Source organism: Trachinotus anak, unplaced genomic scaffold (genome assembly GCF_046630095.1).
Source record: "Trachinotus anak isolate AG129_WGS33_773 ecotype Australia unplaced genomic scaffold, CSIRO_AGI_Tana_v1 ptg000008l, whole genome shotgun sequence".
NCBI lineage: Eukaryota > Metazoa > Chordata > Actinopteri > Carangiformes > Carangidae > Trachinotus > Trachinotus anak.
This window is the reverse complement of record NW_027273859.1, coordinates 10792378-11010791: the sequence shown is the minus strand read 5'-3', so window position 1 is coordinate 11010791 and position 218414 is coordinate 10792378. Positions and strand designations below refer to the sequence as shown.

Below are 218414 nucleotides of genomic sequence, written 5' to 3'. Positions count from 1 at the left end.
AACAACAATTCAAGACAGACAATTGGAAACACACACTGGGATAGCTGTTCTATTGGCTTTTTTTTTTTTTTTCCTTTTTCTTTTCTTTTAAGAAAACAAGGGGTCTTGTTTAAAATGTTGTGGATGTCTTTAGCCTATTTCATGTTTTATTACCTTATAATAAGGTCCTTTTATGATGAGCTGAATATTGAAATGAATTTTACTATATCCTTGTGATGGGGAGATGTACTCCCCTGTTTACTTGGCACTCAGTTTGTTGTAATGCAATTGTTTTGTTATTTCTATGTAAGTACTTGAATAAAGAAAAATATCACTTGCCTTCAGTTCACTTGGGTCCCCACGCACGCCACTGCACGTACCCAACACAAACACACAAGCAAAATGAAACATGAACGTTACATATAAACATTTAAAAAAAAACAAACACAAGCATTCACTGTCTGGTATTATCACATTAGTATATGATAGAAACTATTCGCTTTGATAGTTTCTGTCAGAAAAAAAAATAAATAAATCCTGAGAGGAAACACAAGTGGCTAAACTCCGGACTTCCTGTTCAACGCTCTACTGTTGACTGGTGGAAAGGGATGAGGTCCTCGGAAGATAATAAAACAACCCAATGAAACCGGAACAAAAGTTCACTCAAAATGAGCTGGTATGTATTCTGGTTACACTATTATTCGAGGTACTAGGAAGATAGAAACGTATCATCTGACAGGACACGTCCATAATGACCTAGAACTGAACTGCTTGTCGACAGGGCTCCGACTATTTCCCGGAAGCGCTACACAAACAGTAGTTGAATAGCAGTTAGCATTAGCTTGTCAAACTCACGGCTAACGAAAAAAAGAAACAAGTAGCTACTTTTCAAACAGACTCGTTTTATAACAGTTCACATGTTGTTGGTTTGCACAGAAGTCGTGTATGTTTTGTTAAACAGTTGGTAGCAAAGCGACAGTTGTTGCAAACTTCGACCTGTTTGGTAAAGTCTTGCTCTGTGGCTAAGCTAGTTAACGACACTTAGGTTGAAAGGCTGAAAACATTAATGAGCAAGTCATCTCCAGAAATAGAGTTAGGTACTTGCTGCTTGTTTATAATGTTTGGATAAACATAGCTAGGTATATCATAGAAACTCAATGTAGTCAAATGTCGGGTCAGCAGGGTCAACAGTGAAGCCATTTAAAGGGAACTGAGGTTGACAGCAGTCATTCGTCTCTGGCTAACGTTAGCATTTAGATAAACACTCCTGAACCACTGAGGAGAATTTGTTTCTTTTTCTACACCTGTTTAGATATAATACTAATGTTATGGCGTTGTATGGTGTATTATCTATGTATGCAGCGCATAGTAGTGACGAACTGATAGTATTTCCTTGAATATAGGTTGGTTAGTCAGTGTGTTGATACCCCTAACAGTAAACATGTTAAGGGTATCAAGGGTACTAACAAAACTGCACGTATATTGAAGCTTGTTGGACACCACTGTGTTTAAATGTTGTTTTAGTAGTGCAGCACAAGTCTGATAGTTGTTCTGTGGACTTTACACTGCCTTAACGTTTGGGCTAATAAACCAAGTTAGAAGTTACTTACAGCTAAGCATGTATCTGGTTTTATGGGCACAGTTGATAGTTTTGTCTGCAGACCCTGTCTCTGGCTTGTGTTTACTTGGAAGCACCTGTTTCATTGGTCAGTATAGCCTCACAAATAAAGGCACTTTAATAAGTATTACAGTGGAGACAGTCAAATAAACAATTAGTTGACAAAAAAAATCAAATGGAAAAAATATTGATCAGCAGTTATTTATTTTTCAAACAAAAATACCAATCATTTTCTGATTTCAGCTTCTAACGTGAGAATTTGGTACTTTCTTTGTCTTATGTGACAGAGAAATGAATATCTATGGGTTTTGGTCCATTCAAGATGTCACCTTTTGTTGTGATGGGCCGGTATTTCATAACAATTCATAGAGAAAATAATTGGAAGATTATTCAATAATGAAAAGAATAGCTTCAAATCTAATCATCAATGAAAATAAAAATGATTAACAGGTTAGATAGATTAACATTATCACTGTGCATTATATAAATATATGCTTGTGTCCCTTTGGAGATTTGGACGGTAAGTTTTTATGGAGCCACAAAAGCTTATAAAATTAACGTCAGTAAATGAAGACAGGTGGAGTAAACAGTTGGTCTTGTGACACAGTCTGCATACATCAGCTGAATCTGTGAGTCTTGTAGTCAGAGATCTTCCTTCTAGCTGGTGACCATCCTGAACAGCAGTAAATAAGGCTGTGCTATCATTTTCAGTCTAATGGCAACTAGAAAAATGTGTTTGTCTGCAACAGATTATGTATTTCTCATTCTTGACTCTTCTTTGTTTATTTAAATAATGTTTCAGCATTGTTCACATGTATCAATTGGCCTTTTGGGCTTACATCAGTACTAGTTCTGACTCAACCTAAGTTCTATCTGGAGACAAAGAAGAAATCTCAAAATCTTTGCTTCAAAAAAAAACTCCGAGAGTTGAAAGAAAGACTCAGAGTTTATTTATCATTTGCTCCACTGTTTCTTCTCATTTTGACTCTTTGTCTAAATAGCCATAGTCTAAATCTGTAGCCAAAAGCAACTATATGTATACTGTATATTGTATTCTTTACTGTGGTACACCTCTATTGTCATATCTTTTTTGGCAGCAGGTTGTTTCATGTTTCCTGGAAAAGATTTATTTTCTGTTCTTGGGAAACAGTTGTCCACCAGGTCCAGCAAGGTGTGTAATCTGTTGTATGTGTCAGATAGGGGGTGAGGCATTTTATTGTCTTTGATAGAGTGTGATGAGTGGAACAAAAACGTATGCAAAGAAATAGCCACTATGAAAGTAATAGCTTCTTTGGTATATCTTTCTGTCATTTTAGGCTTTTGGCCTTTGCAGACCACGAAGCTGGGCTGTGCCTCTTGTACAATATCTTCTAAGTTTGCAGCCCATTAACATCCACGATAGTTGTATGTTCTTTGGACATGTTTTGAATTTTACTGTAGGATTCACTATGAATTCGGCAATGACTATAATTGATTTTTACAAGTATGGGAAAGTATGTCATACCAGTCCTCAATTATGTGCAGCTGTTGCAGAGTTTAAAAAGAGGTTTGCGCAAGGTCAGTGCTTGTTTCTCACAATTCATGTTTGCAAGTCAAGGGGAAATGACGAACTCCTTCAGTACGCCTGTGACGTGTATGTGCATTAACTTGTTTTATAATAGGTTACACATTCGTAGTGTCATTTTCAAGGAAGACTGTAATCAAGTAAGCAAGATGGCGTCACTCAGTTCAGTCAGACAGTCAATAGCTGGCAAGCGACGCTTCCACCAGCACGCACTGCCAAACACAAGGTCAAGAGTTGGGTGCTCAACCAATGAAAAGAGTCTTTTATGGGCTCTGCTGACTGATGCATTCCAGCGTGGCCTGCACACTTGCTTCTATGACGTGAGAGGTTTGACTTATGGGTCACCATCAGAACAATTCCACTTCCCAACATCTTCAACCAGCCTTCTGTGCTCCATGGAATACCCAAGGTTGAATGATGCACTATCCCTCTAATGGCATACACATTGGCAGTTTTAGTGAAAAGCCATTGGGTCTTCCAGTCAGTGCATAATGTGTCCAGGATAGAAAAGACTGTTATGTCTTTGTTCCTTCCTACGTGCTTGCTTGATGGCAGTGACGTGCAGCCTATTAAAGCAAAGATCAGATAGCTCTGTAAATGCAAGTTGACCAATCTGTGGATAATGACAGCAAATGTGTAACAGAGTAGTCATCAGGGCCTGAAAATGGGCAATGTATGAATATTACCAATGACCTCTCAAGTTACTGTGATTCTCTACAAATCCTACTTGGTATTTACTTGTATGAGTCAATGAGTTTGTGAATCTTTGGATTCAAGTACTGTAACATGTATATATACTATAATGATTACATATAATATTTATCAAATTGTCCAAAATATTTAGCAGAAAATACCAAGCCAGTGTTCATCTGAACTACCCACACCTGCCACTGCTAGGCTTAGATTTGTTTTCTGAAAAATTTGGACTTAAGTTTGTGTAAAACACATGTTTTCTGTCTTCAGCTGTCTTGTGGCCAGGCCTCTGCCATGTCAGACACTAGTTCTCGGTTCACAGGACCCGATTTACCAATGTTTCTAAATGTGACAGCCCCTACAGAAATATTGCTGTGTGAAGAAACAGTAGAAATGATTCTCACAGTGACTACCATCCTTCCTCTTACTCGTTCTCTCCCTCTGGTTGCCTGCTACATTTTCCCTCTCCCTCTCTGAAGCACACTTCACTTGGTGTGTTTGCCAGTTCTCATGAGTAGTTGAAGAGAGTGACGGCTTTCCTTTGGCTCTTTGTAGAAGTGGATATAATCTGAATCTATAACATTAAGGACTATTTTTCCAAGCAAATATGTACATTAAAGGGAAACTCCAACCTAATATAGTTACACTTGGAGAGACTCTCTTGATGTCATCGTGAAACAAATCCTTACATGGACAGCTCTGCCAAGATGTAGCAAAAGAGAACATTGAAAGCAACCATTTAAATATATATTTTATAATGCACTGACAGCTGTTTGCAACACTGCAATGTTTATACATAATGCTTCAATTGGGTTTTTGCTGTGGATGTCATGATTTTCTCCTTGACACACCCACCAAATGAGCGGAAACAACAAAAGCTGTTGCTGTGCAAGCTGGTAGAAAACCAATTGTCCAACCAGAGGGAAACAATAAAAAAATAATCAAATGCAAAATCAATTTGAATGCACTGCTGTTGCTCTCCAAAGACCAAATCAAAAAAGTGATAATATACTCATCAGTCATCTTTAAATACAAACACATTGACTGTATTTTAGCACTATGCAGCTACTATGTGTCATCTTTTACTCATGAGTTCTGTTATTTTCCCTTAAATTTCACCCATAAATTTGTCTGTTGTTACAATGGACACACACACTTCGGTTACACAAATTTGTTAGTAAGACTTTATTTATTCAGCAATTCTAATTAAGATCAAGATCTATTTGAGAGATATTACATATATTATATACATTATAATAACACAATTCAGATACACAACACAGTAATTAAAACAATCATAAATATTATTGGAAAGACAACCTTTAATGCCCCTCAGAGGAACAAGCGTCATTCACTAGAACAAGTTAATTCTAGCGGCACGGTACACTAATATCTATTAGTATAAAACCTATTAGTATTCGTGAGTCACATATGCAGCAAATGCTGTGGGTAAATATAGGAATACTGCATTAGCAAGAGGAACAGTGGTCATAAGGAGCAGGTTCTCACCCACACTGACTGAAAGGGTTAATGGGATATGTACTTAATATGAAAAACTAGTGTTAAGTCAGGCAAGTCATGAACTTTCTGTGATTTTTTTGGCACATGTCTGACCAGGCTGACTTGATCTTGGAGTGGTTGTTTTCAGACTTAACTCTCAGGCTCTTGCAAGATGTAGTCTGACTGTGTGAGGCTGCTAGTTCTCCTTATTTTAGCTTTTGGAGAGCACAGCCTAAGTTTACATTCAAAGAACTCTCCATTCAATTATGCTGCTGTGTTTTGGAAAACAGTTTTGCAGACTGATGTGTACGTACGTGTTGTATGTAGTGTGACGTCATAGTGTACTAATCAGGTAATCACAGAAAGGTGAGTCACATAAGTAAGTTCTGTGGTTATTTTCCGTGATGGCTCACCCAGAAGATGACACAGTCGGTGAAACTACTTTCCTGAGCCAAAAGCAACAAAATGCTGTTAGGCATTTGTAATCTGCTCATATTTGGATAACTTGAGTTTGTCTTCATTGAAAGCAAGGTCAAGACCATTGATACTTTATACAACCTAAAGAACAGAAACACCACAGAGCCAGCAAATCAAATGAAGTCTTTATACCCGAGCCACTGGGGAAACCTGTGGTTTGTTTTTTTTTTTGTTTTGGTGGGTTTTTTCATTTTTTTTTTTTTTTTTTTTAACTAGATTAATCCTGTTGTTATTTGACCACGTTGAGTTTTGTGATTGAGCTGTCATCAAAAGGATCTTCCCCACACATCAGTAGCATTCCCTGGTTGCACAACGAGCCCCTGCATCACACCCTCTCTTTTCCATCTCATTATTCTACACACCTTTCTTTTGACGCAGCTGCTGCCTCACCCTGCCTGTCAGCAGCAACTGTCCATCATACAGCTTAGATTTCAGGCCATTAGTGCCACATCAATGACAACCTACAGCCAAGCACATTGGTAAGGCAGTGTTTTCTGCCTCATGGATTCTCAAGGCACTCTGATGCTCTGTAGCAACTTATTAAGGCATAGGCAAGGGTTTGAAATGGGGATAAAAGATTGTTTTAACTAAGAGGGAACAGGTCTCGTTTTCTTTTACGAAAACTATAGTTGCCGCGTCTGTGTGTTGTTCTTTTAAGAGTGCGGAAAAGTTTGTATTTCATGCTGAAAATTAGGTGCAACTACTGCAGGTACACTAGACCTCATGACATGTTTTGATGTTGATCTTTTACAGGAAAGTCAGTGTCCTGGTTGTGCCTTTTTGATTCCCAATATATTATGGTGTCACCCTGTCATGCCAGTATAGCGAGTGCATCTGTGTTTGATTGCCAGCCAGGGTCATACAGTAAAGCAACATAGGGAAGAAGTGACAACCACTTTACTTTAGTGAAATCTGCTTGCAATGGGAGCCAGATGTTTTCACTGATGATGTGAAGTTAATCTATATGGCTTTTCACTGAATACTTAAGAGGAGCATGGATTAACAGCAGTGACTTCTAGTCAGCCATCATCCAACAAGTGACCATCTAAGCATTCATTAATTTCACCTTTTACATAGTCATTTGCCAGTTGCTTATGTCACCTGCCGTTTCTTTTTGTGCCATTTCAGGATTCCCTTCAAGATTGGACAACCAAAGAAGCAGATTGTCTCTAAAACTGTAAGTAACAAGACCAAACGTACTCAGGTCACTCATCACTCAAAAAGATTTAGTGCAGAGATTTCAAACACGTGTATGCAACATTTAAAAAAGATGTTGCTGTAATGGTGTATTTGTAAAAATGTGCTTTTGTAAAGGTCTGTAGTAGTTAACTTCATAAATGATACATACAACATAAATAGTGGTCTGAATAATGTCAACAATGTGCCACAGTCAAAAGGGGGCAGAGGTGGTTACCTTGAAGTGACAGTGAGTGGGTGCTCTCCTTGCTGGAGAAAACCACTTCCACTGTAATGGGTCTGTGGCCCGGCAGTCTCTGTCAGACTCGGTTTCCAGCTTCCTGTGCCATCCTAAGCAAAAACCAGGGAGTGGGTTAGAGGAAGCCCAGTTAGATGGCCCGCTAGTGACAAAGTGTCAACTGCCTCCCTCAGAGTTTTGGCCTCTGTGTTTAAATCCAGGAGCCCACAGAACCACAAGACAGGAACTCCTGAGGCCTCAGTAACCCGCTCAACATGTTTTAGAGAAATGGTTGGACAGGCTGTCAGCCATTGTTCACCCTGAGAACTTGATATATTTCACCTGCATTTCAGCCACTGGAACCCATCTCCAGCTATAGTTTGTTTATGCTCCTCAAAAAGTCCCTGAGAAAGGACATGACTCAGTAACTTTTCAAGTAATGATAGTAGTATTGACGATGGTTGAGTGGTCAGTGGTCAGCCTTGTGACAACAACAATTTATACACAGAATTTATTCAGACTACAAACCTGAAATGGTTGTTGCCGGTGTGTATTACAACTATGTGATTACTTTATTTTTAATCCATTCTCATCTGTCTTAAATAAATATAAACATAAATCTTCTCCCCAAATTGGTTAGCTTAGCCTCTGGAAAATATATTTGCTCAGAGTCTGCAGTCAAAAAGGGCTATTTGATAATTGTGTGTTCATGCCTTCTTATTAATAATTTTCTGCAGTTGAACAAATACAATGAACACACATGTTAGATAATTAAATCACAGAATTTTACATGAAATGCATTCTTTTTTTTTTCTTTTAGGTTGAAAGAGACTTCGAGCGTGAATATGACAAACTCCAAAAGTAAGTTTCGCATTTTGAACCAAGGTTTATAAGGTAGATGATTCTTATTACTAGCACTGATAAACTACCACTATTACTATTAAAGGTTTTATAATTAACTAAAAATTTTGTCTGTGTTGCAATGTGTGCTGGAGGTCCATGTGTGCATGTGTGTAAAACTGTGTTTTGGTGCCTTCAGTTTGGGTAAACATGATTTCTCCTCACAGACATGGTGTCCACATAATGCATTTTCAAATTTATCTCAGAGGCCTCCTTGTGCCAACATGAAAAATTCATCAAGATTAAATTTTTGGCTTATTTAGGGGTATAATGAAACAAGAGAAATAGTGTAATGGAAAGTGTATAGAAAGTGTTATAGAAACATGAAAGTATAGCATAATGGCTTTCTAATTGTAACTTCTACTATGAATGGTATTTATGAGCCTGGTGCTGTGTTAAGAACAATGTGGGGTGTATGAGGCAATTCCCTGTTGTGACAATACTGATTTAAGTGTTTGTATTATTTATCATATTTATATATGTTATCTTGCATTCCCTAGTATGTAAGAAATATGTACTCTACACAAATGTATGAATGTTGATCCAAAATTAGGTTGTAGTTGTTGTTTTTGTGTAATGTGCAATTACTGTATAATTTTACATACCATATAGGTATTTTGGATTTACATGTTTACAAAGCATTCTGAGAAACTCACACTTAACATGCTCCTCGTTATACAATACAGTGTCTTTGTCCCACACAATGTGTCAATCCCTGCTGTGTTTGGTCACTTTTTTTCTCAACAGTGATCTGTGAAAGGCATCCCGCATTTGAGCTATGGTGGAAATTAGAAATTGGGAAAGAGAGCTTTCTTTCTATTAGATATTCTCCTCAACCTCTGATAATCCCAGCTTTAAGATAAAAGTTATAACCTTCCTATAACTGTATCATTAGTGTTCACAAATTCAGAAAAAGCTAAGTGTCAACGTATTTGATTAATTTGTGCATGTTGACATTCTCAAAGCTCTTTAGAGGTAACTAAAACGCCTAAATTAAAAAGTAAATACTTCAGCTATTATCTATTTCTTAACAACCCTATTTGAAATTCGTAATGTGATATGAGTGTTTCTATGAAACAAAGGTGAGAGGGGTTCAGAGCATTTAAGAACCCAAGGCCCAAAAGCTCAGTACATCTGGGCCTTCTCTTACTGTGAGGCAGAGGTTATAGGAACTCCCTGAGGGCCCTGCAGAATGAGTGGGAGCACCATTTTCCTCTCAGGTTTTGTTGAGAAGGAGGGCCCTTTATCAGGAAGGTGTGGTGCCAATAGACCTTATAGATGAGTCAGAGCAGCAGGCATGTACAGACATTTGGGTTCTCCACCCTAGAGATCCATATCAACACATCATGGTCTATCTGTTGCCTAAATATACTTGATAGGCCTAAACCATGATACCTGCTTTTGCATTCTGTCCACCTGACTAAAAACAATTGGTGTAATTTGACTTGTGATGTTGTGTGTGTATTGATAATATTGAATTTAAAACAAGCATAATTGCCACATCCACATCAGCATGCTAATCATAGCTCATGAAACTTTTTTTCAATATAAACACAGATCATACATTAACATTTTTGATAAGGTATAACTTTTGATTTTTTGTCGTTCTTAATGTTTATGACAAAAATATGTAGTGAGCCAGATATTTTGCAGCTGAAAAATAAACTTGTTAGCGCTGTCTTGGTGACAAACTATGTCACTGTGTCACCTAAAAAACTGAACAACACACACATACACACACAAAACAAAAACACAATCATTGACTATCAGTTTATTTACCTTTGGGTGTATCAAACAAACTTTTCACGATTAATATGTTGTAAGAAGGATGTGAGAAAATGTAGTGGTATGAATTATTGGGATTGATACACACATGCCAGGTTGCAAAAATATTGCAGTGGTCAGATTAATTGTACTGATACTAGAGAACTCTATGTAGTAAATAGGTGAAATAGGTGTGCACAGGGTCTGGTATAATTTTGTGGTTTTAGCAGTGATTTACATGGAACTATCGTGCCTGACTCAGTTCTCTGAATGGCAGTAACCAGGAATTTACCCAAAAGGAAGAGTCTGGTGTGAGCAGCCATTCGTGGTTGAATGCCTCTTCATTATCTAGTGTCATACAAAGGCTTTGTGTGTCAAAGTCATGTAAAATGCAGTAGGGCCTTTGCAGTTTTCAATAGGCGATGTGGATAGATGATTGTGGCAGCACAGGCCCAACATTGGGGCGCTGGAGCAAGGAGCAGCAGCTGTTCCACTATGTCGCTCTATTAGCACCTTCTGGAAAGAGACTCCAGGCTCACCTGGCACTTATCCATAATGGCTCTCTCACTGTCAATGCAGACAGAAGATGAAGCAGCATTGTGCAATATATTTTGGAGTAGGAGGTACTGTTTGGAACATGGGTTTCACATGCACAAACAAGCTCTACAAGACCACTTCTCAAGTGCACAGACATTGGTCTCAGAGCATGTTAGTTTGTTTACATAGTAAGATGCTTTCACCCACTATCCTGCAAAAACCGATGTCCATGACTGGCAAGGTTTTACTGTTATACTGTTATTTTCCTCATCTCATATTTGCCTTCTTTCATTACTCTCAAGTGTTAATTGTGTCAGCCAATTTACAAGACACTATTTTTGTTTCAGTTTGTTATACATGATGGCCCCCATTAATTCCGCTGGCATTCAGAATTGCGTTCAAAACAAAATCTAGTTATGTAGTATGATTTCTCAACTGCTTCTGCTTGCAGCCATTACAAAGACTGTGATGACAAAAGTTGCCACATATCAATATTTCCAGATGTTTATAACAATGTCAGAAGCAATTTTCTAGCTGCAGGTATGATTCATAACAGACTGTAATATGATAGCTGCATGGAAATATTGTCTCTTTGGTCAGTTTTTTTCTCTTTAAACAATACAGAAAAACTGTTCCGAACTCTTCACATTCAGCACATTGTCCTGGTTTACTAAAACACTGAAAATATATTTACTGAACAACCTATATTATGAAAATAGGAAGGCACCCTCTAATTATTAGATACTGCCTAAATCCTGCCTGAAGTATTGCTGATAATATTGACTATAATGTGAGTAGCATCTGTTGCAAATTAGAAATGCCTATTTTTGAATATCTGAAATGTAAGTGTACAGTTTGATTACTTTAGAAGAAGGCTAATATGGCGTATGAGAACCAGTTACATCTAATTGGTGAAAGGGATACAAGAAGTTACTGTGGAGATTGTTCTGACAGAATGTTTTTTTTCCTGTGGTGTGAACAATAAGGGATGAAGTTACATCATTTACTGCAAATGACATTTTTGGAACAACCTCCATCTGGTCTGTGGCGATTCAGTATAAAATCCTAAATAACGTCAAGGCAAACAAAAGCATGTAGAGGACAAGTTATGATAGAAAATAATTAATGATTTTTATTTACCCTTGGACCCTACATCCTCAGAGTCTACTTGCAAAAACAGGTAACAATCTAAAATCAAAGCTGTAATCTGACATGTGGTTAATGTAAACATAACATGTAGAGGACAAGTTATAGAGGATAGGTAAAGTTTTTACCACTATTGTTATGAGGACTCTATTGCTACGCTATTACTATTTTGTGACATGTATAACATCCCTCATGTTATGAAAGTTCTTTATCTGAAGTTTATAAAACGGCTGATATTTGGTGTGAGGATGCTGCACAAGCTATTTGGAGTATTTTTATGATATCAGAAATATATTGCCCTTCAGTAAGTAAGTAATATAATAAATGATAGTGACTTCGAGGTGCATTATGGTTTTGAAGCCCTACTCCTTAGGCTTAACAGTGTTAACAGCCAGTATCAGGGCAGCAGAGTACCGGTCACTTCTATGTTTGGTTCATGCACCTGTGGCAATATTGAAGGAACCTGCCGTTTGTATTCTGGCAGCAATAAAACAATGACAATAAAAAAAACTCTATATTTGGAGGAAATTTACTTCCATTTTTGCGTTTCAGTTCTCAATAGCCATATGTGTGATACCAATGTCTTTTCATCTTGTGGCCAGTGGCCGTAGTGCCCCCACCAGAAATCCTATGGGATTACACATCTATTGTCTTCCTAGTTAATATAATCCCTCAAAGCAATGATGGAAATGAAACCCCACCAGATTCCCCTTTTCAACCTACCACGAGAAGCAATATGAAAGCAGTCTCATGGGACATTCGAAACCCCTCATTTGCCTTAATTGATATAATGAATGGCATGTGTTTTCAGCCTCCATAGTCTGGTAATTGCCATTTTTAACACCCATCAATGGAATATGTGCAGTGGAATGATTGAAGACATTAATGCTTTTGAGCGAAAATGTAGTTGACAGCAACAAGAAGTATTCCCTGTATTGTTAATTAGCTAACAGATGTTATAATAACATTTTATGTGGAATCAATGAAATGTGAAATTCCTTCTTGAACCATATTTTCATAAACTCATTTCCTTTTTTAGGTTTTTGTTTGGTGCTTTCTTTGTCCATGTCAACATGTCTTGAGTAAATGAAACAGATTATGAATTATATACAGATTATTAAATTATGATGTGATGTGTTCTTTTTTTTTCCTATTCTGTTATTCTGCAACTAATGCGATTGTTCGTTATACAGTTCAGTTCATATTTCCCATTGTTGTCAGTACTACTGATGCCTTACTGTATTACACGACCAGAAGCTGGCTGATAATCATTCTTCTTTTGACTTCCAGGCTGGAGGATCAGACGAAAAAGCTTCACAAGGACATGAAGAAAAGCACTGAGGCTGATTTAGGTGTGTTCTGCCACCAACCTGTGTGTTAACGCCTGGTGTGCCATTGATCTCCACTTGTTCACCAACATACTTGATGTTGCGTGGCAGGTTTTTTCAGGGCCAGAAAGGCATGTAGTTGTCTTCGTTTGTTTGGTGGTGCGTCAGTGCTCCGAAATGAGACAATTGACAAATGAGAGGAGAGACTGCAAGCCTCCGCCTTAATCTTCTTTTATAGGTTTTTTTTCTAGGCTATCATAGTGTGTGTGTGTGTGTGTGTGTTTTGGATTTATGAGTGTATCTTTTTGTACAGTGCTCAGTTAGGGCTTGATTTTTCTACCATTTCTGCTTACATTTATTCATGCATTTGCTGACCACAGAAACCATGTTTACGTACTTTTTATTTGCTTATTTGTTGGTTTTGGAGTTGTGTATTTAGGAAGTAGCTGTAGACTTGGCCTGTGGTAAGTAGTCAGTTGTGGGGGTGGAGGAGCGCGGATGGATGGAGGAGCGAGAGGCTTCCTCATTTCCTCTCCTTTGTGCTCTGGAATATGGATGTCTGCATCATCAAAGTGTCATCGCTGTCAGGCCCTCATTATCGTTAATGGATTCCATCTGTCGCACAGGTCCCGTCTCCACAAACTGCTACCAAACAAAGAACTGGACCTACTATGCATGGCAACACTACGTTTAACACACTGCTTTCTACCGGCCACCATTCATCAAGTCAATAGTGGTGATATGCAAAACTCTATTGAACTCACTGACAATTAGCTGGTGAGGGATGAATATATCTTTTAAGGGCTGCTCCTGTTCACAATTTCTATTACGCTAAGTAAAAAAGGGGCAGGCAGACAGGCAGATAACTGCTTTTTGTAATATGAATTTGTTCATCTTATCTCAGGCCCAGGTGATTACAAAGGGCAGGAGTATCACTTTTTTTCACACTGCTATCACAAATAATAAAATCACTACCCTCAGGTCACTTCTTGATTTTCATAACCTTATTATCAACATGTCTCTCAGTCATTTCAGGCATGGTCAAATCAGGCTATTTGTTACTTGTCAAAAAGAGAAATGCAAAAATGCCACACCACAATAAGTGATTGGTTGAAAATTGATCTTGAGAGAATCCCAAAGGAGTGTGAAAAGAGACCAATGACTGTTCCAGATCTCCATGAAGCCCATTTTCACCACAGCCTCTCCTCTCAGCTTGTGTCTCCCCAGTTCAGCTGATTTATTTTGACAGTGAAGCCATAATCTGATATGTGCTCTGTGTCTAAACAAAGTGGCATGAGTGTAGATTAACAGTAATTGTTGCTGTCAGTGTAGAAACATTGCAAAGATTCTTGGTGCACTGGTGAATATTCAACACGGCAGGCAGCCCCACCACCCCCTCAGATTCTTACAATGGGGGCAGCACGATGCCATTCTGCTTTTGCTCTTTATTTCTTTCCCAAAAGCTCACTTTTGAAGACCCTACCATATACAAACATATACACTGATGAAACGCTTGAAGCCTTAGTGTAATCCACAGAAATTGCCCCCATGTTTTAAGAAAAATGTTAAAATCTTGCTTTTAATTGGATTAGAATGTGTAGAGGAGGACATTTTCAGTAACATTTGAATGGGCTGTAAATTAACATGACAGTCTTTGCACAAAGTTATTTAAGTTTTAACAGAATCCTCTGGTTTGTGTGTATTTATCAGCCATGTCCAAAGCGGCGGTCAAGATCTCTGCAGACCTGCTGAGTAACCCACTGTGTGAGCAGGACCAGGCCTTTCTGGAGTCCATGAATGCTTTAGATACAGCAATGAGAAGGATGGACTCCTTCAACCAGGAGAAGGTAAGACTTATTCCCTCAGTCTTCCACACGTAAAATGTTTTGTGCGCCATTTCACTCTTTTGCTTTTCTTTCTTTACTTTGTTTTCCTGGCACTTGCCACTGGTATCAAAGGAAATGTCTATCCTCAGACATACAAAGTAGGAAACTAGATGAGTTTTGTTGAAAATGCATGTCTTCGTATTTGTCAATATTGTGCAGCCTGTGGACTAAAAACTATCCGTATGTCTTTCCTTCTGCTGCTTTTCAAAAGCATCTGTGGCATCATCCTCTATAAGCTCAAGCTACTGGTTATCAGCTGTGAAAACTGATGCATTTGTGAGTCACTGGTGTCTAAAATAACTCATACAATGGAAAGGCCTTTTCTCAACAGGAAAATATCCCCCACCACAAAATCCACAGAAGTAACTCTGTTCACAGCCTGTGTAGTGGACAACTCTATTTTATTGCTTACATTTACTTTTGAAACAAACATTTGGCCTCAGTTCAGTACTTATTTTTTTACATTGATGGTTCACACCAAATAGTTTTGAGAGTTTGAAGCAAAATGTTAGTTGTTTCCTCCTTCATGAAGAGGAGCAGCTGCAATCATCTTGAATGTATAATACTTCCAACACTCTTAAATCCTGCCTGCAGTATTACGTTTCTGTTAGTAACACTTGATGAAAGAAGAAGCAGGGAATCACCAGTTTCAGACCATGCCAACAGACTGACTGACAGTCTGACAGGCTGACCCAAACTGACATTGCCATCCATAAAACATTGCCCATCACATCCTTTGCCTACATTTCCTCTGTTGTTGCTTTTTTTGTGTATTTTGATATTTAGAGTATTTGTTGATTTGGAGTGTTTCTTTTAATGATTGTGCTTTTCGCTCTTGTATTGTCCTAAGGGGCCACCATAGATAAGCAGGCATTTCTTTACACAACTGTAAGCAGTACAGCATATTCTAGCCTGCTCTCTCGTAGATGTACTTGTGAAGATCTCCTCTTTGGCTGTCTGGATTCTTCAGATTATTTGCCGGGTGCACTTCAGTTTTTGATTAGAATCATTGCCACAGGTAGTTATAATGTGAATCATAGTGGCACCGCATGTGTTCATCCTCAAGGCACTATGCTGTGAAGGGTAGACTTTTAAAGAGGGAAAAAATACAGGAGAGAACACAGGAGATCACACTAAGGCATATACCGATTGACTTTTTTCCATCTGTGTTTTCTTGACTCATTGCCCTGCTGTTAGGTGTTCTGGGCTTTTCACATTTGTTGCCTTAAAATATTCTTCTTTCTTTTCAGATTTTGTTGTGAACCAGAATGATTTCATAACCTTCTCCTCAGCAACAATCTAACAAGCTGGAGAAAATGAAATACCTCTGTAAAAAAAAAAAAAAAAAGTGGATTGTTTTTTTTTTTTTGTTTTTTTTTTCTTATTTCATTGTAAAATTGTAGTGTAGAATCTCTGGAATGGCACACCATCTGGAAATGTACATATTAGGTTGATTTATATTTTCTGTGAAACCTCATGAACTGGACTCAGTTTCCATAGAAAATCAAACCAGTTCACCAATATGTGAGTGAAGCAGTCAATCGTCACACAGAATAGGAGGATTATTGTATGGAATGTAAAATATACCAAATGTGTGAGGAGAAGTTTTAAGCAACTATGTTGTCATTTTTCTTTCTCTCCTTTCCTCTTAAGCTTTAACATACCAGTCTTTCAGACTGGCTTTGCTCACAGCTCATCAAATTTTACAGGAGCCATTTTGAGTGACCAGACAAAGTAGAATGTGGGTTGGACTGAGCGTGTGGGTTTGTGACCCCGGGTGCGTATGTTCCAGGACTTGGCTTGGTCGAGTGCCCAGGAGAGCACTCCTGCCAGTTTGACTGTTTTCAGGATAGAAAAAGTTTAACATTCTTCAGATTTTATACAATATCAAATTTGTTTTTTTGCCCATTTTCACTGTCTTTGAATATGGTACGAAAGAAAAATTTTAACCAGTGCTACCATGCACATTTGACTGTCAATGTTGTGTACTCTAAATCCACCTCTTTCTTTCCACGTCATTTGGAGACCATAGTATGAAGATTGACTCCTTCGGCATCAAAGTCTTTTCCTTTTTCCTCCTGGCTAAAGTTGTAATATTTATCTCAGGTCAGGCTCCCCTCAGTTCCCTCACCAACTCAGCCATCTCTCATTTTAATGCAACTTTGTATTTGCACCATCTCTAGTAGCAATATTTATATAGTGTGTAGTAGCAGATCCATTTTCTGGCTCCATGGTGTGTAGTTTTCCTGTTTGGCTCTGTGACTGGGATGTGTTTGACAGTGATTCAGCCAGGCACTTTGATCCCAGCAGTTTCTCACTTGTGGAGGACAACAGTCACCAACTGTATTGACGTGGTTGTATTTTTTTTTTTTAACACACTTTGATCCAGAGTGGATTTTGACAGCTAGGTCACACCTGATTTTCTGTTCACATCTTTCAGTCTTACTAAATAAAAATCCTCGCTTGAACACAGTGCTCAGTTCCAGGGTTGGGCTGGGCTGTGTGGCTCCTTTTGCAGGGTGGCTAAAAGTGAGCTCAGGGCAAAATAGTGAGCGTGAGCACTTTTTGGTCAGTTTGCAATGTGGAATATCACCTCAGGTTTGCTAGGTGTTTAAAATCCAGCACAACTCACTCGAACACTACTCGAGCTTCTCCCTTCAAGCCGACTGTTGATTCTGACGGCACCAACAGCAAACCCTATTGCTCCAGCAAAACAGACACAAAAGCATCCACCCTTTGCTCTTCTCCGTGTTGAGACGAGATGTTGTGCCGCAGGGCTCGCAAGTGAGAGAGCCAGCAGATAAAACGTGCAGCGATAATGAAGGCAGCAGTGGCCCAGGTCTGTGTGTTTATTTCTGGGGCTGAGGAGGGCGCACAACCCCCCCGGCACACTGCTGCCGAAGCTGAGCCCCAGTGTAGATGGCGGCAGCACAGTAGAGGATGCTCCGTTTGGAGGGATATTGATTTCCTCTGCGATCTGTGTGTATTTTTGGGAGGCCTGTGTGCCGGGATGGCCTCTGCCCCGTGACTCACTGATGGAGACTGCTGCTTGAGCACCAGCCTCAGGCTCTGCAGGGCCTCCAAGGAATAGCCCCCCCCCCTTCTCTGTGGGAAGGGGCAGAGGGTAGAGGGCACCAGCATGCTTAAGCAAATCTGCCGCTGTTGTTCTCCCTCCTCGCTGCATGCTCTCACCTTAGAAGCAGCGGCGCAGCTCAAGTCGTGGAGGGGTGGGGGCTGGGGTGGGGGGTGTGAATATGTAAAACAAAGAAAATGTGAATTCCCATGTACTTATTTGTTATTGGTTCTCTGTTTTCCCTCAAACCACAATCAACCATTTTGTACTTGGAAATCTGCCCGTGTGAAGCAGTGAGTGTTGCTGTATGTTCTCATAGATGGTCAGGGCATTTTTACAAAGCACAGCTGCGATCTTGCTTCCTTGTTGTTGTGTGATTGACTGTCCTTCCAATAGCAAGTGAACATATGATTAGTGGAGCTGCTCACTGTTCTCATGCAGCTGTCACTTCACATCTCGCAGCTTTAAATTCTCCTGTGTTGCTCTTAGCCTTTACTCTTCACTTGATTCGATTGCCTGGTTAACTTAGCACTCTGTTATGCTAGGAGATTTAGTAGTAAAAGTCATTTGGAATCTGCAATGTAAATGATGCTGGAAACTTTATTAATTGTGTGCCAACTTCTGTCAATGAGACTTGGTGTCGGGGCTGGAGGCCTCAAGATGAGATGTTCATTTACTTCAATTTAACACCCCCCTTCCCCTCCTTCCCTCCCCTGTCAGTACTGGCAACCAGAAGGAGAATGCAGGAAAATATAAACTGTTATTGTTAAAATGTTTGTTTGCAAAGAACTTTCATCTTGTAAGGCAGCCCACCCTCCACAGGATTTGAAATCAGTTGGGCTTTGCTTTCATGTCCGTCCCCTGACAGTTCCATTCTTTTGTATTGCAAGCTCAATGAATATTCAGGGGTTTCTCCTCAGGGCTTGTGTACAATAAAAGAGTCAACGTCATGAAAGTTTCTTTGCAAGCCCCCCTCCCCTTTTTTCTTGAGTGCACTGTTTGAAATAAACACGATTGTTGATGTTTGTGCAGTGGCGTTACTTTGCAGCTAATGAGCGAGAGGTGTAGAAGCTATTTTGTTCTGAGCTTAATTTTGATGTAACTCAATTTGACAGTGAATAACAATTCATAATGTCTCTTCCTTAATATAGAGGGGCTGATTGCTTACATTAACAATTGTTCTTTTTATTACAGGTCAACCAGATCCAGAAGACCGTGATTGACCCTCTGAAAAAGTAAGTGTCCATCTTGATTTCTCATACACAGTTTTTTGTTACTACTGTATTTTAAAGGTTTACTTTAAAAGGTCTCTATACCAGACCAAAGTCAAATAGCTGTTGATAACTTTAACGATTGTTTGGACTAGCAGGAAGGTAGAAATTTCACATAGGACAATACAGTGACTTTAGATGCATTGCAAAATCACAGGAAACTGTAGGCAATGAAAGCAATTTAGTTTAGTTTTGTGGCTAAATGTTCCTGATGTGGTAAATACATATGACACTCCGGGCAGACTAAGTCCACTGCCCCGTAACATTTTTATTATTTGACCTCGCTCTGCTCTTCGCACTAGTAGGGTGGAAAGTACAGCTGCAGTGCATGACCACAGGAAGGCCTGCAGTGTAGTAATACAGATTGTAAAAATGAACTGTAGAGTGAGTGGTGCTGCTGCGGTGGTAGTGTGTCTGGAAGAAAGTTTATTTGGTTCTCATTCCTAATACTCGCCCCCATTTGAGCAGGCAGTGAGTGCTATTCCATTCCCTAAGCCTCACTTTTTCTGACACGCACGCACACACACACACACACACACACACACACACACACACACACACACACGCATGCAAAGCAGAGGTACTGAAGGGAGTGGTTGGACTATCCCACCCGTCTTCCGGAGCGCTTGTTAAGGTTTTGCTTCCTCCACTCGGCTCCTCCCAAGAGGTTAAACATGTGCTTTGTAAGAGAGCACTGCATATGTTTCTATTGCAAGTTTATGTTGAACTTTCTCACCCATAAACTTGTCATTTTTTAAGTAACCATTGTGGAGCGATTCCTGTGTAAAACATGAAAAGGTTGGGTCAGTGTCTGTGTTTGTGAATGTGTGTTAAGCCCTCTCTTCCTCATGTGCTCTGGTGGCGGAGCAATGACAGGATGGAATGGTTCTAATTTCCTCTTCCTGGTGGGCGGCAGGCGGACGTGTGGGCAGGCTCAGAATATGGCAAAGGGCCCAGCTTCCTGGGCCCAGAGCCGTGGATTGGTTGAGGAGGAGAACTGTCTCAGGACAGTGCACACTCTCAAACAAACATACATAAAGATACGCAAACACAAACCCAGATTTCGGAAGGGGCACGTTCTCACAAAAATGGTATTTTAGACCATAAAGTTAGGCATTTACATGATTCTGAAATAGAGCAGAGGAAGTAAGTTCATAAACGAGTTTTGAAGCCAAGCTAAACTGACCTCATCATTAACTTTTTTTCCCCTCCTTAAAAATACAGCACTATTAGTTATTAGTTTATCAAAGTGTCCTGTATAGAAAAATGAAACACAAAAGCTACTGTACTTTCAAGCTTCCATTAAGATTCCATTAGTCCTTCACTAATGAATATTTTTCATTTACTTAGTCTCAAAATACTCTATTGGTGATCTTGTGTCATTCTAAAGAAAATTAGAGAAAGAACGTTAATGTTAATGGAAGACCTTGAATGGGGTTTGTGTGTTTGTGTGTGTGTATGTGTGTGTTCAGTATGTGATTTAAGTGTCCATGTGTGATTGCTATTTAGAATTTTAGCATCCATCCTTAATACTTAGTGTGGTAAAATGTACTGTAAACACATAAAAACAGAGGCAGACCGCCCGCGCCCCCCCCCCCCTTGTCTCTTTCTCTCTCTCAGGTCCAGACGTGAATTTCATCCACTCAGCGGGGTCACTGTGTGACATCACTGTGTTTATGAGGGGGGGGGGGGGTGCGTGGGCATAGTGGAATTTGTGTTATCTAGGCCTCCTAACCTAGCCCTTTCTGCTCTATTGCTCTTTTGGGTGAGACAGAAGTCAAGCCTGTTTTGAGACCTCTGCCCAGGGTTCAGCTATGACTGGACAAGCCACTTTTACTCCTCTGGATCAGAGGAACCGTGCCCGTGGAGCAGGTTGTGAGGTTGTATTTCTCCTTAGCTGTGGGGCTGGTGCAATTTTGGGGTGTGAGCAGTGACTGAATTTGTTGTGAAATTTTGCAATTCAAGCTCAGTTTCTTTAAAGTCAGGATGTTTGCTGTGAAGTTATCTATCACTTTTCCAATCCTATCTTGTATATCATGTATCCAGGCTGCGTGAGTTGTCTGAGTTTTGATCAACAAAGCGCAAGGCAAGTTGCAGCAGATCAGACTCCTTCTGCTGAGACAAAGGAGGTTCGGCATGTACGTCACACACACACACACACGTTCCCATGGCCCACTGCTCTTAAACCATTTATACAACAGGTGGTAGTTATTTTAAATTCACAGCAAGCATATTTGAACAAGACTTGCCACATGATGTAAACTTGTCTGACACTCTTAAGTCTTCATCTCAGACTGTGACACATTGGAGGTGGTTATTTGCACATAAACAATTCCCTTTCCTATATTTTTAGTGGTTTGCTGTGTGTGTTTTGCAGTAGTGGGTTATGTGACAGTGATAGTCAAGAGGAACAGCCAGCCTCCTAGACTGAGGGTGTCTAGACCAGACTTGGGCTTGGCTGACGGGTCAGACTGGCCTGTCTGTGGATTGGCAGCTGCTCATAAACACACTCTCTGGTCCAGATGCTATTTCCATTCAGCCTGTTTACCACACCCTGACCTGTCACATGGACAGTGGTGTGCCCTTGGCCCCCTTGCAGCCCTCAACCAGCATAAGACCTCATTCAGGCGAGGCTGACCACAAATTCAGACTAGCCGGCTGACCGTTAGTTGTCCAGCCAAGGTCCGGACATCGAGGGAAACGTCCAGTATCCAGTGGACAGATATAGACCAAACTAACATTACAAAGGATCTATAGTCACCTTCAACCGTGGTCATATTCTGCTGCATTTTCTTGTGTGGGAGCATTTGATTCAGCTGAGTCACTGTAACGTCTGGACACAGAGAGCCCTGAATGTAACAGTGAAACATCAGCATCCAGCATGGAAAGGACAGGAATGGGTTAACAAGCAATTGGCATTGTGTCTAGCTTTTCCTCGTTCCTCCGCGCCAGGAGAGCAGTGGCCCTTTAGACTCTCAGTGTGCTGAAACATGGCAGTTGCTGGCAGTGTTGTGCCACTTTAAAGCACCACACCATCATGATGTGTCATGAGGAAATTGTATCGTTCTGTCAGGTGAAGTATGCAGGTGAGAATGTGATCAGCCATTGTGTCGTCTGAAAGTTGGCCCGCTGCTGCGTTGTCATCAGCCAGTAAGATTGTTCTGGAGAGCAGTCATGCCTGGGGGGCAGTTGCATAATCCCTTGGCACTTCAAGTATGTGTACACTGGAGCAGATAGTAGACTTGAGGATCGGCATCCACCCCTGCCATAAACTGGGCCAAAGTGGTATTTTATAAATAGTGGTAGAGCGTGGGCCGTGGGGCTGGGCTGAGCTGAGCTCCGTGATGTCACTCAAACACTACAAGACCACTCCTTGCTTAACTTCCTGTCGGAAACAAGCCCTGTTTGTCTGAGACTGAGCCTCAGTTCACGTCATTTAAACTCCCCCTGTAAGGTGCAAAAGCAGACAAAACCGTAATCTAGGATTTCACAATCAGTCCACAGGTTCTCAGTGGCTCTCTCATCTGCTGCAGGGAGCAGGGCATGGGTTGGCATGGAGAGGAGCATAAACCATGAAGCCCACACATTTTGTGGCTAATAACACTATAGGCAGAGACACATAAAAACTGTTGTAGTAGTGTGCCTACACACTTGATGAAATGCTTTAAATGAGTCATTCAAAAAAGCTGTATCTGACTCTTCATTACAATTTGTTTTTATTACTGACTCACATTTAGCAGACACCTGTGTGAATAATCTTGTGGCCTGCTTTTTAAGAACACTGCTGCTGGTTTGTGTTTACATGTCAGACAGACCAAAAATTAGTTTCTTAATTGTCATCTTGTTTAGTTTGCTTTGCTATTAATTTGTTAAAGACTGCTGTGATTTTAATAACAGCTTTCTGTTGTTATTATTTGTTGGATATTCTTTGTCTTTTAAAACTAATGAAAACAGCATAACTGCCTTGAGTTAAAAAATAATGTTGGGCACTTTCTGCATACTGTGTAATAATGCTGCATATATTGGAGGTTACTTCAGTCTTGTAGATTAGATGCTTTAGATGCTATAGATTATCCTGGTATGTTAACTTTTTTATATTTTTTTTATTTTCTTAAATATTTTTATTAAATATTATTAGGCTGAATATTTACTATATTACAGTATTCCTGCTTCCCATTAAAAGCAGGCTCAAAACCAGTGCAACAAGTCCCAGGATGAAGCTCAGACTCCTGTTGCTAAGTTACAGATGAATGTTTTCCTATTTTTAGTGCTGAAGACTAGGATTCTCATTGCAAGAATATATTTTCATTTGGAATATGATAATTGTCACAAAATGAATTGTTTCATGCCATTTTGAACTACAGTAATTAGATAATAGATTAGAGGAAGCTTAATGCAGAGCTGTCCTTTGGGGTTTGAGAGTACCTCTGCAATAAGATGTTGAGGAGAGGGATTTTATTAATTCATAATGACTTCTATTAAGATGGAATGCAATGCAGAATGCATGCCTACAAATTTTGTAGTGCAAAGAAAGCTGTTTTTAATGATTTCAGTAATTTTAGTTTCTTTGATTTTCATTTGAGTGCTCTGGTGTGACAGTCTGGGTATTTTGTGTTTGTGTGCGTGTGTGTGTGTGTGTGTGTTGTGCTTGGTGTCCTGTTTGTATGAGATGTCTAAGGTTGTCTGTACCTGTCTTGCAGGTACAGTGGCGTCTTCCCCAGCCTCAACATGGCAGTGAAACGTCGGGAACAGGCACTGCAGGACTACAAACGGCTGCAGTCCAAAGTGGAGAAGTATGAAGAGAAAGAAAAAACTGGGCCCGTTATGGTCAAACTACATCAGGTACTGTGGTTTGCTTGGATCGTTGCACGTGTTCGTCCACTCAAATGCTCCCTCTATCTGCAGAGGAGCAAAGTTCACTTGCTCTTACATGTTGCACGTATTGTGAATCGAGCACAATAAGTGGAAAAAGACAAATGCTGACTGGATATGAACAAAAATAGTTGAGCACATGCATACTGTACATGTGCGCTCCTTCACCCACGCAAGCTACCAGGCTCTCAAGTAGTGCCTTTTCAAAAAGGCAGTGCTGCACATCTACCGGCACGTAATTGAGAATTGTAGACACACATAAGCACACACACCATGAGGCCAATACAGAAGCACACACATTCACAGATAGAGCTGCAGTGTTGCCTATGCTATTGCCTCTAACACATCCTCACATGGCGAACCACCCACACACATTGAGAAAAGCACTGTCAGGGGAACAAAGCCTTGAAGAGGCCCCTACATCCCTGCCCTTTGAATCCCGCTGCACTTAAAGAAATGATCTTGACAAAACACTTGTATGCCATTTCAACTGGCATGTGTAAAGAAAACTAACTAAGGTGAAGAGACCATACCATTATGCAGCAGATAAACAATATGTTGTAGTTTGAATAAAGCAACTCCCCCTTCCCCTTAATAAAAATTCTCACCCTCTCACACATATTCATTGTGCATTCCATAACTCCATGCCTACAGTAGACTACCCACTAATACATTCACACACAGATCAGTGGTGCTGGAGTCCACTCACAGCCAAGTCTGCCCACATTACCCACTCCTCCTCACTGTTGTCGTGATTACAGCCTTTTTTTGCACTGCTTCTTCGTGGGAATTAGGAAAATATCTTTCTGAACAATAAGAAAACGGACACTAATGATGGCTCAGTGCTGAATTTACTTAAAACTGACTTTTTTCAGTCTTTAGCTCCTTGTACCTTGTTGAGGAATCATGAATGTGTAATGTGATTTATAACATTAAATAACATGAGTGAAACGAAGGGATGATCTGTAAGTAAGTCAAAACTGAATAGTGACCACTGGTGGCCTGTTCTTTTGTTTTTTCTCTCCCCTCCACACCCCAGGCCAGAGAAGAGCTCCGACCAGTCAGGGAAGACTTTGAGGCCAAAAACAAGCAGCTGCTGGACGAGATGCCCAAGTTCTACCACAGCCGTATCGACTACTTCCAGCCCAGCTTTGAGGCTCTCATCCGGGCGCAGGTTAGTAACCCCCCCCTTCTCTGGAGATGAACACACAATGAGGCGCTCACGCATGCACGCACACACCCACCCCAAAGTGTGCTGTTACGCCCTGTGAGCATTGGTTGAGCAGTGGATAAAGTGTCTGATGGAAGGGAGTGTATAATCCTGGCAGTCTGTCTCCCTCCACGCTGTCCTAATGTGATTAACCCCCAATGACGGCCCACACTACTGTGTTTAGCCCAGGAAGGCCTCGTCTGTCTGGCTCCACTGCTGCCCTGCAAGCCATCCTCTAACCTGGAGCTTCTTTTAAAGCAGCTGGGTCTCTCAAGTTAGCGCCACCATGTCCCCCTCCCCCACCCCAGACCTGCCTGGCCATGTCATTTCCTCCTCGGGACAGCCACTGGCACGCTTCTAATTAGTAAACTAGATTATCCCAGACCTAATGACAAGTGTGGAGGTTCTATGATGTACTTTGAACTTAAAATGAGCAAACTGAGCTATCAACTATAACCAACTTCAAATATTTTAACAAATCTAAGCTCAGATCTTTTCTCCTTTGAGGTTACATCACATTTTTACCTGTTACCTGGCTCTGTATGTTGAAAGAGCTCCTATTAGTCACACTAGCTATTTTAATCTGTCTACATCATCTTTATTCATGTAGCTCACGCACATGAATGAGCATTTACACGTTTACACACATACACACACACTCAGCCACACGTGGGTGGTCAGTGGACCAGTGGACCTCATCCCCAGCCTTGCTGCATGTGATCGGTTTCATCCTCCACTCCCTCCTCTCCCAGCCGCTTGTTGCTGCTCAGCTCCCAGCGGCAGCAGGAAAAGGCACAAAGGCTGCCTTTGTTGTGAGCCTTCAGCTTCACTACCACAAGTCCTGTCCAGCGACTTGTCAGTGGGACACACAGCCTGACCTGTCCACCTGTACAGATGTTGATGAATTGAGACATTGTCTTGATATTTTTTTCCCCCTCAATTTTGAATTCTCTGCTGCATGTGTTCATTTTAAAAACACTTTCTTTCTTTGTCTGTCTTTGTCTATTTTTTTTTTCTTTTTCAGCTGATTCTCTTTGTCTCCTGAAACAGTTGTCATGCATTCTTTAAGGACTTACTGGACTTACTTATTTTTGTAGGTTAAGTGTAACCTCTGTATAAACATTAAGCGGATAGGACTATGGTATGTTTAAATGCTTAGGCAGAAGTCATGTAAATTAAAGCTCTGCTTTACCCAAAGGCTCCTTTTCATATTGTAGGTGGTCACAGTTGTGTGAGGCTGCGTTTACTCCTCGTGGTGACTCAACTAATTAGAATAGTAGTGTGTCTTTGCTACAGAAGGCACCCAGACACTGATCTGGTGTACATTATCATCTCTGGTCATATGAACATTTCCGATGGCCATTTCAACAAGCCACTTTTGGTAAAAAAAAAAAAATATCCGCTTTACCTCCACAAACCACAGTAACCCAATACTTATGGCCCACTCATGTGGCTTAGGTGGCAAATATTGGTATAAACATACAAAGGTCTTTTAGACTGAGAACTTAAATGGGGGTTTTAAAACTTGACTTTTTCCCTTTGGCTGACAGTGTCAAATCTGCTCATTACAGAGTGAGACAAATGTTATTTGTATTTAAAAGATTTTTACTTTGGTTCCAATTTCATCTAGCCCTTTTTCTGCTGTGACCCTTGGCAAATCAGTAAGTATTTCTCCCATTGGTATCTTGGTTGGTCTTGCTGTTTCAGCCTACAGAAGGACACACATGCAATTTCTGAGCAGCCAACGATGCCCCCTTAAGAGCACGGTATCATATGCATCGCTGTGTGAATAAATATTGAGATGTGTGTGTGGGTTTCAAGGGGTTGTATTTCCCAGTACTTTTATTCTCTGCCTACTCTTCTGGAGTCTTGTAATGTGATTAAAGTCTATTAATCATCAAAGCAACTCTCTAGGGAGCCTGACTCATGAACTAAGGGGAAGAAGCAGGGGTGGGAAGTGTCAAAAAAGCTTTCAGTGAACACTCTCTATCTCTTGTTCAGATCGCGAGAGAAAAGCAGGGTCACTACCCACTGAAGTGCTGGGTTTTTGGGGCTTTGCCGGAGTTGTTTGATATCTGTGGGCTCCCTCTTCTCCTCTTGAATCAGTTCTCATTAGCGAGGTTGAAGAGGTATGAAACCAGCAGCTTCAGATTTGTATAAGTAAAACCAAGGTTAGATTGTGCGAGTGGAGCAGAGTTTGGACATGAATTTGGAGTTTCTCCTGAGAGGCATCTAAGAAAAGGTCTGTGGATTGACCATGTCTTTACATCAGAGGACAGTCAGGACTATTTTTTCTGCTATCACAGCTTTTTCCTTTTTCTCTCCTGCCCCTCAGGTGGTCTATTTCACCGAAATGTACAAGATCTTCAGCGAGTTAACAGACCAGATCGACCAGGCAGGGTTGACTGATGAGCAGAGGGAGAGAGAAACCGAGGCCAAGCTCAGCGAGTTGCGTGCTCTGTCCATTGTCGCCGACGATTGAGGGAGGAAAGCCGAAAACCGGGAAGGGCTCCTTTCATGCCTCTCTGAATGGATTGCACTCTTTTCAGGCTCCTCCGCGCAGTTCAAACGGACAGCAATGGCCTTAACCTGATTATCAGTTTGTTTCCTTGTGGCCTCATCACCCCCCATTCCTCTTGCACTACACTCCCATGTTTCATTGTCTGTACAAGAACTCTCTGCAACTCAGAGCAGCTAAAATGCCACATTAACAAAGCCATCAGCCAAGTGCAACATTATAAGCCAATATGTTTTCTTTTTTTTTCTTTTTTTTTTTTTTTTTTAGTAAAGGAATCAAACAGCTCTCGTCTGAACTAATTAACAGGGTTACACTTCTTGGTTTAAGAGATGTCTATAAGCATTTGTTTCTTAAGTAGGAAACAAGCAAGGAAATATTTTTATTAGTCATTTCTGCTTTGTTACCAACAAACTGTGAAACATAGTTTTTATTACCCAACTTTGAAATTGCAAACACTACAGAGTGAATGTTATGTTAGATCCTGTAGGTTATCGACAAGAAAATATATTTCTGTATTCTGGCCTTTGTTGGTTATCGCGAAATTAGATCTGTGTCATGGTGTGTGAGGGCTTTTGATGGGTTGATTTACAGGATGCTACTGATAACATCACCTGTGCATTATGCATTGTCCTGGATGTGTAACACGAAAACTAACTCGAGTGAAGTGAGATTGTGCCTGTGCAGCAGTGTTGAAACATCGACCACTCAGGCAGCAGAGAGAACAAGCCGCCATTGAAATCAAATCGCTGTCCAAAACAAAGGCTGGTGCTCCCTCTAGTGGGAAATGCTGATCATGACATGCAGTTTCCTTTTATTCACACCATCCATCCTTTGTTCTATTGTTGGTTCAGTTCATCTGTTAGCAAAGAGCCTCACACATTGTTGGCACTCTAGAGAAAGTCCTTTCTCTGTTCCCTGTTCACCAGGGTTGGAAGCCAACTGTTTTTGGCTTTTCTTACTGTTGGACCAAATCATTCTGTCATTGCACTCCTTTGTTTCCACCTTTATCATCAGGGACAGCCTCAGTATGATGACCATGCTTTGGTTAATGGGGCTATATGGTAATGTACACACACTGATGCTCCCATATCATGTTAGTGGATTTTTTTGAGGTGTCATACCAAGAAGGTTATTTATTCTTCGTCAGTCCTGTTTTGATTGAGAAATAATTTGTCTTTGTGTCCTGCAATGTGTAACTGTTAGTTACAAGTAAAAAAGTGTATTAATGAAGGTGTTTTTCTAAACGAGTTTAAGTTGTAGTAGAGGTTGATTTTTTTTTTACATGATTAAGTGTATACTTTAACATTAGTGTTTGTTTAGGTTTTTAAAATGTACTAATAGCAGAATCTGACAACGTTTGCAGCTGTCATCTCAACGTCTATTCAATCATGAAATAAATGAATGGTGAAGATAACAACCATGTTTTCAATCTGTATTGATAACCTGTTGCTATTATATTGTTCCCTTGATTATTAAAAGTTGGTTATCCACTACATATTTCTCAGGGTGTCTGCAGGAGTTGTTGAGTGCCTTGTAGGGAGCCAAATAAGCTGTAATTTGATCACATAAAAGAGATATGAGTTACTAATCTTTATTTCTGTTCAGTTTTGCTTTACTGGAATTAGTCAGTAGTGTCCTGTTGACAAATCAAAGTATTTACAGTACAGCCATTTTTTTACATAAATCATTGCTGGTTGAATCCCTCATTAGTAGAAATGGTTTAACTTCAGATGAAGGATTACATGATCACACTGGTTCAGGAAATCTTCCAGAAGCAATTAGAAAATTATGACCATCGAGCAAGGATGTCCATGAAAAGCTTACATCATGGTGACCCATCAACCTTAGAATACAAACCTATAATTAATGCAAGTTCTAACGGCCTCACAAGTACAGTGTCCCTTTAAAAACAAACCCTTGCTTGTGAACAGAACAGGGCAGTGTAACTAACTTACTGTCTGTGCAGGTTGCTTCCTAATAAACTTGTGATTCTTCTCCCTACAACTACACAATAATTTACACAACAATAACATCTCCCATTGAATCACAACACTGAATTAGTGACAAGAACAACAGTGAGAAAAATAAAATGGTTTGGTCCCATTCTGTGTTACTCTCATGTGAATAGTTAATACATTATACAGGGAGATCTGAATTAAAACTTCTTTGAAGCAAAATACCAATATTCCAAAATATATCCATCTGTATATTTTAGATGAGGCACTGCTGGACGTTTACATTTTTTTTTTCTCCTCCCAGGGTCCCTCTCTTTTTTTTCCCTTATTGTACACCAGTAACCCTTGGGTGTTGTGTGTGAATTACTGAGTAGAGTCTTTTAAATGGATGTTTTGCTGTACATCCTTGATATTTGTTCCTGAAAGACTCTGCGGATGTCTGCACGTCTGCTTTTGAGGGTGGGTGTGAGGAGGCCGTTGGCAACACTGAACGTCTCTGGATGCAAGTGAAGGTCCTTCACCTGAAAAGAGAAGAGACACAGAAAAGAGACAGAAAAGCACAATAAAAGTCAGCATTGGGAGGTTTGTAAGCTTGTGAATTTTAACTCAGCAGAGATTGCTCACTTGTTCAAAGGACTTCAGCCCTGCTTCCTTCCCCACAGCTTTCATGTCCTCTAATACTGTATTCTTTACATCCTGTTGGAAGACAGGTAACCAAGTACATTTCTTAGAATCCATACAGTAAAGTAGTAATATTAAAGAGATGTTTCAAAATTCAGAGATTTGACATACAGGATTCTGGCACAGCTCCTCATAGGACCCCACAAAGCCCCGCTCTTTAGCCCAGTCAACAAACACCTCAGGGTCAGGCACAACTATGCCTATGAGATAAGACTGGTAACATGAAATACAAGAGAAAATCAAATGTTTAACAGGTACCTCAGCAAATGTTTTGTATATAGATCAAATGAATAGGAGTCACGAAGTATTAACATTGTACCTGTAAACTATCTCCGTGCACGAACACCTGGAGCACAGGAACACAACGCATGTAGACATTTTCTATCTTCTCTGGAGCGATGTATTCTCCCTGAGACAACTTGAAGATGTGCTTCTTTCTGTCAATGATGCGTAGTGTCCCGTTCTGGCAGAAAAGAAATAGAAACACACATTTGTTCACTTACAGGACACTGGATGATAACAGAGTGTATATTATATATATATATATATATATATATATATATATATATATATATATATATATTTTTTTTTTTTTTTTTTTTATTCTGTCAAATCTTACTGGAAGCCACTGGCCCACATCCCCACTGTGCAGCCAGCCGTCGCTGTCCAAGGCCTCAGCTGTCCTTTCTGGGTCCCTCAAGTAGCCTCTGAACACACTGGGTCCACGGATGCAGATCTAATGCAGGAAAAAGAAGAGAGAGAGGTGAGAAGTGTCAGCAGGCAGCACATTTTCTGGTATGGTATGATCACATGTTTAGACTCACCTCTCCCTCTCCGTTCTTAGCGTAGTAGTTCATGTCAGGAATGTCAACCAGCTTCACCATGGCACAGGGTAAAGGAGCACCAACGTGACCTAACAGACACACAAACATACCTGCATGGGCACAAAAGCACAAGCAACTGAGAGAAGAAAAAAAAAAAAGGCAACAATCAGATGGGTTTCTTACCTGCGCTCCAGTCACCCGGCATAGAGAAAGTGCAGCCCGCAGTGCACTCTGTCTGACCATAACCCTCAAATATCAGACAGCCCAGAGTGGCTCTGAGGAAGGACAGCACTGTGGGGGAGATGGGTGCTGAAGCGGTCAGAGCAAACCGTAGGTTACCCCCTAGACTGGCCTGAAACAGAGGTAGTACAAGCAGTATTTGTGTAAAATATCCACACTATCATATTGTGCTAATTTCCATTTTAACCATTTTCAACCTTGGTCATATTTCCCATCTGCATTGACGATACTGAGCCAGAATCTCTCAGCTCTTGTTTGCCTGTGTGCACACTTCTCCAATACACTCCCACAGGGCCAATATGCTCTGCGTGATTTTGGCACTCATTGCTGGAACAGTTGTGTTTCTCTTGTAAAGTTTGGATACAAATTTGTTCTCTGTTTGAAGTGCTGCCGGTACCACTGTGTTAAGTACTACAAAACATAAATAGTCCCGGATTAACAAAAAAGATGTCATTTAAGACTGAAAACCAGTGTTTTACCAGTAGGTCTTTACCAGGGAGCCTACATATGATCGTACAGCTCTGCAGTTCTACAGCAAAAGAACTGTTAACAAAATTAAATTGCAAAATGGGAAAATATGGTTCGGGCAGACATAAAATGGAGCTTGCAGCAACTGACCTGAATCCTGTTGAACACCAGTTTATCCCACAGACTGTTGTTACGCACAACGCCGCTGCTGAGCTCCGCCTGCTTTCTCCTCACGGCGTAGTGAAGCAAAGCGCGTCGCAACGGAGACGTCACAGAACCCAGGATCTTTACAGAAATCCGTGACGATGGACATAAACATCAAGCGAGGTTTAAAACATAACCAGCTCAGAGTTATGACTTCTAAGTGCAGTGTAAATGACAAGATGTGAATGTATTCGCTGACCTTGTCATAGATGCGATTGAGTAATCGAGGCACAACGGGAAAGAAGGTGGGTTTTAGAGTTTTAATGTCATCCATAAGGAGAGAAATGTCCCCTTGGTAGAACCCTACTCTGGCCCCATGGCAGAACATAGAGACCTGTGACAGAAATAGACTTAATTTAGGGTTTACACATAAACACACACTAGAAAAAAAAAACAAACAAACAAAAAAAAAAAACAATCAGAGAAGCTCAACTACCTGAATCATCCTCTCAAACATGTGGGCAAGCGGCAGGTAGGAGATCGACACATCCTCTTGCTGGATCACAAACGAACCCTGAGAAAAAAAAACGAGACATAAAAATGAGCAAAGCACCAGGGAGAGATAAAGTTCAGGCAGCAGCACACGGTGAAGCATCGCAGGCAATCAAACATGCTGTATGGCTTTTTCAACAGCAGTTAAGATAGCTGAATCTTTATACTGGGGCAATTAGTTAAAGTACCTTGCAGCGACAGGGGCAATCAAACACCCAATTAATCATACCATTAGACACAGCAGGGAGAGGGACAGCTTTGAGATACAGAGACACAAGCAGATGGGAAGTGATGCAAGCTATGAGGCTGTTCTCAATTAGACAAGGAGGTGGAAGTGTAGACAGACCTCCAGGATCTTAATGACAGAGGAAGTGTTGGAGGCGATGTTGCCGTGGGTGATCATGGCTCCCTTGGGTTTCCCTGGATAAATAAACAAGACATTATTGCAGTGCTCTGCAGAGCAAAGGAAACTATAGCGGTGCCACAATGAGAGGTTGTTAGTGGGCACTGAAGGACACTTCTCTAATGATGTGAGTGAAGGATAATTACGGAGAGACTTATGAGATCAGACGATACCTGTGGTTCCACTGGTGAAGCAAACCACGGCCAGATCCTGGGGCTGGGGCGGCTACAGCAGGCAGCAATAAAATATGAGAATATGACAACGGGCTTCCTCCACTTTTAATTTAAGCCCTGTTTACAAGTGAGTGTTAATGATATCTTATGGGACAGGAGCAACGATAAAACTGTCAACCTAGCATTTAGAGGGGGATTAGCTATTTACTGGAACCAGTTTGATGCGGTGATACAGCAGCTAAGAGACGATAAACTCACCACAGGATCTTTGAGGTTCTGCCTTCCCAGGTTCTACGACGTGGACAAAGATGAGTCATTCATATCAATTTACACATCAGCAGTGATTAAAGGGGAGAAATATAAATGAGTCTGCATTACAGGGATTTAGTGCTTCCACCCTGCTTACCATGAGCTGCTCCAGTTTCAAAACCTCCACCTCACTGGTCTTTGCCCTCTCCACAAAGGCTTCACTGAAGTCGTTAAAGAGAACCAGGCAGGAGAGCTTTGGAGTCACGCCTTTCTCCTTGTTCTCTAACAGAGACGCTGCCTTCTCCTCCCGGTCACAGATCACCAGAGAGATCTCCGCTAAGAGTGGAGCACCACAGACACAGACGGGATAAACTTCACTGATCCCATGCAGGAAATACTCAGGTGTCACAGCAGCAGAAGAAGAACTGATGCATAGATAACGTTAATGAATTTGAATAATATATACATTATTAAATACCTTCAACTACTATTCATCTACTCATAAAGTACGAAAAAAAAAAAAAATACAAAAGCTATTAAATACTATATACAGTAATTATGGAAAGTAAATAATTACAGTCATATTGCCATTTTCTGCTACTTTATTTCTACTCTGCTCAAGATAATGTGTATCTGACAGCCATGCAATTATTTGTGACTTTGTAGATTCAGATTTAAATTAAAAACATATAATTAGCTTATAAATTACATTACATTGTTGAAGATCAAACCAGTGGTTCAAAGCCTTTGGGGTTTTATCCCCTTACAAAAAAGTGCCTATAAGCAGTGATTGAAGTAGGTGAAACTATCCAATATTTAACAAGAAAAGAAACACAGATTAGAGAAAAGTTTTTAAAAAGGAGTAATAAATTAGTTTTTTTCTGCAAAAAAGGAGTAATAAATTAGTTTTTTTCTGCAGCACTTAGTTTTTATTCTTGAAGTATATTTAGCTCATATTGCTTCTGTACTTTTATTTAAGTAGGATTGTGAAATCCTGAGTTTTATTTGTAAGTATTTTTACATATATAGGTTGTAATGTTTCTTTTTTATTAAAAATCAAACAAGGTGGTGAAACTATGACAATGACTTCATGTTGGTGTCCACAGGTGACTGCGGTGTAGATGTGATGGGGTGCAGATTATTTCAGTGTCTTTTTGAGCACAGCTCTTTCTTTCTTCAGAAGGGTTAGGGTTAGACTGTAAGTAAAGAGTCTGAGTACTCCCTGCACTGCTGTTTCCAACATAATACATACATGACTATCTCCTACAGTTTCTTAGATTATATATTTTCTATGTGTTACACATGTGTGAACAGTCTCCAGAAGAAGGGTCACTGTGTATTCACCACCACATTGGTCTTGCATACTTCAAATAAATCTGATTTGATAGGCCTATATGCTGATGCTGGCAGACACACCAATAATGACGACATTTATATTTTTTGTGACAAACTATTCCTGTAAATAATAATAAAGTCATCTTCAGTATTTTTTTTTATTTTTTATTACTACATAAAGGTTTTCTCACCCAGGTTGAGTATGTGGACCATGGCCTCCAACCCCAGGGTGTCATACAGAGGCACCACCGCCATGGAGTAAGTGTAGCAGGCCAGTTCTGAGATTATCCACTGTCACCAGCAGAGGGAGACAGAGCAGCACTGTTAGACTCATTTCCAAACTTCACGCATTACTTGATGAATTAATCACATATCTAAACATTAGAGACCACATCACATGCATTTCATATTTACAAAACAAGCAAAATCATGTTCAAAAAACAGAAACAAAAAACAAATATAGAACCCAGTGTGTAGATTGGTCTGATGGAGCATTAAATTGTGTTTCACTTTCTGTCTGCACAGGAATGATAAAAATGGCCTTGCCTGATGGATATATTAAAAATTAGACATGTTCCAATATTAGCTGCCCTGGAGACCCACTTTCACCACCAGCACTTAGCTCTCAATATGAACAGAGGCAAAACACAGGACACAGACAAACACAAATCATACTTTAAATTTGAAAACTAATCGAAAGATGTGATCCTGGGCTCCAAAGGTAGAATAATCCACCATGACCCTCTATGGGAATGTGTGTATGAGAATACAGATATCATTTTGAGGGGAGGTTTAAAGATCAACAATCTTGATCAGAGGCAAGAATAGTTATCTAATCGATTCTAAATTCTCACGGGTAATCAACCAGTGTGGAAACAAATGTCACACTACAAGACATTGATGAGTTCATACCTCTGGTCTGTTTTGTGCAAATATCCCGACAAACTGCTGCGGGTTCGGCTGGCAGCCTTTAGCCAACAGCCCAGAACCCAGCACCTGGGCCTGCTCAGCCACCTGAGGGATCGCAGAGACACACAGAGTCACATCACAGAAAAGTGCGACGGCAGGAGGGTCAAAACAGTAAAATATATCTGACCTCAGTGTAGGAGATCCACTCGTAGGGCTGGCCTGGCTTCCTGGAGCCAAGGCACGGGCCATTTCCTGAAGGACCCAAGACAGCAGTGTCACACCAGTGCAAACATAGGTTCGGTTTATAGCACGGTGTTTGTGATATCTTTTTTTTTTTTTCTAACTAGGTACCAAGAACAAGATTAACTAATAATGCATCAGTAAATCACTTTTGGTTGTAGACATATTCATTTCCTGCTGTTGCTTGGAGTCATACTTTATGTCAGCTTTGATTACACAAAAAAATGAAGGATTAATTTGAGTGAAATGAGTTGTAAAAGAGGTGCTAGGTGTCATCAGTCATCACCTGAGATCCTCAGGCCTCTCTGGAACATGTCGTAAGCCGTCCTGGTGTCATCATAGTAAAACTCCAGCAGTGAGTCATCTTTAAGGAGAGCCGATCGCCTGCAGCTGGGATCTCCCTATGACAAACACCACTGTCAATAAACCTTAAAACATTCCTTCCATACTGATGTAGGCCATCTACACAAGTGTAAACACGATGGTACCGACAGTGACCGTGATTCACTCACGTTTACAGCTACAGACTGGGCGTGTAGATCACAGGGAGGACGCATGGGTCGAGGACGGGTCACCAGCCAGTATGCAGTGAGGGAGGCCAGGGCCCCCAAACCCAGCAGAGAGGAGGGCGACAGAGACAGGGAGGACAGGGAGAAGGAGGACAGAGGCAGAGACGGCAGGAGACTCCAGAAGTCCTCTGATTCAGACCCTTTGAGAGCGGCGCTGGAGCGAAGTGACCGTAACCACTCCTGGAAATGCATAGCTGAGAGAAGAGGACAGGAGAAAAAAGAAATACCTGGTGAAACAGAAGCAAAATACTTGTTGCAATCACATCACAAATGTTTCTTTGTGCAGCATCTTTTGCAGGAAGCACCACAACAATAAACATGCAGCAGGCGAAATATTCAGTGTCCAAGTAACTTTTTAAAATACATTTTTCTTGGTGAAGCATTTCTTATAAAGTTGTTTGTGTTATCTTTGTTGTCTTTGCGTCGTTTTTGTCATCCTCCATTTCTTTTCTTGTGATGCACTTTGTAACTTTCTTGAACAGTAGTAGCACTGATAGTAAAATATACTGATATCTTCTGTCTATCTTTTCATTAATGATTAATCTGTCAATTCTTTTTCCAATTAATCTATGAATTGTTTAGTCTGTGAAAATGTCCAAGAAAACTGATGCCAATTAATTTTCTGTCAATCAGCCAATTCATTACTTGACTTATCATTTCAGCCTCAGTAAAAAAACATATTTAGATAATATATTTTACATTGTCTTAATGCCAAGAAGCTTCTCCAGTTTAATGCATTTTAAATGGGAGGATGATTTAATGGTTTAATTTCACTACAAGCTATTCAATTGTAAATTAATTATTTCAGGATTTTCTATTAAATAAAATGAACTCACTAAAATTGTGTAAAAGAATTGATCAGTTTTCCACTGAACCTCACTAAAGGTTTCCAGTGATTTAACTCCAAACACCCCCCTACTCTCCACTTTAGACTCTGTTCATACACTACAATCTACCTTTAACAGAGAACACAACAAAACCAAAAAGACAAATGTAAAAAAAAAAATAAAAAAAAATTTAAAAATTGTATTTTACACTTTCACAAGTGGAATGATGTTCCACTTGTGAACGTGTGAAATACCAGTCTGAAGAGTCTGGTTAAAAGACTGAATCACACAGGCTTGGTACTGCACACAGAGGGAGAAGAGGAGAAGAAAAGGCCTGAGCTGTATAGGGGAGGGAGGAGGGTGGGGGCAGTGGAGAGACACCAGGAAGTAATAACGATTGGCTTAACAGAAACAGGCACCGAGGTTACTCTAAGGCATGTTGTGCCACCCCTTCATCCAACAGGGAGCGAGAGACTTGGGGTGCGTACAGTAGCAAGGGGCTGGTGGTGAGATAGGGTGAGGGGGAGGACCGGCTGAATCCACCCCCATGATCCCCTGCCAGAACCTTTATTGTTCATGTAAAAACTGAATGAAAGAGGGACAAACAGGGAAGGGAAATGCAATTTGAGAGCAACGTCTAGCCTTAAAACACTGACGTGCAAACTATAAAACTACACTTCTCCCTAAAGCTGCTCATTTCACCCCCTCGAACAAACCACTTCATCTTCCACCAGGCAAGGAATTCACCTCACTCCTTTCCAACATCCATTCCCCTCCCCAAACACCCCTCAACCTCTCACCCACTTTCTCCCCCAGTACCCAATAGGAGAGGGGATAAAGAGTGATATCATACCCCTCCCTCCTCTTTAACCGGGCTGCTCCTGAGCTGCCTGCCTTCCCTGCATGGGCAAAGCGGTGCCACACTTGTCTCCAGACAATTAATAATCTACTTTACGCATCAATTTCTGTGAGCTGAAGCTGCTCAGTTGCCACTTTTCACCTACAGGAGTAACAAAGCAGCTGGTGATCCCCTTGAGTCCTTCCACTTAGTAAATACATTGAAAGCAAAGGGCTTTATGAAATCAGACACATCCCAAAAAAATGACAGTCCGCTGTGAAGAGAGCTTCCTGTAGCCCCTTTCTCTCTGTCTCTCTCCCCTGCTCCCTCCTCTCTCACTCCCATTCATAATGGCTATTGTCAAAGCCCAGACAGAGACCATTGTGCTCCCAGCTTTTACTCCCTGGAAGACGTGAGACAAAAGAAAATGGCACACACATGTGAAAATAGACTGAGGGGAAACAAATGCACCCTCACAGCCTTTGAAAATCCGGCTGGGAGAGAGAAACCTAAAATGTTCCAGCAGCTCACACCTGAATTTATATTTACAGGGCTGACTGCATGGCAGGGCACATATGACAGAGACGTGTTTGCGAGGGATCACACAACATCAGGTGGAGTGGATTCGATCTATGTTTGGTGCAAATGATGTAAATATGGGAATAAACTGATGTCCTGCTACAGAGTGAACAGAAAAAGCCATAAAAAAAACAGAATGCAGGTTCACAAGGAGAGAGCAGGCATGTAAGAAATAGCCAGAGGCAGTCTGCACGTCTGAGCGCATTTACCGCTGCTGACAAGTAGAGACAGAGCTGAGAGCACAGAGGATACTCAGAGCTACACTATACTGTGTGATGAAAACAAGAGAGAAACATAGTAAGAGGAACATGCACACACAGAAACCAAAAACTGGTTTTGAGAAAGACCTGGTGAGAAATCAAAGCATCACACATTGTTTGTGTGCTGTGAACTGTGACAGGCGAAAAATTACTAACATTAAAATGAAGATTAAATAATTAAAGTGTTTATAATTTAATTTGAAAAGTATCAATAATAAAAGAGTCTGTCTTGGGAAAAATAAGGGCTTAAATATGTATTTATGATTTGATGTTTTGCATTATAAGCTGTTGGTATGTTTTTGGTACAGAAAGTCAGTTGTCTGAAATATATTTTGGCAGCATCTTCAACACAGTCAGGTAAAGTCCACTTGTATTAACAAATAAAAAGGAGCCAGTGCAGGGACTTTAAAAATGGAGGAAAGTGAACTCAATTTCTTGCTCTGTTTAAAACTCTGGCTGCCAGACTCTGTTTAACTTTTCAATTATTTTGAAGGCTTTTTGGTCAAACCTGAGCAGTCAAGACTGCTTTTGACAAATAGAAGCAGAGTTTTTCTTTTCACAGGCAGACAGAAAAACTAACAATACTGATCTTTAAGTGAGAGAGTGCTGTTTTTTAACATCTTCCTGTTATATTAAACTCAGAATATATATTTGGTCTCCTAGTAGTACTTTTTGCCACAGGGGAAAGATTTCATACTGAATAAGAGCCTGAGTGAGAAGAAGCTCTGTACAGTAGACTACAGGGCTTCTGTGTTGATGGGAGCAATGCTGGGGAATGCTTCCCCCTGACCCAGAAAACTACAGGAGGTGACACGGGAGGGGGGGGGGGGGGGGGGGGGGGGGGGGGTGACAGTGCTTTGTACCCACACCAGCAGCAGCAACAGCAATGAACTCTGCACACTTTCCATGTGCCCAGAGTAGTGAATGGTCCGATCAAGGGGAGATGAGGAGAGAGTTACAGGGAGGACACGTGAGGCTGGCCGGGCAGTGGGGGGAAACCAGCAAAAAAGAAAGAATGAGACTCAGGGGTGTTTTCCGGCCGTGATTCCCAAATGAAGCGTGAAGAACACAGACACACACTCGGTCACAATGACGTTTTTCTTGTTGAGGAGGAAGGAGGTGAAGAATAAATGAGAAAGACCACGCATCCTGCACGTAGAAAACACCTTCACTCTCCACAAGCCGGTCCTGAGTCTGCCGTGGTCTCAAATTCACTTGAAACCAGTCAGGATCCTCACAGACAATGGATTATTTGTGCTTTTTTTTTTCCTGCAGCCTCAAGTTTTCAGTTTCATTTAACTAAGCAAAACCAGGTGCAAAACATCATTATGCATAGATAATCTTCCATTGTTTAGCTTTTCTAGCACCACACCCCATAGGTTACTTTTGAATCAGAGTGTATTTGTGTACCAGGGCAGATCAGCTCTGCACAGCTGGGCACACAAACCTAAGCTGCCATACCATACTCTGTGACTGTCAAACACCCACAGAAGACACCAAAGAGCTGGCATCTGGCCATGTGGACAACTTCAGGCGTGTTGCATGTCCCAAAATATCTACCATGTAAAAAAAAAAAAACTAAAAAAATACCACAGCAGCGTGCTTAAGTTGACAGTTACACAAAAGTTCACTCCAGGTATTTCAAGGAATTTGAAAGCACGCTGCAAAAATATCTATAAAACTTGGGCTCTGTGCTCCATGAAGTGATCATACAAACAATGCAGCAGGAGAAAAGCACCATGAGGCCAATGGAAGTTAAAGCTCCAGTTGAGCAAAGGCAAACTGCAGAAAGATCTCATGTAGAGCAGCTGTTATTGTTAAGATTTACTTGTTGTGTCTCATTACTGATTCACGGAAAGAAAAAACAAAAAACTCCATGCAACAGTTTGTTAACAGGTTGATTCACCTTCACTGTGCTCCTCAGACTTCAACAAACCCCTCAGCTCGGTAGCCTGGGAGCCTCAGCGGGATGCAGTAAAACTTTTCTTATGTTTAGATCGGAATCTAAAGCCTTCGGGGGTTTGCTGGACAGACTGAAAACGAGCCGATGAGCAAAGAAAGAAAAACCCAAAGGGAACCTACCTCAGTCAAACGCAGGCCTCCAATTTTTCCTAAGATCGAGCTTCTAAGTCACTACTTCATCAGCAGATCCATCGAAATCTGTCCACATGTGAAGCTAGAGACAATGCATCGTCATATCCTGTGAATACCTTCAAAATAAAATCACAGCGTGGTTTGAAGCCAAGTTTGAAGTTAAAGAGGAATTCATGTTCAAACAAGAAGCTGAGTTATTTTATTCCATTATTTCTCCACATGCAATTTCAAGCATTATAGCTAAAAAAAAAAGGGAAACCTAAGAAGGGAACAGAATTGATGATTAGAGGAAATACATCAAAACAAGACGATATATTGTAATAATACTAATAATTATTAAAATATATTTTTTGTGCGCTTCTTTTGGAATTTCCTGTTTTCATTTTTTATTTACAGTTGGATTTTTTTTTTTAGCTAAAAGGTAAAACAATTATGAAGCATCTTCATCAAGCCACACTATGCATCATATGAACATTACGCCACTTATAACAACTCTAGTTTCACTTCCTATTTTCCTCCTTATCCAATATTGTCAGCACATCACTCAAGTCATTCTACTCTGTTCTTCTCAATAAGCCGAATTACATTTTTTTTAAAAGCTATTTAGCTCAGTCACTTTACTTTGAAGGTACAGTCACACAACTTCCTGTATTTATTTTTCACCCTTGTCTGTAGCTTGATGCTTTTCTGCGAGACTCTGACGTCACTTCTTAATCATATGCATGCATTTGGGGGAGAGATCAAATAATGACACAATAATAGCACAGCCCCAAAGAAGTGACAGTCACGGTGAGGCCGCAGTTTGAGGAGGAAAGCAAAGACACTTTGATGCAGCTTATTTGTTTATTAAGTTACATCCATCTGCAGTGACATTACTTAACTCCCTATTATAAATCTATAGAGGTTCTACATCAAAAACAGTCTCAGCTCAACACAGTAGGCAGCGTGGTTCATTTATCAAACAGTATGCAGTTACTGATACAGTGGAAAATATTTCTTGTGTGAAAATATAATTGATTCTTGATGGCAGTAAGACCGAGAGCAGTGAATTATTTATGAGGACTAAACCTGAAAGTGATGAAGTATTGTCTGACAGGCTTTTTTCCCCCCAGCTCACAGTTGATAGCTTCAGATATCGTCCCAGTTTGTGCACAGCTCCACTGAGTCTTCGGTGTAATTACCATATGCGCTGCTGTCCAAAGGATGCTTAACCTGAAAGACAGTGTAACAGGAAAAAAATGTAGAACATCTTCTCATTATCACAAAAAAAAAAAAAAATTATAGCCTAATAACAATAATAATAATAATGAGCCAAACTCAAACAACAAAGTGTCCTACTTTGGGAATAACTGGTGGGTTTAATGTTCTTTTACAAAGTCCGTCCCAGTTGAATCCTTCAAACCATCTGAATGAAAACAGAGTATCACAACCTGTAAAACCATGTTTTTCAGTACACAGGGTTCAGTGTGTTTCTCCAGTGTAATAAATCTGTCGCCTTACTTGTGCTTCTGGATGTCCTTGGCCCCATTTCTCAGACTGCCCAGTCTCTCTGAGGGATTGCTCCTTGGTGATGTGGACAGTGAAAGAGAACACACAAATAAATAAACTATGAATTAATAATCAGATTCTGTCATTCAAAAGGTGGTGTCACTGCACAGGTCATGTCCAATACACCCGCAGCATTTCTTAATTTGCTCCTATATCTTTCTGTGTGTTGGGATTGGAAGAGATGAAATATATATTATATCTAATATATCACACAAAGGTGTATGACTGGAGAATGTTTTTTATCTCTGAAGAAGATATAAAATAACTAGAAAAGTGTCATTAACTTTCACATAATAATAATTCAAGATGTCTAGTGGGTCATATTTACAACACCTGCACAATTTCTTTATGAAGCTGGAGGCACATTTGCTGATGTTTTTTGGGAAGTCGATCTGATCAATGCCACAAATGGTTGCAGTGAGAATCTTGAGCGGGTCAGAGCCGCTGAATGGGAGCCTGGGGAGGAAAACACAGACCATATCATTATCACTTTAATCTGCAAGTCAAGAAATGAGCCTAAAAGTTCTGCTGGGCTGCACAGAACTATTAAACTTACCCAGCGCTCAGTAGTTCAAACACAAAAACGCCCAGTGACCAGAAGTCTGTAGAAATACTGTGGCCTTTATTCAAGATGATCTCAGGTGCCATATAGCCCAGTGTACCGCAGAATGTCCAGGTTTTCTTACCCACCTCAACCTTCTTTAGACATCTGGAGCCAATCTACAAAAAGCACATATCAGCACATTTACAATTACATTTGGTAAAATTAAATAGAACAATCAAATGCAAATTCAAGCTTGTGACCAATCATAAATACCAGTTTGGCATAACCATGTTCATCCAGAACAACATTTTCAGGCTTGACATCTCTGTAGATGACACCTTGACAGTGAAGAAAGGTCAGTGCCTCAACAACACAAGCAGTGTAGAACCTTGTGCTGCATTCGTCCAAACACCCTCTGAAACAGTATGAGAGGTGCTGATTTAAACATCAGAGAGAACAAAACAAATGTATGATGCAAACAGATGTGAAACATCAGATGCTGGTCAGTCTTAAAACTGAACTATGATGAAAGCTGGGCTCAAAACATTGTGGTAGGACTATAAATATTTTATCAGTATGATGACAAAAAGTGCCTTGAATCTTAATTTCCTTTAGTACAAAAACACCTACTTATCTTTAAGTAGACTGCATAAATCCCCACCAAGACAAGCCTCTGTCAAAATATACAAGCACGCAGGGTCTCTAAAGGTTTTATGTAGCCTGTGAACATTAAAAATACAGAAACATGTCAAAGGTCCTTTTTAATCATTAAAATATTATGTAATCAAACCAGTCCTAATAAGATAACCGTGGAAGAAAGGACACCTGACTATGAATGGACAATAAGCCTCCATTAGGATGCGCCCCTCTCTCAGAACATGTTCTCGCTGACCATTGTTGAGGATCAGCTTCCTCTTGAGGACCCTCATGGCGAAAAGACATTTGATGTTGCTCTTTAGTTGTACCTGACAGAGGTGAAAATCAATAGATTACATTACAGAAACATGGAATCTCAAGTAGGCCACAGCAGAGGAATCACAGGGTAATATCAACCCCTACCAGGTCTACGTGACCAAACTCCCCAACTGCCAGAGTGCAAATAATGTGGAAATCACTTAAGGTGGAAGATGAAAGAGCAGCGCAATCCTTGTCCGACCTGCTCACAAGGAAAAAGACAGGGTGAGATTATATATTTCTACAGGTACAAATAACAAAAACTCTTGTAGAAATTTGTATCGTAAAGCTCCTCACAGGACTTCGGATTCATGGCTTTGCTGCACCTCATGGCTGCTGTCAAATACAAACCCATCAACGATGTCTTTGAAAGTCCTGAAACACAGAGGCATGTGAATATTCTCCAAATCTCTGAATAAGCACAACAGAGCAACAGAAATAGTTACATTTTGTTTGCCATTAATCTTATCAACACAAAAGATCCACTTACTGTCTGTTTATTACCAAGCATGTAACGGCTGCAGCAGCAACCACATTCACAGTCCGAACGTCCTCCCTAAAGACAGTCAAGAAAGTATCATGGGAAAATCATATGGTCATCAACGCAGAGCAAAAAACTTAAAAAGAAAATAAAATCTTTGACGAATGTCACTTTCTACCATCAAGTGCTGTTTTGATAAAAAGCTGCTGAAAACTATGCATCATTCTCTTTACAGCAGCTTCTGAAAGTTACTGCCATCCTCTCACCCCCACAGAGCTTTTTCTCCAAACCAGTGTCTCTCAGTGAGCTTAGAGAGGACTATCTCTTCATGTCCTGGCTTCTTTTCTGTCACTTTAACCTGGCAAATCCAAAAGAGAAGTATTGAAAAAGAGGGAATAGAGAGCAATGTAGGAAAGCAAAATTAATTATTGCAATCATTAAGCAATTTCATGTCACCCACATTCTAATCTTTTATTCTGAAAGCCTTGTTTCATCTCTGCAGGAAGCAAAGAGCATACACCTTTACCTGGCCTTTGCTAATGATATAGAAGGTGTCTCCTGTGGCCCCTTGTCGAATGATGTAGTCTCCTTCGCTGTAGTGTGTCTATGGAAAACAAAGGACAGATAGAGGAGCAAACAGTGGTAGAGGACGAAAAGAGAGAGGGAAAAAAAGAACCAGCTCTCTTACAGGCATAGAGGTGAAAATAGAAAATGCAGAGAGACCGCCTGTAAACAACCGTGTTTACATGCGTTTCCTCTGTCTGCAAACATAATCTAGTGGCAGGTTTCTGTTTGAAGGATGAGTGATGTTTACACAAAACTGTGCTTCAGATTTTAAGAATTTAATCTGTACCTCCTCCATGAGATCAGACATTTTCATGATGGCATCCTCTGGCAGTGACTGCAGGAAGGGAACACTGCAGACACACAGGTACAAAGAAGAGAAAGGTTCAGGTATCACCTATGATGACAGATTTGCAATGGATTGGATTTCATTTTTACATTACACTAGAATATGTCATGTGAATGTTGATATTGCACGTGCCATTAAGGCAATGCTAATGCTGCCGAAATGCAGCATCATGGTAACTTGCGAACAACATGACCCTGGTTGTGATGAAGGCATTAGAATACAAAGCAGCTTTCTGGGCCCGTTCCATGTCAAATCAAGTGTATCGGTCTAACGTTCACCTGCTAAGAAGCTCCATTGAATGAGAAAGGCTGTTGAGACCACTCTGCATAAGTATGGTCTGGTAGCTCTTGCTGTCAATAACCCACAGCTTGCTGTCCGTTTGTGCTGCCGATCAAAAGAGAGAGACAGAGAAAGTGACAAAGGTTGTGTCAGTGACACTGGAGCTCAGGTGGAGGTAAAACCAAGAAGCAGGTATTGAAACAGCTCTAAGTGACATGTGTAGTGAGTGTGATGGATGTGGATGTACAACGCAGGTTCATCAGCTACAGCCTGGAGAGCAGACAGTAAGAGGTCGGAACTGTATTAGAAATGCTTCCCGGGTAAAATGAAAAGAAGTGTGAGTGCTTAGTTTCCTTACAAAAGACTTTTAATATAAATCTAATCTGGTTTCCTTAGCTGTAATTACCCTCTTTCTCTATAACAGAGCTTGAAAAAGTTATTATAAATTAATAATGACCCATATTGATTGGTTCACTGAGGCTTCCTGCAAACGGAAGTAAATGTCCTCTAGACAGTCTAATTAGATCCACCATCTGATAATATGGTGCAGCCTTCATATCTTAGTTCCCCTTTTTGGATATGCCCCATCGGTTTTCACTTGAGCACTTCATGACACACTTCATGACACACAATTCATCACCATAGCTTTTTATGTGCTCCTGAATCCGGGGAGAGTATTTTTAAAAACTGTAATTCTAGTCACAAAGAAGGATTTGTTGACATTTTCTTTAGTATATTTAGTAGACGTCCATGACCTGATGATGCCACCCTGTTTTCACCTGCACCTTTATCACTGTCACAGTGAAAGAGACCACAAGAAAAGGAAAAGCCTTAGTGGTGGTCTCAGATGGCAACAATGGGAAAAAAAAAAAAAAAAAAGTAATTTCAGGTCAGGAAGGAGATAAACACAGTGGGTCCTGAACATAGCCAAAGGAAAGGGCTGAAATGGATATGGAACAAAAGACAACAGACAGCCGACATGAGCTGAGTGTTGTGTGAGATATAGTGTAGAACAGTGCATTGAAAAGGCCGGCTGCTTGCAAGAAAAAGAAAGCAGCAATGAGATGAGATGCTTTGAGATCAAACAAGGCAAATAGACAGATTTTTCAATTTAAACTGATTCTGGCTGTTTCCACAGCTTATTCATTTGTGAAACCAGGTCAGATGCATGTGGTGATGGCTGTGAAAGTTTTCCCACAGGACTCTGTGATCAGATGCTGGAAGGAAATGATAGTATACTTTCTATTTTCTAAGGAATATCACAAATTGGTACACCAGAAATGAATACTTGACAGGTTATGAACCAACCGTGAGAAGATTGAACACAATCTCTGAAAATGTTATTCATAAATGTTTGTGAAAATTCAGTTTATGCATGCTGGATTTCAGGGAGATGTGGCAGTCAGACAGAAAATGTTTTAAATTCCCCACATCTCTGAGAAAACCGTTTGAAGCTGTGGTGTTGTCTAAGATTTCAAAAGGTCTTTGATTTTAAATTCAACAGACGTCTTCTGTCGAAGACCACTGCCAGAAATCTGCCTGCTTGTGACAGTCTCTTAAACAAGAATTTTTTATATGCCCACCAAATCAAAATAAATCACAGTTTGTTTTGGTGTGACAGTTATATATATATATATATATATATAAACCAAGAAGCCAGTACAATGCTTTGATACCTGAGACAGAGTAGGTGTGGGTGCAGTTGTAGAGGAGAGCCAGCTCTCCAAACATGTCCTCTGGCTCAATTTGAAGTAGCTTCTGTCCATCTTTTGTCACCTCCAGCCTCCCCTCTATTAATGAACACACAGTCAGTGAAGAAATATAGCACGTACAATACACAGAAGTGTTATGTACATGTGTTTTTGTGTCAGAAAATTAAGAGGGACTGTCAAAAACTATTTACGTCATCCAAATAGGGGGCAGCCGCCCTGTGTTAGCTGTCACATTACAAATGCAACCAAGATTCCTGAGGACAATCGAGCACTGATGAACTCTGCAACCAAAGAAAAGCGGAACCTTTTTTTCTCCTGTCTCCTCAGGCTTAAGTTGACATTTCAACACAAAACATCAATGTAGGTCACTTGTTATTCCCCCTAGTGCCTCCTCTTTTCTTGCTCAAGCATGCAATTGTCACATCATTGTGCTTGAAAGCAGTGTCAGATTATCTAATCGAATTGTCTGCCAGCAGTAGGAAAACAGAAAAATATGATAAAATCTATCAATTTATCTGACCGCCCTTAAGCACCTGTCATCTCAAGGAAGCTTTAATAAATATCCTCTCAAGTATGATTAATGTTAGCAGTAAGAGGGAAATGATTTACCTTCTAAAACATAAGCCTGAGCCCCACTGGTCCCCTCCTGAATGACATAACAGCCTTGATTGATGGTGGTGGGATACATACAGGCTATGATGGCTCTGATTTCTCCTTCGTTGTGGTACTTCAACAATTCGTTTTTCAAAAACGCTGCCTTAATCAACCTCTGAGACCTGAGGGCATGAAGGTAGGATAAGGATGCAACATTTAAGGGCAAGTTATCCAAGGCCTTGAATGCAATGTCAAAAGCTACAGTGATTGAAAAAGATTGGAAATATTTATTGATTCAGAGTCATGTAGAAAGCAGTTGGGGGACGCCTGAGCATTTCAGACTGATTTTTTCAGTTATATCTGGTGGGAGCTGCAGGAACACTGTGTGCTCTTACTCATGGCTTTTGTCACAGCTTCTTTGTGAAACCATGGCGAGAGTCACCGGGTCCAGACTGAAGGGCTCAGAAATGACTGTCCTCCTTTTGGCTCTCTGCTTGTCTTCAAATTCAGCTGAGCAAGCTACAGGACAAAATAAACCACACACACACACACACACAATAAGTCAACATGTTAGCTCAGGTTTACGGCTTGTGCTCTAAACTCTAAAACACGACATATAAAAGTAGCATGTTCTGTACCTGCACCGACTGCCGAGGGTCCTGGTAGGGAGACAGTGGCTCTGTAGCGATCCAGTTCTTCCTGTAGTCTCCGAATTAGTTCATCTTTTGTATCCAACTCCAGCTCTAACTCATCAATTAATGTGTCCCTCTGGCGAAGCTCCTCGATCTTTAGTTGCAGGGCAAATTGTAGGTCCCGAAGTGTGCCCATTACCTGAAAATACCAGTTGTCAAAAAACAGCTGGTATTTTCTCTTTCCACACACAAACATGCACATGGCATACAATACTGTACGTAGAGAGAGTGGGTCCAACAAGTTTTCTGTCTTATTTTGCCTTTTTTTTGCACTGAGTTTCCTTTTGCAAGTACAATCTCAGATGACTCAGGGATTGACAGCTCTTCAGTAACTAATGTGCATCTTTACCTGTTATTACTTTTTGCTTATTACTTGGATTAATTCAGCAGCATACACAGGGGAGTATGCTGTATGCTGCTGTATGTTGATAGATAGATAGATAGATAGATAGATAGATAGATAGATAGATAGATGCTCAAGTCAAATTCAATGACACAGCTTCGCTTCCCATGCAATAAAAAAGAAGATTATAACCTTCCTTTGCACTATGAGCTTGCAGTCCTTGCAGCGCTTGATTTGATTTCCAAGGTTAGCATACATGTGAAAATGCATTATAGTAAAAGTACTTGTGCAGTCACTGTATTTGCCTCTTGGTCTTTCTCTCCCACATCTTAATGGAAAAAAAAAATCAAGGACACTTGACACATTTACGAGAAAATGAAGGACAAGAAAGTAGAAGAGCTGTGGTAATAAAAGAGATACAACTCTGATTAAAAAAAAAGGTCACTGCAAATTCAGTATTGAATCCCAACAGAAATCAAATATAGATGTTTTCATTTTGGGTCGCAGGCGCGATAGTCGCCCTGATAGTCTTTGTAGCCTGATACATGGATGAATTGGTCAAATCTAACAACAGCGTGTTGTATCATGTATCTGTGTTTACAAACAGTGCATTGTATAAAGCCGTGCTCTACTTCACATCACACACACAGATCACTTACCACATGTAGACTGTAGGGCGTTGTGGAAGTCTTCCTCACTTGTCCTGAATAGGTTTGCTGCTGTGTGAAAGCAGACAGCCCACAGGTGCAGCTCTCACCTCCCTCCCCGGTAGAAGATGCGCCTCTCTCGCTCGGGGCTGACCGGGGCTAGGCGCAGACAGCAGGCAATCACATGACCGAGACAGTGGAGACTATCCGGGAGGGTGTAATGAGGAAACGCATGGACTGGATCCCAACTGGGTCAGAGGGTCTTCAGAGTATTTCCGAGCCCTGGGGAAATAGGTGGGTCTGAGCGGTGAACATTAATCATTTTGCTCCTGAGTGTCAAGTCCATGTGGAAGACATGAACGGCTGTGTGCACCGATCAGACAGCAAAGTGGCCTATCCTGATTAACAGCTGTAGCCTGAATTGTCAGTAACCAACACTGTCAGGGTTATGTGTATTTAATGAAAACGCACCTAACAGCAAGATAATGTACAACTTGTGTTAGGACAACAATGATGGTGTTTCCAGATTAAAATATTGTGAGACTAATTGTGATTATAGTTAGTGATTTTAATTTGGATTGCAAGCTCTAGTCACAGTGGCTGATTATTTCAAAATAAATGTATTTACATTCATTATTATTATTATTATTTTTTTTTTTTTTCATTTACATTCATTATTGAATAAAGGAAGGGAAAATTAAGCTACATGCTCATGTAGCTCAGAAATGTCCATGTCATGTTCAACATGACACATACTCACAGAACAGAGACATAATTAGAGAAACAGCCAAAGTCAAATTCAGTTATGCCTATAAACTGTGTAGCACCAAATAAAAAATTAAATGCAACTTAGAATTTGTAATAATAATAATAATAATAATAATAATAATAATAATGATAATTATACTGATAACTACATGTGTTTTAAATGTTAAATGGCCCTTATCACTTCTAGATTCATCAACCTTTTTCCTTATGAGATTTAATTATGGTCAGACTATTCCTAGTCCAACAAGAACAATTATTTGCCAAGTCTTTCTTTATTTGGGTGGAGGGTCGTCCTCAGTGGCCATACCACACTCCGGCCAGTAGGTGGGAGTAGTTCCCCCCCGGAGCCGCAGCAGGCTGCCTGCAGCCGCCAGGGAGGAAGATGGGCCGTTGACAAGAGAGGAGCCCCTGTGGTTATCTTGAGCTGGCAAAGTAACGTTACTTGGGGAGAGTTTGTCGTTAAACCCTAAACGTATTGTTGTAAGGTTGTGTTTTGTACGGGGCTTTGTCGAAAATGATCCTTACCGTGAAACCGCTTCAAGGAAAAGAATGCAGTGTACAGGTAAGTTAAGCACCACGGAGCTGCTAACTGCTAAATATTAGCTCCCTGCCGCTAGCTTAATTCGCAACATTAGCCTTTAGAGGGAGCCTAGCTGGTTAGCGGTGATCAGACACATGCTGCTGTACCTTCAGTAAAGCATCCCCTCATGTGGTGCTTGAATCTAAATTATTATTATTATTATTATTATAAAACGGAAACCTGTGAAATTAGGTTGTTAAACTCCACACTGTGTGGCTTAAATTGAGATTTTGTACATACACATCGCCGTTTAGGTATGAATTGATGTCTGTTGGGCACGATACCTGTAACGGTGTCAGACCTTTTCCGGTCCTTTCTCTCCTCTAACATGGGTTACCACTTATATTGAGTGGGAGCTCTGTAAAACCTTATTTTGTTGTACTTATACGCAAGAGAAGACACTTGCCGAATGCGTCTGTAAAACAGCGTTTTTAGGGAAAAGGTTTTGGTTATTCTACCACACCAGTATTACATATTATCTTAACTATAAGTTACTAGCATTATTTGTTCTACCCTCAACAGTCTGTGACGTTATTTACATACTGTTGGCTAGTCCCAGCCCCAGTTTGTGCCTCTCATGTTTTGATGTGATAACATTTCTGTAATAGGCACAAAATGGGGCCATAACAGGTCACATATGCGTAGAAGCACTTGTCCCCTGAGTAAAGGAGCTGTGTGTGTGTGAACTTAATCAGCATAGCATTTGAGTGTGGACCACTAGTTTCAAATCGTCTGAGGTTTGTGTGTGCTTATTTTTATAAAGAACACTACTGATGTTGAGCACATTGGATGCGGATAAAATGGGGAAGTATTCCTGAAACTAGACAAAATTTTATCTTCGGTGGAAGACAAGTTTGTCGAAAAGCTTATTTTAAAATGTGTCAGTGATTAGGATAATGCTGTGGTCCTCCTAGCGCTGCTCTGAAAGTAAAACTGTACCTGCCCACACTTAAACTTGGCATTAGTGGTACTTCTGCATATCTCCGGTGTTTATAGGATAAATACTACCACTGCAAGCCACCAGTGGTTTATTTTTCATATGAAGAATTTACCAAAGTAGAGGTGCATTTGTCGTGTGTGTTTGAGAGAGAGAGAGAGAATGAATTCCTCATTAATCGTTGGTTTTATGCAAAGGTAATGCAAAATAAGATTTTCAGATTGGCTCCAGTTAAACTGAAAAGAGAGACTGCCAGTTATATTTTGATCATGTACAGTGACTACATTATCATGTTGTCTGTTGATCTTTCAGGTGACTGAAGATGAAAAAGTCTCCACAGTGAAGGAACTTGTGTCTGAACGTCTCAACATACCAGCAAACCAGCAGCGGTTGCTCTATAAAGGGAAAGCGCTTGCAGGTAGTTTTGCCAACAAATATTTCATAACCTCTGTACATTACTGTAATTGCTTGATCCATCAACCTATTTTCTACATGACTCACATGTTAAAATGTTTGATAATTGCATACTATATTGCTTTCCTCAGATGAACACAGACTGAGTGATTACTCCATTGGGCCAGAGGCTAAATTGAATCTGGTAATCCGTCCATTGGGGGAGCGGACTGGAGCTTCGGGAACAGCTGCCAGCAGCACTAGCAGCAGCACACACGGAGGAGTGTGGCAGACTGTATCCACTATACTTGCTAGACACTTTAGTCCAGCAGATGCAGCAAAGGTCCATGAACAGCTTATTAAGGTATTTAAATGCAACTTCTTTGCTGCATCATTTAATATGATCAAAGCTAAATTTGTGCTTGTCCATTTTGAAATGTGGATATGTACACTTGCTGCAGCAACTAGTGGAGGCTGGAGACTAAAAATATTTATGACTAATGCATCAAATGCAGCTTTAAAGGGCTTAGATCCATTTATGAATGATTAATGGATGTGAGGGCAAGATAACAATTTGCAATGTATTGGAAATTTGAGAATATTAATATTTTACAATATTTTCCAGGTTATCTCTGATTTTTTTTCCCCTCTTGTTCTGACACCTCAATTTCAGTCATAATATATCACAACAGACAAACAAGGACAGTTTCATCCAAACACAGACAAAACGTGCAGTCTTATACAACAGAAACAGAAAGTAACATAAATAAAGCAAGACTTTTACTCTGCTCCACAGACGGATCAGTGTTGAGGATGAACTGCATTTATTTGGCCTGAAGATGTTATAAAAGCCTTTTTTTTGTCTCAATGTTTTAAGGATTTTTCCGTCAGTTTTAAGCTCCCTGTATCCCACAGCCCAATGTATGGTGGCCGTTTGTTGAAGAGAGTGTTCAGGCAAGCCTCATCATGTCATAAAAATAGGAATCAGCATGTGATAATGTCATTTTTACCACATATTTCAGTTGAGGGGGTGATGTGTCACTGGACTAGAACAGAAGAAGAACACAATTTATAGAACCCTGCAAGGTGTAAATAAGGAAAGCTGCCAGCCAACATAAAATTGGCCAATGTGCAAAAACATTTTATGGACCCTGTGACGTTATGTGGACATCTTCCATCGACGGTTGTCCGTCATGTATTGAAACAAAACCCCACAACTCGTACTGTTTTCCACCAAGTTGCTTTGAGCCTCACGTTAATGCATCGACCGTTCGTTCTCTGTGAGACGAGAACTTCTCATTTTGGAAGAAGGCGCAGGCAAAGGGATCCAGCTCCTAGAGTAGAACTTGACAGATTGGTTAATGTGACTGTGCTGTGCGCGGTTTACATTGCCTCAAATTCTTGAAATACTTTGTGTGAAATTACCAGATTTTGCTTCAGGTCTGCATTACTCTAGACAAAAAAAACTGAAGATTTAAGACATTCAAGCGGGTAATCCGTGCTCTCTAACGTGACATACTTAAAATACATTCAGTGGAATATTTTTGCAACCTTTTGTTTCTCAATATTTTTTTTTGTTTTCTTCAAGGACTATGAACGTTCACTTCGACAGCTTAGTCTGGATGACATTGAGCGCTTAGCGGGAAGACTCCTTCACCCAGACGGCGAGGGCATGGACACCTCATACATGGACTAAGAAGAAGCTGGAAGTTGCTTTTTGTGATTGTCTTTCAAGAGGTGCTCAGTGTTCTAGATGCATACAGTGTTTAGAGTGTGAGGCATGGAAAATGCAGTGTGTGCCTAATCAACGGCTGAGTGACCACAGATAACACTGACTGTCTCAGCAATAGGGCTTTCTTATCCACGACCAAAGGACTTGGATAAGAAAACTTTGCCACTTTGAATTGTCCTCGTCATTGATGTTACAGTCATGACACAAGACCTGATCACATAATATTTGTATACAAAAGAATCCATTTATGCTGTTTGTTTCACATGATCTCTGGCTGCTACAACTCCCAGGGGACACTAACTTCTACTGGAGGGTATTTATTAGTAATGTCTGTGTTGGATGATGATGATGACTGGGCGTTTTCTGTAAATCATCCGTGTGAAGGTAATGCATTGTTTTATCCCATAAATAACTGATTGTCATTGTATGATTTGTAAATATGTTTATATATACAGACATTAAAACACAGGGAAAAAAATTGCGTTTCATCTTGTGATTATAATTTAAAAGGAAGCTTTTAAAAGGGTTTACGTTTACTTCAGGCAGCATAAAAAGTTGAAGTGGTAAGATAGGAAAAATGTAAAGGGGTGTTGGTTTCAAGAGGGACTTCACAAGGCGGGACCAAACGGTGCCTCGTTTACATGGCGACCAATCAGCTGACAGGAACATCCGTGATTCATATTTTACGACCAATCAAATTGGCGGAGAGTACGCTGGGTACCGCCTCCATGGTAAACTGACGGTTATCTCTTGCTGCTAATTTCGTATCGCAATTCGCGTAAAATGCGATGTTTTTGACGCTCGCCTGTTTTTCTACACAGTATGAAAGACGAACACACTGGATAAGGAGGGATATTTTGAGCTGAACATTGGTAAGGTCACATAGGAGCTTCGGTTGCTATATCCGCTAAGATAGCGTTACCACAAAGCTAGCACATCTCTCACTTCCTGCATCCACCAACTAGCTTCTGCCAGCTAACATTATCTGATAATACCGAGCCTCTTGGCCTATGCTGCTACATCATTTGTTGCCATGTAACTTTGACGGTAGGCCAGTGCTTTGACTGATTTGATGGCCAACCTAGCCAAACTTGAAATCCTACTTCCTAGCGTATGAGGACTAGTGACAGTGGTGGTCTAACAGCTGATGCTTAGGCGTTACACCCCTCTCATCAGGACCACTTTTCCCTTTGGCGAAGTAATCATGTCTTCTTAGGGGAGTAACTTTAGCTTATTTATTTTTATATTGCCATTTAGAGACAGACTCTTATGCCTTCGTTGGAGTACAGTGCAGCAAACTTCCCTCACATTAGGATTTGGGAAACAACATTGTTTTTGCTGGCTTTACTTCTATAGAGTTGTTCTAATTTCATTGTGGCTTAACATCATCTGATTTACTCTGTTGTACTTTCTCTTTGTCCATTCATGTTTGTTGTGTGTCAACTCAGTAAGTGTACCCAGTTCATTGGAGGGATGGAAACTCTGATCCCCACCATCAACCGGCTGCAGGAGGTCTTTCTCACAGTGGGTGCAGAGATCATACAGCTGCCTCAAATAGTCGTAGTTGGATCTCAGGTCAGCCAAAAACAGAAACACACACACAATGAAAAGCCTTGTTATAAATTTAACCCATATATGTAACTCTTTCTTTAACTTCATTGCTTTTACTAAAACTGTAAGGTCTCTGATTTGAGTTCTTTTAATTTCATCAGAAATTGAGGATGTATTGTTAATGTGTCTGCAATGCTCACAACACAGAAAGTTACTGTATCAGTTCTGATGGAAACATCACTGAATTGGTTTCATTGTGTGCTACAACAGAGCAGTGGGAAGAGCTCTGTGTTGGAGAGCCTGGTTGGACGGGATTTCTTGCCTCGGGGATCAGGAATAGTCACAAGACGACCCCTGGTGTTGCAGCTTGTTAATGTTGCCCCTCTGCAGGAGAGACTGAGGAACGAGAATGGTACCCAAATATGAATGTGTATTGTTATTTCTGTCAGAGTGAAGTTGCTTTAAATATCCTTTCAAAAACACACTCAAGTTTTATAAATTCTGATCTGCAGAATATCAGCAGGTTAAAGTGTAGCAGCAGGTTTGTTAGTTCTGTCTAGGCATGGAGTTCGCTTGCACTTGTTGGTGTTTAGCACCTAGGCATGGCACTTTCACTCACTGTTTGAACTGCTAGCTGCTCCTTGTAGAGCCTTGGGCTGTCTTTGCTAACATGCAGTCTTTCTTCCTTCTCTTCTTTACTACTTTTTCAGGAAATGGGGTAAAACAAAATGCCCAAAACAGCTACCCAGGTCTCTGTATATTTGGTCTGCATGGACTTAACTTTGTTTAGCCTTATCATTTCTTTTGTGAACTCTCTCAAACATTTTGTTTGTTCTGATCTTCATCTGTTCAGCATGATATAAGTTCATTTGTAATCTTTTGAATTCATTTTAGTTCCAAACCCTAAATTTAATGGTATTCTACATTTTGAATGCAACACCATAAAATTAATTTAAACTTCTCTTTGTTTGTGCAGGTGTCAAAGCTGAAGAATGGGGTACATTCCTGCACTGCAAGAACCAGGTACATTTTTCTAAGATATTTAAATTAGGTGCTTACTGCCTTTGTCCTGTATTATGTGCAGTGTTTAGTTGATGCATCATTTTCTCACCTTATTTGACAGATCTTCACAGATTTTCAGGAAATCCGTCGGGAAATTGAAGCAGAGACTGAACGCAGTTCAGGCGACAACAAGGTGAGAAGGAAGCGTTGGTATAAAATTAGTGATGCCTCAATTTTAGCTTTGCACTGCATTCATGAATTTCTTTCCTCCTTTCACACCCTCCAGGGAATCAGTCCTGAGCCCATGTATTTAAAGATTTTCTCCCCAAAAGTCCTTAATCTCACTCTGGTTGATTTACCTGGAATTACTAAGGTAAATTCAGCCACTTGACTTGGATGTTAATTTTGTTTCATGTGTGCAAACAAAGTGACACTAGATGATGATTAATGCTGATTGCATTGCATATCTGTAATCATCACAGATCCACAGAAGCACTACATCTGTGCTGTACTGACTGTAACATCAGCTGCTTATTGTTCTTGTCGCAGGTTCCTGTTGGGGACCAGCCAGAGGACATTGAGGATCAAGTGCAAGAGATGATCTTGTCGTTCATCTCCAATCCAAACTCCCTCATCCTCGCAGTGTCCCCTGCCAATTCTGACTTGGCCACCTCTGATGCACTGAAATTGGCACGTGAGGTTGATCCAGATGGTAGGACATTTTGTACACAGGCTCTCCTTCTCCTTAGATTTCATTTTCATTTTCTCTCCTCTCCAATGGTGTGTATTACATAACATGCTTCAAGTTGAAGTGCATTTTGAATTATTAAATGTGCAGGAAGAACACATTACACATTAATTTCAGGTCATTGGACTTGTCAGTCTTTACTGTTAACGGCGTCCTGGCAGTTAACAGTTGCTTAGAAAATGAATGTTACTACCATGATGCACTCAGAAGAATGGATTGATCGATAATGAGAATCTGTCTGTAGTAATTATCTGGGAGGTTGGCAGTATGGCCTAGTTATGCCTGTTGTGCACAGTGGATGAATAGTAAGATATTTGTATCTGGGCCCAGATTTTCCTTAGCTGGCCTCAAATCCTCTCCCATCAGCATCTTGTTTCCCGTTTGTCTTCTATTATGTTCTGTAAGATTTCCTACTAGCTTTGTCAAAATAGAGGATGACTAAACTAGGGGTAGTTTGTCTACTGTCCTTAAAAAAATGAATGATCTCATGTTGTGTTTGTTCGTCAGGTCGTCGAACACTACTGGTGGTCAGTAAGCTGGACCTGATGGATGCAGGGACAGATGCTCTGGAGGTCCTTCTGGGTCGAGTCATCCCAGTCAGGCTCGGGATTATCGGGGTGGTTAACAGGTTCGTAACATTAGTAAATCTACTTTTTATGTTTGGTTGTCAAAGCCTTGTTTTCTACCCATTCTACCCATGTGATGTTTTTGGCTGTTATCGTCAGTAGCTTTTTAGTTCCCTTGTTATCCTAAACATCTGACTACACTCACTTTCTCCTTAATTGGTGTTCCTCCTAGGAGCCAGCATGACATCAATACCCAGAAGAGCCTGGAAGACTCAATGAAGGATGAGCAGGCCTTCCTGCAGCGCCACTACCCCTCACTCGCCTCCCGTGCCGGTTCACACTATCTGGCCAAAACTCTCAGCAGACTTCTCATGCACCACATCCGGGACTGCCTGCCAGATCTCAAAACCCGAGTGACTGTGCTGAGTGCCCAGTACCAGGCAAGGCTCAATAGCTATGGGCAGCCGGTAGAGGACCACAGTGCCACCCTGCTGCAGATTGTCACCAAGTTCGCCAGTGATTACTGCAACACCATCGAGGGAACAGCCGGGCACATCCAAACCTCAGAGCTGTGAGTCTGACCTCTCTACAGTAGCAGAAGCTTTATTGAATAGCAAATACTTTTATGACATCAGTAGCCTTTGTTTCACATCGTAATGAGTTGTCTCTAATTTTCTCAGATTGTCGTCTAATTTAGTACTTTTGCTCCACAGCTCAGCATTTTACTTGCAACGGTTCATAATGTATGTCATGAGGGTAATGTCCTTGGGATAATGTAATCGTAAATTAAAGTGGTATCAGCATCTTCTTTTGGCACCTTCATCTCCACAGCTCCCTTACCACAAGGCGATTAATTCATGTAAATATGGGAATATAGGGAGCAAATATTGACGTTTTTTTGTTGACCGTATTTAATTTTAGCACAATTAACATTGCTGACACACAGCACTGAGAAACAACATTGCTGTGACAGCTGAACCATCTCTCCTGCAGCTGTGGAGGTGCTCGGATCTGTTACATATTCCATGAGACCTTTGGACGCACTTTGCAATCCATTGACCCCCTTGGGGGACTGACTGAGCTCGATATCCTCACTGCCATCCGCAATGCTACGGTAAACTTCTCCTCACTTCTATTTGTGTAATTTATTTCATCCAAATTCAGGTCAAGTTCTCTTGTTTATAAGAACAGCAGGTAAATAGTGGAGCTGGTGTGTGTGTGTGTGTGTGTGTGATTTGCCCTGCAGGGTCCACGGCCAGCGCTTTTTGTGCCTGAGGTGTCCTTTGAGTTGCTAGTGAAGCGGCAAATTAAGCGGCTAGAGGAGCCCAGCCTTCGCTGTGTAGAGCTCGTTCATGAAGAGCTGCAGAGGATCATCCAGCACTGCTCCTCCTTCAGCACGCAGGTTAGCCAAGAGCCGGTGATGCACTTTACACATCACTGACTTCTTAAAACAGTACTGCAATAAATATGACAGCACCATATTAAGAACGCATGTCTTTGTGTTTTCAAGGAGCTTCTGCGATTTCCCAAACTGCACGACTCCATTGTGGAAGTAGTGACTGGATTACTGAGGAAGCGCTTGCCAATTACTAATGAAATGGTAATCCACAGCTTGGCTAAGATGATCTTTCATGCTCATTGTAACAACCAACAGCCAAGTCCTATTAACTCTCTGAGGCATTTTCTCCTGCTTTTTTCCTTTAGGTACACAGTTTGATAGCAATAGAGCTCGCCTATGTCAACACAAAGCATCCAGACTTCACAGATGCTGCGCAGGTCTCAGCGTCTGTCAACAGTCAGCAGGTAGTTATTTGTCCCTTACAGCAGGTACTCGCATTTATCATTTATTGTTTTAGGGTAAACAACCAAAGTGTTCTGTGAAGGCTTAACCATTAGGTTTCACATCCAAACATTACAGTTCATTTCATAGCTTGTAGTGGAATTCCAGGCTCAGCCAAGATTGCTTTGACCCTCCGACTTTTATGGATTTCTTGCTGTCAGGCAGAAGCCCTTGATGGAGGGAAGCGCTGGAAGAATGAGAAGGTTGCAGAAGAAAAAGCCCCGCCTGCAGGCTTTGGCAGCCCCAGCAAAGGCCAGGCCATTAACCTCCTCGACACAGTGAGTGGTGGGATTAACAGTAGGACAAAACACTTAGTAGTGAATTCATTGCTGACTATCAACATTTTACTTTGGCTCTCTCTGCCAGGCAGTGCCCGGCTCCCGCAAGCTGAGTGCGAGAGAGCAGAGGGACTGTGAGGTCATCCAGCGCCTCATCAAGTGCTACTTCCTCATTGTCCGCAAAAGCATCCAAGACAGGTTCGACTGGAACAAATCCAGAGCTCCTGGAGGCACTTTCTCTCCCCATTTCCCCTTCTATTTCTACTCTTGAGCTCAGTTGTTGTTATTGTTGCTGATTTTCTAACTCGGGGCTGTCTGTCCGCAGTGTGCCCAAGACAGTGATGCACTTCCTGGTGAACTTTGTGAAAGAGCATCTGCAGAGTGAGCTGGTGGGTCAGCTTTATAAACAGCGACTGCTGCAAGAGCTTCTTATTGAGTCACAGGACACAGCACAGCAGCGGACCGAGGTTGCTCAAATGCTTGAGGTAAAATTGGCCAATGCTTTTGTCCTCTGACTAGGTTCTAAGCATCAAGAACAGCGAGTACTTTCTCTTTTTCTTTTATCTTCTAATTTAAGGCCAAGGATATAACTACCATCTCCTTTTATTTCTTTCTCAGGCACTCAAAAAAGCCAGTAACATCATCTCTGAGATCCGGGAGACTCATCTGTGGTAGCCAGAGGACATGAACAAATTCCCTTGTCATAGGACAGCTTTGAGAGAATGGGAGTGTATGTGAGTTTACAGCACAGAAAGTGTGTGTTTGTGTGTGTGTGTGTGTGTGTGTGTGTGTGTGTGTGTGTGTGTGTGTATGTGTGCGCGCGTTTGTGTGTGTCTACGTGTGTGGCAGTACCACTCTCTTCTCATGGACCAATGACCATAATGAATTTAGATCTGAAACAGTACACCATGGCAGTTGCTTTTCACTGTGAACGTTACGTAGTGATGGAAATTCATTAAACACTCAGGCCGAAAGTGTTATAGCAAAGTTGAAATGTGAACGACGAAGCCGCGAACAAAATCTTTATGCATCGTTTTGTGACAAAATGTTTGTGGGGTCGTACGATTGTTGCTGTAAATGTAAGATGTAAATTATATATGGAGTATTTAAGTTGCTCTCTGGGGTATTTTTTTGGATCTATATGTGTTCACACTGTACAATTCCACTCTTTCCAAAAACTGGGCTTTTTCTGTGCCCCTTCAACAGGTGCTAAATACTATGTTAGATCAGACATGTTCCAACTTTTATATTCTTTATTGGAGCCCTCACCAGACATTGAAATGAAGTGGAAATCCAACTCAGCCAATCCTGACTGCAGTGCAACGCTGAAGACACACTATGGTTATTTTCAGAAATTACAGAATGAATATAGGTTGTTCTTCCAGCTCTGCAGTGAAAATCAATATTAGGTTTGTTTTTCAGTCACATTTACATATCAGCTCATTTACAATGTTACCTGTTTATGTGAGGTTTTTAGGAAACTCTCACATAGAGGTGGATAGCTATAGTATGCAGTGCATCTATACTGTGGTATTGGTGAATTCTTAAATTCTTAAAATGTTTTTTAAGAAATATCAGGAGATAACGTTATAAGGGTAGATCGTATGATTTAAATGTTCTGTAGCTTCTTCTCACTTCCCCAAAAGAATTATACACTGGTTTCCATAAGCTTGTTCCACATTACTGACCCTCTCCAAACATACCGAATAACTGCCCTCAGGAATGAGAGACTCGGTACTCATATACCTGCAGCATGATCTTATTTGCAAACTGTGAACTTAGACCTTAAGTTAGGCAGAGCCATTTCATTGTGTAATATTACTTGTGTAAAATTATTCATCTTTTTCCATCTGCTGTTCCTACCTTAGGTTGATCAGGTAGATTCCTCCCCAAATATATAAATCTCTTTCCTTAGCCAAAATAAATAGTTCTATAAATGAATATATAGAACAGAATATAAATGGCTTTTTTAGGAAGACCTGCTTTAAAGGTACCATCAAACAGTGACTCTGACTTCCTCCGTGTGATCATGCAGCGAACGTGACATCCAGTCAGCCTGTCTCCCTGAAAACCCAGTGCAAGTTTGCATGTGTGTGTTCAGTGTGCATGTGTGGCTGTATGAATGAATGGTTTGTGTATATCTTGGATTATTTAAATGTATATTGTTATCATGTGTCAACTGCCTCTGAGTTCTTGCCTGCCAATAATTGTGATACATGTTTACTGAATGAAGTCTGTTCAGATTTGGAGGGACTCATTAAACCTTAACAAAGGATACTGTATAGAGTCTGTTTGGCTGTTATTGACGAGATACAGTTCTAACAATTAATCATTTTTCATAAGATCTGTTTGTTTGTCTCTCTGAGTAGACAATAGATGTGATTATACTCACTATGCTTCAATTTATTGATCGCAAGTGACTAAAGGAGTGTGTTTGTTCAGGTGCGTCTATCACAGCAGCACCAACAAGATAAAGACATGATGGGTGCCAACACCACACATGTGCTTGCAGTGATGCAAAGCCCAGTCTCCAAACCTCTTGTTTTCTAGATGTTTGACTCTCTGCTGCACCAGCTGCATAGAGTGAAATCTCACTTCAGAGCTATCTTCTCCCATTTAGATGATGGATTATTACCTTTTGATGTTGAGCCAATCCAAGTTAAACCTGAACAGAGGCTGAGAGGTGAGGTGATGGATGAGTTGAATGTGCTAGTATGAATAGAGTGCTGATCATAAATGTTAGATGAGAGTGAGTGAAGGCACCACAGTCCAGGAGAAAGGACTATTAGCGGAACAAGGCAAACATGACAAGTCAAATCAACCCCACTGTTAGTGGTGCTGTACACACAGGAGTCAAACTGCATCTACAGCAGAGAGCAGATGCAGTAAGCACCATGCTCCAAAATGAAAATGAACCACAAGATAATAAACTCTTACTTCAAGTGATTATTTTAAATTGCCTGCACTTGGTCTCACACTGTAGCCAGTTATTCTGATCACCCTCTTATAACACACCCCACCTCCCCACCAACTCAGACTAGACTGGACCATACCAACTCTGACACAATGGGAGGGGGCTGGACGGCAGCGTCGTGACTAACTGCATCATTTTGGTTTCATATAAGCAGCTGATCTAGAGTGAAACCAGCCCAAGACATGTTTTCATTCATTTATAAAATCCCTTAATGCTTTCTTGCCTTCCATCTGAGAAGCGCAAGAGGTTTTGGGCTGTACCCCCCTCCTCATCTCTTTCCCACCAGTGAGCCAGTCAGCAGAGCAGGCTGAACAAAGCCATGGGAGAGAGAGAGAGGGAGAGGAGCTTCTGGGAAGAAATGTCTCTCACTGACTCTGTCGCCTGGACAACCGGGTAAGAGAGGAGGGGAGGGAGCACGGAAGATAAAGGACCAGGGAACATAAAAAGAGAGGAAAACAACACATTATTAACTGCTGAGATTAGAGGATTCCTGTAGAGAGAGAGAGTGTGTGTGTGGGGGGGGGGGTTGGATTTTTGTGTGTCATTCTCTTGTGAGGAGTCCCTTGGTGTCTCTTTCTCCTGATGAGTTATTAAGTATGACAATAAAGCAGTAAATTATTTTTTTCCCCCACACCAGAGCACGGAGGAGATGAAATTGCAGAGCACAAGTTCAGAACATTACAAGTGGACCCAGTAGGCCTGAAATCTCCACCTGTAATTCTTGTCTAATCAGCCTCAGGTAAGTCTCACCTTAATGTTGCAGGCTCTTGCTTTGATATTTTGTTTTTTCCTAATTATAAATATTGATATAAATATTCAACGTTGAAGGCTGTACACTGTGCAATTATCCAGAAAATGAGAAGGAAATTCAAGAAATTGTTTTTGAATCAATAAAAGCTCATGCTGTGTGCTTGCAGGGAGCTTAGGGAACAAGCATTGTTCATCAGAGTAACTCTGAAGCAGATAAGTTTCTGAAACCAGGCTTCATTATCTGTTTGAATTTGTTGTTTTCACATTTTGTATTACACTGCCAGAGAGGAACTACCTTCAGCATCGTGTGAGGCTTATTTATTCCATTTTTTATTCAGCAGAAAGAGAGAAATTGCATGGAATATCCCCAGGATGCTTCACGCAGCGTACACAGAGAGAGAGAGAGAGAGCTTTGTGAGTCCTTCGGTGCGAGCAGGAATTCATCGACAATAAGAGAATTAACGCTGTTGTTGGGTGCAAATGGATCTCGAGAGTTTGACTTGAACCGCGGACTCCAGCTTCACAGTGCGTAAAGAATAGAAGACACGTTCGCTATAAACACATTGCTGAGCGCTCATGCATAAGGAGAATATTCATAGAGGAGTAGTGGTTAAATCAATGCCCCTTTAAATGAGCTGGTATGCTGCCTGAGTTTACACCAGGCTGAATATGTGTGGGGCAGGAGGCAGCATGTGATATCCATATTGGATGAGATGGAGACTAGATAAACTGAGGGGGGGGTGGGGGTTATTTTTAGCTGCTGTCAGTAATGAAGGTTACAAATCTCTCACCTTTGAGAACAAGATAGAGATGTGGAGGAAAAGCAGCAATATTGAAGGGAGAAAAGAGGCAAGCGATAGAGGGATGGAGAGTGAAAGGTGGGTTTAGAGAGATGATGATAGGTGAAGGGTCCAGGCTCACAGCATGCTGGGATTGCTCAGAGCTCCCACCTCACCTACCTGACACAATGCAGAGATGTAGGGAACAAACACTGACACTCATCTAACCTGCGTTTTTATCTGAGAGAAAAAAAAAAAACTTACAAGAAAATCCTGTCTAGCTGAGTTTACAGTACACCCTCGTTTTTGCTCACAACCTGCTGAACACGGCACATGAGACAGCCCAGACCCAAACACAACTCTGTGCTGCACAACACAGTCCATCAAATAACAAGCAGGCAGGTGCGGCATGACCACCTGTGCTGCACTGGTTTAAAAAATAAAAAATAAAATAAAAAAGCTACAAATTCCAATACTCAGTCACACAGCATCCATAATATAAGAGCAGGTTCATTTTTCCCAGCGATTAATATAAGATTACCTCAAAACCTGCAAAATAGATGTTGTTGTTTGATGGTTCATTTCAGGCCTCTCAGTGCATTTTTCAACTTTTGATTCTAAAACTATGTTACAGACAAAGAAGCACAGCCTCTCTATTAAGAACGACGTATCTTTAATATAGACTGAGCCATATGGAAGACAGCTTTTTATTCCAATTTATACAGAAAACACCATGCCAAATTACACTCTATTTTTAATCCACACCTGCACAGGGTTTAAACCGACTGTGTTCTCCTAATCTTTGCAGAAAAATAGCAGTGTTAAACAATTCTGGCAGCTTGTAAACACATTAGTTATACCAGGCTCTGCACTGCTCGCAGTGCTTTGCAGATGTAGACCGCTCATAATTACTGTACATGAAGTGCGATGTTCTTGGATGCGAAAAAGCGTCAGACCGATCAAGACGAAAGAAAAGGATGTGTCCCTGAGGCCATGCATCGCTGTAGTTATCTTTGCTCCACTGTACCTGTGTGTTGTCTGTTGCAAAGTACACAGTAGGTGAATAGAGGTTTAGCATGAAGCACAGAGCTCTGCCTCAGTGTCTTATAAGCACTATGTCTGTCAGTCTCTAATGAGTTCTGCACTCTATTGCACCACTAATCAGCCTGTTTTGATGTTGAAACAGAGACAGAAATGAAGCTGTGGAGATGTGCCGATAGTCCTCTCATTTAGATTTTCTTCCATGAATATTAAACAGCACAATTTCTTTTCACAGATGTTTGAGGTGCTGGTCGTTTGTTTGAAGGGTGACGGCTGTGGCGTGTGTTTTTCTTTTCAGTCATTCCCCAGGCTTTTTACTTGAATTTCTCCTTTCCACTTCGTTCGTCTCGACATATTTCCATGCCTGTCTGCGTGCCTCCTCTCATCTCCTGTTGATGAGAGTGCCATCATCAAAACAAGATGGAGAGGCTGAGATTAAATGTAACAGGATTAAAATAATCTAATTACCAAAATTAGCAGCTGAGTTTCCATTTCCATTAAATGCACGATTATATCTCACATATTTCTTAAAGATTGGTCACATAATTGGTCATACTGCTTGAACAGAAATACATCTGAAGAGGAAAGGCGACTTGCATTATAGCATTACGGAAAACAACATAATGCTCATTTTAAATAATAGCCCATGATGGGTAAAGATAACCCGCAGTACTCTTCAAATGATCCCTGCAAATTGGAACAAATTATTTTCCTTGTTATTTTAGAAAGAGACAGCACTGTAATTCCAAAGCAGACTGAAAATAATTAGATGATTTTGTTGAGACTGTATATTTTTGTCCTCTGTTTTTGCACTTTAAAGCCACAGTACTCAACACCATTAATGAATTTGTCCTCCAAAAGAGCAGAAAGTTCACATTCACACTGCGTGGGCAGATGCTCTCCCGTTAAAAGGTGAACCGGTGTCCTTGTCTGTTCAGTTAGATGGCATGCTAATTAATAAACCCAAGTGTTGTGCAGATTAAAAATTGGCCTCCCTTTCACGGAATATTAGACACAGTGTGGAGCTCCTGGTTTTCAACTCAACCAGCTTCATCTCTTTCATGAAAGGAAAAAAAATCCAGCATAAAACCGGATTAGCGTATATAAGTCCCGTGGACATCCGAGAACATTAAAAACGGTCTCTCAGAAAGTGAGAGACTGTTTAGACCGTTTAGTTTAGACTGGTAATGATGTGGCCATGAGACACATCCATGAGCTGCTCCATTGTCAGTGAAATGGAGAATGACTTTGTGGACGCAGTGACCGCACATTAGGTGATTTTCTGCAGTGGAGATGAGCACATTTTCTGCTTTAACACACCCCATGAAATAAAGTTTATTCAGGTGCAAGAGCACAAACAAAAATCCCATAAATCAACAAGCTTTCAGTTCATTCTTAGCTTCAGGGTTTGTCTCTCAAGAGTCTTTCTTCTCTCCCTTCTAACTCTAGGATTCTTAATCATATTACAAATATTGATTAAAGGGTATAATTTATGAATTCTTTTTCGTGATGGATTTTCACTTAAGCTACAGAGCTGAGCGCAGCTATCTTTTGTCTTACCTGGCCGACCTTGTTCTAAAGAGAACAGATAAATTGCTGCAGTTAGCAGGCTCGCTGCCACTTGAATGCAAACTGCCTGCAGTGTGGGGTGTGTAAACGAGCGGAAAAAAAGTGGCACCTATTGACACTTTTAGTCAAAGGCTGCCCATCACAGGAGATAAACCCTCTCTTATTCCACGGCTGTGTCTAATATCTCACTCGCACTCCTTGTCGGTAATTAGAGAAGCGAGATGATTTACTTTGCTGCTGAGCAGACAAAGCCACATCGACTGCTGTTATGTAGAAAGCCACCAGGAGACTCTCTCCGGGTGATAATGGCTTGCACTTGCTGATAGAGAGAAGAATTTGAGTCACAGCTTGGAGCCTGTCTCACCCTCAAGCTCTTGTGATCAGCATCTTAAAGCAGGACCCAGCAAACCACTTTCTCTTGTGAGCCCTTGAGAAAAAAAAGGTCTCCCCTCTTTCAGTTTTCTCCATGTGAGCTGCCAATGGAGACCCTTCGTCGACAGCTGCTTGAGGACAGACTTAATTCTCACGTCCTTGCTCGCTGAGCAAAACTTCGGAAGTTACCTTGTCCTTCATTTTGCCTGATGCTTATGTCAGCTACTGGTTGTTCAAACATCCATTTTGTGCTCATGTCCACCTGCCTGAGGAGAGAAAGGGGCGGGTGATGCTTTAAGTGAGTGATGATCAAGTGGTGTTATGTGTCCCTGACAGGTGCCAGCATGGATGTGGAGGATGAGCCATTGCTGTTTCAGACCAGCTGGGGAGGGGAAGAGGAGGAGGAGGAGGAGGAGGAGGAGCAGGAGGAAGAGGATGGGGAAGTACACGCAGCAGGACAGAGCTGTTTGTTTGGGCATGCTGGGGGATGTGGAGTGTGGGGGGTGGTGGGGTGGGTTTACACGCAGCCCTGGGCTAGTGGAGTGGTATTAGGGGTGGTCGTCCTGCTACCGTGTGCCCTGTTTGCCTACATGCTTCTCTACTGCCCTCCTCTGGACATAGACCTCTCCTACAGTGCCTTCGAGGTTCACAGTCACTTCTCTGCCGAGCGCTTTGACGCCCTCACCATTGCTGTAAAGACTCAGCTCGGGTCCTGGGACCGACGTAGGCGAGACTTAGATGACAGCGAGTCTGAGGCCCTGCGGGAGCTTCTGCTGGAGAAGCTGGGCAGACAGGGACTGTTCAACAGGACAGATAATGAGGGCATGAGGTCCCCCACTCCTCAAAATGACCATTTCCAAGCAGGAGATGATCAGAAGAGTGAAGCAGCAGGGCGCAGAGATAAAAGGACAGTGCCTGATTTGGGTCAGGAGGAAATGGGGAAGCACAAAAGCTCAAATTACAGAGCGAAAGAGGAAGAGGAGAGATCGTGGGGTGGAAATTCCACTTTGTCGCTCATTAGGAAGCGCAGGTTTTCTCCCAATTATTACTTGCAGAGCCAGGCTCTGTGGAGGATCGAGCTGGTGTTTGTAGCTCAAGGGGAGGGCGATCGCAACATCTTCACCCCAGAACGTCTGCAGACAATTCACCATGTGGAGCGCCTGCTCATGCAGCACCCACAGTTTCATCAATTCTGCTGGAAGCCTCTGGAGGTGCTGAGGGATCTGCCACTAGGACCGTCCTACTGCTCCCCACCCAGCTCACTCCTCTCTTACCTCTACCCCAGTGAGAGAGGAGGGAAGATATACTATGATGGCATGGGCCCAGACCTGGCTGATATTCAAGGTGAGTCCACGGTGAGGAAGTTGGGGAAAAATGATGATATTCAAGGATTAAGAACTACCTTTAAGAGTCCACCCAACTGTGCTGATGTGCCTTGTATGTTTTGTTTTATAGGTTCTCTGAGTCTGGCCATCACCCACCCACAGTTCTACTGGTACGTAGATGAGAGTCTGTCCCCTGAGCATCTCTCCTCCTCCCTCTTACGCAGTGAGATCCACTTCGGAGCTCCTCTGCCATCCTACTACTCCCTGCAGGACCGAGCAGATGAGCAGAGAACACGCTTCAAAAACTTTGTGGTTCAGTATGGAGACATCCTGGCAAAGCAATCCACCCGGTCAGGAAAACATTACTGCAATGACAATTTAAGACAATTTATTACAATACATCACCATCCCTCACCGCTGTCTATTTTCCTGTATTATAGTCACATTCATTACATGAGCTAGACATTGTTGATGTTATTCTGTACCTGCTGTCCTTGCCCCAGCCAGGTGAAGGTGCTGTATGGGGGAACAGAGCTGTTTGATGATGAGGTGAGGCACACCTTCCACAATGACATGATGCTGGCTGTCATCAGTGGAGTCTGCATTACTGTGCTCGTCTATGTCCTTACCTCCTTTTCCGGTACAGTATCACTATGTTTTGTATTCCATTTATATTAATGTAAATGTAAATGTCCATTTATAAAAGATGTTATGCTGTCAAAGTCTTTTTTGTGGCATCTGTGCTTGTTGATAAGAACCTTGTGGTTTCCTTGTCTCTCTCTAGTGTTTCTGACGTTCTTTGGGCTGGCCAGCATTGGACTGAGCTGCTTGATGGCTCTTTTCATATACCATGTTGTCTTTGGTGTGAGGTACCTGGGCATTCTCAATGGAGTGGCAGCCTTTGTTATCATCGGTATTGGTAAGAAAAACATCCGATTTTTTGCCATCAACGGCACAGTTCAACATTTTGTGAAAATTCACTTATTCATTTTTCTTGCAGAAATTTAGTTAGGAGAGTTGATACCACTCTCATGTCTGTAGGCCAAATATGAAGCTAAAGCCAGCAGTCTGAGACTAGAAACAAGGGGAAACATCTAGCATGGCTCTGTGCAACAGCAGCAAAATCCAACTACCAACATCTCTAAAGCTCCCAGATTAACAGGTTGGATCTTGTTTGATTAATCCGTTGGAAAACCAAAATGTAAAAACAACATGTTTGTGGTCTTATTATAAGGCTTGTGTCGGACAAATTTTTGGCGGTAACACTAGCTTCCTGAAGTTTTGTCGTCAATATAAAGCAACCAGTGAAACCTTGAGGACGGCCAAGAAATAGTCCAGCACAGCTAAGCTAATAGACATAATGCTACCAGCTGCTAGCTGTAGCTTCATATTTCCCATACATGAGAAAACCCTTGTGAAAGTACATTTACCAAAACAAGTCTTTTGTTCTCTCATCATCTCTCAGGGGTGGACGATGTATTTGTGTTCATCAGCACCTTCAGACAGGCGTCTCATTTGAAACAGCCACAGCAGCGAATGATTTACACAATTAAAACAGCTGGCCGAGCTACTTTCCTCACCTCCTTCACCACCGCAGCTGCCTATGCTGCTAACACTTTCTCTCAGGTAATCATAGAGGAAAAATTCAGCAGTTAATAGGATCCATACGGGAAGTATAAATGACTCCCCTGCCATGGATGAATAGAATTGCTTCTCTCAGCAGACAGCTATTTCATGCGATAAGCACAAATTGAATGTTTCAAGGTCCTTTACACTGTGCTTCATTTGAATGACACTCAGATCCCAGCTGTGCATGACTTCGGCCTGTTCATGGCCCTCATTGTCAGCTGCTGCTGGCTTTGGGTATCCGTCCTGATGCCAGCCGCCCTGTGTATCTGGACTCAGTGGGTGGGGCCCCACGAACATGCCTGGATGAAGTGGTGAGGCATTGTTTTCTTACTTTTGTTTGAGATGTTAGTTGTGAATGCTGTGCAACACCTCTGGTGAGTTGTAATCCCTTCAGCTGTCTCTCTCCCTAAACTGCCCTCTGAAGCTGGAAGTTGTTTTCGGGCCTGTCAGCGAGCCACAGCCCTTTGTCAGATGAGGATGATGATGTGGCACTTCTGTCGGTGGAGATGGATCCAGGTGAGGTTATTATCTCCCTAGCATAGTGTGAATGACAGAGGGAGAATGGAAAAGGGAACGAGTCCAGGCTGTAAAATGCTGCTGTCCAGGCACCAGTAAAGTCTCTGTGTTTGTCTCGGCCAGACTCATGTGACGCAGACGGTGATGCAGCCATTTTGTCCCTGTCGGTTGAGACACCTCTGTCCTCTCCAGGACAGCAGCATGTGGGTGTGGTGAGCACGAATCTCCAGTGGGCCCTAAAGCATTTAGTAGCAGAACCAGCTGTGGAGCGACGAAAGGCCGTTCTAGGTGAGATTTGATACAAACTCTGAAAACTCACTGGGATTCTGACAACGGCTGAACTCGATCTATACCTTAAGAAGATCAATGTGAAATTCTATAATTTGGTTTTCTCAGATATTGTCTGCTGAGCTTTTGATGTATGATTTAGAGTCGGGGTGACTGAGTTACTTCAATCTTAAATAAGAACTACTGAAGAAATGATGTACTCTCTGTCCGTCTCGAGGGGATTCAGGCTGTCAGAGGAAGAGTAGGCACCTCTCATGAAGTATTCATCCACCCTCTTCAGAGGTGACTGTAATTGATCCTTGATCCTGCTCCATCACACCCTCCCCTCTGCCATTGTTTGGCACTGTCTTCCTGCCTTCACAGGTGTCTTCCTCCTGATTCTGCTGTTGTCTGCTGGGTGCTGCTGTCTCCTGAGGCCGGCTACTCACGCCCCTTTACTTTTCCGCCCCGACACGAACCTCCAGACTCTGCTGGCTCTGAGGAGTAATCTCAGTGGTCAAGGCATCTCCTGTCCCATGTGCTCAGGTGAGACTGCGGCAGTGATGAAAACCTACCCTACAATTAACGTTACAGATCCAAAACAAATATGTTTCATGTGTCTTGCAGGTGTGTTCATGGAGAAGCCCCACTCTTTGTACACCCACACTTCTTTATCCTCATTTAAATTTTCTACACGTCAGCAGACCCCAAGCTCAATAACCTCCACTGCTCCTCGGAAAACCTCAGTAAAACCAAATTCAGGCACCAACCAAACAGGTAAAACATCCAGCACATAAAAATCCTCCTCCTTCTTATTTAAAGCCTATTCCATGACTTTGAAATATTGCACTTGGTACTGTTTTTAGGCTTTATGCTGACAGTGCACATATCAAAACTGGACCTTGGAGCCTCTACAACCATTTACCGTTTCTCCCTTAACACCAGCACTCCATCCCCATGGAAACTATGCAGCACGCAGCATGAAGAGGTGTCGTCATTTCAGGTTTGGGAACAGGAAAAAGTCAATTTGATAACTTTTTTTTTTTAAAGATTAAAATAAGATTAAGATTAAGATGGCCCTCTATTAGTCCCACACTGGGGAAATTTACAGTGTCCAAGCAGCCAAGTGGACAGTACAAGTAAGAAAAACTGCAAGATGTCAGTAACAATACTTAAAAAGATGAATAATGGATAATAATGTAATATGTACAGTTCAATATTTACAAAGATTTATAAAATAGCAGCATTTATAATTAGTTGTAGAGTTTTGTCTCTTATGTGTGCAACTAAAGTGACTAATCCTGTTTTATCTGAATAGGCTTATAATCAGCCCCACAACAATTACACCACCAGAATGACAGTGTGTGTTTCCCATGTGTACCACCCGTACCCCAGCTGGATGATCACATCTGGCTCATGTGAGCCCCATCATGGCTGGACGTCAGAGTTTTCCTTTTATGTAGCAGCATCTCCACAGCAGCAGAACAGCAGGTGAAAGCACAACAGAAGAAAAATCTGAGAACAATTTTGATGCACTGTCACCGTGTTTGGTTTCTGTCACTTAAGCTTTGCTCTATCCTCTTAGGAGGCTGTACTTTGCACAGCACCGCCTGAGACCTCATCCCAGCCGAGTGTGTGTCAACCCGCCTGGCTGTGGCATCAGCTCTGGGCCTGATGGACCCACACAGGGAGTCTTTTATTCTCCTCTTCCCACTGGTAAGCGAGGAAGTGTCACAGTGTCAGAGAGCATCATTAACATAGAGATGGTTTGTTAGCCCATCAGGAAAACTATTCTCACACTGCATGTGTCTGCTCTAATATCTTTTTGTCTTTTTATCTAATTTATTCTCATGTTGAGTTTTAAATACAAAGAAGGTGCAGCGATATGACACTTTTTTCAAATATAGCTTCTTAAAGTTGCAGTCTATGAACCCACTGGAGGATTTTTCCACAGTACTCCAGTTGTACAGATATTTTTACACTGTATAAATAAATGCCCCTGAGAGATTTTTCTCTGTTCTATTTTCAAAGATCCCTCGCCTGCTGCCAAAACGAAACCATCCAAAACGTTTGGCTTCAACCCATGCAGTGGTGGTGTGTGTGGCCACCCAGCAGTGCGTCCCCTGGTCGACACCGGGGCCATGGTTTTTCTTGTGTTTGGGATCCTGGGAGTCAACCGAACTGAACACAAGGACAACCATGTCATTGGCGATATGGTGAGGGTCACACCTGTGTCATTTACGTATCTTTACAGTCAACAGAGATGATGCAGAGGCAGATTTTTAAGATTTCCACATGGTGTTGACACGTTGTTTATTTTTCTCCAAAGGGCAGCATTATATTGGATCCAGACTTTGATATTTTCCAGGAGATGGGGCATCTCTGCAAAATCTGTAAAGCTGTTAGTGCAAACAAGCAACTTGTGAAGCCAGGAGGAGCACAATGCCTGCCTTCAGGTAACGCCCACACACAATTCAGCATGAAATTGCATAAAGTAATAATATGAGCCATATGAATGGATTAAATTGGATGGACAAAAAAATTTATCAACAACTGCTTTGGCTAATGGTTAGCTGTCTGAGTCTTTTTTTAAGCATAAGTACTAACCTCTCAAATGAAAATATCTGCACATTGTATTATTCTTTTAAAGAGTAAATTGAATATTTTGGGTTTTTGACTCTTGGTTGGACAAAACATGACAAAACACGTTTTTCCCTATTTTCCAATATGTATTTTATTTAAAAAAAAAAAATCATGACAATCAATGACAATGATCAGTAGTTGCAGCCCTAAAACCTATTTGTAAAATAAAATAACGTGGTTAACCGGGCAGTGACACTCAGCAAATCATACTCTTAACAGAGAGTAAATAAATGGATAAAAGTCTACTGAAAAAAATCATCCATAGAGGATAAAAGTGCTTTAAAGTCTCTGGTCGTTCTCCTGTTTCTCCTTCAGGCAACAAGCTGTCTTCTATTCTGCCTCTGCTTCATCCTGAGTGTCACTCTCTCCCTGAACCCAACCTCCTCCCGGGGCAGCTATCCCATGGAGCGGTGGGAATGCATGGAGGCAAGGTCCGCTGGCTGTCCATGGCCTTTGAGTCTGTAAGTCTCTTCATCTCTCAGCTTTTCATCTTCACACATCAAAGAGCTGCACATATCAGAGCTAGTACCGTCTCTAATGCTCAACCTCTGCTCTCCAAAGACCACATACAAGGGGAAATCCTCCTTTCAGACCTATTCTGACTTCCTTCAGTGGGAGAACTTCATCCAGGAGCAACTTGCCAGCCTCCCGCAGACTTCTGCTCTGCAACGAGGTTTCCAAACCTGTGAGCACTGGAAGCAGATCTTCATGGAAATCATAGGCAAGTGAAATGTGAAATTTCCTCTAAAAGAGATGGGTGTTTTTTTGCAAAGTGAAGAGTGACAAAGCAGTGCTCTCTGGTCTGGTTCTAGGTGTGGAGAGTGCCCTCTGGAGTCTGCTGCTGTCTCTGGCCATCTGTGTGGCAGCTGTGTCTGTGTTTACTGCACATCCTCTGCTACTGCTGCCAGTGCTCATAACCATTCTAGGTAAGAGATAAAGCTGTATGTTCAGATTGGGAAATGGCTTGATTTAAAAAAAAAAAAAAAATCATTCTCATTGGCCTACACTGGCTCCCCATGGCCACCCAAATCAAATTCAAGTCACTAATGTTTGCCTTCAGAGTGACTTCTGGGTCTGCACCCGTATACTTGAACTCTTCTCGGCCACTCCGTTCCTCCAGGGAAAGTCACTGGCATTGCCATCTGTGTACGCAAGGCAATCTCAGTCCAGACTTTTCTCATCTGTGGTTCCCTGATGGTGGAATGAGCTACCCGATTCTATCAGAGCAGGGGCGGCCATTTTCAAGATTCTCTTGAAAACTCATCTCTTCCCTCCTTTTTTAAAACCCAACATGCCTAACTAGCACTTACTATGCACTTTTTGATGCACTTCCTTTCCCAATCTCCTTGCACTTAATGCCCTTCACTTTTAAGTCACTTTGGACAAAAGCATCTGCCAAATGAGTAAATGTTTAATTGAATTTTCAAGCCTGTGCTGGGATCAGGTGTGTAACTATGAGTTTTTGGCCTTCAACAGGAGTCATCTGTCTGGTGGTGGCGCTCATGTATTGGCTGGGCTGGGAGATGGGAGCAGTGGAGGCGATTTCTCTGTCTATACTCGTGGGATCTTCAGTGGATTACTGTCTGCACCTGGTGGAGGGATACCTGCTGGCTGCTGGCATACCCTCTACACCTGACCATAACTTGGTATGGGAGTGTAAATTTGTGTCATGGCACAAATTTTTTTTTCATGTATTCTGGTTACACACGAGCTAAAACAAGTTAATGACTAACATTTTGGGTTTAATAAGGCGAGAAGCGCTCTGGAGGCTGATGAATAAAGAGGAGCGGCTCGTCCCATTAATCTGTGTTTCGTTTGCAGCAGCCTCGGGCCGAGAGGCAGAGGCGGACCCTGGAGGCAGTGAACCATGTGGGCGTTGCCATAGTGTCCAGTGCCGTCACCACGGCGATCTCCACAGTCCCTCTCTTCTTCTGTGTCATTGTGCCTTTTGCCAAGTTTGGCCAGATAGTGGCCATTAACACAGCCGTCTCCATTTTGTTCACCCTCACCGTGACTGTGGCCATGTTGGCGTGCATGGCCCCCGCCCGCTTCAGCAGACCCCCAGGCGCTGTACTGAAGGCCAGCCTGGCCGTGATGGCGGCTGCAGCCTTGGGAGCAGCTGTGTGCTGGGTGGGAAGGCAGCTGGGGGCATTGGCCTGGAAGTCAATCAGCACATAAACACAGAAATCCCTCAACTCACACTGATGTCAGGTGGAGGAGTTCCTCTGGATGCAAAATTATGAGAACTATAAGCCGTTTATTTTCCTTCATGTTTAGAAGGAATATCAGATCAGTAAGTGATCTTGTACTTTACAGCACAAAGATGTCAGAATCAACTCCAGCAGTTTCTCATCACAAAAAACATTTTTTTTTCACATGTATTGATCAGTGGATTGTATTAGAAAAAAATCCTCACCCACAGGGTATCTCTTCTAAAATATAGTGTCAATGACTATGTGACTCATATTAGTGGGTTGACCTTTCTAGGTCGCCATGATTCAGTTTGAGGTTTTTTTTTTTTAATCCGGTATCGCCCTCTGCAGAGAGGTGGAGATGACTGAGTAATGGTTGGGAAACACTGGCTGAGTCACAGTTTTCATCAGTGTAACTTATCGAGTTGTGAAGAGTCGCTGACTGTTCTGTGACCTGCTGCTGTGAGCACCGACGGGGTTCTGCGCTCTGACGTCTGTGAAGATTAGTGTTCACATGATTCATGGCCATCTTGTGAAACATCTCCTTTGTTTAATTTTTTTCTGTGTTTTCTTAATTGTGTATTGAATGTGATTTTCTCAGCCACATTTGAAACACAAGCTATGATGTCCTGCTGAGGCTGGATTAAAAGTTGTCTCAGCCGAATTTATACTGTGCACAGTTTTGTTCGATGTAAAGTGTGATGTAAATGTCAGTATGCTGCTCTCACACATTCTGAACTGAACTTTCGATGCTGCCAGCACACACTTGTTCTGAGGAGCTGTGTATGCCAATACTTACCACAAGCTTTCATCCACTTTTCTGACCCTTTCACATTTATATCTTAGATCTCAAACTGCTTCTTGGTCTCTTTGTCATCAGCACCAATTGAAAGCGACCTCTTGTCAGCTCCTCAGGTGTACCCTCTGCATGCCCTCCACCACTCTTGTAGGCACTCAGTGTAACACAGCCAGCTCTCGCACAGTTTAAGAGCACCACTCAAACACTCATCAACGCTGGCTCCGCTCTGCCCCACAGTGAAGGTGAGGGCCATTTGTCAAACCATGTAGCACAATAATGGTTAGGGAGAGAGGACTGACTCAATTGCAGTAAGAGCAGTAAATTTCTTTTTTTTTTGTGTGTGTGTGTGTGTGTGTGTGTGTGTGTGTGTGTTACTTTGAAACGTCAAATAAAGCAGGTGCAGAAAGCCTCGGGTCTTTTCTTTCCTGAAAGCTCAGCACTGTTTCCTCCTGCATTGTTATGTAACGGAGCAGCGGAGCGGGATAAAGACCTGTCACTGTTTGCTTACAATCACATAATTACTGGGAGAGCTGCAGTAGACAGTGTCACATGTCCGGGTGGCTGTCATTAATTATTCATATGGAACAGCTCAGATTTAACATTGTGTTGCAGAGCATCAATGTTTCATGGTGGTTATTAAACAACACGAGCTTTCCTGTTCATCATGATAGATACACAGGTATGAAGAAGTGAACAAATATTTTGAGTAAAAGCAGAAAAACCTTAGTCAACTTAGATTCTGCAGAGCTCTGTGTTCATTATTTTCCTGAAGCAGCAGAACCAGATTTATAATGTTGCAGTAGAAAGGGAAAATTGTGTGCTGCTAGTTGTTGGAATATTTCCACTGTCAGCGGAGGGAAATCTATAGAGTATGAATGTCAGTGGTCCGTTTACATTTGGTAAGATGTGAAGGTGTTTTTCCACATTTTCTTGCAAATATTGTTATTTGCAGCTGGTGTATAAAGATATATTAATGTTATAGGGTAAGATGTTATGTCTCCTGATCTAGAAGTAGCGAAATACAGTCTGCTCTTACTGAATCAAAGACACCCCAGTCCTTTCAACCACTGAATGATCTAAATAGCAGTTTGGCTTCACTGATTTCCCTCTTGACTAACACGAGAAAGGAGAGATTTCACTGTGATACAGATAAGTGTTGTAAAGGTACACGAGTACCTGCATGTTTCAGGAATTTATTTTTCATTTATTCATGAATGTAAAACATGCCTCAGTCCTTTTAAAGTGTGTTTACCCAAACTGTTTTTCACCCAGACAGCAGTGTTGTTATGTCTGCATGTATTTGGCAGTACTTTTTGTTGGATTAAGTCGAGTGACAGCCCTACTTTCAGTTGTGCCACGCTGGCAGTTTTCAGTGCAATGATACTACTATTGCTCCTTGTGTTTTTAAGAAGAAGCACAACAGGATAGTAATAGAAAAACTACTGAGGCAGAGCAAGGTTACATGCAAGATAATGAATATGTAGCAAGGTGGAAAAGGAAACACTTTCCTACTGTGGTCTGTAATGACAAGCTCCATCTATAAATAGTGAATCACAGATAAGATGAATAATGGATATTTCAATTTGGCTCATATAGTTGTTCTTCGTGTGTCCTGGATGTCAGGAAAACATTTCAAACACAGACCAGTGTGCCGTTTAAGTACTCGCTTCTGTTACTCCGGCTCTCATGCAACTCAGTCGATGCAATGCAGCACATGGTTTAACTTAAACTGCATAAATCAGGTTCACTGTAATCCGTTAATATTGTGAACATAGGTCAGACATTGAACAGATGTGTCAGACGGCTGCAGAGTCACACATAATTTCCATCGTGTTGGGTGAGAAATAAATGGAGAAAAGGAATGAGTGAGCAACATAGTATATTCAACATAGACCAATGGCTATACATTAGAAGGCAATTATAGGGCTAATTTCAACAGTACCTTTCCACCTTTACATCATATATGTAATTATTATAACAATAAATACCCAGGCTCATTTGGTTCTTGAGAAATACTTCATTGTACCAAGAAAAGGCATTTTCTCTGGAGAGAAATTATTTTACATCAGATCTGTAAATCAACACTGAAACATAAGTCATATCTTTATTACCCCATGTTACAGGGCACACACAATGTTCAAGTATGCCTGAGGAACTAAATGGAGCAATTAAAAAAAACAAAAAGAAACAAAAAAAAAAAAACAATGAAGAATAAGAGAGATAAAATGCATTTAAAAATAAGTGAACTGGCATTGCATTTCACAAAAATTCATAAGCTCATGATTTTGGAACAATTCACTGTAAAGTGCTAACTGGTTCGAGCTGAGAAAAGCACATGTTCCCTTTGAAAGATCATACACATTACTTTATACATGGAGGTACAGTAATAGCCAGTCATCAGGCAAGCAATTACCAACCAGAAGACATGGACCACATTTCATGTATTAGTCCTTTAATAAGATAACTGCTTCCTTAATTTCCTTGTTAATGGTAACAACGAGAATCTTGCCACTGGTTGCCAGGACAATGCCAATTACAAATGCTGGTGTTGTCACTGTACAATTTTCCTTCTTTCCTTGTAATTACATGCAATTGACTGACATACAGTATCAAAATCTCAAGTCAAGTCCTTCTAATCCTCTTACGGATTGGAATCCTTGAACCAAAGGGATGAGAGTGTAAGGAGAGAAGAGCAATTATTGAGGAGTGCAGGAGACCTTCCCATACTCCTCCTCTTCCTCTCCTCTCCCCTGGATGTGGTGGGCTGGCCCGACAAAAGCAGGGATCTGTCCAGCTGATGCCTGCCTTCCTGCAGGTCCTGAGAATCCACTGTTTTCCTTTGTGCCTCTTATTAGGAGGCATGTTTTTTTTTAAAAAAAAAAGAAACAAATGAAAAAAATATCTGGAGGGGACTGGGTCAATAAATTTTCCCCTACTGTCCGCCTAAAGCGGACGTTCACCCTCCCACCCCAATCCTAACCATAAAAAGGTAAAAACAAGGTGTACTGCAGAATGGCTTTACTCCTCACAGTCTGTGGGGGGAGCTAGAGCCCCTAGGAGCTGAGGTGCGTTTGGTGGTCTTGCGGCTGTTCTGTCGTGTCTGATTCATCTTGGTGGCCGAAGGTTTCCGAGCGTCAGGCTGGCGCCTCCCCTGGGGGCCCCTCCGTTTGCCCCTTTGCCCCGCACGGCCCCTTCCGGCCCCCGCTGGTCACTTGCGTGAGTGCAGTGTGTCCTGGAACTTGGTGCTGGTGTAGCGGACGTGAAATCCTTTTTTGTTGATAGTGTCGTCAGAGCGGAACTTAATCACAATGGAGTCACCGGCTGAGTAGATCTCCTCTGGAGGCTGTCAGGACGGACAAAACAACAGATTCATTTGTGGCTGTCACTTGCTGGTTCTTTGACTGCCCTTCAATTAAAACTAAAGACTTCTCACATGCTGAAACCGGAGTCAAATCAGTGACCATGAGGAATGGCTTCTAACTACAAAGGACAGCTAGTTCTGTAACAACCAGGGGCCATGCAAGGGTCCGTGACCAGGACTGGCCCTTTCCAGCTTTACTCTGATTCAGGCTTTGGCTGCTATTGAAGTGAAGATAAAATATACTCTGATGATTAGTGCCAGGTGCACCACTGCAGAAAGAGCTCATTTCTCCCCTGAACAAAACCATATACTGCACAGCACTTCGCATATTTCTACTGTCTTGAGTATAAAGTCAGCCAAACTGTTTCCAATGAAACAAATGAGGAGTTAACTGTAGCACAGAAAATATGCAACACTTGACCTGGCTTTTTGTCAGAATAGTGGTGTCACATGAATATTAATTCAGAACATCATACTGAAAAATAATTAGTTGGTTGAGATACTGTGGCAGCTGCCCTGTGGCTATGACAAAGACAAACGCTGCAACGTCAAAGCTTGTGCAACCAAGTGTAAAAACACCAGACAGTTGATTAAAGGTGTCATTCATAATATAAATAATATATCTACAATAGCCCATAAGTCTTGGTTTATTGGCGAAGAGATTTAAAACACAAGAAGAAAGTGGCCTGCAAATTTTATTGTAGACACAGCAATATGTAGTCTACTATTTAACTGAGAAAAGCCCTTGGGCTAAGTGTAAGTCTCCCCACACTATAATGAGTTTTCACCCTACTTTAGACTGAATTGTGTCAGTTTATTTCAACCTGTTTTATAAAAAGAAACTTGATTGAGAAGCCGTTCCCTGGGGTTCTGAGGGTGTTACGTCCCCTCCAGCGAATGATTCATTGGAACAGGCGTGAGTAAAAGGCCAGAGCTTATTACTGAAGTGTGCAAATGAAATCAAGCTGTTCTCTGACCTGAGGAAACTCGTGTTTCTATTCCCTGCTGCCCTCATTGTTCCAGACGTCGGCTGCAGCCTCAGCATTGGCTGATTAATTTGCAGTTACAACCCAACGCCAGAGATTTTGACAGTCCTGGGAGTGACGGCTTGTGTTGACCTACAGCTGCCTCCACAGCAACACTCCCAAACACGTCAACTTTAACAAAGTGATTAGAGTATGGACCGGAATCAAACGCCCCAGGACAGTTCACAAAGTCACCCCATTACGAACTGCTGGCAAAGGTTGCTCAACAGCAGCACTAATTCCAAAACTATTGTCTCAACACTCCTGCTTTTATACTGTAGAACTGAAAACGTGCTGTGACAGGCCAGTTGTAGTTGTCAAAGAAAACAGTAGTTTCTGTAAAAATATTCTTACCCCTGAGCCACAGTAACGTCCCAGTCGTGGAGATTTGGTGTCATCTCCATCAAAGAGCTCCATGTAGTCATAGCCGCAGTCCGCCTCCTCCTCTATCTCAAAGGTCTGGAAGATGAGCTCCACGCCGTAGCCCTTCTCCGCCGAGATCACCCACTCACAGTCGGAGGCGCCGGGGTAGTTATTGTCCCCAAACTGAGCATGGGAGAACAGGTCCTTGGTTTTGACTTCAGCCTTGAGACGACCGCCACATTCTGTAGAAAGAAAAGCGGGGCCGAGTCGGGTTTTTTGTAGACGGAGGGCAGAGTTGATAAGAAACAAGACCAGCTGCTGTACTTGCTGGTCTGTGGCTAATTTGTGGTTTTACAGTCATTCAGACACACAGGATTCTTTAACACACTCTGTAGTTATATATGAGTCATAATCATTCTCAGACAGGGTGGTGAATTGTGACCAAAGCTAAATCTAAAGTATTACAGCCAAAAAAAGTTAATTAAGTTTAACATGCGAGGTTTAATATGTGATTAATCAACATCAAATTAACTCAATCCACTGACAACATGAAGGTTTAGAGACTCAAAATACTCTGTGCTACTGTCTTTTGTCTTTAGCAGGAACAGGAACCGAGAACTGTTAAAAGAACATTTTTTCTTACCTGCGGTGTGGGATGCCTCGAAGCCTTTCTTCTGCACAGAATTATCAGAGAAAAAGCGAATGAACAGCTTGTTTCCACTAGATGTGATGGGCTGGGGCTTCTTGGTGCCACAAAAACGACCCAGACTAGGCGCCTTTCCATCACGCCCATCGTAAATCTCAATGTGGTCATAAGTACACTCCAAGTGGGCCTCCACGTCAAGCTCGTTGAAGGCCTGTGAAAAAACAAAATGGTGACTGAGTAATTTTTTTTAAATTAAAGATATCATTAGAAATGTATGGACTCAAACTTAGTGTTTTAGGCTACTTTTTAAAATAAAATAATGATAATGATAATAAACATTATCTTGATTCTCTCAGCCCACAGGCACAGTAGAATTTACAATATCTGACTAAATGATATCCTCCGATTTTTTATATTGCTGTTTAAAAAAAACAAAAAAAAAAAACAGCAAACAGCATGACCAGTTTTTATTTTATAAGCTGGTACTGATTTTCTTTAAAATGATCTACCGTATGTCTCAAAAATGCAGATAATAACATAAGGGGGAGCCACACATCATAAGAGTGCCATGGGAGTGTCTGACATCAGCACAGTAAACACAGATGTCCTTAATAGATCGAGCAATTCATCTACACAAATAAGCCACACACAAATAAATACATGACTGACAAGTGAAATTATACAGAGGGCAGGAAGAAGTGGCACATACGATTTTTATGCGGTGGCCTGGAGTAGTGGTGAGTGCCCAGGTGCATGCCTTCTTGCTGGGGTATTTATCCGGCCAGTTGGGGCTGGTGATGATACCACTCACACTATTCACAGTGTGATCACAGCCAGCTGCAAAAAGACATCACTGATTGAACACAGATCTCTGTATCATTCTAAAAACGAAGAGGCGAACGCTTGGACTGCACTCAAACTGTTTTTGACGCAAGACAGTTTGTGCATGTCGACCCTAATGGCTGCGCTGAACACAAAAAAAATGAATCAAGAACAGGGACAATTGTGCTACCGCAACAAGGAGACAAACGTTTGAGGTGGAATACCTTCTTTACAGTCGTGTTTGTTCTCATGCAGCACAAAGCCACTCCTGCACTGACAGCTGTAGCTCCCAAAGGTGTTGACACACTCATGTTGACAGCCGCCGTTCTCCTTAGAGCACTCATCTTTGTCTGAGGAAGCACAGAGGACACAACCTTAGTGACTGTTCCCTTTGAAGGCTTATAGATTTCAGCCCTGAGCGACTGAATGGAAATACTTGAGATATTCTCACCTCTACCAGAGGACTCACCTGAGAAGAACTGTGCTTTAAAGCCCTTTTTGGACACTGTATTGTCTGATTTGAACTCAATTCGCATGTTGTTGTACTGAGAGGTAATAGCTTCTGGTTTCTCTGCTCCACAGAACTTCCCATGTAGCCTTGAATCAGCCGAAAGCCCACTCCGCACCTCCACGTAGTCATACTTACAAACCTGGGCAGAGAAGAAGGGCATGTGAAGAGGCTGGGGCATTTTATTTGGTTTTAATTGTGAAACACGGAGAGGAGAGGAGGACTTTATTTGCTATGAAAGTGAAAAGATGTGGTGCGGTGACAGAGAGAGAGAGAGAGAGAGAGAGAGAGAGAACACAGAACAAACCCACCCCGTGCCGATTCATAATAACCCAAGTGCTCACGTCATTGCCCTCAGTCTCAAAGACGTCAAAGAGCAGAGTGATGCGGTACTGCGTGGGGGCAACCAGCTGCCAGATGCAGTTCTTGTTTGGAGGATACTCTCTCGGCCAACCCGGACTGGTGATTGACCCATTCAGCTTGGTGATGAAGCCTCCACAGGCAGCTGCACAGAAAATACAATATGGGAAGCGACAAGGACAAATAGTTAGCTTGATACAGATGCGAATGTGCTGACAGAAAATAAAATCTATCACCACGTGTTTCAACAGCATCCAAATGTTATGTTGCAAACCATACAGCTAAAATGTGAACTCTCTGAAATACCCTTTCTGTGTCCTGAATAAGCCTGATTACTGCCCCACCTGCCTAGAGGACTAAGGCGTGCTTTGTATCAGTTACGCAATACACAACATGTTACAACAACTGGTGGTACCCATTCCCTCACCTGACTATTCTTAGCTAAAATGAATGTGCAGTGTTGATCAGTGCCGTTGGTAAAGATTAGAAAGTTACAATATTTAGCTATTTTTACGTGCAGTACAGATATAAGGCACTGGTTTCTTACCCTCTTTATTTTTTCACTGCAAAATAAATGCAGCTTGTTGAATACAACATTCTTTGTTGTTTTAATGTGCCATATTTTTACTTTCTTGACAACATGTTTTTGTATGAGAAGATGTCAGTGTGAGAATCTTGCAAAGTTGGAAACGCTCTCTGTCATACTGTTTATGTACCTAAAGGATTGTTTATGCATATACCATTGAATTTGTTGTGACTGCATTGCCTTTCCAGGCTTTCTTTTCAAATTTTATCTGAGCTTGTGTTATTTCAATTTAGCCTGCTTGTCCTTCATTTTTACAGCTCTACATTTTCTTCAACAGCTAAAAAATCTACTGCCTAAGCTGAATTTTGGTACACATGACAAAGCTGTAGTGATAGAAGACTTCCTCTAGGGGCAGCCAGCGCTAACGTGGTCAACCAGATAGTGTAGAGTGTAATTGGATCTTAAACAACAACAACGTGTAATTTGAGATAAAAATACTACTTGCATTGTTGTGACTTAAATCTTTCAAAGATAGTGCCCTGCTCGCACAAGCATCACAGTATCTTTTCTGGCTTTTAGGAATGACTGTACTTATTGTATTTGGGTGGCTAACTGTGTTAAGAGCTTTAGCATGTAAATTACATGGTGAGCAGGGCTGGTAACTTTTCTCCCTGTACTTACCCTCACAGCTGCGCTTGTCAGCAGCCAGCTCATAGCCTGGGTCACAGGCACACTTGTAGCTGCCTAGTGTGTTGACACAGCGTTGCTCACAGCGACCGTTGTCCGGCTTGGAGCACTCATCCATCTCTGAAAACACAAAGATATGTTGGGACCCTGTTAGCAGGCCCCTTGGCTCAATGGCTTACAAGAGAAACCCTCCAAAACAACAGCAGAGGCCGGCAAAAAGGGTCGCAAAGAATCCAAAGGTGCAAGTGGAACGAAAATATCTGAAATAAACTGCTGGACTACTTCAAACATAATGACAGACAGAGTGATTGCTGGACCATTCTCTCCCTTTGGAGTTACAACCCTTAACCCATCACCTTTGAAGAAGTTGGCAGCAAAGCCGGCCTTGTTGACAGAGCCATCTGAAACAAATTTCATCCACAGGTGGTTGGAGCTGGTTTTGATGTCATCTGGCTTGTCGTAGCCACAGAAGCGGCCCAGCAGAGGACTGTTTTCAGAGTTCCCATCACGCACTTCCAAGTAGTCATAGGCACAACTATCATGTCTCTCAATCTGAGGAAGGGTACAGTGTTTGAGGTTAAATTTACAAAGAATAAACATGAATTGATATAATAAATATAAAAGGACTGGGGTCTTACCTCAAAGGACTGAAAGGTAAGGCCTACATGATAGCCCTGAGCTACAGAAATCTTCCACACACACACTTTATTAGGCCTGTAGTCATCGGGGTAGTTGGGGGACTGAATCTGGCCATTGTCCTTCTTCACCTCCCCACCACAGATGGCTGCATGTGACAATAAAGACAATAAAAACAATACTGAGCTCCCTTGATAGCAATATCATCCGCACATGCCTCTGAAAAAAAAAAAACAAAAAAAAAAATTGTGCTTTCAGTTCTGATTTACACAACGTGGATTAGCTGAAATGCCTCCACCACTAGCTCCCACACACACACACAAACACACATCATCCCTTTGCATGGTCTGGAAACAATGGAGCTGAATGTGAAGACTGGCCAAAATCTGATTAATGCAGTGTAAAGTGCCTGACACATCAGCAGTAGGGGAGCCAAAAACTGTGGATATTAATGCAGCTCCTAGCCACATTGCTGGATGTGTGACTGGCCATGCGTTCAGTGCTGGAATGGAGTGTGGCGAGGTTGTGGTATGGGTGCTTACCCTCATAAACAGCGGAGAAACCTTTTCCCACCCAGTTACTGCTGCTGCGGAACTCAATCCACAGACGGCTGTCGGTAGAGATGATTGGCTCAGGCAGCTTATCACCACAGAAACGACCTGGGTCACAGGTGAAAACACACACATATAGACCAAGATTTGATCAATTACACTGAGGATGTATAATAATAAAAAAAAAAAGATAATTAGCATCTTTAGTTTAACATTTAACCTTTGATGACATACTATATGTCCTGGGTTTGGCTAACTGAAACTTATGTCGCTTTGTACCTCTTTCACCCATCCAAACTTTGCCTTTACCATTCGCTCACTAAAAACACACATAAAATGTGTTTAGGTGTCACTACTGTAAATTTTTGTATTAATAGCCCAGAAACAAATTCAGGAATAAATCTGGCTGGTTTCCTTTTTTGTTTGTAATAGTACCTTTTTTATCATTGGTTGGACAAAACAAGAAGTTTATGTTGAAATCAACTGAGAAAATAATCCTCAGATTAATCATTAATGAAATTAATCGTTCATTGTGGCCCTGGAAAAGTACTCTTCAGTTAAAACTGACCTTTGAGTGGTGCCTTCCTCCAGTATCCATCTCGGATCTCCACGTGGTCATACCAACACAAGTGACTCCTGTACAGATCCATGGAGGTGAAGTTCAGAATGATCTTAAAAACCAAGAGAGAGTGATTATTGACACAGTTTGGGCCAAAGGTCACACACTGCTGACACACAAACAAATCAGATGTAACAGCGGCCCTGTTCAGACCTGTCTCTGGTGATCCAATCACAAGTGGTCAGCTCTCAGTTCAGGCCTGAACGCACCCAAGACACACCCAGGATGCATTTGAGAGCCGATCACTCAGACCACATTTGGAGGTGGTCTGGGCCACATGTGGCTACATTCTTTTAGCAGTGAGAACGCATATGTGTCCTGGGCCACACTGAAGGACCGCCTCCTCAATTGACATCCTCTGCCGCAGTATGTTTTGTTTCATAATGAACCAAAAATATTTTACTTTTTCAAATGGCTAAAGCCTTATTTCACCGTAGAGCTATGTGCAGCTTATTCACTCGACCCCTCCTTGCCCGGCTCTCTCTATTACAAACACATTAACAATGGACCAATCTGTCATAGGCGAACCGGCTAAAAACAACAGCACATGCAAGTTTATTTGTGTACAGAGCAGGGAAGTGAGATCCGATCCCAAGTGGTCACTCACACATGTGGAGACGCATTCTAGTGACAGTCGTGAACTGATGTACTTAGAGCTGTCCACTTGTGATTGGATCACTGAAAACACATGTTAATGCCAGGTCTGAATAGGACAAGAGTTACCAGAGCTGCATTAGTATATACAGTCAGTGATTCTTGTTTTGAGTTGTCTCAAAACTGATCTGGCACTTTCCATATGCTCATACCTTTTCCCCTGGCGTGACTGATATTCTCCAGATGCAGTGCATGTAGGCTGAGTATCCATTGGGGAAGCCAGGGGAGGAGAAGTTCCCGCTGCTGTCCTGCAGACTGTCCCCACATCCTGTACACAGAAAAAAAAAAAAACACACACACAGACTTGCATTTAAACACAATGCACTGTCAATTAGTGCCTGGAAACAACTAAGCTATAGCTAGCTATACTAAGCTATATATTGTAGACAACAGCTCTGAAGTAAAATCCTTGAAATCTTGCTGCAGAGACAAATGGTTGATGCTGGACTTGGATGTGAAGTAAAGGGCAGCTCTTTTATGTTCAAAGGCACATCTGCTGATAATATTCACCCACAACCCTGTGCCTCACCCCTCCCCTCCCCCACCTACTCCAGATGATGATCACACAAAGGAATAGAGAGTGTGAGACACTTTCTCTGAGAATCATCTGAAAATAAACCTGGCCCACTATAAATAAACCAGCCCTCTGGAGGATGTGATGCATTATGAACGTGTTGCCAGTGAAGAACCACCCGTAGTTTGACTGGCAAAACTAAGTGTACAAGTGTGCGAAGACTGATTCCAACCACAATATACAGCCTTATGGAACAACTGAAGGAGGCTCCTGCCAAGTGGGGGAGAGATGTGTTTAATTAAGACCAAGAGAAAATGATAGAGATCCATCTTGGGAACTGTGTATGCATTCATTATTACCTCTGTGTTATCTTTACCTTGGGCTGCATTTAGCAAGAGTAAAGAAAACATCTCCCCCTACTGTTTGCGTTTATTGCTTCCCTCGAGGACTGTGTGTAAGCAATAAAACGAGGAGCCCTGAGCTACGAGTTGTGTGTGTAATAATGCTTGGCAAAGGTCTGCCAATACTAAACTATTAACAAGCACTCAGGCACACACACTGGGGGTGACAAACACTCCCAGGAATGCTGCATGAATGGAAGATCTGTGGCTCTTTAAGGATTTCTTTTTCCAAGAACACGTGGAGAAACTCACTACCTCATCCCCCACAATGTGCGCCACATCATCCAGTCTTCCTCACGAGACAGAGACTGCCATGAGGAGTAAGACAGAACGCTTTAACAGACGCATATAGATCCATTTAGGGTTAAAACAGCTCTACTCTAAAACCGCACCGGCTGATCCATCTCTGGTAAGCCATCACCATGTTTATTCATTGAGCTTTAATGTGAGGCTGACAGCTCAGCTATCCTGGCCTGACCTACAATTAACTGTCTGACATCAAATCTATTCAGCAGAAGGCTGCTCTCAATGTACATCTGTTAATGTTATAAATTCTGTTTACTTCAACAGCATGAAATCCTCTCTCTCCTCTCTGGAAGCATAAACAAAGTGAGTGGTTCGGAAAAGTGCCAGGCTTACATAACTCTCCTTAGTGTATAGCTGTTGCACTTAACATTGTACATGATGTGATGTGTGCGTTGATTCCCAACAATCATTTTAGTCATTGTCTTCTCGAAACCAGCTGTTCCTTTGCATCTATCTGGGAAAGAGTGATGACAAACTTCCTGTCCCTGGGTAGTGTTTACACTCCACCCAGCTTGGGAGTCTCGGACGCTGTAGCCAAGGAACCACACCACATCAATAGTAGATGCTTGGCTGTTTCTACACAGTGAAAGCTGCATCTGGGGAGGGCAGAAGGAGCTGCAGGCCTCTCTCTCATGGCTATGTTGCACACACATGCAAAAATAGACAGGAAAAACCCATAGCAGACAGCATCTGTCATTTGGACTTACTGGAGCATTTGTAGAGTTTGCGTGCCTGTGCGATATCCCCTTTGCTCAGTCTGGTTCTCTGGCCAATGGGTGGTCGCACTCCATTCACATCATAGCGTGGCAGGATGGTGTCCAGGAAGATGCCTCTGTAATTCAGTAAGAGAGACTGATGTTAATGTTGCATGAAACCCAGGTGCACACAGTCCTTCAAACTAGTCCAACATGCACGCACCCCACAAAACATGTTTGCTCAAGGATTAAGTGACCTACCATCCATCAGTGCAATTCAATCACTCTCTACAATATTATTAATAGTTCCTGACGGATTGAGTCTTCTAGATATCATCAGTTTGGATTACCATTTTAAAAAATATAGAGTAGCAATTCAGACATGTGAGATTCCTGTAAAACCCACAGCTAACAAATTAAGTCAATATTTTTTGCAACTAAATAAGGTAATGCTTAGATAGGGAGGCTACTTGTAATAACCTGGCACCAGTTAAGTGAGGCACCGGAAAGCCCTCTACCTGCTGTCGACACGCACACCCATGTAGACACAAGAATATTATCATTTAAGATAAACACCCAACGGCTTGTAGTCTGACACACATTTGATTTTTAAGATCACTTCTCTCACAAAACTCTTATCTCTGAATAAACACTCTTTTAATATGTAACCAATCAGGATGTGGTTGACACACTGTTACACTCCAGCAATCCATCACTTTCTGATGGTAAATTAAAAATATGATGTTATTTTACAAATTGACAGTCTTAACTCGCTCTGGCGTTTTCTTTCTCTATCACTGGTACTTGACATCTACTGATGGAAATGCATGTGTATGTGAAGGTTGTGATTGCATTCTTTTTTTTTGGTTTCATTTTGCTTGAAAAATAATTACTTTTTACACTTTGATTCATCTAGATGTTGTCTACTCTGGATAAAATGCAGCAGATGGAGAGTTGCAGTAACAGTCTTCTTTTCAGGTCGGGGTCACCCGGTCTATTTCTGAGGTTAACACTGAAATCATTCTTTGCACGCGTCTGCCCTGCAGATGGACCCAAACTAAAACCCTAAGACCTTCTACAGAGTCAAAGAGTGTTTACAATAAATTGCATAAGCTGTGAAGGTACGTGAACAACAGCCACATTTCTTGTTTGACTTTAAAGTCCAAAGACTACGAAACAATCAGGTAAAGCATCTACATGGCGTTTCAAAAAAATGGCAGAACACAACAGTTGGTCCAGAAAGACTCTTTTTACTGCTGCCTCACTTGACACTTTGCTAGTTTATCATCTCCATTTTTCTCTAAGTATTGGCGAGCAACGGCCTGGCTCCCTCGCTGTTCCCATGGTGACATGCCTATCAACGCCAGGCATGTGCAAACAGAGCAAACTGAGCTAACAGTTTAGACTCTGCCTGCCTGTCTGTCTCTGAGCTTCCAGGAGCCCGTATGCTGGCTGTTCGTGAAAAGCGCCACTCCAGTCGGTGTCAGACCAGACAAAGGGCACACTGGCAGGTCTCTATTTGAGTTGGCACTGCTCCATGCACCGGTCCTGAAAAATATCTCTGGAGCAAAGGAGGGGGCAAGCTGAGTTGTGGGTCGGATAACACACCCCAGACAAAAAGCATGGGGATCAGCCCTGCTTTTCCCCAGGAGACACAGCAAAACATCAAGACAAGCCATGAAATCTTCCGAACAAGACCCGCAGCAAAGGCCCTGGCTTCCCACGGTGATTTACTGTAAAACACCGAGCAAACACACTAATAATGGGGTAACACAGAGGGAAACTGGCACAGGTAAATCAGCCAATCAGCGCTTAAGAAAAAGTGCTTGGAATGACTTGTGAATAGCTAACAGGAACCCCTGTCTGCTAATACAAATCTGTAAAACATTCCCCCGCAGTGACAGCCATTTCTCTCTCATGTCTAAACAGTCTTATAGATCAACACAGTTCCACGAATTAGGGCAGCAACAGAGTCGGAGTGAAAACAGAACAGGGCGGATTACCCGACATAAACACACTTTGGGGCTGGGCTGCTCCATTGTGCAGCAGGCTGTACTGCACACCATGAATTTACAAGATCAAGAGCTTGTGTCTAAATCCTGACCTGAGAATGATAACAGCTGAATGGACATCCTGTATTTAAGTGCTGAGCTGACTAAAAACCAATGAGATAAAAGAACCAAAAAAAAAGCAGTTGCAGTGGACTTTATTCAGGTCACCAAAATGATCCTGTAAACCTAAGAGGAAAGGTTGTTGTTTGTATAAAGTAAAATAAGTTCGAGTATAATGTTTCATGTTCTATTTCATACCAGATGTTACTCTAAGCCTTGCTGTTCCCTCATTTTCCTGCTTTCCTGTACAGTACTTAACACTAAAACCAAACAAAATCAAATTCTACAAATAAATGTGCACTATTTCAGCTCTATGCTGTGTGCAGTGCATTCTTGACCTAAAGTTTGGATGCAGCCAGACAGGCATTTCTGTACATTGGACTACACCCAGCCACAGCCTCCATTTAGACAAAGATTCCCTCTCTGCTTCCCAGAATCTGTTTGCCGCATGGCAGTTGATTTGTGAAGAGGCCCATACACTGAGGAAGTAACGGCGCATGTGAGGGCTGGTGGTAGGGAAAAAGAAAAAAAAGTCCATATACAGCTGACATAGAGGGCCAAGTAAGAACAAAAGCACAGCCAACAGCTGGTTCTCATATCGGATTGAGGTAGTAATGATCTAGTCTGGGCTAACTTGTTTTTTGGTTTTGGTTTTTTTTGGTTTTTTTACTTTGACATATGTATACCCAGAGATCAAATTACACCCACTCTGACTTACTGAAGGCTGTCAAAACTATTCCTGCTATAGGTATAACGCTGCATGCATGGAGAAACTGTTCCTGCAGCTGTGTGAAAGGTTCCCACTTTTTGTTAATCTGTGCAATAGAAGCACACGGCAGCAGGAGGTAACCATAACATTTACATGACTTAATGTAAAGTCCAGTTGTGGCAGCTTACAAAATAATATAACGTACATGTGCAGGTTGTAAAGAAGCCACTTTGCAATGAGTGTAATGATGCTTTTGTAAATACAATGATGACTCAGAAGTTGAATCCGAGTCAACTTCTCCCAAGAGATCTATTTCGGCTTTGCCAGCTTTACCCAGCTGATAAATAACACTTCATATTAACTGCAGCCTAGACTGATCAGAGTTTTTCACGGGGCTTTTTCTCGTAAGGTTGTTCCACTGATGCTACAGTATCCCTGTGCAGTGGTGAATGTCAGCGCAACATCTGGGATGGCTTCCTGTAGCATACAACAGGGAGAAATAAATTAGGTCAACTGGCGACAAATCTAAGTGTCATTTTCAGTTTGACACATATGCAGCTCTGCTGTTACAAACAGTTTATCTGTGCAAAATGTTTCCAGTCTCATAAAAATATATTTGGTTCCAGCTGGGCCTCCATAGTTTCACTATTTATGGCTATTTATTCTTTGTGTACTGTACAAAATCGATGATAAACATAATTAGAGCAATGTGAATCTTTTTACTGAGCCTGGGGAGAATTAGCAATAAGGCAAAACTTTTCCTACACATGTAAGGGGACTAAAAAAAACAATAAAATTTCCACTACTCCATTTCTAAGCATATGTAGGTGATTATTAAGGCTTGACCTAAATTATGCTCTGAGTACAGAAAACATTTAGTAGCAGGGCTTCTATAACACATATGTGCTATGAAGGTACTAAAAAAGCTTTGCAGCAGACACCTTGAATCTACGAGTCCCTGCAATAGCCTTGGGTTAATATCACGCTACTAATCACCAAAGCCTCTTCAAAGAGCCTTTAGGAGCATAATGAGGTGGTTCACAACTTTTATAAGCAGCTTCGTGTAATCTTGAAAGTGGTGCACAGAATTTTTGTTGTGATGAAGCAGGACGAGCTCAGCTCCAGGACCAATGCTGCTTTACTGGGGCTGCTGCTGTAAAAGCAGCAGGAATCGAGGAGAGGAGCCTTAATTTGAACAGGCTGTGGGAAAGAGCTGGCATATCCCAGACAAACACTTTCACTATGGCTACAAAGACTTGGCTTTCACATTAAAGAAAAATCATAGAAAATATCAATCAATTTTACGTTTGTAATAATTTTAAAACATTAGTCTGAGCTTGTGTTCCTATTGCCACGCTGCTAACTCTGATGAGAGTGAAAGTATTAAGTATTAAGCAACAACTCAGCTACACATGAAATAGACAGACTTACTCTGATTCACTCTGGGTCCTAAAGGGAGAGGCTAACTGGAACTAAACACGTCAGATTTCTTCTTATAAGTTACTTCATGTCTCAAGTGTATTGTTTTTTGACCCTCCCCAATACAGCAATAAGGAATTTGATCTTAAAAATTACATAACTCACATAAGTGCTCCTCCAATCTCCCAGAAACCCCACGCCCCATTGATTGTTAAAAAAAAAAAACATAAAAAGTCAAGCCAAACGAAACTTTGACAAGAGGAAGAGAGTTCTCTTTTCAAAATACAGGCTTTTGTCTGAGCTACTTTATAAAGATCCACTAAAGAACCACTTTCTCTCAAGAAACCAGTTTCTTGACCGAGAAAACAATTCACATCCAAGACAGACATTCAAGTAACAGTGAGACTTCTCAAAACTTGATGTCCTCAGGCTGCATGTTAGTTTTCTAGTGATTTGTTACCCGGGAGAATTAAGTGTGTCATTGTTTCTTTCTCCCAAGCTTTGGGAATCAAGACACATTACCCAGCAGCAGCAGTCCACCTGGTGCATCATAGATCTATACAGTCATAAAACACTATGAACGGAAATGAAAAACAAGACGATGGGTTTACAAGATTGCAGCAGGCTGGAAAAGACTTTGGCCCGACACAATCTAGAGCTAGTCTTCGTGTCTGGGGCGTATGGAGTGGAACTGGGTTTGGCTCCTACCTGGAGAATGTATTCCTGGCATAGTGCATGATACTGTCAAAGTCATAGACTTCTCCCAAAGAGTCCACCTCCCCTGGCTCCATCTTCAAGAAGTTATATTCCTGTCCTGTGAAAGAAAAAAGGGAAAAGCACAGCTGAAATATGAAGTTAAGTCCGACTGTGAACCCTAGTGTATGTATGTCAAAGGTGAATATAGCCTTTTTTTTTTTTTTTTTTTTTTTTTTACAGCCGGTTTGCTATGTGGTTAACTCTTGATATTTTTACAGTCTGTTAAAACCAAAAAAAATAATCTTAAGTTGTCCTGCCCACTAATTTTCATGATTTGCTTGGTTTATATGTAGTTTAAAGACTTCACAGAAATCTACAGGAAGATGAAGGTGAGTGTGTGTCCTACTGGTGTTTTACAGTCTTAGCCCAGCCCACTCTGTGTGTACAAATATGTGACTTTTATTATTTTCTCTCCGTCTGTGTCTCTCTAACATTATTGCTGAGGGATTACCGTGAGTCCTGTGCTCCTACCTGGTTGAATGTTGTCCCTGATAATGCTGACATGTTCGTCTCGATCAGGCCGTGTGTGTTCGTGCCAGAAGCCAATCACATGACCCAACTCATGCACCACAATGCCAAACTTGTCACAGTTTTTCCCGATGGATATGGCCTGAGGGCCCCCTCCACGGCGACCCACATAGGAACAGCACCTATGAATCAGCAACCAGACACGGAAACACAGTGTCACCAGAGCCAAAACATATTCACTGGGCTTTATGTTTTTGTAATGAAAAAAAAATTCACTAACAAACGAGTGGAAACTAGAGAGAAAGAGGCCAAAAAAGTCATGTTTCCGAGGGGAGAAGAGGAGGGAATGTGTCTCTGGTTCTATGTCTAGCTCCTATATTTCAACATGCTCTGTATACATACATAATGAAGCTTGTGACGAGAACGCCATTATTACTTCTCAACAACCCCTGGTCTGTTTTACAGGAGATTTGTACAAGGCCACAAGTCATCCACACCTACAGCAGTGACATTCATTCATCCATCTGCCAATGCAAATGCTGAGAGTGACGGTGGAAGCTGGCTAACTGCAGCGCCCCATCTCTGTGTGACATGAAAGGTTCAGTGTGGGAGCCTGCAGGACGGGCATACACATCACGGCCCTGTGGGCCAGACAGCCGCTCTCTAATTACTGCCGGCCCAGCCAGGCTCTCCTGAGACACGCCTTGAACTTTGCACAGGGCAGATGGGGGCCTGCTGAATATGCAGCAGAGTCAAGCGTTCCCACTGCTAACCGCTGCCGCCTGCGTGGATAATGTCATCCCTGTTGCTCCAGAGGCCAGTTACCAGGCTAAAAATGGCTATCAACAGTTGGCTGGAAAAAAGTTGTGTTTCATGAGCTGTTTCCGTTTTCTGTTAAGATGCTTGTGTTAAATGATCATATCAGTGGGAGAGGTACATTGTGTGTAATGACATAATGTTTCCAACTTGTGGTCTAAATCTGTGTGAGGTTAAAACATGGGAACTGGGAACATTTTAGGTTTGTGTGTCCCCTGGGAGCCTCTCTAATACCTCCCCTCACATCTCTGACCTCCTTTTCTCAAAATCCCAAATTAATAGGTTGCACTGGTTTGTGTTCCCAACAGCAGCAAGTGTTTTAATTTAAAAATATTTCATCAACAAATAAAAGAGCCCTGCACGTTCAAACAGGTTGTCAACAGTCGCTTAGCAACAACAAGAGCCACAACCAGCACTTCCCCTGTGTTTAAGGAGAACTGCTGAGTGGACACTGAGCATAACTTCAGTGGAGTGCGGTAAACAGAGTTATGGACAGGCTGAGAAAGTCTCTCCCTTGGGTGCAGTTCTGTACACCATGTATGACACAAGCGCTCAGTGAGTGATGCAGTGTGGTGATGAGGCACAGGAAACGTTCCTGGCCATTGAATGTCCGTTTCTTACAGGACTGGTGGGAGGCTGAAATAACAACTCACAGAGAGACTGTGAGAACAGAGAGGATGAACAATGGTGAAAGGCTGCTGAGAAGGAGGCAAGGAAAACTACTAAGGCGCTAAATAATTAGCTGTGGATAACGAAGGCTCATCAGAGGGCGACCATTGTTCAGTTCCTTCATGTGAGAGCTAAAAACCCCACTGACTCACCCACATGGTCGGTAGGTGAAGACAATATAGCTCTCCTCCTGTGTCCTCTCAATAAAGGTCACACAGGTGTGCTTCTCCCAGTGCCGCATGGCTTGGCGGAATATAGCCCGCTGGCTGCCTGAATAGGATGATGGAGAGGATGAGATCAGTGGAGCTGACAAAAACACACACATACAGCATTTTATAGAAATAAGGAGATGAATAGAAAAGTGGACAGCTGGCAACAGCTTGAAGATGTTTCAGTTGGATAGAGCGTAACTAGGAATAAAGATGAACAGAAGATGAAAAATATGTTTTTCGCCTTGTTAACATCATTGTGTGCCCATTCTGAATAATAATATTTATGCGGTTTTTTAATCCTATATGAAAACAGAACAAGTCCCATCATACAAACATTTTGAAGGTGACATGACTAGATGACATGGAATAGTAGTCTGTTTATTTATATCTTTATTTATTTTGAGGAATGAGGAATTAGTCAGACACCCCAGCGCTTTTTTCCTTACCAAAAGCCCATTTCAACAGAAGCAAGACACCATCAACATGTTGTAGTCACGTAATTTTAACCACATTCAGGAACAATTATTTATAGTTTTGAGAGTATGTGCACTTCAAAGGATATAAATGTAAACTTTTGTTTACATATGCTACATTACATCACATACATATGTGACTTTTGTCCTTAGAAGGAGGATCAGTAAATCTTTGTTACTTACCACTAAAGTTACCGCTGATGACATAGGGGATGACACCTTCAGGCCAAACGCGTTCAGGTCTGGAGGTAGCGGCTCTTTTCCTACGATGTGAGCCTTGCCTAGTTTGGCCACTCTGATTGGTTGATACTGAGCGTTTCAAATCAAGACAACAAAAACAAAAAGATAAATTATTCAGTACATTCCTGTGTCTGACAGAGCAAGTGTTTCTCCAACATTTGTATAAAGAGCAAATGTGCCGTACCTCTGGATATTTGGTTGAACGACAAATGAAGACATTTTTCAAGGTTTGATGCCATTCAGAAATTCTAATAATCATTTCTCATTTAAGAAATTACATTTACTTCCTCAAAGACGCATTTGTTCAAACAGCATTGTTCTTCCTTTTTTGCACAAATGGATTTTATTGAAGCTCAATTCTTTCTTCCTTCAAATTAATTTCAACATTAATGTCACTCAAACAAACATAAATGCAGAGTAACCATGGAAACTAAGCTCCCACCTAACCCTGGTGATTATAATAAGAAATGTCCATATGTGAACCACAGTCACTCTACTGTACTTCATTGTGTTGCAGAACAAGCTTGACTGAAATGAAGCAAATACAGAGAAAACTGCATCTGGTATCACCAACTTCAACTCTTTTACATATAAACTTTTTACATTTTACAAGAAATGTTTAGTCGAATAAAAGTCAGCAATAAGTGTTTAATGAAAGTATTACTTTCGTTTTAAATTGCATATTATGTTCTGCATTAGGTCATTAGAACAATAATTAATAATTTAGTTCTTATTGTCTATAATCAAGCAAAAATTTTTAACAGTAAGATTTAAATTTTAGACAATGTAATTATGGATTGTATTACATATGGAAATAAAGTGACGCTTCAATGTGTTTCTTGCAGCAAAATCCCCTTTCAAAAGGAAATATGGTGAATTAGCAAAACGCCATATTTGATTACAAAACGCTACATTACAACATTATATAAAAATATGTCCTTTGTTTAAAAAGCAGAAGTGAGTCCTTTCCTTTTAAGAAAGATCAGTAAAAGAAACTGCAGGAGAGAAAACTTTGGCGGTCTGATGACTCAGGCTGAGATCTGCTGAAAAAGACCTTTACATTTATACAGTGTATGAATTTGACGGGTGTTGGGAAGAGAACAACAATTAAACTTTTATATAAGAAGAAAATGTGCTGTTGTACCTTTGTACTGTTCCTTCTAATTTTTTTTCATTTGACCAAATTGAGAGAGATAGGCAACTTTGATATTGCTATTTGAGGTCTGGGAAGCTCCAGGTTTTCTTTCCAGATAAAGCTGCCAACAGCTGATTTCACTCAGTTTCTCATTTTTGGATGAAGGTTTTTGACTTTAATGAAATTTGCAGAATCCCCATGGTACACTCACATTCGTCACTTGTTCAGGATTTATAAAAAGACTCATTTACCAAGTATTAAGAGTTCAAAACTCACTTCACTGTGAGACATCACCTGGATGACCCTGATGAAGGCCACAGGCTCAATGCATTGGTCTCACAATAATAATTGTTCTTTGCACTACAAGTATCACTGTAGAAACAAAAACAAGTGCATTTGGTTTCAAAATGTCCTGTAAACTGCTTTTTGTTCCATAACAACACTCAAAGCTGTGCGACTACGAGCCCCTCGTCTTTTCTAACTAAATTTAATTAACACACACGCCACAGTATGCAGCAAGTTTTTTAGTTTGCCAGAACAATGTGTTCTGTTGAATTTCAGACTGCAGGAGTAAATCTTAGTGAGATCAATTAGCACGTACACTTGTGCATGTGTTGAGGAAAAGTCTGATAACAGCCAAATCTGCTCAGTTAACTGATAAGAAGGGGTGTTGGGTAGACAAAACTTGTGGAAGATGTGTTAATTACAATAATGCGATTAAATCTACCAATCTTCATTCATAGTTACACTGGGAAGGTTTTTTAGGTTGAAAGTTTTAATCGCTTGTTATTTGTATTGTGTTATTTATTTAACAAAATGTCCCCGCACTTTGGTGTATGTAGGGCATGCAAGGAGATAAGGTAACAGACTAAGCTGGTGTTGAGAAATGTTTCGGATCCACAAATTGAATTCTTTGGCACCATATTGAATTAATGAAAACTGTGATTTGAAATACAGATGGCCTGTTTAATAATCAACACGTTTGAATGATGTGCAAATACTGAGAACTAATCATGAAAGACTGGAGGATGAACACTAAGAAATTATTATTTTATTCTACTGTGCTGATTTATAACTATACATTATGTGACCAAAATGTTCGACTCTTTGACAATTAATTCATTTGTATGTACTTTAGACATTCAAGGTTACCTATTACAGCCAAAAAAACAAAAAAAAAACAAAACAAACAGGAGTAAAGGTCATCTCAACTACTTATTAGAAGCCACAGACTTAGGAAGACACATGGGAGAAAAACATTACTGGGAATAAAGAACAGTCTTATGTAATACCACTATAGTGTTTTTGATAGTGTTTTTGATTTTCAACACTAGAGTAGCCTCTTCACAAGGCAAAAATTAGATGTGCTGTGACTAACCTACTCAAGTGGACAAATGCTTATTCAGAGATGAGTGTGTGCACACAGTCTCCTCTCCACTCCCTACCAGAGGTCACTGTTTAGTCTGACAATCAATCTTGCCTGGTGGATATTTTGAGAGCAGTTGCAATGTATTTTTAATCCTGTGAAATATTTCTTTACCTCAACATGCTCATTAACTCCAGTAGAAAAAAAGGCAAAGCGATACCATTCAAGCACAGACAGCAACATGCACATACTTGTTGGTTCACGCTCACCTATAGTTTATGGGATTGCGAAGCCTATCAGTTCCTCCTGACTCACAGCTGTTGCTTAAATACTCCCTTTAATTTCAAGAACGACGTTTACCCTGACAAAGCCCAACAATTACTGCTGAACATGGATACAGGTGTAGCAATGTGTAGTAGTAACATGATAGTTGTAGACAAAACACAAAGCTGATCACAGACAGGTGCTGCTGCTGATACTCAGTTGGAGAGGATAGAGAATAAAATGTCTTTGAATATGATTTTTCCCAAATGACAGACAAAATGTGGGAACTATGGTCATTTCAAGTGTTTTGTTGCAATTTCGTCTTCAGTGACAATCAAAAACACTCAACATCCTCAGTGCTCTTAAGTTGAATTTTCACCTCAGGTTGTCTGAAGAATTGGTTTCTGTTATTATTACCTGCATCTGTGTGATTGACAGTCTGGACGGTTCTCTGAGCCAGATCTATTATTCTGTCGACTTTAAACGACCGCAGATCCTCCTCATCCAGAGCGATGTCTCCCAGAAAGGCAGCTGAGGCAGATAAACAAAGATGGCACATGTCAGAGGCAATTCCACTATATGGAGCATCAGTTTGCGCCGACCAGTAGCCTCAAGCTTTTCCTGCAGCTCAGACTGAGTAGGCTGCATGCAGGCCTCGTCAAAGCACACACACACACACACAAATATATACATTCCTTTCTTGACTGTTCTGTTTACCCTTTCTTTGCAGTGAAGAAATAGAGAGTAAAACAGAAGTGTATTTGTTTGGATAACAGGAAGGCCACTTTGTCTCGACTCCAAACTACAGGATGCAAATATAAGCAACAATATGTTCGACATATTGGACATGGCTCATGAAGGTTCCTGCAATGAAGAGAGAGAATGAACTCAGAAACCTGACCGTTGATATGATTAATTGAGCCAAGTTCAGTCCAGATGTTACCAAACACAACAAAACTCACTGTGTGCTTTGGCGCCCTTGGATAGTTAATGAGCGCTATCATATATGATACAGTGAGACACTGACACTGCCTCGATGGAGTAATATGGGGCACCTTGAACAAGTAATAGCTCTTTAATGAGGCCAAGGAGAGGGAAAAATAACCAAACAGTCCCATTTTATGAGGAATGTGCTTTATGGGATTCCTTACTAAATGGCCCCATTTCTGCTGAGGATAAGCTGGGAGTCCTCTCCGCAGAGACAGGGCGCTCGGTTTTACAGGCTTTTAACACCAGCACGTTTCCAGAATTTATGGCCCGGCTGGGGTGCAGGAGTTGGGGGGGAGAGGAGGAGGGGTGGAGCTGTTGGAGGAGTTGGGGGGTTTGGGAGAAGCTGAGGTGGGAAGGAAGGCAAAGTGGTGGTACTGTGACCCATGTCTGAACAGTAGATGACAACGAGAAGGGAAGAGAGGAAGACGGCATATCCCCTCTGCCCACAGCGCAACTCTCAATAGGGAAGACAGATGTGGAGCAGAAAGAAAATGACAGCCTTCTGGATGTGTGTTCGGAGGTTAGTGTGGTGGAGGGGAGACCAACCCTGAAGCATAAGAAGCCGGGAGAACCACTAAACTATAAAGTTAATGGCAGTGATTTACAGTGGTTGTGTTCGTCAAAATTTTGAATCTGTAAATCTTCAATGTACCACCCTGATACAAGCTACCCTTACTGTGAAATAACCAAGAAAAAGCCTTTTTTCTATAGTCAGTTTTGAGGCAGCTCACACATAGCTTTGTACATTTTGGCAAACAACAAAAACCTAGACAGGAACAGTCTTTATCCCCTGCACTTGTATAGAAGTTCAACAGAGGACTGAGACAAGAGAGAAGGGGATGAAAAGCACAATAGAAACAAAGATAAAAACACTTGGCTCACGTCCTCATTCACCAGGGCAGTATTATTGAAACAATCTGGGGTTGGATTTAGTGGATGCAGGCCAGTCTTCCACCCTGCAGGTCGTAGAGGATACACAGCAGAATGACTGTGTTTGGGGTTTAGAGGCTAATGACAGCAATAAGGAAAGATGTAGATCACTGCCGGCAGGACCGGGCATGCAGAGAGGACAGGTTTAAATTCCAGGGGTCAGAAGGATCCTCTAATTTGTGCCTGTAAAAACACTAATTCACTTCTACGAAATCCATGAGACACAAAACAGACTCACAACTCACAATCGGCAGTCATACAGACAGCCATTGCCAAAAACACCACTGATGAGGGGAAGCTACCAGATGTCATGCAGTATAGGATGGATGGGCTGACTAGAGAAGCACATTTTTCTCTTTTATCGTCTCATTTTTTAGTTCATTCCCAGAACTGGCGGAGCACCGAAAAAAAACAAAACAGACAGCACTTCAACAATTAATTCCAAGTTGCTGTAATTTAAGAACATATTCAAAACACTTCTCAAACTGTCTTTCACTCAATATTGACTGTGCAAAATCAAGCAACAACTGGAGGACATTTCTTTTCACATGTAGTGTCAATTTGCACCATATTAGCAGTGTTATGTGCAGGCCATGACTAAATAACGAGGTTCAGACCCCCCCCTCGCCTCCCCCTGTTGTTCACAGAGGGCTGCGCTCTCTGCCCATGGCTGAGTCCCAATCATCCACCGCTGTGCTGGAGACAGGCCGGTTAATCCGCAGTGTCATTGTTCTCAGACAGCAGTGGAGATTGAAGTGAGCAAATGCACAGCCCGGCAGCATTAGGACTCATTTCCCCCGGGCGCAGCAGTTGTCCTGGAGACGCTGTTGCAGGTTTATGGAAAGACTCACAGGGATTGTGAATTAATCCCCTTGTCTCCTGGCTTTAATTATCCACAGACACATGGTTTTAGGATTCTTTTGTGCACAACTCTGTCCTGGGATTGAGGAAAGGTTATGGAGAAAGGTGATAAACTCATCTAGATACAGAGTGCTGTAATGATATTAGCCCAAACGCAGAGAGACGGGTGTGTTGTAATGTAGATTAAAGCCCACTGAATGTGGCAGATGGCAAGTGATCACCATAGAGTACAGTGCTGCATCTCTTTCCAAACATTATTCATTACCTAAATGACAACAGCTGCAGCGATAACACTAATATCTACGCAGAATAGTTGGGTTATAGTAGTGGGGTTTTTAGTTGCTGATCAAGCTCACGTGTCACTTTTCAGCCTGAAAATAACAACAAAAAGCAGCCATTCAAATTTAAGTTCAATTTTATGTGAGCATAATAACTAAACTAATGTGACTAAACTGAATATATCACAGAGATGCTGGATGAAATGTTGGATTGAATAAATTTGAACACTGACAAAGTGTGACCTCTTCCCACAATTTAATTCTTTTTAGTTAATCTAAACCATCATAATCCTTCTCATCTCAGACTGTCCCCCCATCAATCAGCGAATCCAGTCAGATTACACATGAGATCTCAATCAAATTAATCCCATTGATTCGTGTAATGCCCTAGCCTTGACCTCTGCAGTGTCAAATACTCCACGACTATTCCCATAAATCTCCTTCCCTGAACACCAGACCACGACATCTGCCACTGAAACATGCACAAACATCAATACTAAGCCTATACAGACACTAGCACCAGCCTATATTTAGCAGGTCAGCTCCACTGCGAGTCCGGTGTACTCCTCACTGTGCTTACAGAAACATTTAGACACTCTTTCCCCATACAAGACCTAATGATGAGGGATGAGAAAGCCTGGCCAATATGTAAGCTTGGATTGCATCACAATACCCTGGCACCGCCTTTCACTGCCTGTGTTTGGTAACAAACGCTGCATTTGAATTCCAATAGAGGCCAATAGTGTATTGCGTTAAGGTGATTACTATCTGATGACAGTGTAAGCATCACTTTTCAGGTTTCATTCTGTACCAGCCCTTTCTGCCAAATGCTGCTTGTAGCCATTGTCCCTGCAGACACTGTGTGTTTAAAACTGCGGAGAAGAAAGTAGAAAAGTAGCAAAGCCAGCGGAAAATGAATATTGAGACAAACTGCTCAAAAGAAAAAAAAGCATAATCCTAACAAAGGAATGATGAATTGTATTATGCAGGCCTGTTGTCACATAAATATTGTACCTTTCTCCTCTGTAAAAAAAACAACACCAGCTGTTTCTTCAGCAAACGCTTACCTTGACATTTCCTAACACTGCAATTTGAGCCCAAGGCAGGAGAGAGAGAGAGAGAGAAAAAAAGTCAGCTTATGTGCCCATTTGCAAAAAGGTAACTAAGGTATAATTAGAAATGAGATTCTGGTGAAGTCTCCAGCTACAACCTGAAATTTGAGTAATCATTTTCCAATAAAAGCCCGAGGTCTCATCAGCCGCAGCTGATCAAAACCGAGTTACCGTCACCACATTACAGCTTCTATCTTATTGACAAGATGAGAGCGGCTTCAGCTGCAAAGGGCACACAGCAAGAGACTGCCGCCCCTTTAACATTTCACACTCCATCAAGCCCATTAGCAGATTGGATTTCCCAGCTCATCCCTGCCACTGATTACTGATATACCCTACTGCCAGTCTAACCACCTCTAATGACTCATCAGCTCACCAGCCATTTGTCTTTTTTACATGTCAACGACACCCAGTATTTGAGCTCCTTAGATAGATGAGTAATTCTTTGCCACACTGCAGGTATTTTCACCTTTGTCAAAACTCATTTTGACCATCCAGACTTCTTATTTTTGGTTCAAACAGCAGAGTAACACATACTCACACAGTCTGGCGTGAGGAAACAGCAGGTTTTCTCAGAACAGATGTCCAAAGCAAAGTTTAAATGGGTTTGTGGATGAACTAAATCTGGAAGAGATTCAACCCTCAACACTTTCCATAAATAATAGCTATCTGCAGCTGAAGAAAACACCTTATGTATTCACTACAGGTGGAGGGAACAGAAAAACAGTTCTTCCAAATGAACAGCAGAATAGAACTGGTGAATTATTTAGAAAAAAACACACTGTGAATAATGAAGAAGTGACTGTTAAGCTGCTCATTATTTTAGGCTAATTGGGCATCCTTTGAGCCATTCAAATGAGCTCTCTCCCAATGCATTTGTATATTTGTTATTTAGGCTCCGGACCCAGACTTGCTATTAATGTAATGCAAGATCAGATATTACTGAGCTCTGACGACAAACATATTGTTTCAACTAATGCACAAAGATTGTGCCAATAGATCGGCTCCCTAATCACCTGAACCCTGCAGAGAGAGAAATGGCAGGGGTCCTGTAATGTAAAAAAAACAGAACACCCAGTGTGGGCTCGTCTATGCAGCCTGCATTCCATGATAAAAGAAAAGCATCTGTTTAAGTGTTGCTTGAAGGCCCAATCATGAAGTTCAACAGGCCCATCACATTGCCAGAACAGGACTGAGGGATGGAGCTGGGTAATGAGTGTGATCTGTTTTGAGCTTCCATGAACAAAAGAGCAATGATACAAATGAAACCAATCTTTACAATTTTGTCAAAGGAGGCAAAGAAGCTGATCTACACAGTCCACTGGTCTGGGTCAACTTAAAGTTAAAAATTCTCACGGTACACACGACTGCCTAATAAGTAATTATAATGCAGTAGGGCACAGTAGCTTTTCTAAAACATTGTTGTCGAAATGAATCCCGCTGTCGTATTTTAAATGACCAAATCAAAGTCAAGGCTCGAGTGGCGAGAGGAATCACATGAATCTCTTTTCACAACAACAAATTCTTCAGCGGCAGCAAACAGATTGGGGATAACCTACCAAGCCCACTCATGAATGGCCTGCACTCACCTCACCTGGGATGGTGTGGCACAGAGTGACTGGCCTGTACTCCACCTTGCAGCCGTGCTTTCCCTTGGCACTAGATGAATGACCTACAGTCTGGGAGAAGTGCTTGAGTCGGTCGGAGGAGAGAGCTGGGGGGCCCAGGGAGATGAGAAAACCACTTGCATAAGAGAGGACAAGAGATGAAGGGTGTGTTCAGGTTGCCCTGTCTGCAGCTGAGGCCGCCGCAGCACAGGAGCTCAAATGCAAAAGCATGTATACTGAGCCTGAACATGCTCGAGAGACTGACAGACGACGCTGTCACAGGAGTCTGTCGTAGATAAAGATGTCCCCTTCATGAATTAATGTATACGTACACGTCAAACCAGTGACTTCTTTCATGATTTCATGATTATAATTTAAGCAGAGAAGACAATGAGCGTGACTGGTTCTCATCCATTTTTCATTTTGAAAATGAGTGGATCTAATCTCAGTGGGTTGTTAGAGTCTTAAATGACTTCCTGGGATGCTGCCAAGTTTGGAGTTCTGCAAACTAAGGAATTTTCCACTGGTTAACTTCCTAAATAGATGGCATTACTCCTGTGTTATTGCAACTGCTCACTCAAATCAATGCACATTTCTCTCATGTCTGGTATAGTGATGAGTTATTTAATCCTTTGTAAATGTGAATATTTTTGAGGGATTTTTTTTTGCTAAACTGGAGAGGAATAGCACACATGAGTTGTGGCAAGAAATGAAGAAGTCCCTAAGTGCATTTTAAAAACTGACTGCTGAGGAAATGAAATGAAACGGTCACCACTTGGTCAATTAGCCAACTGATTAGCCATCACAAATTACTTGAGTAGGAAAACAATATTCTCCAGTCGTCTTGTTATTCACAAGCACATGAATGGGAGTCATTATATTCACTTTCAAGAGAACACCAGGAAAACAATTTAACACATGTATTCCCGAATCAACTGAGAAAAAAAACCTGCCATCAAAGAACAGTGTTAACCAAGGACAGCCCCACAGAGGACAAACATGAGATGCGCTCCTCTACTGCATTAGAAACTTCACACGGCTGTAAGCATTTTCCTCAGCGGAAGCAGTGCGACACAAAAATGCTGATCTCAAGGCCACAGAGAGCGATCGCATAGAGAAAAATCAATAACCCACGAAACATCAACACTATACCAGGGTCTACTGACACTAGCATGGAGTTGACTATAGTGAAAAAAAAATGTTTCTCTGGTGTATCGACTTAGTGAGGAGGTGGAGTGAGGAATAAATGGGAGAGCTGAGAGATCTTGGACATTTTGCTGCTTAGTAGGAAGGAGAAAAGCAGGTGGGTGTTGGAAGAGCTTGAGACTGGGAGGGTTAAGAGAGTGGGAGTTTGTACTTGTGACCGTCTCCCAACCACCTGTCTGCAGACGTGCCCAGAGGAAACCATAAACATAACTATGCTCTATTCAAATGACGCTTAAAACTGGAATACTAATAATGATAACATCCTCACAGACAAAAGAAACACCAATCATAACTGGGGATTATTCAGCGGGAATGTCCCTGCTGAGACATTTCCGCTATTATTAATGATTTCTTGAGAACGGTGTAAGAATAATATAAACAGGGCATCTTCGACCCTTCGTCTGTTTATTTTAGAGTCTTAAAGAGTCATCTGAACACCACGTCAGCGTCCAGCAAAACAAGGCTTATGATGTAAAACAATTTGGTAGGACCACTTGAATGACTCAGAGTAAACAGCAAGGCAAAAACAGGAAGCAACATCTTCCCTGACTTGTACATGGGGCAGGGTTCATCTACACCCTGACCTCTGTCATGTTTGCGTAAAGCCACAACGCTCCTAAAGAACCATCTCTATGTCTCCCTTGACACCTCTCCTCTCACTTCTCGGGGGAATGATGATGAAAACAGATAGGTGGAAAGCTGAGAGCTGAAGAACTGAATTGTATAATCGGCTGCCACATCAGAAATTGTCAAACGCCAAATCAGTTCGTACTTCCAGGACTGTAGAGGTCATTTAGACTCGAGCCAACTCTCTGTATCTGTAACCTGAATACTTTCACCAGATGGAAAACACAATCTGTTCAAACTCCCCCAAAGGGATTTGGCAAGACAGTGAGTTCACAGTACAGAAAAAAAAAAAGATTACAATGACAAGTCAGATATGCTTTGGCCAAATACTGGGAAAATATGCAGGTCTCTCCACAGCAGAAAGGAAGCAGACATATTTATACTTTGAGCCATAAAACAGAATAATGTGTGCATAATTTCTAAGCTCCACTGTACTCTTTCCTCTCCCCTCCTCCACTTTGTTTTAGTGGCTGTGTGAACAGCCGGTGGAAAAAAAGACTATTTGTGCAGTGACAAAAAACAACCAAAAAGGGAGCAGAAGTCTTAAAATCAAAGTGCAGAAATCCTTTGTTTTCCCTGCAGCTCAGACTTTTTTTTTTTTTTTTTTTAATAATAGCTACACAGGAGACAGCCAGCTAGACCTACATGATCACCTTTTGAAGAATAAAAAGTGCATTTTCCGCAAACAGCAGGCTGTAACTTTTCAACAAGCACTTAAGCCAAAACTTTTTTATGTCTCGGGAAAATGTATTCAGAGACGCATCCCTTTTTATTTTCATTCTTCCAATCCTTGCAGCCACTCTCCGAGGTGGGTTATTCTAGGCGACTGTGTGCTTCAAATGTTTCAAACTGCAGAAACTATGTCACTCAGTGCAAAACAAATGCACATTATGTTCTCTCAAGCCCTTTAAAAACTACATCCACCACTGTCATCTCTCCAAAAGCGTTTCTGGGGCTGATCTCAGCAAGCTCCACAAACAGATTCGTGGCATGTTTCAACCTCCACATAAATAAGGTAAATCACACAGCGTCCTACAAAAAAGAGGGGGAAATCTCACCAGCTTTACAGGGATCTTTATAGTCGATCGCCTCTGATGTGGCAGTGGACTCCACATAGTAGCCTGGATCAATCGCCTCCAAATCGATCGCCAATATCACGCCGAGACAGGACAGAAGGAGCAAACATCTCGCCGTGAGATCCATGATTGTGGAGGGGGAGACGGCGAAAAGCGAGGGATAAAGGTAAAGGAAGAGAGAGGGGCGAGAGAGGGACAGAGGGGAAGAGAGAGAGAGAAGAGTGAGTGAGTGAGAAAGAGAAAGAGAGAGAGAGAGAGGGAGAGAGAGAGAGAAAAAAATGGGAGGTTTTTTTTTTTTTGGGGGGGGGGGGGGGGGACGAGATCCCTCCAGAGGGCGGGTTTTAAATCCAGCCTCTCTCCGGTGTCTCCTTGGCTCTGGGGGCAGTGATTTCTCTCTTGCAGCCGGGGCTCCGGGCGAGTGCAAGTCCCGCCTGAGAAACTTTGATGATATGGCAGCTCCACAGGGGCGGTGAAAATGCCCCTTTACACAGAGATGCCAGTGTGCATTTCCATGGTCCCTCAGGGGTCTGAGGGGGGGGGGGGCTTCCAGGGAGTAGTTTGGTTCACTGTATGTTATGTCTTTGTGAGGAAAGAAAACTGCGGTGATATTTTTCCGCTTTGCTGTCCCCACAACCCTCTGTTTGGTAAGGCAGACCATAATTCAATTTTAAATCGACCGGAGTAAAGACATAATCATATTTAGCTTCCCGGGGAAAGGGCCCGTAGCTCTCATGTAGTTAAAACAAAAAAAAAAGTACGTAAAATTCAAAAGTTCAAACAAAACTTTACCTACATGACAGTTTAAAGTAAATTAATAAATTTAATTTTCCATTTCTTTTTACATTTTACACCCTAAAACCCTCCTTAGCTTTCGTCTTTTTATGTTGTTGTTGTTTTTTTACCACGAACACACATAAACAAACTCACTGTGCTTGACCTCTCTGGAAAAGGCTTCATCCTCCTACAAGGAGCTTGGAGCTGCTTGAACCGATTACAGCGCCACCTGTTGGTAACTTACCCAACTTTAGACGCACGAAAGAAAATGACATTATTTATTAATTATCTGGCAGTGATGCCCCAGGTTCCTCATATAACTACAGACTGCTCACCTGAGGTTGTAGCCTGCATTTATTTATAACATTAATTACGTATAGTTAATTACTGACTCCTTGTTTTCATATTTCTTTTACCTTCTGCTTTTATTTTGTACATTGGGATACATATCTGTAGGTGCACAGATATAGATCAACAGTGTAAAGCGTGAGTATTGTTATTATTTCTATTAACTAACTGAACCCGTGAGTATAAACATTCAGTGTAGTTACAGTAGTAGGTTAATGTACATGCACAAACCTGCGTATAACATTTTCATCCGACTTATCCTGCCAATGTGAAGTATAACAACACTTCAACACTGCACAGTGTACAGTATATTCAGTAGCATATGGTCATAATGTTAGGCTCCCCCGAAGACTAGTGGTAGTCTATATTCAGATATAGAAATCCTAGTAGTGACATCAGATGCAGGGACCCTTCTGTGCTTCAGGATTCACTGATCTGACACAATGTTTCAGTGAAGATCACTCATTGAAGCTGAAACACTCTTCCCAATCTTCCATGCACATCAAACTAATCTCTGAGGAAAATACAAAACCTGAACCGCAGTGGAGATTGGACGGAGAGAGTTAAAATGGACTGCATGAATATCCACTGTTGCTGATGACAGCAGGCTATGCCAGCAGCTCTGCTGTCTGACTGGCATCAGTTATCCTGTCCCCACCTATTACATACAAATTCTGGCTTATACAAGAGGAAAGCGACACTCTCCTCTCTTTATCTTATCTGACTGCTGCCTATGTGAGGAATTTAAGACAGGATGTCTGCTGAGATGAGTGGGCTGTATTTATGCTGCTGCTGTAAACATAACACTATAACTATCATGCATGAGAGTAATCTCAGCCATTAAATCTTGAATAAGAGGAGTCTCTGAGCTTGTGCAATGCTACAAGGGCTGAACACACAGAACCAAATATTTAGAGTAGCAACAGGGGACAAAGTTGACTGACTTCTGGCAAATCAGTTTTTCTCACTGTGGCAGTGAAAAAGTCCTTATACAGTGAAGTGATGACACAGTGCAGATGGGAAATGTTGCCTTACACAGTACTTTTTCAGTACTTTTTTTTAGACTATGACACATGAGATTATAGAGGAAACATAACAAATACCTTTAATCATAAGTAGACAGACATGACCTGTTTGTGCATTGCAGCTTTTTGTGTGCTTAGTACATATTATTCAAAGTGAGCATTGCACAAGTGCACAGCCAACAAGAAGTATATTTGACAATGTACTGTAGCTTCTGCAATCACATGATTATGACCAATACTGACATTTAAGTAGCTTTGAAATGTAGTTCTTACTCTACCTTGTTTTAGGCATATCATGAGTTGTTTGTCATAGTGAACGAGAACTGCGACACAAAAAGCAACAATTATTAGGAATTACTATGATGATGATGACACAATTTCTGTGATAAATATCAAAGCAATGGCATAACATTTAAATTTAGTTACCTCATAAATCAAAATGCTCAAAACACATAATGTTAATCATACTCATCCAGGTATATGATAAATGAGAGATGATAAGTAAGGGATTTAAACTTAATATACACTCAGAAAGAGCTAAAGATTTCAATCTTTTTTTGTTGTTGTGATACACTGTAGGTGTCTAGTCAGCACAAAGACTTGCACATCTGTCCTTTTACAGTTGTATTACCACAGTCCAGGGAGGTTGCGGTTTATTCTCACATGATATAATTTCTCCCTTAGAGGATAACATGTGATCATGCTGTGTATCTGGCTGTCAACAGTTCCTTACTAAAGTTAAGGGTGAAAAAGAGCACAGATTGTAGCATGAAGTCCACAGCTGTAGCGTTAGCAGAGTCAATGCTACTTGTCTGTATGTAGAGGTTAGCATGGTAGCGGCTTGGCCACAACTGATAGTGACTCCCAGGCTTTTTCCACCCATCTCGACAGGAGAGTCCTCTGGAGGATGTGAGGCAGGTGTTCAGTTCGTTTTGGTGGCGTGATGTATACATCATGACAGGGAGGGTACAGTCTCATTGGCAGGCTGTGGCTCCCAGATGCCTCTGGAACAGCTCCAGCTTACATCAGGTGTCCACCACATGGAAACCGTGATCAGAGATTTTCACTGCTGTAAAAGGGCAAAGTAAAATTAATTAACTCAAACCTATTTATAGTCATTAGGACAAAGAAACGCTTGACATTTACTGTACAGTATTTATTCTGTGGTAGAACTGAACAACTTCAGAGTGCATATGGTGTCTTCAGTAATAGTGTCAGTATATTTTTAGCCAGATGAGATGAACATTTTCAGAGCAGCAGCCTCCTTTTGTGCAAAACTTCCTATTTAGACAGATTAAGATAATACTTAATTGAGGCAGTCACTTTTACTTTGCAGTCCTGACAGGTTTCTATGTAGATTCCTATTATCTGATTTGAAAATATGAAAAATGACTTCTTCACTTTCACTGTTCTGTTCAAATATTTGACTCGAAAATAAGTGAGCATTTGAGACAACAGCTGTTCAATAAATAAGCTCCTAGACCACATTTAAACCTTGTCAGTGTCTCAAAAAAAAAAAAAAAAAAAATCAGCTATACACATTTACTATCCTCAGTATGTGCATTGATATCGTATTTATATAACTTACAATGCACATTAATTACATGATTGAGGATTAGGCTATAGAGTAGCCTATTAATTATTTCATTATCCAATACACCAACATGTGCTATCACATTACAGAAAATACAATTTCCAAGTAAAATGTATCTATTAGACCCTTTAATAAGACACACCTTGGGCTCATGGATACGAGCCGGCGTCACAACCTCACCAACTTGGCTGAGAGATCCCACTCTATTTGGCTGTGCTCCCCGAAGTGTCACCGTTATAGAAGTGGGGGCTTTATGCCCTACTGACAACACACAGACAAAACTGCTCAGACATGCTAATGCCCAAAATCCACTAAGATGGATTTTGGCATTTTACTTTGCCACATAAGTTGGGATGGAAGAATGATCATTTTCACTTTGTGGATAGATTAGCAAATTAAAAAGAATAGCGGAGCATTGGACAATCAACACAATGAGAAATAAAAGTAAAATTTGAGGTTTAGTTGGGTGAGAAATACAACGGATTCACACTAAAAGAAAAAAAAAAAAAAAGATACAGGAGCAATGAAAACATGTGTTTGATTCCAGTCTTTATTGTAACAACAATAACAGAGCTTGGGTGAGGCCATACTAACTAATACTGTTATTGCATTTCAACACTCTTCTGTAAGAGGTGAGCATCCATATTTATAGATAATATAAGCAGGTGATTGAATGGAAGGGTTTGCAAAATGTTACCACATGAGGAGGCAAACAAAATCAACACAAACATGAAATGACAGCTTGGTTTTGACGTAATTCACAATGCATCTGTATCAAATGGTTTCATACATTTATATTTTACATTTGCATCCATTTCTACATAAACATTATGTGTCAAACATAAGCTGGGAACTCAAAAATCTAACCTTACATTTCCCATAAGGTTGTATTTACACATGAACACAAAACAGGTTGCATGCCGCTGATCTGCCCTAGGATGCTGTATAGCTGCACATCTGACTCCGCAATCGTTACAACAGTCAGGCTATTCCAGGCAAACTATCTATACACACACTTCGACAGTGCTGTCCTCTACGATCCTCTACTATGGCAATCCTCCCTGGCCTACAGACGTCCTGATCTAGTGTTTCCAAAACAAGGGATGAATGAACCCTGGGCATTCAACGTGGCCGTCGCGTTTTGGCAGTTCGAGACATACCAGCAGTCTGATTGGTGATGTGCGCCAAGCCGGGCAAGCTGCTGGCCAGTTTGGCCAGCCCGCCATTGGTGAGCAACTGGTGGATGGCAGTGGTTTTAGCCACTCCTCCAGTGGTGACCACAGGCACCGCCCGGAGCAGAGTACTGCTGCTGGTACCGACAGAGCTCAGGACCTGACCCTGGGGCTTCCCACAAACCGCCTGTGGACGGAGGAGGAGAAGACAAACAAATAGTTCAAGTTTTCTTCATATGGAGGGATTTTTCCTCCCATAAGTGACATTTTATAACAGTCTTCACATTTTCCAGTCATATGTACAATTGACATTCATGGACAAAATACCCGAAACCACTCTTAGACTAAAAATATTTCAATAAAGATGACTCAAGACCTCCTTAAAACAGTTTAAATCAAACGTGTGCATCATAACTTAGTGTACTATATATCCATCTGTGAATCAGTATAAATATATGTATCTACTGTATCCATCTTCTGCTGTTGCAATGTGTTAATTCCCTCATACACACTATTTACAGGCTCAAACCAGTGTTTCCCCCTGTTTCATTACAAATGGACTTAAAACAAGCCAAACTTTCACTGTGGTCCTTCAAACTTTTATGTAATGTAACCATGTAATTGAGAGGTACCTGGGTGCTGCCTGTGTTGGCTGCTGTGGAGGGCAGGCTAGGAGCTTTGGTGATAATCTCCTGAAGACTGAAACTTAGGCCTTGTAGCAGACTGCTGGCGGAAGGCGCTGTACACAAACACAAAGACATGCAATGACGCTGATATTCAGGTAAAATCAATACCAAGGAAATATTAACACAACAAATCCTACTTTTACAAACCTCTCGCACCCAATCCCCCCATAGGCCCTTAACTAGATGTACGGACACACACACGCACAAACACACCATGAGTCATGTCCAAAGGGGTAAGGTTTGGGACAGCGACAGACAGCAATGGCGCAAGAGGTGATCAATGATAATGTTTGCTCTATTATGTTGTCCTCACACACTGTTCTCATCCAGTGTCCAAAACTTTAATCTCACTCTACAAAGCGGTTAGAACTGCACTGTGTTGAGGCTACTGCACTGAGATTAGCTGCACAGTTGAGAGCGCAAACAGGCGTGCAGGGCAGGACAGGACAGAGATACCTTGGGCAGTAGCCGGAGCTTGCGCCTGGACTGGTGTGGAGGGCCCTGACACCATGCAAGGCTGCACGTTGTTGAATGAGCTGGAGCCTGGGGACAGGGCACCAGACACCTCTGAGAGACTACCAGACCTGTAGTGACACACATAACCACCAATCTACTCAGGAGCTACCCCAGCAAGTGCTGTTTGGACATCACTCAGCTCCCAAACTCTTGAGTACACCACTCATCAATCCCTCTGCACCAGACACACTTTTGTCCAATAGGGTGGGAGGGGGTGTGGGTTAGGGGTTTAGGTGCTCTACACTGAATGTGCCTGTGTGTAACAAAGCCAGCTATCTTACCGCTGGCCAGTAAGAAGTCCAGAGAGCTCCTTGGCTCCAGCCACAGTCTGTCCCACTGTCACTGTTAAGGGCTTTCCAGAGACACCCACTGCATGGAAAGAGGAGAATATCAGGAGAGTCAGTTATTTTTTCTTTGGGGAAAAAATACTTCAAATGATTGTCTTTGAAAGCTGGATACACATTACAAGTAACAAACATTTTCAAGAATTCATGGTTTTGAATAGTCCTACTTTCACTTTGTAAGGCATACCACACAAAAACATGTTTTTCTCATTATCATTCCATAGATAGAGATCTGTATGAAGGTGAGCTCCTCAGAAATTTAGACTTTTTCCACCCTGTCTGGCCTCTACTGATTTTATCAACCCACAAAACAATGGAGTGGGACAGTATCTGTTTACTCAAACCCAAGCAAGTTTTTTCAGTGCTTAAAGAAGACAGAATTAATCCTCTAGTGTATATATAACTATTACTTATACAGTCTTTTATGTAAGTAATGAAATAAGGATACCAGGTTTTGTACCTTCCTGTGCAGCAGGGCTGATGGCGCCCCCTGCTGACTCGCTTTGGGAAACGATGGTCACCTTGATCTTGGCTCTTTTGGAGGCTTTGTTTGGCGTGGGACTCGGTGTCTGCCTCCTCTTGCCATGGGACCTCAGTTCATCCCTGTCAAGGCCCTCCATCTGATCACTGGTCACTGGCACTGCACCACACAAACACACAAACACAGATACTGAATAGAGTTCTGAGGTGACATAAACCTAGGGGGTTCTATCCTTATGTAACCCTACCATTGAATTTAAATCTTACATTTTTACACAACTCTCCATTGTCTGTAATGTACATCTGTTTTAAATGAGCTCTCCAAAATAAAATGTACTATTCCAACCATGACAAAGGGTTTTTTAGTGCAGTGCTGTATTTTCGTACACAACATTCATATAAAATTAGAGCAATGGAAACAAGGAAAGAAGTGAAAAGAGAAAGAGGAAAGAGAAAGGAAGAGGGATAGACACTTACCAAAGATACAAGGAGGGGTGCCAGGAGGAAGATTTTTCCTCACAAGCATGTTTTGTTTCATAAAAGCAGCAAACTGAGCTGGAATGAATTGGAAAAAAAAGCCGGAAAGGAAAGTTATAGGAAGAGAAGAGACAAGAGGATGAGAGGAGAGTATTTCAGTCACGTTCCATCTTGCCCCATCAGATGTCGTGACGTGATAATCTATTTACAATCATTTTCAGATCTCCACCCCTGCTGGCACAGCTCTTGCAAAATTCAGCAGAAATTGAGGTGAATGACAGTTAACAAGTTTACATAAATAAGTGGGGCAAATGTGAGAGCTGTGTACACAAAGGTACCAAGACCACTGTGCACATGTAGGTCAACGTGAGGGCTCACAGTCTGTTTTCAATGTATCCAGAGTATGGTGGTGAACTAACCTTGAGCTTGTTTGTGGGTGAGAACTGTGCCAGAGCGCTGCATGTGTGTCTTGAGGAGCTGTGTAGCTGTGATCAGACTGGACTTCTGCGCAGGAGAAAGACCAGACGTCTTGGGTTTTGGGCTTGAAGTTGGACTGCTACAGACACTAGACAGATCCTGTAGACAAAGTAAAGAGGTAGAACACCTGATGAGCAATGATTTATTAGTGTCAGTCACTGAACATAATAATAAATTATGAATGCTGCTATACAGAATTTAATTAGTCTCAAAACCTGCACACATGTAAACCATGTGATACCAGCAGAACAGTATCCATGAGCAGAAAGACATCGACCCTCCCTACACGCTTGTAACAGCTCAACTCTCATTTGTTTGTTGACTTTTGAGACTTTGGAGGTGGGGACAATGGCTGATGTTGCTGCTCCTTTAAATACTGACCATGACCTTTGATTGGCTGTTTGGTCTGATCACTGACAAACATAACCTCTTGTTCCATACTCCAGTCTAGCCAGTCCAGCTGGCAGTGGTTATGGCAAGCCGTTTTAAGAAGTAAAAAATAAAATCAACAAACAGCACACCTGTCTGTTTTAGATTAGTCATAACAACATTTCTCTCAAATTTGTATTATCACTTGTCAGAATGGTAATTAAATATATACACCATAACATTCTTACTTGAAAAAAACATAAAGTGTAAAATATCTAAAAGTTAAATAAGTATAACTATGGTATAAGTGTCTGGTTTAATATTAAATAGGTCGACTGGATATACAGTATATTGTAGATATCTGTAATTCAATTCTTCCTAGTCATGAAGAACATTTCATTTCTTAAAAATTCCCTTCCTTCCTTTTGACAAATGATGTCACTTCATGTGTATTGGGCTTTCAATTTCAGATATCCACAGTTATATTTTTGATATCCAGAATGCAATAGAACTCTTACTGGGAAAACTCCCATTTCAAATATCTACGATCCAATTGTTACTAGTTATGATTTTGATATCAGATATCTATAAAGTCATTTTGAATATTCAAAATTAGAGTAGTGTAGGCAAAAACAGATATCCACAATTGTCCTTATGACCGGGCCTCTCTCCAGGCAGGAGACTGTAGTTGTTGAAAGTGACCAATCAGAGGAGCCAAGACATCAGCCACTGTGCCTGCCCCCCAAAGTCTCAAAAGTCTACTTGACGAGTGAGCATTGCTTAGTTGCAAGCAGGGAGGGTTGAGCTCATACTGGTCACAGCGCTGTGCCTGCAGGAAAACATGTGCCATGTGCAATGCTCCCTTGCGGGGATGGTTTTCTGCTTGTGGGTACTGTTCTGTGCAACCGTGTCAAATGCACGCACCTGGTTTTGAAACTAATTAAATGCCGTACTGTTAATGTTCATGATATAACATGCTTTAATTGCTACGGCCTAATCATGGTCTATATGGTAGAATTCCTCAGAAATGCAGCGCACAATATTATATATAATTATAAATGAAAACTGAAGAATATGAAATTTGCATCACTGTGCAGTGAACCAAAACAAAAAGACATACAATCACCAACAAAAAAAAAAAATCCCAATTTATAAAATTGTGTTCCAATGTGCCTTTAAGACACTTTCAGTGATATAAAGTTGGCATGGCTGACAGGTATTAAAGCCCCTCAGTCAAAAAGCAACTTTGCAGACTTTAATCCACCACTGACACTCTGCTGTCTGGCAGATGTGGCATTAGTTGTACCCAGCAAAAATGAGAAATGTGAATACGTGTCAGTTCCTTTTGAGGAAGAGACAATGACTATCAAAACACTACAATTTCTCTTATTTTCCACCATTTTCCCATGACTAGAAAGCGAGTCTAAAACTCAACTTAGAAATATTATATATTTTCCTAGTATTCCTATATTAATTATCAAATACAGCCCTGGTGGTTCATCTTAAGGCTAAAAGTAAGTGACACTACAAACCTTTGAAAAAGCTTGGTGATTACTGACCTCTGAACCCGATGGTGAAATGGGAACTCTAAGTGCAGGGGAGGAAGGTCGTCCCCTCTCCATATCAAAGGGAAGCTCCCGTCGAGGCCTTTTCTTTTTCTCTGTGTCCAGATCCCTCATCTCCCCTGAGCCATGACCGTGGCCCTCTGCCCTTGTGAGGACACCTGACAAGAAGTCGGCTATTTCATCCTGCAGATGAGTGAGGGAAGAAGAGGAAAAGCGTTTGTTATCAACATCAGTTTTTTTTCTATTTTACAAAAAGGTACTTCAGAGGATGAGAAATACTCATATAATAAATTTGATATTTCCAGTAACAAGGATCAACCTGAATGCAGCGGTCCACCATGGTCTGTGTCAGTCCCTCTGATTTCATCTTTGCTGAATTGATTCTGTGGAGGGATATTATTTAGTGTTACTACTGAATGGCCTTAAAATCCTTACACTCTACTAGAAAGAACACAATATTACTGACCTGAGGTTGTCGTCAGCTCCTCCCACCACCACCATGCTGTTGTCTGCCCTAAGCTTCTCTCTGAACTCCTCCATGCCTTCTATACTACACTGCAGAGCATTCTGGCCGACCACAAATAACACCGGGGTCTTCATGTCCAGCAGTGGGTCATCTACATCCTGCAAACCAGTAGCACATCAACAATCATCACAACTAGAGGCCAAACTTCGTTGAAGAGACAATGAAATAATACAAATGTTGACAAAAAAGAAAAATGCATATCAGTGGAGGATAAGGCTTTAGGTCCTACCCCTCTTGGCCCATTGACTGTTAGCAGGGGGAAGCCAAGACACACGACAGCAGTCAGGTACTCCATAAGAGATACCTGTAATAAACAAAATAAATTAACTAATGACACTTTGAAGATAAAAAAGTAATTAGTGGTTTTTCATGGGAATAAAGTGTTCGGTGTCACAACGGACAACACTAACAGGTTTAAAAAAAAAGGTCTTACGTGACAAGCGATAAGAGCACCAGCGTTCCAGCCAACCAAGATAATGGGTTTGTGGGGGAAGTGACTGTGAACCTGGCAATTAAATTTATGAGACAATCAATACAACTGCAGACACATCACATACAAAATCAAACATAATACAATACAGAATCTGCACTCTACATGGCTCTATTTTTTCCATTTTGCCTTCATAGATGTGATCAGTGAAGTCTTAAAAGAAACTGCTGAGACAAGATCATTTTTGTGTATAATTAATTTTGATAAGAGACATTTTAATACAAAATGTTAAGTAGATTAGATTGTTGAGATTGTGGAATGTACATGTAATGTGCACTGACTTTTTAAAATGCACAAAAAATAAGAAAGTACACTGCAAGGACTAAGGACTGCTGTCTAGTACAGCAGCAGCATTTAGTTATCATCAAATTTTTTTTTAATTATAACTAAGTTTTCACATCTAAGCAGGAGTCAGTTTTACTAGTTTGGCCGGTATTTGGGTGTCTTTCATGCGATAAAAGCTATTTCAAATGTGCATGTTAAAAACAAAATAACTACATTCACCCAAATGAATTTCACAAACACCATCACAATCACGTTACAGTCACATGTGTACCAAAAAAAAACATAACAGCCTACCTCCATGACCTTGGCCCTGACAGTACCCAACATGTGCTCCAGACACTGGGTAATGCCAATGTTGGTGCTGCTATTCACATGAGTGTGCACTGGTATGACCTGATGTAGAAATAATTGTTAACGGCACTTTTCTGAGAGAAACACCAAAATTCTTGATAACACATGCAGATTTAACTGAGTGACATTTCAAACCTTTCCTAAACAGGAGAGCTGCGACTGCCAGAATCTCATTCGTCGCGAGGTAGAAAGAGCTGGATTGGTTGGGCTTGATGGTGCAATTAAGATGAGTGGTGATCCAGGAAGCTTGCTCTGAAACATGAAACAAAACAGACAGGGATCTGCTGTTTAACTGTAACAGGTCATGAGGAACAAAGTCCAAAAAGGTGTATTTCTATTAGAAACTATCCACGAGTGAACGGTTCAGTTTTACCGGTTTGTTTTGAGACAGAACTCCAACAGCTGGGTCCCAAGGCCGTTTCAGCAGCAGTGACAGAGCCTCTGCACTCGGAGCTCCAGTCTTTGCTGATGGCAGCAACATTCTGTCAATCAGCGAGGGCAACTTTCCAGACACAGAGAGTGGGGTAATAATAAATCAAGAATCCCAGAGCTTGCACACATGCTGTAACACATATCATATGCAGAAAATATATAACAATCCTTACTCCTCATTCAATTACAGATATATTACCTTGCTTTTGAGAGTCTGCAGCACATCCAGGTAAGCAGCAAGCATGGCAAGGCTTAAGGATTCAATCATGGTGGTGTGCAACCACTGCGTCAGCTTGGTGTCCCAGTTCACACTGGCTAATGCGTGCCGCACCTTCCTGGCACACTTGTCCACGGCTATCCTCCGCAAAATTGGCTCATTGGAAGCCTAAGGGAAACAAGATCACACAAGAGACCCAGTGACATTTCAATAATTTTAAATTAAATAATTTAAAATTATTCACAGGCATGCAGTAATTTAATCTATAAAACCCTAAAATGAGCACTCTCATGTCAACAATGCCAATTTACAAATGGCTTTAGTCACACTTTTCACAGGATGAAGCTTTAATATAAAAATAACCCAGTAGGATTTAATTAGATTTGATGATGCTGCATATACACATTGCAGAAAAGCCTATATTTCAAGCTGTCATCCAGATTGAAAGTCTTCAGGCAACAGAACTATCTGCCCTCTGACTGGACGCCCAGTTTTCTGCTTTGTATCTGTACACTGATGTTCACAAGAGCACTTCTTTTTCAACGGTTAATTTGTATTTACAAATACAAATCCTTTAAATCTTTCTAGACATCCAGATACTAAAATTTCTTATGCAGATTTATCTTACAGGTTTACAAGGGTTGATTTGCAACTAAAAACTTTGGAATTATTTGTGAACATCAATTTCACGAGCTCAAAGTCTTATTGAAACAATATGGCCAATAGCGTTCACACTGTAATGTAAATGGTAAATGTACTGCATTTATATTGTGCTTTTCTAGTCTCATCAACCGCTGAAAGCACTTTACACTTCGAGCCAAATTTACATTCACACACCACTTTTTTTTTTTAACATATATTTTTCCATCACACACATTGATGACACATCGGGGCAATTAGGGGTTCACTATCTTGCCCATGGACACTTTCACAAGCAGACTTGAGGAGGCTGGAACCCTCTGATTAGTCGACAACTTGCTCTTTCTCCTGAGCCACAGCTGACCCCCCAACATTGTGCAATCAATTGGTGATTTCAGAGAGGAATACATTTTGGAACCGTTTTGAAACTCACGAATGAACTTTTTTCAAATTTCAGTTCCTGTGATCATATTTAGATATAATGAGCACAACTTACATTTTCATTGGCCAGACGGGCAAGTCTTTCAGCTTGTAGAGCTTTAAGGACTTTATTGAACAGCTTGTTCTGGGCCACTGACCATCCAGTCCTGAAATAGAATAATGATAATGTTGAAACAATATATTGTCACTGAGATACTTTAAATTATAATGTCTATACTCGATAAGCACGAATGTCAAGTATCAATACTTCTACTAATACTATCACAGTAGAAGGTAGATTGCTCCTGATGTTTGATTACTTGTTTAGATGTTCCTCCCAGTCATCGGGGGGTGGAGGGCTCTCAGCAACAGTGCGAGCAAACAGGACATGTCGCTCACACTCCTTCATCACGCTAAGAGCTTTCTGGTTATCATATAGAGGAACAGGTGTTGGTGTGACCGTTTCCACGTCAATTACAGAATCGGAGTCTCTGCAGACAAAGAAAAAAAAAATCGAGTTATTGCAAGGCAAAACAATAGTGCCACGATCAAATTGACTACTGAGGGATGTGGGAGGCTGATGTCAATCCCAAACTATAATCTGATATGTCTGCTGTAGTTCAGTCAAAGATTATAATTAGGAGCTTTTTGACTCACGACAAGGCTTCAGGTTGGCGACGAGGTGTCACAAACAGTGTCCTTGTGGGCCGGGCGCTGCTGGCATCTGGGTGGGCATTCCATGGCTTGGCATAGCTGTGGTCCAGGAACACCAAGTCCAACTCTCTTTCATGAGCTGACAGCTGGAAAAGCAAGGATGTGCCCATCTTTCGTGCAGTTATCTGGAAGTCCTTATCCCCACCACGATGCATCCTCTTCCTGGGCCCCAAAGGGCCCTGGGAAGGGTTCAACAACTTGTGTGGATTCAGACCAAGCTGGGCAGGAAAGAGGGTGGGAAATATTTTATTTAAGATAAGCTGAGAAAACAATGAATTCCTTTTCTTTGCCTCCCACCAAGGCACTTAATGGTTGATTTTACATATGAAGTTCACTTTACTTTTCATTACATTTACCAAACAGCCCAGTGGAAACGTTAGGGCTGCAACTAAGATTTATTTTCTTCATTTTCCATCACAAATTCTTTCTCAATTTATCAGTTAATCATTCAGACTATAAAATGTCAACAATTAGTGCCCATTCGGTTTCCAGTGCCCAAAGTGACATCTTGAAATTACACAATTTGTCTGTTCATCAGTCCAAAACTCAAAGATATTTTATAAACCATCACATATGACAAAGAAAAGCACCAGATTCTCAAATTTGAGAAACTAAAGCCAGCAGATGTTTGCTTGAAAAGTGGCTAAAACTATACATCAAATGTAAGAAAATTTGCCAATTAATGTTCTTTGGACTAATCAATTAAATACACATTGCAGCTCTAAAATATGTGTATAATGTCTTCAGTGTTGAGCTGTATGTAGTTTATTTAAATACCATAATAAACCACAGCAGCACTTCTTCAAAAGTAGGAGAGTAAAAGTGGGACAATTCTATACAGCAGCAATTGTTGAACAGATGTTTTGATGTTGAAAATAATCTATCGACTGATCATTTGAGAAATTTCAGAAGCAAAAATGCCACAATGGAATGGACCCAGCTCCTTAATGTAAATATGAGCCAGTGTCGTAAACTCTGATGTTCATAGTTACTTACATGCTTTCTGCTGGTCAAAACAAGACATTAGGAAATGCTACTTTGAAGTCAGCCAAACTCATGGACATCATTCGCTATTTCTGAAATTTTATAGATTAAAGGACTAATCAATTAATCGAGCAAATAAGCGGCAATTTAATCGATAAGGAAGATAATCATTATTGACGTTCAACAACCTGCAGGTGCTTTGTTCACAGTGAGCACCACCCACTATTGCCATGCAGTCGATATTGTTTGCTTACGTTACAATAACTAACCTGTTTTGGGTGGAATAAAACTTTTAAACCAAACATTTACACACCTGCTGTACAGACAGACTCATAAGCTCAACGCGTATCTGTAATATTGAGGCTGTGTGAAGCGACTGACCACTGGCCTACCATGCTAACATTAGCATAGCAAGCGGAAAGCTAACCGATTGGCGCTCTTGCTGTGTTCCTGCTGCTCACCTTTTGACTCTGTTACTCCATCTTCGTCGTGACGGTTTAAACCCTTCTTTAAAAAAAAAAAGGAGCCAAGGAAAGGCGTATTTCTTTGCTATAACGAGATGTTTAAAAGGAAAACATTTACTGCGTGTGAGCCTCACTTCCTTTTGTTATCTGATTCGTTGCCATGTTGAGCTCTATGTCACCCCTTTTCTGGCAGTAAAAACAAGTACGACACTCAGAGCTGCATTTCATCCAAACTGGCAACCCAATTCATGGCGCGTCAGTGAGTAACGCAAAACCCGGAGTGGGTTTAACCAGATGGACCGGATCGTTGACACCCTCCACAAAAAAAGGGTTATTAGATTAAAATGAACTTGATACATTTTAATTTCCTCATTCATAAGTGAATTCCTGTTTTAACATCCAATTTAAGTATTCGTCCTTTACTTTACTGAGATAACTTGTTAATTGGTTGGTAATTCAGGTGGTCTGTTAAAATCATGGAGCCAAGTGTGTTCACTACATACACCTTAAATCTTGTAATTTTCAGAGATTCTATTCAAAATAATGTTTGTTTGATTTTTAACTTAAATTTACATTTAACTTATTTTTTAAGTCCAGAGCTGATACATACATAATACAAGTTTCAAAATGTAATTTAGTAAAGGAAACATAGAGCTCAGTTAGCTGTATTTCAGAGAGAATGGGAACAGAAAATCGAGTGGGGTTGCAATCTGTTATCACAGTTTGGTCTGTCAGTTGCCAAGTACCACTAAGGTTTATTTTATTATTTAGTGATTTATTGTTACATCATATGCAAGAGATGGTGACCTCTTGGTAAACTGAAATGTCCTCCCCTCTCCTTATTTAATTCCAAAGGTCTTTACAGACACTGTTTAAAGGAGAGTGTCCCTCATTAGAAATACAATAGATTTCAACCTCTTACCTAAACACCTTTCAAATCTGACAAGTCTGACTGCCACAATGGTAAGTTTTCATTGTTTCATTTTGATGGTAGCCGTTTTGTGAAATTCTTGACAGGATTTGTGAATCATGGAGATAAAGTTATAAAATGTGGTGTTTACTAGTGAATACAAGTCATAAAAAATAATTAATTGCCAAATCCATGCTTATATACAGACATGGATTCAGTATGCTTGGATAAACTGTAATATTTGTTTCTGTTTTTCTATGAAGAAATATTTGGCTCTGGCTGTGCTGCTATGTAGCCTGCTGTCACTGTCAAATGCTCAGTGCTTTGGAAAGCCAATGAAACCAGGTAAAAGTAAAGGAAAAAAAAACATACACACATGCACATAGACTTACGGTATTTATAGTTTATACACACACACACACACACACACACACACTGGTTTTCTTCATTAGAAGAATATAAAGAATATCACACATTATGCCACATTATGACTGTGCGGAAAAATATTTGCCACTTTGTCTTGTCACCTATAGGTATGACACATTGTCAGGACGACGTGGACAACACATGGCACCCAATTGGATCTTCATGGAGAAACAGTCGATGTATGGACTGTACCTGTGGACAATGTTGCTCTTCGTAAGTATACAGATCACAACATTACAGTGTTTAAATATAAAGAAAAGTAATTTTTAAAATAATTTAAAATAATTTATCTGTGTATTTACATGTTTACTGTCTACTGTTTCATGTATGATTGCAGATATTCCACCCCCACGAGATTCCCTGACGACTGTGTGTCAGTGTTTGACTCGGAGGCATGTGTATACAGAGTGCACAAGAAGGATGACCCAACAGTAGAATGTCCAATTTATGCTGCAGTGGGGAAGTGATGCAGTTATTGTGTTGAGTGGTCTGAGGTGGGGTGGGAGGGCAGTTTGCACAAGGAAACACTGCCTGTTTTGTTGGTTGGAAGACACTCAGCAGGAAGCAAAGCTGCTGGAAAGTGAAAATAAAACACTTATATTGATTACTTATATTAACGTTTCAAATGATTAAATAAATAAATGAATAAATGAATCTTACATTTCTTCATGACTTACTCTCTTTTGCTTAACTTTGTGTGAGAAAGAAGAAAATTTCTAAAACAGAAAAACACAGACCATAAATGTTGCCACAATCTAATAGACAGACTATTTCGCTCTGATACTACTGTCTCCTGACTGCCTAATAAATCTACAGGTCTTTTCTGCTGTGGCCACTGTACATAATGATCTAACTTGTCACACACCAAATATTTACACATCTACTTTCTGGCAAAAAAGCCTCCATTAAATCCTCCATTAACTGCGGCAACACACATGTTGTCTACATGTTGAAATGTCCCAGTGGTCTGGTTTATGTTGGACAAACAAAAAGAGCTTTAAACATTGACATAAAAGAACATAAGACGGCCGTATGTACAGACACAGATTATGCAATTACCTAACATCATGCTCAGACTGACCACGGCTCTGCAGCATCATTGAAGGGAAACAGAAAAAAATAATCAACTCACTGTTCTGCAGAGAGGCATGTTGGTTTCACACTATGAACACAATAGAGGCCTCTGGCATAAACTAAAAAACTGAATTTGTCATATTTCCTCTAATTTGTCATACTCAACGGATGTTTGTAGTTGTACTTTTCATACTTTAATCCTGGTAACTTTAAGTGAGGCCTGTGGTCTTTTTCTCCTGACATAGTGTTAGGGGTGTGTCACTTGGACACTATTGCAACTCCTAGCCTTGGATTCGTTATCCAACGGATTTGAACCCCTGTTCAACTAATTATCTGATGACATTTGTACACCTGGTCTAGGCTGACTATAACGTTTTGCCTCATGTCTTTGTCCACTTTGATTCTGATGAAGGTGCAGTACTTCTGACATATTTCACCCAAAAGCATAAATGTCAACCTCAGTGTGGCACTAAAGGAAAAGTTGGGAGATCATTAAAGTCATGAGCCATTAACATTTGAATAAAAAAGGCTTCATGGCAATCCATTTAGTAGATGTCGAAATATTAAACTGGATAAATGAATATTTTGACCTGCTGGCAGTGCCACGTTAAGTGTCAATGGAATTAATCTACCAGGGACTTTGGACGTCTGTACAAAATTTTCTGTCTGTACAAAACTGTTTATTTGTTTCAGTCTGGACCAAAGTGGTGGACCAACTTTGTGTTTTGTATAATGTGCCAAATGACACAAATAAATTGATAGTCAGTCCTCAAATGACTCATCTTTTTTCACCCTTACTTACTTGAAGTTACAAATCGGGCAGACCGCCCCTCCCTCTTGTTTAATGCCAAAGGTTTCTGTACACTCCATTGACGTTCTTCAAAAACACAGTCTACTTTATTCGCTTAGTCGATGATCACCGAAATCTGACAAGTCTGATATCAGCATGGTTAGTTTTTCCTGTTGTCAAGTAATGTTGGTCTAAATGGCTGGTAGCTGTTTGAATTTATTGAGTTTATTGGGTTATTTCAAATTAATGTGCATTTGCATTTTGCTCTAAAAATCAGATGTTTATATATTTCGTATCAGAGTCTTCTCATGAACAATGAAGGCTTTTTAATTCTATAAATTGACAGATGTCCCTGTAAGAGGCCTTTCCTCATGAATGCTTCTTCTCCTTTATTCAACTGAATTGTTTTAGAGGAAACTTTTAAAGTTATTTCCAATTTAAGTACTCATTTTAACACAGTAAGTAGTATAGATAATGGATGGATGGATTTTAACACAGAGATTTTCCTTCATTTTTGACCTCACACAACAAGTGTTTGGTTTAAATGTTGATTCCTGGTTGAAAATGACTTGATTTTACTGTCATAAAATGTGAATATAATGTGAGATTGAAAAGCCAGCCTGGCTCTGTCCAAAGGAAATAAAATCTGGTTCTTTGTTGGGAGCAATGACAAGACTCCAGGAAGTCACTGTTCTCAAGGAACAGTCCAGCATATGTTCATAGTACACTTTAATAGGCCATGTCGTGGTATCACATTAGATCCTTTCCTAACATGATGGGATCTCTTCATGGATGGGAGGATTATTTAAATCGATAAATAACTCTCACGGTACACATGGGAATTTCAGTATTGTTTTCACATAGACTTGAAAAAATGTGACTTATCCTTTAAAATGAAATGTTTGGCTCTGGTGTTCTGCTCTGCTCTGGTTGTCTGCCCTCACTGTCAGATGCTTAATGTGTAAGAACACTTCCAAGCTTTGGGGAAACCCCAAAGGAAAAAAAAACACAGACACACAGACACACATGATAGGACGTGGCATGCCATAGAATCTAGATGGACAAACAGTGAATGTATGGACTGTAGGGTTGCACATCTCTCTGTGATAAACGATTCGATATGCATCTAGATACACAGGTTACGATTCAATTCAAAAACGATATCCTTTTATTACAGACCGATTCGATACGAATCAATTCCATACAGTGTAAGAACGATACGATTCGATTCTATGGTTAATATTTGTTGTAGATATTTTATATAATAAAGAAGCCAAGTCTATGAAAGTGATTGTACAATAGTTTCTTTTTAAATATGTAAAAGACTGGCACTGGCAAAAAAAAACAAACTGAACAACAAAATCACATGTCAATGTATTTATTTTTAGACATGGACCAAAAAAAAGTCTGGCTGAATCGTTGGATGGGAACTCCAGAGGTAAAAGTAGCACAGAATAGTAACAACAAAGTTTGTTCGAGCTTCCTTTCCTTCTTATAAAACCCAGAAACAGTCCACACCTTGGATTTTTGTTTCCCCGATGCGTTGAAAATCTTTCTCGGTGCATTATCACCTTCGGTCAGGCTGACGCTTTCGTTCTCCACCTCCTCCATTTTCCGTGTTGTCCCTTGTTTATCACTCATGCTAATACCAGCTAGGCAGCTACGGCATTTCGCGGGCAGCCTCAGCTCTCGCGTTGTTTTAGAGACCTGGCGTGTGTGTAATGCCGCCAACCGATTCAAAGTCTCGCGATACCCGATCCATGACTCTATAACCGATTCATCTAGGAATTCATTGACAATTCGTATCGATTGAGGAGGCTGCTACCGATGCAGCCATATCTCTCTCACTTGTTGAACCGAATATCCGGTCGCATCGGTTAATCGTTTACAACCCTAATGGACTGTACTTATGGAGTCTTAGGAGTGCCATAAAAAGAATAAACCTGTAAAAGAATAAAGACATGAATGTGGAAACATAAACAGGATTGAAAAAAAAATGTGAACATATAAAGAGAAATAAATAAAGCAGATTTATTCTTTTTTTTGGCACTCCCATGACTCCATATGCACTTACTTACTTCATTTAACTGGAAAATGATGGATTCACACTTTTTACTAAAATGCTTTTCACTGTCTGAGTTTTTGAATCCAAAACTGAGTAAAAAAGAAAATGCTGTAAATATAGTACGAATTACAGCAAAATGATGAATATCACTGCAAACGCACCACTTGTCCAATCCAAACACTGTCTGAAACAGTTGATATCTAACATCTAGAGAATATCTGTTTCAATGTTCCGTGGACATCATTGTGTCAACTTTCCATGAAAAATGTCTTGCATACATTTAAAGGAGACCATCACACAAATGTTCTACAAAGAACATCACTTGAACGTTAGGCCCCGGAGCAAGATTTCCAACCCCTGACCATGGTATACCCAAGCTGGTGGCTTACTGATAGCGTTACAGGGGAAGCAAGTGCGACACATGCCTTCACACAAGTTGAGGCAATGACTTCACATGTGCAGAACTGGGGTATTTTGAATCCAACACTGAGTAAAAAAGAAAATGTTGTGCATACAGTGCAAAGCAAGATGATGAATACCTATGCAAACTCAGTTTGCCCAATTCAAATATTGTTTGAAGCGCTTAATATCTAGATTTTAGAGAATGTGTCAATTTTGGTAGAATTTGAATGAAGACTTGTGGAGGTATAGCTTTTAATTGATTTTGCATATTTTGAAAAATATGCAGTTATGGACTTCACCACATAGTCCACATGGTTTAGGCTCATGAAAGCAAACTTTCGTCAGTTGAACTTTCAGTTTGGAAGGTGGACTCATTACAAATGTAGATGCACTATAATCAATCTTTACCAAATGTTATATATGGATTGCACCACTGCAGAACCAGGTGCCACACACCTTCACACAAGTTGAGGCAATAAAATCACATTTGCAAGGATACTGAGGGAATAGGGTGTGTCTTTCTACTAGAGGCTGCAGTTTCAGGACCACAGTGTAAGTCCGTAGTTGTAGGACAGCAGTTTTGTTGTGACACTGCCGCCTGAGGAATTGGAAAACAGAACCACAGCTTATCAGAACAAAAGATAATCCCCTCAATTTTGCATAAGTTTACATGTATTGTAAAAGAACTATCAGCTCTACCAGAACATACATTTTGCTTGCACATTAATTGAACGAGACAGCACTGACAGTTGATGGCAGAATGATTATTAAACATATATTTTACACATATTTTATATATATTGTGCTGATTTAACTAATGTAAATGCCTCATAAATGGATTGCCTCAAAATGTGAATACAAACAACCACTTTACTGTCAAAAATAAGCACATAAACAAGCAAGTTTTTCTTAGTTGTAATCTTTGTTTGTTTTTACAAATGTGACATACACTCACCGGCCACATGATTAGGTACACCTTGAATTTCCTCATTCGTAAGTGAATTCCTGTTTTAACATCCAATTTAAGTATTCGTCCTTTACTTCACTGAAGTAATTTGTTAATTAGTTGGTAATTCAGGTGGTCTGTTAAAATCATGGAGCCAAGTGTGTTCACTACATACACCTTAAATCTTGTAATTATCCCGAGATTCTATTCAAAATAATGTTTGTTTGATTTTTAACTTAAATTTACATTTAACTTATTTTTTAAGTCCAGAGCTGATACATACATAATACAAGTTTCAAAATGTAATTTAGTAAAGGAAACATAGAGCTCAGTTAGCTGTATTTCAGAGAGAATGGAAACAGAAAATCGAGTGGGGTTGCAATCTGTTATCACAGTTTGGTCTGTCAGTTGCCAAGTACCACTAAGGTTTATTTTATTATTTATTGATTTATTGTTACATCATATGCAAGAGGTGGTGACCTCTTGGTAAACTGAAATGTCCTCCCCTCTCCTTATTTAATTCCAAAGGTCTTTACAGACACTGTTTAAAGGAGAGTGTCCCTCATTAGAAATACAATAGATTTCAACCTCTTACCTAAACACCTTTCAAATCTGACAAGTCTGACTGCCACAATGGTAAGTTTTCATTGTTTCATTTTGATGGTAGCTGTTTTGTGAAATTCTTGACAGGATTTGTGAATCATGGAGATAAAGTTATAAAATGTGATGTTTACTAGTGAATACAAGTCATAAAAAATAATTAATTGCCAAATCCATGCTTATATACAGACATGGATTCAGTATGCTTGGATAAACTGTAATATTTGTTTCTGTTTTTCTATGAAGAAATATTTGGCTCTGGCTGTGCTGCTATGTAGTCTGCTGTCACTGTCAAATGCTCAGTGCTTTGGAAAGCCAATGAAACCAGGTAAAAGTAAAGGAAAAAAAAAACATACACACATGCACATAGACTTACGGTATTTATAGTTTATACACACACACACACACACACTGGTTTTCTTCATTAGAAGAATATAAAGAATATCACACATTATGCCACATTATGACTGTGCGGAAAAATATTTGCCACTTTGTCTTGTCACCTATAGGTATGACACATTGTCAGGACGACGTGGACAACACATGGCACCCAATTGGATCTTCATGGAGAAACAGTCGATGTATGGACTGTACCTGTGGACAATGTTGCTCTTCGTAAGTATACAGATCACAACATTACAGTGTTTAAATATAAAGAAAAGTAATTTTTAAAATAATTTAAAATAATTTATCTGTGTATTTACATGTTTACTGTCTACTGTTTCATGTATGATTGCAGATATTCCACCCCCACGAGATTCCCTGACGACTGTGTGTCAGTGTTTGACTCGGAGGCATGTGTATACAGAGTGCACAAGAAGGATGACCCAACAGTAGAATGTCCAATTTATGCTGCAGTGGGGAAGTGATGCAGTTATTGTGTTGAGTGGTCTGAGGTGGGGTGGGAGGGCAGTTTGCACAAGGAAACACTGCCTGTTTTGTTGGTTGGAAGACACTCAGCAGGAAGCAAAGCTGCTGGAAAGTGAAAATAAAACACTTATATTGATTACTTATATTAACGTTTCAAATGATTAAATGAATAAATGAATAAATAAATCTTACATTTCTTCATGACTTACTCTCTTTTGCTTAACTTTGTGTGAGAAAGAAGAGAATTTCTAAAACAGAAAAACACAGACCATGTTAAAGGGACACTCTGCCAGTTTTACATGGAAGATCAGCTCCTCATCATAAGGAGTACTACTTTGACTTTGTTGCCAGTTGTATAATGTCCTCTCGGGCCCTGGAGGAAGCTTTCCAAAGTATGAAAAAAGTCATCCTGAAGTGATCATGTCAGCTTGGGCCTGGGGTGCATTATGAGAAATGTAGAATCCAATGTTTTTGAAGCTAGAGTGAGTCAGAATAGCTCAGCCTCTACTGCTCTGGTTTTGACAATTCATCTTTTTTTAATGTCTCTTGTGGTTACACTAGCTTTATCAAAGTATGACACTAAATTGCTGGAATACCCCTTTAACTTGGTTGGAAAACTGATTTGTATTTGTTGTTTGTTAGAGGAGAACTGCCTTCCTTTCTTAAATGTATAAACTCTATTACTAAATAACTTTCTTTGACTGTGGAACAGGATGAAACCTTTGTTCACTTTCTGGACCTTAGACTTTACAAGGGAAACAACAGTACTATTGAGACTACTGTCTGTTGTAAACCCTTCAGCAGTCCTGAGAGGAACCATCCAAAACAACTCAATTGCAATATTCATTATTGGTTAATTCTTGAGATTGTGTTCAAACTGCAGACACACGGACACACATGGATAGGACATGGCATGCCATAGAATCTAGATGGACAAACAGTGAATGTATGGACTGTACTTATGGAGTCTTAGGAGTGCCATAAAAAGAATAAACCTGTAAAAGAATAAAGACATAAATGTGGAAACAAGAAAAATTGGAAAAAGATTGGAAAAAAGAAAAAAAAATGTGAACATATAAAGAGAAATAAATAAGGCAGATTTATTCTTTTATTTGGCACTCCTATGACTCCATATGCACTTACTTACTTCATTTAACAGGAAAATGATGGATTCACACCTTTTACTAAAATGCTTTTCACTGTCTGAGTTTTTGAATCCAAAACTGAGTAAAAAAGAAAATGCTGTAAATATAGTACGAATTACAGCAAAATGATGAATATCACTGCAAACGCACCACTTGTCCAATCCAAACACTGTCTGAAACAGTTGATATCTAACATCTAGAGAATATCTGTTTCAATGTTCCGTGGACATCATTGTGTCAACTTTCCATGAAAAATGTCTTGCATACATTTAAAGGAGACCATCACACAAATGTTCTACAAAGAACATCACTTGAACGTTAGGCCCCGGAGCAAGATTTCCAACCCCTGACCATGGTATACCCAAGCTGGTGGCTTACTGATAGCATTACAGGGGAAGCAAGTGCGAGACATGCCTTCACACAAGTTGAGGCAATGACTTCACATGTGCAGAACTGGGGTATTTTGAATCCAACACTGAGTAAAAAAGAAAATGTTGTGCATACAGTGCAAAGCAAGATGATGAATACCTATGCAAACTCAGTTTGCCCAATTCAAATATTGTTTGAAGCGCTTAATATCTAGATTTTAGAGAATGTGTCAATTTTGGTAGAATTTGAATGAAGACTTGTGGAGGTATAGCTTTTAATTGATTTTGCATATTTTGAAAAATATGCAGTTATGGACTTCACCACATAGTCCACATGGTTTAGGCACATGAAAGCAAACTTTCGTCAGTTGAACTTTCAGTTTGGAAGGTGGACTCATTACAAATGTAGATGCACTATAATCAATCTTTACCAAATGTTATATATGGATTGCACCACTGCAGAACCAGGTGCCACACACCTTCACACAAGTTGAGGCAATAAAATCACATTTGCAAGGATACTGAGGGAATAGGGTGTGTCTTTCTACTAGAGGCTGCAGTTTCAGGACCACAGTGTAAGTCCGTAGTTGTAGGACAGCAGTTTTTTCGCGACACTGCCGCCTGAGGAATTGGAAAACAGAACCACATTTTATCAAAACAAAAGATAATCCCATCAAATCTTGTTACATCTGTCAAGTGCATAAATCCATCCAATCACAATGCACAGAGATACTATAACCTATATAAAGTGATTTCATAGATACAGGTTATTCCAATATGCAATTCTTAGCAATCACAAGACATAAAGTAATATTTAAGTGGAATTAACCTTTATGGCAATTTTTGTGGTCCATGTAAAGACTGTATGGGTCCATGGTCCAAGAAATGCGGTCCTGAAAGTCCTGAAAGTGCAGGCTCTGGTACTGCAGAAAAATACTTTTGTAACGAGATGTCTAGTTGTGACAAAGTTGCAGAGAAACAGAGGACATCTGAGAAAGAGATGATGGTGAGGAGAGGAGGGTATATGGAGATGAGTAGCTGTAGAGCATATGTAGAAAAAAAAGTAATTGGTAATAGGAACTGGTTTGCATGAAAGAGGATGTGTTTGTGTCCCCACAACAACAGGAATAGACTATGATTTGGAAAATAGCAGCCGGAAGATAGACAACATGTGCTGTGGAATATGGTGATTGGATTTTTTTATTTTTTGCTTTTTCTTCAACAGGTATATTATTTAAGTTTTTGAAGCTGACATAAACATATAAACAAGCAGCAAGTTTTTCTTAGTTGTAATCTTTGTTTGTTTTTGTGACATACACTCACTGGCCACTTTATTAGGTACACCTTGCTAGTAGCTGGGTTGGACCCCCTTTTTCCTTCAGAACTGCCTTGATTCTTTGTGGTGTAGATTCAAGAAGGTGCAGGAACATTCCTCAGAGATTTTGGTTCATATTGACATGATAGCATCACACAGTTGCTGCAGATTTGTCAGCTGCACATCCATGATCTCCCGTTGCCAAGAAAATATCCCCCAGACCATTACACCACCACCAGCAGCCTGAATGTTGATAGAAAGCAGGATGGATCCATGCTTTCATGTTGTTGATGCCAAATTATGACCCTACCATCCCAACGTTGCAACAGAATCGAGATTCATCAGACCAGGCAACATTTTTCCAATCTTCCATTGTCCAATTTTGTTGATCCCATGTGAATTGTAGCCTCAGTTTCCTTTTCTTAGCTGACAGGAGTGGCACCCGGTGTGGTCTCATCTGCTTCAAGGTTCGACGTGTTGTGCGTTCAGAGATGCTCTTCTGCAAACCTTGGTTGCAACGAGTGGTTATTTTAGTTACTGTTGCCTTCCTATCAGCTCCAAGTAGTCTGGCCATTCTCCTCTGACCTCAGGTATCAACAAAGCATTTTCACCCAGAGAACTGCCGCTCACTGGATATTTTCTCTTTTTCTCACCGTTCTCTGTAAACCCTAGAGATGGTTGTGTGGGAAAATCCCAGTAGATCAGCAGTTTCTGAAATACTCAGACCAGCCCGTCTGGGACCAACCATGCCACGTTCAAAGTCACTTAAATCACCTTTCTTCTCAATTCTGATGCTTGGTTTGAACTTCAGCAGGTCGTCTTCACCATGTCTACATGCCTAAATGCACTGAGTTGCTGCCATGTGATTGGCTGATTAGATATTTGTGTTAACGAGCAGTTGAACAGGCGTACCTAATAAAGTGGCTGGTAAGTGTATATCAACATTACATGTCTTCTGTGACCTCTTTCAACTGACAGTAACTTCTTCCTGCAAAGGCATGTCATTGGCAGGGCTGCGTTACTGCATCACACAACTGGAAATTCCCAGTGATGTAATCTTAGTGTATTTAAATGAATGACAGAGATGATATAAATCACATGGGAGGATAAAAACTTCAGCAGCATCTCTCTTGCTATAATGCAGTCCAACACAACACTAAAAGTAGAGATGAGTCAAAACATCTTTGACACAGTTTCTCCAAAATATGAAGCTGTACAGTTTCCCATTACTGTGGGTCACTGAGTTCATAATTCTCATGGTTTACTGGTTTATAATTAGCCACCAGCTCAGTATCACCACTAGGTGGCGGGACAAGCCAGCATATTCTGGTGTTTCCAATGTGTTGCCTTCATCACCAATTTCTCTCTAGAAAAAGAGAGAGAGGAGCAGAGAGAACGAGAGAGCGAGAGAGAGAGAGAGAGAGAGGGAGAGAGAGACTTGAAAATTCAACACTAGTTTTGCAAAGACTCTTAGAGTTAGACATCCAGGGTCTGGGGATCTTTCTATTGCATGGCCTTATCAGCAGCATCTCATCTTTCTGCATCTGCGTTGTACCCAGTGATGAGAGGGTTTTAACAACAACAGTGACACTCATGCTTTCTCTCTCCCCTCTGCTTAAACCATTGACACTCACTGCTCTCCTTTGGATTATTGCTTTTTTTTTTTTTCTTCAATGCTGAAGACGCCTGTGGAGGATTGAAAGAAGAAGCTGCAAGAAGGATTAACTTCTCCCACCAACTTTTTTGTTTAAATTGAAGGTGGTTTTATTCACCATCTCATCTGTATGAGTTTTCTTTAGCTGGAATAATGCCTTCATTCTGGAGCAGAAACCCCTGGTTTGCAGTGGTGTTTGGTGCTGCGCTGGTTGTTCTTACTGCGGGTTATGCTGGACCAAACCAGGACAGAAGGCAGGCTGGGTCGTCCTCATGCTATGGAGGCTTTGATCTCTACTTTGTTTTGGACAAGTGAGTTACCAGACTCATTTCCTGACACTGTTAGAGGGGATGGATGAAGAGGAGGGTTTTTGTTGACAAGTAAAAGCCATTCAAAATCTATGAGTAGTATTAGTTAATTTATTTGGTTGATTAAGAACAATATACTATTTTTTTAATTTAGAGTTTTGTTATCCTGCATTGTATTTATCTCCAGTGGCTGAACCTGACTTGAATATTCCAGCCACTCGTCTCTGCTGACAGCCTTAACAAGGTATCATGGTGTAATACTTTATGCATTGTCATGAAAGCATATTAATGCATAAAGTAAATATGCATCATTTTATGGTGGTCTTGTGCTTCTCCTAGCGAGAGTCATTGTGTGCCAAAATGTTTTCATGATGTCATCACCATCTGTTATCATAACGCCCCCTGGTGTCATGTCATGCAGGGGTACGGATGGGTAGCCTGATACTCTGATAAATGTCAAACTACATTTCAGCATGGCATATGTCCACAGATGGTAATGATTAATGGTGTGTTAGGTGTTCCCCCATTCATCAGTCTGCTGCAGGCTGCACAGATTATAAGCGTTCTTGTTGACTTCTGTTTGGTGTTTATCCCCTTCAAACATTCAGCATGTGGGAGTTTCTTTTGTATCCAGAATTGCTGCCTAGTAAGTGCATAGAGCCTCTGCATCATTATGTTTCCTCATCTTCTAGGGGTTTAAACGTAGTCTGTGTATCTCAAGTAGGACACAGGATGTTGGCTCGCCTGCAAAGTCAGTTGGATACATTGGTCTTGATTTAGAAACAGTTTCCATGTTTATCTAACCTGGTTTTTGGTGCTCTCTCATTTCCCTTTAGTCATGCAACATGGGCACCTCATCAAAGCTATCCAAACGAACCACAGTGAATCAAATTAATAACAGTTTTGATGAGGCATGATATGGCCTTTAATTTCTTATTGTGTTTGCAGTTGCATTTGCATTTGTAAGTCAAACTTTAATTTCCATGCCAAACAGGAGATGGGTAATCTCATCAGCAAAATCCGTCAAATGAATACAGTCCCCAAAAATGTCAAATGTCACACATGAGCGTTTACCTGAGTTTTCCTGACTGGGAACTTTATACTGTCAGTAAATATGCACACAGCTGCTCTGGCACTGACAATTAACTTACCCAGACTGTTGCCTTTGGACTGTGACAGAGTATTTATCTTATGACATCTTTTTTTTTTGAAAACCTGGTTTAAAACAGCTTGTTTTTATTACTTTTTTTTTTACCATGAGCCAAAAATGTTTTCCAACTAGGTCAACAACAAATTCATCATCCAACTCAGAATTTTTCTAATCTGGAAGAGAAGAGTTGGGGGATTGTAGTCTGCCATGTCCCTCTCTTTGTAGCTCCACAGTTCAGAGAGTGTACCTCTAGTAATGGTGATGGATTTTCCAGTTTTCCTACAGATACATGTCAGTGCCAACTGCAGGTAGACGGCTGTTCTTCTGAGGGAAAATTAGGCAGCTGTGTGTAACAGAGAATAATTGTTAGCATGAACCATGCTCTAATGACATAGATTTACATTACATGCGTGACCTGACAGCATTTATTGTCGGGTGTCAGTTGACTGCATTAGCTCCTCCTTCTACTGTCTTTTCTCCAGGCGGGAGCTTAGCTTGCCTTTTAGCAGTGATGTCCTCCACCTACCCTCACTGTCCTCGTGCACCGTCTTCCTGATCTCTCTTCTCTCCTCTCTCTTCTCCATGCCTGCCCTTTCTCCATTAGCTCCAGATGTTTCAGTGTTTCAGCCTGTTGGCTGGGCTGTTTGTGCTGGGACTTGTGTCATAGTAACAGTGGAAAAATAGGTGTTTTTAGAAATGTTTCAGTGGGGTGTTGGGTTGCAAAAACAGATTAAATGAAAGGCATTTTGATAAGCATCAATACCAATACATACAAGCTTTATTAACCAGATACAACTGTATATTGACATCTATAGATAATTTGATAACAGATAAAGAATAGATGATAGATCCTAGATCTTTAATCCCTTTATCTTTATTTCCTAACAACAACAGAACAGGATACAGATGACTTTGTGGCTGTTGCTATGAAGTCCAATAAAAACATCAAGGAAAAATGTGAATAGCAACAGCTTAGATTTCAGTTCATTAGCAAAGAGGGAATAGAGTGCAAAATGATTAACATCCACATCCTTGTGCTCACAGAGCTGGTTGCATGAACGCTTAATGATCATCTGACGACATAACACTGACATAATTGCAGGTGCATTATAAAGATGTTAAGAGTAATCTGAGAAGTACAACATCATTGCTACTTTCAGAGCAGGCCAGCTGTGCTACTTAGATTACTTACTCATGGAGAACTATTCTGTGGCCTACTTCTGTTCAGCTGTTCACTTTAGAAGCAGTCTGTTCCATGGATGGATTACTGAATGGGTCCACTGGGTACAAGCCCAGGGGCCCAAAGGGTCAGGGGATGACATCTGCAAGGGGACGAAGTGACTGCAAGGAGACACAAAATGACTACAAAGAGGCGTATCATTTGCAGTATTTTCTGTCTCTTTCAGTATGGGGCATTTGCTTCTAAGTAAGAGCTGTGGGGGGTCTTTCAAATGTCTCTTGCCCATTGTCTCATAATCTGTCCATGGTCTGTTGTTAATTTGACAGTGGTCAAACAGTAGTGCAGAGAAGAGGTCATATAGTTTAGCTGCACAGCAGTGATTGAAAAAGATGCTGATATTAAGTTGGCTTTCCTCTTCTCTCTCAGATCTGGCAGTGTGCAGAATCATTGGACCGAAATCTACCACTTTGTTGAACATCTAGCTCATAAATTCATAAGGTAAAAAAAAAAATCACAGTAGTGTCGTCATTCGTCTGTGGGAAAACATGTAACAAGAAAGGATTACTAATCTTACAGAGTATATTTTTCTCTTTGCTCCTTTCCTCAGTCCACAGTTGCGGATGTCCTTCATTGTGTTTTCCACCGAGGGAAGGATCTTAATGAGCTTGACAGAAGACAGGTGGGTGAAAATCCCCTCAAAATTACTTTTAATCCTTGACTTTTGTGTCGTCCAGCTGAAAGGAATGAGTGTAATACCAGATTTGGACACAGGTCACACACAGTTATGATCCTCCTGCATTTTTATGATCGAGAAGAGATTCCAGACAGATACTTTCCCTCGCTGTGATCTGTCTATAGTGTCGTCCGTCTGGTCAACTACTTCATCATGTGGTTTTCGACACATTGTGGGCAGCTTATGTGTCTAATCTTTCTTCACCAAAGTGTCTCAGCAGCCACAGAATTTTTTTCACTGTTTCACTGCTTCCCTCATATCTTATTCTACAAAAGCTTCATTTCCTGTCTATCTGCGTGACAGTTTCTCAAGCCAATACACACCAGTATTGTCTCAGTTTATTCATGTGTTGCACATTGCTGGTATTTTCTACAAATGCTGCCCTTATGGAAACTGTTATTCTATTATCTCGCCTCGCAGTGTTTGGTTTTGATCAAAATTATGGTCACAAGTGAATCTGGCAAAATAAATATTTTCAATTAGATTTTTTCAGTAATGTGGATAATTTGTCCTCCGTGTGTCTTCTCAGGGAGCGTATTCGCAAAGGTCTGGAGGAGCTCCAGAGGGTTCTTCCAGGGGGTGACACCTTCATGCATGAGGGCATCCTGAGGGTGAGCAACCTACTGCAAACTGGCATCTGCTTTATGGCTAGAACCTCTCCAGGACAAAACACCACTCGGTCCTAAAGCTAAACGACTGTTGTGTTGGAGCAAAGGGAGGGGTTCTGTCATGTACTGCATGTTACTGGAAAGATAATCTACTGTTTCAGTATAGCTTTTTATTTTTTTCACAGGCCAGTGAGCAGATATACTACGGAAACACTGAAGGTAACATTTTTATTCTGCACAATTTTTTTTTTCCATTTATATTTATATTGTCTTAAAAATAGACAGTTTACCCCTTCAGGCCTCCACAAATTATTTAGATTAAACAACCTGACAAAGCAGAACACATTGTTTGTTTCAGTTGCTCACAGCTCATAGAAATACACTAAGTGCCCACTTTATTAGGGACAGCTGTACAATCTAGTGCCCCACCATAACTTCTATCTTTACCATGGTAACGGTCATTTTAAGGTGACCTTTTCAGGAGATATCCAGTATAAACTCAATTACATGTTTAGTATTGAGGTCATAGTTGTAGGTGAGTTGTCCTCTTTATTTACATTCATTAGGGGACCAGAATATTATAAACATCTCTCAGTGTAATGCAGTCTAGTACAAAATCATCACTAACTGTGAGTTCAGTGCAAAAACATATAATTGAATGAACACTTCTCTGACAGAGTCAACAACAACTGAGCGTAATAGGCATCATCAAAGTCAAGACTACCTATTACAGTTGACAGCAAGTGTTGGCTTTGCATCAATTTATAGTGTCATAAGCCAAATCATGTGACATTGTTTAGTTCTGATTGGGAGGCCTGGTGCATTCTTCAGGGATGGATTACAATAAATTGGATGGTGAGCTATCAATTATTTGCAAAGGATAAGAGCATAAATTAAGTGAGCAGGGGATACCAAATTCTTTCTGTCTGCAGGTTATCGCACTGCCAGTGTTATTATAGCTCTGACAGATGGAGAGCTGCATGAGGATCTTTTCTACTACGCCGAGAGAGAGGTGAGAGCCCTGAAGTGAGGTTAAATGGGTCACACAAATTATAACCAGCTGAAACATGTGACGGCTCACGTGATGGATCAGATCAAACACTGCCACCCTATACATCACCACTTTGAGCCTCTTAAGTGGGGAAAAATGGGGTCATAGCGTCTGCCAGATTTATACATCTGAGCCCAGTCATCCTCCTCACATCTGCACCGGGATCGAATGATTTATTTGCTCCCCAAACTATTCAGGCACTGCAGGTGAGGGCGTGCGAAAGCCTGAGACTTCAGTCGGCTTTGAGTGCCCTCAGACACTTGTTGATGGCAGGGATGAAGTGGGGCTGATATTCACAAGTTTCTTGGCAGCTGTGGGAGGTCCTAGGTTGTCACATTATTACTGAGAAATGAAATATTTGACCTGGGTGCTCCGTTTGGTATTCAGGCATCTGTGTCACATTTCTATTGTCATATGATGTCTGAGTAATATTATTCAACGGGAACATGGTGTTTTCCAACTTATTGTAAAATATTTTCAGAGGTCAGGCAAAAACAAGCTTGTTTTCACCAATGTTTTGGATGATGTTGTGAAATGCAGAGGTGTAATTGAACCCAGGTGTTGAGCTTCTTCCTGTTTTTGCTGTGAATCTGTATGCATACCTGACAGGCCAACCGTTCCCGAAGTCTGGGTGCCTCAGTTTACTGCGTGGGGGTAAAGGACTTCAATGAAACGCAGGTGTGTGGTTTTTTTTTTTCCTAAGCTTTCTTCTTCAACTCAATGTCTGATGACATCTGGGCCTCAGGGAGTGAAATCGATAGTGAGACTGTAAATTTGAAGCTTTGTACATCAAAACTGAATTTTGAAAACACCAAAACCAATGTTTTAAGTAGCTTTAAAGTGTTTTAAATTACCAAACGCATAGCTCACCCCAATTTAAACATTCTGTCATTTCCACATATCGCTTTAAACTGTTTATACAAACATCCGACACACACATTAGCCTTCAGGCTGCCAACTCTGTTCCTAGACAACTGAAGTAATGTGAGTTAAAACAAGGATATGAAATGTATTTCAAATGTCTCTGATCAATTTATACCAAGTATCTAAGTAATTGTTAGATTAATCATTGCAAAGTGAGTCAATAAGCCTATTTCCCTCCTTTGTGTGGTGTGAAAATTGTTTTAGTTTGTCTTCTCAAACAAGGAAATGATGTAATTTTGTTAATTGTGTTCATATGAACAGCATTAGCTTAATCACATCCTGATTCTGTCTCATCAGACAATTTGACATCTGGGCAACTAGACAATGACTGAAAAAAGTCTTGGCTGAATAAATGCATCTGTGACTTGTGAATCTAATAACTTGTTTCCTCTGCAGCTGGCAAAGATCGCTGATAGTAAGGATCATGTCTTCCCTGTAACTGATGGATTTGAAGCTTTGCAGGGGGTCATCGATTCGGTAAGCATTCTTCAGTTAAGACCTGCTCGCTAACATCTTCAAATAGCACCAACTATAATCTGGACTGATACACAGCTGAAAGGAAATATTTTTTGCTTTAATGCTCTTTATGAAATCTTGCCAATCACTCTTCTTGTAATCTGATCAATCGCTGATCAAATAGCCCACAGAAAACAAGACAAAATAGGTTCGAAGCACGACAAGTTATTCCATCCATGGTGCCTGGCCAGGGACTGAATTCCAGGAAAACCTGCTGTGACTCTGACTTTCCTGCTTTTAATCAATGTGTTTAGCCAAACATGATCATAATGTGTGCTGTACTTCAGTGGTGTTGACTTAAATTCCTGTGTCTGCCAGCTTGAGAAATGAAAAACAGTTTGTCGTGAATGGGTGGTTGTCACTGGGATACGAAGTTTGTAGAAGGGAGTTAAAGGTCAAGCAGCTGACTGTCATCTGGATCAAATTAACAGCAAACTGAGAGCTGTTGCTTCTTATTCATGTGAGTGGGGCAGTGGGTCATGAATCAGTCTTCTTCGTTTTCGGGGTTATCAGTGGGGATGTTCCTGGAAAGCAGAGATTCATCAACAGGAGACAACTGAGAATAAATGGAAACTTTAATCCAACAGACCCCAGTGGTAAAAGGGTTATGAATAGAAACATAAAAGTCATGGCTGTGGCTAAAACCAGTCATTCAGGTTAGAGGCCTACAATAACCAAATAACTACCAAAATATTATCCTCAATTCGTAATGAAGCCAGAGTCTCCTTCTGTGCTTAAGGATGCTACAAAATCTGAGCTGCGCAGGCTGGCTGCTGCAAAGTTTACACTGAAGAGCTCTGTGACGACCTTCTGCTTCTCTCCTCAGATCCTGAAGAAATCATGTATCGAGATCCTGGCAGCAGAGCCCTCTAGTATCTGTGCAGGAGGTAAGAAAAGGAAGATTTCCATCCCTTTCATCCTCCTTAGGATGTCTGAAAATGAAATCTTCAGCAACTCCTCATAGGAAGCACAAACAAGCTGTCTTGTCAGGGCCTATGTAAGAGTGCCAATATCAGCTACAGCGCTTTGACACAAATCCTATCCTTGTTTTCCAGTGGTACTCAGTCATAATAGATTGTTTTATAGAAAATTTCATTTCCATTTCATCCTAAAGAAGTTTTATTATGTGTGCTGGGTTTGTGGTATCAGCATTGATTGCATTGCACCGCATGTCAACTGTTCAAAGTCTTTCTGAAAATAAAATCACTCTGTCTCTAAAGGCATTTCAAGTCAGTAACCACAGTGACAAGGAAATAGTGGTAGTTGAATGTTTTATACTACGGTAATGAGGAGTTTGGGTATTACTTTGGACCAAAAGAGCAAAAAAACTTTCTAATTTTAAAATTATTTTTAGTTGTTGAGGTGATATTTCTGCTTCTCTTCTCCTCATCCAGAGTCCTTCCAGGTGGTGGTGAGAGGAAATGGATTCCTCCATGCCCGAAATGTTGATAAAGTCCTATGCAGCTTCCGAATCAACGACACCCTCACTAGAAGTGAGTGACTGAACATCACTGATGTTTTGAAATAATCAGTCACGGATTAACTACATAAATGCTCTGTTTCTGAATGCATAAGTGTTTTAACTGAGAACACACTGACTCAGAGCTCCTCACTCACTTGGTTTATGATAAAAACAGCTGGCCCAGTTCAGTAAGCAGGCAATTATAAAATTCATCTGAATTACACTTAGCTGAGCTTCCCACCATGTCAGCTACACAGCTGGAATCCCTTTGATTAAACATCCAGCTATGCTAGTGTAACTGGTATCATGCCTTTTTGTTTCAAACAACACAGTGTGTAATTGTGCTACATGGAAAACAGCCAGAAACAGTACCACACACAAGGCAGAGGGAAGGAAAAGGCCTCAAGGATACAAACAGTTTCTTACTAGTGGCTCACTGTAAAAGTTGTTAAAACCACTTCCTACCATGCAAGCCACAGGAGGTGCTGGTTTAATTACAAAGCAAGAGTCACAAACAAACTACTCCACTCTTCAGACATAGAGGTGATGGACAGACCTGTTTCTTTTTGAACCTCATGCTTGTGAATCCTCACTGAAATGTCTCGCTGAAACAGATTTGAAATAAATTAATTGACCATAATTAACTTTTTATTTGCTGTATAAGATTTGACAGGCTATGTGACTGATGCATGATAATTATCAGGTGTACAATGCTGCAATGATTTAACTTTGGTGCTGTCAATCATAATTCATTTGATACAGGCTACTGCAGCTTTAGATGGATCACTGGTGTTTATCTGTGGTTCAATCTAACCTGTGCCACACAGAAGAAAGCTGAACTGACTGTAATTTCTGTGCCATCCTGAAGTCAGTACTGGCTTCGACCTGGCCACCCCTAAGAAAACTGTCTGGCTCTGCCACTGTGTATATTGTCAGCTCTCTTTGATGTTGTTTCTCTCCAGGTGATCTCTTTTGATGTTGCATGATGGTTAACAATTGTCTTATGTTTTTTTTTTACTTCATTCATACATATACTGCATATATGTAGTATGTACATTACCACACATGCAGTAGACTGCTTATTTTTTACCCAGAGAGAATGTTTTCCTCTCTTTAATGATGGGTACTTTGGTGAAACCGTTCAACACAGGCATTTTTCTCTAGTACTTTTTTAGTAAAACAAAAAAAAGTCTTCTCAGCATTAATTAAATGTTTACAATTCCTCAGAATCATTCTTATTTCTGCATGACACAACTTCCTGCAGACAAACAGTGGACATGGAAACAATTTGAGTAAAATTATCTCCTTATGTTAATCCCATATACTTGTGTAATCTTCCTCCAGAGGTATTCTCATCTCTAGATTGTTTACACACAATTGCCTGGGACTTGTTTACTTCTCATCAGGGTTAAACTTTAAATGAAAATAATTAGGCCACAGTTAGCTCGCCTGGAGAGAAAGTCTATAGTCCTTAAGAAAACACTCTTCTCTTATAATACATCTTTACTTGCCCATCTTTACTTGCCCTCGTTGACCCCCCCCCGCTGTAAAAAGGAAAACAGCGATATGTAACTAACATGTGTAGAGCAGATGAAGCATTGTTTGAGTTTGTGTCGCCAGGAAAAAGTAGCAGCAAATACATTCAGGCGCTTTGGGATTTGGCAGGTCCTGTCCTGAGCTGTCCATTGTGTTGGTGACGAATGCTGCAGTGGACAAAACTGAACTGAACTGAACTGAATAATGAGACACAAGACTTTAAAAGAATAGTCATTCTGCTAAATATGCTTTTCACTTTTTGATGAGAAGATCCATAAAACTCTTGTGTCTGTACGACTGATACGAAGCTTCAGTTTATCTTAGCTTAACAAGAGTCCTGGAAGTCACTGTAAAATTTATCTTTTTAATGTGATTAAACAAAGAGATATAATTTGAGCTGTTATTGAGTTTTAAAGGTGCTGGTAGGCAGATTTTTGCTTTTGGACAGAGCCAAGCTGTTTCCCCTTGTTTCAAGTCTTTATGCTAAGCTAAGCAAACTTTCGCCTGGCTGTAGCTTAATATTTTCCCATACAGACGTGAAATATTGATCTTAACAACTAATTCGAGTTGAAATAACTATTGTGAATTTATATTGAACTTGCCGACAATCCATCCCAGTGAATAGTCTTTCAAAGACTGAATCTTCAGCAGTAATTCGAAATAATTTACTGGTTGAAGTTTAACTCTGGGAAACTGAGTGCACAGTAAAACATGACCTCTCCCTATTCATGGGGATTAAACCATCCAATAAAACACTGTGACATGAACTAGGGATATTTGCCAGCATCTTTATCTTTCCCCTCAGGGGATTTAACCAGTGGAAATCTGCAGACTTCAGAGAATCAGCTCTTTACTAGTCCTTTCTCTAGTTTGTCATTTTCATCCTACTTTGATAGTGTGAGGCCATTCTGAGTGCAAGGTGGGTGTGAGTGTGACCATATCTGGCCTAGTTTGTATTGGCGCTGAGCTGTTTCTGACAGTGTTGAGCCCCCCCCCCAAACAACCCCCACCGCTGCTCGGTTTTGTAACGGAAGAGCAGTCGCGACCTATGCGATTGATTGTGTTGATTTGCTCAGTTCTGGGGTATGCTCTCCCCCTGCCAGGATAAACAGACAGGCTTGGGCGACGATGCTTGTTGGAGCCACTTTCCTAAGAGCCAGCTGGATGAGAAGAGGACCTAGATTTTGCCTGAAAAACAAAAGCTGTGGTGAAATAGTTTGTAATGGTGTTTCTGGGGAGGACACAGATGTCTTCAGACAGCAGACAACAAAGCAGTTTTTTTAAGAGACTCTTGTCTTGGATGGTTTGTTAATCGAATGAAAGATGTGACATCAACTTCTGTGAACAAGTGTGTGGATTCCCTTCTCTTCTTTCCCAACAGTCGTTGAATTAAAACGAAGTAATGTGGTGTTAATGAGTCAATAAAGTAATCTTTCTGTGATCAAGCTAAACAATGACATAATCTGAAAGGTGACTGGGGTCACGGTTTGTGGGTCAAACTCCTGCTTCGAAAGCTTTGTGTGTCAGCAACTACTACTGACTATTAACATAAGACAAGGAATGTTTAGCTGATGCTTGCTCTTTTTTTATGATCCCTCCTCTTCTTCTGCTGTAGTGGTGAAGCCTTTGATTGTGGAGGATACGTATCTTCTCTGCCCTGCACCAGTGCTTCAAGATGAAGGGATGTAAGTCCTTGTATTTATTCAAATGAATGTGAGGTTTCATATGAAACCATCTACTCTGTTATTCTAAGACACCACATAAAGACATTTTTCTTTTACTTTTCCAGGGCAGCAAACCTTTATGTCAGTATGAACGAAGGTCTCAGTTTCATCTCCAGTTCGGTCACAATTACCACTGTGGGCTGTGTGAGTACAACATAATGCACCATCATTTAGCTTTGAACTTGGATTCTTTTGAGGTCATGGTGCATTGCAATGTATACAAAAAAAAAAAAAAACTATCACTAACAGCAGACAACAAACCAGTGAAACACTTAAACTAATCTAAACAATAGAATACAAACTTTCTAAGATGTCTAAATGATGGATACAAATTAATTAGAGAATTGCAGGATAAGCATTTACTGTCTTTAAGTAGTGATTCCATGGAAGATAAAACCAATACAGCCTCTTTCCTGTATGAAGCTTTTAGCCTAGAGAAGTGGTTTACACAGATTTGTTGCTCTACATATTCAGACTGTCTGAGTTGACGTGTCTGTCTCTGTTACAGTCTGATGGGACCATCCTGGCCATAGCTCTACTCATCCTGATGCTGCTCCTGGTCTTGGCTCTTCTCTGGTGGTTCTGGCCTCTCTGCTGCACTGTGGTGAGTTTTCTAAAACACAAATTCAATAATAACATGCACACGTTGCTGCTTTACAGATAGCCCCTGGTCTACTCAAATTTTAGATGGTTTCGAAGAGTTTTGGAAAGCAGTGATGTTGCTTGTGGATAATAACAACAGAGAGCAATGTCTTTTCCAGGTCTATCTTGTCTGGCTAACGTCCCCTAAAGTGTTTTATCAACTTAAACAACACTGCTACAGTGAGAAGACTAGAATCTGTGAGTCAATAAGGATGAATAGCTCCTTTGAATCCCTGCAGATGAATTTTGTCCACAGCCAGAAGAGGTCAAGGCCACTGGGTGAACATGTGTTTAAGTAATTATGCTGCTTTTGAAATAATCTGTGTTTCCAAAGGTCACAGCAGGTGACCTCTGAGTCTCACCTGTCAATGCTCCCTCAGTATGTTCACTGGAAGACATAACAAATTTTTCTACCAATAATGGCTCTGAATAATTAGAATTTCCAACTAGTGATGTGAAAACAAAAAACCCACATAAGCTGGATGTTTTAGGCTGATGTCTTCGTTACTATGAGATTTTAAGAGGCAAGATAACTCATCAGAAATAATAAAAAAAAAAGTTTTATTCACAAGTGTTTGAAGGTGGTTTTTCATGACAGTCATTTGCTCTGGATACAGTAAAAAGAGGAAATGCATCTGGAAAAAAACATGTCGGTGCCATGATTTAGACAGTGGTCAAATTGCCAGCATCACAATATTTTATAAACTCTCTTGTTACCAGCTGCTCTCTGTCAGAATCTGTATTTCTCTTTTCAAATAAAAAGTGGAGTGTCTCTTCATAATCCACTCCAATGTTTCCAGAACTGGAAACAGGAAAGCTGAGAATTGCCAGAGAGAGATGTCAGCTTTTACAACATGGCTGTCTCCTCCCTTTACTTTTTCTGTTCCTGTCCATTTAGTTGCAACTTAAAGTGTGTGCAGTGAGTCTGTTTAGGAAAGCGATCTTAGGTTACCATGGGGAATCGTTTCATGTTCCAGGGTTTGGAGAAGCATGGAGGAAAATCACAAATAAGATTCAGGATTTCCTAATTTGCCAAGTGCATTTAATGTAGAAGAAAATGTCTTTATTACACTGGTGAAAAACAGACTGACAGCTCATGCGGTGACATATAATCGGGCAAAAGGGTACAAGGGGATGGTGGAAGACACAGGCTAAGCTGCATATGCTTAAAAATACATTCTGTCTGTCTGCAGTGTTGCTGTATGAAATACTCATAAAGAGTAAAAATCAGATAAACAGAAAAACAAAAACTACAACATTTTATGGATAAGAGAAAATAAGAGCAGTATTTATGAGCCTGTTCCTCCTCTCCTCTCCTAATCAACAACCTCAGGCCAAAAAATCTGGATAGCAGATTTCTAGGTCAGTGCATTGCTCTTGTAAGTAGGAAAAAAACAATTCCTCAGCCATGTGTTGTTGTGTAACCATCCTCCTGCACACAGTTTACGCAGTTACACACATTGCTCTGACATGCAGATTTAAAAAAAAATTTAAAAAAAACACTTTTAATACGTGTTTATGTCTTCTGTCATCTTCTGACATCATCTTCATTCTCTCTCCTCTCACGTGTCTGTTTGTTTTTTCCTCCCGACAGATCATCCACGAACCCCCACCACCAGTTGTGGAAGAGAGTTCGGTAGGAGCTGCACCGTCGTCACTTGATGTGTTTCTTATGTCTCAAAAAAAGCTCTTTATTTAAGATGTAGACAGCTGCCAGTGTTTAGGTTGTGTAATTACTAAGTTCACTCGAACAATTTAAACCTCAGTCAGCATCATTCACTCACTCCCTGGCATAAAACGCTGATTTCACTCATTTAGCCATTCATCAGATGTGATGTGAGTTAACGCCCTCTTAGAATAACAACGAAATCCTGACTTTTACTGCTCTTTTTCTCCACCTCTGTCCTGTTTTACTGTCTTGTAATCAAGATTTTAATTCAGGTTTTTCAAATCACTTCTCCTGGAGCTGTTGTGGGACCCTTGTGAAATATAATGTAAAATTTAACTGACTAATAACATTATTATATTATATTCATCTTATTAAAATACCGCCTCAACACACAATGCAATAACAGCGAGCTAGCATGCAACTGCGGGGCATATCAGGCTGCATTTATTTGCACCAATTAAACTGAAAATTATGTTTAAGTGGTGAATTTATTTCAAAAACAGACTCCAACCATGGCCTCAAAGACAACGTTTGGACTTCATTATGGCTTCCTCTGTATGATATCCTGAGAGATTATGAGTCAGACAGGGTGTATTAAAGAACATGAAACATCACAAGTTTGGCCAATGGGCCTTGTAATTTCCTCTGATCTGACGAGAGGGGACAGAAGTGAGGGCTGGGGTTAGAGTGGGGAGGAAAGACAGAGACATATTTACTTCAAATGAACTGTGTGGTGACCAGCGAGACCAGAGAATAGCTCCTAGGTGTCAATGCAGTTTTTACAAAAATTTATGTAAAAACAAAAACACAAATAAAGGTTAATTTACCAATTTTTTCGTACTTTAGTTGTAGCTCAGTGGTGGACTGTAACCAATTACATTTACTCAGGTGTTGTACTTAGGTACAAATTTGAGGTACTTGGGCTTTACTTGAGTATTTCCATTTTATGTCACTTCATACTTCTACTGTATGACAGCTATAGTAAGTTTGATTTCATACCGTTCCCGTCCCGTGAAAACCATGTACATCCAAATATGTTGATTTTGAATTAGGTGTTCCTTTATGGGTCGAGAAAATCCTCGTTCTTCTTAACCTAAATAAACTATTCAAAAACCGACTTGGATTTGGTGGAAAATGTAACGTCACAAAGCTAAAAACACGGCTGTGTTTCTGGGCTCATGAAAAGCTGACTTTTAAGACATACATGGTTCTCAGGGGACAGCAACGCTCCAAATGTATAACCTAGAAACAGCAGTAAAACACAACATACACATCAATGCAACAGTAATATTCATTCAAAAACAGCATATATAATGGTAAAACAGGGCCAATTTTCCTGCACAAACATTGTACAACATACTTAAGTAAGTAAGATTTTTAATGCAGTAGTAGCTGGTTGAGTAGTAGCCTGTCAAGTGGCTCATCAATCTATTTATCATAATAAAACCTACTTCCTGTCACTTTCCCATAGGATGACGAGGACTTTGAAGCCCCAAAGAAGAAATGGCCGACTGTAGATGCCTCCTACTATGGAGGAAGAGGAGTTGGTGGAATCAAAAGGATGGAGGTGAGATCTAGTAAATCTCATGTACTAAACCACTTCCAGAAAGTTCAAATAACTTTACAGCTCTTACTCATCTCATCTATATCTGACAGATTCACAAATATACATACCCTGACCATCTTTTTCAACATTTGCCAATGATGTAAAACATTAAGGGCAGCGTGTGGCACTGTCATAATCTTGGACTCTCCGTACTCTCTATTATCAGGTACGCTGGGGTGAGAAAGGCTCCACAGAAGAAGGGGCAAAGCTGGAAAAGGCCAAAAATGCTAAAGTGAAGATGCCTGAGCAGGAGTATGTGCCGCCCCCCACACGGATTCTCAACAATGGCATGCACAAACCCCCAGGACCACGCAAGTGGTACTCACCAATCAAGGTACCAGAGTGAGGAGCCAGGAGGAAACTGTCTGGCGAGCACGTTTGGTCTGCAGATGCTCTTTCAAGTCTCATTGCTGACGACAACTAAAAATGGCAACCATATAGGAGTTATGGGTTTCATCTGTTCAAGATGAAAAATAAGAAATGCTTTAGGATTTGTTCGACGTTTGTTTAAGGAATCTGTGAATATAGCTCAGCTTACACTTGATTTAAAAAAGGAGTCGCAATTGTTTAATAGCTATGCTTGGACAAATGTTTTTTTTTTCAGTTGTTAGCATGTATACTGTATAAAGTACAACATCTGTTACAAATGACTCCATGTTAATCTAGCCAAGGATATGTAAGTAATAGCATTATTAAAATGTTGTAGTGAAAGTAGCATGAGATGTGTTAAGGTAATAATGCTTAGGTGACTATTGGCGCACAGTCCCTTCCTCCAGGGCCAGCATGGGGTTAAAGGAGTCATTCTGAAGCCTTCCCAGTCAGCGGGGGATTGCTAATAGAAACCAGACTCCTGTTGGACTGACCTCCAGGGAGTAGGGCTGCACAGCCAGCAGTTTTGTGAGGAAAAACAGCTGCATTTTCTGCCCTTATCCTCAAAGTATTTGCTGTGAGGAGTCAGTTCACAATGAACTGAAAGTATTTCAGTTTGACACTTTGAAATGAACGCAGGAAAGGAGCAGTTGTTTTTTTTCCTTAAGAATTAAGGTCGTTTAAGTTCACTGTAACAGTAATGTTTTGATTTCTTCTCTGTTTCCATAGAGCAAACTGGATGCACTGTGGGTACTTTTGAGGAAAGGCTACGACCGTGTGTCTGTGATGAGACCTCATCCAGGTGACAAGGTAAGAACAACACAAACGCTTCACAGGTAGGCAATAAAACATGCTTCATTAATCAGCATTAATCAGTATTTTATCGACTGACATAAGCCCTTGGCTGTGAATTCGCATATGGCGATTCTTTCCTATCTGACAATGTTGAGAAAATGGACCAGCTGTGAGCAATGAAGTGTGCACAGACAGACTCATGGGAAAACTTGCGGTGAGTTGGGGTTTAGACTTCAGTGCACTGCAATGTAAAGACGTCTGGTGAAGTCATTACAAAAAGGCAAATATAATTCCTCAAAGGCCAGCTGTAGTTGGGGGTGGGGGGTGGGAGGTGTGTGTGTGTGTGTGTGTGTGTGTGTGGGGGGGGGGGGGGGGTACAGTGTGATGGCCTCTGCTGTTGGCAGCTGACATGTAGTCTGACTGTGGGATCTAAAAGTGCTGGAAAAAGGGAATCAGAGGGAATTCTGTATATAACAAATCCCTCACCCACAAGAGTTTATGTAATATAACATTCTTCTCTGAATAAGACAGAAAACTGTGTTGAGCTAAGAGCGGCCACTACCCTCAAAGTTGGAAAAAATCTTTAGAGATTTTACAAAATCATTTTAACAAACATTTAGCATAATTTCTAATAATATAAGAATATTTTTTGTAAAAACTACAGTATATTAAGATATAAACTTCAGTTGTGAATGTACGAACACCCCGACAATATATATACAGATATACAGATTATTTTCACAAAGCTGTATAGGGTGGCTCACACCTGTGTTGACACTTAAGTTGCAGAAGAATATACAGCTGAATTAGACAGATGAAGCAGTGCTCAGGTAACCATGACTAAGGGATGCCAACATCTCTCTGCTGCTGTTTCAATCCACAGTAACATGAGTAGGGAAGAAAAAAATACAGTATTTTCATCTAACACAATGGTGCAGCCATTAAAATATGAATATTTCACTCAGTGCAGACATCAAATAGCTGCATGAGGTATGTGATGTTGCAACAATCTGACAGAATGAATCTGGTCATTCTGTCAGATTGTAAACAAGTTTATCTGCTTGTTGGACAATCTTTAATCGAAGTTAGATTTACTCTGGAGCTGCTAGAAAATCAAACACTCTAAGCTGAGGATAGATAGTGTGGGAGCTGGAAGAGCTCTTTATTAATACATATCATCCACAAATGTTTTTTGGCTGTGTCAAAGCCATCACCTTCAGCTGATAAAATATCTACAGCAACGGGATAGATTGTGAGTTATATCTACAGCCTGCAGTTTGGATAACGCTGCATCAAAGTGCACAGCCATTACGCCCTCTCTCACTCTGAAAAGTAACAGAATATATGGTTGATTTAACTTGTATTTCACTAATTCTAATCATGATAGACTCCTCACAGTCCCCAAAGATACTATGTTTTTGACATTGATCTGTGTATTACAAGATAAAACATGTAATCCTTGATGTGAGACTTTTTGTAGTTTGTCTCCACAAACATAAATTTAAGATCACATAGTGCATCACATATCACCGGAGGCACCTTCTCATTAAAATAAAGAAAAAATACATAGCCTTACTCCCTTTTTTGCTGTAAATAAACCCCTTCATTAAATAGTATATAAATTATTATTATTATATTATATTATTATATAATAACAATATTATTATATAACCACATTTAGGGGGAAAATAAGTCCTCATTTGCAGCCTTTCACTTTTGAGGCCAATGAGTGCTTCCAGGAACCCCGTCACAGCTTGCAAAAACAAAATAAAGTCTTAAAGAGAAAACAAAGCACTCCACAGAGACTATGAGGTCCCTCAGACACAGTTCAATGACTGTAAAAATAATACCAACCTTTTCCACAGTGAGCTGAGTTTGAAATCTGCACCAAGCAGGAGAAGGAGGGAATAAATGTCATGTCTCTCAAAAAGAAATTCTGAAACTTAATTTCCTTAACCTCCTTAACCTCACCTCACAGAACTTAATAGTTCTGTGAGGTGAGGGAGAAAGGGAGCTGACAGGCGAACAAAGCTAAAAAAAAAAAAAAAAGGAGAAGCACTTGAAAGTCTATGACATGGTTGTTAGGTGCAATGTGGAGGAGGAGGAGGCCATGGGAAGAGGCAACGAGACTTTCTCAAAACTCACACATTCTGGGAGATAACGAAGAACATGACTGGCTATGACTTAAGCTTTGGCATGTTTTCAAACTGATCTAATGAACAGTTGTTTATTTGTCAGTCGCCCGCGAACAGTCTTTGTGTTAATGAATGTATTAATAGACTAAAAGTCACATCTGTTGAAATTATTACTTTCATTGAAAGGATTCACGCCAGCACAAAACTTAACGAAGCAGTAAAGTTGCTTAGTGACGAGGGTTGCCTTTGTGCTGCGTTTAACCTTATGTAAAACCTATGATGACAGCTGGTTGTTTGAAATGGACTTTAAGGGAGAAGTATGAGGATGACTTGTGCAAGAAGCAGACTAATAACCAGACTTGATTTCCATTGAGTTTCACTGTATTGCTAAATCGCAAAACATTATTGTTCAATAATCACAAAACATATAATCTACTGACTAAAGAAGCACAGATGTTGGAAGCCATTCGGGGGTCTAATGTAAAAAGTGCCTCAAGAAAAAAAAAAGTTTGAATTTGTTAAAAACTTTTTCTTTTTTTTTAAACAAAAAAAAAAAAATAGAATGCATGTTTTCAATAAAGAACTTGTATTTGTCATGACAGACTGTAAAGTAAAACATAATATCAATTTAAGTTTGCATCAATTTAAGTTTCCTGAGGAAATTCACTGACAGTCTAGCAATAAGCATGGAAAGCTACACCGAGGGCATGCAAAAGATGAACTAATCTTTAAGGAGGACCAGCTCACCTTACGGCACTCACAGTCAAACACCACAATTATATTCAGGGGGTTACGTTCCTTGCTTGTTTTCCAGTACAGTTACGCACCACTCTGTAATTAGAAGAGTGAGTCCTCCTCACTATAAAGCTCTTCATTAGTGCACTGGAAAAAAGCTTGGATCTAAGATCCTTTATGATTTACAGTAAACAGGCTTGTTCTGCTTGCAATTAGGAGTCTCTTGTCAAAGCCTTGCTTTTATAACTTCCCCTTAATGAATGCAGTGGTGAGAGGGTGGTGGCCAGTTAATCCTACTGCCTGCCTGACAGAAACTCAAGTCAGGCTCCTGTAATCTCTCATATATTTCTGAGCCCCTATATACTATATACATATGTGTTCTTAGTAATTAGTAAATAAAAACTCAACATCAGAAATCTTAAAAGACTTTGCAATCATACATATTCTCTCCAGTACTGACTGAGAGGGTAGCTGTAACTATGATACAGTGCAGGAGTCCAAGAGACATAAAGATCCATGGCATTCAGCATCCCACAGGCACTAAAGGAATAAAAAAATATTGGTTGAATTTCTTTTTCCATCCTTGCTAAATGTTTAACACGCATCATTTTGCCTGGTTTTGTCTCAGAGGTCATTTCGTCTTGGTGGTCATGACAGCAGAGCTGTCATTCCTTATCAATCCACTGCAACTCCTTAATCCCCTGGTGCAGCTGCTCCAGGGGTGTAGCTTGTTTCTGGAATACGATAGTCTCTCTTGTATGACCTCACTTTGGTTTTGATTGAGGAGAGTTATGGCAGGTTAACTTGCTCAGCTGAGAAGAGCATATACACATAATTGCCTGCAAGTAAAACTGATACAAAAAGAGATTGAGAATTACATCATACAAAATGTAGTCTGAGGTTAATGCGCAGTCATGTAGCTGTGTGCTGACAACAGACAAGGCTACAGTGAGTGAGAGTCCCAGAACTGCCTGTTCCAGTCATCAGTCCATCTGATAGGTAACAGAGAGCAGCAAGGGACATTTTTATATCTTAGACTAATTAAACTGTCAGAACAAGAAACTATGTGTTTTATCAAAGCCATAAGAATTAGAAAAACAAAGGTCTACAAACAAGGATGTCATTTTTCACGTTCAAGTTTCATTACAAGCATTATAAGAAATATACTATTCAAAAAGTATTATATTTGTTAAATACGGTTATCACGCAAATGACAAATTGGACATGGGTCCTTCAGAATATTTCATAAACATATCTGTAAACATTTTATATCCATATTATTTACAACATATAGAGCCACAAAAGTTCAGTCAAAGTTCATATATCATCATACAAGTCAAAAATGTAACTGACTGCACAAATAAATATACTGTTGGTTAAAGTGAGCATAAAAAGAAAAGCTTAGTAACTTCCTGTTGGCAAAAAAAACAAAAAACAAAAACCTTTTTCTTTTGTGACAAATAAATTAATATTTTACTATTCTGAATTCTTTCATTTCTTACTATTTCACGCTCATTTGTTGTTGTTAGCTAGTTAGCACTAGCATGTTAGGTAAAATACTTTAGAGTTTATACATTAATGCTAGACCAGTATGCCATGCAATATATATACAATTAACACTATGTGCACTGGGTATCTTCATTTTCTAACACAGTTTAGTTTATGCAACATGTGGATAGCTAACTGAAAAAGCTGGTGCTCAGTGTGTTTAGCTACTGGGCTCTGTCCGACTGTCTGCCATCTCAAAAATGAATGTTGTGAGGTACTACACTTGCTACGTCTGTTGGACACACACACACACACACACACACACACACACACACACACACACACACACACACACACACACACACACACACTTTTTAGAAGGAAAACTACCCTTAGTAAGATATCTTCATACAATATGTTGTTTATTATCACTGTGTGTCCCTCTAAAATCTGGTGTCTTTTTAAATTTCAGGGCAGATGCATGAACTTCACCCGCATAAAGTCTCCCCCTCCTCACTACCCGCACTACAGCCACCAGCCATCTCCCATCTACAATCCCCCTAGCAAGAGTCCACCTCCTCCGCAGGGCACCCTCCCACCGACTCCCAACAGCCCTCCATCGTCTCCGTCTTTCTCCTCCTCCGCCCTTCCACCGCTGCCTCCAACACCCCCTCCCACCTCCAACACTCCCTCTCCTCCCGTCACTCCTCCACCTTACACGCCGCCTCCAAACCGGGCTCTTCCTCCAACCACCTTGCACATACCTGCCTCGCCAGTGCTCCCACCCACCCCTCCACTCTCTGCCTCCCCAACTGGCTCCCTTCCTCCTCCTCCACAGGGGCCTCCTCCCGGGCGAGCCCCTCCACCTGCGCGCCCACCGCCTCGCCCTGGCCTGTAAAAGCTCTGGCAGGAGGAGGGAGAGAGTCCCACAACTTTGAAAGAGGCAACACGGAGTCCCACCAGCGATCAGCACATGACCATCCTTGATTGTACCTGCGAGCGAGGACATGCCTCGTGCCACGCTCAGCAGGCTGTGGCCTTTCTGCCTTGTGAAGGGGAGCAGTGAGGATTCGTTTTCAGCTATTTGTCTACAGTGACTTTTGTACACATCTAGCCCAACAGTGCAATTGCTCTGATGCTTGAATTACACAGACATTCCCTATAAATGAGGTCATGCAGGCCGGCTCAAAAACATTTGCCTCCATGGTCCTCTGAGCTGTGTCAGGCCCTGTCGTCTCCTCCACGAGCACACAAGATTGGATGATTCCTAACCAGCTTGTACTAATGCCTCTGCATAAAGGCCCTTAACAAGGAACACAGTCACGTTCAAAATGATCATGGCATTAAAATATGTGCCTATGTAACATTCCTATCTTTCCTGATAAGAGATAAATGATGTTTTATAGGAATCTGAAAAATCCCAGTTTTTGTATTCTTGAATGTTGAGCAATTGCATGCAATAGTGTTTGAGACAGTAGTTTTGTTCTTTTGATAACATTTCTACCTTGTTTTATACAACATAAACACATTTTTATTTGTACTATTTTTGTTGAATAGATCACATTTCCTGAGTTTTAATTTTTGAGGTTAGAGAAACAATCATTGCTGATAAACACATATACAGTAATCATATTGAAACAGCAATGCAACATACCTGAAACTGTTGCAACTATTGACTTCCATGCCATATTCAGCCAGCCTAATGTGACTCACAGCTAGCCTATTGTTTGTGCACATCAGAGTAAACAATGAACTGGGACTAATCTAGCCCTATTACTATAACCAAGATGACTTTAATCACTGCTATAGCTATAGCATATGCTCTGTCTATCAAGATGTGGACAAAAGTATGTCAGAATCAGGGAAAAGCTTTGCACATTGTCTTGCTCATCCAGCCACAGCGTTTGCAACAGCTGGGTTTTATGTAAATAATCATTTTGATATAATCATGTGTGTTCAGATATCTGTGTGTGTGTCTGTGTATATGTGAGCGTGTGTCAGACAGAAAGAGAGACTAGTGTTGTAGATGTATTCATGACAGCCAGTCCCACAGTTGCCAGTTTCATGAACTTAAACAAAATTGTCTGTTTGTTTTTTTCTTTTCTCTTTTTTTTTTTTGCACAAGGTCCTTTCAGTTCCTCAAAGCTTGGATCACTATAAAAGAATGCTTATTCATGGGTCATATTAAGTTCAGTGTAGATCAAATTAAAGGTTAATATGAGGCTGTTTTTGATGGTGATCAGAGAAGTCTAAGAGGCCATCTTTAGCAATCAGAAAGACAGTATGTAACATTCTATCAACACACTATGTAGACACCTATGTCAGTTTCATTGAAAATGAAAGTAAACAATTTAAGTGTATAAAATCGGTCTCTGTTCTTCTTTATTTTTCTTCAAATCCATTTACTGACTTGTAAACCATTGGAATTTACCTCCTGACAAGGTGAAAACAGCCACTGAGCAGTAGTTTGTTCTCTAAGCTTTCATCAAAAACCTATAAATGTTTTATGGGTTTACTCCCGTATTTCCTTCAGTCACTTTTTATGCACAGTTGTCTTCCTTCTCCCCAACTCTACAGAATGTCTCCCACATGCTACTTATTAGACAGTATGTTAGGATATCAAGATATTCTGTAACTCTAACTAACTGTAAATATTCTGAATGTACAACTTTTTATTCTATCCTCTTTGATTTAACAATAAGTTGGACAACTGATATTGCCACTGGGATCATTGAGGTCACACAGTGGAGCGCAGCTGAATGCAAAAAGCACAGAGCACCTCGCTCACTCCCTGTGATGGGGAAAAAAAAAGAGAAAAGAATATGCAGAGCATGGCTAACTGATTCCAGATGTTCATATGTTGCATTATGTCACATGCACGAATGGAGTGAGCTATCTTGGAAAATATTAGACACCATCTAATGCTCAGGAAATGTGGACAGGCTGCAGGAAAGGCATGCTGGTGCTAATCGTTCGCGACATAATTTGGGGACAGGACAGAGTAAAAATAACAAGCTAAAGCTTGTGTAATAGAAAGTGATTTTGATTAAGATTTGAAGTTGTAGTTGACCAGATGCAAAGACATCTAATAGTTGGGGTGTTTACAGTGAATTTTCCCTGTCATGTGTCTTGAGTAGGTTGCCAGCTTTTGGTTCAACTTTGTCTAAACCACAGCACAGATGTCTAAAATATGCATATACAAACATTACATAAGAGATTATAACTATTATACAGACTTCTTCCATATTATATAAAAAAAATCAACAACAATAAGTACTATGAAACTTAAAGATCAGAGATAGTTTGTGACTGACAATTTATTGGATTTGTTCTTGAGTCTTTGCAAGCACTATAACTGTGGCCAGCTTTATCATAAACCAACATTCACTGGTGTCTGGCCGACTAATGTCATTGAGTATTCAAATAGAAATCTGTGAGCTTATTTATCTCTCAAAATGATTCATCAGCTGCTGGTGAGACTTACTTATCAAACAAGCCTTAAAAACACTGGATTTTACTCCTCAAAAGCATCATATCTATTAACCAGGTATATTTATAATAAACACCAAATGTTTTTTTTTTTATGAAGTGGGATATCACAATATTTACTTTGGCCATTTCTGTGTTTTTTTCATACATTGTCCATAGACGAATGTGTTTTTAATTAGTTGTCTATTAGCATCAACCGACCGGACTACGAAGCCAACGTCTGAGTGCCAAAAACTGCAGTTCCTTGAATGGCCACTGGAGGCTGGCTTTAAGAGTCACTCCCATAGACCGTACCCATAGACTCCCATGTGAAAATGCCCAACAGCAGAAATAAACAAGTTTACAGCCTCATACAAAAAAACGGGTTTGGTATCTCTAGCATATTTCCCTCTTCATGACAACTATTCAGGGGTGAATTTTTATATAATTCACCCATTTAAAACTTCATCAGGGCTTAAGGTTACGCATTATTGCGGGGACGGCAGCTTTGAGTGATGCCACCACAGTTGTATAGCAGCTAGCTGTCTGCTAGGAGTGTGAGCTAATAAATCTGAACGAGACCTCTCGACTGTGTTTGTGGTATCGGTGCTCCTGCTTTTTGAGGTGTCATTCTAGTATAATTTTTTATTCCATATGTTAGTACTAACTAGCAGGTATCACTATCTGTGTATCACACCTGGTTTGTTAGCTTAACTTGTCAACTAGCTAATCAGCCAGCAAATGAATTAGCCTTGAGTTAGCTTTTAAGCAAGACTCCCAAATGCCTACCTGTGCTGACGGGAGCATGATCTTGCCAAAGATGCTAAACTGGCTCCACACACTCCCCGCCCCTTTGTCCTTTTTTGGATTAGCTGAGAGTCAGAGTCAGTCACTGCCAAGATGGCAACGGTGGAGCAGCTCACTGCTCTTCAGAAACCTACGGGTGATTCCCAAACAGATTCAAGAAAGTTTTGAATTACTGGACTGTGCTAAAAATATGGATTCATATATCGTTTACGGTCTGTCAGAAATTATAAAAAAATCGAACCAAATAGATTGAAGTTCATAACAACAAGGGTCTGCAAGAAGATTCGCATCCAAACACGCATTTAATATCTGCTAAAAATCTTACACCTGATGTATTTAAAGGTTCTGTTGTATATCACTCACTGACTACTGGCTTCAATATCAGTACATCTCCTGGTTACTAACTTACTTATTCTTAATAACATTGGACATATTATAGGCTACAGTTTGTTTAACTTACTTGGCTCTGAGCCATTCGGGTGTTGGGGTTCAGGCTTCTGGTTTTGGCTGGGGAGGCTCACTGACATGGCTTCCTTAAAGACAGTGGAGCCATTGTCAGTGTTATTGTTTGCACCTGTGCTTTTCCTGCCGTGACAAGTAAGCCTGTATGAGAAGAAATACCACAGCTTAGAGGAAATCCAGTCACTTCCAAGCAGCTCGTGAAGTACTCGACAAAACTATAGCCACATCATGTAGCAGAATCAATTAAGGTCACAACACCTGTCACCGGTTATTTAATCACATCCAAGACACCTTGATTAAAGCTGCAGTGGTTCTGGGGAAGGACCTGGCTGCTGCTGCTGCTGCTGCACAGAGGATCTTACCTGCAATGCTTCACATGGTGCTCATTTAGATGAATAACTACCCCACTATGCTCCCCATGGTTGAAAAATGGAGACTGTCTTTCTTAAGGGCCATGGCTGTCCTGTGTAATTACTCCACTGCTGCATGTGAGGCCATTGTTGTGTTTAGTCAGTGCAATGAAATCCTTCTGAAAACTGCGCTCATTTTCACCAGCAGCTTAACTTTTTACCTGTCAACCATGCTGAGGCTGAATGCGCTCCTCAGGCTGACACTGGCAGGTGTGCTCTACTCTCGAGAGGAGTTGGACCAACATGGACACTTCAGCTGCTCCACCTGGACTTCATCACGGTCCTTCAGAAACGGCAGCCGCTCTCCTCTGTGGTGTGGAGGAGGGAGATCTGTAAAGCTGTTAGAGTCCATCCAGTTGCTGCGTGTCATGCCTGCACTCTGCCAACAGTCACTGTCTGTTTGTGTGACCATCTTAGACCTCATCTATGTGGCACTGTCAGTCCTGGCAGCTCTGTGCAGGAACTTCAGACTCACTGTCTCCACCATTATGACTTTATGTGGATGCATCAGACCACTACTGCTTACCTTACAGACTGTGACTGGTTATACCATGCAGGCACTTAGCATTGTTTGGGATCTTTCATCGTCACTCTAAGCACCCACTGAAGGTCTCCTGCACCTGAAAACTTTGTATATAATGTAGATAAAACTAACCGACAATGATTTTTAATATTATTCCAAATGTAAGTCAATGACTAGATTTCTACTTGCTGTTTTACTGTAATAAAATAATCGTGAAATATTTGTTGACCAGTCTAATCAAGCACAATACTTAGCATCATTGTCAATTTTTTAGGATGTGTGGGTCCACCTTCTCATCCAATGACCTCAGGCACTTAAAACAAGAAGTACTTGACACTTTATTGCATCAGTTTCACTAATAAATAGTGCCCCACTCCCTCAGTAACCCAACAGCTTTCAACAGATGTCACAAGGATTCAGTGCAGCACTACTGTCATCAGTGCCTCCAGTAAAGAAATCTAATTCTGCTCATGTATGTGAGTTAGAAAAGTACCTGTAACAACATTGTCCAGTTTTCAAACCCTTTTAACTGGCTCAGGAAAAGCTCAATGTTGAACAAAAATGCAAAAAAGGAAATGCAAAAAAAAACCTTCCATTTTAAGGCTTGCTTGCAAAAACAAGATAAATATATTTAAATCTAAAATATGTGATGAACTAAAAAGCAGCTCCTATTTCTTCCTCACTACACAACTGTGTGTGTACAACGTCACTCTTTCCTTGGCTTCTGAAACAAAAGACATTTGGGATCACACACACACACACACACATGCACACACATGCGCACACAGTTGGCAACTGACTTTCTACTAAATAAACATCTACATAACTGCCATGTAACTACATATGCCCCCTTTAGGCCTCCAAGTATCTTCACATCATACAATCTACCAATATTAGTACATGTTTGGCTACAAAAACAACATAAGATGAACATATAAAATATATATGTTTTGGTTTAACAACTGCCAAAGCCATTATGCAGATTTTTGGTTCGACAGGACATTTTAAAGTAACATTCGTGTTTCTAATCAAAGAGTAACTTCAATAATAAAAAAAATTATGTTTCTAAGAAAAAAAAGGGTTCAAGCAATGGCTACAAATGGTCCCATATTGCAGCAGTCATGGTGGTAGGGTGTGGGCTGGCGACCGGGTGCTACTTCTACTGCATGTTATTAAATTCATCTCACTGGAATTACTTTAGTTTTTAAAATTATGTGCAAACTTGAGACCAGAACTTGGAAATAAGTCTGTCTGTCTTCTGAGCAATTGAGCAACATAAGAATCAAACACTAAATTGTGCACAGAGAGCTTTACAATAAAAGTATAATGTACAGAAAATAGTGAAAGCAGAAAACAAAAATCTCACTCTGGTGTAGGTGGCACAGGTAACAAAGCTTTTTCTCACTAAATGAGCACACCAAGACTAGAGTGTGAAATCTGAAAGACAAGGTTTATACAATGAGCAAGCTTCTGTAACCTACACAAGAAGATTTTTACACAGTAGTGTATTCACAAGTTTTTCTATGATCTGACTTATGATGCTGTTCCTACAGCAGAGTTGTGCGACCTCAGAACAAAGTCCAAGAGAGTCAAAACTGGCAAACTGCACTGTAATTACGAAAAGGCGATGACCTGTGGCTTGGAATGATTCGAGAAAGTCGTTTACTTCAACTGTGAAGTATAGACACTTCAAATGATTAGCTGCCAAAGAAAAATATCCCAACTAAACTACAAATCATTGCACTAAAGAAAAAAAGAGCCAGTAAAGGCCTTTAAAACCTAACTTCTGTCAGTCAACAGCTTTAACATCAGCTCCCAGAGAGACTAATCAGGGGAAAAAAAACATGGAGGGCTTGCTCACGCGTTTCAACATCTATGTGAATAAACCCAAAATGTCACTGTCAGTTGCTACAGGTTACACAAAACCAAAAAGAGTGATAACGACATGCCAGTGCCAGCCCAGGTCCTGCCACCATGGAAGAAAAAGAACTTCTCTATCAATAACATGACAATGATGCCAAAGGTTTCTGAGAAAATAGACAGTGAGATACAGATAATATGCAACAGTGAGATACACCGTTGAGAAAAAGATTGCATTAAAAAGAGCCTAGACACATAAACAGGACATTGTCTTCTCTTGGTTTCTGCATACAGACGCTCCCTCGCCATGTCTGCTCGAATACGCGTCCACCAGGCTCTTGTTGTTAGGTGATGAACGATGCTGTTTACTCTACTGTCACAGACTTGGCCAGGTTTCTTGGGCAGTCCACCTGTATTTCAATAGAGGAGGGTCAATTACTATATGACAAACAACAGCAATTTAAATGGACAAGAAGTCATACAGGGCTTCTGCTTTTGACTAAGTGCTACTGTCAGAGTCTTAACAAAAACACACTTTAATGTTCGAGCCAGCGATATGACAGCTTAACAGTACTGCTCAAAAAAAACAAGAGAAAAAAACAAAACACAAAAAAAAAAACACTGGGTGTGGGAGGAAGCTGTGTGCACATAAATGTTTGCTTCTCTGTCAGAACAGCAGCACATCTTGGCATAGCTGTGAATACTCATTGACATAAAAACAAGTACTGTCAGGAAATCCTTCTGAAGTGAAGTGCTTCAAAAGCTGTGTCAATACTGGCTATATTTATATGCTGTACTTCAGTTAAGCTGTTTACTTTGACCTATTGACCTCCTTACAGTACAACAAAGTCAGTGAAGTATACAATGACGCAACAGCCAGTCCAATTCTGTTTAAACAGTGAGCTGCCTCTAAAGCTGGAGAAAGAAACAAAAATACCAGTAACACTAATAATAGTAATGCCTGGTGGTCTTTGCCAACATGGTTTTGTGTTACCATTAAAAATGAACCAGTCTGAATTTGTGCACAGATGGTGGTATTTACATGTTACTGTGATCCTCACAATGTGGCAGGTAACCTCACAGTCAGAGTATCACCTTTGATCTGATTTAGAGAGTTTACAAGCTTGGACTCAAAATTAGGTTACTTGTTGAAGTGAGTTAGGGATTCTGTGACCTGCTCATATAAACACTGCATGTTGTTTGTTTCTGGTGGTGGATCTCAGTGCACTTGCCAACAAAGCAGTTCAGAGGTATACTGCCAGAAAATCAAGCACACTGAGCTTATAACAACAGTGTAAAATCACATCTCCTTTATAACAGAGGTGCAGCGTCTTTTCGGCAATTCACCTCTAAACGTCAAATTTCTTCTGACTTGTGTACCCTCATGTCAATTGTATGTACTGTTGATACTGAAGGTTTTACTGCAGGTGAAAATAGTGGAGACGTGGGACTTAAAAAAACTGCTAAGAAACTACTTTGAAACTACTTTTTAGTGCCACAAGTGTTGAGGAAATAAGTCTCAATTAGCCAAACACACTGGATTATCAGTGGCTGTTCAGCCTGAAGGGACAGTACTTACGTCGTAACCTCGGAGGACAGCCAGGTGGAAGGACAGCAGCTGCAGGGGGATGACGCTCAGGATGCCCTGCAGGCAGTCCACACAGTGAGGCACTTTGATGGTGCGGCTGGAGTTCTTGATGGTCTCGTAATCATCTTTGTCACAGATCACAATAGGACGGCCCTGTAAAAAGTCAATAAAAAAAAGGCTTTAAATGTCAAGTACATCATCTGTTGGTGTCATTCTAAACCGGTACACAATTCACAAGAAGCCAACTATGAAAATACCCGTTTTTTTCCTCCTCATCTCAGTTTAGTTTAACACCTCTTAAGACCACATCTGCTGCAGATTACTGACAGCAATGATGTCACACTGAACCAACCCCTCCCTTGTTTTTACTGAGGTGCAGGATCAGAGGTGTGGCACAGACAGGACTGTGAAAATTAACCCAACATGCAAGATGTACTGTGGTTACCCAGTGTTCAGGTGTTGTGTTTGAACTTTACATGTTCTGGTTTACAGCATTAAAAACACAGTGTGTGTCCTCAGCATTTTAGTGAGTAAATCAAGAGTCTGCAGGGTTTGTTATCACTTGTCGCTGAAACGGGATATTTAAAACTGGATCATAACGTTATATATCAATGTTTGGTAAATATCCATTAGATTAGATTTTTGGGGTGTGTGTGTGTAGGTGTCACCTGGCGGGCGACGACTTGCTGCAGGGCGTTCTGACATTTGGTGTAGGTGTGGTCTCTCATGATGATCATGATGACCGGCATGAGTTTATCCACCAGGGCCAGCGGACCATGTTTCAGCTCTCCAGCCAGGATGCCCTCTGAATGCATGTACGTGATCTCCTTGATTTTCTACACAGGATGAAAAAAAATAAAAATAAAATCACCCACAGGTTAAGAAAATCTAAACTTACATTGAAGTCATGGTTTACATTTCAAAACACAAGACCTCAATCAACCAAGGAAGTTGTATTTGCTCACCAGTGCTCCTTCCAGGCAGGTAGCGTAATGGTAGCCTCTACCCATGATCAGCACACTCTTCTGCTGGTACAGCTCTGTTGCCAACTTCTGGATCTCATCATCCAAACTGAGGACCTCCTTAATCAGGTCTAACACACACAGAACAGATAAGAACAGATAGGACTGAGCCTTAAAACAACTATGTGTAATCTTTGAATAAAGTACTGTGTAAACATGCTGCTGCTGTCACATGCTGGAATCTGGACCGAACTGGGTCATAATGTTGGTCAGGGAGTGGCCAGACGTTCCTCATTAGTTTCCCATTAGGGACATGCCATCATATGTTTTAGATCCAGAGCAGCATGCAAAGGCTTAAAGCCAACAGATAGTCCTCCCTCCTCCTCTTACTCTTTCTTCTTCTGATTCCCGTCTCATCACTTAGCTTCCTCTTCCAAGAGGATTGTTTGAAGAAACAACAAAAATGAAGCAGGCTTTGGATGTACTTGATCTTTGCTCCGAGAGCTGTTTTCCATCCCTATGCATTTTAATCTCACATGTGATCAGGATTTCCCTGGCTGAAGCAGAGTACTCGTGGCTTGATTTACCTGGAAGCACTCTCAGACCCTGGATTATCTCACGCCGTCTGGGCTGCATGGAAATCCTGTCATCGCACATCAAAAGGGCAAACATGATCAGGGCCACAAACTGGCTGGTGTAGGCCTGCAGAGCAAAAAGTCAGATAAGCAGAGTGTATGTGTTATTAATGTCAGCACAAAAAATTTTAACTTTTTGAAATTTTTTCTTATTGGCCGATTTACAAAGAAAACAGCTGTACAATGATGTGTGCACACATGTAGAAATGGTCACAAGCTCTCCCTGGACATGGGAATATTGCTTGTGGTGACCCAATTACAGAAGGTAAAGTACTTTTCCTGTTTTGGAGAACAACACTGAAACTAAATAGCAGCAACCTGATGTTAACTTCAGCCTCTCTTTAAAGAAAGTTTGCGGAGCCTTGTGTTTCTTGTCTCTCCGTTTTGATAGTGAACTTTGTCTCCATCTTATAATCTGCACCAGATGAGAAATGGAAGGAGAGGAAGATTTTAGTACCCGCCAAACAGCATTAAAATGCATGCAGTTGAGCTCAGTCAAGCTAGTGCTGCTCATCCTGGAAAACTTGATGAACGCGCGCACACACACAGGGACACACACACACCACATCACATCAGAGAGCACCCTCTCTGATCATCCTGGAAATGTCACCCCTCGCAACCTCAGCACATTTGAGACTCGATGCCTGTCGTCATCAACTCACACTCTCTCTGTGTTTTTGGAGCACGTTTGGAGGCCTTCCATGCCCATTTGGGAGATTTAATCAGTGTTCAAGTGAAGCCAAGTTATTTCACGGGACCCTCCGGACTCAGGAATGCCAGTGTCTAAGGCCAAGAAAATAGCTGTAAAACCTTTACAGTGTTTTTTTTTTTTCCTCCTGACAGCACGCTAACCACAGTCCCTCAGAACTCTGACGGTCTGTGCTATTGGCCTAGATGTGGCAACATATTCAATCCACATAGTAAACTGTGTGTTTCTGTGCTCATGTCACCAACTTTAGTGTTTTTTGTACAGAACATGCCAGCTGTTACCCTACAACGATGACCAACATACAGCTGGAATATGAACAAACTTCTCTCAAACCCAAACAGTTGTGGAATAGAAAACAAGCTTTGTACCCCCGTAAATTCCCAATGGATACCATTATTGCCTAATTCAAGCAGTCTTCTTCCATTTTCAGCCCCTTGACGTGCCAGCAGGATTTGCCTTTTGATAGCATAGTATAGTATAGTATTTCGTCTCAACTCTCAAATTATTCTATAAATCTTGAATATGACCAAACAAACTGGAAAAATCTCTTTTTCTTTTTCTATTTTCCAGTTAACAAAAAAAAAAAAAAATTTAATAAGCATGAAACAGAAAAAATTCAGGTCAAGTAGATGAATTTGGAGTCATATAGCAGATGGGTGCGATACATGCTCTCCAGTGATTTGATGAGCTAGGTTGTGCAGCATTTGGTTGAGCTGGGTGTGGGTGTGTGGCCCAGCCAGTCAAGCAGTAAATGATGGCGTCTCTGAGACGTGCTCTGGGGCTTTGGAGCAGCGCAAGAGTCGCTGAGCCAAGCCCAAGGGCTGGGCCAGGGAGGGACCTGCTCCATTCTCACTCTCTCTCTCTCTTTTCTCACTTTGCTGCGGCTGGGGCTCCACTGATTCTCTGCTCTGCTCTGAGTCCAAACTGGCAAATCCTTTTGGTTTTTTGAGAGAGAGGTGGGGGTGGGGGTGGGGGTGGGGAGGGCTGAAAACCAAGGATTCTGACTTTACATGAGTTGAGATGAGAATATCAGGCTTCTTCAACTCCCTGTGGTATCAGAGTGGAGGAAAATGTCAGCTTCTAAGAGGCGGTACCAGACTCACAATGAGGTTTTCATCTGGGTTTCTTTCAGTGTCAGTGGGCGTTGAGTTCATTTATGAGATGATGCAACAAACTGGTGTATTGTTGACTGAAGCTCGGTGTCATAAGGTCAGTTCAACCAAAATATAAAAAACATATGTTTCTACTACCTCAGGTGCCTCAGGTGGCCAAATGCCTGCGATGACAGAAAAAGGTTTGTTTTTGTGTTTTTTTTTCAGCTGAGCAATACGTGTGGCTTGGTGTGTTAGCAGTAACTGCTGATGTAACATACAAATCTCTGCCAGCTGTTTAAACCCACGTGAATTGTCACCAACTGTTCTGTTTTGTCCAATTGGCAGGTGCATAAATAAAAACTAGAGTTGCAACCTGAAAATGTATTTGCTAATAGTATTAAAATGCACATTATAATTTATGCAAACTATTGCTTTCTCTGAATAATCCATGCCCGCAATCTTTAATATTGGTATTAATTTATATTCCTTCAATAACTTTTAATCAAGCTGTCATACAGACCAATACAAAATCTGCCCCAGGGGCAGAACAACAAGCTGAAAATGCACCCACTGCATTCACCTGTGTGACTAATGGGACCTGACCAGCTCTTCAGCCTGGCTGCTGACTGAACGATGATACTAAATATTCCCCAGATATTCTAGAAATGGTTCAGATTAGAAGATGGTTATGAGCAAATGTACTGTTGCAGTCACTGAGGCTGTATGAGACCCTGTGTGATAAATGTGCATTGTGGTAAAAACATAGGCGTTTATAAATTCCATGGGCCTTCAGAAGTGAGACTTGTCATGGCTTACCTTGGTGCTGGCTACTCCGATCTCAGGCCCAGCGTTGATGTGGACTCCGCAGTCAGTCTCCCTGGAGATGGAGCTACCCACTGTGTTGGTGACACCCACAGTCAGAGCCCCTCTCTCCTTACAGTAGCGCAGGGCCATAAGGCTGTCAGCAGTCTCCCCTGGAGGATTGGCAGAAATGGAAAACACAACAGTTTGTGCAACGTAACAGTTCTGACAGTAAAATTAAGTTGATTTATCTCCTTGTTTCGGAAATTGCTTTTGCACCATACAGGACTCAGATTTGAAACAGCTTCACAGAAAAACCACAGGGCCCATCACAAACATATCACACATTGAAAAAAAGGATGACACAAAGTCACACATTCCCAAAGCTGCAGAAAACTGAACTGTACAGCAGAATTTTGCTAAGACTCAAGCAGCACACAAGAAATTAATCAGGAAGAGCCAAAGTGGCTCCACCAGACGGAAACTGGAAGACAAATGGGGAATGTGCACCAGATCAAGTCCAGATGGCACTGGCCTCCCCACCTGACTGGCTGATAAAGAAGCAGACGTCGTCTCGGAAGACGGGTGTGTTCCTGTCCAGGAAGTCGCTGGCCAGCTCCACCATGACAGGTAGCTCAGTTAGCTCCTCCAGGACCTGGCGGGTCTGGGAAAAAAACAGACTGCTCAGCATCATTCTGTTAAAGACTGGTCGAGCACACGTGCTAGCACACAACCCTTACGCACCCGTGTCAATGATACAGACATCGCATTTGCTACTTGTCTGACGGACTCAGTGTGGACGGTGAAACAGACGCATGTCCATGATGTGAAATTACACTAAAGAAGTGTTTGGTAAATGGCTACTCACCGCTACTCCAGCATGGTAGCTGGTGCCACAGGCAATAAGAATAAGTCGCCGACACCTCTGGATCTCTTTGATGTGGTCCTTCAGTCCACCCAGTGTCACTGAAAAGCCAAACAGCTAATCCATCATTTTGCTCCTTATTTAAAAAAAAAGGTCACAAAGAGTGCTGAGAAAAAAATAATTTAAAACAACTGGTTTTGCTTTTTACATGTATGTAACTCTGCTTTATTTATTCATGAACCATGAGAAGAAAAAGAGAAAAAACTCTTTCATTTTAAAATTAAGACTCTGACATGTAGTGGCATGCAGGCAACTGAAATAAATCAGCGTGTGCTTTCCTAAACTAAAGACATCTGACCATGTGTTTGAGCAAAATGCATGAAGAAAAAGAATGACTGTTTGCACTTTTAGAGGTTATTCAAATGTGGCAATCCCAGAGTTATAAAATGTGGAGAAAGAAAATGGGGACAAAGTAGAACACAGTGCATTTATGTGTGTTATTATATCAATGCTGCACTGAGAAAACTAATAAGACACCTCTAACCTGTGTTGTTGTCAAAGTTGACTCTCCCTCTCATAGTGTTGACAACAGACTCTGGCTGCTCAAAGATCTCCTTCTGCATGAAGGAGCTGTAGTTGCCTGTGGTGGGAGGGTCAGAAATCAGGGGATTATTTTCAACACTAATTCATGAAAAAAAACAAACAAAAAAAAAAGGTAAATGCCGTCAGAGAGGGATCTTGTTGACACACATAAAGCCCCTGAAAATGCAAACCACAGCCTCATGGAGAAGCAAGAAATATCTCAACGTTTTTTGTTGCTTTATTATAAATTCAGAGCCACAGTGTCAGGCCACTCTTGAAATGAAGGAAAACAAACATGAGACATCGGGGAGATAGTGTTTTTCCATCCATTGCAAACTGTGACAGCGAGATATGCAAGAGCTGTTTCTCCTGCTCCTGACAGCAATTTGGGTAATGAAAATTAGGTTATTCAGCAAAAAGGCTCCAGAAACTGAGACAGAGGAGAGAGGCTGAGTAATGACAGGACCACAAAGGAATGTCGAATGCAGCCAGCATCAGTTTCACTCTGCCCTCTGCTGGATTACTGAGGAAGAGTCAGTGGAGGAGAAGGGGAAAAAAAAAAAAAAAAAGAAAAAAAAAACATTCACAGACTTCTAATCAGTTATTGTGACAGTGACACATTTTTCATTGTGTTGGCTCTGAAGCCTGGCACATTTGCCCCTCTCTAGAGCTGCAAGGATCAGTTGATTGATTGATTGATTAATTAATCATTTCAGTCATTTTTGTCAAATTGATTCCAGCTTCTCACATATGGGGATCTGCTGCTTGTTTCTATCACATACGATCGTAAATGATATATTTTTAGGACTATTGGTCAGACAAGATAGGGTATTTAAGGATATTACTTTGGGATGTGGGAAGTTGAGATGAGTGTTTTCACTACTTATTGATGTTTGATAGACTTAATGATTGATCAAGGAAATATTTGGCAGATTAATCAACACTAAAACAGAGGAATAATGAAAATGTAGCTCTAGTCCCTTCAAAGGAATATTCGACATTTCAGGAAATATATTAATTCACTTTCATGACCAGAGTTAGATGAGAAGGCTGATAGCATTTTCATGTCTGTTTGATAAATATGAAGCTACAGCCAGCAGCTGGTTATCTTAGCTTAACACAAAGACTGGCAACAGGAGGAAACAGTTAGCCTAGCTCTGTCCAAAACTAACAGAATCCACCTACTGCTACTTCTAAATCTCCCTAATTAACACATTATATCTCATTTCTTTCATCTGTACAAAAACTATAACTTGCCATTTTATGGGGAAACGCAAACCCCCATTATACCGTTGAATAGATAGGCCACTTCGTCACGCTAACTGCCTGTAGCTTCATATTTAATGATAAGAGAGTGGTATTGATCTTCTCCCACAACTCTCAACAAGGAAGCAGACTCAGCATATTTCGTAGAATGTACTTCTTTTAATTTAGGGAACTGCATGTAAATACTCTCAAATTAAAGTGGAAATTTACACTTTAACTTCATCAGCCTTTGTTTGAATTCAAATAAATTTTACTACCAGTTTGCTGGAATAAAAAGTCAAAACAACATGTAAAACCTTTACAGTCCAGCTTCAAAATGAATGGGCTACATGTCAGCTCAGGCACAGAGAGGGAAGGTGAGGGAGATAAAGGTAACTCTGGGGGGTCATTTTAAAGACTGGCTTCCCCGGGGGGTGCAACTCATCCAGCAGGGCTGTAACTACTTGGATAATAACAAGGATAGCCTCAGGGCTGGGTGTTAAAAGCCTGTTCAGTAATATAAGCTTCCAGTCTCCTATTAAAAGGTACACAATAATAACAGGATACAGGACAGAAATTACAAGGTAGAGCACAAATGATTTACTTCCTAATATGGCCTGAAGTAATTTATGGTGAGGAGAAAATGTGATCGCAGCAAAGGCTGACCCTCCACTCACCCTTCATGATTTGCTGTAGCTCCATCTGCAAGGTTTGGATGGCGCGAGCTGGGTAGTCTCCAGCCCTGCGCTTTATCCTGTGGATGGACAACCGGCCATCCATCACGGCAGCCACATCATCGTCCTCCAGGAAGATCACCCGGTTCGTGTGCTCAATCACTGCACTGTTGTGACAAAGAGACAGACCACAACACATCAGACGTTCGATTTACGCTCAACAGACAAGACTGAGACAAACTGGGATGCATGTTTCAAGGAGAATTTGCTGTAAAAAAGGGTGGATACAAAGACACAGCTATCTGCTTACCTTGCATCTGAGGCAAAGTAGTACTCCACAGCTTTCTCATCCACAGGGAACAGGCAGGTGTCCTGGTCTGTCCTGGGTAGGGCACCGCAGCTCTTCTTGTCTTTAGCAGCTGAGAAAAGGAAAAAAGTGGGCCTCAGTCACACTTATGCAGTCACGTGGAAAAATTAGAAACGCACATTCCACACATTCATAAACAGAAACAGAAACTCACATGAGCGGTAGAGCACAGGAATATGATCTGTGGACAGCTTGTGATCACTCCTCACTCCAATCAGCAGAGGACTTCCCCTCCTGCACAGCAACATAATAATAAGCCAACAGTGCTTGTATCAGCAATAACTAACAACACTTTGACAGCATTGGGTGGTGGAGTACCTTGTGCAAACTGCCTCTCCAGGGTAGTGGACACTCTTGAAGACCAGGGCAAAAGCTCCCTCCTGGCAGGTGGAGCAAAGAGCAAACACATCAGACAGGCTCTTTTATCTGTTGATCACAAGGAGCAGCAGAGTGTATGAGCAGGTTCTTACCAGCTGCTGGATCACCCGTTCCACCAGTGTAGTAAAACTGATGTCGTCACTCTCCCGGTTGTCAAACATGTACTTCACCAGCTTGGCGATGGTCTCTGTGTCAGTCTCTGACTCAAACTCATAGCCTTTGCTCTCCTGTGGAGACGGGAGGGAGAGAGTGTAAGTCCCATCTATAAGTAAGAGTGATGACAAGATGTCTAGAGTAGTTTATGAAAGATATTTGCTCACCAGGAATTTCCTCAGGTCTTTGTAGTTGGTGATAATTCCATTGTGAATGACAATGAACTCTGTGGAGCAGATAGATTATCATAAACTTCAGGATATCAAAATACCTGCATCCAGGTTAAAAACAAAAACAGACTAAGCTGTTGTGGAATGCAACGTAAAACACTTGGTTGTGTAGACTGAGTTAGCTTTCTATCTTTAACACAACTAACCGTTGGTCTTGTCAGATCTATGTGGATGGCTGTTAACTGGGCTTGGTACACCATGGGTGGCCCAGCGGGTGTGAGCAATGCCAAGGTGAACATCAAACTCCACATCCAGGTCAATATCCTGCTGTTCTAAAGGTTGAACAAACACAAGCCAGCAGACAATGTTTAGTATCCCAACTGCACCACAGTGTACAGTATGACAAATCAAGTCAATCGTTAGACTCATTCTTTTAAGGTGAGAAACTTCATCTCAGCTTACTGTGGATCTCCTCGTCAAGAACCTTCACTTTTCCGCGTTGCTTGATCAGTTGGATAGTCTTGGCGTTGGACTCCCACTCCTTGCCATTACCCCCATCAATTCCCACGCCTGACAAAAAAAAGAAAAAAGAAAAAAAAAAAAAAGAGAGAAATAACATGATAAAAGAAGATAAAAGAATCACAAAGTCCTTAAATATCAGTTAAAAAGTATTACAGTGGAATTACCACTTTGCAAGTCATGTCCTGTTTTTGGTTTAACATCAAAGCAGAACTTCAACATAAGATGCTGCTACACTCAATGAATGTCTGTAAAAATCCTTAAGACTGAGATGCAAATGAACTCAACATACAGTAAAATAAGCTCCATTAATGGTGCACTCAGTCTAACCCAACCACTTGATAATGGCCGTTAAATAATTCACAGAACACTGTCTTGGTTTGAGTTCCCAACTCATTGAAATAAATATACAACACATCAACTGATAAAGGTGATTCCTATACTGCATTAACATTATACTGGACACACTGCAAATACTGTCAGCGACCTGGTGGCAATAATCAGGCAGACAGTGAGGGGCCAGACAAGGAAAAAGGCCTGATAAACAGGCAAGAGTGTGTTGGTGATATGAGCTTTTTCCAATCACACTCACCGGCTGAGTCATAGCCTCTGTACTCCAGACGTCGCAGACCTTTGAGGAGGATCTCAAGGATCTCACGCCGGGTCCTTGGCACATGGTAGTTGAGATAGGCAAAGATTCCTGGGGAGAGGGAAAACATATTCAAGATTCAAGCTGTGTTTTTCATATAAAGAATTTTGGTCTGCTAATAATAATTATTTTTTCTTACTTTCTACTATAAAAGCCTGCTTAGAAGGGCAGCTTTAAGTTCAGGTTGATTGAAATCTCTGTCAAACTAGAACAACTACTTCTGTCTGTTTTACAGCTGATATTGAGGGCTTATTGCACCACCGCACAAACAGTATCAATGCATGTGGATTTAAGACACAAATATGACTATTTACTCACTGTCTTAAAATTAGCCTGGAAATATTCTTTTGAACTACAGGCTTTTATAGAACAAAAACTGGCTATGATCATGTTGTTATGATTCCACCAAGAGTTGATGAGGCTTAACAATGACAACAATAGATATGTCAAGGTGGTTGAGGAAGAATGCAACTGGATTCCTTCCAGGTAATGGTAAAAAAAAAAGAAAACACAAAACAAATATTGTTCTCAGGTACAGCAGTAGGACTTGCTTTGAGACAATGGAGTGTATCTATAGACCTGGTGTTTCACACGCTGGTATCTCCTGCTCAGAGGATGGGTGGGGAGGGAGTCATTGTCACGAGGAAAATCCAAGCCAAGATGGTCACTGCATGACTGCACATTAAAACCCTCTTTGCATTGACTGCCACTCAATCAACCAGACTAAGATTTGTTTGTGTATTACCACCAAACAGACTCAAAGACTATTATGGTACAATGACAGGCCCACATATATCAAAATGACTCATTTAATTGACACATTTTAGCAATTATCAGCAGTTCTTCCTGCAAACATTTGGCTTTTACAGCCAATCTAATAACTAACACACACTGAAAGGAGTATCACCTTAAACTGGCTAAAGAGGAGGCACGAAATATTGCCCTGTTACACAGCTAAGTACTGAGAAGGAAATGCAAATGTGAAGCCCGTGGAAAGAGTGGTTCAACAGAGCATTCATTGAGAGCAGCAGGGGATGGAGAGAGGCAGTCAGGGGCAACTCGCCAGGGAAAAATGCTGCACCAGGGAGGCAAAAATCTCAAGACCAAGCAAGAAATAAATGGTTTAACAAGGGTAACTATTAACCTGAGTATAGGGACATTTTATTACCAGCAGGTCTATCTGGTCTGATTGGTGCACTTAAGAGACTGTGGTGACAGTGATGGGAGACAGAGAGACATCACTTATCAGCCACAAGTGACAGAAGAGAAGAGACAGGAGGCAGTGACAGATACTAACAAAACATCTTCACTACATTTCCCAATCGTGAACAAAGGCATAATTTTCCGGGAACTCCAGGAATGGGTTTAACATTAGTGCATTATACATCGGGGTAACACATCCAACACCCCTTTAATTTTTAAGAGCAAAGGATGCATCAGGAGGGCACAAGCTAAAGCATAAAGGCAATATTAACTCACAACTTATTCAAGCATTTAGATCAACAAACCAGAGTGAAACAGGTTTAGTGGAAAGTCACAGGATTTGCGTAATGTCACCGCGAAAACCACGTTAGCTGTCTGTCTGTCGGGACTGGCAAGAAGAAAGCAGCTTGTCGCTTTTACGTTACTCCCAGATGCCGAGGTGTTTGGTAGTCTCCATCACAAATCACACAGAGGACATGTAGAGGTACATTAAACATTTACTGGTTTATAGTTAGCTGGCTGACAGCATCAGCAACACCAGCTCATGTTCGCTAACTCAGGTTAGCCACCCCTAGCTAATTTCAAACGACTTGTGCCTTCAGCTTTAGCTAACGATGCCAGCTGTGTCGATGCCAGCAATTTGATTTACTTGCTATTTTGGCAAACGGGAAATAAGATACATTCCCCACTGAATAAAACAGACGCAGGATATACTCACCACACATGTCTTCAGTTTGGCTGCCAGTTAGTTACTCCGGTCGCTGGGAACGCCTGTCAAATAAGCTTCGCCCCCCTCTGATCTCACTGAGTCAGACCAACCGCCTCCCTCCATGGCGCCTTCTGATTGGTCGGGTGGCCTGTCAGTCAGGTTGCACCTACTGACGCAGGGACTCCTGACGTGGCACCAGGATGCAGATCTGTGGGCAGGACCGACAACAGTTCCTGCTGCTGCCGCCACTATCCAGCACAGTTAAAACCAACATCACCGCACAATGGCAGGCCTGTGCCCCCCTGACACAACCTTGTGCAACAGTGCAGGACTTTCACCAATTCATCATTATCGTGCGGATTAATTCATGAATCATTTTAGTCAATAAAATGTCGACAGAAGACAAATGCACCTGTAGTTGTCTCAACTTTTATTTAGTTTAATGTTTATCTCCTACATTTCTGTACAAATTGCATTTCAATGTAATCTCTAAAATTCCACAATTAATATATTTAGATTCAAACTTTTTGTGTTTATTCTAAAGGGGGAAAACAATGATCTGCACATGCCTTAAAAACGTGTGTATAACGAGAGAATGAAAACTCATTTTCACATCATTAACCCCCAAAACTCCCAGAAATATTGAGTACATGAACTTAGATCCCTCTCAGTGGTAGTTAAAGCCCTATTTTAGTAATATCTCCAAAAGTGTTAACTAAGTATTTAATTTGTAAGGACAGCCTACAAGTAACAGCAAAATTCCCATACAGAAAATGGTGAAATTCTTCTTGATTAAAACAACAGTTGATAAATACAGTGATTCTGACTGTGATGTCTAGCAACTGTAATAATGCATGTTTGCACTGGAAGAACCTTGTAAAAAAGCATGATTCTGCAATATTAATGAACTAGACAAAAGAGGAAAGAAAACATGAGACAGAGATACACACAGTTATAAGATATTTCAGTAAACTTTATTTACAAACATACAGCACTGTATATATATATTTTAAACCTAATGGCTGTTTTGAGTTGTGACAGAGAAAATGTGTAACAATGTGAAATAATAAGCTGAATTTATTTCAGGTCTACAGTCATCAGTGTCTATGGCTGTGCTTGTCTGTCCTATATTAGTAAAATACTGTCATTGTACATAAAACAGCTATGAAAATCAATAATAACATCTGGGTGAATGTTGACTGATGATGATGTCTGCCAAGCTAAACAGATTATCTTATTTTTTTGGAGCTATGGCCTGCATTAGAACAGGTGACCGGGGGAGAGAGGAATGTGTAAATGTGGTTCTGGTTTCAGTGGAGTTCAAACTTGAGCATCCCTCTCCTCTTCCTCATCCTTCACCTGTGGATAAAAACATACATTTTAGTTTAGTTAACATTTTCAAATAGCAGTTTTTTTTTTCCTTTCCTGAGGTTATTTTGTTCATTGTATTTAGTAGAATTTGGCTGCTCTATAATATCTTTGTGTCTTAATTGTGGCTGAGGAATGTGAGTACTGAAAAGGCATCTGCCAACAACATGTGTTCAATCATTAAAAAGGAATTTAAAGACACATCACTTCAATTGCTAAACAAAATTACTAGACAAAACATGTTTCTAAAGTCTTTTTTACACTCCAACAGGAAACTGGTAATGGCAACAGGTTTATGCAATAAAGTTGTTCAGAATGATAAACTAAAACTGCTGCAGTATGATCACTTTTAATGTTTTTAAAAAGATATATAGTTATATCAATTACTGTTCCCCACTACTAGAACTAAATTTCACTCAGCAGGTATTCACAAAATCATCAGTGAGTAGTAAGAAATAATACGAAATAAAATGTGTCTATGTGTGTAACTAAATTTAGCAGCAAGTTTACAGCCTATGCTCTGGCAGGAGAACAAACCTGCTCCACCGACTCAACTTCGGGGACGTAAAACTGCAGCATATTTTGGATTCCATTCTTCAAAGTAACAATGGAACTGGGACAACTAGTGCAGGAGCCCTGCAGCTTCAGTTTAACGATGCCATCCTCAAACCCCCGATACAGAACATCACCTCCATCCTCCTGCACTGTTGGCCTGGAGAACGAGAACGTCAAAATGTGTGAGAAAAGAACAGAAAGCCACAGTGAGAGGGAATAGGCCCTGATATCAGTGCATCTTCACAAGCAGCTACCTTATTCGAGTATCCAGCAGCTCTTTGATCATAGCAACTACTTCATCATCATCATCTGATGGTGCTGAAAAGAGAAATGGGAGATTTCTCAGCATTCACAAAAAACCTTCACTGTCCTGTTTCAAAGTTTTGCCCTGATGGTTGAATTCTTTACCTGTATCTATATTAGGTTTGCCGTCCTCATTGATAATAGGAAGTCCAGAGGTGAAAAAGTCCATAATGGCAGCAAATACATCAGGTTTGATTACTCTCCATTCCATATTTGCATCAGCCTAAGTGTAGAGAAAAAAGAAAACAAATTATTCCAAGCAATGGCATTAGAAAGTGCTACACAATGAGGTTCATATAAACTGAAGCTGGTTTTACCTTTGTTATAGTGATAAAATCGTTACCCAGGAAGACACTCTTGACTCCATCAATCCTAAACAGCTGTCTGAAAACAATACAGGACATTACTTAGGTTTTATTACATTTGAAAAGTTAATGTTACACTGAATATGCTTTTTTTTTTTTTTTCATTATTAATGGATATTGTGCTTACATTTGAAAGATCAGCCATGTCTTATTCATATATAATTTACTTAACAAAGGTTTTAGTAATAAAGTGATGTCATTGTTTAGAATCAGTTACCAGTATTCCTATTTACAGCTGTTATAAATGAATGACCCAAAGCTGAATTACACACAATTATGAGTCAGAGAGGAGAAAAAGGACAACATGAGAACATGCTGGGATGCACACAGAAAACTGTTTCAGTATTTCACACAAATTAAAACTTTTATTTTTTTACAAGTTTTTTTGGAAGTAAACATTGCTCTGATTCTTAGGCTACTGGCACAGCAAGCATAGCTAATAATAATAATAATAATAATGGTTGCATTCCATTTCGGTGTGAAACGGGAACATAGCCACCATCAACATCATCATCTAAACCTGTGCTTTTTCTGCCAGGCCATATCAAAATGCCTACTCTAAAAACCTCACTTTTAAACCTTACATTTAGAAAGTCATATACCTGGCTAAGGGTGAGCAGTATGCATCACGAGGGCCGGCAAAATTCATAGTTCCCGCTTCAAGAACTGTACGACCTGGCAGAAACTTTAGGCTGTTTGGATTTGGTGTGTCCTGCGTCTGCACAAACATGGTCCTTCCTTTTAACAGACAAAACACGAAGAACAAGAGTGTTATATCAGTCATGATATTGTGTTTTCTCCAAATCAAGAAAGCCAAAAAGATGCTGCAGAAATACAAACCAGGAACAAGCCATTGGGGGTTTTGTGGCCATATGTTCGAGACTTTGGTGTTGTGTGAAGGCCAGTGTAATCTGGCACTCTGATATCCACAGCAAGCAACCCTGAGACAGCACATAAAAAAGAGATTACCCATAGAGGCCTGTTTTGTTTTCTCCCTCCCACTAAGGATGTGGCAATAATAGATTCAAAATAAAGGATGTGAAGGATTGTGTAAAACTAATCTATCAAAAATTTTAATGAAATAATGCAAATTTTTTACATAGGTGAAGTAGCCCTACAATTACTGGTGCAGCATACACTATACTCTATAGTCAGTGTTTGTCTTATTGTGGCCAAGGAGAATGCACAACTCACATCTGTATATAAATTCATAATACAGTTTAACTTTTCTTTTATAGTAACTTTATCTTGCAAAATATAAAATTTAACGATTCTTGGAATTAAAACACATTTAGATATACAGAATATAACATAAATGAACACACAAAACATAAGTATAATGCAAGACAGGGAAACATTTTTGACACAACAAAACATTATGACTATGGCCATAGTCACAGTGCTTTCTTGACAAGCCACATCTTAATAAATTATGATAAATTCGGTATACAAAAAACACAAAATATCGCATAACCATCTATCTCCTTTATAATGGCAAACCTGAACCATCACTGGTAAAGCTCCATTTAGATATGCACACATTTAATGATCACTGAATATCCTTCAAAATAAAGTTAAGTTCAGTCATAAGAAATTTCAGGAATTCGACAAAGCTGTTAAGGTGCTATTTTGCTATATCAGTTATAGCTAGGTAACTATGTAAAGAAGCGTTAAAACACGAAAACAAACGCTATCATCTGATAAGTATTAATGTCTGCGTCACTCTCTGATTTAGCTAGCTAGTTAGCCGCTAATAGTTAACGTGAGCCGGACTGTGGTTCTTAAGAGGCCAGTGCATTAATACAAACTTTTCAAAAAAGCAAAATTAGACGACCTCGCAGCCTGAAAACTGCGAACAGGTAAACTTACGGACGTGTAAGTCTCGCTGAAATACTCAACAACCTGCCGACCTGTCTGTAAGTCGCCATGTTTGTTATGGTTATCTAAAAGGAACGGAAGTGATGTTCGACCTTGAGGAAGTGACGGACTGTTATTGTGCGCTTGTTTAAGTGTTCCCTCACTCTTCCAACTGTCTGCTGCAGAAATTTCGCGAAAGCTAAGAAATAACATCGATTCGCATTAAAATGCCCTGTGGGAAAAATTTTAGAAGGAGACGGGACTCGTCAGATGTAGAGGAGGAGGAGACAACTGAAGAAGTCAGGTAATGTCCTTTATTTTAGTGAACCAAAATACCAGCTAAAGTAACGTTATGCTAACGTGATCAACGGCACCGTGCATTTAAGTTAAAAAAACGATAATTACATGTTTTCGACTTCAGTTGTATTTTTAAGACGGTACATGCCCAATTTGATTTAATGTATATGTATGTCTTGGTCATACAGATCAAAAGTAGAGGAAGCTAAAGAGCTTCAGAGCTTGCGGAAACGACAGAGCGGGGTCAGGTAACGTGAATGTAAAGTTATGTTACTTGTCACGCTGTTTGTCTTAGATAAAGTCTCTGAAGTGAAATTAGTATTCATTGCTCTCTTTTGTTTAGTGTGACCGCCCTGCTGGTCGGAGAGAAACTGCCACCAGAGGCTGAAATTGATGTGAGTTATTTGTACTTTCATTTATGGTAATTAACGAGGACACGTGTTTAAGTGGCTTTTGGTTCAGTGTTATTAAAATAAACATTTCTCACAGAATGACCCATTTAAACTAAAGACTGGAGGGGTTGTGGACATGAAGAAAGTCAAAGACAGGAACAGGGACATGTAAGTAAATCTGTGACTGCTTTAATGATGTTAATGCAGTGTATTTAACACATTGTACTATTGTGTCATTACATCATGGAAAATGAGTGTCATCACATATGACGCTGATCTGACCCAAGAGGACCTTTGTTCCACATGCAGGACAGAAGATGAGACAGACCTCAACCTGGGCACCTCTTTCTCCGCTGAAACTAACAGAAGAGACGAGGATGCTGACATGTACGTATGCCTCTTCCAATTGTGACATACTCTGACATTCAAAATGTGAGTCTGGACACACAGTGGTCAGACAATAGTTTGGTGATCAGATTTATCACAATCCAAAACCTCAAACAAGGACATATTTCTTGATTTGTTTGCATGAGTATATCTACATGTTCAATAGTAATATTCAGTACCTGCTTTATCTAATTGTGAAGTGCCAGCTTGGTTGTTTTCATTTTAGTTGAAAGGATTATTTAATTTTTTTCTGTAATTATTGTAGCACATTGAATCCCATTAGGATTCAATTATGAATACTCACACAGCTGCTTCAAAGAAATGTGTCTCATCTCACAGGATGAAATACATTGAGACAGAGCTGAAAAAGAAGAAGGGCTTGGTGGAGGCAGAGGAACAGAAAGTTAAAGTGAAGAATGCAGAGGACCATCTGTATGAGCTGCCTGAGAACATCCGAGTCAACTCTGCCAAGAAGACCGAGGAGATGTTATCCAATCAGATGCTCAGTGGAATCCCTGAAGTCGATCTTGGCATTGAGTGCGTATAGAAAATTTTCAAAATGATCCTATAGATGTAACTTACAAGAGAAAGACATTCTCCATGGAGAAGTGGTAGTGAGTAGCAGCCAGAGAGGATATAACTTGGTTTCTGTGATTTCTTTTACTAGTGCAAAGATAAAGAACATTATACAGACAGAAGACGCAAAAGCCAAGCTTCTGGCAGAACAGAGGAACAAGAAGAAAGACCATGGCACATCATTTGTGCCAACCAACATCGCTGTCAACTACGTCCAACACAACCGCTGTGAGTTTTGCCAATCTGTAAACGCTGGTATTTAAATAGAGAGAGAGGTAATGAGAGGTGAAAGGTTGGCTGATTATGCTTATTTATTCTCTCAGTCTATCATGAGGATGTGAATGCACCACAGAGGCATCACAGACACAGAGAGGAGCCCAAGGCGAGACCGCTGCGTGTGGGAGACACAGAGAAACCAGGTCCAGAAAGTAAGAGACTGCACTCGACCACACCCACTCACGCATTGTTCTATGTAGTGTAGTCGTTTTACTGTAGACTGTAGAATAATGCTGTTATCACTGTATTAGTCACAGGAGCACTAGTTGATAAACATTGTGTGTTTTTATGAACTGTCTGGAATAATGTACCAAACCTGGAAACCTATTTATACAAATAATATAATACTCAATTGTCATTGATTTGAAACCTGAAATCTGACTTATTTCTTTTTAATCCACAGCATCATCCCCGCCTAACTACCGCAAACGTCCAAACAACGAAAAGGCCACAGATGACTACCACTATGAGAAATTCAAAAAGATGAATCGACGATATTGAGGAGCTGCATGTTTCTTTTTTTTCCTTTTTTTTTAAGAATTACTCAACATGATTGAGATCATTTGTAGACTGGTTTCCCAAAGCAACTTTAAGAGAGAACTCCCAATGACACCATTGTATTTTGTAAATATTGTATATAGCTCTGTGTCATTATCCTCAGGCAGTACATCTACTTTGTAATGTGTTCTGTTAAAGGATAATTCATCTTGTGGAAATCATGTATGCTCATATTGTTTAGGATTTTCTGATAGTCAAGAAATCAGTCAAATAAGATTAAAATGTTTTAGGAAATACAGGAAGGATGTGAGAATTATCGAACTGAGTGGTATTCCTGTTCTGAATTGTTTAGTGTTTTTTTTTTTGTCTACTTTGAAGTCTCAACTTTTAAGTTGGAGAATTGTGTTTGTAAGGCTTTCAAAACTATTTTGATTAAAAAGATAAAACCAACAACATTTAACTTGTTCTTTAATTTGATCAATGCATGGTGGAGTACAAAAGCTGAAACAAAATATTCCAAAAGCAAACTTTTATAAAATAAATGTAGGAACATACACTCATTTTCAATAAGCCAAGTCAAAAATGTGAATGTAAAAAAGTATATCTGTATTTCAGTGCTGCAAAGGTACACTAAAATTAATTGTTTGCATTAAAAAAAAATTATTTCAGTAGTGTATACAGTATATAGTGTATGCAAGTTTTTCAGGTTTTTCTTGTTCAGTACAGTTTCTTAATTTCACTATTTTCCAGCAGTATCTGTTAATACAAACAAAAACAACTTCAATAACAAAGTTTTAGTCCAGATTGAAGGCCAGAACACGAAACAGTAGTGAACCTAATCAGACACTAGTTCATAATGTGTAATGGAAACTAAATCATCCAAACTACTGTTGTCCAAACTGAGCACAAGTGTATTCCAGTCAGTGTCCAATATCCTCCTCATGGTTTCTCTATAGAGGCAGTCCCGTGCCCATTGAGGTGGTGTTGGGGGTTTGTCTCCTGTGAGGGAGGTCCGTCCACGTCCTCTCTGTCGCCCTGGGTAGAACTGCAGCTGCTGCCTGGGGAGACCCAACTGTCTCGCTGCCGGAAGGCCTCGCACAGTGGCAGATCAGAGCTGTTCCACTGACTGTAGCTTTGCAGAGCAGAAACCAGTAGGAGGCAAAGAGTCAACGCAGCACAGAAAGAGAGGAGCAGACAAGAGCAGGAGATCAGAACAAGCACATTCATACACGTAGAGAAGCACATGAAGGCACACATACGACAGAAGCATGGAGATTATGCAGAAGCAATGGAAACAATTACCCCATAAAACGGCTGTCTGTTTAGAGGTATGACTCGAGGTGAACTGTTGATTTTAAGTTCAGCAAAAGGGTGGGATTAGTTGCTCATGGAGGAGAAAGCAGAGCAAGTGCAGCGAGGAAGGAAGGCCCACACCCAGCATGCTCCAAACAGGACTGAGAGACACTTCGTCATACTTTCTCATAGAAAACAAGACAAACTACTACAGTGTTTTGCCTCTACTTTATTTCTTAATTATTGTGGGTCTATTGGAACAGCCGGCACAAACTGGTACACATGTACAACCACACCATGTGTGACTGACAACTGCTTGCATCATTACAGCTTATGGTCTCAGGACGGAATCAGTAAAATAAAATTTCTCCTGATTGCTTTTACAGAAAACATCTACTTGAGAAAGTCTTCGTAGCTTCAGATTTGACCTATTCTACAGTCTATAACAAACATCCATCCACAGTCCATCCTTACAATGTAGCATATAGGGCATCACCATTATATTTATGGTTTAAATATTACATATAAATACTCTTATATGAATGATTTTTTATTTTTTATAAAATCTGTACTGATATAGTTTTAGTTCCTTTAATGTCATTCTAGTCAAGGTTTGTTCCCTTTCCCTACAAAGCTTTGTGTTACTTCAACTTACAATATTTAGTTATTAATGAACTAAGAGGCCTCATTATTTACATTCCACTAAAGCATGTCTCTCTCCCATGTACCAGACAATTTATGTTAAAACCTCTCTGAAGCATATTGGATGCTGCAGACCTGAAAACTGATAAGTCTTATTACTCTTTAGAAATACACCCAGCAGTAAATCCACACACTGGTTTTTGTTCAGAAAAATCTTCTGGCTGCAAAACTGCATGAGCAACAAATGCCCAAAAATACATACTGAACTGTTGTAGTTCAAGAGCTCGATACATTTACGATATAGCCCTTTAATGCTGAAGTCTTCTCCACTTTGACCAATCATGACAGGCGTAATAAAGCAGTAAAAAAAAAGTCAAGGCACTTGCTAATCAGTAGCCATGTAAGGTCACTTAGTGAGATGAATTCCATCACAGTGACCCTCAGCAATGATTCGTGTTGATGAATGGTACCGTTTGGATATGACAATGAGATAAATCCAACACAAAAGGTGTCAGGTGTAGATGTTGGTGGAACTAAACCCTTCCCTGGGTTCAGCAGTGAATGATAAAAGGTGAGACAGTACATGGTGCTGGGCATGGGACAGCAGAGAGGTGGTGGTATGGGGACAAGTATGAGCCTACTTGTACCTGGAGGAGTAATATTCTTCCTCTAGCTCATACAGGTCGATGGCGATCTCATCACGGAGCGAGGTGAGCTTCTTGTCACACTCCTCCTGTAGCGTGCGGAGCTGCTGATTCTGGAGGCTGATGGCGTCATTCACAGAGGGAAAGTCGTTCAGAATCAAAAACTGCTTCAGATCAGACACCAGCTTCATCAGAGACTCGCCGGCACGCACCTGATACAACAACACAGAATAAGGAAAACAGTATTAAAAAAAATTTTAAATACTAACAAACTGTCAGCTACAAACGGAAAGAGTATAGAAAAAGTCCCATTTACAATCTCTTAAACCTCAATGTTCAACCGCTGAGCGAGTAAGTACAAGTTCACGCTGTGCATCCAAACTTTGCTCAGGTTCAACTAATTTTATCTTCAATTCTGGTGGGGATCCAAAGTTTAAAAAGACGTCAAAAATGTTTCAATTTGATAAAACAGTCCAGCCAGCCATAACAAACGTGATCTCTTAGGCGTGGATATTCCAATCAGTGTAAAAGTCATATATCTTGAATAAAGAGTTGGTGCAAGGGGACAGGGGAAAAGGGGAAAAGAGGAAAAGTCACCTTAGTTAAGACCTTCATTAAAAGCAACTTAAATCAACTTAAAACAAACAAAAAAAGAAAACAAAACAGCAGACATCAATGGAGACATGGGGAAAGGTTGTCGTCATGGCATATTATATGCTTACTTCTAAACAAATTTACTTGGATGACTTAATGTATGCCTTCACTTTTAATATAGTTTAACATAATATGAAATGTCACTCAAAGTGGCCAGACATCTAGAAACAGACCCCCAACTGTCCCTGAGTAAAAAAATAAAAATAAATAAATACAGATTCAGGTTAATCCTGCATAATTCAAAAAGAAAACATTCAACATGCTCTTGATGACTGTGCTCTGTTGGTACTTACAATGTTTGCTGCTCTGACATGCATTTCATAGTGGTCCTGCTCTGCTTGAGTGGCTCGGGCAACCTGAGTCTCATCCTCTATCTGGAGAAAGTAAAAACGGTGGAGCATAAGGGCCGTGATAAAACACAGACAACGAGAGGTAAATAATAACCGTGACAAGAGATAAGAGGACAGTGTATATGTGTACCTTTGCTGTTTTGATAATTTCTGTGAAGTTGTCCAAGATGGACCTGATGTCATCCTTCAGCCTCTTGTTGTAGTTCTGCAGCAGAGACTCTTTGCTCTGAGGGAGCACTCTCTGATTAGCCATCGTGCTACCTGTCCACGTCAAGCTGACAACGCGGAATCACGTTCAGCTGACGAGGTTTGTAATGAGAGTACAAATAACAATTAAAAACACAGTCACTACAAAACGCAAACATCATTCAAGAGCGAAGACCTAGCTAGCATGAAAAGGCGGGTGCTTTCAGGACAGCGTCGGGCGAGATGAACGGGCACCTAGCATGGTTTTCATGTCCGTATTCCTGCATTAATATGTTCTTAATGCAGATTTTGTAATAGTTATCAATAACTTCTTACCGCATACTTGGCGAACAATGTCGTTGGTGAATAAAACGAGGACCACTGTGTTTGTTACTCTTCTTCTTGATGTTTAATGGCGGCTGACATCTGGTGTATTCCTGTAATACCGCCCTCTAGCGGCTCCCTTACTGATTTAACACTGAACAAGCGGGTCCCTTTCAAGAAGAAACAACTTTTGGGGAATACCATTTTATGTTTTCATGCAAAAATCACGATGAACGACGTTTTTCATTTTAAAGCGCGGTTTTAAGGAGTGCATTCAAGTATTATCGACAAACTTACGGCCCGGAACCTCTCAGCGAAAGGTGCATGACCCTCCTCTCAGCGGGCGTTGATTGCATGAACATACAAGCAGCACTTACATGTTGTGGCTGTTAGAGGTGAATGCAGGTGAAAACTAAATCTAGTATGCTGGCTGTCGGGTAAACGTACTGGAGTAAAAAGTTCAATGAAATGTAGTGTATCAGAAATTACTATAACATAAAAGTGCAAGTGCCTCAAAACTGTGTTAAGGTACAGTATTTGAATAAATATGCATTCAATTCACAAATTCGTGTTTCAGAGATGATAAATAACTGCAAAATTTGATTTACATTCATTTAATATATTGTTTATGACTTACAACATGGTTTTCAAAGGCAGGCTGTGCAGCATAACAAGTGTTTTGAGTGCTTTTTGTCCTTTTTTGTCCAACAGTATCATCAGCTGTTGAATCCTCCAAAGATTTCCTATGCAACACTGGTCAAAATAAACTTTACAGCTGTGACACAATCAAAACACATTCTTAGAGAACCCTGACTCTGTGTCAGTGACTATGTGCAACCTTCATGTATACGTGTTGGGTGAGAAAAGTGAGCATTTAAAAAAAAAAAAAAAAAAATTGTACACTTCAAAAAGAAAAAAAAAGGATTTTACATTACAACAGAGGAATACATGATTTAGACTTTGGGTTGAAACAGGTTGGAACCCCTTTCTTAAAAGTGCCTTGGTGGGAACCAAAAAGTTTTCCATGATTTTACAAAGCACAAAGACAGACAACAATAAAATATTTCCAAATGGTGATGGAAATAAATTCAAAAGGAATGTCATCAGTCAGTCACTACTCAAGATTTCACTTACAATATACTACTATTACAATCCCTGACCGGAACTGTGAAGCATAAGTGCTGTAGATATTTGTGTGACTGCAGGAAAGCATTGTTTTCACTTCGGTTGTTTGTAAGTGTGAGTCACAGTTATTACACATTTGGAAGCTACAGAGATGTCTATGATAGAGATGCACTGAAGAGTAGGATGGAAAATCTTGGTGCATATGCATACTGCAGACAGCAAAAGGAAGTTGTACATGATTGTACACAAGTATTTGGTGCTGAATGCAAGTGCAATAAAAATGATGTAAATGCAGCAGTTTTTCAGGAGGGCACAAAAGGCAAATGTGATTTATGCTGTTTGATGTGGTGGAGGGAAGTACTGTAAGAGTGTAAGAGTGTAAGGCTTCAGCGATATCTCATAAAGTTAGGAGAAACAAGTAAAAGTGGATCTAATACATTTATATAACATAGGAACTACTATTATGAATTTTCTATGCCTAACATTTATATACGGTTCATACATTACATGGAGCAAACACTAATATTCCATTTTCATTAGACAGGACAGAGACCACAAAATACACAAGACAAAAAATGCAAACATTTTGGATTGCGAGAAAAAAACAAAACAAAACATATTCATATCAACAAATGCCATCTTTGAAACGTGTATGCATCATTATCCAGCATCTGACTTGGAGGGCACAGTTGTAAGACAATTTATAAATGTAATATTTGATACAATTACAGATGAATTCCTCTGAATCATCATGTCATAAAACTCTCACAATAGTGTTCAGAGACTGCAGATCTGTTTCACTCATTAATGGTGCTCGATTGTGTCTTTTCCTCTTTCCTGGTTCTCTGAAGTTATGAGCTAATACAATGGAGGAGTGAGGTGTTATCAGATCATAGTTTTACAGTAAAGCTCAAATATATAGGAAATAAAACTGCCAAAGCCTCAGACAAACCCCTTCACTACTGTGGTATTTTAGCGATGACACAAAAAGTAACTGAGGTAGGCAAGAAAACAATCAAATACTTGACCACCATATCGTCTATGTGTAGATGTACGTACCAAAAGGATTGAGCACAATTCAAAAGGTAAGTGAATGTGACAGGTAACACAAAAAGTGACTAGGAGTCTGGTAAGGATGTCAGTTTTCTTACTCTGATGGAACATTCAAGTGTAAAGATGACCTTGTACTATCAGATCTAATTGGAGCCAGTTGAGAATGAGATCCATGCAGGCCTGCAGTCCAGCTGCAGTGCTGGTAACAGCATGCAGTATGCCTGTTATAGTTTGCATAATTCAGTGGCGCTGATGCCCACTGCCCCGACCTCTGAGTGTGCATTCAGGGCTTTTCTTGCGGGGCCTTGATGTGAAAGGGTGCAGAGACGAAGGGGTCTACAGCGCTCACTTCTGACGTCCATGAGTGAAGAGGTCCAACAGGGACTGATGCCACAGCGGCTTGCCTGCTCACGTTGGACACGACTCTGTGAGCTGCTACTTGCTGCTGGGGCACAGGTCCCTCAAAGTGTCGGGAATATTTGGCCAGGGCTTGAGGGCGGAATGGTTGAGGGGGAACTTGTCCCAACGCACCTTGATCAGGGGTTACAGCATGAACTCCAGCTGCATGAGTGTATGAGGTCTTGGGCTCAGCTCCTGTAGCCTCCTTTCTTTTTCCAAAGGGAGCCTGAGAGAATACGTCGAACTGCTGCTGAGGTGCAAGAGCGGCACGTGGAAACGGAGCATTTGCAAACACGTCGCCTAGATCCTCTTGCGCAATCCGGAAGGGGGCTTTAGAGAAGACATCTGCAGCAACATCTGTCCCCTTAGCTGGCACAGATACATGCTGGGAATGATTCTGAGCAAAGGTGCTTGGAGTAGGTTGTTGGAAGGTAGTACATGGTTGTGTTGGTACTGTGCTGGAGTGCGGTGATGAGTGGAGGGCTAACTGAGGTCCTTGTTCCTCTTCATCCTCAGACTCCATCAAGAGAGGTCTTGAGCCGCTGCAGTCATGGGCTGCTTCATGACTCTCAATGGCTCCCCCATCCTGCTGCTCTTCCTTAAGGACTTCTTTCTCCTCCTCTTCATCACTGGAGTGCACGCAGCCCTCGTTGATTTTCGAATCTCCTTCTGGAGGTTCAGTCTCCTGTCCCTCCCCGAGCACAGAATAGCCGTTGCTCTCCCCTTGCAGATCTGAGTAAGACAGTAGAGATAGAGAAAAGCATATCAAATGTGACCAAAGACGTTACATGGTATATATATTTTCAGTAAAGAGAAATTTTCCCATCTGAGATCCAACTGCCCGTTTATCCAGCAGGCCATCAAATCTCAATCATACACAACATACTGTATGACCAATGCATCATCTCTAAAATCTGTAAACCACTGATCAGTGAAAACGACCCAATGGTGAGGAACCAGCACAAGACTCCAACAATACAGACACATTTGAAGTCACATGAGACACAACAAGACTACCAGCTCTACTATTACAACATAAAATAACCTTGTTTCCACACAGCTGTTCAGTGTCCTCAACTTTGAAAAACAGTGGCATGTGTTAGGGGAAACAGTTAGCTTTTAGTTGGGATTGATTGTGTTGAGGTGTAGAGAGCTCAGAGGGAGTCAGTAGGTCTGTGGAAACAAGGACTAAGAGCCTTTATGGCAACAGTAGAAGTAGTTAGGGACAGACAGGTTTGCACAGATGAGCAGACAGATCAGTCTTACCTCAGCAGCGTTGGCAGCAGCTGTTAACGGGCAGCTCTTGGGAAGATGTTAGTTGCAGCCATTAAAGGAAAACACCAGTTTTGTTTTACTGTTTCAGGTCATTTCCCCTCACACTCGTTTATTTTAAATTGTCAACGGACCATTTCCAAATAAAATTAATCCAACTGATAAATTACCTAAAGATCATCTCACTGGTCAGAACTGACTACCAAGCACAACAACAAACAGTGAGACAGTCACACATCATGTGGAATAAAAGCTGTCAATCCTGCACAATACAACTCAGTGCCTCTACAATCTATCTATGGTACAACCTAACAAACAGGAACACAATTCGAGGACCCAAAGCCCTTTACCTGTCTACAACATTCATGAAGCATAAAACAACTAAGATATGAGAGGTGATAAGAAAAAGGTACGAAAACCTAGAAATTACTCCTATAAATCTCAGAAGGAAAGCTCCAAAGGACAACGGTTGTCAGGTAGACAAGTGTTTGATGATGCTTGTACAAAAAGCTGTAAACATACTTCTAAGGTGCAAAGCACACACATTAACTAACGGTTTAATACTAAGCAGAAGCTTTACAGGATATTATAAAGTATCTGCAATCTAATTTGGTTCCCGGAAGGAAAATGGATTCGTCAGATTATTAAAACAATCTTCAGTGTCAATAAAGTCAGCTGGTTCCTTTGCTAAAAATAAAATAATATGACCCAAAGAGACTTAATTTATATTCACATTAATGAGTTTTATTCAGTGTCTCTCTTTTTGAACCTTAATTCATAAAAATAGAATTACACACTCGATAATGATCCTGCTTTGACATATGGACATCTGCTGCCAATTCAAGTCAAACATTTTGATATAAACAGTGTAATTATTATGCCTGTCACCATTTCAACCAAACCAGCACAGTAAGTACATTAGTTTCACACAGCAACACAAGTAAAACTCTACGGCCAAGGCAAGAACTCTACAGGATACAGCACTGTAGTGTCTGATAAGAACATGAAGCATTATTGTAGGATTGCATAGATTATCCACACAAATGCAAATGACTTTACCGAACAAGATGGACAGAAACAAAATAAAAGCACATTTCTGTTTACCCATGGCAGTTCCTAGGGTATGGTCGACGACTGTGACTAACCTTCACAATATATCATACAAGCCAGTGGAGAAAACTATTCATGCCCTAAACTTTAAGCATGTATACCAGTGATGGCATATCAGGGGAAATTGTTTTCTGTTTGTATGTAAATATATTAGGTGATATGGACCTTAAGCAGAGACACGTGCCTATGCAACGGACCTTCCTTGGCTAGAGAAAATCCAGAATGAAAGGTAACACTTGGTGGGACATGACATTAAGAATGTAGTTACTGTGATCACATGTACTGTAATACAACATATACAGCTGTTTTTCAAAGCCAAAGAAGCCTTTCCTTAATCATCAGCCAAATGAAAGCGGTGAAAGGTGCTACAGAGATATCAGGAAGTAAATCCGTCATCAGCTCTGTCTTACTGTCTGTTAGATAAACTCTATCCCAGTAACATACAGCAACTTGTAAGTAAAAGTACCATGTGAAGAAGTGGAGAGCTAAAAATACTACCCAGTCAGGTAAGTCATAAGCACTTTGTTTCATGTATCAATGATAACATCTAAACCAAAAGCACTGGCTAAATGCTTGAGTGTGAATGGACAGAAAAGACAGAGGGACTTTGGACACAGGGTCAACATCTTTGCACTCTTAAATACATCTTCGTACACATTTTTTTAATCTATATATCCTTATAAATTCTACATATTTATTATGGTACTCAGTTCATACATTCATTCTAAAGCACTATCAATAATAGTCACATTTTTTCATATCGATGAAATGCCTTTAAATATTACACACTAAAAAAAAACAAAAAAACTACTTTTTACCATTTTTGACATGAACAAAAATGAGAAAAAAAATGAAAAGTGATTTTATGTACATATAATGGATTTTCTGAATATCTCCTCTAACTGAAATGAGTGTCACATTGGCTGAGTGACCTCAAGGTATGTTGTAGGAATGGACTGGCTAGATAAGACAGAGAGGACGTCAATGGGAGAGGGAGATTTTCATGTAAAGCTTATTAGTTAGCCCAGAACCTACACAAAATAACTGAAGTCTACTCTGGAACTCCCTCTCTGTATCAGTGCTGTGCTGCTAAAAATCTGCTCATCTTCACTGATCCTGAGAGCGGACCAACACATGGTAAATACAGCATAATAATAAAATCTTTCCATTAGCTTTGGCATGGAATCATTTCATTCCCTTTTATTTCTGCTGTGCATATCTTGACAATGGGTCCTAGATATGAATGATGAGTTCATGACCCTGCACATAAAAAGATGTAATTATAAAATGCACACATACCATTAATGGTCTTGGTATAAGTTATAGATACTGCTGATAGTGATCATCCTGCTGTGGAAACGGAGCCGAATTAATCAGCCATGTTAACACTGACGTCACCAGTTTCAGGATTTCAAGACATCATCACGATTAACAGATTTATAGGTGTTATTTGGGAGAAATAATACCCTGTTTAAGATCCAGAAAGAGGTGACAATATACAGTACAGTTATGCTGAAGCCTATGAAGCTTAATACATATACTACGTTAGCTTGGATAACTAGCTGTTTAAAAACATGGTTACTGTATACTATATGATAAAAGTAGCACAGACTCAAACAGATTTGACTTCCTACATGGTGCAGAGTTTATGTTTGAATGTTTGAAAAATGCAGCCTAATTCTCATCGCACCACAGTAAACCACATTAGTTTCAGAAATCTGTAAAGACTAGCTAACATGCTTTTTCCTCTACAAACTGGTTCAATCAGTGCAAACAGCTCTCAGTGGTTCACTCAGGGTGTATCTTTGTTTGGTCAATAGTTGAGTTCAAAGCTTTTATAGGAAAGTGCATCAATTTATCCAGGAGGTCTACAGCGTTTTCACTCCTCACTCCGGAGGCAGACCCCTGACACAAATGAGCGTGCCTGAAGGTGGCTTGTTTAAATAAAGCGTCGACCCTGAACAAGCACACAAAGTGAGCGCAATGCAGCTGTGATCAAGCATTTTAACATGTGCATATGATGACAGTTCATCACCATGGCAGTGCATTCAAATGAGGGATATTAATGCAAGTATGAGGAAAGCATGAGGAAAACCATGGCGTAGACGGGACAGAAGCAGACGATATGCTCAGGCATTAATGAAAAGATTTTTACCAGTGTGGGAATGTCAACGGCCAGCAGAGATATATGAAACCAGCTAATCAGGCAACTAGAGATGGAGTTGAGGCGACTGAGGCACATAAAGAGAAAGGTTCCACTGAACCGATCTATGCTGGCTCCTCTGTTTCACTTCATAAGGTGCTACATTAAGTGCCTCTGCTTCCCCATCTCTATCCCCCACCCTCCCCCGTCCCTTTGTTAGGATTGCACACTGCCCCTTCGACCTCTCCCACCCCCTCTAGAGGTCGATGAGCTGATCCACCAGCAGAAGGGAGCGGGCCAAGTTGGGGATGCTGGACTCTGAACTGCCACTGTTGCTGCGCGAGTGACCACCTGAAACGTGCCAGAAACAGAGAGAGGGAGATAGAGAGAGAGAGAGAGATGGACATGGAAGAGTCGAGGGATATTGTGAAAGACAAGCAAAAGAATAAGTAATATTAACAGAGGTTGTATGGAAAATTAAAAGCGAGGAGTTGATGAGGATAAGGGGAAAATGATGGCAGAGCAGAGAGATGCATGAACAGGGGCAGAAAGAGAAAGAGAAACAGGCAGAGTGAGCTGGGATTATTTTATACAGCTGCATCATTACAGGGGGAGAGTAAGGGAATGCAATTCTAACATGAGGAGACTTTCAGGATAAACTACAAGGCGCCAAACACCTTCAAGGCGGAAAAGCACTGGGAGTATAACATTAGACACAAGGGAGAGAAAGATGACTAATGTGAGAGCTTGATGGGATAAAAAGCTTTAATGTGTCAAGCACACCCATACAAGACTTCTCACATCAGCAGCCATATGAATGAGCTACTATAACTGGACTAGGGGCTAAGTCATTCATCTCGGTGGCTCATAGTCTGGGCTTCAGGGGATGTCAGTGCTCATCTCGGGATTCTGTTAACCTTACCTTGATTTGAGTTTTTGGAGATGAGCACAGGAATAGGGTCAAACTCGTCGTCATTGCCCTTCTCCCCACACGACATGAGGAAAGCAGAGTCTGCGGTGAGGGAAGAGGAAGTGAAGGAATGGTGGAGGGGGAAAGAAGTTAACTCAGCCAAAGAAAAGAGCAAAAAGAAAGGAGGATGCACGTTGATTAAAAATAGATGGAGCCAGGGCAGTCACAGTATTTAAAAGCCATGCATTTTAGGTGGCTTTTGGCTCTTCAACAAATGAGTCAAGGGTCTGTTGAAGCTGGCATTTAATGTGTCTAATTCAATGTCTGTGTCACATGTGTAAGTTTTTATTTTCTCTGAACAGGCCCTCCTGTTATGGTAATGCTCTGTGGTCTGGTGTGGTTTCACAGGCCAAAACCCTTGGAAGACATGAGGCTAGCTGAGGGGTGCTGCAAGGGGGAGGTCTTACCAGAGGCTGTCTGACCAGGCGGCAGCTCCTCCAGACAGGATCCAGAGCCGGAGCCAGGAGGAGCAGAGGAGCAGGAGGAGGAGGGGACAGCAGAAACAGACTGGTTTCCATGAGGAGAAGTACGAGATAACAGATCGCAACCCAGCAGAGAGTCATCCCCAGTGAGAGAGTCTGAGACAGCATGACAGGATGAAGCAAAGCCAGAGGGACAAGGGGTCACAGTAAAAATAAGATTATTAGCTGAAGGAGCAGAGGCAAATGCAGTTTGTTAGTAAGACAGTTCACTGTTTTAGCGCTTGAAGCATATAGTCATCAGCATCAAAAAAAGCCATGGTACAAATCCCATAGAACATGTGCTGCAAAGTCAGAGGCAGTAGTCCAAAACCTACATGTTATCTACAGCTAATATTGATCATTACAGAGGAATGTAGACTGTGGGTGGATTTTGGGCAAGATCAGCAATGATAATGAAAAATCTGTTCAATGCTCTCATTCAATAGACTGATTCACACCCTTGAAAACCTCACATCCCCGTACTACAATAAAGCATCTGCTCCAGTCACTGAACTTAGCTGAGCCACAGGCCAAAAATTTATTTTGTGTTTTCCAAACCAAAAAATAAAGTGACTGCAGTTGTTAAAAAAAAACAAAACACTTGAGTCAAGATGACATCAACGGTTGACGAGGGGAACAGGACCACAATGATAGATGATTATCCTTTGGTGAAAATGCTACAAAGAATTACTCTAAGATTTCCTATTATGTGGCCCAGGCTGCTAACCTGGCATGCTGGTAGGGATGAGCTCCGGCTGGGCTGAATGTCGCTGGGCTTGGGGGGCGTCCAAACCAGGAATAAGTGAGTCCAAACACACCTGTGCCTTTGCTATATGGAGACATCAAATGGAAAAATAAGGCAATATTACGAAATTACTCGTAATGTAAGAGGAAAATAGATTGCCTTAGTGGAGATAAAACTGATGAAGGCCTTCTTTACTCCTTTCTCCAGTAGGTTTTTCTGACTTCATGACCATGTGAGTGAAAGAGGAGAAGGAAGGCAAGAAGATGCATGCAGAGCAGACGGGGGGTTTTAGAGCAAGGCGGGGGACAAGAACAGAGCTGGTACCATTGGTGGAGCTCTCTGCAGAACTATTGAAGGGGTCAGCCAGGGTTAAGAGGTCAGGGAGCAGGAGAGAAGTTTCAGGGGACTTCAGCCCCTCAATCAGCTTCTCTGTGAGCGAGCCAGAGAGAGAGAAGACGGAGAGAAGTAATGGACAGATGGCCGCAGATAGAAAAAGGAAACAAGGAAGGATTTTGCACACAAATGAAAGAGAAGCAGGGAAACTAGAAATATGAAACTGTAGCAATGAGGGGGAAAAATTATATATAGACAAAATCAATGAGGATAGTTACAATTTTGTAATATTTAGTGCATGAAGACCAACGTGTCAACATTTTAAGGTAATTTTACATTCCCATGACTCGGAAATCAGGTCGCTTGCAGGGTGATAAAGCCATAATATTGTGATAAAATTACTTTATGATGTGTTAGTTTACTTAGTTCTGCACAACACACATATACCTCAAGATGAGTTAGTGCAGTGAAATCCCCTGAAAAAAAAACATTCTTTAGCAACATTATCATGCCAAACAAATGCTGAAGCAAAGTGTTTTTTTCCCCCACTCTCTTTAATGACGAACTTCAACCGCAAACATTTAATTGCATAAACAAGCCACAGCAATCGGTGCACATATACTGTCCCACTGCACTAGACTCTGACCACATGCCAATCCTCTCAACTCATTTTCAGACCAGTGCAGACAAATGAGCAGATGACATCTTTGTGAAATGGGCTTTTCCATGTGTGTGATAATCTTTGTCATAGGAAAAGCTTAAGACTCTAAATTAGTACGTTAATTACTGATTTGATAAAGTTGAAGTACAGTCCATGCATGCAACAAAAAATTACTGACTTCACACTGCAGCTCATACTTACAGGAAACTGCAATGGGTCAAAATGGGGTGGGGGTCTTAGACAAGGAATGTGTTGGCTCAGAAAATGGCACAGCAGATGTGACCTTTTGCCCTCTTCACTATAGGAAAGAGGCCAACACTGGTGAAAGCTTTTTACAAATCCTAAATGTCCCAAAGCTAATTCTCTCAGCAAAATCAATAGCAAACACGTGATATTCAAAATGCTTTATATACAGCATGTTATATTTTTTTTAATTAATTCAAACTATTCTCTCTCTAAATGCTGCTCAGTGTGTTTACTTGTGTGCACCCTATTTGAGTGAGTGATACACAGAGTCAAAGACACATCCTAGGCCGGGTAGAGAAGATTAACCACACCCTGATTATGTAACAGCCTCAACATTTTTATCCTGTCAGTTCAGGCCTTAAACAACTACACAAAAGAAGGTTACAGCTAAGAAGCACGCACTACCAAAAAGAGCTAAAGGCTAAACTGAGGAGAACATAAAAGGCTGGGTTAACATTTTAACAAGACAGCATGCTGAACTTTCTCTTGTTATTAGTGATAGTGGTAAGCAGGCTCCTCCAGCAGTAAGGCAATCCAATTAACAAAGGAGATTTTGTTCTTCACGTTACCAGGCAACAGCAAAAGCACAGATCTGCAAATGAGATTCGATCTTGCTGTAGCTAGGGCCGCTATTCATGGAAGCTGACAAGGAGCCACTGTGAGGCTGCTTGCTATGTCAACAAGATAGGAGCGTGTACAAATCCCAACCACAAAACTAGCACTCATAAAGTACCCTCTGGGAAGTGTGATGTCCAGGAAACTACCTCAGTAAATGAAAACAGTAAGCTCTAGAAATATATTTGTTCAAGAGCCCAAGGACTGAGAGAATCAAAGGTATGGCTCATACTCTGTCATGTTGTGACAGGAAAATTACCTGTGGTGTCAGAGAGTGAAAGAGCATTAAAAGAGCCCTGGACAGTCAACAACACTGAACCTGCATTCATGATGTCTGCAGATCTTTCAGCTTAACATTGTGCAGTGAATAAAGATGGGAGAAAACAAATGAAGGAATGTGAGAGCATGAACAACAGAAGAAGAGAACGGGCTGGACTACTGTATAGAGATGATTGATATATCAGTCAAAGATAAGACTCCTGGGACAAATGGTACATAAAGCAATGAGAGAGCACACTCAGAAGAATTAAGCAAAGCCTTACCTGGAAAAGCATTGAGCCCCGGAATAAGATTTTCACTGGAGCCTGTGATCTTCTCCCCTGGTGCAGCAGCTGTGCACAAGCGAACAGCAAAGTCATTTTTAGATTGTATGACTATTTACTATTGTAGCAGGCGTAAGTATGCAGAAAACAAGCTGAACTTACACTCAGCTAACTTTGTAAAGTCTTTGTTGAGCAGCTCCTCTGCCGTTAGTTTGGAGAAGTTATCATCCCCAAAGGGGTTCCAGCTGGGCTGAGTTGTGGGCGCAGTGAGGGCTGATGGGGCGTCACCATCACCTGGATGATACACACTCTGCTGGGACGAGCAGGGGGAGCCAGAGGGAGTAGTACTGGCTGATCTGTAGTGTGCAGATGTGTGAACATAAACAAGGGCAACAGTGCACAGTGAAATTTGATCATGGGTGTTAAGACTGTGCGCTCTGGCCTACTGATGTATGCAAATAAGAGTGAGTGAAGAGAGTTATTTAAAGGCTGAATTAAGTGATTCTTCTCAAGCTGGATTCTCTGAGATGTAAAAGGGTCATTTATCCTCCTTTGGGATTCTGTCATATGAATGGACTGTCTATTGGCCTTCTGAGCTCACTCAGTCCCATGAAAGGAGAGTTCATCCTCAGATCACTGAAGGGAGTTAATGCTGCTCACTTGGACTTGTTGAGGCTGGCCTCAGCTGCGGCTGCCTGAAGTAGCTGGGTGGACTTGCTGACTGGAACCCCGAACACGGCACTGTGGGTGACATCGCTCAGGATGCGTCTGTGGCCACTCTTAGGGGCCATCTTTGGCGACGAGGGGGGTGTCAAGGAGCCCACTTTGTGAATCCCTCTGCCAGCCGTCTGTAATAAGAAGATAGAGGCGAAGAATTTGAGACCAGGGAAAATGGATGCTAACAGAGACAATATCTGTTTAGTGCATAAGAAGAAAAAAAAGACCAAGACCAAGCAAGATCAGTTGGAAAAGAAAATCTGAAGAAGTTGATGTATTATAAATACCTCCAAAACCACAACTCAGAGAAAACAGTTATGGAAAAGGGAAGAAAGTATTCCCATTACAGAATCTGGACAGAAACAGATGCACCTCATGATTTAAGTTACCTGAAAATACACACAGTTGGAGTATGATAGAAGCAGTGTAGAGTGTGAAAGTAAATCATTTGGTTGTAACATGACTTATACAGTGTCTATGCAACAATGCAATGGTATTTTTTCTAATAAAGACATCATTAAAGAAAGCATTTGCAGCTACATCAACTCTGCCACATTTAGATCATTCCTGCTAAGAAAAGAGTAAAAATCTGATTGTGATTCGGTAGAGAAAAACTAATAATCAGCCCCAGCCCAAAGAGCAGCAGACGGCAGCAGGAGTAGGACGTTACCACAACCTCTGGATCAGCTGCAGGACCAATGACTGCAGACTCAGGGATAGGTGTGAGATGGGGAGCTGCTGTTTCATGGACTACATGCTGCTGCTGCTGCTGGTATTGCAGTTGCAGGGTAACAACTGGATGAACAGGTTTAGCTTTGGACTGCAGCGGGGTAGATGCCTGAGACGCTGTTTGTTGTGGCTGCTGTTGGTGATGGAGGCTCTGTGCCAGTTGATGCTACATAGGAATACCACAGCCAATCATGAGGAAGCCTCAGTTTCAAACTTTGGTCCAGTTTAAATACATTTTTTGTCATGATTTATTGCTCTTTGACAATAACAGCAGACTTGAATAGAATACTTTTCAGTGTTTAGTTTTCATCAGGCCACAATGGAAATCAACAGAAAATACAGAAAACAAAGATGAACAGATACAAAGAGAGAGAGAGAGAAATAGACGAGATGATGTGACATTTGATAAGAGCTGCACACAAACCCATAATAAATACGCTTTCAATATCCGGAGCACTCTAAATGCACGGCTTTGGCCTTCAAATTACAAGTGATGAATAGAATTCATGTTGCATTTTATCTTCACTGAACCTAACTGTGGGTTTACAGAAATACATTTTAAACTGGGAACAGGCAAAAAAAAACCATTATCGTTCACGGAAAATTGAACGGTCCATTAAAGACTTACAATGAAAACATCAGACAAAAAACTAAACAGATAGCATGGTCAAACAGATGTGTTTGAGTGTTTTTAGATTATGACTCATTACCAGCTCAATACATCAGTTTGTCTGTTATTGCATTGTGTGTGCATGGACACCAATTGTGAATTGAAGCAAGAGTAGCTGAACAAACTGATAATCAAATTGGGTCTGTACTGCTAATTAAAATAAAAACATTCAAAACACCTGCAACTACAGTGTCCGAATACACCAAGTGCCTTTCCTTTTGTAAATAATCAAATAAGTAGGTCATCATACAGGGCTTTTCAGCTGCAAGAACTTTGCTTGAAAGTGGATTTACTCTACTTGCAAATATTTTGTTTAACATTACATCTCAAACCAAGCCATCGCTTTTTAATCAGTTATCGGTGCCATTTGTTAACAGTAGAAATTGGTGGAAAATCAAACACTAATGCACTTAAAGAAAGCAGGAATATTCTGGGAGTAAAGGAACATTTATTCCACAAATTAGCCCCAAACATTGGGGCTAAACATCCCGGAACTAGTTGTTGAAAACTCTGACACTGATTTTTATTTGAAACTTAAGACTGCGTGAGAGTTAAATGCAAACAATGCAGCTAAACATTACTTCCATTCTTGTTTTGAGTGGATGCCTACCTGCTGGTTACTCTGAGGGCTTAAGAAAGCTGAGGCTTGCTGCTGCTTCATGAGGAGCTGGTGATGCTGTGGTGTAGTCTGTGGCTGCATGCTGGCCGTCTGAGCTGGCTGGGGTGCAGCCTGTGCAGCAGGGGCCTGTTGAGCAGGTTGGACAGCAGCTGCAGCTGGAGGTGGGACACCGATACCAACACCTGGAAAGGAGACAAAAACTGTCATTTATCATGTCAAAATTATATTTCTGAAGTTGCAATCACATTTCTGATGACACTACTTAGATGGAGACACAGCAAATGTGTGAGTTAGGACTGCCCAGTATAAGGGTATACTGCTGTAATTAATGTGTCATAAGGCCACCATGTATTCTGTTTTTATAAGTGGGCCACAGATGGATGATTCTGTCAAACTGTCAGAGGGCTCATAAAAGCCTTTTAAGAATGGGCTAATTGAACCACTGGGAATACAACTCTTGACCAGTTCATTAAGTCCAATACAGAATGTTCTTTTGCATATATTAATCTATTATGACCAAAATAACTTAACAAAATAACCATAACTGAATGCTTCTATAATCAGTGGTCTTAACACTGACATATTGAGATATTACAGAGCCTCTTATACCTATGGCCTGGGGCGCTCCAGCTGCCACATTGGGTCTCTTGCGTGGGGTGAGCGCTGGCTGGATGGGAAGAATGCCTGATATTGGCTGGGGCTGAGCCTGGCCAGCCTTGGGCCGTTGTCGAGGTGCAATTGAGGTTTCCGTGGTAGGAATGGGGTCTGTAAGCCTGATGGAAGGAAAAGACAGAACTGATGGGTAAGGGTAAAGCATCCTATAATGATTACACTCAAATGCTTTGCTTGCCACTCACCTGGCTTTGGTTTGACTCTTTTTGGCCACTGCTTCACTGGCTCTGATAGGCTCAGGAAGTTTTGCAGGAATGGGAGAATTCTACAACAGTAAGAGGATTTCCAAGTTATCAAAGACAATAAAACCGAACAGTTTAAACATTTTATATAAGTGAGGTATGAAGAAAATATTGAGATTCAGCGCTACACTCCAGTATGGATTTGCAGCTTCCATGAATGCACAGTAATTACCCACTTTAATAATTCTTTGGCTGTATTTTGGCTGAATCAGATGTTCAAGTGCCAAGCTACTTTGTAAATACATTAGAAAAGGGCATGAAGAATGGAGTGCAGCCAACTGGCAAATGCTAGAAAGCATAGCTTTTCTCCAATATCATTATGCCCCCGATAACAGTGCATTTGGAAATCAAGGAGACAACTGAAACAATCATATGTGAGATATGTAACAAGGCCTAAATTTTGAGAGAATTAATCTAATCTCAAACTCCTGCCATTCCTCTGGCCATGCTGACTTACATGTACATTTGGGACTGGACACTCTCTTCGAGCCAGTTTAAAGGCCAAGTAAGATACTTGGTAGATATCTGGTCTCTTATCTGGGTCAGGTTCCAGCATGTATCCTGAGAAGTAAAATTTATTTTGAGTCAGAAACATGAAAATTCATAGACAAAGTTAACTGCACATATACAGCTTAGACATGCAGTAAGTAGGACAGGGAGTATAATCTGATGAACAAGGTTACTCACTAATGAGACAGTGCATGTCCTGGGAGTAGCGGGAGTTGTCTGGGATAGTGAAGCTGCCATCACAGATAGCCACTTGGCTCTCCCCAAAGGGAAGTGTGAAGTAGCACAGCTTATACAGTAGACAACCCATGGCCTATACAGACAAGAAAGTCAACACACTTTATGTAAATGTGACTCTGCTTCCAGCATGTCAGTATTTACTAAAGCACATGTCATTATCATCGTGAATTAATGTGATCATATAGTCATCATAATGTAGCATAGAAATGAACACAATCCTTCTCACCCAAATGTCTGCCTTTGTTGTGATGACCTTTCCACCATAGAGGTTGACCATCTCTGGAGCTCGGTATGACAGAGTAGTGTACCTGGTGTTAAGAGAAGACCAGTGAGCTTCTCAACTTTATTTAGAGAAAGGATAGAAGGTATAAAGAAAAACTCACTTCTTGATTTCCTCCTCTACGACTGGCACCCCTTCTGTTTGAGGGTTTTGGAAGCGGTTGGTGGCACTTCCAAAGTCACAGAGCACATAGTGCCCACGGTCGTGCAGAAGAATATTTTCCACCTGTATGAGGAAGACAAGATGAGACCTGTCAGAACTGACAGATGTTGTAACAACAACAATGTCACAATAAATTCCTTTCAAACGATTTGAGTAACAATCAGTTACCTTATTTAATGCAGTAGGAGTATGGGCATATTGGGAAATAAATTAAACTTGCCTTGAGATCTCGATGGATAATTGGAGTTTTGCACTGGTGGAGACGAGCGAGCGCTTCACATGTGTCACAAAAGATCTGTAAAACCTCGGGTTCAGTGAAGCCTGTCTGTAACCGCTGGTTCATTAGGTTAACCACCTGTCCACCTAGATAAAATAAATAGGTCAGCTATTAGACTATCAAAAGTAGTGAACAACACATAAACACTACCACTACGTGAGAACTAACTGCTATATAATTTCTTATTTGGAGGTTATAACAAGAGATAAAATGATTTGTCAACTTTGTTACCATCTACAATAAATACAAAATCTTACTTTTATCTAATTGTTTTTTACCTTTTTGTTTTTCACATGGCATTTCTGAAAGAGGTCAGCCAAACTTTTTCACAGAGTTTCGTTTCTCTACTAACTTTACTCTAAAGAGGCTTCAACAACAACTATACAGTAATGTTAATATCTGAACTTTCTATTCATAACACCACTCAGTTATGTATTGACTGACACATAAGTTCTATCGACCACGACAGCTATGAGTTGACCATTTGCCTTTGAACAGAACAGGATGCTGTGAGAAGCCGAGGGTGATGGAGCTTTGAATTCAACAGAGACAGGAAGGCACGGGGGTGGGCCAATTTACCTCGACAGAAGTCCATTAAGATTAGGACTTCCCAGACATCGCCAGCTCCAACTGCAGTTATGCTGGAGTCCAGGAAACCAACAATGTTTCTGTTGCCCACTAGGTCCCTCTGCGTAAACAAACACAGATAGAACAACAATGGCCACAATGACAAAACATGGAGACACAGTTTTAACAGATTTTACAGCCCAAAAACATTTGGCGTGGTAAATTACAAATTCATCCAGATTTTTAACTATTCAGTCTATTTCTATCCAAAGGTCTGGAAGTAATGATGATAACAATCCAGTAATAGTCATGCCACCCAGGGTGTGGTTGCTGGAACTGGTTAGTTTCAGTTACAGTGAGGACTGTAGTTGGGAAATGGACGAACAAGAGAGGTCCAATGGCAAAGTGCCAATTCAACAGAAGCAGAATTCCCTGTGTTACATGGGCATTAACTACAATCCAACCCTAGAGCTCCCTTCTGCTGCCATCACTATTCCTGGGTCAACGAGTATTTTCAGAATTTGTGTTTGAAGTACGAAGGACTTCAAGCATTAAGAGCTGGTCATATTCAGACCAAAATCAAAGAAAATATTTGACTTTCAATTCTGTATTTCTCTGCTGATGCCGTTAATTCCACTCAGTTCAAAACTAACGTACAATAACACGCTAATAAAAGACCACTTCCTAGTGTCACAAAGAAAGTGTAGTTTGCTGCACTCAGAATTCAGTTACTGGACTATATTACTCACCATAATCTGTATCTCAAGTTTGCAGACCTGCAGATCATGTTCATTGTTGACATACATCCTTTTTAGTGCACAACGCAGGCCTTGATGAGTCCGCACCAAAAAAACTATGGCAAAACCTCCTGCAAATGAGTAGAGGGAAAAAAGAAAAGAGAATGAACATGTACATTCAAAAAGTCCAAAACCAACTAAATTATAAAAATAATTCTGTATCGCATTTTTTAACTTTTAGCTACAAGAACAGCCAGACAAGACTGTATTGTTTGAATATTTTTTTTTTTTACATTTTAAGATGTGCAGTGATATTACAAACTGGTTAATTTCAGTTTCGATTTCTGATATATATTGATATATTGCTGATATTATGTACATCTCTTCTAGTGTAACAAATATTGCAAGTCAATTACAGTGATTCTAAGAGAAACATGAGATACCATAATTTTACCTTTCACAAAGCAACTTTTGGCCAAATGCCCCTCAGTTCTGTTGAAAACCTGACCACACGTCTCTTAATACTTGCTGCTGAGGCTGACTAATGGATAATGTCATTGGCCTCTGCTAAACTAATATGTTCATATCTGTCTGTATTTCATGTTATCACAGTCATGACGTAAAATGACGGAAAGTAGTGCTTATATGCATGTTGTGCAAGGCTGACAGGAAAACTGGTAAAGAGCAGCTTGAAATGGCACCATGTGAGTCAGCAGTTGTGCTGAGGGGAAGGATGGAAAAAGTAGACAAAACTGACAAAGGAAGTGAGAGAATTCATCATCCCACCTTTGGTCACAGTGATGCTGACACATAAGAAAACTATACGATAGTTGCGTACATCCATAGCAACTAACCACCAACTAACCACCAACAACCACACAGATGAATATCTTTCAACAGATATGCATGGACATTTGTATTAATTGTACAGTACATGTTCTGTATTGGAAAATACACAATTTTGTGTAATGTATTTTGGCTGCACTAAAATTGGTGAAATGTGGACAGCTGTATTATACTAAATCTTAATCTTCAATGACTTCTAGATATGAACTTGCCTCAGCTTTCATTTGCCCCTCTCTCAATTTTATATTGATAACATCTAGCAGCTTTCACATTAAAGGCTTGAATTTTGTTGTTACTGTAGCTCTTCTCTTCACAGTTTTTTTTTCTCACAGCTTGTGTTAATGCCATGCACTGAGCTGACTCATCCAGCTGGCATCACTAAGCCAAGGACAGTTCCATGTGATCCATCTGGTTGACGTTTGATTAGAACTGCACTGGGCTACATCACTTTGAGCTCTAAATGAATGAAGTACAGACAGACAACAAGAGTCAGCAACATAAAGTCATTTTTGACAGGCTTGCCTAAATGGGCCAATAAATAAGTTCTCACATTGAAATCATATGTGTTTCAGTGCTCTGCCCTGTCAGTGAAAGAGTGGAGCTGGGTCACTGTTGATAATAACACATCTAAATTTTACTGATGTCATCTACTATACATTCAATGATTGGAAATTTCACAGTGAAGTGCAAAAACCTGCAAGACAGTGCTGCACCAACACACATGGTGCTGGCAGAGCACAGGCTTGCTGAGTAATTTGTGTTATTAAGACACAGAGAAGCAGTGAAGCAATGTGCTTGAGATGTGGAGTTCAATGAGGACAATATCACACTTAAATGACAGTGAGGCTGAATACAAAGGAGAAAGAAACACACTTCCTGAGCACATGAGACACAGGTCTTGTGTCTGTGTGTGGTCTGTCAGAGTTCAGACAGCTGTACCTCTGTTGTCTCACACAGTCTAATCTGACATGCCTGTAAGAAATGAGAAGGATTAGCAGCCTTCTTGAGCAACAGTGGTTGCAGCAGTGGTCTACAATCTCTGCAGACAGTGTGACCAAATAACTGTAAGTACAGCTACAAATAGTCACAGCCCCTTGACGTAACCGTAACTGACTGTCAGGATTATACCACTCTAGCTTATGCATGCACGCTAAAGCAAATGCACACAAAAATACACCTTTAGGCACTGCTATGGAAAGCTCAGTGAATAGTTGCAGTGTTCACTCACCATTTGTCATCAGTGTAATGGAACTTAAATAACGAGCATCTAGGCTTCGGTTTATACACAGCACGTCCCCACGACTACTATGCTGTTCACAAACATGCTCTGTGAGGTTACATGATACTGCAATGACAGCATGAAATACTAGCACCACAGATTTACTGGATACAAAATTAGCATGGACAAATTATTTTACTTAAACAAAGTTTCTGCCTAAAACCTGGATGATTTTGGTTTACACATGAGGGAATGACTGAGTGAAGCTCCATGTTATGTAGTCTAAGAGAAGGAATTGGGGACACATTTTCTGTTACAATGCAACATGTTACATATGTCAAACTCTATAGGGACAAAAGAAAACACATGTTGTTGACAGTTAAGACATCGAGCCATGTCTCTGAAAATACTCAGACAAGTGACTGAGAAGAAATTACTGCCTTAAACCAAAATGTCTCAAATAAAAACTAGAAAAATGACTTGATTCCAAGCATGTACATCTAGGCCCTAAGCTACAAAAGTTTAAGGTCAAAATGCTCCAAAAAGCTTTAAAAGCTCAGGGCCTAGACTGCTTTTGTCTGTATCGTGAAAAGTGTGTTTATTGCAGCTAAAGGCAACAGAGTTCAACAATGACAACAAAGTCAGTAGACAGAGGGAAAAAACACACCATTTCCAACTGGAGCAGCAAGCTAACAGAAACCAACAACCCAGGCTACAACCAAAACCATCTGAATAAATAGGTCTAGTGACACTGGAGGGAGTCAGATTGCAAGCAGTAGGTCCACTGCCGGAGCAAGAAAATATAATCCCAAAAAAAACATTCCAACTAGCGTTTTGTGAAAGATTTAAAATCTTGGAGAAATGATTAATTTGTACTGTCCATACAAACTCCTGCTTATGAGGCCAAACAACAGCCAATCCGCATGAGGCCTCTCTGAAGTGAATGTCTGTATAAAGGCCAAAGTATTTACAGAACTGATAAGAAAACTATAATACCTCCTCACTCACAGAAATGAACAAATTCCACTGACATCTCAGTGCAGGGTAGGACTGAGGTTAGATGTCTAACCCATTCATAAAGCCACGGTGTGGCCAAACAGATGGTGGCCATCTATAGTACTGATGAATTAATCAGTCTTCTTTCATCTATTTTTTAGTAACAGGCGCTCTTAGCTAACAGAGCATGGAAGACTCTCCTTGCAAAGACAAATGACCAAGGGGAACCTGTTACCCCTATCACAAAGCCTTTTTAACTGTGTTCTGGTCCACCTTAGTCCACCTTACACTTTAAAACATTTCTCACCCTTGAACTCAATGATTTGGATTCGCCTGCAGCTAATCAACATGCAAGATAACGTGTAAAGGTCCAGGCCCCCCAGTAGATTATGAAATGTGGTATGAAAGCCCCACCTTGTCAAGAGTTTACGTTATATGTGGCTCTACACCCTAATAACCATTCCCACCTTTTAACAAACAACAAATTGTTCATCCAAACTTTTTAAATCTGCATTAGTGATTTGTCACTCCCTCTGTAAATATCAAGACAGATGACTCAGCTTATCATTGGTCCTTTACAACACTGTAGAAAATCCAGTCATACCATGTTCCTCCCAGCCTTGAGGTAAAGAGTACAGTCATGCAAAGAGAGGTCAATCTGAACAACTGACAGTTTCATAACACACCTTCTCCCACATTTGAATTTTCAGCCTTGAAATCGTTTTTCCTCACTCTTGTGTTTATTGCATTGAAGCAACCAAACACAAAACACAAAAGAAGAGTGTGACTGAAATAACTGGCCCTGGCAAGGAAATGAACATCAAAAGAGCTGCCTGGGCTGCTCACAACTAATAGTGTAACTGGTATAGCCTTGTGCCAACCACCGCCTTTCCCACCAATAATATATAATAAAGGTGATAGTGTATTTTTACGTTGGTACTCTAGCTGGGCCACAGTCCAACAAAAACAGGCCCACTTCTTTAATGTTACCTGACTCTCCATCCTCACAACAATGTGGTGAAATTCAGATTGTGGATATGGTTAAAAGTGGTTATGTGACAAGTTTGTGATCCACACAACAGAAAGCCACACATTTCACCTTCTGCGACAATTTCCTCGACGGTCACTTGATAGCGTCCAATGGTGAAGACCCGTCCGATGAAGCTGCCACCGCCGCCGGAACCAGCGCCTCCTCCACCGGCTCCAGAACCAGGCCCAGAGCTCACCAACTCCCGGCGAGAATCAAAAAATTTCTTCATTTCCCCCAGATGTTGTCCACAGCGAGGTCAAGTCTAAAAATGTATCAGTATCTTAACAAAGACTAATCCCTGTTCGCTGAGGTGTTGTTGTTAACGCTTTAGCAGCTTTTCAATAATTGAATGAATGCGGCTGCCTAGCTCCAAGCTAAATGCTAGCTAAGTAGCTGGACCTCAAAATATTCCAGACACTGCTCTCCAACGCTCCTTGGCTAACTCATAGTTTGAACAGCAGGCGGGGTCAAATATTGTTGAGAAAATCACAAAACCTAACGTTTACGCGGAAGTCACTGCTTTCCACTCTAAATCGAGAGCAGCGCTGGCTGGCTAAATTAGCCAGGCTATGAGCCCGGAAAAAAAACACTTGTTAGCCGTTAGCTCACTTAGCCAGCTAGCCGAGCAGCTAGGTGCGGTGACAGCTGTCAGTTGATAGACTGGCAGCCAGGTAGGTTCTTAGTGTCCAATGCAGCTTATTACACATCTCCACTGCTATTATCATCCACCCGAAATGCTTCTTAGCTCACCGACTGCTCTGCTCGTCCGTGTCGTAGTGAAAATGACAAAGCTGCACTGCTTTAGTGTGTCCAGCGGGCTGTGACAACAAGGCTGGTCAACTAACTTAGTGACAGAGCTAACGGAGCTACAAACACAGGCGGTGCAGTCCTCTCCACCGCCTCTCTGCGGGCTCCGTCCTGCTGGTCTTCTCATGATTGTGATTGGTCAAATGAACAGCGACCCTCTGTCAATCTTATTGACAAGTAGATTTTAGCAGCGTTTTGTTTAGATTTATGCATTATAGGGTCCTTTCCACTTGAAGTAAATCTGATTTTATTTAAACCCTATTAGTGCAAATTTGTATTTTTGATCATTTCAAATGATATAAGACAGGTCAAGGACAAATTCTTTACCCAATATACATAGGTGATGATGGATGTCTGAGTGTTAAGGGAGAAAAAAAGAGTCATTCAGTGGAGAAAAGTGAGAAATCTTGACCTGCTTAATTCAATCTGTAATGCAGGCACTGAAAGACAAGAAGAACAAGACAAAATACTTGGACCTTGAGACAGCAAGAGAAGGCCCTCTTTCCTGTTTGATACAAATAATACAATCCAGCATATTTTTGTTATCATGTGACACTGTCAAAAACTCAGACTACAACAGTTTGCAGTTCTTCTGCAGTACAAGGTGAAGGCAGAAGGTGAGCTTCTCAACAACGAACACAGAGAGCGTGACAGGAGAACCGTGTCACACTGACCCTGATTCACAGGGGTCCATCTCAGAGCAATGAAATGGATGGATGAGTGAATGGATGGATGATGCGGCTGAGGTATGGTTATCACTGAAATGAACACTGCAATGTCAGAGGAATGTGGCCTACTACAATGGCACAATAAATATTGACAGCTCCAACAGGAAATATGTCTTCAGAATATCTGTGATGATCAGTTGTTAAATTACTGAACTTGTTTACAGTGTATTACCTTTTGAAATAGCCTACAAATTACAGATTTGGGGCATTTAAGATTTAGGTTTTTTTAAGGTCAAAAAGCTATACAAATAAAAACATAACATGCAGCATTGCCATGAAAGGTTTAAGAGAATGCCACATGTATTAGAAATTGAATTGTGGGAATCGTGCTGAATCCTCGTACTCTGTGGTGGAAAGTGATGATTACAGTGAGTAGATGTGAGCTGTCATGTTTACCAGCCTTTTTTTTTTATTATAGCATTATAGCATCAGATTCAAATATAACTAAAGAGGTGATAACAACCCACTGTAGCTGGCCGCAAAACAAAATGAACAGATGATCCACACTCTGTTTTTTCCTTGTGTTTATTGTACCAGTTGTCTGTCTTGACTTCTCATATCTAAAGGTGTAGCTTTCATTTCATTTCATTTTATTTAATTTTGTTCCCTTTATCTTGCATTCATTTTTCCTTCCTTTCCTTTCTTTTGATAGGTAGAGGGGAGACGGCGAAATAGATCCTTCTCTTAAGGCAAAGTTACTGATATCAGTATTTGCAATCTTGCAGCAGAGTCAGTCTATTGGTAATGTTCAACATTATTTGTAATCTCACTGGAATGAACTACATCTGTGCTTTTAGTAAAAGCAATCCCATTTAGCTTCAGTTTTCATTATCTATGAAAACCACTCTGAGTACTCAGTAGACCTCTTGTATAAGATGAAAATTCTCCTCATTTACATACACTCAGGGATCCAGACCGTTGTCCATGCATGCATCATACTGTAGCTTCAAGTGTCTTTTGCAGGCCTGTTTCACCACTGACTCTGTTAGTCTCTCAGTATTCAAAAAAATGGAGCAAACAAAAAAATCAGATTATCACTTTTACATCTCCTGGAAGCCTATGTGGCCAGGCAATAAGCCAACAGGAAGTTCCACCCTCAAGGTTGAGAAAATTTGGGTTAGAATGAAACGTCAACCTCTGTCTTGAGTTTGTTGTTGTATCAGATGTCAAACTGACCAAAAAATAGATTTTGTTTATTGGATGAAATATTACACTATTCCTCAGTAAGTTGTAAAATTAAATGGAGATCTTGGTTGGATGTATGTTTATGACAGTTTGAAAATTTCTCCTGCAGGGGTCACTATTTCATCACTAAATAAATGCAGCTGCCCTGATTTTGTTTTTTTCTTTTCACCTTTACAACAACTTTAAAAGGCTTGATTCAAGGATGATAGCACCAATATTCAGGCCTTACCCCAACAGCAGAGTTGTATTTGTCTGTGTGTCTGTGTGTGTTTTGAGGCATCATATAAGGCTTTGGACAAACTTTGACACAATAATTCTTTTTTACCTTTTATGGATATTTTTATTAATTCATAGTTGTTGAAATTCCACGGGAGACCATTTCCATATTAATTCACAAATTCTTGATAACCAGTGCCCACTTAAGTGTTTGAAGCACAGATGATTAGTCAAGCATGTATTTTCATGTGTTTTACATTTCTACTGTAGGGGGTTTACATACTTGCATTATGCATTTTGGAACAGTTTAAGACACATGTCTGTTGAGTCATATTATGCTCTCATATCTCTCTTTGTCATTGTATGTGTGCATGGTTATTTGTTTACAGAGTACAGAACATTCATTCTGGTACAGCTAATGCCTTGGAATCAATGTAGCCACACTTTTAAAACATGTGGTCACCATTTTGCTAAAATAATTGAGCCATTAAGCTATTTGAGCTGCAGAGTTGTTAGCGCTCTGGTGATAAATGACAAGCTCTGATGCATTCTTTCCTCTGTGTTCATCTACAATATGCTAGAACTCTGCTTACCCAAAACCTAAAGGTAAACATACTTAACTCTCATTTTGTGTGGTCCCTTGAGAACCAAAACATGCTTAGGCCTACAATTTGGTGTCCAGATTTAGATAAGGTGAAAAGGCAGGGTCAAAAAAGCAAAGCAAACATTATATATGCATACCAGCAAATACCAGAACAGAGAAGAAACTGAGAGGAGCTACAGTTATGCTATTAGAAAGGTTGAATCTATCACTTTGAAAAAGTTTTCATTACCTTTGGCATTAAATATTTTCTGTGTGTCTTTAGTGGATTTCACATTTCACATTAATAAACATCTGACACCCAAAATATCTAAGATTTTGAAATATTAAAGTGACACTCAAATTATATTTTTTTCCTGTAAGGTTAAAGAAAGCTGGAAAACATTTGTTTCTTTTTTCTTTTCTTTTTATAACGTGTCTCAGTATCCATTCAATACAGTCATAGTTTTGAAAAAATATAACAACAACAATAATAATAACCATAATAAAAACCATGTAAATCACTTTGTAACTTTATTTTGAAAAGTGCTGCAAATAAGGTTTATTATTTGCAGCACTTTTCAAAGTGGTTAAATAAAATCCGGCACTTTGAATAATACAGACATAAAATTGAATAAAAAAAACAACAACAACAACAATAAAGACATTGGCAATAATAATGAGACCAGTAACATATCTTGGCTATAAATGGGGTGCTAGAATTAGATAAAGGGCTTTTCCCTCAGAATCACAAGGCAGCAGTAGGTTTAAGTTGAAGTACATCTCTTTAAAAAGTAGTTCTAGAAACATCCAACTGCAGATCTTCATGCGTGAAATGATCCTTTAAATGACACAAGACAAAATTACATTTTCTTCTGAGATGATAGGGACATAAAAGTGGCATTGATGTTTTCACTTCTTTGCCTCACTTTCTGCTACAATAATTTTAAAATAATTAAAATGAGGATTCATCAATAGCTTTTACCACAATGTCACTGCAACGCCTGCCTGAATCTTCTCAGATGAAATGAGTAAAAGATTAATTTCGTCCCCAAATACTGCAAGCTTTTGTTAGAACTGTCTGAGCTCCTGAGCGCCCTAAAGAACATGAAACCACTTACCTTTAATGACAAGGCCTGACCTTTATCTTTCCTCAATTCCAGATAGCCGTTCTCATCAAGATGGCCTTTTTCAGCTCGAAATGACCTTTCATTATATTTCCATTGTTTTTATGGTGATGTCACACAGTATATTGTCCATTGTCTATTGTCTATCACAACTGGGTGCCACAGGTAACTGTTCAGATGTATCAACTCCAGGATGGTGAATTTAATACATTTTAGTTTCTGAGGCAATACATGCAAATATTCACCTGATGGTAATTTAAACTTTAATGTAGTTCAGAAATGCAGAATTGCAGAAAAATAAGCCATGTCCATACTTACTGCAGATAATCAAATACACTCCAACCAGCATCCAAGTTTTGATTAGATATTCCATCAAGCTTGATGAAAACAGAACAAAGTAGTCGTGTAGAGATGTCTGTGTCTATTAAATCCCAATCAAAACACCTGGATCCCAGTTCCTGATATATGGTAGTTTATTTTTGAAAAACAAAGCTCACACGATTGTTAGGAGAGGGACCGTCAGATTCCTTCCTATCTGCTGGCTTGTTTTGGCATTCACTACTATTTTAGAGGAGCTGATTATTAGACTTTTGGAGTGTGTGAGACATAACGTACCCACATGTGAGAACTGGAGTGCCCTCTTTCACTCCAGTAGCAGACACACTACACATCTGGATCTCATCCTCTGTAAGGGAAAGCCAATCATCACATACCTCAGCAAACACTCTTGACTTTCTTGGGATTCAGCAGCAGAGAAGTTCAAGCCTTAATTACTGCACCCATTTGTCAGAAGCGTAAAGATTTCCTTAGGTATGGTCCAAACTCTGACATTATATTGAGATTCTGGATTGTAGACGTCAGGCAGGCACAATTTGAAAGAAATTTGGCTTGGTAAAGAATACTGACACTGTGCAGAAAAGTGCATCTTGAGTATCAAAGGGAAAAATTTTAGAGGAATAAGACGATCACTTCCTTCATACCGTAGCTTGGTGCAAGTCATGATTCATATCATCGAATGTTGTTTTTTTAACCTGAACACAATCTGTGCTCACACTCTGTGCTCCAGTCTTCACACTGCTCACCGTCATCAGAGCTACACATTTGCCTGAGATCCCTGCTGGTAGCTGAGAACTCTTTATTCATGACTGGGTCCATGGATAATGACCGAGGCCCTTTACCTGTGTATATCTGAATGCTTTTAGCAGAATTCTTCCAACGTTTTCCTCACTTGATGTTCCGGCCTTTTTCAGCCGTGTTGCACTGAATTGATTCTACAAAAGGGAATCACGGAAAGTAACAGTGCAGAAAATTGAGAGCAGATTGTCGTTTTGCATTTTAAGTTTGGCTGTGATGCATATAAGCTTCCTGAAATGCCTCATCGCCAGCCAGCACAAGCTACTCTCTTTTTTTTTTCTCTCTCTCTTTTTTTTTTTTTAAATTTCCCTTCAAGTGGCAATTCAGGAAAAATTATATTTCAATCCCCTGGGGGATAGAAACATCTTTTCAGTTGTAAATTGTTGAGGACAATACAAAAGGGCCACCGTCAGTTGCAGGCACTCCAGTGAACACTTATGGTTATAATACATTCATTGGTTTTTATCCTCGTTTGTGTTCAGAATCTACAGTATATATATCTTCTTCTAGTGCTTATGAGGACATCAGCATTAGAAGTTTTATATTATTCGCGCCATAACCTGCATGTATTGCAAGTAATGTGTGAAAATGTTCAATATACCAAGAAGGAAACCTGGTTTTGCATATAACACATCTGGCAAATATTTACATCTGGTGGTATATTTAAAAGGTGCGTAACTTCACCAAATTGGAGCAGCCGCTCTTTTCATAAGCAGCAGGAATCAGGAGTTACAGGCTGACGGGCACTGAAACTACTGTCTGACTTTGGTACCTGAACGAATCTGGCGAGCCCTGATGTTTCCAAGTGGTCTCATCTTAATTTTTCGGTGTATGGGCCGCAGTTAAACAAGCACAGAAAGTGTCGAGGGCAGTGAGTCTGTTTGAGAGCTGGGCTGTAGGCGAAAAGTCAAAACCATTTCCAAACCATTTTTCTTTGACCCTGATGGAAAACGTCATGAGGTCAATGAAAGATGTGTACGAGAATTCACAAGGGCTCAGGAAAAGACAACCACAGTTCTGAAAGACTCAGACTGCACTTACACAAGGCTACATAATTATG

At 40.7% G+C, this 218414-nt stretch overlaps 15 protein-coding genes and 1 long non-coding RNA gene across 34 annotated transcripts; 8 read left to right on the top strand and 8 right to left on the bottom strand.

The window, feature by feature from the left end:
* The first annotated feature begins 505 nt into the window (after window positions 1–505).
* Window positions 506–29250, top strand: bin3 (bridging integrator 3). Its single transcript, XM_071482577.1, has 9 exons — window positions 506–655; window positions 6960–7008; window positions 8066–8106; window positions 12883–12944; window positions 14631–14767; window positions 19074–19114; window positions 23851–23992; window positions 25062–25196; window positions 27568–29250. The coding sequence occupies exons 1-9, from the start codon at window positions 648–650 to the stop codon at window positions 27712–27714; spliced, it is 762 nt and encodes a 253-aa protein (XP_071338678.1). The 5' UTR covers window positions 506–647; the 3' UTR covers window positions 27715–29250.
* Window positions 29251–29325: 75 nt separating this feature from the next.
* On the bottom strand, window positions 29326–41206 carry acsl2 (acyl-CoA synthetase long chain family member 2). The gene is made up of 20 exons (XM_071482572.1): window positions 41079–41206; window positions 36436–36686; window positions 36210–36324; window positions 35871–35935; window positions 35687–35788; window positions 34966–35065; window positions 33597–33775; window positions 33449–33481; window positions 33191–33242; window positions 32961–33034; window positions 32559–32636; window positions 32322–32456; window positions 32069–32203; window positions 31394–31562; window positions 31211–31299; window positions 31006–31122; window positions 30706–30849; window positions 30498–30599; window positions 30330–30401; window positions 29326–30226 (listed from the first exon to the last, which is right to left on the bottom strand). Exons 2-20 carry the CDS (start codon window positions 36682–36684, stop codon window positions 30086–30088), a joined length of 2151 nt encoding a protein of 716 aa, XP_071338673.1. The 5' UTR covers window positions 36685–36686; window positions 41079–41206; the 3' UTR covers window positions 29326–30085.
* A 526-nt stretch (window positions 41207–41732) lies between these two features.
* prkg1l (protein kinase cGMP-dependent 1, like) lies at window positions 41733–50352 on the bottom strand. Its single transcript, XM_071482573.1, has 20 exons — window positions 49810–50352; window positions 48754–48946; window positions 48511–48634; window positions 48131–48297; window positions 47486–47599; window positions 45809–45914; window positions 45471–45534; window positions 45144–45221; window positions 44884–44975; window positions 44627–44692; window positions 44434–44511; window positions 44242–44338; window positions 44008–44147; window positions 43813–43902; window positions 43456–43597; window positions 43195–43358; window positions 42972–43094; window positions 42591–42653; window positions 42429–42495; window positions 41733–42302 (listed from the first exon to the last, which is right to left on the bottom strand). The coding sequence occupies exons 2-20, from the start codon at window positions 48941–48943 to the stop codon at window positions 42219–42221; spliced, it is 2049 nt and encodes a 682-aa protein (XP_071338674.1). The 5' UTR covers window positions 48944–48946; window positions 49810–50352; the 3' UTR covers window positions 41733–42218.
* A 566-nt stretch (window positions 50353–50918) lies between these two features.
* On the top strand, window positions 50919–54702 carry ubl4a (ubiquitin like 4A). The gene is made up of 4 exons (XM_071482566.1): window positions 50919–51127; window positions 52395–52500; window positions 52628–52839; window positions 54064–54702. The coding sequence occupies exons 1-4, from the start codon at window positions 51080–51082 to the stop codon at window positions 54169–54171; spliced, it is 474 nt and encodes a 157-aa protein (XP_071338667.1). The 5' UTR covers window positions 50919–51079; the 3' UTR covers window positions 54172–54702.
* A 53-nt stretch (window positions 54703–54755) lies between these two features.
* Window positions 54756–62474, top strand: LOC139623914 (dynamin-1-like protein). 2 transcript variants are annotated; one of them, XM_071482564.1, is made up of 18 exons: window positions 54756–55079; window positions 55656–55782; window positions 56029–56170; window positions 56469–56507; window positions 56735–56781; window positions 56882–56953; window positions 57047–57133; window positions 57310–57472; window positions 58016–58136; window positions 58307–58645; window positions 59068–59188; window positions 59321–59476; window positions 59585–59674; window positions 59779–59877; window positions 60076–60192; window positions 60281–60390; window positions 60518–60677; window positions 60811–62474. In XM_071482564.1, exons 2-18 carry the CDS (start codon window positions 55681–55683, stop codon window positions 60865–60867), a joined length of 2022 nt encoding a protein of 673 aa, XP_071338665.1. In that variant the 5' UTR covers window positions 54756–55079; window positions 55656–55680; the 3' UTR covers window positions 60868–62474. The 2 variants fall into 2 exon arrangements, with proteins under 2 accessions (XP_071338665.1, XP_071338666.1); XM_071482565.1 differs by lacking the exon at window positions 56469–56507 and having other exon boundaries at window positions 54758–55079.
* On the top strand, window positions 55657–126200 carry LOC139623916 (uncharacterized). The gene is made up of 3 exons (XR_011691608.1): window positions 55657–55667; window positions 125840–125945; window positions 126070–126200. It is a non-coding gene; the product is annotated as an uncharacterized lncRNA (long non-coding RNA).
* disp3 (dispatched RND transporter family member 3) lies at window positions 63436–79914 on the top strand. 3 transcript variants are annotated; one of them, XM_071482550.1, is made up of 23 exons: window positions 63436–63559; window positions 63804–63905; window positions 64255–64441; window positions 68014–69021; window positions 69133–69352; window positions 69506–69642; window positions 69787–69921; window positions 70468–70628; window positions 70803–70942; window positions 71056–71147; window positions 71271–71435; window positions 71799–71960; window positions 72042–72191; window positions 72281–72417; window positions 72733–72905; window positions 73000–73130; window positions 73446–73630; window positions 73744–73870; window positions 74373–74518; window positions 74619–74778; window positions 74870–74983; window positions 75534–75703; window positions 75882–79914. In XM_071482550.1, the coding sequence occupies exons 3-23, from the start codon at window positions 64273–64275 to the stop codon at window positions 76233–76235; spliced, it is 4236 nt and encodes a 1411-aa protein (XP_071338651.1). In that variant the 5' UTR covers window positions 63436–63559; window positions 63804–63905; window positions 64255–64272; the 3' UTR covers window positions 76236–79914. The 3 variants fall into 3 exon arrangements, with proteins under 3 accessions (XP_071338651.1, XP_071338650.1, XP_071338652.1); XM_071482549.1 differs by having other exon boundaries at window positions 63437–63559; window positions 75879–79914; XM_071482551.1 differs by lacking the exon at window positions 64255–64441 and having other exon boundaries at window positions 63438–63559; window positions 75879–79914.
* On the bottom strand, window positions 78911–109464 carry bmp1a (bone morphogenetic protein 1a). Of its 2 annotated transcripts, none has more exons than XM_071482554.1 (20): window positions 109030–109464; window positions 100778–100891; window positions 97539–97664; window positions 96823–96940; window positions 95189–95367; window positions 94670–94775; window positions 89735–89859; window positions 87959–88074; window positions 87102–87204; window positions 86525–86641; window positions 85985–86130; window positions 85703–85898; window positions 85341–85466; window positions 84118–84278; window positions 83735–83915; window positions 83490–83615; window positions 83153–83280; window positions 82441–82654; window positions 81789–82039; window positions 78911–80391 (listed from the first exon to the last, which is right to left on the bottom strand). In XM_071482554.1, the coding sequence occupies exons 1-20, from the start codon at window positions 109172–109174 to the stop codon at window positions 80257–80259; spliced, it is 2913 nt and encodes a 970-aa protein (XP_071338655.1). In that variant the 5' UTR covers window positions 109175–109464; the 3' UTR covers window positions 78911–80256. The 2 variants fall into 2 exon arrangements, with proteins under 2 accessions (XP_071338655.1, XP_071338653.1); XM_071482552.1 differs by having other exon boundaries at window positions 84085–84278; window positions 109030–109287.
* Window positions 113321–124585, bottom strand: kansl3 (KAT8 regulatory NSL complex subunit 3). 8 transcript variants are annotated; one of them, XM_071482559.1, is made up of 20 exons: window positions 124394–124585; window positions 122892–123166; window positions 122555–122725; window positions 122311–122401; window positions 121158–121343; window positions 120900–121028; window positions 120662–120778; window positions 120470–120568; window positions 119834–119905; window positions 119630–119704; window positions 119341–119498; window positions 119194–119257; window positions 118869–119057; window positions 116883–117039; window positions 116464–116541; window positions 115967–116146; window positions 115444–115531; window positions 115103–115189; window positions 114593–114699; window positions 113321–114147 (listed from the first exon to the last, which is right to left on the bottom strand). In XM_071482559.1, exons 2-19 carry the CDS (start codon window positions 123101–123103, stop codon window positions 114630–114632), a joined length of 2223 nt encoding a protein of 740 aa, XP_071338660.1. In that variant the 5' UTR covers window positions 123104–123166; window positions 124394–124585; the 3' UTR covers window positions 113321–114147; window positions 114593–114629. The 8 variants fall into 8 exon arrangements, with proteins under 8 accessions (XP_071338660.1, XP_071338656.1, XP_071338657.1 ...); XM_071482555.1 differs by having other exon boundaries at window positions 115103–115230; window positions 124394–124580; XM_071482556.1 differs by lacking the exon at window positions 124394–124585 and adding an exon at window positions 123945–124076 and having other exon boundaries at window positions 115103–115230.
* Window positions 126201–131508: 5308 nt separating the features above from the next.
* On the top strand, window positions 131509–132479 carry msmbl (microseminoprotein, beta-like). The gene is made up of 4 exons (XM_071482548.1): window positions 131509–131645; window positions 131856–131937; window positions 132119–132224; window positions 132349–132479. The coding sequence occupies exons 1-4, from the start codon at window positions 131643–131645 to the stop codon at window positions 132476–132478; spliced, it is 321 nt and encodes a 106-aa protein (XP_071338649.1). The 5' UTR covers window positions 131509–131642; the 3' UTR covers window position 132479.
* Window positions 132480–136663: 4184 nt separating this feature from the next.
* On the top strand, window positions 136664–159957 carry antxr1a (ANTXR cell adhesion molecule 1a). The gene is made up of 18 exons (XM_071482541.1): window positions 136664–137272; window positions 140026–140097; window positions 140207–140278; window positions 140862–140943; window positions 141126–141159; window positions 141873–141952; window positions 142601–142669; window positions 143312–143392; window positions 144258–144318; window positions 144826–144924; window positions 148045–148114; window positions 148219–148297; window positions 148662–148757; window positions 150390–150431; window positions 151936–152031; window positions 152237–152404; window positions 153169–153249; window positions 158065–159957. The coding sequence occupies exons 1-18, from the start codon at window positions 137115–137117 to the stop codon at window positions 158488–158490; spliced, it is 1866 nt and encodes a 621-aa protein (XP_071338642.1). The 5' UTR covers window positions 136664–137114; the 3' UTR covers window positions 158491–159957.
* A 3630-nt stretch (window positions 159958–163587) lies between these two features.
* gfpt1 (glutamine--fructose-6-phosphate transaminase 1) lies at window positions 163588–178572 on the bottom strand. Its single transcript, XM_071482540.1, has 19 exons — window positions 178435–178572; window positions 176457–176564; window positions 175808–175915; window positions 175552–175677; window positions 175343–175401; window positions 175115–175249; window positions 174963–175024; window positions 174799–174878; window positions 174588–174696; window positions 174281–174444; window positions 172321–172416; window positions 171780–171877; window positions 171455–171575; window positions 170927–171084; window positions 168260–168374; window positions 167676–167803; window positions 167379–167546; window positions 166702–166863; window positions 163588–165532 (listed from the first exon to the last, which is right to left on the bottom strand). Exons 1-19 carry the CDS (start codon window positions 178439–178441, stop codon window positions 165488–165490), a joined length of 2049 nt encoding a protein of 682 aa, XP_071338641.1. The 5' UTR covers window positions 178442–178572; the 3' UTR covers window positions 163588–165487.
* An 805-nt stretch (window positions 178573–179377) lies between these two features.
* nfu1 (NFU1 iron-sulfur cluster scaffold homolog (S. cerevisiae)) lies at window positions 179378–183038 on the bottom strand. Its single transcript, XM_071482543.1, has 8 exons — window positions 182886–183038; window positions 181857–181957; window positions 181619–181754; window positions 180969–181035; window positions 180757–180874; window positions 180603–180666; window positions 180331–180505; window positions 179378–179784 (listed from the first exon to the last, which is right to left on the bottom strand). Exons 1-8 carry the CDS (start codon window positions 182942–182944, stop codon window positions 179746–179748), a joined length of 759 nt encoding a protein of 252 aa, XP_071338644.1. The 5' UTR covers window positions 182945–183038; the 3' UTR covers window positions 179378–179745.
* On the top strand, window positions 183002–185595 carry cunh9orf78 (chromosome unknown C9orf78 homolog). Its single transcript, XM_071482542.1, has 9 exons — window positions 183002–183177; window positions 183359–183418; window positions 183514–183565; window positions 183660–183730; window positions 183872–183949; window positions 184289–184486; window positions 184617–184753; window positions 184849–184953; window positions 185205–185595. Exons 1-9 carry the CDS (start codon window positions 183101–183103, stop codon window positions 185300–185302), a joined length of 876 nt encoding a protein of 291 aa, XP_071338643.1. The 5' UTR covers window positions 183002–183100; the 3' UTR covers window positions 185303–185595.
* A 155-nt stretch (window positions 185596–185750) lies between these two features.
* Window positions 185751–189695, bottom strand: med22 (mediator complex subunit 22). Of its 3 annotated transcripts, none has more exons than XM_071482546.1 (5): window positions 189405–189695; window positions 189013–189181; window positions 188826–188906; window positions 187882–188090; window positions 185751–186425 (listed from the first exon to the last, which is right to left on the bottom strand). In XM_071482546.1, the coding sequence occupies exons 2-5, from the start codon at window positions 189133–189135 to the stop codon at window positions 186239–186241; spliced, it is 600 nt and encodes a 199-aa protein (XP_071338647.1). In that variant the 5' UTR covers window positions 189136–189181; window positions 189405–189695; the 3' UTR covers window positions 185751–186238. The 3 variants fall into 3 exon arrangements, with proteins under 3 accessions (XP_071338647.1, XP_071338646.1, XP_071338648.1); XM_071482545.1 differs by having other exon boundaries at window positions 185751–186431; window positions 189405–189685; XM_071482547.1 differs by lacking the exon at window positions 185751–186425 and having other exon boundaries at window positions 186802–188090; window positions 189405–189667.
* A 295-nt stretch (window positions 189696–189990) lies between these two features.
* LOC139623904 (AP2-associated protein kinase 1-like) lies at window positions 189991–214463 on the bottom strand. 6 transcript variants are annotated; one of them, XM_071482533.1, is made up of 21 exons: window positions 212328–214463; window positions 211647–211839; window positions 207499–207617; window positions 206762–206870; window positions 206126–206268; window positions 205847–205968; window positions 205690–205771; window positions 205404–205536; window positions 205174–205277; window positions 204660–204739; window positions 204412–204575; window positions 203794–203984; window positions 202455–202679; window positions 201728–201915; window positions 201230–201423; window positions 201068–201136; window positions 198995–199099; window positions 198653–198754; window positions 197872–198042; window positions 197417–197506; window positions 189991–192701 (listed from the first exon to the last, which is right to left on the bottom strand). In XM_071482533.1, the coding sequence occupies exons 2-21, from the start codon at window positions 211804–211806 to the stop codon at window positions 191854–191856; spliced, it is 3399 nt and encodes a 1132-aa protein (XP_071338634.1). In that variant the 5' UTR covers window positions 211807–211839; window positions 212328–214463; the 3' UTR covers window positions 189991–191853. The 6 variants fall into 6 exon arrangements, with proteins under 6 accessions (XP_071338634.1, XP_071338635.1, XP_071338637.1 ...); XM_071482534.1 differs by lacking the exon at window positions 198995–199099 and having other exon boundaries at window positions 211647–214462; XM_071482536.1 differs by lacking the exon at window positions 198995–199099 and having other exon boundaries at window positions 202461–202679; window positions 211647–214462.
* Window positions 214464–218414: the final 3951 nt, after the last annotated feature.

What these genes read in the sequence shown, in the direction of transcription:
- bin3 (XM_071482577.1), top strand. An exon ending in GAATATGACAAACTCCAAAA is followed by an intron (nt 8,107 to 12,882) that starts GTAAGTTTCGCA and finishes TTTGACTTCCAG; the next exon opens with GCTGGAGGATCAGACGAAAA. An exon ending in ACTCCTTCAACCAGGAGAAG is followed by an intron (nt 14,768 to 19,073) that starts GTAAGACTTATT and finishes TTTTTATTACAG; the next exon opens with GTCAACCAGATCCAGAAGAC.
- acsl2 (XM_071482572.1), bottom strand. Translation starts at nt 36,684, where the DNA reads ATGCATTTCCAGGAGTGGTTACGGTCACTTCGCTCCAGCGCCGCTCTC. An exon ending in CCCAGTCTGTAGCTGTAAAC is followed by an intron (nt 36,325 to 36,435) that starts GTGAGTGAATCA and finishes TGTTTGTCATAG; the next exon opens with GGAGATCCCAGCTGCAGGCG. An exon ending in TCAATCGCATCTATGACAAG is followed by an intron (nt 32,204 to 32,321) that starts GTCAGCGAATAC and finishes ATTTCTGTAAAG; the next exon opens with ATCCTGGGTTCTGTGACGTC.
- prkg1l (XM_071482573.1), bottom strand. Translation starts at nt 48,943, where the DNA reads ATGGGCACACTTCGGGACCTACAATTTGCCCTGCAACTAAAGATCGAG. An exon ending in AGTTTGGTCACGTAGACCTG is followed by an intron (nt 44,148 to 44,241) that starts GTAGGGGTTGAT and finishes CACCTCTGTCAG; the next exon opens with GTACAACTAAAGAGCAACAT. An exon ending in TTCATAAAGAAATTGTGCAG is followed by an intron (nt 42,654 to 42,971) that starts GTGTTGTAAATA and finishes CACATCACCAAG; the next exon opens with GAGCAATCCCTCAGAGAGAC.
- ubl4a (XM_071482566.1), top strand. Translation starts at nt 51,080, where the DNA reads ATGATCCTTACCGTGAAACCGCTTCAAGGAAAAGAATGCAGTGTACAG. An exon ending in TAAAGGGAAAGCGCTTGCAG is followed by an intron (nt 52,501 to 52,627) that starts GTAGTTTTGCCA and finishes TGCTTTCCTCAG; the next exon opens with ATGAACACAGACTGAGTGAT. An exon ending in TCCATGAACAGCTTATTAAG is followed by an intron (nt 52,840 to 54,063) that starts GTATTTAAATGC and finishes GTTTTCTTCAAG; the next exon opens with GACTATGAACGTTCACTTCG.
- LOC139623914 (XM_071482564.1), top strand. Translation starts at nt 55,681, where the DNA reads ATGGAAACTCTGATCCCCACCATCAACCGGCTGCAGGAGGTCTTTCTC. An exon ending in GCAGTTCAGGCGACAACAAG is followed by an intron (nt 56,954 to 57,046) that starts GTGAGAAGGAAG and finishes CACACCCTCCAG; the next exon opens with GGAATCAGTCCTGAGCCCAT. An exon ending in CGTCTGTCAACAGTCAGCAG is followed by an intron (nt 59,878 to 60,075) that starts GTAGTTATTTGT and finishes TCTTGCTGTCAG; the next exon opens with GCAGAAGCCCTTGATGGAGG.
- disp3 (XM_071482549.1), top strand. Translation starts at nt 64,273, where the DNA reads ATGGAATATCCCCAGGATGCTTCACGCAGCGTACACAGAGAGAGAGAG. An exon ending in AGACCTGGCTGATATTCAAG is followed by an intron (nt 69,022 to 69,132) that starts GTGAGTCCACGG and finishes TTTGTTTTATAG; the next exon opens with GTTCTCTGAGTCTGGCCATC. An exon ending in AGCACAATGCCTGCCTTCAG is followed by an intron (nt 73,871 to 74,372) that starts GTAACGCCCACA and finishes TTTCTCCTTCAG; the next exon opens with GCAACAAGCTGTCTTCTATT.
- bmp1a (XM_071482552.1), bottom strand. Translation starts at nt 109,174, where the DNA reads ATGGATCTCACGGCGAGATGTTTGCTCCTTCTGTCCTGTCTCGGCGTG. An exon ending in TGTCAATCACACAGATGCAG is followed by an intron (nt 97,665 to 100,777) that starts GTAATAATAACA and finishes TGAAACGCTCAG; the next exon opens with TATCAACCAATCAGAGTGGC. An exon ending in GACGTTACTGTGGCTCAGGG is followed by an intron (nt 80,392 to 81,788) that starts GTAAGAATATTT and finishes CCGTCCTGACAG; the next exon opens with CCTCCAGAGGAGATCTACTC.
- kansl3 (XM_071482555.1), bottom strand. Translation starts at nt 123,103, where the DNA reads ATGCATCGTGGTGGGGATAAGGACTTCCAGATAACTGCACGAAAGATG. An exon ending in CCCGTCTGGCCAATGAAAAT is followed by an intron (nt 121,344 to 122,310) that starts GTAAGTTGTGCT and finishes TGTTTCCCTTAG; the next exon opens with GCTTCCAATGAGCCAATTTT. An exon ending in TGCAGACTCTCAAAAGCAAG is followed by an intron (nt 121,029 to 121,157) that starts GTAATATATCTG and finishes GTGTCTGGAAAG; the next exon opens with TTGCCCTCGCTGATTGACAG.
- msmbl (XM_071482548.1), top strand. An exon ending in TGGAAAGCCAATGAAACCAG is followed by an intron (nt 131,938 to 132,118) that starts GTAAAAGTAAAG and finishes TGTCACCTATAG; the next exon opens with GTATGACACATTGTCAGGAC. An exon ending in TGTGGACAATGTTGCTCTTC is followed by an intron (nt 132,225 to 132,348) that starts GTAAGTATACAG and finishes GTATGATTGCAG; the next exon opens with ATATTCCACCCCCACGAGAT.
- antxr1a (XM_071482541.1), top strand. Translation starts at nt 137,115, where the DNA reads ATGCCTTCATTCTGGAGCAGAAACCCCTGGTTTGCAGTGGTGTTTGGT. An exon ending in TGCATGAGGGCATCCTGAGG is followed by an intron (nt 140,944 to 141,125) that starts GTGAGCAACCTA and finishes TTTTTTTCACAG; the next exon opens with GCCAGTGAGCAGATATACTA. An exon ending in AGGACTTCAATGAAACGCAG is followed by an intron (nt 142,670 to 143,311) that starts GTGTGTGGTTTT and finishes TTTCCTCTGCAG; the next exon opens with CTGGCAAAGATCGCTGATAG.
- gfpt1 (XM_071482540.1), bottom strand. An exon ending in AACGGGTGATCCAGCAGCTG is followed by an intron (nt 175,025 to 175,114) that starts GTAAGAACCTGC and finishes TCCACCTGCCAG; the next exon opens with GAGGGAGCTTTTGCCCTGGT. An exon ending in AGCAAGTCGTCGCCCGCCAG is followed by an intron (nt 166,864 to 167,378) that starts GTGACACCTACA and finishes GACTTTTTACAG; the next exon opens with GGCCGTCCTATTGTGATCTG.
- nfu1 (XM_071482543.1), bottom strand. Translation starts at nt 182,944, where the DNA reads ATGGCGACTTACAGACAGGTCGGCAGGTTGTTGAGTATTTCAGCGAGA. An exon ending in TACTGCTCACCCTTAGCCAG is followed by an intron (nt 181,036 to 181,618) that starts GTATATGACTTT and finishes TATTGTTTTCAG; the next exon opens with ACAGCTGTTTAGGATTGATG. An exon ending in CAAACCTAATATAGATACAG is followed by an intron (nt 180,667 to 180,756) that starts GTAAAGAATTCA and finishes TTCTCTTTTCAG; the next exon opens with CACCATCAGATGATGATGAT.
- cunh9orf78 (XM_071482542.1), top strand. Translation starts at nt 183,101, where the DNA reads ATGCCCTGTGGGAAAAATTTTAGAAGGAGACGGGACTCGTCAGATGTA. An exon ending in GAGACAACTGAAGAAGTCAG is followed by an intron (nt 183,178 to 183,358) that starts GTAATGTCCTTT and finishes TTGGTCATACAG; the next exon opens with ATCAAAAGTAGAGGAAGCTA. An exon ending in AAAGACAGGAACAGGGACAT is followed by an intron (nt 183,731 to 183,871) that starts GTAAGTAAATCT and finishes TTCCACATGCAG; the next exon opens with GACAGAAGATGAGACAGACC.
- med22 (XM_071482545.1), bottom strand. Translation starts at nt 189,135, where the DNA reads ATGGCTAATCAGAGAGTGCTCCCTCAGAGCAAAGAGTCTCTGCTGCAG. An exon ending in AAATTATCAAAACAGCAAAG is followed by an intron (nt 188,907 to 189,012) that starts GTACACATATAC and finishes TACTTTCTCCAG; the next exon opens with ATAGAGGATGAGACTCAGGT. An exon ending in GAAGAATATTACTCCTCCAG is followed by an intron (nt 186,432 to 187,881) that starts GTACAAGTAGGC and finishes TGCTCTGCAAAG; the next exon opens with CTACAGTCAGTGGAACAGCT.
- LOC139623904 (XM_071482533.1), bottom strand. Translation starts at nt 211,806, where the DNA reads ATGAAGAAATTTTTTGATTCTCGCCGGGAGTTGGTGAGCTCTGGGCCT. An exon ending in CTTTACAAAGTTAGCTGAGT is followed by an intron (nt 201,137 to 201,229) that starts GTAAGTTCAGCT and finishes GCTTGTGCACAG; the next exon opens with CTGCTGCACCAGGGGAGAAG. An exon ending in CATCCCTACCAGCATGCCAG is followed by an intron (nt 198,043 to 198,652) that starts GTTAGCAGCCTG and finishes ATGCTGTCTCAG; the next exon opens with ACTCTCTCACTGGGGATGAC.